Here is a 248983-nt window from a genome sequence, read left to right as displayed (position 1 = left end):
AACTTCCTGAGAGGATAAAATCTTTGCATTGATTTCGTGTACACAGCATCAGTATTTCCATCAACATTCAGCTTGGTATCAACAATGGTGCCCAGGTATTTAAATTTGTGAACAATTTTCACCATTCATGGTTACAGGCTCGTGATTGTGACCTTTCCAAAAGTCCAAAACCATCTCTTTAGTTTTGCACACATTCAGTGAGGAAAAAGTCCCCACACCACTTATTCAAGGGGTCGATCTCATCAAGGTACGATACAAGGGATTATTGATCGGAAAGACAGCCAACAATGGGGGTATCGTCCGCGTATGTCATAAAGTTACAAACTTCTTTGAGAGCCACGCATCCATTGGTGTACACACTGAACAGTGGAGGTGACAATACACCACCTTGTGGAGCACCAGTATTCAAAATAGATAACTTTGATAAGCTACCATTCACCCTCACCTGCTGAGGACGGTCTCGTAAAGAACATTCCACCCAAAGTACGATATGGAGGTTCAGGTACAGGTCACTCAACACTTTCAGAAGGGTAAATGGTTGCATAGTGTTAAAGGCTGATGAGAAATCAATAAATAACACGAACATCGGATCCATTCTGGTCAAGGTGACTTGTGATTCGATTCGATGAAGCAAACTGAGCCACACATCTTCAACACCTCATCTTGCTTTGTATGCAAATTGTAAAGGATCCAGTATAGAAGTTAATCTGACGTTATAAACTTCACCATCAATTTCTCCATACTTTTAAACAAGGTGGAGGAAAGGGCAACAGGTCTATAATCATCGAGATGTCGTGGGTGAACCTTTTTTGTCAGGGAAATAATGAATGATGAACTTTTTCCAACAAATCGGAACAGTATGAGTTGTTAAAAGTAACTGAAACAATCGAGTAAAACATTCCTAAGTTCCAAACATAACTCTTTCAGAATACAAGACTTAATGCCACCTGCACCACTCAACCCCCTAATACACCTGACGACATCAGGTTCACAAATTACAGGCATGGGACACGCTGGAGTATCTCGATCCTCACAGAGAGCTTCACATTTTACTCGGTTTCCCGGAACATCAAATCCAACATAAAGGTCACTCAATTCATCCATAAATTTGGAATCGGGAACATTAGTGGGCAATCTACCATCCTTCACCTTCTTCTTCTCCTGCATCTGTCTAAGTCCCCTCCAAGCGTTACGAGCATCACCATTGTGTAGTCGTTTTTCAATCTTGTCCTTGTACGAATGTTTACACTTGCCGATGAGAGGGCACAGTTCTTTCTTAGCATCCCTTGTAGATTCAGTGGATCCAACTTTAACTACAACATCACATGACCTGTAAAAAAAAAAAATTACGTTTCTTTTTTTTTGTATACAAAGTGTAGGCTTGTGTAAGAGCTAACACATTAAACACAAAAAACATAAACGGACGCATATAACGTAATTAAGGGAGCGGGAGACAAGAGGGGGAGGGAGAGGGAAGCACACAAACACAACAATAGTCGAAAACAAGTATGTGTACCCTCAGGAGAGCCAGGAAACAATATCTCTCGACTCTCAAGACTGAACTCTCAAACCTGTCTCTCTCCTCCAAATCGTGGTGGCGTCTGGTCAAATCTGTTTCTGGTATTTGTTCCCCCTCCATTCCCTCCCTTACCTCAAATTGCAACACAGCTTTCACCGCACGTGAAAAAGCCGAATGCCTCAACTCTGTGTTTGCCTCAAAATCTTGTTTCCCAAACCCATCCCTCTCTGTACCCACCTTACCCAGTCGAACCCAGCTGCTCCTGGACTTTGGGTCCTTCTTTCCCGACAAGGTGAAGTTTCTGTCAATCCTCGACTCTGAATCTGCAAATGGACCAGCCGACATCAGCCCACGGGTCCTAAAATCCTGCTCTGCCGTTCTTTCACACCCTCTCTCTGTTCCCTTCATCCTCTCTTTTGCTCAAGGTCATCTGCAATCAGCTTGGGAATCAGCCAACATTACCGCTGTACACAAAAAAGGTGCAAAAACAGATCCTTGCAACTACAGACCAATCAGCCTGCTCCCAATCATCAGCAAAGTCATGGAATCCATAATTGCTTCCGATATTAAATCCTACTTCTTCTCCAATGGCATGATCTCTGGTCATCAATTTGGATGCAGACCAAGTCATTCTCCTCTGGACATGCTGCTTCTGCAATCTCAGCAATAGATGGAGGTCCTCAATGCCAAACAGGAAATCAGAGCTGTCTCCCTTGACATGTCACGTGCCTTCAATACGGTCTGGCACCCCGCCCTGCTCATCAAACTGTCCTCTAATGGCATCCATGGAAATCTCCACACATGCCTCGTGGACTTCCTCTCCTGTCAAAGTCAACATATGGCCCTGGATGGAATTCTTTCATCTCCCATTCCTGTCCACGCTGGAGTTCCTCAAGCCAGTGTTCTGGGCTCTGTGCTTTTTCTGGTCTTCATTAATGATCTCTCCAGCTCTCTGGAAAATCCTCTCTATCTCTTTGCTGATGACTCCACCCGAACAAAGACATCGAGAGATCTGTGAAAGGGAGAGGGCTGGGGTGGGGGATGGGAGGAGGATGGGGTACACGGGATGAAACATGTGGACACTTAACATGAATTTCAGGAATAAAGTCTGAGATTGAAAAAGGTGGATTTGTAGTGTATTAATAGGGGTAGAAAAGATCAAGGTTTTGGGTGGGGGAAGATAAGAGATGGTGGTGAACAGCTGTTTTAAAGACCTGGAGGGAGGAGTGGGATTGAAGAGAGTGAGGGAGTTTGTTCCAGAGGTGGGAGAAAAGAGGAATGAAAGAGTGAAGGTGAGCAGAGAGTCTTGATTTTGGCAGTTTCACCAAAGAGGGTTGCTGGATCTTGTGCGTCCTGAAGAAATATTTAGGGGACCGAGCACAGACAGAGCTGGGGGAGCTCGGCCGGAGAGAAGTCGGTCGAATACAGAAAGTCCACCAATCTCTGCAATGAGTGAGTGAAATACCTCCAATACCTATATCAGTCAATACCTATATAAGTCAATACTTCCAACGACACATTCGTGCCGCGTGACGTCATCGCGTTTTCACCTTAAAAGCCCTATTTGATACAAGTTAATATTTTGAATTAGTCGATCAATTTTTGCCCAATCTTTGCTAAATAAAAATTGTCCTTACTTACCTTGTGGTGTTCCTATCCACCACAAGTAACCCGGTGTCATAATTGAAAACCGATTCACTGAAAACCGATTCAAAATGGCCCCCCGCTACGATTTTCCACGATCACATTTTATTTTCACCACTTCAGATCGACCGAATTTCACCAAATAAGATACCACACTCGATGCAGGGATCTCATTTTCGTGGCAAAACTGTACACAGAATTCAAATTCGTTGTGGAATGGAGCCGTACACCATAAAATCAAAATTTCCTCGGAATCGAGACGTGCCGGGGACGTGATGACGTCACTGCGTTTACAGCGTTAAGAAACTAATTTTTTTATAAGTTAATATTTTCAATAACTCGGTCAATTTTTGCCCAATCTTCGCCAAATAAAGGTTCCCGTTACGTACAGATACCCCTCTATCCTCCTAGAGGCGAGGTCAGGATGAATTTCGCAATAAAAATAAAGTTCTTCGGCGACGGAAATTTAACATGGGGCTTTCCTACGTAACTTTACCCCGAGGTAATTCCACCAAAAATCCCCGAAATTTCGCGGGTCCAGTTCTATTGAGTGTTAAACTAATCTGGCGACTGCAAAATCTGAAAACAGAATTAAGATCTGAGTCCCCGAACCACCCGAATACCACTTTATTCGACAAAATGAGGTGCGGCCTACATATAGGCAAGACCACGGCCCGAGCCCGGCCCCTTCACTCGACGCTACCTATCACAATATACCTCGCATAAATTCGTAACATACCTTTTTCTTGTCGCGGTATACTTACGCTTCTCGACGCAGTGTGGAAACAACAATTAATGAAACAGATTCTAATTTGGAAGTAAAACGAAGGCGTGCACAATGAAACAAGATTTCCTCAGAATCGACCCTCGTGCCGGGGACGCGACGACGCCACTGCGCCCCAGAAAACCAACCTTATCTATCTATAATTCCACTAATCTCTGTCTGTGTGTGTGTGTGTATGCGACCGCTGTTTCTCGACAACTACCGGTCCGATATACTTGAAACTTGCCAGGTATATTGCTGGGGACCCGAGGATGTGCCTTTTCAAGGTTTCATATTAATCGGACAATTACTTACCGAGCTATGTCCAAAAAACGATTCAACCAATCAGAGAGCAGCGAGCTATCGCGTGTGCCGAACGTGGCGAACACACTCTGCCTCGGACGGCACATTTGAGAGCGTATTCATTTATTTCACGTTGGCAAACTATGTTGCCGCTATGTTGGCGTTAAACTATGTTTTAAAACTAATTAAAACCATTTCATGTAAATAGAGGGGGGGGGGGGGGATTGTCACTGTACTCGCAAGCCGTTCGCCGTTCGCTTTGGCGTTGCGAATGGACCAAAACATTTCAGGGACCAAACCATTTCATGTAAAGCGTTCGCCGTTCGCTTTGGCGTTGCGAATGGACCAAAACATTTCATGGACCAAACCATTTCATGTAAATAGAGGGGGGGGGGATTGTCACCGTACTCGCACCCACGTACCCACGTACCCACGTACGGGCATTGCACCCACGTACGGGCATGCCCTAGTCTATCTATAATTCCACTAATCTCTGTCTGTGTGTGTGTGTGTATGCGACCGCTGTTTCTCGACAACTACCGGTCCGATATACTTGAAACTTGCCAGGTATATTGCTGGGGACCCGAGGATGTGCCTTTTCAAGGTTTCATATTAATCGGACAATTACTTACCGAGCTATGTCCAAAAAACGATTCAACCAATCAGAGAGCAGCGAGCTATCGCGTGTGCCGAACGTGGCGAACACACTCTGCCTCGGACGGCACATTTGAGAGCGTATTCATTTATTTCACGTTGGCAAACTATGTTGCCGCTATGTTGGCGTTAAACTATGTTTTAAAACTAATTAAAACCATTTCATGTAAATAGAGGGGGGGGGGGGGGGGTTGTCACTGTACTCGCAAGCCGTTCGCCGTTCGCTTTGGCGTTGCGAATGGACCAAAACATTTCATGTACCAAACCATTTCATGTAAAGCGTTCGCCGTTCGCTTTGGCGTTGCGAATGGACCAAAACATTTCATGGACCAAACCATTTCATGTAAATAGAGAGGGGGGGGGATTGTCACCGTACTCGCACCCACGTACCCACGTACCCACGTACGGGCATTGCACCCACGTACGGGCATGCCCTAGTATAAGTCAATACCTCCAACGACTACTTACGCAATCGCGTGACTGGCGCGCCACGGCACGCGCCTACTCCAACGACTACTTACCTCCAACGACTACAACGCAGTTATCCGCAATTTTATATAAGTTAATATTTTCCATAAGTCGGTCAATATTTGTCCGATTTTCGCAACATAAAGGTTGTCCTTACTGACCTAGTGGTGTTCCTATTTACCATTAGTAACCCGGTGAACTGATTCAAAATGGCCCCTCGCTATGATTTTCTACGATCACATTTTATTTTCACCACGACAGATCGACCAAATTTCACCAAATAAGATACCACACTCGATGCGGGGACCTCATTTTAGTGGCAAAACTGTACACAGAATTCAAATTCGTTGTGAAATGGAGCCGTGCATCATAAAATCAAAATTTCCTCGGAATCGAGTCGTGCCGGGGACGTGATGACGTCACTGCGTTTACAGCGTTAAGAAACTAATTTTTTATAAGTTAATATTTTCAATACCTCGGTCAATTTTTGCCCAATCTTCACCAAATAAAGGTTCCCGTTACGTACAGATACCCCTCTATCCTCCTAGAGGCGAGGTCAGGATGAATTTCGCAATAAAAATGAAGTTCTTCGGCGACGGAAATTTAACATGGGGCTTTCCTACGTAACTTTACCCCGAGGTAATTCCACCAAAAATCCCCGAAATTTCGCGGGTCCAGTTCGATTGAGTGTTAAGCTAATCTGGCGACTGCAAAATCTGAAAACAGAATTAAGATCCGAGTCCCCGAACCACCCGAATACCACTTTATTCGACAAAATGAGGTGCGGCCTACATCTAGGCAAGACCACGGCCCGAACCAGGCCCCTTCACTCGACGCTACCTATCACAATATACCTCGCATAAATTCGTAACATACCTTTTTCTTGTCGCGGTATACTTACGCTTCTCGACGCAGTGTGGAAACAACAATTAATGAAACAGATTCTAATTTGGAAGTAAAACGAAGGCGTGCACAATGAAACAAGATTTCCTCAGAATCGACCCTCGTGCCGGGGACGCGACGACGCCACTGCGCCCCAGCCTTAGAAAACCAACCTTATCTATCTATAATTCCAGTAATCTCTGTGTGTGTGTCTGTGTGTGTGTCTGTGTGTGTGTATGCGACCGCTGTTTCTCGACAACTACCGGTCCGATATACTTGAAACTTGCCAGGTATATTGCTGGGGACCCGAGGATGTGCCTTTTCAAGGTTTTAAATTAATCGGACAAGTAGTTACCGAGCTATGCCTATTTCTTTACCAAACTCCGCAAGCCGTTCGCTTTGGACCAAACCATTTCATGTAAATAAAGGGGGGGGGATTGTCACCGTACTCGCAAGCCGTTCGCTTTGGACCAAACCATTCCATGTAAATAGAGGGGGGGGGGGGGGGGATTGTCACCGTACTCGCAAGCCGTTCGCTTTGGACCAAACCATTTCATGTAAATAGAGGGGGGGGATTGTCACCGTACTCGCAAGCCGTCCGCTTTGGCTTTGCGAATGGACCAAACCATTTCATGTAAATAGAGGGGAGGGATATTATTTTAGATATATATATAGTACGGGCATGCCCTAGTAAACTAGTATAAGTCAATTCCTCCAACGACACAGGTGCAAAGTGCGAAGGATTGTGTGGCCATTGGCAACTCAAGGGTGGAGCCGTTATGATGTTTCTTTCTTCCCTTCCACTGCCAAACTCAGGAACTCTTTACCTTTTAATGTATTTCCAAACACTTGTGACCTTCCCCTTTTCAAAAAGCTGATTTTCTGCTTCCTCAAAAACTCGGACTATTCTCTCTTTCTTCACTTTTCTTTAAACTAGGGCATGCCCGTACTATATCTATATCTAAAATTATATCCCCCCCTCTATTTACATGAAATGGTTTGGTCCATGAAATGTTTTGGTCCATTCGCAACGCCAAAGCGAACGGCGAACGCTTTACATGAAATGGTTTGGTCCATGAAATGTTTTGGTCCATTCGCAACGCCAAAGCGAACGGCGAACGGCTTGCGAGTACAGTGACAATCCCCCCCCCCCCCCCCCTCTCTTTACATGAAATGGTTTTTATTAGTTTTAAAACATAGTTTAACGCCAACATAGCGCCAACATAGTTTGCAAACGTGAAATAAATGAATACGCTCTCAAATGTGCCATCCGAGGCAGAGTGTGTCCGCCACGTTCGGCACACGCGATAGTTCGCTGCTCTCTGATTGGTTGAATCGTTTTTTGGACATAGCTCGGTAAGTAATTGTCCGATTAATATGAAACTGTAGCGGCTGCCGCTGGGGTTACACAATCGCCTTGCACCTATCAAGGACGCGGAGCGATCACCAGGCCGGGCTCGTCCAGGACGCCCGGGCAGGCCCGCGCTCGACTTGCCAGGCCTCGGTCGGGACGCCCGGGCAGGCTCGCCCTCGGCTTGCCAGGCCGCAGCCGGCCCGCGGGGCCACGCCCCCTGGCGCCAGGCCTGGGCAAACCCCCTGGCGGAATAGATATATATTGCCGACCGTAAAACGTTTTTCCCAGAGTGCCTGAGTGTTTGATTCTAATAAAGCAGCTCAGATGAATTCAAGCTTTTTGTCGCGTCCATTCTTTCGATCGACGTGGGAGCCACAGCTCCTTCATTGGTGACCTATCGACATGGACATGGCAGTCGCCCTTAAACTGCCTACCTTCTGGGAGGCTCACGCGGCGGTTTGGTTCGCACAAGCGGAGTCCCTGTTCGCCCTGCGAGGCATCACGGCGGACGACACCCGCTTCCACCACGTGGTCGCTGCGCTCGGTTCAGCCACCGCAGCCCGCGCCCTGAGCCTCCTCGAGAGACCGCCAGCCGCGGACAAATACGGCGCGATTAAGAAGCTTCTCCTCGATGCTTTCGCCCTCCCAGCGGCGGAACGCGCACGGCGCCTGCTCGATTTGCCGGAGCTCGGCGACACGCGCCCTTCCGAGCGAATGGACTACATGCTTTCGCTGCTCGGCGAGCACTCTCCGGCATTCCTGTTCCGGGAGCTGTTCCTCCGTCAGCTGCCTAACCCGGTACGCCTCGCCCTGGCAAGCACGACGATCACAGATCCCCGGGCCCTTGCCAGAGAAGCCGACAAAATCTCCGCCGCGGGACAGCGCATCGCAGCGGCGACATGGGACCCGCCGCCGCCTGATGCACCATCCATGGCGCCCGAGCACCCGGCGCGTTCGACGGCCGAACTGCCGACGCAATTGGCGGCCGCTATACCGAGCCGACCACGTTCAGCACGACGTCCGAAGCCTCCACCCGACCAAGCGTGGTGTTCCTATCATGCCAGGTTCGGACAGAAGGCCCGGACATGCCGACCCCCGTGCACCTTCGGCGGGTCGGGAAACGGCCAGGCCGGCGTTCATTACCTGCCATGAACGCCGGCCACAGTCACACGGGCAACTTACTGTTCATCACGGATAAAGCGTCCGGACGGCGCTTCCTGTGCGACACCGGCGCCCAAGTGAGCGTCCTGCCCGCCTCTGACCAGGACAGGCAATCCGCGGTTTGCGGCCCCTCCTTGGTTGCGGCCAACGGATCGACTATCCGCACCTTCGGCCCGCGCACCGTCACCCTCTGCTTCGGCGGCCAACGCTTCGCTTGGACGTTTGTAACCGCCAACGTGCCCATGGCTCTGCTCGGCGCCGACTTCCTCTGCGCACACGGACTGCTGGTGGACGTCCAACGGCGTCGTTTAATCAACGCTGAAACCTTCAGCTCCCTGGTATGCACATTGAGCAGCTCCGCGCCGACCGAGCTGGCATGCACCGTCCCGGCGGCGAACGAGTTTGCTCGCCTGCTCGCGGAGTTCCCGGCCCTCACGCGGCCGACGTTTTCGGCCGTCGCAGTACGGCATGGGATCGAGCACCACATACCAACCACGGGCCCGCCGGTCTACGCCAGGGCCCGCCGCCTCGACCCAGCCAAGCTTGCCGTTGCGAAGGCCGAATTCGACGCGTTGGAGCACCTCGGCATCGTGCGGCGCTCCGATAGCGCGTGGGCCTCGCCACTGCACATCGTGCCAAAGCCGGGGGGTGGATGGCGCCCGTGTGGCGACTACCGCCGTCTTAATGACGCTACAACACCCGACAGGTACCCGATCCCGCATATCCAAGACTTCTCCGCCCGTCTGGCGGGACGGGTCATTTTTTCAAAAATTGATCTCATACGGGGATATCACCAGGTACCTGTCAGGGCGGCCGACGTCCCTAAAACGGCAGTCATCACGCCGTTCGGCTTATTCGAGTTCTTGCGGATGCCGTTTGGTCTCAAGAACGCGGCTCAGGCGTTCCAGCGCTTGATGGACGGCGTGCTGCGTGACCTGCCGTTCCTTTTCGTTTACCTGGACGACATCCTCGTCGCCAGCACGTCCCGGGCCGAGCACCTCCTCCACCTCCGAACACTGTTCGGGCGCCTCAGCGAGCACGGCCTCATCGTCAACCCGGCCAAATGCCACTTCGGCACGACGGCCGTTGATTTTTTGGGCCACCACATCACCAAGAACGGGGCTGTGCCGCTGCCAACCAAGGTCGAGGCCATCACCACTTTCCCGCGTCCCCGCACCATAAAGGCCCTGCAGGAATTCCTGGGAATGGTGAATTTTTATCACCGCTTCGTGCCCCGCGCTGCTCAACTCATGCGGCCCCTCTACGAAGCCCTCCGGGGCAAGCCGGCCAAGCACGACATCGCCTGGTCCGCAGCAATGGATGCGGCCTTCCAAAGCTCAAAGCGGGCCCTCGCCGACGCAACACTGCTCGCTCACCCGGTGCTCAACGCTCCCATCGCCCTCACCACGGATGCCTCCGACTACGCGGTGGGCGCCGTACATGAGCAATGGGTGAACGGGGTTTGGCAGCCACTCGCTTTTTTCAGCCGGCAGCTCCGGCCGAACGAGCTCAAATACAGCACGTTTGACCGGGAGCTCCTCGGTCTACACCTGGCCGTCCGCCATTTCCGCCACCTCCTGGAGGGCCGACCTTTCACGGCGTTCGTCGACCACAAGCCGTTGGTTTACGCCATGGCCAAGGTCACGGAGCCATGGTCGGCCCGCCAACAGCGCCACCTCTCCGCCGTGTCGGAGTTTACCACGGACATCCGGCACGTCGCCGGCAAAAACAACGCCGTGGCCGACTGTCTTTCCCGGGCCAGCGCGAACGCGGTCCACCTGGGCGTGGATTTTGCGCTCATGGCGGCGGACCAAACCACCGACACCACGGTGCAAGCCCTCCGGGCGGCGGACACGGGCCTCCGCCTGGCCGACATCCCCTGCGCGGACACTGTCCTGCTCTGCGACGTCTCCCAAGGCCGGCCTCGCCCCATCGTGCCCGTCACCTGGCAACGCCGCATCTTCGCCTCCCTCCACGGCCTTTCCCACCCGGGCCGGAAAGCTTCCCAGAAGCTGGTGTCGGCGCGTTTCGTCTGGCACGGCCTTCGTCGGGACGTCCGCGATTGGACCAGCGCCTGCACCGCCTGCCAACGGGCCAAGGTCCACCGACACACCCAGGCCCCGCTGGCACCTTTCACCGTGCCCGAACGACGTTTCGACCACGTCAACGTGGATCTGGTGGGCCCCCTTCCCCCATCACGAGGGTTCACACACCTGCTCACCATGGTGGACAGGACCACCAGGTGGCCGGAGGCCGTTCCCCTCGTCTCCACCACCACCGCCGACGTGGCGCAGGCCTTCATCGCCACCTGGGTCGCCCGCTTCGGCGCACCGGCGGACATCTCGTCAGACCGCGGACCACAGTTCACCTCCGAGCTGTGGGGCGCGGTCGCCCGCAACCTGGGGGTCAAGCTCCACCGTACTACGGCCTACCACCCCCAAGCAAACGGGTTGTGCGAGCGATTCCACCGCTCCATGAAGGCCGCGCTCATGGCCGGCCTTCAAGACGGCGGTTGGGCCGACCGGCTGCCGTGGGTCCTTTTGGGCCTTCGCACGGCCCCCAAGGAGGACCTCCAGGCATCCACCGCCGAGCTGGTCTATGGCCAGGTGCTACGCGTCCCGGGCGAATTCGTGCCCGACGCTACCAGCCCCTGGTCCGCAGCTCGCCAGCGCTCGGACCTCCAGGAGGCCGCCCGACGGTTTGCCCCCGTGCCGACATCCCACCACGGTGACCCCCAGTCCTACGTCCCCCCAGCACTCCGCACCGCGGAGTATGTTTTTGTGCGTCACGACGCACATCGGCGGCCACTCCAGCCGCCGTACGACGGGCCCTTCCGGGTGCTGCGACGGGACGACAAGTCGTTCGTCATCGACATCGGCGGCAGGTCGGACCGGATTGCAGTGGACCGCCTCAAGCCGGCGCACGTGGACGTCGACCACCCACCACGGGTGGCCCTCCCGCCGCGGCGAGGCCGCCCCCCGTCCACGGTGCCCCCCACTCGACCGCCCACCACCTCACCGGACCCCCTCCCACGACCCACCAGGGGTCGCTTCGGCCGGGTCATCAGGACCCCCCTCAAAGTGACCCTGTCGGTGCAAGTCGATTCTGGGGGGACGTGTGTAGCGGCTGCCGCTGGGGTTACACAATCGCCTTGCACCTATCAAGGACGCGGAGCGATCACCAGGCCGGGCTCGTCCAGGACGCCCGGGCAGGCCCGCGCTCGACTTGCCAGGCCTCGGTCGGGACGCCCGGGCAGGCTCGCCCTCGGCTTGCCAGGCCGCAGCCGGCCCGCGGGGCCACGCCCCCTGGCGCCAGGCCTGGGCAAACCCCCTGGCGGAATAGATATATATTGCCGACCGTAAAACGTTTTTCCCAGAGTGCCTGAGTGTTTGATTCTAATAAAGCAGCTCAGATGAATTCAAGCTTTTTGTCGCGTCCATTCTTTCGATCGACGTGGGAGCCACAGCTCCTTCAAAACCTTGAAAAGGCACATCCTCGGGTCCCCAGCAATATACCTGGCAAGTTTAAAGTATATCGGACCCGTGGTTGTCGAGAAACAGCGGTCACAGACAAACAAACGTACAAACGTACAAACGTACAAACAAACACACAGAGATTACTGGAATTATAGATAGATGCAGCTCTTTTGTTTAGGCCTGGCCTCGATGAGGACTGCAGTCTATGTCGTCCGTCACTCCGTGCCTGGAGCCTTCAACATCAAAAAAAAACTTAAAAGGTGACTTAAGCAAAGCGCTTTGTAAATGAACACACCCCTGGAATGAGGGAAAGCCGAGAGAAATGTGTCGCCTTCAAACAACCGAGAAACACAAACAAACAACAACAACCTTTCAGTGACGTTGAACTCTCAAAATCACAACGGGGGTGTATATTTTAGCTTGGCTTGTCGAACCTTCTTTTTCCTCGTTATTTTAACGATAGATATTTTTATTTTAGAATGTTTAGCAAAATTATAGTCTGTAAGCAATGATCTGGTAATACACGTTGGTGGGGGTGAGTTAACGATCGGGGAGGATTCGAGAAAGCTGACATAATGAGTTAGAGAAGAAGAAGACCTAGAAGAGTCGTCCATTAAGAAAGCGTGGATCTGGTCAGCAGGACGCGCACAACTAAAGAAAATTTTTACACAAAGAGAGTTGTGAGTACCGTACAGGAAGAGTTGTGGAGATTTCGTGTTTTAAACATCTTGACTAGAGGACGAGTTGTGGTTGTGGAGATTTCTGGTTTTAAACATCTTCGTGAGGAGGGGAAGAGTGATGGAGATTTCGGGTTTAAACATCTTCGTGAGGAGGGCAAGAGTGATGGAGATTTCGGGTTTAAACATCTTCGTGAGGAGGGGAAGAGTTGTGGAGATTTCGGGTTTTAAACATCATCGTGAGTGGAGGAAGAGTTGTGGAGATTTCAGGTTTCAAATATTTTCATGAGTAGAGGAAGAGTTGTGGAGATTTCAGGTTTCCAATATGTTCGTGAATCGAGGAAGAGTTGTGGAGATTTCAGGTTTCATATATGTTCGTGAATCGAGGAAGAGTTGTGGAGATTTCAGGTTTCATATATCTTCATGAGTAGAGGAAGAGTTGTGGAGATTTCAGGTTTCATGTATCTTCATGAGAAGAGGAAGAGTTGTGGAGATTTTGGGTTTCATATATCTTCATGAGTAGAGGAAGAATTGTGGAGATTCCGGCCTCAACATCTTTTGAGTTGTGGAGACTTCGGGTTTCAAATATCTTCATGAGTAGAGGAAGACTTGTGGAGATTTCATGTTTCATATATCGTCGTGAAGAGAGGAAGAGTTGTGGAGATTTCACGTTTCCAATATGTTCGTGAACAGAGGAAGAGTTGTGGAGATTTCAGATTAAATATATCTTAATTAGTAAAGGAAGAGTTGTGGAGATTTCGGGTTTCATGTATCTTCATGAGTCGAGGAAGAGTTGTGGAGATTTCGGGTTTCATATATCTTCATGAGCAGAGGAAGAGTTGTGGAGATTTTGGGTTTTATATATCTTAATTAGTAAAGGAAGAGTTGTGGAGATTTCGGGTTTCATGTATCTTCATGAGTCGAGGAAGAGTTGTGGAGATTTCGGGTTTCATATATCTTAATTAGTAAAGGAAGAGTTGTGGAGATTTCAGGTTTCCAATATGTTCGTGAACAGAGGAAGAGTTGTGGAGATTTCAGATTTCATTTAACTTCATGAGTTAGAGTTGTGGAGATTTCAGGTTTCATATATTTATATATATCTTCATGAGTAGAGGAAGAGTTGTGGAGATTTCAGGTTTCATTTAACTTCATGAGTAGAAGAGTTGTGGAGATTTCAGGTTTTATATATACTAGGGCATTGCCCGTACGTGGGTGCCCGTTCCGTGGCCAAAAAAAAAAAAAAACGCTACCCGTACGCTCTACCCCGCCCGTACGCCCGTAAACAAAAAAAGCAACGCTCTTCGCTTCCGCCCTTCGCTCTGACTGAATTGGGAGAAATAATGCGCATAAGAAATCGAATTACGTACCGTAATGGCGGTCAGCTCGTAACGCGCTCAGCTCCGCTCGTCTCACATCGGCCACGCCTACGCAACAGAGCGTTCTGTGATTGGCTGCCGGAAGATAAGTCGTCACTGTCCGGAAGTTCGCAAATCGCAGTTAGGATGAATCGTTTTAATTTAATCGCAGTTTGAAAAGAGGGGAAAAAAGAAAAGCCTTGCCTTGCTGCAAACAGCTGCTGCAAACAACAACAACATGGAAGGCTGCACTGTCCGGAAGTTGGCATATCGCAGTTACGATTATTTTAGTGTTAATGGCCAATTATTCAATTAGCGCCAACGTATTTTGGCTGTTTGCAATTTAATCGCAAGGAAAAGTAGAAAGAGAAGAGGGAAAAAAAGAAAAGCCTTGCATTAACGCATTAACGCTTGCATTGCATTAACGGTTCGGCACACGTGATAGCTCGCTGCTCTCTGATTGGTTGAAGCGTTTTTTGGACATATCTCGGTAGGTACTTGTCCGATTAATTACAAACCTTGAAAAGGCACATCCTCGGGTCCCCAGCAATATACCTGGCAAGTTTCAAGTATATCGGACCCGTGGTTGTCGAGAAACAGCGGTCACAGACACACAGACAGACACACAGAGATTGCTGGAATTATAGATAGATATATATATATATATATATATATATATATATATATATATATATATATATATATATATATATATATATATATATATATATCTTCATGAGTAGAGGAAGAGTTGTGGAGATTTCAAGTTTCATTTAACCTCATGAGTCGAAGAGTTGTGGAGATTTCAGGTTTCATATATATATATATATATTCATGAGTAGAGGAAGAGTTGTGGAGATTTGAGGTTTCATTTAACCTCATGAGTCGAAGAGTTGTGGAGATTTCAGGTTTCATATATATATATATTCATGAGTAGAGGAAGAGTTGTGGAGATTTGAGGTTTCCAATATGTTCATGAATAGAGGAAGAGTTGTGGAGATTTCAGGTTTCATGTATCTTCATGAGTAGAGGAAGAGTTGTGGAGATTTCAGGTTTCATATATCTTCATGAGTAGAGGAAGAGTTGTGTGAGATTTCAGGTTTCATGTATCTTCATGAGTAGAGGAAGAGTTGTGGAGATTTCAGGTTTCATGTATCTTCATGAGTAGAGGAAGAGTTGTGGAGATTTCGGGTGTCATGTATCTTCATGAGTTGAGGAAGAGTTGTGGAGATTTCGGGTTTCATGTATCTTCATGAGTAGAGGAAGAGTTGTGGAGATTTCAGGTTTCATATATCTTCATGAGTAGAGAAGAGTTGTGTGAGATTTCAGGTTTCATGTATCTTCATGAGTAGAGGAAGAGTTGTGGAGATTTCAGGTTTCATGTATCTTCATGAGTAGAGGAAGACTTGTGGAGATTTCGGGTTTCATGTATCTTCATGAGTTGAGGAAGAGTTGTGGAGATTTCGGGTTTCATGTATCTTCATGAGTAGAGGAAGAATTGTGGAGATTTCGGGTTTCATGTATCTTCATGAGTAGTGGAAGAGTTGTGGAGATTTCGGGTTTCATGTATCTTCATGAGTTGAGGAAGTGTTGTGGAGATTTTGGGTTTCATGTATCTTCATGCGTCGAGGAAGAGTTGTGGAGATTTCGGGTTTCATATATCTTCATGAGCAGAGGAAGAGTTGTGGAGATTTCGGGTTTCATGTATCTTCATGAGTTGAGGAAGTGTTGTGGAGATTTTGGGTTTCATATATCTTCATGCGTCGAGGAAGAGTTGTGGAGATTTCGGGTTTCATATATCTTCATGAGCAGAGGAAGAGTTGTGGAGATTTCGGGTTTCATGTATCTTCATGGGTAGAGGAAGAGTTGTGGAGATTTCGGGTTTCATGTATCTTCATGAGTAGAGGAAGAGTTGTGGAGATTTCGGGTTTCACGTATCTTCATGAGTAGAGGAAGAGTTGTGGAGATTTCGGGTTTCACGTATCTTCATGAGTAGAGGAAGTGTTGTGGAGATTTTGGGTTTCACGTATCTTCATGAGTAGAGGAAGAGTTGTGGAGATTTCGGGTTTCATATATCTTCATGAGCAGAGGAAGAGTTGTGGAAATTTCGGGTTTCATGTATCTTCATTAGTAGAGGAAGAGTTGTGGAGATTTCAGGTTTCATATATCTTCATGAGTAGGGGAAGAGTTGTGGAGATTTCGGGTTTCATGTATCTTCATGAGTCGAGGAAGAGTTGTGGAGATTTCGGGTTTCATATATCTTCATGAGCAGAGGAAGAGTTGTGGAGATTTTGGGTTTCATATATCTTAATTAGTAAAGGAAGAGTTGTGAAGATTTCGGGTTTCATATATCTTCATGAGTCGAGGAAGAGTTGTGGAGATTTCGGGTTTCATATATCTTCATGAGCAGAGGAAGAGTTGTGGAGATTTTGGGTTTCATATATCTTAATTAGTAAAGGAAGAGTTGTGGAGATTTCGGGTTTCATGTATCTTCATGAGTCGAGGAAGAGTTGTGGAGATTTCGGGTTTCATATATCTTAATTAGTAAAGGAAGAGTTGTGGAGATTTCGGGTTTAATATATCTTCATGAGCAGAGGAAGAGTTGTGGAGATTTTGGGTTTCATATATCTTAATTAGTAAAGGAAGAGTTGTGGAGATTTTGGGTTTTAAACATCTTTGTGAGTAGAGGAAGAGTTGTGGAGATTTCGGGTTTCATGTATCTTCATGAGTAGAGGAAGAGTTGTGGAGATTTCAGGTTTCATATATCTTCATGAGTAGAGAAGAGTTGTGTGAGATTTCAGGTTTCATGTATCTTCATGAGTAGAGGAAGAGTTGTGGAGATTTCAGGTTTCATGTATCTTCATGAGTAGAGGAAGACTTGTGGAGATTTCGGGTTTCATGTATCTTCATGAGTTGAGGAAGAGTTGTGGAGATTTCGGGTTTCATGTATCTTCATGAGTAGAGGAAGAATTGTGGAGATTTCGGGTTTCATGTATCTTCATGAGTAGAGGAAGAGTTGTGGAGATTTCGGGTTTCATGTATCTTCATGAGTTGAGGAAGTGTTGTGGAGATTTTGGGTTTCATGTATCTTCATGCGTCGAGGAAGAGTTGTGGAGATTTCGGGTTTCATATATCTTCATGAGCAGAGGAAGAGTTGTGGAGATTTCGGGTTTCATGTATCTTCATGAGTTGAGGAAGTGTTGTGGAGATTTTGGGTTTCATATATCTTCATGCGTCGAGGAAGAGTTGTGGAGATTTCGGGTTTCATATATCTTCATGAGCAGAGGAAGAGTTGTGGAGATTTCGGGTTTCATGTATCTTCATGGGTAGAGGAAGAGTTGTGGAGATTTCGGGTTTCATGTATCTTCATGAGTAGAGGAAGAGTTGTGGAGATTTCGGGTTTCACGTATCTTCATGAGTAGAGGAAGTGTTGTGGAGATTTTGGGTTTCACGTATCTTCATGAGTCGAGGAAGAGTTGTGGAGATTTCGGGTTTCATATATCTTCATGAGCAGAGGAAGAGTTGTGGAGATTTTGGGTTTCATATATCTTAATTAGTAAAGGAAGAGTTGTGGAGATTTCGGGTTTCATGTATCTTCATGAGTCGAGGAAGAGTTGTGGAGATTTCGGGTTTCATATATCTTAATTAGTAAAGGAAGAGTTGTGGAGATTTCGGGTTTAATATATCTTCATGAGCAGAGGAAGAGTTGTGGAGATTTTGGGTTTCATATATCTTAATTAGTAAAGGAAGAGTTGTGGAGATTTTGGGTTTTAAACATCTTTGTGAGTAGAGGAAGAGTTGTGGAGATTTCGGGTTTCATGTATCTTCATGAGTAGAGGAAGAGTTGTGGAGATTTCAGGTTTCATATATCTTCATGAGTAGAGAAGAGTTGTGTGAGATTTCAGGTTTCATGTATCTTCATGAGTAGAGGAAGAGTTGTGGAGATTTCAGGTTTCATGTATCTTCATGAGTAGAGGAAGACTTGTGGAGATTTCGGGTTTCATGTATCTTCATGAGTTGAGGAAGAGTTGTGGAGATTTCGGGTTTCATGTATCTTCATGAGTCGAGGAAGAATTGTGGAGATTTCGGGTTTCATGTATCTTCATGAGTAGAGGAAGAGTTGTGGAGATTTCGGGTTTCATGTATCTTCATGAGTTGAGGAAGTGTTGTGGAGATTTTGGGTTTCATGTATCTTCATGCGTCGAGGAAGAGTTGTGGAGATTTCGGGTTTCATATATCTTCATGAGCAGAGGAAGAGTTGTGGAGATTTCGGGTTTCATGTATCTTCATGGGTAGAGGAAGAGTTGTGGAGATTTCGGGTTTCATGTATCTTCATGAGTAGAGGAAGAGTTGTGGAGATTTCGGGTTTCACGTATCTTCATGAGTAGAGGAAGTGTTGTGGAGATTTTGGGTTTCACGTATCTTCATGAGTAGAGGAAGAGTTGTGGAGATTTCGGGTTTCATATATCTTCATGAGCAGAGGAAGAGTTGTGGAGATTTCGGGTTTCATGTATCTTCATTAGTAGAGGAAGAGTTGTGGAGATTTCGGGTTTCATATATCTTCATGAGTAGGGGAAGAGTTGTGGAGATTTCGGGTTTCATGTATCTTCATGAGTCGAGGAAGAGTTGTGAAGATTTCGGGTTTCATATATCTTCATGAGCAGAGGAAGAGTTGTGGAGATTTTGGGTTTCATATATCTTAATTAGTAAAGGAAGAGTTGTGAAGATTTCGGGTTTCATATATCTTCATGAGTCGAGGAAGAGTTGTGGAGATTTCGGGTTTCATATATCTTCATGAGCAGAGGAAGAGTTGTGGAGATTTTGGGTTTCATATATCTTAATTAGTAAAGGAAGAGTTGTGGAGATTTCGGGTTTCATGTATCTTCATGAGTCGAGGAAGAGTTGTGGAGATTTCGGGTTTCATATATCTTAATTAGTAAAGGAAGAGTTGTGGAGATTTCGGGTTTAATATATCTTCATGAGCAGAGGAAGAGTTGTGGAGATTTTGGGTTTCATATATCTTAATTAGTAAAGGAAGAGTTGTGGAGATTTTGGGTTTTATATATCTTATTTAGTAAAGGAAGAGTTGTGGAGATTTTGGGTTTCATATATCTTAATTAGTAAAGGAAGAGTTGTGGAGATTTCGCGTTTCATGTATCTTCATGCGTAGCACCAAAGCTCATGTTGGATTAGAACACGTTTCTTGAGTAGATTCTTGGGTAAAATGCCAGCAGCATAGAAAAGGCCCCTTTCTAGAAGGGTTTGTGCCATTTGGCAAAGCAGAGAAAAGAAGGGATATTCCATTGCTTAAAGAAAATGTCGAACCAAAGAAAAGAAGGGACATTCAAAAAAATCCCGTGTGCAATGCTGTACTGCCCTTGTGTTCTGAGGAGGAACCAAGTGATGCTCTCGAAAAGTTCAAAGAAAGGTGCGCTCCACGTCTGGCAAATAAAATACATTTACTTATTCCTGCAGCTGCATGCATTAAATTCGTGCCACATCAGCCAGCACATTCGATTTGGGTAATAACATGATGAAGAGTTCTCAAGTATGTATTTATTTTTATATATTTATTTATGTGTATATATATTTTTTTATGTATATTTAATTTTAAAGCAAAAACTATAACACTTCGGTGGAATTTGTGAAAACCATTAACTCGGCCCATTGGCCAATGTATATTCCAAGTTTCAGATAGTTTCAATGTATAGCCCTTGAGATATGAGTGCCAACACTTTTTGGGCGGACGGACGAACGGACGGACAGACATGAACGTGATTTCGAGGGTTTTCAAAATATAACTCAACAATGTGGAAACAGATGTTGCTGAAATTTGGAATACTAGGGCATGCCCGTACTATATATATATCTAAAATTATATCCCCCCCCCTCTATTTACATGAAATGGTTTGGTCCATTCGCAAAGCCAAAGCGAACGGCTTGCGAGTACGGTGACAATCCCCCCCCCCCCCCCCCTCTATTTACATGAAATGGTTTGGTCCAAAGCGAACGGCTTGCGAGTACGGTGACAATCCCCCCCCTCTATTTACATGAAATGGTTTGGTCCAAAGCGAACGGCTTGCGAGTACGGTGACAATCCCCCCCCCCCCCCCCCCCCTCTATTTACATGAAATGGTTTGGTCCAAAGCGAACGAACGGCTTGCGGAGTTTGGTAAAGAAATCGCCATAGCGTGCACAAACGCGCAGGAAAGCGAATGAATCGCAAATTAGTTTTAATTAGTTGTAAAACATAGTTTAACGCCAACATAGTTTGCCAACGTGAAATAAATGAATACGCTCTCAAATGTGCCGTCCGAGGCAGAGTCTGTTCGCCACGTTCGGCACACGTGATAGCTCGCTGCTCTCTGATTGGTTGAATCGTTTTTTGGACATAGCTCGGTAACTACTTGTCCGATTAATATGAAACCTTGAAAAGGCACATCCTCCGGTCCCCAGCAATATACCTGGCAAGTTTCAAGTATATCGTAGCCGTGGTTGTCGAGAAACAGCGGTCACAGACAAACACACAGACATACACACATACACACACACACACACACACACACACACACACAGATTACTGGAATTATAGATAGATTACCTCGATGTGCGAAGCATTTCCTTCAGAAATTTGCAGCCGATTTCGTCCAGTGGAAGCGGAGAAACGAATTTTCAGTCCCCATGTAAAAGCTGCACACAGAGAAACGATCCCTGATATGAAGGAAGAGGCGCTTTGCACCTCACTTTGACATTGACGATCGACTTGGCCCACGATATCCATATGTTTTTCAGACCACCACGTGACCAGTGGTGGATTTAGTCATTTGGTGGCCCAATGCAACACACCAGTGATCCAGGGGGGGGCTTCAGCCATTTGAACGCCCCTTGCAACACACAAATAGCTCTTTGGAGGCTTTTATTATTTGGAGCCCTGTCTCGAGTTCAGACATTGTATAATTGAATGAAAATCGCTTCAAAGGCAAAAAAAATCTCAGTTTAGTTAAATCTTGTTGTTTCACCTTAAATCAATTTAATTCAACTTTCAACTTAATTGATGTTTAAACTTAAATCCTGTTGTTATGCCGGAATGTGTGAATGTCTCGCCACTCTAACTGGTGTCTGTAGGTGAGGATGTCTCGGCTCACAAGGGATTATGGCGAATGACATTTACTTTTCTATCACGTCAAAGAGTGCTGTTCCAGTTTATTGTTGTTTTTCTGGGATCAGATTTTTTTTGGGGGGGATCATCATGAAATATACAGTAGATTGTGTACTTCCGGTCCTGGGCAACTTCTGAGAGTGGCGGCAGCATGTTGCTCACAAGCCATGGATTGGCGACCCCATCTCCAGGCGATCATGCCAGCCCATAATCACAATGTAGGAAACATATTTACGACAATATAAACTTTGCTTACATCTGTGTGCTGTACTTCTCCCCATTTTTTTCAGTGAAATAATGTCAATACAATATATTGAATCAATGTGGGGTTATTCCAGCAGAGGCATGATGGGCTAAGTTGTCTCCTGCATCAAAGTTTCTTGAATTACTTGTCCAAAACGTTTTGGGGGCCCAAGGGAAACATTGGAGAACTGTTGACCTTACCAAACCTTGTGGAAGTTATTGGAGCAGATGAGGAACCATCATGCAAATTAATTTAAGATTCCGGTATGAGTTTTCAAAAGGAAAATCATGGTGTAAAAAATTATTGGAATTATTTGAGGGATTTGCTGATTGGGAAGATGAAGCAAGTGCAGGAGGTAGAGCATCCCAAAGTGACTTCTGGAAGGAATTTCATGAATTGTTCAAAAGAGGCTTTTATTTGGTGTCAGATGTGGCAGAGTCTTCAGTACGGAGGCTAAATGGACCAAGAACTGTTTTTTTGAGGCATAGTCCGTCGGGCAATGCTGTCTGGACAGTATTTGTCTGTCTGCCCATCCGGTGTATGGAATGTCTGTCCCTTCTGCCGGCATTTTGCAGGTTTATTCCATTTAAAATCTGTTTTCGCTGCAACTGTTGATCAGATTGACATTAAATTTTCACCACGGGAGTGCCTCTTCTTTTCGAATGTTCAATGATAAGTATGATGTCATAGGTTACGTGGTACTGGTGCCATCTTTGAAAAACCAAAAAACTTTGCACTTCTACATCTACGAAACCTCTCCATGGAAAAAATTGAAAGGTGGCTCATTGTAAAGTACTCCACAATTACTGCAACAACTCAAACAACAACAGGCATTTTAAAGGCCATTTTCCCTGCGAGAGCGGGGGTTAGCCTTGCGGGCCCTATGATGATCTTCTCCATTTTCCCCTATTTTCTGCATATCCCCTTGCTCACCTCCTTGCCCGCATTTCTTCTTCCACCATCTTTAGCCAAGTCTTTCTCGGTCTTCCCCGTCCTCTGCTTCCTTCCACATTCATTTCCATCACTCTTCTCAACCAGTCACTGTCATCCTTCCTCAACACATGACCAAACCATCTCAACCTGTTTCTCTTCACAGCATCCATCACAGGCTCTATTCCCATCATCTTTCGCAATTCATAATTTGTCTTCCTCTCTCTCAACGATACTCCACACATCCACCAAACCATTCACATTTCCACCCTTTCCAGCCTTCGTTGCTACTCTATGTTCATTACCCATGTCTCGCTCCCATAAATCATAACACTTCACACACATGCAGCATACACCTTTCACTTCAGCCTCAACGACACTCCCCTCCTCGTCAGCATGCCACTCAGTTCCCGAAACTTTTTCCATGCACATCTCACTCCAGCAACCGTCACCAAGTCTGATCCACCTTCTCCATTCAGCATGTCTCCTCGGGAGCAAAATGTTTTCACACCTTCCAGCTTCACGCAGTCTCCAAGATCCAACTCAGCATTTCCTCCATCTGCAGCTCCCTCTGTGCACACCTTACACTTGAATGTCGCTGCCACACTGGTTAATGACCCCCTCAGACCACTACATTTTTGATGAACCCACTCGGCGCACATTGTACATTGAATGGAGTTCACTCTGACACCCTTCCTGCACACAGCACACGGCCACTTCCCAGTTCTTTCCACCTCACCACATGCTTTACCACTTGCCATCACCTTCGTTTTTCCGATATTCACCTTCAGACCTTTTGTCTCCATACATTCCTTCCACTTGTTCATCTTCTCCTTCAGTCCATCCATACTTTCTGCAATCAACACCAGATCATCTGCACACAACAACTCCCACGGTAAACCCTCCTTTACGTTCCGAGCCAGCACCTCCATCACAGCTACAAATAGTAGTGAACTTGGTACTGACCCCTGATGCACTCCCACCTTCACCTGAAACTCACCACTGTTCCCGTCCTTCGTCCTTTCAGCTGTGCGCGCTCTTTTGTACATTGCCATCACTACTCTGATCAACCATTGGTCCACTCTTAACTTCCTCAATGCCCATGTCACAACTTCGTGTGGAACCCTATCGAATGCTTTCTCCAGATCAACAAACTCAAGAAACAACTTCTTCCTCTTCTCCATGTACTTCTCCTGCAACTGCCTCACAATAAAAAGCCCGTCTGTCGTTCCTCTTCCTGGCATAAATCCAAACTGCATTTCGTCGATCTTCACAAGTACTGCAACATGTCCAATTTATTTTTTGGGGTGTCACAAGGTGTGCGATGTGTGTGGTGAAAGTTTAAGGTACTGTAAATGATTTTGGGAGAGGATAAGGTCTGAATTACAGAGGTACTTCACATGTCAGTACTGTGTGGGATCCAGGGACTCAGAGTGGAGCAAACATCAGGAAGAGTGGTATGTCTTTTTGCCTCTATATAGGTTCACCCACGATGTATGCTCAAGTTGGCTGTTGGAAGGATTCCTGTGGTGTGCAGCCAGAATTGGAACAGCCAACTGTGCTCGTTTGTGGAATAAAGGTTGAGGAGCTGGAAGGATCTTCTGAGATTCTGCAGATAAAAATAGAGGATGTGAACTCCTTTCGTCTGGAAGAGGAGCAAAGCGACCAGCTGAATGGTGAGTTGTGTGATCGACATCACTTCTGATGGGATCTGTGTTTGTTTGGTGCCCGGTTTTATTTTTCCCGATACTTGATAGAGGTTATTGGAAGGCCGAGAGCAGAATGGAAGGCGATACAATGTTATCATAAAATGTTGGAGCAGAATGGAAGGGAATGAAAATGGAAAATAGGAAACAACAACAGCAGAGTCGATGTGAGGCTGAGATGAAGGGCAGCGGAGAAGAACACGTGGGGGTGAAGAAGCTGCACACAAATTGAATGAAACAAAAGAAGAAATGGAAGGAGAAAGAGGGGATGAAACATCAAAGTAACAAACCTACAAACAATCGAAAAGCGGTGAGGTGGTGAGGAAAAATATCACAATGACCTGTAAAAAGGGATTGCTTTGTAATGGAGTAATTTGGGATTTTAAAAGTTCATGGGTGGATGGGGTTTCATCTGAAATGATGGTGAACAGCTGTCTTGAAGACTTGGAGGGAAGAATGAAATTGAAGAGAATGTGGAAGTTGTTTTCACTGGTGGTTAAAAAAGAGGAATAAAGGAGGTGAGCAGTGATTCTGGTTTTTTGATTTTCACCAGAATGGGGTTTCCGCTGGACCGCGTGCATCCTGCAGACACCTTAGCAGCACTCCATCATGCTGCCGATGGCGGCTTTGTTGATGGATAACAGTTCAAGTCTGTGAAGGAAGGACTTTCCACAATAGAGGGTGCCCACTGCCCAATCTTGCTTTGCAGGCCAACACAAAAATGTGGTTTCCCCCAATAAAGGTCATAGCTGATGGTGAGACCCAAAAGTTTGAGTCACTGAACTTCTTCATGAGGATTGTTAAGAAAGGAGATGGGAGGGTTTGACAGAATGTCCTTCTGGAGAGAAAGATTGAGAGTGTGAGATTTGGCAGAATGGAAAGACATATTCCAAGTGTTTGAGCCGCTTGTGATTAAATAAAGGTCTGAACAGAGGGACGAAGGTGCTGTCTGTCTCTCTGAAGGACGAGGGATATCGCAGCAGAGCGTGTCGTGGAACATGTCTTTCAATCCTGACAAATCTGATACTCTCACTCTCTCTTCAAAAAGACCGCCTGGAAACCATTCTCCCTCCTCCCCCTCCACCTCACCCATATACTTTCTCAATAATTTTCATGAAGAAGTTCTGTCACTCAAGCTTTTGGGTCTCACTATCTGCCATGATCTTTCCTGGGAAATCCACATTTCCGAGCTGGCCTCCAAAGCCAGTTGCCGACTGGGTATCCTCCGTCATGCGAAGTCCTTCCTTGGCACGACTGAGCTGCTCACCACTGGCAAAGCTTTCATCCACAGCTTGATGGAGCAATGCTCTCCCTTCTGGGCTGGTGCTCCTGCTTCACACCGAGCTCTGCTTCGTGTAAGTTTTGACACTATTTTGGTGTCTAAATTTCTTTTTTTTCCCATGCAAAAACACATTCTCATCCATATTCCAGTATTTATAACTATAAAAGTAATTTGCAAGCACACATTAGAAATGCGCTTTCGAAGAATTTTTATGCAAACCACAAGGAAAGACACCTTTCATCTGCTGAGGACGCGAGATACTGTTACCAAGCCATGGCCCTTCAGCTGCTCGCGAATGATCAACAGTTATTCACCCAGGGGTGGTGTATTGATGTCAAGAGCCAATCACAGCTCTCGATTGGCTCTCGAGCCAATCAAGAGGTTGGCTCGACTCCATCCAGCAAGAGGTACAGCAAACCAGACATGCTAAGACCTGGGAGATTTCAACTGCACATTATTTGGGCTTCTGGAAGTTTCTGCAGGAGCAAATATATCTTCTTAATTTATTCAACATCATTCGGTTGTAAATGAACACTCGTTTTACTCTGCGCGCGTTGCACATCACATGCAACGAATTTCACCTCCTCTGCCGTGGAGTTATTGTTATTTAAAAAAAACAACGCTTCTGTACACCGCCATTGAGGGTTGGTTTGCAGGCCGACGTCTGCAATTCTATTGGAAGAGACATATTCACTCTTTTATGGAAAATGTTTTTCGAGTCTGTTTTATTCTCAAAATGGACAGCAGTGAACACACATTTTTGTTAAAGATTGGCCTTTAAAACCTACCTTTATGAAGGAGGACATCTGTACAAACACACAAACTGACATTGTGCTTTATATGGTATATGGCACCGGCTATGCATGTGACACAAGACTGCCGATGCATGTGACACAAGATTGCCTTTGCATGTGACACAAGCGTGCCTGCATTTCATAAAAGTTACTTTTCCTAGATTTATTTGTGAAAGTGGAAGTGAAAACTGAGCACGACATTGATGTTCACCTGGATCGAGCTGAAACAAATGATGCTGAACCTTCTTTCTTCAAGAACCATCCCCATGAAGGTTTCTGTCAATGTTTCTACATTTTGATTTGATCAGTTTGATGATGAACTTTGGTGTTAAGAAAAAAAGAACCCGACATAATGATTTCATTGCTTTTAGAAAATAACCATGATGGTCGTAGATCAATTTCTCAAACATCAATTATCCCCTTCATTATTATATAAAATAATTTAAACAATATGCCTTGTTGTGGCCTAATCTTATTATCTCTTATTATAACACAGCAAATGTATGTCGTTATGTCGTTATGTATGTCGTTATGTTCATATGTGATGAAAACGTCTTCTTCTTCAAATAAAATTAACACCCTCTTAATTGAATGAATGAATGAATGATCGTTTTGAGGCCATTTTCCCCTGCTAGAGCGGGGGTTAGCCTTGCGGGCCCCATGACAATCATGGTTCCCTGTTTGAGGCAATGTTTTTATGGCCGGATGCCCTTCCTGACGCCAACCCTTGGTCGCCTCTTACGATGCGCAGGGATACGGTGTACCTATTCTAAACCGGGGTACACACCGGGATCATTCATCCCAGCAAGCTGGTACTCAATTTGCCGTCCTCGGAAGGATGACGGGCTGAGTCAACCCCCCTGGCGTTAATTCAGCGATCGACCGGGATTCACACCCAGGATCCTAGGATCCCAAGCCGGCACCCGAACCGCTAAGCCAACACCAGGCTTAACACCCTCTTAATTAACCCTCTTAATTGCGTTAAGACTGCTGTGACCCCCTCAGACCTTTGACGACCCTTTAATACCCCCAAGACCCTTCAGACCACCAAGACCCCTGATGACTCAAATTACTCTGAAGACCCCAAACACCCCAAAGATCCAAAATACCCTTCAAGGCCCTGAGGCTCAAAAAGACCCTGAATACCCAAAAACCCAAAACACCCCGAAGACCCAAAACACCCGAAGACCCAAAACACAAAACTCCGCCGCTTCCGGTTTCTCAATTGAGGTGGTGACTTTTGATCTCTCCAGGCATCAAAAGTTTGAGTATTTTTCCATTCGCGTGTGTTTATCAAATTTCCACTCGTTATTTTATTTTCGATGCGTTATTGTGTGTTTCTCGTTAGTTTTGGTTTGAAATTCATGTAACTTGTAATTAATAAATCGTTTTCTGTTTGCTCCGCGTGCACAGCCTTGTAACTTGAGGTTTCCCCCGCCGGTGTCTGTTTCTTCAAGTTCCTTCCTTCGCTGTATTGCTTGGTTCTTAGATTTTTCTCTTCTCCCCTGAACTTCCCCGAACACCTACTCTTTGTCTAACGTTTTAAATACCCCTCCCCCCCCCAAAAAAAAACAAAAAAAAACATTTATTGCCTTTTCTCCACGTGTGCTGTTGTCTCAGCGTGTACTTCGGTCCACGTGCTTCGGTCCACGTGCTTCTGTCCTCTTGCTTCTCTCCACGTGCTTCTCCCACATGCTTCTCTCCACGTGCTTCTCGCCACGTGCTTCTCGCCACGTGCTTCTCACCACGTGCTTCTCGCCACGTGCTTCTCGCCACGTGCTTCTCGCCACGTTCTTCTCGCCACGTGCTTCTCGCCACGTGCTTCTCGCCACGTGCTTCTCGCCACGTGCACTGTCTTGCCCCGCCCCCTTTATCCCCTTGCCTTCCACCTTTTGCCCTGTTCACGTGACACGTGGTTTGTCCCTCCAGGCTCCCTCTCCCAGTCGATATTTTGTGAATATAAGATTATTTTTCACGGTTTTGTTGAAATATTATTTAAATATGTTTAAACTTTCCCCTGCAATGTTTTATTTGGTGGTATATTACAACACGCTGTTTTTCTTCCTATATAAAAGGCTTTTGGTATTTCCTCTTTAATTCATTCCACTTCAAAAAAATATTCAATCTCTTACAATTCTTCCTCACTACATGCTCTAAACTCACCTTCATTTCACACCTCCTCTATCGTTTTTAAACGGATCTCTGATTTGAAAATCACAATAAACCCAATTTGTTATAAATGTTTGTTTTTCATTAATCATCCACTTTCTAAACTCCCCCCTCACACCTCCCCTCCTAAACTCCCTCAAACCTCCTCCCTTTCCATTCTCCCCCATCACCCCTCCCCTCCAAAACCCCCCTCTCGCCCCTCCCCTCCAAATCTCCCCCTTGTCCCTCCCCTCCTAAACTCCCACCTCCCCCTCCTCTCCAAATCTCCCACTTTGCCCCTCCCCTTTAAATCTCCCCCCTCCCCTTCAAAACAACCCCCTCACCCCTCCCCTTTAAAACTCCCCCCGAACCCCTACCCTTCAAATCTCCCCCCCTACCATCTTTCTCCAATTCTCGCCCCTCCCCCCTCCTCAAAGCTGCCTCCTCCCCACTTCGTCTCACTTCTGTCTCATACCTCCACCTCCTCCAACCTTCGACCTTCTTACGCCCCTCCTCCCCCCCCCCCCCACCCCCCCCCCCCCCCAACAACTCCTCACTGTGCCTCATCCCATCACCATCAAACCTTTTGTCCTCCCCATCTTTCCCTTTCTTGTAACTCTTCTGTAATCTCTGACACACTATCAACAGCTCTCCCTACCTCCCCCTCTCATCCTTCATCTGACCGTACCCCTGTCCTCCACCCGCTGCTCCCCCTCCCTCTTCATTAACAGTATGGACCTCAAACATCTGGGGCCTTTGCTCAAACCTGATTGATCTCTCCATTCAGGTTGCTTCTGACAATCCAGACTTGATTTGCTTAACAGAAACTTTCTTCCTTCAAGATGTCTCCGATTCCTTAATATCTCTTCCTGGTTACTCCCTCCTCCGGTATGATAGACCTGAGCCTCGTCCTGGTGGTGGGGTTGCTATCTTTATCAAAAACTCTCTTCCTCACTCTCCTTGCACTGCCCTCTCTCCACCCCACCCCCAGGAGTACCTCTGGTTACGGCTTCCTCTCCGCTCCCACCTTTTGTTCATATGTGTTCTGTACTGTCCTCCAAACAGTCATGACTCAATTTACATTTCGCGGTCTGACAACATGGACCAACTTCTATCCACTCATCCCAACTCTCTCTTCCTCATATGTGGCGACTTCAACTGTCATCAGGCCAGCTGGCTGGGTGTGGGTTCCTCTCTCACGAGCCATCGCATCTCAGCAAAGGACTTCTGCGACTCATTGAGACTGACACAATCTGTCAATTTCCTGACCCAGATCTCAGTCAATGGAGTATCTTCTCTTCTAGACTTGCTTATGACAAACTTCCCTGCAAATGTCTGCTGCTCTTCTTCTGCTCCAATCGGTTCTTCTGATCATGTGCTTGTTAAAGTGGATATCTCTCTGGCCATTCTTAGAGAGCCTCCTCAGCGCCGACAAATCTGGCATTTCACTCAGGCCGACTGGCACGCTCTTCAAGCAGCCATCAATCATCTGGACTGGTCTCCCATCTCTACTGCCTCTGACATCAATTCTTCCTGGGAATTCTTCCAAAGTAAACTGCTCTCCCTCATGCACAGATTTATCCCATCTCCTCTTCAGTTGTCATACCCTTCCGTTCATGGTACACTGAATCTTGTGGTGAGGCAGTTGCCCTGAAACAACATGCCTTTGCCTCTTGGAAGGCTAATCCAACTGAAGCCAATCTCAGTTCCTTTCACAAAGCTCGGAACAAGTGTGTGTCAATCCTCAGGAGTGCCAGGAAGCACTATCTCTCCACACTCAAGAAAGAACTCCTCAAACCTGTCTCCTTCCTCCAAATCCTGGTGGCATCTGGCCCCCTCCATCCCCTCCCTTACCTCAAATGGCTACACAGTTGACCCCGTACATGACAAAGTCGAATGCTTCAACTCTGTGTTTGCCTCAAAATTTTGTGTCCCAAACCCGTCTCTCTCTGTACCCACCGTACCCAGTCGTACCCAGCTGCTCCTGGACTCTGTGTGCTTTCCTCGTGACAAGGTGGAAAAGTTTCTGTCAACCCTCGACTCTGATTCTGCAACTGGTCCTGACGGCATCAGCCCACGGGTCCTAAAATCCTGCTCTGCCACTCTACCTCACCCTCTCTCTGTTCTTTTCACCCTCTCTTTTGCTCAAGGTCATCTGCCAGCATCTTGGAAATCAGCAAACATTACTGCTTCACACAAAAAAGGTGCAAACACAGATCGTTGCAACTACAGACCAATCAGCCTTCTCCCAATTATCAGCAAAGTCATGGAATCCATCATTGCTTCAGATATGAAATCTTTCCTCTTCTCCAATGGCTTGATCTCTGACCATCAATTTAGTTTCAGACCTGGTCACTCTACTCTGGACGTGCTGCTTCTGCTTTCTCAACAATGGATGGAGGTCCTCAACGCCAAACAGGAAATTAGAGCTGTCTCCCTTGACATTTCACGTGCCTTCAATACGGTCTGGCACCCCGCTCTGCTCACCAAACTCTCCTCCTTTGGTATCCATGGAAATCTCCACACATGGCTGGTGGACTTCCTCTCTGGTCGTAGTCAACGTGTGGCCCTGAATGGGTTTCTCTCATCTCCTCTTCCTGTTCAGGTTGGAGTTCCCCAAGGCAGTGTTCTGGGCCCTGTGCTTTTTCTGGTCTGCATCAATGATCTCTCTGACTCTCTTGAAAATCCTCTCTATCTCTTTGCTGACGACTCTGCTCTCTGTCGCTCCATTCCTCATCCCTCAGATCGGCAGTCTGCAGCCTCCTCACTCTCTGCAGACCTGGACAAAATCACAGACTGGGCAAACAAATGGAACATGTCTTTCAATCCTGACAAATCTCACACTCTTACGATGTCTCTCCGAAAAGACCGACTGGACAACCCTCCCATCCACTTTCTGAATGATCCTCTCCAAGAAGTTCTGTCACTCAATATTTTGGGTCTCACTATCTGCCATGATCTTTCCTGGGAGAACCACATTTCAAATCTGGCCTCCAAAGCCAGTCGCCGACTGGGCATCCTCCGTCGTGCGAAGTCCCTCCTTGGTACACCTGATCTCCTCACCACTTACAAGGCTTTCATCCGCAGCTCTATGGAATACTGCTCTCCCCTCTGGTCTGGTGCTCCTGCCTCACACCTAGCTCGTCTTCACGCTGTTGAAACCAAAGCATTCAGAATCATTGGAATCTCCCGCGATGAAGCTAACTCCAAGGGCCTTTCACTCACTCACCGCAGGCAGGTTGGTGGTCTTTCCGTCTTCTACCGACTCCTCTCTGGCCTTGCCCCCCCCCAGTTCTCTCTGGGCTCTGTCCCCCAAATATTCCTACAGGTCGCACAAGATCTGCCTGCAACCCTCTTATGGTTAAACTACCAAAATCAAGACTTTCTGCCCACCTTCACTCCTTCATTCCTCTGTTCTCCCACCTCTGGAACAAACTCCCTCACTCTCTTCAATCCCACTCCACCCTCCAGGTCTTTAAAACAGCTGTTCACCACCATCTCTTATCTTCCCCCATCCAAAACCTTGATCTTTTCTACCCCAGATAATTTCGGTCCCCTTGTGTTTTATACCTCTTCACCCCCCCCCCCATTCCCACGCCTCCTCCCCCCAAGCCCTCTCCCTCCCGCACTTCTCCCTGCTCTCAAATGTTGTGTTTGTGTGCTTCCCCTTCTCTCCCCATCTTGTCTTCCGCTCCCTCTTTTTATGTGATTTGTTTGTCTGGTTGATTTGTTTGTTAAGTAGATGTTAGCTCTTTCACGAGCCTCGATTCTGTATACAAAAAAAATCCAAAGCCTTGATCTTTTCTACCCCCCGCTAATTCACCCCAAATCCATTTTTGTGGAATTCCAACTTCTTTCCTGGAAGTCCTTGCAGTGTCCATGTGTTTTATACTTCTCCCACCTCCCCCCAAGCCCTCTCCCTCCCACAGTTCTCTCGATGTCCCTGCTCTCAAATGTTGTGTTTGTCTCCTTCCCACTCTCCCCATCTTGTCTACCGCTCCCCTTATTATATGTTTTATGTGTCTGTTTGATTTTTTTTGTGTGATTAATGTTAGCTCTTTCACAAGCCTTGATCTTGTAAACAAACCAAAAAAAAAGATGGAGTCATCAGGAGGGATGGGATTTGGGTTTCAGCTGCTACTCCTCAACGCTAAAACCCATTCAAGCACAGCCAAGTGAGCCCTACAAAAAATTTTCCGAATGAGTGAGCCCTGCAGAAAAAACACCCCGAAGACTCAAAAGACCCAAAATACCCAGAAACCTCAAAACACCCTGAAGACTCAAAACACACTGAAGACTACAAAGACTCAAAAGACCCAAAATACCCTGAAGACCCCAAAGACCCAAAATAACCTTGAAAGCTCTTAGGCTCAAAAATACGCTGAAGACCCAAAAGACCCTGAAGACTCTTAAAGACCCAGAGGAAACAAAAGACTCTTAAGACCCAAAAGCCCCCGAAGGCAACGTAGACCCAAAATACCCTGAAGACCCAAAACACCCCAAAGACCCAAAATAACCTTGAAGACCCAGAGGATCCAAAACACTCTGAAGACCCGAATGTCCCTGAAGACCCAAAACACCATGAAGACCCAAAAGACACCGAAATGGTCAAAGATGCCTATCCCTCTGAAACGACGTGTGGTGATGCGCGTGGAGCGCGCCGAGTCACACTAGTATTGTAAATGATAACACACTGAGCAGTAAAATAATTAAAAATTATTTATTAATAGCCTGACATTTCAAGGTTCTACTAGTTCTACAAACTAGTTCTCTTTCTCAGAGGCATTGAGTGTGGTGTTAACCATTAAGTTCTGTTGGGGACGGTTCACGTGATGGATTGGTCCAAGTCCTTGCCAATCACAGGGCTTCCCTGTATTCAAATGACTCCGTTTGACTGCCATTTTTGACGTTGTAATTGATTGCGGAGTGCTATGTATGTGGGGTGGAAGTCGATGTGTCGGTTTTTATCAGAGTACTCGGCCTCGACAATCTCGCAGTTCACTCTCAAAGATCCTGTGCCAAGGATCGTGGTCTGATTCCATGAGAATGTGTGTTGGTCTGTGTGTATGTGTGTTGCAACCAATGACAACCTGTCTAGTCGTCTTATAGCACGTCTTACAGCACGTCTGGCCTTGTGGCTGGTGTTCAGTTGGCCTTGTGGTTCAGCGTTTGGATGTTTGGCCCACATAATTGGCTTCACAATCTTCACATTTTATGTTGTAGATGGCATTCTTTCTGTCATATTTGTTCACCTGGTCTTTTGGCTATGACAGCTGTGCTCGTGAGGATGCTTGTGGTTTGTGGATGATGTTGATGTTGTATTCACAGAGAATGCGGCTTGTGGTTTCGGAAGTGTGTTGTATGTATGTAAGTGCCACCGTGTGTGGGGGTGTGGTTGGATGGTTGTTGTTGGAGTTGGATTTCCGGCGACAAGATTTGATGAATGCATTTGTGTAGTGGTTTTCTCGCAGTAGTTGAGTGACGTGCAGCATTTCCATCCTGCATTGTTCATGGTCACTGCAGTGTGTTTTTTGCACGATCTACTAAGCTGCGAACACAACTTATTTTGTAGAAGGTGGGATGGCCACAACGGCAATCCAATACTTTGTCTGTGTTAGAAGGTTTACGGTGCACCTACGTGTGTAGCTTGCTGTTTCCGTCGCCGGAAATCCAATCCAAATCCAAATCGAAGAGTGTCGTCGTTTTTATTACATTATTATTGTGCATTTCCTAAATTTGTTGTGTTTGCATGTTGTTGGCTTTGGAATAGAGAGAAAAAGACAGAAAGAGAAAGAGACAGAGAGAGAGACAGAAAAAGAAAGTGACTGAAAGCGACTTTTGAAGCTCTTTTATTATCAAGGGAAGAAAAATACACAGGTCATACAAATAATAATAAAATCACCAATTCCAAACACGTGCAGCCCAACAACAACAACAAACCCCTTTGACACTAAAATAAAACATTTGGCACGCCATTATCAAATTTACAAAATCCACCCTTAACACACCATCTTTTCGCAAAGGTTTACAAATCTTGTTTCATTTGACAAAAAGAAAATTCCATACGTAACCTTGCCATGACAAGAGCCTGAAAAACAATTTCGACATCACATAAAATATCAGCATTTGCAAGGAACTTTGCTTTTCTTGTCTTATCGGGTGCCAATTTTCCAATGGAAATCAAGAAATTAACATGAGCAGTCTCAGAGCTCTTTTTCACACTAATTGGTATCCCCCCCCCCCAAAAAAAACCTGTGGAGAAAGAAAGGTTCATACGATGAAATAACGGTGATTTAAAAAAAAGAAGAATGGAGTGTCTTGCACAATCTACATGTGTGAAAAAGGCCTTCAGAAAGCATACAAAAAGGACGTTACACTGAATTAGCCTCATTAAAACAATGTAATAAAACATTGGAGGGCAACACAAAGGGAGATCGAGAGAGACAGAGATAGATATTTTTATTTTATTTATTTTTTTGCCTTTTGTAGGTGAAGATTTACCTCCCAAATTTTTTTATTTTTTTTTCTGCAGTGGAACAAAAACATGTTCGTGCATTTGTCAGGGCATGTGAATCTTATTTCTTTCTACAGGTCATTTGTTGTTGTATTTGCAGGTGAATCCACTGAATCTGCAAGGGAGGCTGCACCTACTTCTATGAACAGCGCAGACACACACCTGCAAGACTCGCCAACTGAAACAAAGAAGAGGACGTTTTACAAACAAGACAAACCGAATGAGGAAATGTTTTCACAGAATAATTTTCACACAAAGAAAGATGAAGAACGCCCAAACAAATGCCCAGTTTGTGGAAAATCCTTCAGTCGTTCATCCAGCTTTACAACACATCTGCGAAAACACAATTGTGAGCGTCCATACGAATGTACAAGTTGTGGGAAATCTTTTAATCGGTCATCCAACCTTAAAAGACACGTGAGAATTCACAGTGGAGAGCGCCCATACAAATGCACAAGTTGTGGGAAATCTTTTCATTGGTCAACCAACCTTAAAGCACACCTGATAATTCACAGTGGAGAACGCCCATACAAATGCATCAGTTGTGGGAAATCTTTTCATCGGTCATCCAGCCTTAAAAGACACGTGATAATTCACAGTGGAGAACGCCCGTACAAATGCACAAGTTGTGGGAAATCTTTTCGTTGGTCATCCTCCCTTAAATCACACTTGAGAATTCACAATGATGAACGCCCATACAAATGCACAAGTTGTGGAAAAACATTTAATCAGCCATCCACCCTCAAAGTACATGTGAGAATTCACAGTGGAGAACGCCCGTACAAATGCACAAGTTGTGTAAAATCTTTTAATCAGTCATCCTCCCTTAAATCACACGTGAGAGTTCACAATGATAAACGCCCATACAAATGCACAAGTTGTGGAAAATCTTTTCATTGGTCATCCACCCTTAAATCACACTTGAGAATTCACAATGATGAACGCCCATACAAATGCACAAGTTGTGGAAAAACATTTATTCGGCCATCCACCCTTAAAGTACACTTGAGAATTCACAGTGGAGAGCGCCCATACAAATGCATCAGTTGTGGAATTTTTTTTAATCATTCATCCAGCCTTAAAACACACATGATAATTCACAATTATGGTGAACGCCCATACAAATGCCCAAGTTGTGGAAAATCTTTTAATCAGTCATCCCATGTTAAAACACACATGATAATTCACAACAATTGCGAACGCTCATACAAATGCACAATTTGTGGAAAAACATTTAATCGGCCATCCACTCTAAAAACACACGTGGGAATTCACAGTGGAGAGCGCCCGTACAAATGCACAAGTTGTGGAAAAAATTTTAATCGGGCATCTTACCTCAAATTACACAAGATAATTCACAGTGGTGAACGCCCATACCAATGCACAAGTTGTGGGAAAAATTTTAATCGGGCATCTTACCTCAAATTACACAAGATAATTCACAGTGGTGAACGCCCATACAAATGCACAAGTTGTGGAAAATCTTTCAAACAATCATCCCACCTAAAAACACACATGACAATTCACAATGGAAAACGCCTGTAGAAATGCACAATTTGTGGAAAGTCTTTCATTAATCCATCCGCCCTTAAAATATACATGAGAATACACAATGGAGAACATTCATACAAACACACAGTTTGAGGAAATAATTCAATCATTCGTGCAACCTCAAAATCCATTTAAAAAGACGGATAGCATAACAACGGTGCAGCGGGGCTTGGATCTACCAAGTGGAAGACCAGACATTTGACCATATCCTCAGCTTTGATTGGTGGATGTTTGTTAATGACATACACCGGACAGCCGGCCAAACGCTGTTCCAGATGGCATTGCCCTGCGGGCTACACTGTAAAATGGCTGCCAAACAACTTCACCATTTACATCATCAAATTTTTTTGTCGACCAATTTATCTCGAGATCACGCTCAATAAATTTCATACTGATCGGATCAAGCATTCTACTTGTCGATTTATGATGTCATAATGAAGGAACCTATGACATCATCATTAACATATGTAATTACCCATGGGGAGTACTTTACAATGAGCCTCCTTTCAATTTTTTTTTCCATGGAGCAGTTTCAGAGATATAGAGGTGCAAAGTTTATCGTTTTTTTCAGAGATGGCACCCGTACCACATGACCTATGATGTCATAATTATCATTTAAAAATTCTACAGGAGGTACACCAATGGTGAAAATTTTGTGTCAATTTGACCAACGTTTGCAGAGAAAACGAATTTTAAGGGGGAAAAAACCCCGCAAAATTCAGACGGAAGGAACATACATACAAACATACTGTTACGGATTCGTCACTTCCGCTGGGGTAGTTTTCACCCACTGGATATGTTTCTGATATTATGTATTATTATTAGTTTCACAGGGTTTGTTGTTCACGAACGGTTATCAGGAGTTAAGGAGGATAACTGTGGGTGAAACAGGAAACTGAAGGAGAAGACAATGAGGTGAAGAGGAAGAAGTAGCACGAAAAAGTTGGCGTGACGTCAGCGCTCCGTAACGAGCCAGGTTTACCGACAGCCGCGAGGGGATTTTGAGTTCCTGGAAGGAACATCCGGCGATAAGAGTATTCGCTGGAGTGGAGAAATCTGCGTAGACTGATTTGGGGTGCTGAGATTCCGACAAATCCTCGTCTCGTTGCATCGGCTCAAGCCAGAGCCGTCGACCATCTTGCACCCCGTGCGTCGGGCACCTGTGAAGGTTTGCTTCATGTCATCTTCACCCCCAACATCCCACCGTCTGCCGGGGATGGGTGTGTGCGACCGCTTCGTCTACAATTACATTGCGGTTTGCTGAGGGAGCGGTGAAGGTGTGACTGGAGGGCGCCATTGTACAGTTTGGCGGGAAGAGCACCCTGCCCATCCACCCTTAAAGCACCCTGCCCATCGCTTTGGATATCGACTGGAGAGCGAGATTCGGGCTTCGACCGGATTTCGTTCCATCGACCGCTGGAGCGAATCCCATTCGCCTTGGGAAAAGTCATAGAGACATTGAGGAGTGTCGTTGCACTCGCTGACCGTGCCGTGAGTGACCTGACTTTATATAAGGGATATATAGAGTGCACTCTTAATGGCCATTTGCTGTACCGTATTACCTGTGTGTGATTTATAAGACAAGTTTGTTCATTTATAATCATTGGTGTGGTTTCACTATTGATTTTCAACACAGGGTAATATATTTTTCTGCCGGGGTACCTCTCGGGGTTCGGAGGTTACCGAGACCAGGAGATTGTAGAGGACTCCGTAACAGAAATTGGGGGCTCGTCCGGGATCTAAAATTCCCTAAATATCGTCCGGGATAGAATTCCCGAGCATTCCCAAATTTTCCAATTTTGGAATTTGTTCAACATTCCCAAATTTTTCTAAAAACAAACAAAAAATGTTTTTGTTTTTTTGGGGGAAATTTCTTGTGTTAAGGTTAACAGGTGTTAACAGATAGTCACCATGGAGTTTGACACAGAAGTTTACAGCGACCCCTAGTGAGGCACAGTTCCGAGCGTTACTAAAATCGGAACTCTTGATATTGGGCAAACATTTTAGCTTGGAGGTCCGAGCTAAAATGAAGAAAAGAGAGATGCAGACAGTGGTGATAGAATCTATGGTGGAACGAGGAACATGGAGAGAGGGACCCTTAGATTGGTTACCAGAAGAACAAGAAAGTGTGGAACTCCAAAAAACGGAGATGCAATTGAAGAGCCAGGAAAGGTTAGAAGAGAAAAAAGCAGAGGAAAGGAGAGTTGAAAGAGAACTCCAGGAAAGGTTAGAAGACAAAAAAGCAGAGGAAAGGAGAGCTGCAAGAGAACTCAAAGCAGAGGAGAGAAAAGCCGAAAGGGAGTTAAAGGACTGTGAATTGGCGCGTCAGCAGGAAATTAAAGTCAAGGAGCTGGAGTTAATGAGAAAACGGGGAGAGGTACCACCCATGCCGACTGGTTCGACAACTAGTCAACACACCTGGGATGTTGGCAGACATGTGAGGCTGGTTCCACCCTTCAATGAAAAGGAGGTAGCCAAGTTTTTTTTACACTTTGAGAAAGTGGCTCAAATGCTAAAATGGCCGGAGGAGTCCTGGACCATATTAGTGCATAGTGTTCTGGTGGGTAAAGCTCAAGATATTTATTCGGCTTTACCGATTGAGCAATGTGCAGATTATGAGATAGTGAAGAAAACCATTCTTAAAGCCTATGAATTGGTCCCTGAAGCTTACCGGCAAAAAATCCGGATCACCAGGAAGAGGGAGAATGAGACCCATGTGGAGTTTGCCAGAATGAAAGAAACCGTGTTTGATCGGTGGTGTGATTCAAGAGGAGTTGGGAACGACTTCGAACTATTGCGACAATTGATCCTGGTGGCGGAATTCCAACAGTGCGTCCAAGAGGACATTAAAGTACATCTGGAGGAAAGGAAAGTACCAAAGCTGTATGAGGCAGCAACCATGGCAGATGATTATGCTTTAACACACAGGATGGGGTTCCACAAACCTACCTTCTCACCTAGACTTAACCAGGGGAGTTATGGTGCACCCGGTGCGGAGAACGAAGATTCATGGGGACGGCCTGGAGATGACTATGAGGATAGATCTGATACCGCGACTCCTAGGTATTAGAGGTCTGCAGTGCCAAGACGGACTAATCCTCTGGGTGGCTCGAGGCAGACCACGAGGTTCTCCTCCGGGCCTACTTGCGCTTTTTGCCATAAACCTGGATACGATGTCCCACTGTTATGCCTTGGGAAAGGAAAATCAGGAGCGGAGTTTGACGAGTACAACTCCAAATGCAATGGCAAGTGTGAGAACTCGCCCTCAAAAGGGTTACCAACCATTTATTAACGCACAGGTTGTAAACCTGGTGCGTTATAGCGTTTGCCTGGGAATTTCGGGCGCTCAAAAGTGAAGCTAGTTTCTGTCACCCATTTCTGTCGCTCATTTCTGTCGCTCATTTCTGTCGCTCAGATGTGTAAACATGACGTCATCAAATCTATATTTATAGGATAGGTTATAGGAGATATATATGTTATAGGATAGGAATATAGGACCCAAATGACCCAGAGGACCCAAATGACCCAGAGGACCCAAATGACCCAGAGGACCCAAATGACCCAGAGGACCCAAATGACCCAGAGGACCCAAATGACCCAGAGGACCCAAATGACCCAGAGGACCCAAATGACCCAGAGGACCCAAATGACCCAGAGGACCCAAATGACCCAGAGGACCCAAATGACCCAGAGGACCCAAATGCCCCAGAGGACCCAAATGACCCAGAGGACCCAAATGACCCAGAGGACCCAAATGACCCAGAGGACCCAAATGACCCAAATGACCCAGAGGACCCAAATGACCCAGAGGACCCAAATGACCCAGAGGACCCAAATGACCCAGAGGACCCAAATGACCCAGAGGACCCAAATGACCCAGAGGACCCAAATGACCCAGAGGACCCAAATGACCCAAATGACCCAAATGACCCAAATGACCCAGAGGACCCAGAGGACCCAAATGACCCAGAGGACCCAAATGACCCAGAGGACCCAAATGACCCAGAGGACCCAAATGACCCAGAAGACCCAAATGACCCAGAGGACCCAAATGACCCAGAGGACCCAAATGACCCAAATGACCCAGAGGACCCAAATGACCCAGAGGACCCAAATGACCCAGAGGACCCAAATGACCCAGAGGACCCAAATGACCCAAATGACCCAGAGGACCCAAATGACCCAAATGACCCAGGGGACCCAAATGACCCAGAGGACCCTGTGAATGTGAATGAATGTGAACATAATGTGAATACTAGTAGCAATTTTACAAAAACCATGGCATAATTTCAAATCTTGACCCGAGATGATAATTATGCTACATCATAATTTCCATGTGCCAACCTGGGCGGAATCCAAGTGGATTCACTTGACTTGTTTCAAAGGGGTTTGTGTCACTGGATGGAGACCCGACTACCCGGAAACCTGTTAGGGTATTGAGGGACACCGGAGCACATCAATCATTAATGCTTGAAGGCATCTTGCCATTGTCAGAGGAGACAGCAACTGGTGATAGTGTTCGTTTACAGGGGATTGGTGGCTGTGTTAGAGCGCCACTTCATGCCATCCAGTTGGAGTCCGATGTGGTGTCAGGACCGGTCACCGTATAGTCCTTGAGCCCAGACCCCAATTTTCACATATTGGTACCACCCAGAGGGACCAAACCAAATTGCTATTTTCAGCTTGCTCGATGTCCCCTGTGAAGGTGTGCCTTTGGAGGGCGCCGTTGTACAGTTTGGCAGGAAGAGCACCCTTGCCCACTGTACACGCTTCGGATATCGACTGGAGAGCGAGATTCGGGCTTCGACCGGATTTAGTTCCATCGACCGCTGGAGCGAATCCCATTCACCATGGGAAAAGTCATAGAGACATTGAGGAGTGTCGTTGCACTTGCTGGCCATGCCGCGAGTGACCTGACTTTACATAAGAGATATATAGAGTGCACTCTTAATGGACATTTGCTGTACCGTATTACCTGTGTGTGATTTATAATACAAGTTTGTTCATTTATAATCATTGGTGTGGTTTCACTATTGATTTTCAACACGGTAATATATTTTTCTGCTGGGGTTCCTCTCGGGGTTCGGAGGTTACCGAGACCAGGAGATTGTGGAGGACTCTGTAACAATACATACATACATACATCATACATACATCATACATACATACATACATACATACATACATACATACATACATACACGGGACAGACTGACAAACTCTATTCCAGATGGCATTGCCCAACAGACGACTCCGTAAAAAATCACAATGGAAAACATCGACAGAAATGTACATTGTGTGAAACTGAATTCGGTTCCACTCTTCACACAGCCAGAAAACAACATCTGTCCAACCTCAAGAATGAACTGTCAAACTTCTCTTCTTTCTTTAAAACCTGATGGCGCCTTGTTCATCTGTCTCAGGATTATGGTCCCCCTCCAGCCCTCTCTTCAAATGACCCCAAAGCCGTTTCAACTCATGAGAAGGCTGAATGCCTCAATTTTGTGTTTGCTTTCAAATCTTGTATCCGCAACCCATCACTCCCGGTTGTAGGGGGACCAAACCCATCCTTCCCTGTCATATCAAACTGCTCTTGGACTCTGTATCTTTTGCACCTGTGAAGGTGGAGAAGGCTCTTCCAACCCTCAACTCTGACTCTGCTGTTGGACCGGACGGCGTCAGCTCACGTGTCCTAAAAACATGCTCTGCTGCTCTTGCACATCCTCTGTCTGCCCTTTTCACCTTGTCATTTGCAGTAGGTCAGGGTCGTTTCCCAAAAATAATCATTTATTCATTTTATTTGATAAAATTCCAAGAATTTCATCTATGTTCATACATACATTCTGTCAAGTCCGTGGCCGATGAACACCAGCCTGAGACTGATAGCCGGTCGGCCTTATTTGATTTGGCCGATCTTATTTGGCCGTAAGGCGATCAAACCGAAAATTTGCGGTCAGTTTGTTGTGCGCAAATGAAGGAACCAGGGTGCTTACCTGCACAGAGCTCACGGGATTTATACTCGAACCCACAAACATAGAAATGAGAAAAGGAAAATCAACAACACCACAAATGAAATGCAACAAATATTATGGTTTCATGAAATAAATCTTGGCAAAATAAAGGCTGAAGTAAAACAAGTCAAGTGAATCCACTTGGATTCCGCCCAGGTTGGCACATGGAAATTATGATGTAGCATAATTATCATCTCGGGTCAAGATTTGAAATTATGCCATGGTTTTTGTAAAATTGCTACTAGTATTCACATTATGTTCACATTCATTCACATTCACAGGGTCCTCTGGGTCATTTGGGTCCCCTGGGTCATTTGGGTCATTTGGGTCCTCTGGGTCATTTGGGTCCTCTGCGTCATTTGGGTCATTTGGGTCCTCTGGGTCATTTGGGTCCTCTGGGTCATTTGGGTCCTCTGGGTCATTTGGGTCATTTGGGTCCTCTGGGTCATTTGGGTCCTCTGGGTCATTTGGGTCCTCTGGGTCATTTGGGTCCTCTGGGTCATTTGGGTCCTCTGGGTCATTTGGGTCCTCTGGGTCCTCTGGGTCATTTGGGTCCTCTGGGTCATTTGGGTCCTCTGGGTCATTTGGGTCCTCTGGGTCATTTGGGTCCTCTGGGTCATTTGGGTCCTCTGGGTCATTTGGGTCCTCTGGGTCATTTGGGTCCTCTGGGTCATTTGGGTCCTCTGGGTCATTTGGGTCCTCTGGGTCATTTGGGTCCTCTGGGTCATTTGGGTCCTCTGGGTCATTTGGGTCCTCTGGGTCATTTGGGTCCTCTGGGTCATTTGGGTCCTCTGGGTCATTTGGGTCCTCTGGGTCATTTGGGTCCTCTGGGGCATTTGGGTCATTTGGGTCCTCTGGGGCATTTGGGTCCTCTGGGTCATTTGGGTCCTCTGGGTCATTTGGGTCCTCTGGGTCATTTGGGTCCTCTGGGTCATTTGGGTCCTCTGGGTCATTTGGGTCCTCTGGGTCATTTGGGTCCTCTGGGTCATTTGGGTCCTCTGGGTCATTTGGGTCCTCTGGGTCATTTGGGTCCTCTGGGTCATTTGGGTCCTCTGGGTCATTTGGGTCCTATATTCCTATCCTATAACATATATATCTCCTATAACCTATCCTATAAATATAGATTTGATGACGTCATGTTTACACATCTGAGCGACAGAAATGAGCGACAGAAATGAGCGACAGAAATGGGTGACAGAAACTAGCTTCACTTTTGAGCGCCCGAAATTCCCAGGCAAACGCGATAACGCACCAGGTTTACAACCTGTGCGTTAATAAATATTTGCTACTTTGAGGGACCCTCAACGCTGACACAAAAACACACAAGCGGCATGATAAAACAAAATAAATGTTTTCTTGTAAGTTAAACCGCCGGCCTTATCTGTCTCCAAAGGGGTCCTAATCGAGTGGTGGCGATGGTCAGGTTCCTCTTTTCCCTTGCATGAGCGAACAAGATGGCACGGCTGACGAAGGCGTGAGACGGAGACAACCCGTCCCTCTCCTCGGTTCCTCCAAGCTCCCGAGTGAGTCCAAATGTTGCGCGCCTCTGTCAAGTTCCTGCCGGCACAGCAAAAGCTTCAGTCAACTCCTTCAAAGGCTCTCCCAAATTCCAGCCTCAGCCAAGAGCCAGAGAAAAATGGTGACCGCCTCCACCAAAAAACCAGCACGAGAGAGAGCCAGCCCGATTATTCCTCTTTTCTTGCCCGAACCTTCTCGCTCTGACGTCATCCCGACCAATCGCCGAGTTCCACCGAAACGCCCCATGGTCGGGCTCGACCCAATGACGAACTTCGGGGCATGGCCTTTTTCCCTGCTTTATTGTTGGGTGGGGTTAATTGTCTATCGAGAACGTTTGGCTCTGCTCGGGAATGTTTGGGTTTCTGTTGGCAGTTGTTGGTGTTGGGGGAACGAGGGTTTTTATTTGCTACTTTGAGGTAGCGGTCACTTTTGCTACTTTTGCTACTTTTTATTTCCGGCCTTGTTATGAAAATGTTGGGAAAAGCCACCGGTGGCAATCGCATACTGGGGGAAACTAATCTTAACCCCTTATCTCCTCAACACAGCTTCACCTCCTGTGTGAAGACACATAAACAATCTTAAGCTCCAGTTTCCCTAATGAATACATCTAGATGTCTCCTACATGTCCACGGTCCAAGCTATACCAATACAATCCTGCCAATCCTGCCAATACAATCTTGCCATTGTTACGTGGTCCCCTCGGTGAATACCAGGTCTCAGTGACCCCCGGACCGTGAGAGGACCTTCGCCAGAAAGCTGTATTATATATGCGCTTTCGCCACGCAAGCCATATGAATTTCACCCAAGAGACAACTGACGTTCAAGGATATATTTCAATGGTAATGATACCAAACAATTTCAATGACACAACCATCAACAATATTTCAATGACCCAACCACGGAGATTTTGCCCGAGCAATCAACAATACATAATCATCACCAATTCCCAATTCACAATCAATTCCCTATGATTAAGATGGCCATCTTATACATGTGTGTCCCGGTGAGTACTCACACCCCCTTTCGGTCTCTGCTCCTCACAATGTCTCTGGGCCCCTCCTGACCAAGATACTGCTACTGGTCGGCGTCTCCGCACTCGGGCGGTTGAACGAACCCCGGGCGGACGTGCTCCAAACGTGCCGTCTCGTACCGGGGACAGCTGCTGCAGCGCACACCTCCTTGCCAAGCAACGGGGCAAAACCCAGCGCGGCTTCCAACGCGCGCGAGGCCCCAAAGTGCGACCCGTACGCGTCCTTGTAGACGGGGCAAAACCAAGCGCGGTTTGCAACGCGCGCGAGGCCCAACGTGCGACCCGTACGCGTCCTTGTAGACGGGGCAAACTGTGCCGGACGCTTGGTTCCGTGCACGAACTCACGGTCACTTGCCGTGTCAAAAGGTAGTTACACGTCCAGGTAACTCCTCTCACCAGACGGGTTTCGGAACGCCGCTTTGTCCACGCAGCGCAAGGTCGCTTCCACCTTATTTCGGAGCGGGGCGAGGAAGACGAAACCTCCTTCTTTTCCCTCGTGTCTTTTTCTCTTCCCCTTTTTGGTCACTTGCGTTTCCGGCCACTTCCGTTTCCGGCCACTTGTTCAGAAGGGCTCCTGACCCTCCAATCACCACAACCCTTAATATAATACACACGGATAAGCAACCTGAATGGTAATTCACCTACATTCACATAAATATGTAACACTCCCCCCCTTCAAGAAAGAAAGTTTGAACCCAGCGAAAACTTTCTTTGCCGGCCAATTTGGAGAAACAAACCAGATAACTCAACCCCCCCCCCCCCCCCCCCCACATTATCAGTTCCCCCCGGGCACAGTTATCACTTAAAAATAAAGCAACCAAAATTTCACCACAACCCCTCCAGATTACTCCCTCTGGACTAAGTACCAACAACGACATTGTCCCTGCCAAATCAAACTCCATCTCATGACCCTCTGACTTTGACCGTCAGTTTCTTGGGAATGAAGGTTAAGGGGTTGATCAAAGATCCAAAGTTAAGCAACTCGATAGCACTTTTTCCGGGAGGCCAAGCCGAGTATTCACTACATGGATGCCTTTAGGAACGCGGAGTTCACGGTTAGTCCATGCAGGAAAGTTCTCTACATGGGCGCCTTGAGGAACGTGGAGTTCACGGTTAGTCCGTGCATGAAAGTTCACTACATGGACGCCTTTAGGAACGGCGTTCACGGTTAATTCGTGTAGGAATCTTGGCTCGGCGGCTCCGCCGCCTTCAGTGCTTCAACTTCTCAGAACTTCCCTAATAATTAGGGTGGGACCACTGGTCCCTGTAGTCCCATGAATAGCGGTCTCCTTCTCGGCCACCATTTTGCCAATCCTTCCTTCGGGAGCGGCCATAACTCAAGGAGCCTCCATAATAATATTGACTGCGGCCACCACCAAAACTACCGCCCAGTTGTCCTCTCCTGTAGACCTCTCGACGCCTACGAAATGCCTTCCCTACTGTTATGGTCCGACCCTCCAAATCCTTGCCATTCCAATTCTTCTCTGCCTCTCTGGCGTCTTTTGTGCTGGCAAACGTGACAAAGCCGAACCCTCTTGACTGTTGCGTTTCCCAGTCTCTTACCAACCGCACTTCCCCCAGCGGCCCATATCTGTTGAAGACAGAGGTCAGAACTTCTTCCTCTGTTTTGAAGTTCAGTCCCCCTACAAATAACTTGGCACTTTTGTCGCCATCCCGAGCTGGTGTGGCGTTATTTTCCCTGCTGGGCTCTTTACCAACCCTCTGGTTACCATAAACTTGACCCCCGGCCAAATCATTCCCGATAACCACAGATACACCCTCTACAGGAAGCGTGGCTTGTAAACCGACGGTGACCGGTCCTGACACCAAATCGGACTCCAACTGGATGACCTGAAGGGGAGCACTAACACCGCCCCTGATCCCCTGTAAACGCACACTATCCCCCGTTGCCGTCTCCTCGGACCATGGCAAAATGCCTTCAAGCATTAAAGATTGATGGGCCCCTGTGTCCCTCAATATCCTAACCGGTCTCCGGTTAGTCGAGGCTCCATCCAGTGACACAAACCCCTCTGAAATAAATGGTTGGTAACCCTTTTGATGGCGATTTCTTACGCTAGCCATCGCATTCGGAGTTGTAATAGTCGGACTCCGCTCTGGGTTGTCCCTTTTCATGAGGTAACAACTGGACATCAAGTGTCCAGGTTTCTTGCAAAACACGCAAGTAGGCCCGGAGGAAAAACTCGGGGTCTGCCTCGGGCCCCCCGAACTATAAGTTTGTCTTGGGCCCGCATCCCTCTGATTTCGAACCGGTGGGGTATCATAGTTGTCCCCATAATCATCTCGAGGCCGCCGCCATGTATGGTCGTTCTCCGCACCTGCTGTTCCCCACCTCCCCTGCGGAGATCTAGGCGACGAGTTAGGTTCGTGGACCCCTATTCGGTGGGTTAAGGCATAATCATCTGCCATGGTGGCTGCGTCCCACAACTTTGGTACCTTCTTTTCCTGCAGGTACACTTTGATATCCTCGTGGACACACTGCTGGAATTCCTCCACCAGGATCAAGTCCCGCAATGTCTCGAAGTCTTTCCCGACTCCTTTTGACTCACACCACCGATCAAACATGTTTTCTTTCACTCTGGCAAACTCCACATGGGTCTCACTCTCCCTCTTCCTGGCATTCCTGAATTTTTGCCTGTAAGCTTCCGGAACCAACTCATAGGCCTTGAGGATGTGCTTCTTCAGTACCTCATAATCTGCACATTGGTCCATTGGTAGCGCCGAATAAATTTCCTGAGCTTTCCCCACCAGCACACTTTGCACGAGTATGGTCCAGGCCTCCTCCGGCCAGTTTAATTGTCGAGCCACTTTCTCAAAGTGTGGGAAAAATTTCGCGACTTCTTTTTCACTGAACGGTGGAACCAGCCTCACATGTCTGCCCACATCCCAGGTTTTCTGGTTAGGTGTCGACCCCGTCAGCAAGGGTGGTGCCTCTCCCCGTTCTCTCATTAACTCCAGCTCCTTGAATTTGATTTCTTGCTGAAGCTCCATGTCACGTTCCTTTAATTCCCTTTCCGCTTTTCTCTCCTCTGCTTCGAGGTCCCTTGCAGCTCTCCTCTCCTCCGCTTTTCTCCCTTATAACCTTTCCTGGAGTTCTCGTTCCACTCTCCTTTCCTCTGCTTGCTTCTCTTCTCTCCTCTCTTCTGCTTTCCTTTCCTCTTCTGCTCTTTCCTTTTCTGCTTTCCTTTCTTCTTCTGCTCTTTCCTTTTCTGCTTTCCTATCTTCTTCTGCTCTTTCCTTTTCTGCTTTCCTTTCTTCTTCTGCTCTTTCCTTTTCTGCTTTCCTTTCTTCTTCTTTAATCCGTTCCTGGCTCCGTAATTGCAACTCCAGTTTCCGGAGCTCAACGTCTTCTGGTTCTTCGGGTAGCCACTCCCAGGCTAACTCGTCCCATGTTCCTAATCCCACCATAGATTGTATCACCGTGGCCTGCAACTCTGCCTTCCTCAAATTAGTTCGGACCTCCAAGTTAAAATGTTTGGCCAATTTCAAGAGGTCCGACTTTAGCAACGCTCGGAACTGTGCCTCACTCGTGGTTACCCCAAAGTTCTGTGCCACAAACGCCATGGTGCCTATCGTTAACACCTGTTAACCTTCACCCAAGACTTTACCCCAATTTCTCAAAAAAATTTTTTTTACCAATTAATAATTAATTAATAAATTTTAAATAATAAAATATTATTATTTTATTATTTTATACAATTTTAAATCCCGGACGTAGACCCAATTGTGAAACCGCAAATCGTAATTTGGATGAGCCCCCAATTCTGTTACGTGGTCCCCTCGGTGAATACCAGGTCTCAGTGACCCCCGGACCGTGAGAGGACCTTCGCCAGAAAGCTGTATTATATATGCGCTTTCGCCACGCAAGCCATATGAATTTCACCCAAGAGACAACTGACGTTCAAGGATATATTTCAATGGTAATGATACCAAACAATTTCAATGACACAACCATCAACAATATTTCAATGACCCAACCACGGAGATTTTCCCCGAGCAATCAACAAGACATAATCATCACCAATTCCCAATTCACAATCAATTCCCTATGATTAAGATGGCCATCTTATACATGTGTGTCCCGGTGAGTACTCACACCCCCTTTCGGTCTCTGCTCCTCACAATGTCTCTGGGCCCCTCCTGACCAAGATACTGCTACTGGTCGGCGTCTCCGCACTCGGGCGGTTGAACGAACCCCGGGCGGACATGCTCCAAACGTGCCGTCTCGTACCGGGGACAGCTGCTGCAGCGCACACCTCCTTGCCAAGCAACGGGGCAAAACCCAGCGCGGCTTCCAACGCGCGCGAGGCCCCAAAGTGCGACCCGTACGCGTCCTTGTAGACGGGGCAAAACCAAGCGCGGTTTGCAACGCGCGCGAGGCCCAACGTGCGACCCGTACGCGTCCTTGTAGACGGGGCAAACTGTGCCGGACGCTTGGTTCCGTGCACGAACTCACGGTCACTTGCCGTGTCAAAAGGTAGTTACACGTCCAGGTAACTCCTCTCGCCAGACGGGTTTCGGAACGCCGCTTTGTCCACGCAGCGCAAGGTCGCTTCCACCTTATTTCGGAGCGGGGCGAGGAAGACGAAACCTCCTTCTTTTCCCTCGTGTCTTTTTCTCTTCCCCTTTTTGGTCACTTCCGTTTCCGGCCACTTCCGTTTCCGGCCACTTGTTCAGAAGGGCTCCTGACCCTCCAATCACCACAACCCTTAATATAATACACACGGATAAGCAACCTGAATGGTAATTCACCTACATTCACATAAATATGTAACACCATTATGGTATTCCATCATCTACCCCCACAAACGCAACACATGATGCGCACCGCTGGGGAGTACTTGGCAAAAAATGATTTTTTTGATCAGTATGTTGATCACTCCAGTTTGTTAATAATAACAATCTTTATTGTCCCATATTCAGGGACATTATTCTTTGGTGACACGGTAAGTTAAACCATCATTAAAACATAAAACACAAAGGGAATAAGAAAAAATCAAAGGATATAAAATATGGAAGATGGACCAAACAGGAAAATGGCTTGGAATTTTAATTTTAATTTAACATTTGAATTGCACATGGTACAAATGACTTTGTAAATGTTCTTCTTCATCCTCCTGACACGAAAGCGTCTCCCTGATGGCAGTTTTTCAAAAAGTCCGTTCAAGAAGTGACTTTCATTGGTACACACCTGCACGGACTTCCTTTTCAATGCTCGCAAGTACAGAGACTACATACTGCTAGAAGGCCCACACACTTTAAATGCCAGTGTCATGACCTTTCTCAATCGTGACTTATTCCGCACATTTAGATAACTGTACAGGAAATCGAATTAAATGGCAAAACGCGGATGAGCGAACACAAAATGAATTCAACTTCCTGAGAGGATAAAATCTTTGCATTGATTTCGTGTACACAGCATCAGTATTTCCATCAACATTCAGCTTGGTATCAACAATGGTGCCCAGGTATTTAAATTTGTGAACAATTTTCACCATTCATGGTTACAGGCTCATGATTGTGACCTTTCCAAAAGTCCAAAATCATCTCTTTAGTTTTGCACACATTCAGAGTGAGGAAAAAGTCCCCACACCACTTATTCAAGGGGTCGATCTCATCAAGGTACGATACAAGGGATTATTGATCGGAAAGAGAGCCAACAATGGGGGTATCGTCCGCGTATGTCATAAAGTTACAAACTTCTTTGAGAGCCACGTATCCATTGGTGTACATGTCAAGAAACAACTCTTGGCTCTTAAAATAAGTTCCACCAACAGCCTGAGAATGACGATCTTTATTAAATATACCAACTTATACAGATCCGGAGGAAGCGAACTTCTAAAGCACGACTTGCCCTCATGCCACGTTCAGCCCTTCCTGAAAATGCATCGATTCACAGTTCACTTAAATAGGAACACGTTTATCAGAAAATCTCCGAGAGAACAAAGGAACTGGCGAGAGTTCCTCCCACCGTTATCCCTAGCCCCCACCGTTATCCGCTCTGTCATTCGGGGGAGTGCAGCACGCACCGTCAGCATTCGGACCAGATGTGGTTTCAAAGCTCCGAGGTGACAGAAAATGTAACTCACAGAAGGGAGAGTGCATGCTTGGCCCAGATAAGACCATTATCCAAAGGTTTATGTATACAATCCAAGCATTCTACATGAAGCTACACATTCCAAGCGCCTTCCATCCACGGCTCGAGGCGCCGTCTGCGAATCAAAGAGGGTTTTTACGACCGGACTTATCTAGGTGAAAGGGCACACGTATACAAAAAAACCATTTGTCCAGCACGATCGAAGCGAGCATTTTCTCATTTATACTAAAGCGGAGCGGAAAACCCTTTATTCACTTATGAAAATAGCATGATTTAAACAACATTTAAATCATAACATATTATTCGACCGACGTCTTATACAGAACTTTAAGCAATAACGAATCTACGACTTGACATTCCTTCCTCTTGTCTCGTCGAGACAAAGTATCTCAAGAGACAACGTGCCACATCGGGCTTTATTGAAAAAATAATTGTGTAATGCGGGTATCTCCCAAGGGCATACCGTGCGCCCAAAGCGCCTCGCCCGTGCATTTGGCGAACGTGTCGTGCGGTGCGTGCTTGGAGCCTGAGGGCTCAGAACATGAAAGTCCATTAACGTTTCGGATCCACAACGAAGGCGTCTGGTCCAGATGAGGTTCTGCCCCGCCAGAGGGCCCATCACCTCCCCTGCGGAACTTGCTCCCCCCACCCTTTGCAGACGCGGTCCTTGCAGATCTTCGAAGTTAATCAACGATCATGCCCATGAGGTCCCTCACGTGCTGCTGTTCTGGGGAATACATAATATTGTCAGTATCTTGTGTCTCAATTTCCTGGTCAGGGTACAGAGCGTAAAAATCCGATTCACTTGAAGCATTTGAACTTAAAACATATGAAGCAAAGAGAGGAACTTCCTTTATGTCAAAGTCTCCCATGGGCGCCTGGTCGGCTTGCGGGTCTAGGATATCCACGTCGGGTCCCTCGACCGCCAGACCCAGCGTCGCAATCAGATCCATAGTTGGGTCGGAAGGGGGCGTGCAGCTGTCAGCTTGTAATACATAAGCAGCGTTAGCCAGTACACGCAAGGGGTTTATAGCACAAGTATCACAGTCATCACAGACACCGTTACAGGCAGCAGCCAGTTCCCACATGGGATCCACACAAGTATCACAGTCATCACAAAATTCAATGCAATTTTCTGGAGCGCTGGTCGCAACTGCCTTGTTGAAGGACCCATTCAGGTCGACGGCCTCTGTGGTCAGAACCATAGTCGTTGTCGGCGGCTTCTTCAATTTCCATCCTGTAAAATACTTTCTCATACAGAGGAGGACTAGAGATTTCATTAGTGCCCCCCAAATTACTACCCCGATTATCACAGCCAGTGCGGTCAATAACCACTTCACTATGGTGCCCGTCCATCCCCGGAACCAGTCAGTGAGCCAGCTAAATTTATAAGAATTCTCGCGCGCGATCCGATCGATCGTCAGGGCGTGGCTAGTTTCCCTTAGTCTCACTATTGCGGCTGACACTCCTTCAGACGGATCAGGTATGTAAGTGCAACATTTTCCCTCTATTATTCCGCATACCCCTCCTTTCTCTGCCAGGAGCATGTCCAAAGCCACCCGATTCTGCATCACCATTGTACGCATGTGAATTACCGTGTCCAATAGTATATCATGAGCCGTAGCGGTGTCGTTTGCCACCTTTTCTAGGGCCAAAGCCAATTTATCTATCCGGAAACTATCCATGACTGTGCCCGCTCCTGGGAAGAAGAAACCAAACACCTTTTCCCATAGGCTCCCGTGTAGTTTAGTGGTTCCATCTTCGTTCATGACTGACCTCTTATAACGCCTGTCCAAGGACTTTGGGTCTAGCTCATCCAGTATCTCAACGTCAGGAAGGACTGAACCCAGATAACATGTGCCCCCCCAATTATTTGGTAAATAGGGGTAAGCCTTGTCGCCGCATATAAACATTGTCCCATGGGGTGGGACCAGGTGGGTGGATAAGCACCGGAGTCCCTTTACCACCCCATTAATCCTACTAACCCCCCTAGAGAATGTTATAGCCGTTATGTTGTGGTTGTGTTTATCTTGCAGTACTATTCGTAATGTAATCCCCGAGCTCCCTTGTCCCAGCTTCCCGGGGAGAGTGTAGGCGCATTCTGATTCTCCCATACGCAAGTGGCCGGAACCCTGGAGGCAGACCCTCCCTTTCTGTGGTTTGACCCAGACGGGGGCAGGCCTCTCGGCCACATGGGCAATCATTGACGGGCGATAATTAAATTGTCGATTGCAACTCTTGCCGTTGTCAACCCCTTCTCTTTCCAGCGTGGTGACTAAACATGGGGAATCGATAGGTTGTGAGCAGAGGTCATTGAGGGACAGAGGTAGCACTATCATGTGTATTCCTGTGGTGCCTGCTTGGGGAAAGTGCATGCACGACCAGCAGTGTGTCCTATTTTGAATTGTTGCCACCTCCCTGGCCACTTTCCAATATGTGTTTTCCCCCCTCTTTGGGGCCTTATCCTGGGGGTGTGGCGTGAGTATGTATTCGATGCATGGTGTGTGTTTAGTTTCGCCACTGGCCGCTCCTGGGGTCCAGACGCTGCACCGGACCTGCATAGTCATGCCTTTCTCTAGGCGCGTGCGTGTTTGTAGCTTAAAATCAGGGGTTCCCCATTTGTATCCTGGTTGGGCCAAGGTCTCAATGCTAGCTTGCCCGTTTTCCCGGAACTCTCGTTGCTTTTGTAGTACAATGCCAACGCGTCCAGGCCCTGCCGACAGTGCTAGCCATTTTACGCTTACCCAATTTGTGTGCAGGGCTTTCTGTTCGAAACATGGTAGTGATACTCTTTGTCCCCATGTTACGGTGAGGTGTCGGGTTTCGTTTTCGCATCTATTGGAATCGGAGCTTCCCCTAGCTGCTGTCGCTATCAATAGTATCGTACCTATGATTAGGCCCATCCTTACTGTGGTTGCTGTGGTGTAGTGTCTGGTGCTTGTATGGCCAACTTACAGTGCGTGGCGTGGATCCACGAGGTCTTGCCCTCGCAAAAGACTGCCGTTGGTGTAGTCAGCAACACCTGGACTGGTCCCTTCCACCTTGGTTCCAAGGCGTTCTTGCAGGTGAAGTGCTCCACGAACACCTGGTCTTTTTCCTCTGGTGGGACACCTGGTCCACAAGTCTCCTGGGAACACCTGGTCTACAGGTCTACAGGTCTCCAATTCATAGATTCAATTCATTCAATTCATAGTTTCATAGAACACCTTGTCTCCAATTTCCTAATCCACTTTTTCCAAGTGGATCCAATTTTATCCAATATTCAATTTTAAATTCAATCCCATTTAATCCAGTCCAATTCAAATTAAATTAAATCCTTCTCTCAGCATCCCATTACCTGTTTCCAACATCAATAAAAATAAAATTATAAAAATAATAAAAATCAATCATCTCAAATCTCAAATCAAATCAAAAATCGATCAAAATCATAAAAATCAATAAAATAATAAAAATAAACGAAAATTACTTCAGCTAAACGAAAATTACTTCAGCTAGAGTTTCAACTAGAATTAACACAAACAAACCACCATTAACCTCCATTAACACAAACAAACCACCATTAACCTCCATTAACACAAACAAACCACCATTAACCTCCATGAACCTCCCCCTATTATTTATTTATTTTCACGAATAAACAAATAATAGAAATAACCTGGTCTAATTCCAATTCCAATTATGGTCCGTTCTGGTGTCTGGTCACACACAATGTTTTTCTCACCCACTGTGATTCGCTCAAAATAGATTCTCACTGTTGTTATGTCTGAAATGCGTCTCATGAAAACCCATTCAAGAATCCGGTGTAACAGACAGACAAACACATAGACACGCCGAAGACCCCAGGGTACCCATCAAACTAGCTTGTCCCCAGATCCACAACACAGCGAAACATGTAACTTTACTAAAATAATCACTTACTCATAACTAATACTCATACCACTAATTACTCATAATAACTCATAATTACTTATGTAATTACTCATGCCAATACTTACTCAAAATAATGTAATATCCCAATCTTCGCCCCCTATGCAAATCGAAGCACCCCGGACAATCCACAACCAATATCAACCACTGTAGCCGCCTTCCCGACTCCAGGCAGCCACACACAGCCACATACATCTCCACCCACGTCACACAAGACAACAGCCAACGAGTGTGTCCACCACACAGAAACCTTTGGCAATGCAACAACCGAACTCCCAGACAACCAACAACAAAACCCAATCCATCTCCATGGCTCATCAAGCAGTTCCAACTTAATCCAGCTTCACATACCGATTTCCCCAAAAAACTCGTGAAACTTCACCCCCATTCTGGAAAAACCCTGGACTCAACCCTGACACCCTAAATAACTTCAGACCCATCTCCAACCTACCCTTTCTGTCAAAAGTTTTGGAACGTGCTGTGGCCACTCAACTCAAACATCACCACTCTGCCAAACAACATTCCAATCCGGATTCTGCTCCAGCCACAGTACTGAAACTGCTCTCCTCAAAATCACCAACGACCTTCTCTCTCCTCTGACGCCGGCAACCTCAACATTCTCATCCTCCTCACCTCAGCGCCGCCTTTGACATCATCAATCACACCATCCTCCTCACCCTGCTTAGACCAGCTTGTGCCTATTAAGCCCAAATCAGTTCACTCCCAAGCCTACAAGGACCACCTACAGCACTACAAAGATGCCCTCTACTCCGCCTACTACTCTCAAATTATCCACTCTGGCTCCGGAATCCCAAAAGCACTCTTCTCTACAATAAACAAACTAAATAAACAAATAAATAAACAAACTTTACAACTTGAACAAACTCCTCAGCGCCCTGGATACCACCACCTGTCATTCAGAGTAGACAACAGCATCTCCTTCCTTTCATTCATCCAAAGCAAAATTGACAGCATCTACAACAGCTTAATCACCACAATTCGCTCTATCCTGACAAACTGCATCACTGAAATAAAATTCTGGCTTCAAATCAACTTCCTCGAACTTAACTATGATAAATCTAAATTAATCTTCGTTTGCCCAAAACCACTCACCAAATCCACCCATAACTTTGCCCCCAACATCGATGGTTTCCCAGTATCCACCTTCCCTCGCATCCGGAATCTTGCCATCATCATTGACCAAAACCCTCTCCTTTGAAAAATACACTAAACAGATCATAAAGACAGCCTTCTTTCACCTTAAAACATCGCCCGTCTCTGTCCATCCCTTTCCTCCATGGCTGCAGAAACCCTCATCCACGATTTCATCACCTCCTTCCATCTCCACCGCCTCTTACACTTAAACAGATCACAATTACTCACTCATACACTGTTGCACATCATGAAATCCCAGTAGGTTGTTCTTCAATCCCAACCATCATGTGATTGTCGACGTCTCCATTTATTTCGTTCCTCATGGGGTTGGTGTTTTATGGCCTTTACCTCCTACCCAATCGCACTGCACATCATCACTTCAACTCCATGAATTTTACATGTTTCGTGAACAGAACAAAACACTCTGTAATCATCAGATTGAAACTGCCCCAAACCCGTCCATATAAACTCCATTGTTGTCCTGTCCATCTCTCTGTGTTACATCTACCTTTCCCTGATTCATTGACCTTATATCCCATCCCAGGTCCAAATTTTGTGACTATTTGAGAAGCCCAGAGTTCGATTTTCAGTTCTGGCAACCTCAGCGACTGAATTTCCTTGTGGGTTTAATCCATTCCCATGAGTACCTGGGCCCAGTACTTGCCTTCATGGAACAATGACGCCTGAGCACTCAATTAGCCCTCCCAGTACCAAAGACTTACAATCAGACCGACAGACAGACAAATAACAGAGGCATGTCGTCAGCCCCAGCACAGGACATCACCTTTCCAGGCAGGCACAATATAATCCACAGTATCGAAATGCCAACTTCTATCCGGAGCCTCGTAAAGCCAAAAATCGGGCATGTTCACTGCATTTCACTGCATTTCAACCTCCAACCACACGGGGTGTTCCACCCTGCTCCATGCTCCATCATGCAACCCGATCTGTACTTGGTGCGCCCGGCGCCCCCTATAATCAGCGAGTTATAATAACCACAATATACCTACTTGATGTACCAATATACCAATATACAGCACCCACCTCTTGATACCACAACTTAATCCATGTTACTTGCATCTCTTTGCATCTTCCCAATTGTCCTCCATTTAACATGACTATCCCCATTGCTCGATCACGCACGTCACTGTGCTCGGCCCGGTTAAATTAAATTCAAGCGTACTGTACCTGACGCTTCCGGTCGGCACCGGAAGTCTGTTTATTTCTTGAGACCCCTGAATCGGGACATCAACGACAATTACAACAACAAACAGAACTCGATATTCTCTGTTCACTAATTACGTACATGATTTCAGTTTTTAACCCACAATATAATGTCCCGATATTCTCTGTTCACTAATTACGTACATGATTTCAGTTTTATATCCTGCCGTTAAAGCAACACCCAGTAGACTGACAGCCTGTCGTTCTTCCAAGGTTAGTGAATTATCTCCGACCTCTTTCCCTTACAAATCTCGAACAAAGGTCAAATGAACTTTAAAAGGTCAAACTTCAAACGGAGAAAGGTGGTACAAACGTCGAATTGGGGTAACCAGCGTTTTCATTCCACAACTAATACAAGTCCGGCGACATTCCCTGCAAGAACTCCACATCCGGACAGACAAATGACCATTATTGAAGCTCCGCATCGCCTAATGCTAGCTTCTACGAATCCAACAACCGTCACAATCCGCCCAGGAACTTCCGTGGGAGACGTGCTTTACAATCCAACACCCTTACCACCTGGACACAACTGCAGTCCCAGTGCGCACCCAGAGTGCCCAATCCGCGATCCACAATTTTCTCAGGGCACACACCTCCTCCTTAAAATCCATGCCTCATTCTGAAATATAATCCTGAAATATCCTGCAATATCCTGAATATCCTGGAAAAAAATATATATATCCTGAAATATAACTCCACAGACAGACAAACACAACCACATCCTCCTCGCGCCCACACCTTGGCACAAGCAACACCACATACCGACAGTTGAAACCTCGACCGTCCTCCTTCCTCGGATAAGCGTTCTGTTGAAAACGTGACATTTCTGCTCGAATTATTGAATTTCCAATACTCTCCCTGTAGCGCCCGTGAGGCAGCTTGTCCCACTATCTGCCCCCAGACCCATATGCATTTTAATAACAACCTTACCAGCATCGCTCGCCAGCCTGTTGGCACCGGAAATTAATTACTCTGTGATGTCGCAGGCACCCACTATTCTGACATGGCTCATGACTCATGTCTGATTCTGACATGAACGTCTGACATGAACGTCCGACATCCAGCAAAGTCGAAATGACCCACAATGCATTTGGGCACACATCCTCCGAGCAACCTCATAGCAGTATTCTCCCCCTGTGCGGGACACATCCCCTCTGAGAGTGGGCGAGTTATCGCCGGCACTCTGAGCAAATCCGATGCTCCGAACCCAATTCAACAAACTCAACACCCCTGCTCTTATTTCCCATCCTGACAACAACAACTACAACGACAACTGCCCAAAACCGAGAGCCCCCCATACAGCGCACACGTGACTCGCGGCTCGCTCGGCTCCTGCCCGAACGCACAATAACTCTACCCAAACTTCCACGGATTTCCACCCACGGATTTCACAACACACACGACAAAAATCCGATTTAAATTCAGAGATCGCCGATCGACCTGGCACAACCATCTCAACGCGGCGACGCCACGCCGCCCTCCGTCCTGGCGCGCACCCTCGTGCCTCCACACGAATCCCAACACTCCCGCCTCGCGGTTTCCTGCGAGGCCCGTAGCCGTGGCAACCAAACTGCGCGCCGCTCTCGAATGAGTTTGGCACCTGTCAGCCAGTCGGCCGTCATAACATTGAGCCGTCATAACAGTGAGCTGTCAGAACATTGAGCTGTCAGAACTCATCCCTAGCTCGTAAACATCGCAAAAAAACAGGATCTCTGACGCTTGACCTCTCTGACCCAAAATGCACTACATGACATCATCATCCTAAAGGTGAGCTGCCTCAGGGATATATCCCACACATACAATCCACAATATCTGCCATTGAATGAACTCTTCGATTCAAGTCAAACACACATTTCGATTCAAATTCTGAATTTTTAGTTCCACAAATTCCAAATTTCTGCCCGACTGCCGCTCGAAAGACAAAAGCAGCCCATCTTATAACCATCTCCAAGAAACCGCTTCATATCAACAGTAGGTCGACAAGGGCACTCCGAGTGCTCTCCTGACCCGATTTATATCAATTCGCTCCCAAACAACTCCCAAACAGATGAAAATCCGGACTCAGTTCAGGACCTCACCTGTTCCCTCGGATAGACGCTAAAATTGACATTCCCGGCCTGAATTTCCCGCACGTCAAGCAGACCACTTACAATGCTTCACACCGAAACCCTCTGCTTTGCATATGTCATACAGACAAATACATTGGCCAGATACACACGTCAATTAATATCCCAATATACATTCATTCCTCATTCATATACCAGTGAGTCTCCCAGACCTCGCGCGAAAATCAGATCGACTCAAATCATGCCTTTCTCCAGCCACTCCCATGTACAATCTTTGCTCATTCATGTTACGTCTCTCATTCAAGGAAAAGGATTTTTTCTTGGGACGGGTTGGACGGGGTGGGTTGAGGTGAAAAAGGGAAGGCAGGGGCGGGGGGTGTTGGGGTGTTGCCTAGAGCCCCGGGACTGAGCTCAGGTCTTGGGGGGGTGGGGGGTCTTGGTCTGGCATCTGGTCCAGCGGCATCAACCGCTGATTTACTTGCTTAACTGCTTACCTAATTGTCCTCTGTCCTTGTAGCTTCAATAACCATAGCTGCAATGCTTAAAATTTCAATATTTCAAAAACCACTCCTGTCCTTCTTACCTGTGGTTACCTGGCCCCTTTTCCTGTGAGCCTATTTATTAACGCACAGGTTGTAAACCTGGTGCGTTATAGCGTTTGCCTGGGAATTTCGGGCGCTCAAAAGTGAAGCTAGTTTCTGTCACCCATTTCTGTCGCTCATTTCTGTCGCTCATTTCTGTCGCTCAGATGTGTAAACATGACGTCATCAAATCTATATTTATAGGATAGGTTATAGGAGATATATATGTTATAGGATAGGAATATAGGACCCAAATGACCCAGAGGACCCAAATGACCCAGAGGACCCAAATGACCCAGAGGACCCAAATGACCCAGAGGACCCAAATGACCCAAATGACCCAGAGGACCCAAATGACCCAGAGGACCCAAATGACCCAGAGGACCCAAATGACCCAGAGGACCCAAATGACCCAGAGGACCCAAATGACCCAGAGGACCCAAATGACCCAGAGGACCCAAATGACCCAGAGGACCCAAATGCCCCAGAGGACCCAAATGACCCAAATGACCCAGAGGACCCAGAGGACCCAAATGACCCAAATGACCCAGAGGACCCAAATGACCCAGAGGACCCAAATGACCCAGAGGACCCAAATGACCCAGAGGACCCAAATGACCCAGAGGACCCAAATGACCCAGAGGACCCAAATGACCCAGAGGACCCAAATGACCCAGAGGACCCAAATGACCCAGAGGACCCAAATGACCCAGAGGACCCAGAGGACCCAAATGACCCAGAGGACCCAAATGACCCAGAGGACCCAAATGACCCAGAGGACCCAAATGACCTAAATGACCCAGAGGACCCAAATGACCCAGAGGACCCAAATGACCCAGAGGACCCAAATGACCCAGAGGACCCAAATGACCCAGAGGACCCAGATGACCCAAATGACCCAGAGGACCCAAATGACCCAGAGGACCCAAATGACCCAGAGGACCCAGAGGACCCAGAGGACCCAAATGACCCAGAGGACCCAAATGACCCAGAGGACCCAAATGACCCAGAGGACCCAAATGACCCAGAGGACCCAAATGACCCAGAGGACCCAAATGACCCAGAGGACCCAAATGACCCAGAGGACCCAAATGACCCAGAGGACCCAGAGGACCCTGTGAATGTGAATGAATGTGAACATAATGTGAATACTAGTAGCAATTTTACAAAAACCATGGCATAATTTCAAATCTTGACCCGAGATGATAATTATGCTACATCATAATTTCCATGTGCCAACCTGGGCGGAATCCAAGTGGATTCACTTGACTTGTTTTCTCTTGTTCACCAGGTCCTGGCCTGTTTCTATCTGGACCTCTGTTGCTTGCTTCCTCTGTCAGGCCTACCTGGTACCTGCGCGTTATCCTTTTACTGGCCATGTTCCTATGGCCCTCTAAGTTAGCCACAGCCCTTCGTTCCCTGGCATGCAATGGCATACCCCATCTTGTCTCTGGGCTGTTCCTTCCTGGAAAGATCTTGGCCACCTGGCTTCAACCTATATGGCTGTCCGACCTCACTTTTCCCCTCCTGGTGCTAACTGTAACGTTAAGCTTACTGTTAAATCCTTACTGATATCCTGCGCAAAATCTATCCTTAGCTTTACTCTTAATGTTTATCCTGGTGATTTAACAAAGACACGTCATTCTGTTTACATTTTCTGTCCGGAGTGCAGGCAATACAGGTGACAGGGGAGACGAACTGTGCCTGTTCGAGGAGGGGGGTACGAATTTGGATTGCCCTCTGATAAAAAAACAATTCTCACCTTAAACAAATCAGCGTACCGGCGTCCCGGCCTCAGGCAGCCCCCCTCGGGTCGTTCAGGATTCGCCTCGACTGTCACTGTCTTGCTGCACCCCACTCCTGGTACCAAAATGTCAAGAAACAACTCTTGGCTCTTAAAAGAAGTTCCACCAACAGCCTGAGAATGACGATCTTTATTAAATATACCAACTTATACAGATCCGGAGGAAGCGAACTTCTAAAGCACGACTTGCCCTCATGCCACGTTCAGCCCTTCCTGAAAATGCATCGATTCACAGTTCACTTAAATAGGAACACGTTTATCAGAAAATCTACGAGAGAACAAAGGAACTGGCGAGAGTTCCTCCCACCGTTATCCCTAGCCCCCACCGTTATCCGCTCTGTCATTCGGGGGAGTGCAGCACGCACCGTCAGCATTCGGACCAGATGTGGTTTCAAAGCTCCGAGGTGACAGAAAATGTAACTCACAGAAGGGAGAGTGCATGCTTGGCCCAGATAAGACCATTATCCAAAGGTTTATGTATACAATCCAAGCATTCTACATGAAGCTACACATTCCAAGCGCCTTCCATCCGCGGCTCGAGGCGCCGTCTGCGAATCAAAGAGGGTTTTTACGACCGGACTTATCTAGGTGAAAGGGCACACGTATACAAAAAAACCATTTGTCCAGCACGATCGAAGCGAGCATTTTCTCATTTATACTAAAGCGGAGCGGAAAACCCTTTATTCACTTATGAAAATAGCATGATTTAAACAACATTTAAATCATAACATATTATTCGACCGACGTCTTATACAGAACTTTAAGCAATAACGAATCTACGACTTGACATACACACTGAACAGTAGAGATGACAATACACCACCTTGTGGAGCACCAGTATTCAAAATAGATAATTTTGATAAGCTACCATTCACCCTCACCTGCTGAGGACGGTCTCGTAAAAAACATTCCACCCAAAGTATGATATGGAGGTTCAGGTACAGGTCACTCAACACTTTCAGAAGGGTAAATGCTTGCATAGTGTTAAAGTCTGATGAGAAATCAATAAAAAACACGAACATCGGATCCATTCTGGTCAAGGTGACTTGTGATTCGATTCGATGAAGCAAACTGAGCCACACATCTTCAACACCTCATCTTGCTTTGTATGCAAATTGTAAAGGATCCAGTCACGGTTGTGTGGGTAGTAAATCTGTAATCGAAACGATCTTAAGCTCACAGTTTCCATGCTTAAATACATCGAGATGTCTCCGACTCTTACATGGTCCATTCTATGTCTATACAATCCTATCTGTACTATGGTGTTCCATCCTCTACCCACACAACCGTAACAATATATATCAGTTGGTGTTTTACCACTCATTTATTTATTAGAAAAGTCTGCAACGATGTGAGACTATTCATAACACTGTAGCGACCCATGGGTCCCCCAAGCAAGACCGGCATCAGAATCTCCTTGCTCCAGCCGGTGACGTCACCGGCGGGGATCCCCGGCGCCAGAGTGGCTGGTCACGTGACCGCCAAAGCGTGCCGCGCGTGCGGGTATAATGAGCTACACCTGTGGATCACGTGACCACCGAAGCACGCCTCGCTTGAGAGGTGTGGCTTTCGGTTTCGGTTTCGGTTTCGGTTTTTGGTTTTGCTTTATAAGGCAGCCCGATAAACAGGCTTTTTAGTGTTCCCGAGTTGGTTTTACGAATAAACATCTTATCGGACGAGTTTGTGCCTTGCCATCCTTTTATCCGTATTCTGCTGGAGTCCGGACTCCTTCACTGGTGACCCCGAATTTGCAACACGGCAATGGACACCGCAGTGTTCCTCAAACTGCCCACCTTCTGGGAAGCACATGCCGCCGTCTGGTTCGCGCAGGCGGACTCCCAGTTCACCCTGCGTGGCATCACGGAGGATGCCACCCGCTACCATTATGTGGTCGCCGCGCTCGGCTCTGCGACCGCCGCCCGCTGCCTGAGCTTCCTCCAGTACCCGCCCGCTGACGGCAAGTACGACGCCATCAAGGCACTTCTGCTGGGCGCGTTCGCCCTTTCCCCGGCTGAGCGCGCACGACGCCTGCTCGACCTACCGGAGCTCGGCGATACGTGCCCGTCCGAGGGCATGGACTACATGCTCGCGTTGCTCGGCGAGCACCCCTCGGATTTCCTGTTTCAGGCGCTCTTTCTTCGCCAGCTCCCGGCCCCGGTACGGGTCGCCCTGGCAGGTACGACCATCGTAAACCCCCGCGACCTTGCCAAGGAGGCCGAAAAGATCGCTTCAGCAAGCCAGCTTGCCGGACCGGCGAGCCAGCTCGTCGGGGTGGCGGCCGGGAGCCTTCCCGCCCGACACCCGCGACGCAGTCTCCTTCCCGGAGACCACCGGGCCGGCACGACTGGCAGCGGCGACGCCGCGTCGCCCGGTCCCGACGCGTCGACCGGAGCCCCCGCCGGATCCGGCCTGGTGCTATTTCCACGCCAGGTTCGGGCGGCAGGCCCGATCATGCCGACCCCCGTGTACGTTCGACCCCGGGAAACGGGCGAGCCGGCGTTCCCTCCCAGCAATGAACGCCGGCCGTTCCGGAAACCTGCTGTTCATCGCGGACCGAGTGTCGGTGCGGCGCTTCCTCTGCGACACCGGCGCCCAGCTGAGCGTCATTCCCGCTTCGGCGGAGGACAGGCGGGCCGCCGTCTGCGGCCCCCCATTGGTCGCAGCCAACGGCTCCGCCATCCGCACTTTCGGCCCACGCACCGTCGCCCTCCGCTTCGGCAGCCAGCTCTTTCACTGGTAGTTCGTGATGGCGGACATCCCCATGGCTTTGCTCGGGGCCGATTTCTTGTGCGCCCACGGGCTGCTGGTAGACGTGAAACGCCGGCGTCTCGTCAACGCCGAGACTTTCAGCTCCCTGGCGTGCGCCTTGAGCCGGGCCGCACCCACCGAGTTTTCCTGCGCCCTCCCATTGGCGGACGACTTCACACGTCTCCTCGCGGAGTTCCCGGCCCTCACGCGGCCGACGTTTTTGGCCATCGCGGTGAGGCACGGCATCGAGCATCACATCCCCACTACGGGCCTGCCGGTGTACACCCGGGCTCGCCGTCTCGACCCCGCCAAACTCGCCGTCGCCAAGGCCGAGTTCACGGCGCTGGAGCGCCTCGGCATCGTACGGCGCTCCGGCAGTGCCTGGGCCTCGCCGTTGCACATCGTCCTGAAGCCGGGGGGCGGATGGCGGCCATGCGGCGACTACCGCCGCCTCAATGACGCCACTACCCCTGACAAGTACCCCGTCCCGCACATCCAGGATTTTTCCGCCCGGTTGGCGGGGCGGACCATTTTTTCTGAAGTGAACCTGATTCGGGGGTACCACCAGGTGCCCGTCCGCCCAGCCGACATCCCAAAGATGGCCGTGATCACACCTTTCGGCCTCTTTGAGTTCCTCCGGATGCCCTTCGGGCTCAAAAATGCGGCGCAGGCGTTCCAGCGCCTGATGGACGGCGTGCTGCGCGACCTGCCCTTCCTCTTCACCTACCTGGACGACATCCTCGTCGCCAGCACGTCCAGAGCCGAGCACCTCCTCCACCTCCGGATGCTCTTCGGCCGCCTCAGCGAGCACGACTTGATTGTCAACCCAGCCAAATGTCACTTTGGTGCGGCGACGATCGACTCTTTGGGCCACCGCATCACCCGGTACGGCGCTGTGCCACTGCCGGCCAAAGTCGAGGCCATCGCCGCTTTCCCGCGCCCCCGCTCGGTCAAGGCGCTGCAGGAGTTCCTCGGGATGGTGAACTTCTACCACCGCTTCGTGCCCCGAGTGGCGCAACTCATGCGGCCCTTGTACGCCGCCCTCCGAGGCCAGCCGGTGAAGCACGACGTCGTCTGTTCCACGGACATGGACGCGGCTTTTGCGGGCGCGAAACGGGCCCTCACCAACGCCACGCTGCTGGCCCATCCGGTACCCCCATGCCCCCATCGCCCTCACCACGGACGCCTCCGACTACGCCGTGGGCGCAGTCCATGAGCAATGGGTGAACGGGGCCTGGCAGCCGCTCGCGTTCTTCAGCCGGCAACTCCTGCCCAACGAGCTGAAGTACAGCACGTTCGACCGCGAGCTCCTCGGGCTGTACCTGGCCGTCCGGCATTTTCGCCACCTCCTGGAGGGCCGCCCATTCACGGCCTTTGTCGACCACAAGCCATTGATTTTCGCAATGGCCAAGGTCACGGAGCCGTGGTCGGCCCGCCAGCAGCGCCACCTCTCCGCCGTGTCGGAATACACCACGGACATCCGGCACGTCGCCGGGAAAGACAACACCATGGCCGACTGCCTTTCTCGGGCCGGCGCCAACGCCGTCCACCTCGGCGTGGATTTCGCCCTGATGGCGACGGACCAGACCACCGACGGCACGGTGCAGGCGCTCAGGGTGGCAGACACGGGCCTCCGCTTGGCTGACGTCCCCTTCGTGGGCACGGTCCTGCTTTGTGACGTCTCCCAGGGCCGACCGCGCCCCGTCGTGCCGGTCTCCTGGCAGCGCCGCATTTTTGCTTCCCTCCACGACCTCTCGCACCCAGGCCGGAAGGCGTCCCAGAAGCTGGTGTCGGCACGCTTCGTCTGGCACGGGTTGCGACGGGACGTCCGCGACTGGGCCAACGCCTGCACACCCTGCCAGCGGGCCAAGGTCCACCATCACACCCTGGCTCCGTTGGCTCCTTCCACCGTGCCCGAGCGGCGTTTCGACCACGTCCACGTGGACCTGGTGGGTCCCCTGCCCCCATCGCAGGGGTTCACCCACCTGCACACCATGGTGGACAGGGCCACCTTACGACGGACCCTTCCGGGTCCTACGCCAGGACAACAAGTCCTTCATCGGCTGCCGGGCGGACCGGATCTCGCTACCATTTGTTCGTGTGGTTACAGTGTACGTGAAATCACAAATGCAGTTTACGTTCATTATTGTTAATCACGTTTAAATACGGGATGTTGTTATCTTAATTGTAAACTCCCGAAAAAATTATGCTTGGGGCATTTCCTCCGCCCCCCTGCCCCTTACTGGACATACTGGACATAATTAAATCCAAAGTGATCCGACTTATCAACTCTCCCAATCTGACCTCAAAACAGGACCCACTCGAATTACGTCACAAAGTTGGCTCTTTCTCTTTTATACAGATATTGCTTCGGTTTCTGCTCCCAAGAACTTGCTGCTTTGTCCCTCCGCTATTCGTGAGACCACGGAGTACTCGACAAGTCGCCACATCACATGATCATTGTGATTGTGTGGGTATTGGTAACTCAAAGGTGGAGCCGTTATGATGTTTGTTTCTTCCCTTCCACTGCCAAACTCAGGAACTCTTTACCTTCTCATGTATTTCCAAACACTTGTGACCTTCCCCTTTTCAAAAAGCTGATTTTCTGCTTCCTCAAAAACTCGGACTATTCTCTCTTTCTTCACTTTTCTTTAAATGCAGCTCTTTTGTTTAGGCCTGGCCTCGATGAGGACTGGAGTCTATGTAGTCCGTCACTCCATGCCTGGAGCCTTCAGCATCAAAAAAAACTTAAAAGGTGACTTAAGCAAAGTGCTTTGTAACTGAACACACCCCTGGAATGAGGGAAAGCCGAGAGAAATGTGTCGGCATCAAACAACCGAGAAACACAAACAAACAACAACAACCTTTCAGTGACGTTGAACTGTCAAAATCACAACGGGGGTGTATATTTTAGCTTGGCTTGTCGAACCTCCTTTTTCCTCGTTATTTTAACGATAGATATTTTTATTTTAGAATGTTTAGCAAAATTATAGTCTGTAAGCAATGATCTGGTAATACACGTTGGTGGGGGTGAGTTAACGATCGGGTTGGATTCGAGAGAAGTAAACGAACATAATACGATAGAGAAGAAGAGTCGTCCATTAAGAAAGCGTGGATCTGGTCAGCAGGACGTGCACAACGAAAGAAAATTTTTACACAAAGAGAGTTGCGAGTACCGTACAGGAAGAGTTGTGGATATTTCGTGATTTAAACATCTTGACTAGAGGACGAGTTGTGGTTGTGGAGATTTCTGGTTTTAAACATCTTCGTGAGGAGGGGAAGAGTTGTGGAGATTTCGGGTTTAAACATCTTCGTGAGGAGGGGAAGAGTTGTGGAGATTTCGGGTTTTAAACATCATCGTGAGTGGAGGAAGAGTTGTGGAGATTTCAGGTTTCATATATCTTCGTGAATCGAGGAGGAGTTGTGGAGATTTCAGGTTTCATTTAACTTCATGAGTAGAGGAAGAGTTGTGGAGATTTCAGGTTTCATATATCTTCGTGAATGGAGGTAGAGTTGTGGAGATTTCAGGTTTCCAATATGTTCGTGAATAGAGGAAGAGTTGTGGAGATTTCAGGTTTCATATATCTTCAGGAGTAGCGGAAGAGTTGTGGAGATTTCAGGTTTCATGTATCTTCATGAGTGGAGGAAGAGTTGTGGAGATTTCAGGTTTCATGTATCTTCATGAGTGGAGGAAGAGTTGTGGAGATTTCAGGTTTCATGTATCTTCATGAGTAGAGGAAGAGTTGTGGAGATTTCAGGTTTCATATGTTATCTTCATGAGTAGAGGAAGAGTTGTGGAGATTCCGGCCTCAACATCTTTGAGTTGTGGAGACTTCAGGTTTCAAATATCTTCATGAGTAGAGGAAGAGTTGTGAAGATTTCATGTTTCATATATCGTCGTGAATAGAGGAAGAGTTGTGGAGATTTCAGGTTTCCAATATGTTCATGAACAGAGGAAGAGTTGTGGAGATTTCAGGTTTCATTTAACTTCATGAGTAGAAGAGTTGTGGAGATTTCAGGTTTCATATATATACATATATATATATCCATGAGTAGAGGAAGAGTTGTGGAGATTTCAGGTTTCATTTAACTTCATGAGTCGAGGAAGAGTTGTGGAGATTTCAGGTTTCCAATATGTTTGTGAACAGAGGAAGAGTTGTGGAGATTTCAGGTTTCATTTAACTTCATGAGTTAAAGAGTTGTGGAGATTTCAGGTTTCATATATTTATATATCTTCATGAGTAGAGGAAGAGTTGGGGAGATTTCAGGTTTCATTTAACTTCATGAGTAGAAGAGTTGTGGAGATTTCAGGTTTCATATATATTGTTACAGACGCGGTTTTGGATGTTAGTTTACCGAGCGGTTTGGTATGACCGCGTCTGCACAGTTTACCCGATTATACTCGAACGTTGGCCGAGTCGCGCTATGCTAAATCAATTAAGGAAAGGACACAATGGCTGGGTTAGATGACACGACACCAGGGGTACAGTTCTCAAGACCTCCGGAGGAGGTTATAATATGGGATATGCGGAACGTTTAGATTACAAGGACAAGAGGGACAGCATAGGAAGGTGGGCACTTAATCACGGTCTTATAGTAGCCCCGAAAGACCACAGATAAACAGGACAAAACTGACTCACACAGGGATTGATGGCAAGGAAGGGCAGGTAGTCGCTGGTCAGCACAAGGTGCACCTTGGCTCAGGGACAGGATAGCGCGGTCCAAAAGATGCAGGGAGGTCTCTCAGCGCTCGGAGGTGGCGAATGGTTCTCTTCAAGCTGGGGGCGCATCTGACGTCACGTCCGGTAAGTGGCTGCGTATATCCAGCGGGGAGTGACACGCCCTCGGCTCGTTAGCTCTGCCCCAGATGGAACGGCCCATTGCTTCTTATTGGATGCGGGGGGTTACCGGGCTCCGCCCTTGACGAGGGGCCGACAGTCAGCCCCTTCGTGGTAACCCCGTCGGCGCACATGGGCAATGGCGGCTAACCAAGCCGGAGTGAGGACGCACACTCCCCGCGCGCTGTTGTTGTAGTTGTTGTTGTTGTTGTAGTTTCATGAGGAAGATGGGAGGAGGTATGGGGAGGTCCTAAACTCACTACTGGTGCCATACAATCACATTCTGGTGCAACGAAGAGTCAGAATTAATGGAAACGAGTCCTTAACTGACATAGACTAAGAATAACTAGCAAGATGTCCTATAGTTGTCTACGTGAGATGCGGTGAACCTGGGCACGACATTTAATGGGGGAAAAAGGGGAAGGTTGGTTCTACAGAGTGTTGTTTACAGACAATGGGACTAGGGAATGGGGGATTGGGGATAGTTGGGGAGTATTGGGGAAATAGGGGAATATTTACAAGCGGATATGGAGGCCAAATCCCATATCCGCAACATTGCACCCTTCTCTACCCTCGGGGCGTCCCGACCCGATAAATTTTTACCTACTTTAGTGTGGCACTCAGATGTAGTTCCCTCTACTATTAACTCTACCCTGAGTGCGACAGTTTTACAGATGTTCACAAATGAGTAAATATGTCCCCCTGCGACGTTGCACCCTTCTCCTCACAGAAACACACCCACAGGATAACCGAATCGCGGAAAGAATTCTCAAACTAAACATACAGCCGGTAGGGAGCATTATTTACATAAGACTACGCTGATATTTACACTACGATCCAGGACCTGTTTTTGGAGGAACACATGCAGATGTTATGCATAGAGAGAGCACGCATGCCAGCATCGATACACCAACCCACGAGTGCTCTGTGGCCTTATGGCCTTTAATAATGTGCAGAGCACCCCTTCCAAGCACCAAAAGCACCACCCCATAACACAGTCAGCACCATCCGGTGCACCAATAAAGCGTTCATAAATCACCGGTGGTGTCGCAGCCGGCCGATGTTCTGCCGCTGGTCTTGCCTTCATGTGGTGCACTTGGCCTTCTTGCTTCTTTAAAAAAGAAAGAAAAGCGCCAACCGCGTCCATTTCTTTATTGTGGCCGTCAGGGGGCCAACTATTAGTGGTTCACCTGTCTGGCATAGGTGCCACGTTGACCCATAGGTCCATCGATGGGTGGTGCTTGCCCGCAAAAGAACTGCGGTCCATGGTGGACGGCCACAACATTGCAGTCCATATGGTGTATCGATCCCGGCAGCAAGCAGCGAAAGTGCAGGCCCACAACTGCGGAGCCAGCACCTCTCTCTCCTCTCTCTCTGCCCCAAAGCCAGATCCTCGGAGGTGGGAGACAAAAGAAGAAAACAAGTGAGTAAGGTGGTAAGGGCGCAAAAGTGCACGCAATACCAGATGATGCACAGTGGGGGCACATGGGAACCAGGTGAGACAGGTACGTTCCTACCGTACGCCCCCCTCCCCCCCCACCAGGTAACCTACATTGCCCCTCCCTTACCCCTTACTGTATCCACAAAACACAACACTACCCATAAACATCTACTTTACAAATCAACAAACGTCCCTACTGTCTTCCCCGTTCCTCCCATAAACCAAATTCGTCTTCTCTCCCTCCTAACCAATCAAATTTGCCATTTTCAACTCTCATCACAATTTGCCATCTCCAACTCAACATCATAATTTGCCATCACCAATTCATCATCAGTCCCTCCTAAGGAGGGAGAGATGGAGTCACCCCAATGTCTCATCCACGTCGTGATGCGTCTCACAAATCCTCACAGCAATTCTCCTTTCCTGCACACAGAACAAAGAAAACACAGGTGTGGAGTCATCATCATCACCACAGGCAAGTGGCTGCGTATGGTGCGACAGGTTCATAAATCCTAACTATTTCCTAAATGGCTTTAACAACTTTACATTACCCGGGGTCTTTCTCCTGCCAAACCATTGGCCCTCTTACACGATGGGTTCTAAAAACCAATTCCCATTGACCAAACTGTGGTGCTTTTCAATTTGGGGTCTCACTCCCCCGATTCATCTCCAGGTGCCCTCGCACAATTTCTGGGCTGTGGCGTGTACCTCTCCCAGCGGGTCTACCCACCTGCACACCTCCACCACTGTAGTTGCCTCCGAGCTTACCTGCTCCTTACCCTAACCTAACTACCTGGGGAAGGCCCTCTGGCGCTCTCCCCACTCAGTGCCCTCTCTGGCACTGGGCTACCCGGGTCCGTCCTCCGGATCCTCGGGCCCCACTGACACTAACGGCTCCCAGAGCCCACCTGCGGCCTCACCTGGCCGACATCCTCACAGTGGTGGAGTGCCCAACCAACTACACACACTAACAGGCTACACGCCCAGCCATTTCCACAACACTAATGCACCCATCCACAATACCATTCTGCAACCGCACCACAAATGCCAATATCCAACCACAATTTACCTATACCTTCTACCTAACACTTACACTACCCGCCCCGGGTACTCGTGAAAGGGGTCCACTCTTCCCCCATCCACACCTTCGCACCATGCACACCACTCCGTACCACTTACTCCATGTATTCAACACACCTGTACTCGCACACCTGTGCTCTCACACCTGGTGCCACCTGCACCCTTCTCTCCCCAAACGCATTCGCGCTGATCCACACACTTACTACTCATACACTGCTCCATACACCTGTCCAGTTGCACACCTGTGCAATCACACCTGTTCCATCCTCACACAGCATCATCTCATCTAACTACTCCCCTCTGAAACTTGCGCTTCCCAGTCGTCCCTTTAAACTATTGCGCTCCCTCGTCATTATCATCCACCCTAATCTACCTGCGTCCCCACTACAGGTATCAGTCACTAACTAAACTTAACGTTACCTAATGTCATCTTCGCTAGATCCCTACCAATATCCTAACCCACCCGGGCTAGTTTTCACTGCCATACACCCCATAAGCTATTGCGCATTTGCCCCACATATGGGAAGGGTGGCAGGGATGCCACCCTTACCCACCGGGCCCATTGCTCACTACCAATTTTGCACATCAAATTTCAACAAATCAAAAATTTGCCAATCACTACCCATCATCTGCCAATCATTACTGCCAATCCTTGGCCAATCATCAAATTTTGCTTTTTTCTAATTTCGGGGCCAAAACACTATCCTCATCACCCGTCTACTCACTAATACCTCTTGGTGCGCCAATTCCTGTCCAAAGCCCGGCTTCGTAAAGCCGAGCAATGAATGCGGGTTGTTTGGTGCCAGCGGCTGGATACGTCCCGCATTCGGTGCAGGGAAGGAGGTTTACCCGGGCCGAGATCCCACGCACCATCTCGGCACGGAGCCATCCCATGGCTCGATCTCGACCTGCCGGAATGCCTCAACAAAAATGGTCGCCATGACGACCCTTCCTATCCAGCCGCCCGCTCCGCCTAGTGGAGCACGGACGCGGCCGTTCAAAGCGAGGCCCAGCACGCACCGAGGGCCCGATTCGGCTAAAAGTCGCTCTAACCGCTAACCCGTTTAACGTCGATGCTTCACCTGCATGCTTACACCCCGCAGCCCGTTCCTTGCTCACACATCCAGCCGTTCCCATGCTCCTCATACCTTTCCTTACACACGCAGGTACCCTCATTCCACTCACAGCCTTGGTCACACACCTGACCACCGAACACTTTGGCACACATTCGTTGGTCGCACACCTCACCAACACACCTCTTCGCGCCCCCTCCCCTGTCACCCCCTCTGTGACAATCACAGGTGTGCTCTCACTCGCACACCCAACCACGTGCCTCACGACCAATTCCAGCGTGCATTCCCACTCACGCTCTACCATTCCAGGTGTGCATCCTTCCATTCCAGGTGTACATCCTCGCTCACCTGTCACAACCAACTCACGCTCCTTGTCACTCTCACTACTCTCACCTCCATTCTTGACAGCGCACTCACCCTTACCCTTGACAGCGCACTCTTTCCTCATGCACCCATCCGTTACACACCTCTCTCGCGCACACTCTCCCGTCACACCCTCTGTAACACTCACCACAGGCGTGCATTCTTCCTTGCCTTTGACAGCGCACTCTTTCCCCATGCACCTGTCCGTCACACACCTTTCTCACGCACACTCTTGCGCACACTCTCCCGTCACACCCTCTGTAACACTTACCACACCACGCTTCCATGTGCTCCCTCGCACACACGCTACGACCGACTCACTCTCGCCAGCACCCTCACTCCTTGGCACGCACTTTTTCCTTACACACCCCAGAGTCAGACTTTCTCGCACACCTCCTTTTTCGCACACCAGACCTGTCGCACACTTCACCAACGGCCTCTCACGAACACCCGGGTCCATCTCGACCCCCAAGCTTCTTAAATCACCTGGCGCATCATACGCACGACCATATTGGTCACCACTTACACCGGGTCCTCTTCCTCTTCGCTTCTCCTCCATCACCTGCGAATCCCTCATCCGGTTAATGAGCACATCATCACGATCCAAACACAGACTTTGGACCAATTCTTTTACCTCCTCTTTTATCTCTTTCTTATCCTCTCTCCGTCGCTTCTTAATTTCGCTCACCCCTTCTTCCACTTCTTCTAATTTCTGTTTCACCTCCTTCATCTCCTCGTGCGCCCCTTTAAGTTCTTCCTCTAACTCCACTTTATTTTTTTCTATGTGCTCCCGCACCTCCCGCTCTTTAACCTCCATCACCTCTACCACCTTGTTCATTTTCCTCGTCAAGTCCTCATGTACCGTCTGACACTCTTTTTTAATTACCCCTACGTCCTTTTTCATCTCCTTCTGTGTCGATTTTAAACCCTCTATTACCGCTGTGTTCTTCTTTACCTGGTCCCCCAACTCCTTTTGTCCCACTGTCAGTTGTTCTACTCCCAGCGTCAACTCCTCTATACCCCCTTGCAATTTTACAGTCCCCTTTCTCACCTCCTTCTCCATGCGCTCCTTACAGTGCCTCACCTCCTCGCGCACTCCTCCGACCTCCTCACTCACACCTCTTCTGATCTCTTCTCCCATCACTTGCATCTCCTGCCCAGATGCCACCCTCATCTGCTCCATTTCCTCCCTGTGAGCATCCAGTTTGGTTTCTACCCCGATTTTCACCTCCTCTATCTGCTCTCCCATTTGTTTGATTTCCCTGGCAGATTGTTCCCCTATTTCCCGCAATTTGTCCTCCATCCTATTTTCTAACCCCATTAACCCATTTTTCACCCCCTCTAACTGATTCTCCTGGGCAGCCATTCTGTTTTCCACCCCCGTTAACCCATTCTTTACCTCTTTTATCCCGTTGTCTAACCCCTCAAAATTATTGTCTAACTTCTCACCAGTACCCCTCACTTCGTCCCTCATTACCCCCATTTGGTTTCCCATTACCCCCAATTGCTCACTCTGAGCATCCATCCGGTTCCCCATTACCCCCATTTGGCCCTCCAATCGCTCACCCAATCGCTTTCTATCAGCCCTCATTTCCTCCCTCATTTTCTCGCTATTCTGGGCCATAAGGGCCTTCATTTGTATGAAAAAAAGGTTCAAATCTACCAGCGGCGCTACTACTGTCGCGGGCGTGGTCGCCGTGGCCATCTGTGAGGCGCCATTTTGCACGCTCGTGCGTGACGACGCTATTTTGCGAATCTGCTACCCTCACTGCTTCGCTCTCCTCTTGTCCCTCAATTTGGTCCTGGATCGACCCTGCCTCACTCTCTTCTACCGGAACCCAGCCGTCTTGGTCTGCCATAGCGCGACTTTCAAAATTCGGGTTTTTATCTTGCCAAAACGAAGTTTTTGCAAGATGTATTAGTCAGCTTGTATGTTTGTTTTTTTGTTTGTGGTTAATCTTTTTTTTTTCACGTTTAGATCACTCTGTAGACCACAGTTATTATTGGAAACTCCTGTAACTTCGCATATCAGAGTCCTATAGAGATACCCTTCAGCACACAAAATTTTGAAGGTCAAGGTCAAAGGTCAAGGTCACTTTGTGGTCAATCATGGAGGTCGACGAAACACTAATTTTTTGAGTAACTTTGATCGGATCGTCTCCAAACTTCATGGGAATCTAGTATATGGTCCGGCGCTCAGCTGATTAGTTTTTGGTGGCGATCGGCCTTGACCTTCATGGTTAGCGCTAGAGGTCGAAAATTATTGACCCCAAGGTCAAATTTTGAAATCGTAGGTACCATATCGAGTAATACCTCATATGAATGCCCTTGATGAGTGCTTCCCAGATCTGTAAACAGTTTGACGCTATGACGTCATTTGATGACGTCATGACGAAAAAACGGAATTTTCACATTTTGGCAAGATACGGTTCACCCTGTGGGTGACATTTTTTTTTTTTTTTTTTTGTAAAACACAATTAAATTTCGCTGTTATAATTTCGAGCGCGTGAAACGCGCTCCGGATCGAATCCCACTCCTGACACCAAATGTTACAGACGCGGTTTTGGATGTTAGTTTACCGAGTGGTTTGGTATGACCGCGTCTGCACAGTTTACCCGATTATACTCGAACGTTGGCCGAGTCGCGCTATGCTAAATCAATTAAGGAAAGGACACAATGGCTGGGTTAGATGACACGACACCAGGGGTACAGTTCTCAAGACCTCCGGAGGAGGTTATAATATGGGATATGCGGAACGTTTAGATTACAAGGACAAGAGGGACAGCATAGGAAGGTGGGCACTTAATCACGGTCTTATAGTAGCCCCGACAGACCACAGATAAATAGGACAAAACTGACTCACACAGGGATTGATGGCAAGGAAGGGCAGGTAGTCGATGGTCAGCACAAGGTGCACCTTGGCTCAGGGACAGGATAGCGCGGTCCAAAAGATGCAGGGAGGTCTCTCAGCGCTCGGAGGTGGCGACTGGTTCTCTTCAAGCTGGGGGCGCATCTGACGTCACGTCCGGTAAGTGGCTGCGTATATCCAGCGGGGAGTGACACGCCCTCGGCTCGTTAGCTCCGCCCCAGATGGAATCGGCCCGTTGCTTCTTATTGGGTGCGGGGGGTTACCGGGCTCCGCCCTTGACGAGGGGCCGACAGTCAGCCCCTTCGTGGTAACCCCATCGGCACACATGGGCAATGGCGGCTAACCAAGCCGGAGTGAGGACGCACACTCCCCGCGCGCTGTTGTTGTAGTTGTTGTTGTTGTTGTAGTTTCATGAGGAAGATGGGAGGAGGTATGGGGAGGTCCTAAACTCACTACTGGTGCCATACAATCACATTCTGGTGCAACGAAGAGTCAGAATTAATGGAAACGAGTCCTTAACTGACATAGACTAAGAATAACTAGCAAGATGTCCTATAGTTGTCTACGTGAGATGCGGTGAACCTGGGCACGACATTTAATGGGGGAAAAAGGGGAAGGTCGGTTCTACAGAGTGTTGTTTACAGACAATGGGACTAGGGAATGGGGGATTGGGGATAGTTGGGGAGTATTGGGGAAATAGGGGAATATTTACAAGCGGATATGGAGGCCAAATCCCATATCCGCAACATTATATATATATCCATGAGTAGAGGAAGAGTTGTGGAGATTTCAGGTTTCATTTAACTTCATGAGTCGAGGAAGAGTTGTGGAGATTTCAGGTTTCCAATATGTTCGTGAACAGAGGAAGAGTTGTGGAGATTTCAGGTTTCATTTAACTTCATGAGTTAAAGAGTTGTGGAGATTTTCAGGTTTCATATATTTATATATCTTCATGAGTAGAGGAAGAGTTGTGGAGATTTCAGGTTTCATTTAACTTCATGAGTCGAGGAAGAGTTGTGGAGATTTCAGGTTTCCAACATGTTCGTGAACAGAGGAAGAGTTGTGGAGAGTTCAGGTTTCATTTGACTTCATGAGTAGAAGAGTTCTGGAGATTTCAGGTTATATATATATATATATATATATATATATATATATATATATATATATATATATATATATATATATATATATACAGACTTGGCATTTAATATGGAATATTTTTTTTTTTCCATGACTTGGGTTTACTTTCTTAACTCAGTGTATCAATCTGGTGTTTCTTTTACACTTTGGTGATTTATTTGTGAAAAGAACCATGTCACTGATTGTCTGTCGCAGCAAGAAGTCAACAACAGGATTATATCACAGGTGGCGTGGCAAAATGTATGGACAGGTGCATTTGATGATTGGCTTCACAGTCGGGTATACAAGGGTTGTTGCGTTCTGTATTAGTGGAAAACAACTGCTGCACGTCTCCAAAAGTTATTGCCGCTTCCTCTGGAGATGGTCCGTCAACTCGACAATGCTGTTTGTCATGGAGTGGTGGCTTTACGAAATTACGGCATGAAACAGCGTGCTATTGCTCGGCCGTATGGCATCACTCAAGGTCAGGTGTCAAAGATCCTGAAACGAAATGCTCAGAGGGGTGTCCCTACTCCAATACCGAGGCCAGGACGTCCCCGCAGAACCACAAGGAGGGATGATCGCCAGCTGCACCGGTTAGTCCGCAGTGGCCGTACCAAATCAGCTAATCAGCTTAGGGCTGAGGGCAGCAACTGACAAATGTGCCTGTATCCAGAAGGCCAGTCAACCAACGACTGGTTCAAGCAGGCTATCGTGCCAGGCGTCCCCTGAGAAAGCCACGCCTGACCAGACAACACCGCCAGCGCCGATTGCAGTGGGCCAGAGAGCACCGTCAATGGCAGCCAGGACACTGGAATCACGTGATCTTCAGTGACGAGTCTAGATTTCTGGTCTATCGTCAAGATGGCCACATCCGAGGGCGCAGACAAGTGCATGAAGCCTACAACAAAGATTGTATAGTGCCAAGAGTCTAAGCTGGAGGTGGTGGGGTAACCGTTTGGGCTGCTTTTCATGCAGGGGGCAAAACTGACCTGGTTGTTCTGAATGGAAACCTGAACCAGTTCAAGTACAGGGCCATTCTGGAAGAAACATTGCTTCCATTTGCTCGTGCAGCCTTTCGAGGAAACTTTGTCTTCCAAGATGACAATGCACGGCCTCATCGTGCTCGCATGATCCAACACTTTCTTGCTGACCGTGGTGTAGAGCATGTGGAGTGGCCTGCCATGTCCCCGGATATGAATCCGATAGAGAACTTGTGGGCAGAGTTAACGCGTCAAATCGACCACTTGGACCAGCAGCCGACCTCTGTGCATGAATTGCAGCAGGCTATTGTCACTGCATGGCAAGCGATTTCTGTCCAAACCTTGGCAAATCTCGTGAACGTTTACGTGCTCTCCTGAATGCTCGTGGGGGTTACACGAAGTACTGAACTGTAATTTTACTGTCCGTAATCCCAGTCGTAATTTAACTTTTGTTTTGTTAAAAAAAAATTTGGCTAATGTGCAAAATAAAGAGATACTTCTGGAAAACGTACAGAAGTTTAACACAGTACTGTCCATGAATTGAGTTCGATATCAGTTTGCATCACTTTCAAGGATCAATTTATTTGTTTCGAAATGTCAAATGTGGTTTTTGTTTCTTTTAAAGGTCACATTAACAAAATCTAGAATAATTTCAACATAATTCCAATGAACTTTTGGTTCTAAGACATCTTGAAAAGTAAGTTCACCCCCACAAAAAATATATTCCATATTAAATGCCAAGTCTGTATATTGTTACAGACGCGGTTTTAGATGTTAGTTTACCGAGCGGTTTAGTATTACCGCGTCCGCACAGGTACTCCCCGATTAGAACCCTATCCCGCCCGATTCCACTCGAACGTTGGCCAAATCACGCTATGCTAAATCAATGAAGGAAAGGACACAACGGCTGGGATTAATGTAACGACACAAGGGGTACAGTTCTCAAGACCTCCGGAGGAGGATATAATTGGTGATGCAGAAACGGGTAGATTACACGGTAAGAGGTAAAGCACAGAAAGATGGGCACTTAGACACAGTCTTATCTATCCCCGACAGACCACAGACAAACGGGACAAGACTGACTTACACGGGGATTGATGGCAGGGAAGGGCAGGCAGTCGATAGCTCAAGGTGCACCTTGGCTCAGGGGCAGAATCGACCCGGTCCGGTCCAGAGATGCGGGGAGGTATTTCTCAGCGCTAGGAGGTGGCGTCTTCTCTCTCCAAGCTGGGGGCGCATCTGACGTCACCTCCGTCTTCCTGCGCATGCCCAGCGGGGAGTGACACGCCCTCGGCTCGTTAGCTCCGCCCCAGATGGTATCGGTCCACCGCTTCTATTGGGCGCGGGGGGGTTACCGGGCTCCGCCCTTGACGAGGAGCTGACAGCGAGCCCCTGCGTGGTAACCCCGTCGGAGCACATGTTCAATGGCGGCTAACCAAGCCGGAGTGAGGACGCACACTCCCCGCGCCGCCGCCGCTGTTGTTGTAGTTGTTGTTGTACCATGAGGAAGAGCTGCGGGGAGGTATTGGGAGGTCCTAAACTTTCTAACGGGGCCATACAATCACATTCTGGTGCAACGAAGAGTCAGAATTAATGGAAACGAGTCCTTAACTGACATAGACTAAGAATAACTAGCAAGATGTCCTATAGTTGTCTACGTGAGATGCGGTGAACCTGGGTGCGACATTTAATGGGGGAAATAGGGGAAGGTCGGTTCTACAGAGTGTTGTTTACAGAAAATGGGACTAGGGAATGGGGGATTGGGGATAGTTGGGAAGTATTGGGGAAATAGGGGAATATTTACAAGCGGATATGGATGGAGGCCAAATCCCATATCCGCAACATTGCACCCTTCTCTACCTCGGGGCGTCCCGACCCGATAGATTTTTACCTCCGTTAGTGTGGCACTCAGATGTAGTTCCCTCTACTATTAACTCAACCCTGAGTGCGACAGTTTTACAGATGTTCACAAATGAGTAAATATGTCCCCCTGCGACGTTGCACCCTTCTCCTCACAGAAACACACCCACAGGATAACCGAATCGCGGAAAGAATCCTCAAACTAAACATACAGCCGGTAGGGAGCATTATTTACACAAGACTACACTGATATTTACACTACGATCCAGGACCTGTTTTTGGAGGAACACATGCAGATGTTATGCATAGAGAGAGCACGCATGCCAGCATCGATACACCAACCCACGAGTGCTCTGTGGCCCTACGGCCTTTAATAATGTGCAGAGCACCCCATCCAAGCACCAAAAGCACCACCCCATCATGTACAGTCAGCACCATCCGGTGCACCAATAAAGTGTTCAATAATCACCGGTGGTGTCGCAGCCGGCCGATGTTCTGCCGCTGGTCTTGCCTTGGAGCCCACTTGGTGTTCTGGCTTCCTTCAAAAATAAAGAAAGGCGCCAACCGCGTCCATTTCTAAATTGTGGCCATCAGGGGGGCCAACTATAAGTGGTTCACCTGTATGGCATAGGTGCCACGTTGACCCAGAGGTCCATCAACGGGTGGTGCTTGGCCGCAAAAGAACTGCGGTCCATGGTGGGCGGCCACAAAAATTGCGGTCCATATGGTGTATCGATCCAGGCAGCAAGCAGCGAAAGTACAGGCCCACAACTGCGGAGCCAGCACCTCTCTCTCCTCTCTCTCTGCCCCAAAGCCAGATCCTCGGAGGTGGGAGACAAAAGAAGAAGACAAGTGAGTAAGGTGGTAAGGGCGCAAAAGTGCACGCAATACAAGGTAATGCACACTGGGGGCACATGGGAACCAGGTGAGACAGGTACGTTCCTACCGTACGCCCCCCCCCCCCCCACCAGGTAACCTACATTGCCCCTCCCTTACCCCTTACTGTATCCACAAAACACAACACTACCCATAAACATCTACTTTACACATCAACAAACGTCCCTACTGTCTTCCCCGTTCCTCCCATAAACCAAATTCGTCTTCTCTCCCTCCTAACCAATCAAATTTGCCATTTCCAACTCTCATCAAAATTTGCCATCTCCAACTCAACATCAAAATTTGCCATCACCAATTCATCATCAGTCCCTCCTAAGGAGGGAGAGATGGAATCACCCCAATGTCTCATCCACGTCGTGATGCGTCTCACAAATCCAACAGCAATTCTCATTTCCTGCAACACAGAACAAAGAAAACACAGGTGTGGAGTCATCATCATCACCTCAGGTAAGTGGCTGCGTATGGTGCGACAGGTTCGTCAATCCTAACTATTTCCTAAATGACTTTAACAACTTTACATTACCCGGGGTCTTTCCCTGCCAATCCATTGGCCACTTACACTATGGGTTCTAAAAACCAATTCCCATTGACCAAACTGTGGTGCTTCTTAATTTGGGGTCTCACTCCCCTGATTCAACACTCGGTGCTCTCGCACAATTTCTGGGCTGTGACGTGTAGCTCTCCCAGCAGGTCTACCCACCTGCACACCTCCACCACTGTAGTTGCCACCCGAGCTTACCTGCTCCTCACCCTAACCTAACTAACTGGGGAAGGCCCTCTCGCACTCTCACCCCCTCAGTGCCCTCTCTGACACGGCCTGCCCGATCCACACCCGGGATCCTCAGGCACCCACTGACACTAACGGCTCCCAGAGCCCACCTGCGGCCTCACCTGGCCGACATCCTCACAGTGGTGGAGTGCCCAAACCAACTACACACACTAACAGGCTACACGCCCAGCCATTTCCACAACACTAATGCACCCATCCACAATACCATTCTGCAACCGCACCACAAATGCCAATATCCAACCACAATTTACCTATACCCTCTACCTAACACTTACACTACCCGCCCCGAGTACTCGTGAAAGGGGTCCACTCTTCCCCCATCCACACCTTCGCACCATGCACACCACTCCGTACCACTTACTCCAACTCTCTCCACACCACTCATTCCAATACTCCATGTGTTCCACACACCTGTACTTGCACACCTGTGCTCTCATACTTGGTGCCACCTGCACCCTTCTCTCCCCAAGCGCATTCGCGCTGATCCACAACACTCACTACTCCCTCACTGCTCCACACACCTGTCCAGTTCTCACACAGCATCATCTCATCTAACTACTCCCCTCTGAAACTTGCGCTTCGCAGTCGTCCCTTTAAACTATTGCGCTCCCACGTCATTATCATCCACACTAATCTACCTGCGTCCCCACTACAGGTATCCTTGTCACTAACTAACCTTAACGTTACCTAATGTCATCTCTAGATCCCTACACAGGATATCCTAACCCACCCGGGCTAGTTTTCACTGCCATACACCCCATAAACTATAGCGCATTTGCCCCACCATGGGAAGGGTGGCAGGGATGCCACCCTTACCCACCGGGCCCATCGCTCATCAATCCCCCAGTCCTCTGGCACAAAAAGCCCCCCCTTATTCAGAGGTACTGGGTCCCGCCTCGGCATCTAAAGCCGAGGCAATCCACGGGGGCGCCTGCTCGCCGGTGTAAGGCCTTATCCGGTCGGCGTGGACGATCCGAGGGAGGGTTCGTGGCCCCATTTTGATTTTTACTACCACGTCACAGACTTGCGACAGGACGACCCCCGGGCCTTGCCAGGGAGAGGTGAGTTTCGGGCACCTACCCTTCCTCCTCCGGGGATTGAAGAACCAAATCTTCATCCCCGGAGTGTACTGACTCCCCTGGCTCCGGTGGTCGTACCTGCGCTTCATCTTTTCCCCCGCCAGATGGAGTTGGCGGCGGGCGAAGGCATGGACTAGCTCCATGCCTTCCTCTAGGTGACGTGCGTACCCCTCCCTCGGCGGGTTAACCACTGTGTCTGGCACGGGACCGCATAGCAAGTCGGCGGGAGCCCGTAACTCCCGCCCATACATAAGCAACGCTGGACTGCATGCGGTGGCCCCGTGCTGGCTGGTTCGGTAGGCCATGAGCAAATAAGGGAGATGTTCGTCCCAGTCATCCTGACGGGTGGCGGTGAACAGTGCCAGTTGTTGGATTAAAGTTCGGTTGAATCTTTCCACCATCCCGTCAGATTGAGGTCTTAAAGGCGTTGTTCTGGTTTTCCGAATTAACAGGAGACTGCACACATCTTTTAGCAATTTGCTCTCAAAATTTCGTCCCTGGTCGGTGTGCAACTCCTGTGGAATCCCATGCCGGCACACAAATCCTTCCACGAAGGCCTGCGCTACCACCCCTGCTTCTTGGTTGGGGAGGGCGTAGGCCTCCGGCCACTTGGTGAAGTAGTCCATCACAACGAGGATGTACTTATTACCTAGGCGGGTGCGGGGTAGTGGGCCTAGGATATCCATGGCCACCCGCTCTAGGGGGGCCCCCACCTGGTGTAATTGAAGGGGGGCCCTCATCCTCCGTGCTGGTCCCTTTTTGGCAGTACAGGCGTCGCATCTCCGACACCAGTCCTGTATGTCGCGCCCCATATTCACCCAATAAAACCTCCGGCGTACTGCGATGTCGTCTTTGTCCTGCCCAAATGGCCGCCGGGGTGGGTACCATGCACCTGTTGCAATATATCGGTCTTAAATTTATTTGGGACTACCACCAGCCAGGAAGTTTTATCAGAGGGAACCTCCACCCACTTGCGATACAAGATGTTATCCTTCAATTCCAGGGTTTTCCACTGAGCCCAATATGCCTTGGTCTGTGCCCCGAGGGGGGTGACCTCTTTCCCATTAGGTCTTTGCCCCAATTTGACCCAATTGAACACTGGCCCCAGGACAGGATCCTCCTGCTGGGCCGTGCTCCATGCCAAAGTTCCGAATTCCTCATCTGCGGTTAGTGGCAAAATTGGCCCTCTCACCCGGGTTGCCCGGACAACGAGGGTCGGGTCCGAATCGCCCAATTGTTCCCTCTACTCGTGTCTCGCACAAAATTTGCAGTTTTCCCCCAAACAAGGACGCCGAGAGAGTGCGTCCGCATTACCATGGGCCTTCCCGGCCCTATGGGCCACATCAAAATCGTACTGCTGCAACTTTTCCAACCACCTTGCAATTTGGCCCTCTGGTTCCTTGAACCGAAGGAGCCATTGCAAGGAGGAATGGTCAGTTCTAACCAAAAATTTCCGCACGTACAAGTACGGGTGGAAATGGTTCATGGCAGCCAGCATAGCCAATAACTCTTTGCGAGTGACACAATAATTTCGCTCGGGCCTACTTAAGGCCCGACTATAGTAAGCAATCACTCTCTCCACGCCCTCCTGTGTCTGAGACAAAACTGCGCCCAATCCTTCCTGGCTCGCATCCGTGTCCACGGTAAATGCCCCGTTGCTAGTGGGGTAAGCTAGAAGGGGTGCGGATGTTAGACACCCCTTCAATTTTTGGAAGGCCTCGTGGCACTCCCGTGTCCAATTAAATCGCGTCCCCTTCTCCGTAAGCCGGTGGAGGGGACGGGCCAACTCCGCAAATTTCGCCACAAAGCGCCGGTAGTAGGAGCAGAGTCCCAAAAATCCCCGCACCTCTTTGATGGTACGTGGTGCGGGCCACTCCTCTACCGCTTTAATTTTGTCTGGGTCCGTTTTTACCCCCTCGCAACCGATGACGTGGCCTAAATAGGCCACCTCCTTGGCAAACAAGGTGCACTTACTCGGGTTCAGCTTCAACCCTGCCTGTCTGAGGCACCCGAACACCTGGTCCAAATTAGCTACTGCCTGGGGGAACGTTTTGGCATGTACCAGGACGTCATCCAGGTACACCAGGCATGATTGCCACGGCATGCCGCCTAGTACATGCTCCATCAATCTTTCAAAGGTGGCGGGGGCGTTACACAAACCAAACGGCATCACAGTAAACTGATACAGTCCCTTACCTGTGGAGAATGCCGTTTTCTCCTTCCCTGCCCTATCCATCTCCACCTGCCAATACCCACTCTTGAGGTCCAAAGTTGAGAACCAATTTGAGCCCGCAACGGCATCGAGGGTGTCATCAATCCTTGGCAGGGGATATGAGTCCTTGAGTGTCACGTTGTTTAGCTGGCGATAGTCCACGCAGAACCGCGTGGTCCCATCCTTCTTTTTGACCAGCACAACAGGTGACATCCAAGGACTTCCCGAGGGCTCGATCACGCCTGCGTCGAGCATTTTTTCAACCTGCTCGTCAGCTTCCGCCCTCTTGCTCCAAGGGAGCCGTCGGGCGGCCTGACGAATAGGCCGGGCCTCACCGGTGTGGATCTGATGTTTCACCAGGCCCGTACGTCCAATATCCTCGGTGGACAGGGAGAAGAGGTCCAAATGGGACCCAACCAGTTTGTGTAAGGCCTCCCTCTGGGTACCTCCCAACTCGACGCTACTACGATTTACCATCTCGCAAATGGGATCGGGCCAATTCCTACTTCTTATTGAAGGCTCCCCCCGGGGCCGGCTCGGCTGGACGTTCTCGCCCCTCACTGTCGCGACTTCCTCAACTGGGGTGCAGCCAGCTACCCTCGTGCCCCTTACTATAGTGCGTGGTTCTGTACTTATATTTATTACTCGGACGGCCACTACCGGTCCGTCCGTTTTTACAAGGGTGCGGCCCACGATTAAACCCGGTATGGACTGCGCTGCCACCGGTTCGACCAGGCCGCAGGACTCCTGCCATGTTGGGCGAGCTGCCCACCGGGTCGGCACTATCGCCTCGGCCCTTGGGGGAATGGTCACGGCCTCGGAAGCCTCCAGCTCCGCTCTCTCGGCCGTGCTCACTCCCCCTAACGGCAGCTCTTCTACTCCCACCTGCAGGATCCCCCGGCACAAGTCGATTTTACAACCGCTGGCAGTCAACAAATCCAACCCTATTAAACATGGGTCGCACACCTCCGCCACCCAAACATCTATCTCCCTCCTTACCGACCCTAACTTGAGGGTCACAGAACCACGCCCTATGATCGGGGCCGTTACCCCGGTAGCAAGTTGCAAACTATAATTTTGCAGGCGCTGGATCTTATCCCAGCCACCTGCGCTCGAATCAAGGACCACAGGGCTGATGATCGTGGCGCTAGCTCCTGTGTCCACTTCGGCGTCTACCCCCATGCCGGCAATTTTGCACCTGATTGTCAGGCTACCGGTTCCAATTTGGCCACAATAAATGACCTGTCGCGTCAATGAGGGCTCTCCTCCATCCTCTTCTGCCGAACACCGCCCTACGTGCCCGACACCTTCTAGTTTCCCGGGGTCTGGCAGGGGGGTTGTCTGGGGTCGGCTAACCCGCTCCCCCCTGGGCGGAGTTGAGGACCTCAACCACCGGGGATCATCCCGGCGCGTGGCTCGACAGTGCCGCGCCAGGTGACCCAGACGGTTGCAAGTATAGCACCTCACCTGATAAGGTGCTTGTCTCCGGAATTCCAAATTTCCCCCCCTGAAGGTCCGAATTGGATTACCCGCTCGTGGTCCACCGCGGGCCACCTCCGGGGCCGCCTGCCATGGTCCAGGTCCCGCCAGGCGCTGGTCCACCAGCCTCCGGACCATGCCCGCCAGGTCAGGACTCACGTCGGGGGCGGGCCCCCTAAGGGGTCCGCCCTCCATCGGAGGTCCCACCTGGCGGACCGCCATTGCGTGACGCTCGCTCCCCCGGGCCAGGGGCCTCACTGCTTCCCAACGGGCCGCAGCGTCAGCCGCCTGGCTCAGAGTCTGCGGGCGCCACATGGCGAGCTGTTGCCGGAGCTCAATATCCGGGAGGGCCTGGATAAAATGGTCCAGCGCCAGGCTTTCCCGGGAATCCGCTGCCATGCTAGCATGTGCGATCCCCACTGCGCGGCGAATGTCGTGGGCAAGTTCCCCGATGGCTTCCTGGGGCTTGCGTTTTCGCAGCGCGAGCTGAGCTTTAACAAGCTCGTTCTGCTGTACAATGCCGAATCGATTAATTAGGGCGTCGCGGAGGGCTGGCAGGGTGAGAGCACCCGCTGGTAATGCCGTCAGCACCTCCGCCGCCGCGCCTTGCAATGCGGCCACCAGGTGTACTCCACCTTCGTCCTCACCCCAACCGTTGCCCTTACACACACAGTCAAACTGCGCCAGGTACGCGCGTAGATCACTCTTGCCGTCATATGGCGCGAGTGGGACCTTGTGGGACCACCTTGTATGCGAGTCGTTGCCCACCTGCCGGACCCCGTGCGTCGCCCCTTGCGGGGTCAGCGTGGGGCCGAACCGGCCGGGCCCCCACAGTACATTACCCCCAAGGGGCTCTCGTGCCTCCCCTGTCCCTCTAACAACTACCCCTGTTGGTGTCGATGCATGAGTCACACTTCCGCAACCCGCTACCCATTCCATACCACCACAACCTTGCTCACCCACACCTCGCACCTCTCGTTCCATACCCTCCGGACCAGCCATACACCTCACTCTTGGCCTCTCACGAACATCCGGGTCTATCTCGACCCCCAAGCTTATTAAATCACCTGGCGCATCATACGCACGACCATATTGGTCACCACTTACACCGGGTCCTCTTTCTCTTCACTTCTCCTCCATCACCTGCGAATCCCTCATCCGGTTAATGAGCACATCATCACGATCCGAACACAGACTTTGGACCAATTCTTTTACTTCCTCCTTTATCTCTTTCTTATCCTCTCTCCGTCGCTTCTTAATTTCGCTCACCCCTTCTTCCACTTCTTCTAATTTCTGCTTCACCTCCTTCATCTCCTCGTGCGCCCCTTTAAGTTCTTCCTCTAACTCCACTTTATTTTTTTCTATGTGCTCCCGCACCTCCCGCTCTTTAACCTCCATCACCTCTACCACCTTGTCCATTTTCCTCGTCAGGTCCTCATGTACCGTCTGACACTCTTTTTTAATTACCCCTACGTCCTTTTTCATCTCCTTCTGTGTCGATTTTAAACCCTCTATTACCGCTGTGTTCTTCTTTACCTGGTCCCCCAACTCCTTTTGTCCCACTGCCAGTTGTTCTACCCCCAGCGTCAACTCCTCTATACCACCTTGCAATTTTACAGTCCCCTTTCTCACCTCCTTCTCCATGCGCTCCTTACAGTGCCTCACCTCCTCGCGCACTCCTCCGACCTCCTCACTCACACCTCTTCTGATCTCTTCTCCCATCACTTGCATCTCCTGCCCAGATGCCACCCTCATCTGCTCCATTTCCTCCCTGTGAGCATCCAATTTAATTTCTACCCCCATTCTGACCCCCTCTATCTGCTGCCCTATTTGTTTAACTTCCCTTTCCGCTTGGTCCCTCATGTCCCTCAATTTGCCTTCCATACTGTTTTCTAACCCCTCTAACCCCTTTTACATCCCTTCCATTTGATTCTCTTGAGCGGCCATTCTGTTTTCTACCCCCATTAACCCCTCCTGTATTTCCCCTAATCTATTGTCTAATCCCTCTATTCTACTCCCTAACCCTCCGATCTGGGCCCCCATGTCCTCCCTCAATTTCTCGCTATTGGACCCCATCCTTTGTTCTAACCATTGGCTATTGGCCCCCATGTCCTCCCTCAATTTCTCGCTATTGGACCCCATCCTTTGTTCTAACCATTGGCTATTGGCCCCCATGTCCTCCCTCAATTTCTCGCTATTGGACCCCATGTCCTCCCTCAATTTCTCGCTATTCTGGGCCATAAGGGCCTTCATTTGTATTAAAAAAAGGTTCAAATCTACCAGCGGCGCTACTACGGTCGCGGGCGCGGTCGCCGTGGCCATGTGCGAGGCGCCATTTTGCGTGCCCGTAACCTCGTGCGCGACGACGCTATTTTGCGAACCTGCCACCCTCACTGCTTCGCTCTCCTCATGTCCCTCAATTTGGTCCTGGATCGACCCTGCCTCACTCTCCTCTACCGGAACCCAGCCGTCTTGATCCGCCATAGCGCGACTTTCAAAATTCGGGTTTTTATTTATTTTGTAAAACAAAATCAAATTTCGCCTTTAATAATTTTGAGCGCGTTAAAACGTGCTTCGGGTCCGATCTCTCTCCTCGACACCAATTGTTACTCTAATAGTACAATTGGTGTTCCAAAATTTGGGCCTAACAAATTTAGTCCCAGGTCCGAATCCAACTCCTGACAACCAATTGTTACAGACGCGGTTTTAGATGTTAGTTTACCGAGCGGTTTAGTATTACCGCGTCCGCACAGGTACTCCCCGATTAGAACCCTATCCCGCCCGATTCCACTCGAACGTTGGCCAAATCGCGCTATGCTAAATCAATGAAGGAAAGGACACAACGGCTGGGATTAATGTAACGACACAAGGGGTACAGTTCTCAAGACCTCCGGAGGAGGATATAATTGGTGATGCAGAAACGGGTAGATTACACGGTAAGAGGTAAAGCACAGAAAGATGGGCACTTAGACACAGTCTTATCTATCCCCGACAGACCACAGACAAACGGGACAAGACTGACTTACACGGGGATTGATGGCAGGGAAGGGCAGGCAGTCGATAGCTCAAGGTGCACCTTGGCTCAGGGGCAGAATCGACCCGGTCCGGTCCAGAGATGCGGGGAGGTATTTCTCAGCGCTAGGAGGTGGCGTCTTCTCTCTCCAAGCTGGGGGCGCATCGGACGTCACCTCCGTCTTCCTGCGCATGCCCAGCGGGGAGTGACACGCCCTCGGCTCGTTAGCTCCGTCCCAGATGGAATCGGTCCACCGCTTCTATTGGGCGCGGGGGGGTTACCGGGCTCCGCCCTTGACGAGGAGCTGACAGCGAGCCCCTGCGTGGTAACCCCGTCGGAGTACATGTTCGATGGCGGCTAACCAAGCCGGAGTGAGGACGCACACTCCCCGCGCCGCCGCCGCCGCTGTTGTTGTAGTTGTTGTTGTACCATGAGGAAGAGCTGCGGGGAGGTATTGGGAGGTCCTAAACTTTCTAACGGGGCCATACAATCACATTCTGGTGCAACGAAGAGTCAGAATTAATGGAAACGAGTCCTTAACTGACATAGACTAAGAATAACTAGCAAGATGTCCTATAGTTGTCTACGTGAGATGCGGTGAACCTGGGTGCGACATTTAATGGGGGAAATAGGGGAAGGTCGGTTCTACAGAGTGTTGTTTACAGAAAATGGGACTAGGGAATGGGGGATTGGGGATAGTTGGGAAGTATTGGGGAAATAGGGGAATATTTACAAGCGGATATGGATGGAGGCCAAATCCCATATCCGCAACAATACATATATGTATGTATATATATATATATATATATATATATATATATATATATATATATATATATATATATATATATATATATATATATATATATATATATATATATATATATATATACAGTGAAACCTTGACTTACGAGTTTAATTCGTTCTGTGACCGAGCTCGTAACTCAATTTGCTCGTTTCTCAAATTAAATTTCCCCATTAAAATGCATTGAAATGCTATTAATCCGTTCCAGCCCCCAAAAAACCACACCAATTTTTTTTGTTACGTGTTTTTAAATAAGAAAAATGTACTTTATAAATAACAAATAATGTATAAACAAGCACGACCTCGTATATACTGTACGTAATAAGCGGCGTTACGCGCGCTGCTTGTAAACAAGGAGGAAGCGGACAACGCGGTAATTTGTAAGAGTCTTTATTCAAGAGCTCACTGTAAGTCTGTAACACTGGCGCGCTCCGGGCTGCGCGCCCGGTGTATATCCTGAGGCCACGCCTACCCCTCGGCGTGGCCCCTGCCCACTTGGTGCGCGGAATGATGTCACCACGCCAGTGAGCTTCCGTGTCCGCCACAATGTAAAGAAATAAACTGGTTTTATTAGGTGTATTTACCTTGAAGATCAGACGAAGATGCTGGCGGAGGTGGAGGAGATGACTTTTGCCTTTTTCGCCACACTTTCCTCGCTTTCACTTGCAGGGCGTTTCAATAAAAACCTGTCCAACGAGGTTTGTTTCTTCCTCCCTTTCAAAATGTTTCGATCATACTGCTACGATCGTACTGCCTCGCCAAGTCGACAACACGCACACCTCGCTCATGTTTTTCGACGATTGCGTGTTTTATATCCAAGCACATCATCCTCTTCTTCTTCTCAGTACTGCCCTTGGCACTCAATTTCTTAGGACCCATGGTTAAAACTAAGAAATTTTCCAAAATAACCAAAATGCGAAAACAAAGCAGCAGCGATATACGGCAGAGATGCTTGCACGGCAAGATAACCACGTGACCGGAACCCACCTGGTGGCGGGTGGCGTAAGCTCGTACCTCAGATCTCGGCTCGCATCTCAAAGCAATAAACCGCCCGAGCGACGGCTCGTATCTCGGAAAACTCGTAAGTTGGTGCACTCGTAAGTCAAGGTTTCACTGTATATATATATATATATATATATATATATATATATATATATATATATATATATATATATATATATATATATATATATATATATATATACTGTATATACTGTATATATATATATATATATATATATATATATATATATATATATATATATATATATATATATATATCCATGAGTAGAGGAAGAGTTGTGGAGATTTCAGGTTTCATTTAACCTCATGAGTTGAAGAGTTGTGGAGATTTCAGGTTTCATATATATATATTTTCATGAGTAGAGGAAGAGTTGTGGAGATTTCAGGTTTCCAATATGTTGGTGAATAGAGGAAGAGTTGTGGAGATTTCGGGTTTCATATATCTTCATGAGCAGAGGAAGAGTTGTGGAGATTTCGGGTTTCATATATCTTCATGAGCAGAGGAAGAGTTGTGGGGATTTTGGGTTTCATATATCTTAATTAGTAAAGGAAGAGTTGTGGAGATTTCAGGTTTCATATATATATATATTTTCATGAGTAGAGGAAGAGTTGTGGAGATTTCGGGTTTCATATATCTTCATGAGCAGAGGAAGAGTTGTGGAGATTTTGGGTTTCATATATCTTAATTAGTAAAGGAAGAGTTGTGGAGATTTCGCGTTTCATGTATCTTCATGCGTAGCACCAAAGCTCATGTTGGATTAGAACACGTTTCTTGAGTAGATTCTTGGGTAAAATGCCAGCAGCATAGAAAAGGCCCCTTTCTAGAAGGGTTTGTGCCATTTGGCAAAGCAGAGAAAAGAAGGGATATTCCATTGCTTATAGAAAATGTCGAACAAAAGAAAAGAAGGGACATTCAAAAAAGTCCCGTGCAATGCTGTACTGCCCTTGTGTTCTGAGGAGGAACCAAGTAATGCTCTCGAAAAGTTCAAAGAAAGGTGCGCTCCACGTCTGGCAAATAAAATACATTTACTTATTCCTGCAGCTGCATGCATCAAATTCGTGCCACATCAGCCAGCACATTCGATTTGGGTAATAACATGATGAAGAGTTCTCAAGTATGTATTTATTTCTATATATTTATCTATGTGTATATATATTTATGTATATTTAATTTTAAAGCAAAAACTATAACACTTCGGTGGAATTTGTGAAAACCATTAACTCGGCCCATTGGCCAATGTATATTCCAAGTTTCAGATAGTTTCAATGTATAGCCCTTGAGATATGAGTGCCAACACTTTTTGGGCGGACGAACGGACGGACAGACACGAACGTGATTTCGAGGGTTTTCAAAATATAACTCAAGAATGTGAAAACAGATGTTGCTGAAATTTGGAATATTACCTCGATGTGCAAAGCATTTCCTTCAGAAATTTGCAGCCGATTTCGTCCAGCGGAAGCGGAGAAACGAATTTTCAGTCCCCATGTAAAAGCTGCACACAGAGAAACGATCCCTGATATGAAGGAAGAGGCGCTTTGCGCCTCCCTTTGATATTGACGATCGACTTGGCCCACGATATCCATATGTTTTTCAGACCACTACGTGACCAGTGGGGGATTTAGTCATTTGGTGGCCCAATGCAACACACCAGTGATCCAGTGGGGGCTACAGCCATTTGAACGCCCCTTGCAACACACAAATAGCTCTGTGGAGGCTTTTATTATTTGGAGCCCTGTCTCGAATTCAGACATTGTATAATTGAATGAAAATCGCTTCAAAGGCAAAAAAAAATCTCCATTTAGTTAAATCTTATTGTTTCAACTTAAATCAATTTAATTCAACTTTCAACTTAATTGATGCTTAAACTTAAATCCTGTTGTTATGCCGGAATGTGTGAATGTCTCGCCACTCTAACTTGTGTCTGTAGGTGAGGATGTCTCAGCTCACAAGGGATTATGGCGAATGACATTTACTTTTCTATCACGTCGAAGAGTGCTGTTCCAGTTTATTGTTGTTTTTACTGGGATCAGATTTTTTTGGGGGGGGGGGGGGGATCATCATGAAATATACAGTAGATTGTGTACTTCCGGTCCTGGACAACTTCTGAGAGTGGCGGCAGCATGTTGCTCACATGCCATGGATTGGCGACCCCATCTCCAGGCGATCATGCCAGCCCATAATCACAATGTAGGAAACATATTTACGACAATATAAACTTTGCTCATGTCTCTGTGCTGTGCTTCCCCCCATTGTTTTCAGTGAAATAATGTCAATACAAGAGATTGAATCAATGTGGGGTTATTCCAGCAGAGGCATGATGGGCTAAGTTGTCTCCTGCATCAAAGTTTCTTGAATTACTTATCCAAAACGTTTAGGGGCCCAAGGGAAACATTGGAGAACTGTTGACCTTACCAAACCTTGTGGAAGTTTTTGGAGCAGATGAGGAACCATCATGCAAATTCATTTAAGATTCCGGTATGAGTTTTCAAAAGGAAAATCATGGTGTAAAAAATTATTGGAATTATTTGAGGGATTTGCTGATTGGGAAGATGAAGCAAGTGCAGGAGGTAGAGCATCCCAAAGTGACTTCTGGAAGGAATTTCATGAATTGCTGCAAAAGAGGCTTTTATTTGGTGTCAGAAGTGGCAGAGTCTTCAGTACGGAGGCTAAATGGAGCAAGAACTGTTTTTTGGGGCATAGTCCGTCGGGCAATGCTGTTTGGAACAGTGTTTGTCTGTCTGCCCATCCGGTGTATGGAATGTCTGTCCCTTCTGCCGTCATTTTGCAGGTTTATTCCATTTAAAATCTGTTTTCTCTGCAACTGTTGATCAGATTGACATTAAATTTTCACCATGGGAGTGCCTCTTCTTTTAGAATGTTCACTGATAAGTATGATGTCATAAGTTACGTGGTACTGGTGCCATCTTTGAAAAACCGAAAAACTTTGCACTTCTACATCTACGAAACCTCTCCATGGAAAAAATTGAAAGGTGGCTCATTGTAAAGTACTCCACAATTGCTGCAACAACACAAATGTAACAACAGGCATTTTAAGGCCATTTTCCCTGCTAGAGCGGGGCTTAGCCTTGCGGGCCCCATGATGATCTCCATTTTGCCCTATTTTATGCATCTCCCCTTGCTAACCCCCTTGCCCGCATTTCTTCTTCCACGATCTTTAGGCGAGCCTTTCTCGGTCTTCCCCGTCCTCTACTTCCTTCCACATTCATTTCCATCACTCTTCTCAACCAGTCCCTGTCATCCTTCCTCAACACATGACCAAACCATCTCAACCTGTTTCTCTTCACAGCATCCATCACAGGCTCTATTCCCATCATCTTTCGCAATTCATAATTTGTCTTCCTCTCTCTCAACGATAATACAAACATCCACTGAACCATTCACATTTCCACCCTTTCCAGCCTTCGTTGCTGCTCTACATTCATTACCCATGTCTCGCTCCCATAAATCATAACACTTCACACACATGCAGCATACACCTTTCAGTTCAGCTTCAACGACACTCCCCTCCTCATCAGTACGCCACTCAGTTCCCGAAACATCTTCCATGCACATCTCACTCCAGCAACCGTTGCCGAGTCTGATCCACCTTCTCCATTCAGCATGTCTCCTCGGTAGCAAAATGTTTTCACACCTTCCAGCTTCACGCAGTCTCCAAGATCCAACTCAGCATTTCCTCCATCTGCAGCTCCCTCTGTGCACACCTTACACTTGAATGTAGCTGCCACACTGGTTAATGACCCCCCTCAGACCACTACATTTTTGATGAACCCACTCAGCGCACATTGTACATTGAATGGAGTTCACTCCGACACCCTTCCTGCACACAGCACACGGCTACTTCCCAGTTCTTTCCACCTCACCACATGCTTTACCACTTGCCATCACCTTCGTTTTTCCGATATTCACCTTCAGACCTATTGTCTTCAGACCATACATTCCTTCCACTTGTTCATCTTCTCCTTCAGTCCATCCATACTTTCTGCAATCAACACCAGATCATCTGCACACAACAACTCCCACGGTAAACCTTCCTTTGCATTCCTAGCCAGCACCTCCATCACAGCTACAAATAGTAGTGGACTTAGTACTGACCCCTGATGCACTCCCACCTTCACCTCAAACTCACCACTGTTCCTGTCCTTCGTCCTTACAGCTGTGCGTGCTCTTTTGTACATTGCCATCACTACTCTGATCAACCATTCCTCCATTCATAACTTCCTCAATGCCCATGTCACAACTTCACGTGGCACCCTATCGAATGCTTTCTCCAGATCAACAAACTCAAGAAACAACTTCTTCCTCTTCTCCATGTTCTTCTCCTGCAACTGCCTTGCAATAAAAAGCACGTCTGTCGTTCCTCTTCCTGGCATAAATCCAAACTGCATTTCGTCGATCTTCACAAGTACTGCAACATGTCCAATTAATTTTTTTGGGTGTCACAAGGTGTGCGATGTGTGTGGTGAAAGTTTAAGGTACTGTAAATGATTTAGGGAGAGGATAAGGTCTCAATTACAGAGGTACTTCACATGTCAGTACTGTGTGGGATCCAGGGACTCAGAGTGGAGCAAACATCAGGAAGAGTGGTATGTCTTTTTGCCTCTCTATAGGTTCACCCACGATGTATGCTCAAGTTGGCTGTTGGAAGGATTCCTGTGATGTGCAGCCAGAATTGGAACAGCCAACTGTGCTCGTTTGTGGAATAAAGGTTGAGGAGCTGGAAGGATCTTCTGAGATTCTGCAGATAAAAATAGAGGATGTGAACTCCTTTCGTCTGGAAGAGGAGCAAATCGACCAGCTGAATGGTGAGTTGTGTGATCGACATCACTTCTGATGAGATCTGTGTTTGTTTGGTGCCCAGTTTTATTTTTCCCGATACTTGATAGAGGTTCTTGGAAGACCGAGAGCAGAATGGAAGGGAATACAATGTAATCATAAAATGTTGGAGCAGATTGGAAGGGAATGAAAATGGAAAATAGGAAACAACAACAGCAGAGTCGATGTGAGGCTGAGATGAAGGGCAGCGGAGAAGAACACGTGGGGGTGAAGAAGCTGCACACAAATTGAATGAAACAAAAGAAGAAATGGAAGGAGAAAGAGGGGATGAAACATCAAAGTAACAAACCTACAAACAATCGAAAAGCGGTGAGGTGGTGAGGAAAAATATCACAATGACCTGTAAAAAGGGATTGCTTTGTAATGGAGTAATTTGGGATGGAAAAGTTCATGGGTGGATGGGGTTTCATCTGAAATGATGGTGAACAGCTGTCCTTGGAGGGAACAGAGACTTGGAGGGAAGAATGAAATTGAAGAGAATGTGGAAGTTGTTTTCACTGGTGGTTAAAAAAGAGGAATAAAGGAGGTGAGCAGTGATTCTGGTTTTTTGATTTTCACCAGAATGGGGTTGCCGCTGGACCACGTGCATCCTGCAGCCACCTTAGCAGCACTCCATCATGCTGCCGATGGCGGCTTTGTTGATGGATAACAGTTCAAGTCTGTGAAGGAAGGACTTTCCACAATAGAGGGTGCCCAATCTTGCTTTGCAGGCCAACACAAAAATGTGGTTTCCCCCAATAAAGGTCATAGCTGATGGTGAGACCCAAAAGTTTGAGTCACTGAACTTCTTCATGAGGATTGTTAAGAAAGGAGATGGGAGGGTTTGACAGAATGTCCTTCTGGAGAGAAAGATTGAGAGTGTGAGATTTGGCAGAATGGAAAGACATATTCCAAGTGTTTGAGCTTCTTGTGATTACATAAAGGTCTGAACAGAGGGAAGAAGGTGCTGTCTGTCTCTCTGAAGGATGAGGGATATCGCAGCAGAGGGTGTCGTGGAACATGTCTTTCAATCCTGACAAATCTGATACTCTTACTCTCTCTTCAAAAAGACCATCTGGAAACCATTCTCCCTCTCTCCACCCCCCCCCCCCCCCCCCACTTACCCATATACTTTCTCAACATTTTTCATGAAGGAGTTCTGTCACTCAAGCTTTTGGGTCTCACTATCTGCCATGATCTTTCCTGGGAAATCCACATTTCCGAGCTGGCCTCCAAAGCCAGTTGCCAACTGGATATCCTCCGTCATGCGAAGTCCTTCCTTGGCACGACTGAGCTGCTCACCACTGGCAAAGCTTTCATCCACAGCTTCATCGAGCAATGCTCTCCCTTCTGGGCTGGTGCTCCTGTTTCACACCGAGCTCTGCTTCGTGTAAGTTTTGACACTATTTTGGTGTCTAAATTTCTTTTTTTCCCCATGCAAAAACACATTCTCATCCATATTCCAGTATTTATAACTATAAAAGTAATTTGGAAGCACACATTAGAAATGCGCTTTCGAAGAATTTTTATGCAAACCACAAGGAAAGACACCTTTCATCTGCTGAGGACGTGAGATACTGTTACCAAGCCATGGCCCTTCAGCTGCTTGCGAATGATCAACAGTTATTCACCCAGGGGTGGTGTATTGATGTCGTCAAGAGCCAATCACAGCTGTCGATTGGCTCTCGAGCCAATCAAGAGGTTGGCTCGACTCAACCCAGCAAGACGTACAGCAAACCAGACATGCTAAGACCTGGGAGATTTCAACTGCACATTATTTGGGCCTCTGGAAGTTTCTGCAGGAGCAAATATATCTTCTTTATTTATTCGACATCATTCGGTTGTAAATGAACACTCGTTTTACTCTGCGCGTGTTGCACATCACATGCAGCGAATTTCACCTCCTCTGCCGTGGAGTTATTGTTATTTAAAAAAAACAACGCTTCTGTACACCGCCATTGAGGGTTGGTTTGCAGGCCGACGTCTGCAATTCTATTGGAAGAGACATATTCACTCTTGTATGGAAAATGTTTTTCGAGTCTGTTTTATCCTCAAAATGGACAGCAGTGAACACACATTTTTGTTAAAGATTGGCCTTTAAAACCTACCTTTATGAAGGAGGACATCTGTACAAACACCACACAAACTGACATTGTGCTTTATTTGGTATATGGCACCGGCTATGCATGTGACACAAGACTGCCGATGCATGTGACACAAGATTGCCTTTGCATGTGACACAAGAGTGCCTGCATTTCATAAAAGTTACTTTTCCGAGATTTATTTGTGAAAGTGGAAGTGAAAACTGAGCACGACATTGATGGTCACCTGGATCGAGCTGGACCAAATGATGCTGAACCTTCTTTCTTCAAGAACCATCCCCATGAAGGTTTCTGTCAATGTTTCTACATTTTGATTTGATCAGTTTGATGATGAACTTTGGTGTTAAGAAAAAAAGAACCCGACATTATGATTTCATTGCTTTTAGAAAATAACCATGATGGTAGTGGATGGGCTGGGCTCTTGGAAGCTGAAGGCCGCATTGGACTTGACGGTAGAGAATCGAAAGGAGGCCGTCTAATCTGCTCGCCTCACGCTTGTTGTGTTTTCGACGCGCGGCGTTCTACACCGCCATTTTGGACCACTTCCCGCATGAGTGGCTACCCCAGTTTCAACAGTCGGCAAGCTCCTGAAAGTACTCTTTGGGAAGCCAAGCTAAGTGCCGGCTGAAGGGGTTTATTTTCATTTTATCTTTCCCTTGACACCACCCGCACCACCCCCCACCCCCCAGAATTTCCATGTTTTAAACGTTTCCCGGTGTGTACCCTGGATAAGAATAGGTACACCGTATCCCTGCGTGTCGTAAGAGACGACTAAGAGGGTTGGCGTCAGGAAGGGCATCCGGCCATAAAAACATTGCCTCAAAAAAAAGGGAACCATGACAATTACAACTACATATGGGCAGGGTACAGCTCGAAGTGGAGATCGGTTTCTGAGGTTTGGGACATGGAATGTAGGGACAATGACAGGGAGATCAGGAGAAGTGGTGGAAGTTTTGGTCAGAAGAAGAGTGGACATATGTTGTGTGCAAGAGACGAGATGGAAGGGAAGTGGTGTGAGAATGGTGAAGGGTAGGCAGGGACAGAAATACAAGTTTGTGTGGCAAGGCTGCCCGGAGGGCGTGAATGGTGTTGGTGTCCTGTTTTCTGAGGAGTTTGTAGACAGTGTGGTGAGTGTGACTAGAGTGAGTGATAGGTTGATGATGGTGAAAATGATGATTGGAAAGCTCTTGGTGAACGTCATCTCGGGATATGCTCCGCAGGTTGGTCGAAGCGATGAAGAAAAGGACAAGTTCTGGTGTGCGATAGAGAAGCTGATGGAAAACGTGAAAGATGAGGAAGTTGTTGTGGTAGGAGGAGACCTAAATGGACATGTGGGAAGGAGTATGGATGGTTTTGACGGAGTTCATGGGGGTTACGGATATGGTGTGAGAAATGGAGAAGGTGAAAGGATTTTGGAGTTTGCTGATGGAGCTGATTTGTTGATTTGTAATACTCAGTTCCAGAAAGAGGATAATAAGCTTGTTACATACACGTCAGGTGGGTCGACGACAACCGTTGACTACCTGATGGTGCGTAGGCGAGATAGGGGGCACCTCCGGGACACAAAGGTGATCCCGGGGGAGGAGGCTGTTTCACAGCACCACTTGGTTGTCTGCGACGTAAGGGTGAAAGGTGCGAGGAGAGCTCGGCGGGTGAAGTACCAACCGAGAATGAAGGTGTGGAGGTTGAAAGAGGTGACAGTAAGGGAGGCATTAAAAGAGAGGCTGAGTAGGGTCGAGGATGATGTGGTTGAGCTTGAAAGTGGTTGGATGTCAATGAAAGCTTGTCTGTTGGGAGCCGTTGGTGAGGTACGTGGATGGACAAAAGGACCACCGAGGCACTCGGAAACATGGTGGTGGGATGATGAAGTTGGAAAGAGGATTGATGAGAAGAGGAAGAAGTTCAATGAGTGGCAGAAGGCGAAGGGTACGGGAGCAGAAACAGCAGAGCATGAAAGTTATAAGGCAGCCAGGAAGGCTGCAAAGAAAGAGGTAGCAAAGGTGCAGGAGGCATGTAGGAAAATGTTCGGAGAACGCTTGGATTCAGAAGAGGGTTAGAAAGCAGTATTCAGGATTGCAAAGCAGATAGCGAAAGAGAGGTGTGATGTGATGGGGGTGAGTTGCTTGAACGATGAAGTGGGACAAATCGTTGTCGACCCAGATGGAATTAAAGGAAGATGGAAAAGATATATGGAAATGCTGTTGAATACAGAGAATGAATGGGATGGCAACATAGAGAGTAACCCTGTTTTAGGACCGGCAGAGAAGATAACTGAGAAGGAAGTTGAGGAAGCGATAAAAGCAATGAAGGGTAGAAAAGCGGGAGGGCCGACGGGAGTTGTGGGAGATATGTTGAAGGCAGCAGGAAGTTGGGGTGTGAAGAGAATGACAGAGATCTGTAATCTGGTGGCGAAAGAAGGCTGCATTCCAGTGGATTGGGAACTGAGTACCCTCATCTCTCTATACAAGGGGAAAGGTGACCCTCTGGAGTGTGGCTCGTACAGAGCGATAAAGTTATTGGAGCATGGAATGAAGGTATTGGAAAGGGTGTTGGAGAGGAGGATAAGGAAGAAAGTGAAGATCGACGAAATGCAGTTTGGATTCATGCCAGGAAGAGGAACGACAGACGTGCTTTTCATTGTGAGGCAGTTGCAGGAGAAGTACATGGAGAAGAGGAAGAAGTTGTTTCTTGGGTTTGTTGATCTGGAGAAAGCATTCGATAGGGTACCACGCAAAGTATTGACATGGGCATTGAGGAAGTTAGGAGTGGAGGAATGGTTGATCAGAGTAGTGATGGCAATGTACAAAAGAGCGCGCACAGCTGTAAGGACGAAGGACGGGAACAGTGGTGAGTTTGAGGTGAAGGTGGGAGTGCATCAGGGGTCGGTACTAAGTCCATTACTATTTGTAGCTGTGATGGAGGTGCTGGCTCAGAACGTAAAGGAGGGTTTACCGTGGGAGTTGTTGTATGCAGATGATCTGGTGTTGATTGCGGAAAGTATGGATGGACTGAAGGAAAAGATGAACACGTGGAAGGAATGTATGGAGACAAAAGGTCTGAAGGTGAATATCGGAAAGACGAAGGTGATGGCAAGTGGTAAAGCATGTGGTGAGGTGGAAAGAACTGGGAAGTGGCCGTGTGCTGTGTGCAGGAAGGGTGTCGGAGTGAACTCCATTCAATGTACAATGTGCGCTGAGTGGGTTCATCAAAAATGTAGTGGTCTGAGGGGGGTCATTAACCAGTGTGGCAGCTACATTCAAGTGTAAGGTGTGCACAGAGGGAGCTGCAGATGGAGGAAATGCTGAGTTGGATCTTGGAGACTGCGTGAAGCTGGAAGGTGTGAAAACATTTTGCTACCGAGGAGACATGCTGAATGGAGAAGGTGGATCAGACTCGGCAACGGTTGCTCGAGTGAGATGTGCATGGAAGAAGTTTCGGGAACTGAGTGGCATGCTGATGAGGAGGGGAGTGTGGTTGAAGCTGAAGGGAAAGGTGTATGCTGCATGTGTGAGAAGTGTTATGATTTATGGGAGCGAGACATGGGTAATAAACATAGAGCAGCAACGAAGGTTGGAAAGGGTGGAAATGTGAATGGTTCGGTGGATGTGTGGAGTATCGTTGAGAGAGAGGAAGACAAATGATGAATTGCGAAAGATGATGGGAATAGAGCCTGTGATTGATGCTGTGAAGAGGAACAGGTTGAGATGGTTTGGTCATGTGTTGAGGAAGGATGAAAGTGACTGGTTGAGAAGAGTGATGGAAATGAATGTAGAAGGAAGCAGAGGACGGGGAAGACCGAAAAAGACTTGGCTAAAGATGGTGGAAGAAGAAATGCGGGCAAGGGGGTTAACAAGGAGAGATCCAGAAAATAGGGCAAAATGGAGAAGATTGTCATGGGGACCGCAAGGCTAACCCCCGCTCTAGCAGGGAAAATGGCCTTTAAAATGCATGTTGTTAAAATGCATGTTGTAGTAGATCAATTTCTCAAACATCAATTATCCCCTTCATTATTATATAAAATAATTTAAACAATATGCCTTGTTAAAGCCTAATCTTATTATCTCTTATTATAACACAGCAAATGTATGTCGTTATGTCGTTATGTATGTCGTTATGTTCAGATGCGATGAAAACGTCTTCTTCTTCAAATAAAATTAACATCCTCTTAATTAACCCTCTTCATTGCGTTAAGACTGCTGAGACCCCCTCAGACCTTTGATGACCCTTTAATACCCCCAAGACCCTTCAGACCACCAAGACCCCTGATGACTCAAAATACCCTGAAGACCCCAAACCCCCAAACACCCAAAACCCCCTTCAAGGCCCTGAGGCTCAAAAAGACCCTGAATACCCAAAAACCCAAAACACCCCGAAGACCCAAAACGCCCTGAAGACCCAAAACACAAAACTCTTCCACTTCCGGTTTCTCGATCGAGATGGCGACTTATGATCTCTTCAGGCATCAAAAGTTTGAGTATTTTTCCATTCGTGTGTCTGTCAAATTTCCACTCTTATTTTATTTTCGATGCGTTATTGTGTGTTTCTCGTTAGTTTTGGTTTGAAATTCATGTAACTTGTAATTAATAAATCGTTTTCTGTTTGCTCCGCGTGCGCGGCCTTGTAACTTGAGGTTTCCCCTGCCGGTGTCTGTTTCTTCAAGTTCCTTCCTTTGCTGTATTGCTTGGTTCTTAGATTTTTCTCATCTCCCCTGAACTTCCCTGAATACCTACTCTTTGTCGAACGTTTTAAATACCCCTCCCCTCCCTCCCCCCCAAAAAACAAAAACAAAAACATTTATTTCCTTTTCTCCACGTGTGCTGTTGTCTCAGCGTGTGCTTCGGTCCATGTGCTTCTGTCCTTGTGCTTCTGTCCTCTTGCTTCTCCCCACGTGCTTCTCTCCACGTGCTTCTCTCCACGTGCTTCTCTCCACGTGCTTCTCTCCACGTGCTTATCTCCACGTGCTTCTCTCCACGTGCTTCTCCCCACGTGCTTCTCCCCACGTGCTTCTCCCCACGTGCTTCTCGCCACGTGCTTCTCGCCACGTGCTTCTCGCCACGTGCTTCTCGCCACCTGCTTCTCGCCACGTGCTTCTCGCCACGTGCACTGTCTTGCCCCGCCCCCTTTACCCCCTTGTCTTCCACCTTTTGCCCTGCTCACGTGACACGTGGTTTGCCCCTCCAGGCTCCCTCTCGCCGTCGATATTTTGTGAATATAAGATTATTTTTCACGGTTTTGTTTAAATATTATTTAAATATGTTTAAACTTTCCCCTGCAATGTTTTATTCGGTGGTATATTACAACACGCTGTTTTTCTTCCTATTTAAAAGGCTTTTTTTTATTTCCTCCAATTAATCCACTTAAAAAAAATATTCAATCTCTTTCAATTCTTCCTCACTACATGCTCTAAACTCACCTTCATTTCACCCCTCCTCTATCGTTTTTAAACGGATCTCTGATTTGAAAATCACAATAAACCCAATTTGTGATAAATGTTTGTTTTTCATGAATCATCCACTTTCTAAACTCCCCCCTCACACCTCCCCTCCGAAACTCCCTCAACCCCCCTCCCTTTCCATTCTCCCCCACCACCCCTCCCCTCCTAAACTCCCCCCTTGCCCCTCCCCTCCAAATCTCCCCCTTGTCCCTCCCCTCCTAAACTCCCACCTCTCCCTCCTCTCCAAATCTCCCACTTTTCCCCTCCCCTTTAAATCTACCCCCTCACCCCTCCCCTTCAAAACTCCCCCCTCACCCCTCCCCTTCAAAACTCCCCCCGAACCCCTCCCCTGTCCTCCACCCGATGCTCCCCCTCCCCCTTCATTAACAGTATGGACCTCAAACATCCGGGGCCTTCGCTCAAACCTGACTGATCTCTCCACACAGGTTGCTTCTGACAATCCAGACTTGATCTGCTTAACAGAAACTTTTCTCTTTCAAGATGTCTCCGATTCCTTAATATCTCTTCCTGGTTACTCCCTGAAGGTATTGGAAAGGGTGTGAGAGAGGAGGACAAGGAAGAAAGTGAAGATCGACGAAATGCATTTTGGATTTATGCCAGGAAGAGGAACGACAGACGCCCTTTTAATTGTGAGGCAGTTGCAGGAGAAGTACATGGAGAAGAGGCAGAAGTTGTTTTTTGGGTTTGTTGATCTGGAGAAAGCATTCGATAGGGTTCCACGCAAAGTATTGACATGGGCATTGAGGAAGTTAGGAGTGGAGGAATGGTTGATCAGAGTAGTGAGGGCAATGTACAAAAGAGTTCATGTACACAGCTGTAAGGACGAAGGACGGGAACAGTGATGAGTTTGAGGTGAAGATGGGAGTGCATCAGGGGTCCGTACTAAGTCCACTACTATTTGTAGCTGTGATGGAGGTGCTGGCTCAGAACGTAAAGGAGGGTTTACCGTGGGAGTTGTTGTATGCAGATGATCTGGTGTTGATTGCGGAAAGTATGGATGGACTGAAGGAAAAGATGAACAAGTGGAAGGAATGTATGGAGACAAAAGGTCTGAAGGTGAATATCGGAAAGACGAAGGTGATGGCAAGTGGTAAAGCATGTGGTGAGGTGGAAAGAACTGGGAAGTGGCCGTGTGCTGTGTGCAGGAAGGGTGTCGGAGTGAACTCCATTCAATGTACAATGTGCGCTGAGTGGGTTCATCAAAAATGTAGTGGTCTGAGAGGGTCATTTACCAGTGTGGCAGCTACATTCAAATGTAAGGTGTGCACAGAGGGAGCTGCAGATGGAGGAAATGTTGAGTTGGATCTTGGAGACGGCGTGAAGCTGGAAGGTGTGAAAACATTTTGCTACCTCGGAGACATGCTCAATAGAGAAGGTGGATCAGACTCGGCAACGGTTGCTCGAGTGAGATGTGCATGGAAGAAGTTTCGGGAACTGAGTGGCGTGCTGATGAGGAGGGGAGTGTCGCTGAAGCTGAAGGGAAAGGTGTATGCTGCATGTGTGAGAAGTGTTATGATTTATGGGAGCGAGACATGGGTAATGAACTTGGAGCAGCAACGAAGGCTGGAAAGAGTGGAAATGCGAATGGTTCGATGGATGTGCGGAGTATCGTTGAGAGAGAGGAAGACAAATGATGAATTGCGAAAGGTGATGGGAATATTGCCTGTGATTGATGCTGTGAAGAGGAACAGGTTGAGATGGTTTGGTCATGTGTTGAAGAAGGATGAAAGTGACTGGTTGAGAAGAGTGATGGAAATTAATGTAGAAGGAAGTAGAGGATGGGGAAGACCGAGAAAGACTTGGCTAAAGATGGTGGAAGAAGAAATGCGGGCAAGGGGGTTAACAAGGAGAGATGCAGAAAATAGGGCAAGATGGAGAAGATTGTCATGGGGACCGCAAGGCTAACCCCCGCTCTAGCAGGGAAAATGGCCTTTAAAATGCATGTTGTTGTTGTTGTTGTTGTTGTTGTTGGTTACTCCCTCCTCCGGTATGATAGACCTGAGCCTCGTCCTGGTGGTGGGGTTGCTATCTTTATCAAAAACTCTCTTCCTCACTCTCCTTGCACTGCCCTCTCTCCACCCCACCCCCAGGAGTACCTCTGGTTACGGCTTCCTCTCCGCTCCCACCTTTTGTTCATATGTGTTCTGCACCGTCCTCCAAACAGTGATGACTCCATTTACATTTCGCGGTCTGACAACATGGACCAACTTCTATCCACTCATCCCAACTCTCTCTTCCTCATATGTGGCGACTTCAACTGTCATCAGGCCAGCTGGCTGGGTGTGGGTTCCTCTCTCGCGAGCCATGGCATCTCAGCAAAAGACTTCTGCGACTCATTGGGACTGACACAATCTGTCACTTTCCCGACCCAGATCTCAGTCAGTGGAGTATCTTCTCTTCTTGACTTGGTTATCACAAACTTCCCTGCAAATGTCTGCTGCTCTTCTTCTGCTCCAATCGGTTCTTCTTATCACGTGCTTGTTACAGTGGATATCTCTCTGGCCATTCTTAGAGAGCCTTCTCAGCATCGACAAATCTGGCATTTCACTCAGGCCGAATGGCATGCCCTTCAAGCAGCCATCAATCATCTGGACTGGTCTCCCATCTCTACTGCCTCTGACATCAATTCTTCCTGGGAATTCTTCCAAAGTAAACTGCTCTCCCTCATGCACAGATTTATCCCATCTCCTCTTCAATTGTCATACCCATCCTCCCGTCCATGGTACACTGAATCTTGTGGTGAGGCAGTTGCCCTGAAACAACATGCCTTTGCCTCTTGGAAGGCTAAACCAACTGAAGCCAATCTCAGTTCCTTTCACAAAGTTCGGAACAAGTGTGTGGGTGGCTACCCTCAGGAGTGCCAGGAAGCACAAATTTTTTTTTAATTTTTTTTTTTGTACATAAGATCGAGGCTCGTGAAAGAGCGAACATTAATCACACAGAAAGACAAACAGACACACAAAACAAATAACATCGGGAGCGGTAGACAAGATGGGGAGAGAGGGGGAAGGACACAAACACAACATTTGAGAGCAGGGACCGAGAGACATGGAGACATCGAGAGAACTGTGGGAGGGAGAGGGCTTTGGGGGGGAGGCATGGGAAGGGGAGGGGGGGTGGGAGAGGTATAAAACATATGGACACTGCCAAGACTTCCAGGAAAGTAGTTGGAATTTCAAACAAGGTGGATCTGGGGTGAATTAGTGGGGGTAGAAAAGATCAAGGTTTTGGATGGGGGAAGATAAGAGATGGTGGTGAACAGCTGTTTTGAAGACCTGGAGGGAGGAGTGTGATTGAAGTGAGTGTGGGAGTTTGTTCCAGAGGCAGGAGAAAAGAGGAATGAAAGAGTGAAGGTGAGCAGAGAGCCGAGATTTCGGCAGTTTAACCATCAGAGGGTGGCTGGCAGATCTTGTGCGACCTGTAGGAATATTTGGGGGACAGAGCACAGAGAGAGCTGGGGGAGCAAGGCCGGAGAGGAGTCGGTAGAAGACAGAAAGACCACCTACCTGCCTGCGGTGAGTGAGTGAAAGGCCCTCAGAGATAGCTTCATCGCGGGAGATTCCAATGATTCTGAAAGCTTTGGATTCAACAGCGTGAAGCCGAGCCAGGTGTGAGGCAGGAGCACCAGCCCATAGGGGAGAACAGTATTCCATTGAGCTGCGGATGAAAGCCTTGTATGTGGTGAGGAGCTCAGGTGTGCTTAGGAAGGACTTCGCACGACGGAGGATGCCCAGTCGGCGACTGGCTTTGGAGGCCAGCTTGGAAATGTGGTTTTCCCAAGAAAGATCATGGCAGATGGTGAGACCCAAAAGCTTGAGCGACAGAACTTCTTGGAGAGGATTGTTGAGAAAGTAGATGGGAGGGTTGTCCAGTCGATCTTTTCGGAGAGACATAGTAAGAGTGTGAGATTTGTCAGGATTGAAAGACATGTTCCACATGTTTGACCAGTCTGTGATTTTGTCCAGGTCTTCAGAGAGTGAGGAGGCTGCAGACTGCCGATCTGAGGGAAGAGGAATGGAGCGGCAGAGAGTGGAGTCATCAGCAAAGAGATACAGAGGATTTTCCAGAGAGTCGGAGAGATCATTGATAAAGACCAGAAAAAGCACAGGGCCCAGCACACTGCCTTGGGGAACTCCAGCCTGAACGGGAAGGGGAGATGAGAGAAATCCATTCAGGGCCACACGTTGACTACGACCAGAGAGGAAGTCCGCAAGCCATGCATGGAGATTTCCATGGATACCATAGGAGGAGAGTTTGGTGAGCAGAGTTGGGTGCCAGACCGTATCGAAGGCACGTGATATGTCAAGGGAGACAGCTCTGATTTCCTGTTTGGCATTGAGGACCTCAATCCATTGTTGAGACAGCAGAAGCAGCATGTCCAGAGTAGAGTGACCTGGTCTGAAACCAAATTGATGATCAGAGATCAAGCCATTGGAGAAGAGGAAAGATTTCATATCCGAAGCAATGATGGATTCCATGACTTTGCTGATAATTGGGAGCAGGCTGATTGGTCTGTAGTTGCAAGGATCTGTTTTTGCACCTTTTTTGTGTAAAGCGGTAATGTTTGCTGATTTCCAGGATGCTGGCAGATGACCTTGAGCAAAAGATAGGGTGAAAAGAACAGAGAGAGGGTGAGATAGAGCGGCAGAGCAGGATTTTAGGACCCGTGGGCTGATGCCATCTGGTCCAGTTGCAGAATCAGAGTCGAGGTTTGACAAAAACTCCTCCACCTTGTCAGGAGAGAAGGTCACAGAGTCCAGGAGCAGTTTGGTTCGACTGGGAAAGGTGGGAACAGAGAGAGATGGGTTTGGGACTAAGGATTTTGAGGCAAACACAGAGTTGAGGCATTCGGCTTTGTCACGTGCGATGTCAACTGTGTGGCCATTTGAGGTAAGGGAGGGGATGGAGGGGGAACAAACACCAGAAACGGATTTGACCAGACGCCACCAGGATTTGGAGGAAGGAGACAGGTTTGAGAGTTCATTCTTGAGTGAGGAGAGATAGTGCTTCCTGGCACTCCTGAGGGTAGACACACACTTGTTCCGAGCTTGGTGGAAGGAACTGAGATTTCCTTCAGTTGGAGTAGCCTTCCAAGAGGCAAAGGCAAGTTGTTTCAGGGCAACTGCCTCACCACAAGATTCAGTGTACCATGGACGGGAGGAAGGGTAAGACAACTGAAGGCGAGATGGGATAAATTTGTGCATGAGAGAGATCAGTTTGCTTTGGAAGAATTCCCAGGAAGAATTGATGTCAGAGGCAGTGGAGATGGGAGACCAATCCAGACGATTGATGGCTGCTTGAAGACCGTCCCAGTCGGCCTGAGTGAAATGCCAGACTCGTCGACGCTGAGGAGGCTCTCTGAGAATGGCCAGAGAGATGTCCACTTTGACAAGCACATGATCAGAAGAACCGATTGGAGCAGAAGAAGAGCAGCAGACATTAGCAGGGAAGTTAGTCATAACCAAGTCTAGAAGAGAAGATACTCCATTGGCTGAGATCCGGGTCGGGAAATTGACAGATTGTGTCAATCCCAGTGAGTCACAGAAGTCCTTTGCTGAGGTGCCATGACTGGTGAGAGAGGAACCCACACCCAACCAGGTGGCATGATGACAATTGAAGTCACCACATATGAGGAAGAGAGAGTTGGGATGAGTGGATAGAAGTTGGTCCATGTTGTCAGACAGTGAAATGTAGATGGAGTCATCACTGTTTGGGGGACGGTACAGAACACATATGGACAAAAGGTGGGAGCGGAGAGGAAGCCGTAGCCAGAGGTACTCCTGGGGGTGAGGAGGAGAGAGGGCAGTGCAAAGAGAGTGAGGAAGAGAGTTTTTGATAAAGATAGCCACCCCACCACCAGGCCGAGGCTCAGGTCTATCATACCGGAGGAGGGAGTAACCAGGAAGAGATATTAAGGAATCAGAGACATCTTGAAGGAGGAAAGTCTCTGTTAAGCAGATCAAGTCTGGATTGTCAGAAGCAACCTGTATGGAGAGATCAGTCAGGTTTGAGCGAAGGCCCCGGATGTTTGAGGTCCATACCATTAATGAAGAGAGAGGGGGAGCATCGGGTACAGGACAGGGGAGGGGAGGAGTAGGGTAAGATGAAGGATGAGAGGGGGAGGTAGGGAGAGCAGTTGTTAGTGTGTCAGCAATTGCAGAAGAGTTCCAAGAAAGGGAAGGATGAGGAGGATGAAAGGTTTGAAGGTGAAGGGATGAGGCACAGAGAGGGGTTGTTTGAGGGGGGGGCAGAGGAAAGAAGAAGGTTGGGGGGGGTGGAGGTATGAGATAGAAGGGAGACGAAGTGGGGAGGAGGCAGCTTTGAGGAGGAGGAGGGAGAATTGGAGAGGAATGGTATGGGGGGAGATTTGAATGGGAGGGGTTGGGGGGGAGTTTTGAAGGAGAGGAGTGAGGGGGGAGTTTAGGAGGGGAAGGGCAAGGGGGGAGTTCAGGAGTGGAAGGGCAAGGGGGGAGTTCAGGAGTGGAGGGGTAGGGGGGGAGTTTAAGAGTGGCGGGGCAAGGGAGGAGTTTAGGAGTGTAGGTGCAAGGGGAGGGATTTGGATGGGAGGGGCAAGAGGGGAGATTAGAAAGTGGATGATTAATGAAAGACGAACATTGAAAACAAATTGGGTTTGTTGTGATTTTCAAGTTAGCAATCCGGTTCAGAATGATGGAGGAGGGATGGAATGAATGTGAATTTAGACCATGTAGTGAGGGAGGCGTATAAGATATTGAATTTCTTTTTTTTGAGGTGGAATGAGTTGGAGAGGAAATTGAGAAAAGCCTTTTAAATAGGAAGAAAAACAGCGTGTTGTAAAATACCACTGAGTAAAACACTGAAGGGGAAAGGTTATACATATTTAAATAATATTTAAACAGAACCGTGAACAATCTTATGTGCACAAAAAATACCAACGGGGGGAGAGCCGAGAGGGACCACCACGAGTCACGTGAAGGGCAAACGGTGGATGGCAAGGAGTTAATGGGGGCGGGGCGAACAGCACACCTGGACAGAAAATACAGGATGAGTCAACAGTACACGTGGAGAAAGGAAAATAAATGTTTTTGGTTTTTTTTTTGTTTGTTTGGTTTTTGGGGGTGGTGGGGGGGGGGGGGGAGGTGGGGATTTAGAACGTTAGACAGAGTATTATGTTCGGGGTAGAAGGGAAAAAAACTAAGAGCCAAGCAAAACACGATTAAGATAACAAACACCGACGGGGGTACAACTACAAGGCCGCACACGAGGAGCAGAACACGATTAAATAATTACAAGTTACAGGAAATTCAAACCAAAAGTAACTATAATCAAAACAATAACGCATGGACGATAAAATAACGAGTTGAAATTTGACAATCTATCTGGGGAAATGGGGGAGAAACACGTGGTCGAAGAACGAACGAACGAACGAATAAGAATGAATAAACGAATGAGAACAGAGAAGGAAATGTTTTTTTTTTTGGATTTTTTTGAGTTGTGATTTACACAAGGAAGAGGGCTATGGGGTGAAAAGATTGGGAAAAGAGAACGAAAGTTATTGGATCACAAAAACACGGACCGCTGAGAGAAAAACAAAGCCTCAAGGTTGTACAGTGTTCACTGTACAACTACAAGGCCTCAAAACACGACCCGAATTAACACGATTTTCAATACAGATATGAAAGATTTGCACCGAAAATCTTCGTCGGGAGACAATATATACACCATAAAATAAAGTTATAACGAAAATACAAATGGGAACAATTACTTAACTTCGATTTCGATGGATAGCATGGAGAGCTGAGAATAAACGAACCCTCGCCAGCAAGACCGGAAACGGAAGTCAATAATTCTCTCCACATTCAAGAAAGAACTCTCAAACCTGTCTCCTTCCTCCAAATCCTGGTGGCATCTGGTCCCCCTCCATCCCCTCCCTTACCTCAAATGGCTACACAGTTGACACCGCACATGACAAAGCCGAATGCTTCAACTCTGTGTTTGCCTCAAAATCTTGTGTCCCGAACCCATCTCTCTCTGTACCTACCTCACCCATTCGAACCCAGCTGCTCCTGGACTCTGTGTCCTTCTCTCCTGACAAGGTGGAGAAGTTTGTGTCAAACCTCGACTCTGATTCTGCAACTGGACCAGACGGCATCACCCCACGGGTCCTAAAATCCTGCTCTTCCGCTCTACCTCACCCTCTCTCTGTTCTTTTCACCCTCTCTTTTGCTCACGGTCAGCTGCCAGCATCTTGGAAATCAGCAAACATTACTGCTTCACACAAAAAAGGTGCAAACACAGATCGTTGCAACTACAGACCAATCAGCCTGTTCCCAATTATCAGCAAAGTCATGAAATCCATTATTGCTTCGCATATCAAATCCTTCCTCTTCTCAAATGGCTTGATCTCCGATCATCAATTTGGATTCAGACCAGGTCATTCTACTCTGGACATGCTGCTTCTGTTGTCTCAACGATGGATGGAGGTCCTCAATGCCAAACAGGAAATCAGAGCTGTCTCCCTTGAGATATCACGTGCCTTCGATATGGTCTGGCACCCCGCTCTGCTCTCCAAACTCTCCTCCTATGGTCTCCATGGAAATCTCCACGCATGGTTTGCGGACTTCCTCTCTGGTCATAGTCAACGTGTGGCCCTGAATGGGTTTCTCTCATCTCCCCTTCCTGTTCAGGCTGGAGTTCCCCAAGGCAGTGTTCTGGGCCCTGTGCTTTTTCTGGTCTTCATCAATGATCTCTCCGGCTCTCTGGAAAATCCTCACTATCTCTTTGCTGATGACTCCACTCTCTGCCGCTCCATTCCTCATCCCTCAGATCGGCAGTCTGCAGCCACCTCACTCTCTGCAGACCTGGACAAAATCACAGACTGATCAAACAAGTGGAACATGCCTTTCAATCCTGACAAATCTCACACTCTTACTATGTCTCTCCGAAAAGACCGACTGGACAACCCTCCCATCTACTTTCTCAACAAACGTCTCCAAGAAGTTCTGTCACTCAAGCTTTTGGGTCTCACTATCTGCTATTATCTTTCTTGGGAAAACCACATTTCCAAGCTGGCCTCCAAAGCCAGTCGCCGACTGGGCATCCTCCGTCGTGCGAAGTCCTTCCTTGGCACACCTGAGCTCCTCACCACATACAAGCCTTTCATCCGCAGCTCAATGGAATACTGTTCTCCCCTCTGGGTCGGTGCTCCTGCCTCACACCTAGCTCGGCTTCACGCTGTTGAAACCAAAGCTTTCAGAATCATTGGAATCTCCCACGATGAAGCTAACTCCGAGGGCCTTTCACTCACTCACCGCAGGCAGGTTGGTGGTCTTTCTGTCTTCTACCGACTCCTCTTCGGCTTTGTTCCCCCAGCTCTCTCTGTGCTTTGTCCCCCAAATATTCCTACAGGTTGCACAAGATCTGCCAGCAATCCTCTTCTGGTTAAACTGCCAAAATCAAGACTCTCTGCTCACCTTCACTCTTTCACTCCTCTTTTCTCCCGCCTCTGGATCAACAAAGTCCCTCACTCTCTTCAATCCCACTCCTCCCTCCAGGTCTTTAAAACAGCTGTTCACCACCATCTCTTATCTTCTCCTATCCAAAACCTTGATCTTTTCTACCCCCCGCTAATTCACCCCAAATCCATTTTTGTGAAATTCCAACTTCTTTCCAGGAAGTCCTTGCAGTGTCCATGTGTTTTATACTTCTCCCACCTCCCCCAAAGCCCTCTCCCTCCCACAGTTCTCTCGATGTCCCTACTCTCAAATGTTGTGTTTGTGTCCTTCCCACTCTCCCCATCTTGTCTACCGCTACCCTTATTATATGTTTTATGTGTCTGATTTTTTTTGTGTGATTAATGTTAGTTCTTTCACGAGCCTTGATCTTGTATGCAAAAAAAAAAAAAGATGGAGTCATCAGGAGGGATGGGATTCGGGTTTCAGCTGCTACTCCTCAACGCTAAAACCCATTCAAGCACAGCCAAGTGAGCCCTACAAATTTTTTTCAGAATGAGTGAGCCCTACAGAAAAAACACCCCGAAGACTCAAAAGACACAAAATGCCCAGAAAACCCAAAACACCCTGAAGACTCAAAACACACTGAAGACGACAAAGACTCTTCAAGACCCAAAATACCCTGAAGACCCCAAAGACCCCGAAGACCCAAAACACCCCCAAAGACCCAAAATAACCTTGAAAGCCCTTAGGCTCAAAAATACGCTGAAGACCCAAAAGACCCTGAAGACTCTAAAAGACCCAGAGCAAACAAAAGACTTTTAAGACCCAAAAGCCCCTGAAGACAACGTAGACCCAAAATACCCTGAAGACCCAAAACACCCCAAAGACCCAAAATACCCTTGAAGACCCAGAGGATCCAAAACACTCTGAAGACCCAAATGTCCCTGAAGACCCAAAACACCATGAAGACCCAAAAGACACCGAAATGGTCAAAGATGCCTATCCCTCTGTAACGACGTGTGGTGATGCGCGTGGAGCGCGCCGAGTCACACTCGTATTGTAAATGATAACACACTGAGCAGTAAAATAATTAAAAATTCTTTATTAATAGCCTGACGTTTCAAGAACAAACTAGTTCTCTTCCTCAGAGGCGTTGAGTGTGGTGTTAACCATTAAGTTCTGTTGGGGACGGTTCACGTGATGGATTGGTCCAAGTCCTTGCCAATCACAGGGCTTCCCTGTATTCAAATGACTCCGTTTGACTGCCATTTTTGACGTTGTAATTGATTGCAGAGTGCTATGTATGTGGGGTGGAAGTCGATGTGTCGGTTTTTATCAGAGTACTCGGCCTCGACAATCTCGCGGTTCACTCTCAAAGATCCTGTGCCAAGGATCGTGGTCTGATTCCATGAGAATGTGTGTTGGTCTGTGTGTATGTGTGTTGCAACCAATGACAACCTGTCTTGTCGTCTTATAGCATGTCTTACAGCACGTCTGGCCTTGTGGCTGGTGTTCAGTTAGCCTTGTCGTTAAGCGTTTGGATGTTTGGCCCACATAATTGGCTTCACAATCTTCACATTTTATGTTGTAGATGGCATTCTTTCTGTCATATTTGATCACCTGGTCCTTTGGCGATGACAGCTGTGCTCGTAAGGATGCTTGTGGTTTGTGGATGATGTTGATGTTGTATTCACGGAGAATGCGGCTTTTGGTTTCGGAAGTGTGTTGTATGTATGTAAGTGCCACCGTGTGTGGGGGTGTGGTTGGATGGTTGTTGTTGGAGTTGGATTTCCGGCGACAAGATTTGATGAATGCATTTGTGTCGTGGTTTTCTCGCAGTAGTTGAGTTTCCATCCTGCGTTGTTCATGGTCACTGCAGTGTGTTTTTTGCACGATCTACTAAGCTGCGAACACAACTTATTTTGTAGAAGGTGGGATGGCCACGACGGCAATCCAATACTATGTCTGTGTTAGAAGGTTTACGGTGCACCTGCGTGTGTAGCTTGCCGTTTCCGTCGCCGGAAATCCAAATCCAAATCGAAATCGAAGAGTGTCGTCGTTTTTATTGCATTATTATTGTGCATTTCCTAAATTTGTTGTGTTTGCATGTTGTTGGCTTTGGAATAGAGAGAAAGAGAAAGAGAGAGAAAGAGAAAGAGACAGAGACAGAGACAGAGACAGAGAGAGAGACAGAAAAAGAAAGCGACTGAAAGCGACTTTTGAAGCTCTTTTATTATCAAGGGAAGAAAAATACACAGGTTATACAAATAATAATAAAATCACCAATTCCAAACACGTGCAGCCCAACAACAACAAAAAAAACCCTTTGACACTAAATTAAACATTTGGCACGCCATTATCAAATTTACAAAACCCACCCTTAACACACCATCTTTTCGCAAAGGTTTACAAATCATGTTTCATTTGACAAAAAGAAAATTCCATACGTAACCTTGCCATGACAAGAGCCTGAAAAACAATTTCGACATCACATAAAATATCAGCATTTGCAAGGAACTTTGCTTTTCTTGTCTTATAGGGTGCCAATTTTCCAATGGAAATCAAGAAATTAACATGAGCAGTCTCAGAGCTCTTTTTCACACTAATTGGTATCCCCCCCCCCCCAAAAAAACCTGTGGTGAAAGAAAGGTTCATACGATGAAATAACGGTGATTTTAAAAAAAAGAATGGAGTGTCTTGCACAATCTACATATGTGTGAAAAAGGTCTTTAGAAAGCATACAAAAAGGATGTTACACTGAATTAGCCTCATTAAAACAATGTGATAAAACATTGGAGGGCAACACAAAGGGAGATAGAGAGAGAGAGAGAGAGAGAGAGAGAGAGAGAGAGAGATAGAGATTATTTTTATTTTTATTTTTGCCTTTTGTAGGTGAAGATTTACCTCCCAAATTTTTTTCTTTTTTTTCTGCAGTGGAACAAAAACATGTTCGTGCATTTGTCAGGGCATGTGAATCTTATTTCTTTCTACAGGTCATTTGTTGTTCTATTTACAGGTGATCCACTGAATCTGCAAGGGAGGCTGCATCTACTTCTATGAACAGCGCAGACACACACCTGGAAGACTCGCCAACTGAAACAAAGAAGAGGACGTTTTACAAACAAGACAAACCGAATGAGGAAATGTTTTCACAGAATAATTTTCACACAAAGAAAGATGAAAAATGCCCAGTTTGTGGAAAATCCTTCAGTCGTTCATCCAGCTTTACAACACATCTGCGAAAACACAATTGTGAGCGTCCATACGAATGTACAAGTTGTGGGAAATCTTTTCAATGGTCAACCAATCTTAAAGCACACATGATAATTCACAGTGGAGAACGCCCATACAAATGCATCAGTTGTGGGAAATCTTTTCATCGGTCATCCGACCTTAAAGCACACATGATAATTCACAGTGGAGAGCGTCCATACAAATGCATCAGTTGTGGGAAATCTTTTCATCGGTCATCCAACCTTAAAAGACACATGATAATTCACAGTGGAGAGCGCCCATACAAATGCACAAGTTGTGGGAAATCTTTTCATCGGTCATCCAACCTTAAAAGACACATGATAATTCACAGTGGAGAGCGCCCATACAAATGCACAAGTTGTGGGAAATCTTTTCGTTGGTCATCCTCCCTTAAATCACACTTGAGAATTCACAATGATGAACGCCCATACAAATGCACAAGTTGTGGAAAAACATTTAATCGGCCATCCACCCTTAAAGTACACGTGAGAATTCACAGTGGAGAACGCCCGTACAAATGCATCAGTTGTGTAATTTTTTTAAATCATTCATCCAGCCTTAAAACACACATGATAATTCACAATAATGGTGAACGCCCATACAAATGCACAAGTTGTGGAAAATCTTTTAATCAGTCATCCCATGTTAAAACACACATGATAATTCACAATAATTCTGAACGCTCATACAAATGCACAATTTGTGGAAAAACATTTAATCGGCCATCAACTCGAAAAAGACACGTGGGAATTCACAGTGGGGAGCGCCCGTACAAATGCACAAGTTGTGGAAAAAAATTTAATCGGGCATCTTACCTCAAATTACACAAGACTAGGGCATGCCCGTACTATATCTATATCTAAAATTATATCCCCCCCTCTATTTACATGAAATGGTTTGGTCCATGAAATGTTTTGGTCCATTCGCAACGCCAAAGCGAACGGCGAACGCTTTACATGGAATGGTTTGGTCCATGAAATGTTTTGGTCCATTCGCAACGCCAAAGCGAACGGCGAACGGCTTGCGAGTACAGTGACAATCCCCCCGGGGTTTTTATTAGTTTTAAAACATCGTTTAACGCCAACATAGCGCCAACATAGTTTGCCGACGGGAAATAAATGAATACGCTCTCAAATGTGCCATCCGAGGCAGAGTGTGTTCGCCACGTTCGGCACACGCGATAGCTCGCTGCTCTCTGATTGGTTGAATCGTTTTTTGGACATAGCTCGGTAAGTAATTGTCCGATTAATATGAAACCTTGAAAAGGCACATCCTCGGGTCCCCAGCAATATACCTGGCAAGTTTAAAGTATATCGGACCCGTGGTTGTCGAGAAACAGCGGTCACAGACAAACAAACGTACAAACAAACAAACACACAGAGATTACTGGAATTATAGATAGATAATTCACAGTGGTGAACGCCCATACAAATGCACAAGTTGTGGAAAATCTTTCAAACAATCATCCCACCTAAAAACACACATGACAATTCACAATGGAAAACGCCTGTAGAAATGCACAATTTGTGGAAAGTCTTTCATTAATCCATCCGCCCTTAAAATATACATGAGAATACACAATGGAGAACATTCATACAAACACACAGTTTGAGGAAATAATTCAATCATTCGTGCAACCTCAAAATCCATTTAAAAAGACGGATAGCATAACAACGGTGCAGCGGGGCTTGGATCTACCAAGTGGAAGACCAGACATTTGACCAGATCCTCAGCTTTGATTGGTGGATGTTTGTTAATGACATACACCGGACAGCCGGCCAAACGCTGTTCCAGATGGCATTGCCCTGTGGGCTACACTGTAAAATGGCTGCCAAACAACTTCACCATTTACATCATCAAATTTTTTTTGTTGACCAATTTATCTCGAGATCACGCTCAATAAATTTCATACTGATCGGATCAAGCATTCTACTAGTCGATTTATGATGTCATAATGAAGGAACCTATGACATCATCATTAACATATGTAATTACCCATGGGGAGTACTTTACAATGAGCCACCTTTCAATTTTTTTTCCATGGAGCGGTTTCAGAGATATAGAGGTGCAAAGTTTATCGTTTTTTTCAGAGATGGCACCCGTACCACATGACCTATGATGTCATAATTATCATTAAAAAATTCCACAGGAGGTACACCAATGGTGAAAATTTTGTGTCAATTTGACCAACGTTTGCAGAGAAAACGAATTTTAAGGGGGAAAAAAACCCCGCAAAATTCAGACGGAAGGAACATACATACATACTGTTACGGATTCGTCACTTCCGCTGGGGTGGTTTTCACCCACTGGACATGTTTCTGATATTATGTATTATTATTAGTTTCACAGGGTTTGTTGTTCACGAACGGTTATCAGGAGTTAAGGAGGATAACTGGGTGAAACAGGAAACCGAAGGAGAAGACAATGAGGTGAAGAGGAAGAAGTAGCACGAAAAAGTTGGCGTGACGTCAGCGCTCCGTAACGAGCCAGGTTTACCGACAGCCGCGAGGGGATTTTGAGTTCCTGGAAGGAACATCCGGTGATAAGAGTATTCGCTGGAGTGGAGAAATCTGCATAGACAGATTTGGGGTGCTGAGATTCTGACGAATCCTCGTCTCGTTGCATCGGCTCAAGCCAGAGCCGTCGACCATCTTGCACCCCGTGCGTCGGGCACCTGTGAAGGTTTGCTTTGTGTCATCTTCACCCCAACATCCCACCGTCTGCCGGGGATGGGTGTGTGCGACCGCTTCGTCGACAATTACGTTGCGGTTTGCTGAGGCAGCGGTGAAGGTGCGACTCTGGAGGGCGCCGTTGTACAGTTTGGCGGGAAGAGCACCCTGCCCACTGTACACGCTTCGGATATCGACTGGAGAGCGAGATTCGGCCTTCGACCGGATTTCGTTCCATCGACCGCTGGAGAGAATCCCATTCGCCTTGGGAAAAGTCATAGAGACATTGAGGAGTGTCGTTACACTCGCTGACCGTGCCGTGAGTGACCTGACTTTATATAAGGGATATATAGAGTGCACTCTTAATGGCCATTTGCTGTACCGTATTACCTGTGTGTGATTTATAAGACAAGTTTGTTCATTTATAATCATTGGTGTGGTTTCACTGTTGATTTTCAACACAGGGTAATATATTTTTCTGCCGGGGTTCCTCTCGGGGTTCGGAGGTTACCGAGACCAGGAGATTGTGGAGGACTCCGTAACAGAAATTGGGGGCTCGTCCGGGATCTAAAATTCCCTAAATATGGTCCGGGATAGAATTCCCGAGCATTCCCAAATTTTCCAATTTTGGAATTTGTTCAACATTCCCAAATTTTTCAAAAAACAAACAAAAAATGTTTTTGTTTTTTTTAGGGAAATTTCTTGTGTTAAGGTTAACAGGTGTTAACGGATAGTCACCATGGAGTTTGACACAGAAGTTTACAGCGACCCCTAGTGAGGCACAGTTCCGAGCGTTACTAAAATCGGAACTCTTGATATTGGGCAAACATTTTAGCTTGGAGGTCCGAGCTAAAATGAAGAAAACAGAGATGCAGACAGTGGTGATAGAATCTATGGTGGAACGAGGAACATGGAGAGAGGGAGCCTTGGATTGGTTACCAGAAGAACAAGAAAGTGTGGAACTCCAAAAAACGGAGATGCAATTGAAGAGCCAGGAAAGGTTAGAAGAGAAAAAAGCAGAGGAAAGGAGAGTTGAAAGAGAACTCCAGGAAAGGTTAGAAGACAAAAAAGCAGAGGAAAGGAGAGCTGCAAGAGAACTCAAAGCAGAGGAGAGAAAAGCCGAAAGGGAGTTAAAGGCCTGTGAATTGGCGCGTCAGCAGGAAATTAAAGTCAAGGAGCTGGAGTTAATGAGAGAACGGGGAGAGGTACCACCCATGCCGACTGGTTTGACAACTAGTCAACACACCTGGGATGTTGGCAGACATGTGAGGCTGGTTCCACGCTTCAATGCAAAGGAGGTATCCAAGTTTTTTTTACACTTTGAGAAAGTGGCTCAAATGCTAAAATGGCCGGAGGAGTCCTGGACCATATTAGTGCAAAGTGTTCTGGTGGGTAAAGCTCAAGATATTTATTCGGCTTTACCGATTGAGCAATGTGCAGATTATGAGATAGTGAAGAAAACCATTCTTAAAGCTCTGAATTGGTCCCTGAAGTTTACCGGCAAAAAAATCCGGATCGCCAGGAAGAGGAAGAATGAGACCCATGTGGAGTTTGCCAGAATGAAAGAAACCGTGTTTGATCGGTGGTGTGATTCAAGAGGAGTTGGGAACGACTTCGAACTATTGCGACAATTGATCCTCGTGGCGGAATTCCAACAGTGCGTCCAAGAGGACATTAAAGTACATCTGAAGGAAAGGAAAGTACCAAAGCTGTATGAGGCAGCAACCATGGCAGATGATTATGCTTTAACACACAGGATGGGGTTCCACAAACCTACCTTCTCACCTAGACTTAACCAGGGGAGTTATGGTGCACCCGGTGCGGAGAACGAAGATTCATGGGGACGGCCTGGAGATGACTATGAGGATAGATCTGATACCGCGACTCCCCGGTATTAGAGGTCTACAGTGCCAAGACGGACTAAACCTCTGGGGGGCTCGAGGCAGACCACGAGGTTCTCCTCCGGGCCTACTTGCGCTTTTTGCCATAAACCTGGACACTTGATGTCCCACTGTTATGCCTTGGGAAAGGAAAATCAGGAGCGGAGGTCGACTAGTACAACTCCAAATGCAATGGCAAGTGTGAGAACTCGCCCTCAAAAGGGTTACCAACCATTTATTTCAAAGGGGTTTGTGTCACTGGATGGAGACCCGACTACCCGGAAACCTGTTAGGGTATTGAGGGACACCGGAGCACATCAATCTTTAATGCTTGAAGGCATCTTGCCATTGTCAGAGGAGACAGCAACTGGTGATAGTGTTCGTTTACAGGGGATTGGTGGCTGTGTTAGAGCGCCACTTCATGCCATCCAGTTGGAGTCCGATGTGGTGTCAGGACCGGTCACCGTATAGTCCTTGAGCCCAGACCCCAATTTTCACATATTGGTACCACCCAGAGGGACCAAACCAAATTGCTATTTTCAGCTTGCTAGATGTCCCCTGTGAAGGTGTGCCTCTGGAGGGTGCCGTTGTACAGTTTGGCAGGAAGAGCACCCTTGCCCACTGTACACGCTACGGATATCGACTGGAGAGCGAGATTCGGTCTTCGACCGGATTTCGTTCCATCGACCGCTGGAGCGAATCCCATTCACCATGGGAAAAGTCATAGAGACATTGAGGAGTGTCGTTGCACTCGCTGGCCATGCCGCGAGTGACCTGACTTTACATAAGGGATATATAGAGTGCACTCTTAATGGACATTTGCTGTACCGTATTACCTGTGTGTGATTTATAATACAAGTTTGTTCATTTATAATCATTGGTGTGGTTTCACTATTGATTTCAACACAGGGTAATATATTTTTCTGCCGGGGTTCCTCTCGGGGTTCGGAGGTTACCGAGACCAGGAGATTGTGGAGGACTCTGTAACAATACATACATACATACATACATACATACATACATACATAGACGGGACAGACTGACAAAATCTGTTCCAGATGGCATTGCCCAACAGACGAGTCCGTAAAAAAATCACAATGGAAAACATCGACAGAAATGTACATTGTGTGAAACTGAATTCGGTTCCACTCTTCAGACAGCCAGAAAACAACATCTGTCCAACCTCAAGAATGAATTGTCAAACTTCTCTTCTTTCTTTAAAACCTGATGGCGCCTTGTTCATCTGTCTCAGGAGTATGGTCCCCCTCCATCCCTCTCTTCAAATGACCCCAAAGCCGTTTCAACTCATGAGAAGGCTGAATGCCTCAATTTTGTGTTTGCTTTCAAATTTTGTATCCGCATCCCATCACTCCCGGTTGTAGGGGGACCAAACCCATCCTTCCCTGTCGTATCAAACTGCTCTTGGACTCTGTATCTTTTGCACCTGTGAAGGTGGAGAAGGCTCTTCCAACCCTCAACTCTGACTCTGCTGTTGGACCGGACGGCGTCAGCTCACGTGTCCTAAAAACATGCTCTGCTGCTCTTGCACATCCTCTGTCTGCCCTTTTCACCTTGTCATTTGCAGTAGGTCAGGGTCGTTTCCCAAAAATAATCATTTATTCATTTTATTTGATAAAATTCCAAGAGTTTCATCTATGTTCATACATGCATTCTGTCAAGTCCGTGGCCGATGAACACCAGCCTGAGACTGATAGCCGGTCGGCCTTATTTGATTTGGCCGATCTTATTTGGCCGTAAGGCGATCAAACCGAAAATTTGCGGTCAGTTTGTCGTGCGCAAATGAAGGAACCAGGGTGCTTACCTGCACGGAGCTCACGGGATTTATACTCGAACCCACAAACATAGAAATGAGAAAAGGAAAATCAACAACACCACAAATGAAATGCAACAAATATAATGGTTTCATGAAATAAATCTTGGCAAAATAAAGGCTGAGGTAAAATAAATATTTGCTACTTTGAGGGACCCTCAACGCTGACACAAAAACACACAAGCGGTATGATAAAACAAAATAAATGTTTTCTTGTAAGTTAAACCACCGGCCTTATCTGTCTCCAAAGGGGTCCTCATCGAGTGGTGGCGATGGTCAGGTTCCTCTTTTCCCTTGCATGAGCGAACAAGATGGCACGGCTTACGAAGGCGTGAGACGGAGACAACCCATCCCTCTCCTCGGTTCCTCCAAGCTCCTGAGTGAGTCCAAATGTTGCCCGCCTCTGTCAAGATCCTGCCGGCACAGCAAAAGCTTCACTCAACTCCTTTAAAGGCTCTCCCAAATTCCAGCCTCAGCCGAGAGCCAGAGACAAATGGTGACCGCCTCCACCAAAAACAAGCACGAGAGACAGCCTGCCCGATTATTCCTCTTTTCTTGCCCGAACCTTCTCGCTCTGACGTCATCCCGACCAATCACCTAGTTCCACCGAAACGCCCCATGGTCGGGCTCGACCCAATGACGAACTTCGGGGCAAGGCCTTTTTCCCTGCTTTATTGTTGGGTGGGGTTAATTGTCTATCGAGAACGTTTGGCTCTGCTCGGGAATGTTTGGGTTTCTGTTGGCAGTTGTTGGTGTTGGGGGAACGAGGGTTTTTATTTCCGGCCTTGTTATGAAAATGTTGGGAAAAGCCACCGGGGGCAATCGCATACTGGGGGAAACTAATCTTAACCCCTTATCTCCTCAACACAGCTTCACCTCCTGTGTGAAGACACATAAACAATCTTAAGCTCCAGTTTCCCTAATGAATACATCGAGATGTCTCCTACATGTCCACGGTCCAAGCTATACCAATACAATCCTGCCCTTATTATGGTATTCCATCATCTACCTCCACAAACGCAACACATGATGCGCACCGCTGGGGAGTACTTGGCAAAAAATAATTTTTTTGATCAGTATGTTGATCACTCCAGTTTGTTAATAATAACAATCTTTATTGTCCCATATTCAGGGAAATTATTCTTTGGTGACACGGTAAGTTAAACCATCATTAAAACATAAAACACAAAGGGAATAAGAAAAAATATAAGGATATAAAATATGGAAGATGGACCAAACAGGAAAATGGCTTGGAATTTTAATTTTAATTTAGCATTTGAATTGCACATGGTACAAATGACTTTGTAAATGTTCTTCTTCATCCTCCTGACACGAAAGCGTCTCCCTGATGGCAGTTTTTCAAAAAGTCCATTCAAGAAGTGACTTTCATTGGTACACACCTGCACAGACTTCCTTTTCAATGCTCGCAAGTACAGAGACTACATACTACTAGAAGGCCCACACACTTTAAATGCCAGTGTCATGACCTTTCTCAATCGTGACTTATTCCGCACATTTAGATAACTGTACAGGAAATCAAATTAAATGGCAAAACGCGGATTAGCGAACACAAAATGAATGCAACTTCCTGAGAGGATAAAATCTTTGCATTGATTTCGTGTACACAGCATCAGTATTTCCATCAACATTCAGCTTGGTATCAACAATGGTGCCCAGGTATTTAGATTTGTGAACAATTTTCACCATTCATGGTTACAGGCTCATGATTGTGACCTTTCCAAAAGTCCAAAATCATCTCTTTAGTTTTGCACACATTCAGAGTGAGGAAAAAGTCCCCACACCACTTATTCAATGTGTCGATCTCATCGAGGTGCGATACAAGGGATTATTGATCGGAAAGACAGCCAACAATGGGGGTATCGGCCGCGTATGTCATAAAGTTACAAACTTCTTTGAGAGCCACGTATCCATTGGTGTACACACTGAACAGTAGAGGTGACAATACACCTTGTGGAGTACCAGTATTCAAAATAGATAACTTTGATAAGCTACTGTAGAATAATAAATTTAACTGCTGTTCTACTTCAGAAACTTCAGAAACTCGTTTTAGCAAAATCAATGTTTAATTCACTTTTGAGAGTTTTGCTGTATTTCACTAAACTAGGGCATGCCCGTACTATATATAAGCTAGGACGTGCCCGTACGTGGGTGCCCGTTCCTTGCAAAAAAAAAAAAACTGCAAAAAAAAAAAAAACTGCAAAAAAAAAACAATGGTTTGGTCCATTCGCAACGACCACAGAACCCCCCCCCCCCTCTATTTACATGAATGGTTTGGTCCATTCGCAAAGCCAAAGCGAACGACCACAGAACCCCCCCCCCTCTATTTACATGAATGGTTTGGTCCATTCGCAAAGCCAAAGCGAACGACCACAGAACCCCCCCCCCTCTATTTACATGAATGGTTTGGTCCATTCGCAACGGCAAAGCGAACGGCGAACGGCTAAATCGCCATAGCTCGGTAAGTACTTGTCCGATTAATTTCAAACCTTGAAAAGGCACATCCTCGGGTCCCCAGCAATATACCTGGCAAGTTTCAAGTATATCGGACCGGTAGTTGTCGAGAAACAGCGGTCACAGACAAACGTACAGACGTACAGACGTACAAACGTACAAACGTACAGAGATTACTGGAATTATAGATAGATGTACGAATTAGATATTAATGACGTTGTTCTGTCGGTCGTGGCTGTAGCTCCTTCTGTAGGTCTTTTGTTGAACCTCGTTCAGTTGTTGACCAGTCTCCAGTTGGTTGATCAGGTCAACTGGTCTTCAAGTTGTTCAGTCACTCTCCCAGTCCACTGCTTCTCCGTCACTCTCCCAGTTCTCTCTGCTCTCCAATCGCAACTTTCTCTTGGTTTTAAAGCCCCAAACTCCTTTGATGTTGCGGAGCATGCAGAGTGTCTCTGGTTCCCTTGTCCAAAACCTTATTTGGCTCTCTCTTGGCCAGCTAGTACTTATTTCTGTTCAAGAGGTCAAATGCTCTGACCTGCTGAGGAAGAATTTGCAGCCTGTGTGCAGTGAACTGAACATAGGCTATTTTTGATAGACAGGTGGCGGTCCAAGAGCATTACACATTTTGTCTGAAATTAACTCTCTCGATCACCTGTTAGCTCTAGTTCTATGCTCTTGGCTCATCTTGTAAAGTAAAACATATTCCTTTTACTTTGTAAAGTAAAACATATTCCACTTTAAACAAGATTACATTGAGATAATATATTCTAGCAATATTGTCAATATGAATATTTATTCCCTGACACTACCATTCACCCTCACCTGCTGAGGACGGTCTCGTAAAAAACATTCCACCCAAAGTATGATATGGAGGTTCAGGTACAGGTCACTCAACACTTTCAGAAGGGTAAATGGTTGCATAGTGTTAAAGGCTGATGAGAAATCAATAAATAACACGCACATCGGATCCATTCTGGTCAAGGTGACTTGTGATTCGATTCGATGAAGCAAACTGAGCCACACATCTTCAACACCTCATCTTGCTTTGTATGCAAATTGTAAAGGATCCAGTCACGGTTGTGTGGGTAGTAAATCTGTAATCGAAACGATCTTAAGCTCACAGTTTCCATGCTTAAATACATCGAGATGTCTCCGACTCTTACATGGTCCATTCTATCTCTATACAATCCTATCTGTACTATGGTGTTCCATCCTCTACCCACACAACCATAACAATATATATCAGTTGGTGTTTTACCACTCATTTATTTCTTAGAAAAGTCTGCAACGATGTGAGACTATTCATAACACCATTATCCATATTAATCTGTAATTTTGTTTCTTCCAAAAACAAAACATATGCATCAATTTCTTCACTCTCCCCCCTTTCAATGTATAGGGAACCAGGATGGCAGTTTATAGCTGCTTCGGGAATGGAGCTTTGTTGGGAAAAGCAATCTCTCCCCCCACCCCCCCTCCGATTAAATTTATTTTATTCGTGTGAAACTCTTCTTCTTCCCACATTTCCAGCTTGGCTTGTGAGACATCAAGCTTCTCCAGGACGGTTGTGTTGAGTGAGCAAGTTTCTTGCAGAATGCTCGCCAAGTTTTCCCTCAGGGTTATGTCCTGTCTCCAACACTCTTCCTCCTTTTTATCAATGACCTTCTTTCTTCTACAAATAACCAAATGCACTCCTATGCTGATGACTCGACGTTACATTCCTCCATGGGTTTCCCATCTGCTCCATCTTCCCTCACTCCATCTGCATCTGGTTTGATCACAGCCACATCTTCAAATTCGGATTTGGACAAGATTTCCCAGTGGGGCAAATACAATCAGGTTAAATTCAATGTTTCTAAAACTCAATTACTTCCCATCTCTCTCTCTGTCTCTAAAACTCCTCTCACTCTCCAATCTCCTTCAAAAGCTCTACAATTACACCATGTGATACAATAAACCTACTAGGTATTACCCGAACATAAAATTTATCCTGGAATCCACACATTACACAAATAGCTAAATCTGCATCGAAGAAACTGGGAGTCCTGTTCAGATGTTGAAGATTCTTCTCCTCTCAACAGTTGCTTCAACTATATAAAGAATTGATTCGTCCTTGTATGGCGGACTCACATCTGGGGGAGGTTCTTGCTCTGCATCATAGGTGTAGTTTGACTGCTCTATTTGGGGGTTGGGGGGGGGGGGCAAAGGGGTTAATATTTATCTTGGGTAGCTAGGTCTGACTTCCAAAATTACCATTTGTTCGTGTGGTTACAGTGTACGTGAAATCACAAATGCAGTTTACGTTCATTATTGTTAATCACGTTTAAATACGGGATTGTAGGAGCTGTGCTCCAACGTAAATCGGAAAAATGGACGCGACAAAAAGCTGGAATTCGTCCGAGTTTCTTTATTGTGTCAAATCAACTCGGGTAATCTGAAAAGCCCGTTTATTGGGCAGCAATATATACACACATTATCCCGGAGCGTTTGCCCGGGAAAGGCGAGACCGGGCGTGCCCGGGCGTCCTGGGCGAACCCTGGAAAGGCGAGTCTGGACATGCCCGGGCGTCCTGGACGAGGCCTGGCAAGTCGAGGCTGGGCGTGCCCGGGCGTTCTGGGCAAACCCTGGAAAGGTGAGTCTGGACATGCCCGGGCGTCCTGGACGAGGCCTGGCAAGTCGAGAGCGGGCATGCCCGGGCGTGCTGGACGAGCCCTGGAAAGGCGAGGCTGGGCGTGCCCGGGCGTCCTGGGCGAGCCCGGCATGGTGATCGCTCCGCGTCCTCGGTAAGTGCAAGGCGATTGTGTATACCCAGCGGTAGCCGCTACACACGTCCCCCCAGAATCGACTTGCACCGGCAGGGTCAATTTAAGGGGGGTCCTGATGACCCGGCCGAAGCGACCCCTGGTGGGTCGTGGGGGGGGGGGGGGGTCCGGTGTGTTGGTGGACAGTCGAGTGGGGGGCACTGTGGATGGGGACAGCCTTGCCGCGGCGGAATGGCCAACCATTGCGGTTGGTCGATGTCCACGTGCGCCGGCTTGAGGCGGTCCACCGCAATCCGGTCCGACCTGCCGCCGATGTCAATGACGAACGACTTGTCGTCCCGTCGCAGGACCCGGAAGGGCCCATCGTACGGCGGCCAGAGTGGCCCCCGATGTGCGTCATGACTCATGACGCACAAAAACGTACTCCGCTGTGCGAAGTGCTGGGGGGGACGTAGGACTGGGGGTCACCGTGGTGGGACGTCGGCACGGGGGCAAACCGTCGGGCGGTCTCCTGGAGGTCCGAGCGCTGGTGAGCTGCGGACCAGGGACTGGTAGCGTCGGGCACGAATTCCCCCGGGACGCGTAGCGCCTGGCCGAAGACAAGCTCGGCGGTGGACGCCCGGAGGTCCTCCTTGGGGGCCGTGCGGAGGCCCAAAAGGACCCACGGCAGCCGGTCGGCCCAACTGCCGTCCTGAAGGCCGGCCATGAGCGCGGCCTTCAGGGAGCGGTGGAACCGCTCGCACAACCCGTTGGCTTGGGGGTGGTAGGCCGTAGTATGGTGGAGCTTGACCCCCAGGTTGCGGGCGACCGCGCCGCACAGCTCGGAGGTGAACTGCGGTCTGCGGTCTGACAAGATGTCCGCCGGTGCGCCGAAGCGGGCGACCCAGGTGGCGATGAAAGCCTGCGCCACATCGGCGGTGGTGGTGGAGACGAGGGGAACGGCCTCCGGCCACCTGGTGGTCCTGTCCACCATGGTGAGCAGGTGTGTGAAACCCCGTGATGGGGGGAGGGGGCCCACCAGGTCCACGTTGACGTGGTCGAAACGTCGTTCGGGCACGGTGAAAGGTGCCAGCGGGGCCTGGGTGTGTCGGTGGACCATGGCCTGTTGGCAGGCTGTGCAGGTGCTGGTCCAATCGTGGACGTCCCGTCGAAGGCCGTGCCAGACGAATCGCGCCGACACCAGCTTCTGGGAAGCTTTCCGGCCCGGGTGGGAAAGGCTGTGGAGGGAGGCGAAGATGCGGCGTTGCCAGGTAACGGGCACGATGGGGCGAGGCTGGCCTTGGGAGACGTCGCAGAGCAGGACAGTGTCCTCGAAGGGGATGTCGGCTAGGCGGAGGCCCGTGTCCGCCGCCCGGAGGGCTTGCACCGTGGTGTCGGTGGTTTGGTCCGCCGCCATAAGCGTGAAGTCCACGCCGAGGTGGACCGCGTTCGCGCTGGCCCGAGAAAGACAGTCGGCCACGGCGTTGTCTTTGCCGGCGACGTGCCGGATGTCCGTGGTAAACTCCGACATGGCGGAGAGGTGGCGCCGTTGGCGGGCCGACCACGGCTCCGTGACCTTGGCCATTGCGTAAACCAACGGCTTGTGGTCGACAAACGCCGTGAAGGGTCGGCCCTCCAGGAGGTGGCGGAAATGGCGGACGGCCAGGTGTAGACCGAGGAGCTCCCGGTCAAACGTGCTATATTTGAGCTCGTTCGGCCGGAGTTGCCGGCTGAAAAAAGCGAGTGGCTGCCAAACCCCGTCCACCCATTGCTCATGTCTGGCGCCCACCGCGTAGTCGGAGGCATCCGTGGTGAGGGCGATGGGAGCGTTGAGCACCGGGTGAGCGAGCAGTGTTGCATCGGCGAGGGCCCGCTTTGAGTTTTTAAAGGCCGCCTCCCATTGCTGCGGACCAGACGACGTCGTGCTTGGCCGGCTTGCCCCGGAGGGCTTCGTAGAGGGGCCGCATGAGTTGAGCAGCGCGGGGCACGAAGCGGTGATAGAAATTCACCATTCCCAGGAATTCCTGCAGGGCCTTTATGGAGCGGGGACGCGGAAACATGGTGATGGCCTCGACCTTGGTTGGCAGCGGCATGGCCCCGTTCTTGGTGATGCGGTGGCCCATAAAATCAATGGCCGTCGTGCCGAAGTGGCATTTGGCCGGGTTGACGATGAGGCCGTGCTCGCTGAGGCGCCCGAACAGTGTTCGGAGGTGGAGGAAGTGCTCGGCCCGGGACGTGCTGGCGACGAGGATGTCGTCCAGGTAAACGAAGAGGAACGGCAGGTCGCGCAGCACGCCGTCCATCAAGTGCTGGAACGCCTGAGCCGCGTTCTTGAGGCCAAACGGCATTCGCAGGCATTCGAATAAGCCGAACGGCGTGATGACGGCCGTTTTTGGGACGTCGGCCGCCTTGACAGGTACCTGGTGGTATCCCCGTATTAAATCGATCTTCGAAAAAATGACCCGTCCTGCCAAACGGGCGGAGAAGTCTTGGATGTGCGGGATCGGATACCTGTCGGGGGTGGTAGCGTCGTTAAGGCGGTGGTAGTCACCACATGGGCGCCAGCCGCCCCCTGGTTTTGGGACGATGTGTAGTGGCGAAGCCCACGCGCTATCGGAGTGCCGCACGATGCCGAGGTGTTGCAAAGCGTCGAACTCGGCTTTGGCCACGGCGAGCTTGGCTGGGTCGAGGCGGCGGGCTCTGGCGTAGACCGGCGGGCCCGTGGTTGGTATGTGGTGCTCGATCCCATGTCGTACTGCGACGGCCGAAAACGTCGGCCGCGTGAGGGCCAGGAACTCCGTGAGCAGGGGAGCAAACTCGTTCGCCGCCGGGAGGGCGCATGCCAGCTCGGTCGGAGCGGAGCTACTCAATGTGCATGCCAGGGAGCTGAAGGTCTCGGCGTTGACGAGGCGACGCCGTTTGACATCAACCAGCAGTCCGTGGGCGCAGAGGAAGTCGGTGCCTAGCAGAGCCATGGGCACGCTTGCGGTTACAAAAGTCCAATTAAAGCGTTGGCCGCCGAAGCAGAGGGTGACGTTGCGCGGGCCGAAGGTGCGGATGGCCGATCCGTTGGCCGCAACCAAGGAGGGGCCGCAAACCGCGGACTGCCTGTCCTGATCGGAGGCGGGTATGACGCTCAGCCGGTGTCACACAGGAAGCGCCGTCCGGAAGCTTTGTCCCTGATGAAAAGTAAGTTGCCCGTGTGGCCGGCGCTCATGGCTGGTAATGAACGCTGGCCCGGCCGTTTCCTGGCTTACCGAAGGTGCACGGGGGTTGGCATGTCCGGGCCTTCTGTCCGAACCTGGCATGATAATAACACCACGCTTGGTCAGGTGGAGGCCCCGGTCATCGTGCTGGAGGTGGTCGGTGCGGCGTAGCGGCCGCCAATTGCGTCGGCAGTTCGGGCATCGACCGTGCCGGGTGCTCGGGCACCATGGGCGTTGCTTCGGACGGCGGTGGGTTCCAGGTCGCTGCTTCAATGCGTTGGCCTGCCGCGGAGATCTTGTCGGCTTCCCTGGCGAGGGCACGGGGATCCGTGATCGTCGTGCTTGCCAGGGCGAGGCGTACCTGGCGAGGCAGCTGACGGAGGAAAAGCTCCCAGAACAGGAAAGCCGGAGAGTGCTCGCTGAGCAGCGAAAGCATGTAGTCCATTCGCTTGGACGGGCGCGTGTCGCGGAGCTCGGGCAGGTCGAGCAGGCGCCGTGCGCGTTCCGCCGATGAAAGGGCGAAAGCGTCGAGAAGGAGCTTTTTAATCGCGTTGTATTTGTCAGCGGCTGGCGGGCTCTCGAGGAGGCTCAGGGCGCGCGCGGGCGCGGTGGCCGAGCCGAGTGCTGCTACCACATGGTGGAAGCGGGTGTCGTCGGCTGTGATGCCTCGCAGGGCGAACAGGGAGTCCGCCTGGGCGAACCAAACCGCCGCGTGAGCCTCCCAGAAGGTAGGCAGTTTGAGGGCAACTGCCGTGTCCATGTCGGGTCACCAATGTAGGAGCTGTGCTCCAACGTAAATCGGAAGAATGGACGCGACAAAAAGCTGGAATTCGTCCGAGTTTCTTTCTTGTGTCAAATCAACTCGGGTACTCTGAAAAGCCCGTTTATCGGGCAGCAATATATATACACATTATCCCGGAGCGTTTGCCCGGGAAAGGCGAGACCGGGCGTGCCCGGGCGTCCTGGGCGAACCCTGGAAAGGCGAGTCTGGACATGCCCGGGCGTCCTGGACGAGGCCTGGCAAGTCGAGAGCGGGCATGCCCGGGCGTCCTGGACGAGCCCTGGAAAGGCGAGGCTGGGCGTGCCCGGGCGTTCTGGGCGAACCCTGGAAAGGCGAGTCTGGACATGCCCGGGCGTCCTGGACGAGGCCTGGCAAGTCGAGAGCGGGCATGCCTGGGTGTCCTGGACGAGCCCTGGAAAGGTGAGGCTGGGCGTGCCCGGGCGTCCTGGGCGAGCCCGGCATGGTGATCGCTCCGCGTCCTCGGTAGGTGCAAGGCGATTGTGTATACCCAGCGGTAGCCGCTACAGGATGTTTTTATCTTAATTGTAAGCTACTGAAAAAAATTAAGCTTGGGGCATTTCCCCCGCCCCCCTGCCCCTTACTGGACATAATTAAATCCAAAGTAATTCGACTTATCAACTCTCCCAATCTGACCTCAAAACAGGACCCACTGGAATTACGTAACAAAGTTGGCTCTTTCTCTTTTATACTGTGGCGGTTACCTTATGTGCAGGTAACCGCATCTGGCGGTTACCTTATGTGATTACCTTATTTGGGCATAATACACGTGCACGGGCCTGTTGGACTTGTGGTTGTGCGGACGTGACGCACGCGCGGTGACCGGAGCCACGCCCTCCGAAGAGGGCTTTTGGCTTTATATAAGCATGCTGACTTCCGTTCGAGTTTAGTGTGCTGGATCTTTCTGTTACAATAAACCATCTTCGAACCCTACGAATGGCCTCGTTCTCTCGCCTTCCGCGACTCCTAAAATACAGATATTGCTTCGGTTTCTGCTCCCAAGAACTTGCTCCTTTGCACCTCCGCTATTAGTGAGACCACGGAGTACTCGACAAGTCGCCACATCACATGACCATTGTGATTGTGTGGGTATTGATAACTCAAGGGTGGAGCCGTTATGATGTTTGTTTCTTCCCTTCTACTGCCAAACTCTGGAACTCTTTACCTTTTCATGTCTTTCCAAACACTTGTGACCTTCCCCTTTTCAAAAAGCTGATTTTCTGCTTCCTCAAAAACTCGGACTATTCTCTCTTTCTTCACTTTTCTTTAAATGCAGCACTTTTGTTTAGGCCTGGCCTCGATGAGGACTGTAGTCTATGTAGTCCGTCACTCCATGCCTGGAGCCTTCAGCATCAAAAAAAACTTAAAAGGTGACTTAAGCAAAGCGCTTTGTAACTGAACACACCCCTGGAATGAGGGAAAGCCGAGAGAAATGTGTCGGCATCAAACAACCGAGAAACACAAACAAGCAACAACAACCTTTCAGTGACGTTGAACTCTCAAAATCACAACGGGGGTGTATATTTTAGCTTGGCTTGTCGAACCTTCTTTTTCCTCGTTATTTTAACGATAGATATTTTTATTTTAGAATATATTTTAGCAAAATTATAGTCTGTAAACAATGATCTGGTAATACACGTTGGTGGGGGTGAGTTAACGATCGGGGAGGATTCGAGAGAGCTGACATAATAGGGTAGAGAAGAAGAAGAAGAGTCCATTAAGAAAGCGTGGATCTGGTCAGCAGGACGCGCACAACGAAAGAAAATTTTTACACAAAGAGAGTTGTGAGTACCGTACAGGAAGAGTTGTGGAGATTTCGTGTTTTAAACATCTTGACGAGAGGACGAGTTGTGGTTGTGGAGATTTCTGGTTTTAAACATCTTCGTGAGGAGGGGAAGAGTGATGGAGATTTCGGGTTTAAACATCTTCGTGAGGAGGGGAAGAGTTGTGGAGATTTCGGGTTTTAAACATCATCGTGAGTGGAGGAAGAGTTGTGGAGATTTCAGGTTTCAAATATCTTCATGAGTAGAGGAAGAGTTGTGGAGATTTCAGGTTTCAAATATCTTCATGAGTAGAGGAAGAGTTGTGGAGATTTCAGGTTTCAAATATCTTCATGAGTAGAGGAAGAGTGGTGGAGATTTCAGGTTTCCAATATGGTCGTGAATCGAGGAAGAGTTGTGGAGATTTCAGGTTTCATATATGTTCGTGAATCGAGGTAGAGTTGTGGAGATTTCAGGTTTCATATATCTTCATGAGTCGAGGAAGAGTTGTGGAGATTTCAGGTTTCATGTATCTTCATGAGAAGAGGAAGAGTTGGAGAGATTTCAGGTTTCATGTATCTTCATGAGTAGAGGAAGAGTTGTGGAGATTTCAGGTTTCATATATCTTCATGAGTAGAGGAAGAGTTGTGGAGATTTCATGTTTCATATATCGTTGTGAAGAGAGGAAGAGTTGTGGAGATTTCAGGTTTCATTTAACTTCATGAGTCGAGGAAGAGTTGTGGAGATTTCAGGTTTCCAATATGTTCGTGAACAGAGGAAGAGTTGTGGAGATTTCAGATTTCGTCTAACTTCATGAGTTAAAGAGTTGTGGAGATTTCAGGTTTCATATACATATATATCTTTGTGAGTAGAGGAAGAGTTGTGGAGATTTCAGGTTTCATTTAACCTCATGAGTCAAAGAGTTGTGGAGATTTCAGGTTTCATTGTTATATATTTTCATGAGTAGAGGAAGAGTTGTGGAGATTTGAGGTTTCCAATATGTTCGTGAATAGAGGAAGAGTTGTGGAGATTTCAGGTTTAATATATCTTCATGAGAAGAGAAAGAGTTGTGGAGATTTCAGGTTTCATGTATCTTCATGAGTAGAGGAAGAGTTGTGGAGATTTCAGGTTTCATATATCTTCATGAGTAGAGGAAGAGTTGTGTGAGATTTCAGGTTTCATGTATCTTCATGAGTAGAGGAAGAGTTGTGGAGATTTCAGGTTTCATGTATCTTCATGAGTAGAGGAAGACTTGTGGAGATTTCGGGTTTCATGTATCTTCATGAGTAGAGGAAGAGTTGTGGAGATTTCGGGTTTCATGTATCTTCATGAGTAGAGGAAGAGTTGTGGAGATTTCGGGTTTCATGTATCTTCATGAGTCGAGGAAGAGTTGTGGAGATTTCGGGTTTCATATATCTTCATGAGCAGAGGAAGAGTTGTGGAGATTTCGGGTTTCATGTATCTTCACGGGTTGAGGAAGAGTTGTGGGGATTTCGGGTTTCATGTATCTTCATGAGTAGAGGAAGAGTTGTGGAGATTTCGGGTTTCATGTATCTTCATGAGTCGAGGAAGAGTTGTGGAGATTTCGGGTTTCATGTATCTTCATGAGTAAAGGAAGAGTTGTGGAGCTTTCGGGTTTCATGTATCTTCATGAGTAGAGGAAGTGTTGTGGAGATTTTGGGTTTCATGTATCTTCATGAGTAGAGGAAGAGTTGTGGAGATTTTGGGTTTCATATATCTTCATGAGCAGAGGAAGAATTGTGGAGATTTCAGGTTTCATGTATCTTCATGAGTAGAGGAAGAGTTGTGGAGATTTCGGGTTTCATGTATCTTCATGAGTAGAGGAAGAGTTGTGGAGATTTCGGGTTTCATGTATCTTCATGAGTCGAGGAAGAGTTGTGGAGATTTCGGGTTTCATATATCTTCATGAGCAGAGGAAGAGTTGTGGAGATTTTGGGTTTCATATATCTTAATTAGTAAAGGAAGAGTTGTGGAGATTTCGGGTTTCATGTATCTTCATGAGTCGAGGAAGAGTTGTGGAGATTTCGGGTTTCATATATCTTCATGAGCAGAGGAAGAGTTGTGGAGATTTTGCGTTTCATATATCTTATTTAGTAAAGGAAGAGTTGTGGATATTTTGGGTTTCATATATCTTAATTCGTAAAGGAAGAGTTGTGGAGATTTCAGGTTTCATATATATATATTTTCATGAGTAGAGGAAGAGTTGTGGAGATTTCGGGTTTCATATATCTTCATGAGCAGAGGAAGAGTTGTGGAGATTTTGCGTTTCATATATCTTATTTAGTAAAGGAAGAGTTGTGGATATTTTGGGTTTCATATATCTTAATTAGTAAAGGAAGAGTTGTGGAGATTTCAGGTTTCATATACGTATATATATTTTCATGAGTAGAGGAAGAGTTGTGGAGATTTCGGGTTTCATATATGTTCATGAGCAGAGGAAGAGTTGTGGAGATTTCGGGTTTCATATATCTTCATGAGCAGAGGAAGAGTTGTGGAGATTTTGGGTTTCATATATCTTAATTAGTAAAGGAAGAGTTGTGGAGATTTCGGGTTTCATATATCTTAATTAGTAAAGGAAGAGTTGTGGAGATTTCAGGTTTCATATATATATATTTTCATGAGTAGAGGAAGAGTTGTGGAGATTTCGGGTTTCATATATGTTCATGAGTAGAGGAAGAGTTGTGGAGATTTCGGGTTTCATATATCTTCATGAGCAGAGGAAGAGTTGTGGAGATTTTGGGTTTCATATATCTTAATTAGTAAAGGAAGAGTTGTGGAGATTTCACGTTTCATGTATCTTCATGCGTAGCACCAAAGCTCATGTTGGATTAGAACACGTTTCTTGAGTAGATTCTTGGGTAAAATGCCAGCAGCATAGAAAAGGCCCCTTTCTAGAAGGGTTTGTGCCATTTGGCAAAGCAGAGAAAAGAAGGGATATTCCATTGCTTATAGAAAATGTCGAACAAAAGAAAAGAAGGGACATTCAAAAAAATCCCGTGTGCAATGCTGTACTGCCCTTGTGTTCTGAGGAGGAACCAAGTAATGCTCTCGAAAAGTTCAAAGAAAGGTGCGCTCCATGTCTGGCAAATAAAATACATTTACTTATTCCTGCAGCTGCATGCATCAAATTCGTGCCACATCAGCCAGCACATTCGATTTGGGTAATAACATGATGAAGAGTTCTCAAGTATGTATTTATTTTTAGCCGCATCGCAGACGCTGCTCATAGAGTGCCCTCTGCTGTTGTTGTTGTTGTTGTTGTTGTTGTTGTTGTTCTCCTTCTTCTTCTTCTTCTTCTTCTTGCAGAGAATACAAAACCTCAAAGCTCCACCCATTCTGGGAACCATAGCTCCACCCATTCGGGGAGAGCCTTCATATAAACAAATATCCACCATTTTATTAACTCGCATAGCTTTGAGGCCTGTTTTGTAGGCCCGTGGTGTCTTCCTCTCTCACACAGTTTTATTTCAAATCAAATGCGATATATCATTTCATTTTTCACAGTCGCTAACATAGTTTTATACTCGGTTGAAAAAAAACGGGAAGAAAATCCGATGAAAGTTGCCCTTTATAGAACGAAATGAATTCTCAAAGGCCTGTAACTTCAAGTCCATTGAGATTTTTTTTTTTAAATCGCGGCATGGTCAGTCATACACCACCCGAAATAAGAGACGGGAAAATGCCGAGATATATATATTTTTTTTAAATCGCGGCATGGTCAGTCATACACCACCCGAAATAAGAGACGGGAAAATGCCGAGATATATTAAAAATTCGTCCATTTGATGATAATCGTCACGATGAAATATTTAATTGATACGTCGTCACAATAATGTGGAGAGAGGAGCATAGCTTCGTTCACGTGTCGCCACATACGGGAAATTGCCGAGATATATATTTTTTAAATCGCGGCATGGTCAGTCATACACCGCCTGAAATAACAGATGGGAAAATGCCGAGATATATTAAAAATTCGTCGCCACACACGGGAAATTGCCGAGATATATTTTCACTTTGCACAAAAATAACATCAAGTAATCGAATCAATAGGAATGTCCTGTGCCTATAACATCGACGTTATAGGCACAGCTGCATCTAGGCATTGTGTAACATCGACGCGGCTTTTGTTTTAATTAAAACTTTTTGTACTTGTTATATATAAATTTATGTGTATATATATATATTTATGTATATTTAATTTTAAAGCAAAAACTATAACACTTCGGTGGAATTTGTGAAAACCATTAACTCGGCCCATTGGCCAATGTATATTCCAAGTTTCAGATAGTTTCAATGTATAGCCCTTGAGATATGAGTGGCAACACTTTTTGGGCGGACGAACGGACGGACAGACACGAACGTGATTTCGAGGGTTTTCAAAATATAACTCAAGAATGTGAAAACAGATGATGCTGAAATTTGGAATATTACCTCGATGTGCGAAGCATTTCCTTCAGAAATTTGCAGCCGATTTCGTCCAGCGGAAGCGGAGAAACGAATTTTCAGTCCCCATGTAAAAGCTGCATACAGAGAAACGATCCCTGATATGAAGGAAGAGGCGCTTTGCGCCTCCCTTTGATATTGACGATCGACTTGGCCCACGATATCCATATGTTTTTCAGACCACTACGTGACCAGTGGGGGATTTAGTCATTTGGTGGCCCAATGCAACACACCAGTGATCCAGTGGGGGCTTCAGTCATTTGAACGCCCCTTGCAACACACAAATAGCTCTTTGGAGGCTTTTATTATTTGGAGCCCTGTCTCGAGTTCAGACATTGTATAATTGAATGAAAATCGCTTCAAAGGCAAAAAAAATCTCTGTTTAGTTAAATCTTGTTGTTTCAACTTAAATCAATTTAATTCAACTTTCAACTTAATTGATGTTTAAATTTAAATCCTGTTGTTATGCCGGAATGTGTGAATGTCTCGCCACTCTAACTGGTGTCTGTAGGTGAGGATGTCTCAGCTCACAAGGGATTATGGCGAATGACATTTACTTTTCTATCACGTCGAAGAGTGCTGTTCCAGTTTATTGTTGTTTTTACTGGGATCAGATTTTGGGGGGGGGGGGGGATCATCATGAAATATACAGTAGATTGTGTACTTCCGGTCCTGGACAACTTCTGAGAGTGGCGGCAGCATGTTGCTCACATGCCATGGATTGGCGACCCCATCTCCAGGCGATCATGCCAGCCCATAATCACAATGTAGGAAACATATTTACGACAATATAAACTTTGCTCACATATGTGTGCTGTACTTCTCCCCATTTTTTTCAGTGAAATAATGTCAATACAATATATTGAATCAATGTGGGGTTATTCCAGCAGAGGCATGATGTCTAAGTTGTCTCCTGCATCAAAGTTTCTTGGATTATTTGTCCAAAACGTTTAGGGGTTCAAGGGAAACATTGGAGAACTGTTGACTTTACCAAACCTTGTGGAAGTTTTTGGAGCAGATGAGGAACCATCATGCAAATTAATTTAAGATTCCGGTATGAGTTTTCAAAAGGAAAATCATGGTGTAAAAAATTATTGGAATTATTTGAGGGATTTGCTGATTGGGAAGATGAAGCAAGTGCAGGAGGTTTCGCATCCCAAAGTGACTTCTGGAAGGAATTTCATGAATTGCTGCAAAAGAGGCTTTTATTTGGTGTCAAATGTGGCAGAGTCTTCAGTACGGAGGCTAAATGGAGCAAGAACTGTTTTTTTGGGGCATAGTCCGTCGGGCATTGCTGTCTGGACAGTGTTTGTCTGTCTGCCCATCCGGTGTATGGAATGTCTGTCCCTTCTGCCGGCATTTTGCAGGTTTATTCCATTTAAAATCTGTTTTCTCTGCAACTGTTGATCAGATTGACATTAAATTTTCACCATGGGAGTGCCTCTTCTTTTAGAATGTTCAATGATGAGTATGATGTCATAAGTTACGTGGTGCTGGTGCCATCTTTGAAAAACCGAAAAACTTTGCACTTATACATCTACGAAACCTTTCCATGGAAAAAATTGAAAGGTGGCTCATTGTAAAGTACTCCACAATTACTGCAACAACACAAACAACAACAGGCATTTTAAAGGCCATTTTCCCTGCTAGAGCGGGGGTTAGCCTTGCGGGCCCCATGATCATCTTCTCCATTTTGCCCTATTTTCTGCATCTCCCCTTGCTCACCCCCTTGCCCGCATTTCTTCTTCCACCATCTTTCGCCAAGTCTTTCTCAGTCTTCCCCGTCCTCTACTTCCTTCCGCATTCATTTCCATCACTCTTCTCAACCAGTCACTGTCATCCTTCCTCAACACATGACCAAACCATCTCAACCTGTTTCTCTTCACAGCATCCATCACATGCTCTATTCCCATCATCTTTCGCAATTCATAATTTGTCTTCCTCTCTCTCAACGATACTCCACAAATCCACCGAACCATTCACATTTCCACCCTTTCCAGCCTTCGTTGCTACTCTATGTTCAATGTTCATTACCCATGTCTTGCTCCCATAAATCATAACACTTCACACACATGCAGCATACACCTTTCACTTCAGCCTCAACAACACTCCCCTCCTCGTCAGTACGCCACTCAGTTCCCGAAACTTTTTCCATGCACATCTCACTCCAGCAACCGTCGCCAAGTCTGATCCACCTTCTCCATTCAGCATGTCTCCTCGGTAGCAAAATGTTTTCACACCTTCCAGCTTCACGCAGTCTCCAAGATCCAACTCAGCATTTCCTCCATCTGCAGCTCCCTCTGTGCACACCTTACACTTGAATGTTGCTGCCACACTGGTTAATGACCCCCTCAGACCACTACATTTTTGATGAACCCACTCAGCGCACATTGTACATTGAATGGAGTTCACTCCGACACCTTTCCTGCACACAGCACACGGCCACTTCCCAGTTCTTTCCACCTCGCCACATGCTTTACCACTTGCCATCACCTTCGTTTTTCCGATATTCACCTTCAGACCTTTTGTCTCCATACATTCCTTCCACTTGTTCATCTTCTCCTTCAGTCCATCCATACTTTCTGCAATCAACACCAGATCATCTGCACACAACAACTCCCACGGTAAACCCTCCTTTACGTTCCGAGCCAGCACCTCCATCACAGCTACAAATAGTAGTGGACTTGGTACTGACCCCTGATGCACTCCCACCTTCACCTCAAACTCGCCACTGTTCCTGTCCTTCGTCCTTTCAGCTGTGCGCACTCTTTTTTACATTGCCATCACTACTCTGATCAACCATTGCTCCACTCTTAACTTCCTCAATGCCCATGTCACAACTTCGCGTGGAACCCTATCGAATGCTTTCTCCAGATCAACAAACTCAAGAAACAACTTCTTCCTCTTCTCCATGTACTTCTCCTGCAACTGCCTCACAATAAAAAGCCCGTCTGTCGTTCCTCTTACTGGCATAAATCCAAACTGCATTTCGTCGATCTTCACAAGTACTGCAACATGTCCAATTTGTTTTTTTGGGTGTCACAAGGTGTGCGATGTGTGTGGTGAAAGTTTAAGGTACTGCAAATGATTTTGGGAGAGGATAAGGTCTGAATTACAGAGGTACTTCACATGTCAGTGCTGTGTGGGATCCAGGGACTCAGAGTGGAGCAAACATCAGGAAGAGTGGTATGTCTTTTTGCCTCTCTATAGGTTCACCCACGATGTATGCTCAAGTTGGCTGTTGGAAGGATTCCTGTGGTGTGCAGCCAGAATTGGAACAGCCAACTGTGCTCGTTTGTGGAATAAAGGTTGAGGAGCTGGAAGGATCTTCTGAGATTCTGCAGATAAAAATAGAGGATGTGAACTCCTTTCGTCTGGAAGAGGAGCAAAGCGACCAGCTGAATGGTGAGTTGTGTGATCGACATCACTTCTGATGGGATCTGTGTTTGTTTGGTGCCCAGTTTTATTTTTCCCGATACTTGATAGAGGTTATTGGAAGGCCGAGAGCAGAATGGAAGGGGATACAATGTTATCATAAAATGTTGGAGCAGAATGGAAGGGAATGAAAATGGAAAATAGGAAACAACAACAGCAGAGTCGATGTGAGGCTGAGATGAAGGGCAGCGGAGAAGAACACGTGGGGGTGAAGAAGCTGCACACAAATTGAATGAAACAAAAGAAGAAATGGAAGGAGAAAGAGGGGATGAAACATCAAAGTAACAAACCTACAAACAATCGAAATGCGGTGAGGTGGTGAGGAAAAATATCACAATGACCTGTAAAAAGGGATTGCTTTGTAATGGAGTAATTTGGGATGGAAAAGTTCATGGGTGGATGGGGTTTCATCTGAAATGATGGTGAACAGCTGTCTTGAAGACTTGGAGGGAAGAATGAAATTGAAGAGAATGTGGAAGTTGTTTTCACTGGTGGTTAAAGAAGAGGAATAAAGGAGGTGAGCAGTGATTCTGTTTTTTTGATTTTCACCAGAATGGGGTTGCCGCTGGACCGCGTGCATCCTGCAGACACCTTAGCAGCACTCCATCATGCTGCCGATGGCGGCTTTGTTGATGGATAACAGTTCAAGTCTGTGAAGGAAGGACTTTCCACAATAGAGGGTGTCCAATCTTGCTTTGCAGGCCAACACAAAAATGTGGTTTCCCCCAATAAAGGTCATAGCTGATGGTGAGACCCAAAAGTTTGAGTCACTGAACTTCTTCATGAGGATTGTTAAGAAAGGAGATGGGAGGGTTTGACAGAATATCCTTCTGGAGAGAAAGATTGAGAGTGTGAGATTTGGCAGTATGGAAAGACATATTCCAATTGTTTGAGCCGCTTGTGATTATATAAAGGTTTGAACAGAGGGAAGAAGGTGCTGTCTGTCTCTCTGAAGGACGAGGGATATCGCAGCAGAGGGTGTCGTGGAACATGTCTTTCAATCCTGACAAATCTCCCCCCCCCCCCCCCCCCCACTTGCCCATATACTTTCTCAATAATTTTCAAGAAGAAGTTCTGTCACTCAAGCTTTTGGGTCTCACTATCTGCCATGATCTTTCCTGGGAAATCCACATTTCCGAGCTGGCCTCCAAAGCCAGTTGCCGACTGGGTATCATCCGTCATGCGAAGTCCTTCCTTGGCACGACTGAGCTGCTCACCACTGGCAAAGCTTTCATCCACAGCTTGATGGAGCAATGCTCTCCCTTCTGGGCTGGTGCTCCTGTTTCACACCGAGCTCTGCTTCGTGTAAGTTTTGACACTATTTTGGTGTCTAAATTTCTTTTTTTCCCCATGCAAAAACACATTCTCATCCATATTCCAGTATTTATAACAATAAAAGTAATTTGCAAGCACACATTAGAAATGCGCTTTCGAAGAATTTTTATGCAAACCACAAGGAAAGACACCTTTCATCTGCTGAGGACGTGAGATACTGTTACCAAGCCATGGCCCTTCAGCTGCTCGCGAATGATCAACAATTATTCACCCAGGGGTGGTGTATTGATGTCCTCAAGAGCCAATCACAGCTCTCGATTGGCTCTCGAGCCAATCAAGAGGTTGGCTCGACTCAACCCAGCAAGACGTACAGCAAACCAGACATGCTAAGACCTGGGAGATTTCAACTGCACATTATTTGGGCCTCTGGAAGTTTCTGCAGGAGCAAATATATCTTCTTTATTTATTCGACATCATTCGGTTGTAAATGAACACTCGTTTTACTCTGCGCGCGTTGCACATCACATGCAGCGAATTTCACCTCCTCTGCCGTGGAGTTATTGTTATTTAAAAAAAACAACGCTTCTGTACACCGCCATTGAGGGTTGGTTTGCAGGCCGACGTCTGCAATTCTATTGGAAGAGACATATTCACTCTTGTATGGAAAATGTTTTTCGAGTCTGTTTTATCCTCAAAATGGACAGCAGTGAACACACATTTTTGTTAAAGATTGGCCTTTAAAACCTACCTTTATGAAGGAGGACATCTGTACAAACACACAAACTGACATTGTGCTTTATATGGTATATGGCACCGGCTATGCATGTGACACAAGACTGCCTTTGCATGTGACACAAGACTGCCTATGCATGTGACACAAGATTGCCTTTGCATGTGACACAAGAGTGCCTGCATTTCATAAAAGTTACTTTTCCTAGATTTATTTGTGAAAGTGGAAGTGAAAACTGAGCACGACATTGATGTTCACCTGGATCGAGCTGAAACAAATGATGCTGAACCTTCTTTCTTCAAGAACCATCCCCATGAAGGTTTCTGTCAATGTTTCTACATTTTGATTTGATCGGTTTGATGATGAACTTTGGTGTTAAGAAAAAAAGAACCCGACATTATGATTTCATTGCTTTTAGAAAATAACCATGATGGTCGTAGATCAATTTCTCAAACATCAATTATCCCCTTCATTATTACATAAAATAATTTAAACAATATGCCTTGTTGAAGCCTAATCTCATTATCTCTTATTTTAACACAGCAAATGTATGTCGTTATGTCGTTATGTATGTCGTTATGTTCATATGCGATGAAAACGTCTTCTTCTTCAAATAAAATTAACACCCTCTTTATTAACCCTCTTAATTGCGTTAAGACTGCTGAGACCCCCTCAGACCTTTGATGACCCTTTAATACCCCCAAGACCCTTCAGACCACCAAGACCCCTGATGACTCAAAATACCCTGAAGACCCCAAACACCCCAAAGACCCAAAACACCCTTCAAGGCCCTGAGGCTCAAAAGACCCTGAATACCCAAAAACCCAAAACACCCCGAAGACCCAAAACGCCCTGAAGACCCAAAACACAAAACTCCTCCGCTTCCGGTTTCTCGATCGAGGTGGCGACTTATGATCTCTCCAGGCATCAAAAGTTTGAGTATTTTTCCATTCGTGTGTTTGTCAAATTTCCACTCGTTATTTTATTTTCGATGCGTTATTGTGTGCTTCTAGTTAGTTTTGGTTTGAAATTCACGCAACTTGTAATTAATAAATCGTTTTCTGTTTGCTCCACGTGCGCGGCCTTGTAACTTGAGGTTTCCCCTGCCGGTGTCTGTTTCTTCAAGTTCCTTCCTTCGCTGTATTGCTTGGTTCTTAGATTTTTCTCTTCTCCCCTGAACTTCCCTGAATACCTACTCTTTGTCTAACGTTTTAAATACCCCTCCCCCCCAAAAAAAAACCAAAAAAAAACATTTATTTCCTTTTCTCCACATGTGCTGTTGTCTCAGTGTGTGCTTCGGTCCATGTGCTTCGGTCCATGTGCTTCTGTCCTCGTGCTTCTGTCCTCTTGCTTCTCTCCACGTGCTTCTCCCACGTGCTTCTCCCACGTGCTTCTCCAACGTGCTTCTCTCCACGTGCTTCTCTCCACGTGCTTCTCTCCACGTGCTTCTCTCCACGTGCTTCTCTCCACGTGCTTCTCCCCACGTGCTTCTCGCCACGTGCTTCTCGCCACGTGCTTCTCGCCACGTGCTTCTCGCCACGTGCTTCTCGCCACGTGCTTCTCTCCACGTGCTTCTCCCCACGTGCTTCTCGCCACGTGCTTCTCGCCACGTGCTTCTCTCCACGTGCTTCTCTCCACGTGCTTCTCGCCACGTGCTTCTCGCCACGTGCTTCTCGCCACGTGCTTCTCGCCACGTGCTTCTCTCCACGTGCTTCTCCCCACGTGCTTCTCGCCACGTGCTTCTCGCCACGTGCTTCTCGCCACGTGCTTCTCGCCACGTGCTTCTCGCCACGTGCTTCTCACCACGTGCTTCTCGCCACGTGCTTCTCGCCACGTGCTTCTCTCCACGTGCACTGTCTTGCCCCGCCCCCTTTATCCCCTTGTCTTCCACCTTTTGCCCTGCTCACGTGACACGTGGTTTGCCCCTCCAGGCTCCCTCTCCCCGTCGATATTTTGTGAATATAAGATTATTTTTCACGGTTTTGTTTAAATATTATTTAAATATGTTTAAACTTTCCCCTGCAATGTTTTATTCGGTGGTATATTACAACACGCTGTTTTTCTTCCTATTTAAAAGGCTTTTTTAAATTTCCTCTTCAATTCATTCCACTTCCAAAAAATATTCAATCTCTTACAATTCTTCCTCACTACATGCTCTAAACTCACCTTCATTTCACCCCTCCTCTATCATTTTTAAACGGATCTCTGATTTGAAAATCACAATAAACCCAATTTGTGATAAATGTTTGTTTTTCATAAATCATCCACTTTCTAAACTCCCCCCTCACACCTCCCCTCCTAAACTTCCTCAACCCCCCTCCCTTTCCATTCTCCCCCATCACCCCTCCCCTCTTAAACTCCCCCCTTGCCCCTCCCCTCCAATTCTCCCCCTTGTCCCTCCCCTCCTAAACTCCCACCTCCCCCTCCTCTCCAAATCTCCCACTCTGCCCCTCCCCTTTAAATCTCCCCCCACCCCTTCAAAACTCCCCCCTCACCCCTCCCCTTCAAATCTCCCCCCCTACCATCTTACTCCAATTCTCCCCCCTCCCCCCTCCTCCTCAAAGCTGCCTCCTCCCCACTTCGTCTCACTTCCTTCTACCTTCCTCTGCCCTCCCCCCCCCTCCCCCCCAACAACTCCTCACTGTGCCTCATGCCATCACCATCAAACCTTTTGTCCTCCCCATCTTTCCCTTTCTTGTAACTTCTGTAATCTCTGACACACTATCAACAGCTCTCCTGACCTCCCCCTCTCATCCTTCATCTGACCGTACCCCTGTCCTCCACCCGATGCTCCCCCTCCCTCTTCATTAACAGTATGGACCTCAAACATCCGGGGCCTTCGCTCAAACCTGACTGATCTCTCCATACAGGTTGCTTCTGACAATCCAGACTTGATCTGCTTAACAGAAACTTTTCTCCTTCAAGATGTCTCCGATTCCTTAATATCTCTTCCTGGTTACTCCCTGAAGGTATTGGAAAGAGTGTTGGAGAGGAGGATAAGGAAGAAAGTGAAGATCGACGAAATGCAGTTTGGATTTATGCCAGGAAGAGGAACAACAGACGCGCTTTTCATTGTGAGGCAGTTGCAGGAGAAGTACATGGAGAAGAGGAAGAAGTTGTGTTTTGGGTTTGTTGATCTGGAGAAAGCATTCAATAGGGTTCCACGCAAAGTATTGACATGGGCATTGAGGAAGTTAGGAGTGGAGGAATGGTTGATCAGAGTAGTGATGGCAATGTACAAAAGAGCGCGCACAGCTGTATGGACGAAGGACGGGAACAGTGGTGAGTTTGAGGTGAAGGTGGGAGTGCATCAGGGGTCGGTACTAAGTCCACTACTATTTGTAGCTGTGATGGAGGTGTTGGCTCAGAACGTAAAGGAGGGTTTACCGTGGAAGTTGTTGTATGCAGATGATCTGGTGTTGATTGCGGAAAGTATGGATGGACTGAAGGAAAAGATGAACAAGTGGAAGGAATGTATGGAGACAAAAGGTCTGAAGGTGAATATCGGAAAGACGAATGTGATGGCAAGTGGTAAAGCATGTGGTGAGGTGGAAAGAACTGGGAAGTGGCCGTGTGCTGTGTGCAGGAAGGGTGTCGGAGTGAACTCCATTCAATGTACAATGTGCGCTGAGTGGGTTCATCAAAAATGTAGTGGTCTGAGAGGGTCATTTACCAGTGTGGCAGCTACATTCAAATGTAAGGTGTGCACAGAGGGAGCTGCAGATGGAGGAAATGTTGAGTTGGATCTTGGAGATGGGGTGAAGCTGGAAGGTGTGAAAACATTTTGCTACCTCGGAGACATGCTGAATGGAGAAGGTGGATCAGACTCGGCAACGGTTGCTCGAGTGAGATGTGCATGGAAGAAGGTTCGGGAACTGAGTGGCATGCTGATGAGGAGGGGAGTGTCGCTGAAGCTGAAGGGAAAGGTGTATGCTGCATGTGTGAGAAGTGTTATGATTTATGGGAGCGAGACATGGGTAATGAACGTAGAGCAGCAACGAAGGCTGGAAAGGGTGGATATGCGAATGGTTCGATGGATGTGCGGAGTATCGTTGAGAGAGAGGAAGACAAATGATGAATTGCGAAAGATGATGGGAATATTGCCTGTGATTGATGCTGTGAAGAGGAACAGGTTGAGATGGTTTGGTCATGTGTTGCGGAAGGATGAAAGTGACTGGTTGAGAAGAGTGATGGAAATTAATGTAGAAGGAAGTAGAGGACGGGGAAGACCGAGAAAGACTTGGCTAAAGATGTTGGAAGAAGAAATGCGGGCAAGGGGGTTAACAAGCAGAGATGCAGAAAATAGGGCAAGATGGAGAAGATTGTCATGGGGACCACAAGGCTAACCCCCGGTCTAGCAGGGAAAATGGCCTTTAAAATGCATGTTGTTGTTGTTGTTGGTTACTCCCTCCTCCAGTATGATAGACCTGAGCCTCGTCCTGGTGGTGTGATTGCTATCTTTATCAAAAACTTTCTTCTTCACTCTCCTTTCACTGCCCTCTCTCCTCCCCACCCCCAGGAGTACCTCTGGCTACGGATTCCTCTCGGCTCCCACCTTTTGTTCATATGTGTTCTGTACCGTCCTCCAAACAGTGATGACTCCATTTACATTTTGCGGTCTGACAACATGGACCAACTTCTATCCACTCATCCCAACTCTCTCTTCCTCATATGTGGCGACTTCAACTGTCATCAGGCCAGCTGGCTGGGTGTGGGTTCCTCTCTCGCGAGCCATGGCATCTCAGCAAAGGACTTCTGCGACTCATTGGGACTGACACAATCTGTCAATTTCCCGACCCGGATCTCAGTCAGTGGAGTATCTTCTCTTCTAGACTTGGTTATGACAAACTTCCCTGAAAATGTCTGCTGCTCTTCTTCTGCTCCAATCGGTTCTTCTGATCATGTGCTTGTTAAAGTGGATATCTCTCTGGCCATTCGTAGAGAGCCTTCTCAGCATCGACAAATCTAGCATTTCACTCAGGCCGAATGGCACGCTCTTCAAGCAGCCATCAATCATCTGGACTGGTCTCCCATCTCTACTGCCTCTGACATCAATTCTTCCTTGGAATTCTTCCAAAGTAAACTGCTCTCCCTCATGCACAGATTTATCCCATCTCCTCTTCAGTTGTCATACCCTTCCTCCCATCCATGGTACACTGAATCTTGTGGTGAGGCCGTTGCCCTGAAACAACATGCCTTTGCCTCTTGGAAGGCTAAACCAACTGAAGCCAATCTCAGTTCCTTTCACAAAGCTCGGAACAAGTGTGTGGCTACCCTCAGGAGTGCCAGGAAGCACTATCTCTCCACACTCAAGAAAGAACTCTCAAACCTGTCTCCTTCCTCCAAATCCTGGTGGCATCTGGTCCCCCTCCATCCCCTCCCTTACCTCAAATGGCTACACAGTTGACCCCGCACGTGACAAAGCCGAATGCTTCAACTCTGTGTTTGCCTCAAAATCTTGTGTCCCAAACCCATCTCTCTCTGTACCTACCTCACCCATTCGAACCCAGCTGCTCCTGGACTCTGTGTCCTTCTCTCCTGACAAGGTGGAGAAGTTTGTGTCAAACCTCGACTCTGATTCTGCAACTGGATCTGATGGCATCAGCCCACGGGTCCTAAAATCCTGCTCTTCCGCTCTACCTCACCCTCTCTCTGTTCTTTTCACCCTCTCTTTTGCTCAAGGTCATCTGCCAGCATCTTGGAAATCAGCAAACATTACTGCTTCACACAAAAAAGGTGCAAACACAGATCGTTGCAACTACAGACCAATCAGCCTGTTCCCAATTATCAGCAAAGTCATGAAATCCATGATTGCTTCGCATATCAAATCCTTCCTCTTCTCAAATGGCTTGATCTCCGATCATCAATTTGGATTCAGACCAGGACATTCTACTCTGGACATGCTGCTTCTGTTGTCTCAACGATGGATGGAGGTCCTCAATGCCAAACAGGAAATCAGAGCTGTCTCCCTTGACATATCACGTGCCTTCGATATGGTCTGGCACCCCGCTCTGCTCTCCAAACTCTCCTCCTATGGTATCCATGGAAATCTCCACGCATGGCTTGCGGACTTCCTCTCTGGTCAGAGTCAACGTGTGGCCCTGAATGGGTTTCTCTCATCTCCCCTTCCTGTTCAGGCTGGAGTTCCCCAAGGCAGTGTTCTGGGCCCTGTGCTTTTTCTGGTCTTCATCAATGATCTCTCCGGCTCTCTGGAAAATCCTCACTATCTCTTTGCTGATGACTACACTCTCTGCCGCTCCATTCCTCATCCCTCAGATCGGCAGTCTGCAGCCACCTCACTCTCTGCAGACCTGGACAAAATCACAGACTGGGCAAACAAGTGGAATATGCCTTTCAATCCTGACAAATCTCACACTCTTACTATGTCTCTCCGAAAAGACCGACTGGACAACCCTCCCATCTACTTTCTCAACAATCGTCTCCAAGAAGTTCTGTCACTCAAGCTTTTTGGTCTCACTATCTGCCATGATCTTTCCTGGGAAAACCACATTTCCATGCTGGCCTCCAAGCCAGTCCCCGACTGGGCATCCTCCGTCGTGCGAAGTCCTTCCTTGGCACACCTGAGCTCCTCACCACATACAAGCCTTTCATCCGCAGCTCAATGGAATACTGTTCTCCCCTCTGGGTCGGTGCTTCTGCCTCACACTTAGCTCAGCTTCACGCTGTTGAAACCAAAGCTTTCAGAATCATTGGAATCTCCCACGATGAAGCTAACTCCGAGGGCCTTTCACTCACTCACCGCAGGCAGGTTGTTGGTCTTTCTGTCTTCTACCGACTCCTCTTCGGCCTTGTTCCCCCAGCTCTCTCTGTGCTTTATCCCCCAAATAGTCCTGCAGGTCGCACAAGATCTGCCAGCAATTCTCTTCTGGTTAAACTGCCAAAATCAAGACTCTCTGCTCACCTTCACTCTTTCATTCCTCTTTTCTCCCGCTTCTGCATCAACAAATTCCCTCACTCTCTTCAATCCCACTCCTCCCGCCAGGTCTTTAAAACAGCTGTTCACCACCATCTCTTATCTTCTCCTATCCAAAACCTTGATCTTTTCTACCCCCCGCTAATTCACCCCAAATCCATTTTTGTGAAATTCCAACTTCTTTCCTGGAAGTCCTTGCAGTGTCCATGTGTTTTATACTTCTCCCACCTCCCCCCAAGCCCTCTCCCTCCCACAGTTCTCTCGATGTCCCTACTCTCAAATGTTGTGTTTGTGTACTTCCCACTCTCCCCATCTTGTCTACCGCTACCCTTATTATATGTTTTATGTGGCTGTTTGATTTTTTTTTGTGTGATTAATGTTAGCTCTTTCACGAGCCTTGATCTTGTATACAAAAAAAAAAAAAGATGGAGTCATCAGGAGGGATGGGATTCGGGTTTCAGCTGCTACTCCTCAACGCTAAAACCCATTCAAGCACAGCCAAGTGAGCCCTACAAAAATTTTTCCGAATGAGTGAGCCCTACAGAAAAAACACCCCGAAGACTCAAAACACCCCGAAGACCCAAAATACCCGGAAGAGCCAAAACATCCTGAAGACTCAAAACACACTGAAGACTACAAAGACTCTTCAAGACCCAAAATACGCTGAAGACCCCAAAGACCCCGAAAACCCAAAACACCCCAAAGACCCAAAATAACCTTGAAAGCCCTTAGGCTCAAAATTACGCTGAAGACCCAAAAGACCCTGAAGACTCTTAAAGACCCAGAGGAAACAAAAGACTCTTAAGACCCAAAAGCCTCTGAAGACAACGTCGACCCAAAATACCCTGAAGACCCAAAACACCCCAAAGACCCAAAATAACCTTGAAGACCCAGAGGATCCAAAACACTCTGAAGACCCAAATGTCCCTGAAGACCCAAAACACCATGAAGACCCAAAAGACACCAAAATGGTCAAAGATGCCTATCCCTCTGAAACGACGTGTGGTGATGCGCGTGGAGCGTGCCGAGTCACACTCGTATTGTAAATGATAACACACTGAGCAGTATAATAATTAAAAATTCTTTATTAATAGCCTGACGTTTCAAGAACAAACTAGTTCTCTTCCTCAGAAGCATTGAGTATGGTGTTAACCATTAAGTTCTGTTGGGGACGGTTCACGTGATGGATTGGTCCAAGTCCTTGCCAATCACAGGGCTTCCCTGTATTCAAATGACTCCGTTTGAGTACCATTTTTGACGTTGAAATTCATTACGGAGTGGTATGTATGTGGGGTGTAAGTCGATGTGTCGGTTTTTATCAGAGTACTAGGCCTCGACAATCTCGTGGTTCACTCTCAAAGATCCTGTGCCAAGGATCGTGGTCTGATTCCATGAGAATGTGTGTTGGTCTGTGTGTATGTGTGTTGCAACCAATGACAACCTGTCTTGTCGTCTTACAGCACGTCTTACAGCACGTCTGGCCTTGTGGCTGGTGTTCACTTAGCCTTGTGCTTAAGCGTTTGGATGTTTGGCCCACGTAATTGGCTTCACAATCTTCACATTTTATGTTGTAGATGGCATTCTTTCTGTCATATTTGTTCACCTGGCCTTTTGGCTATGACAGCTGTGCTCGTAAGGATGCTTGTGGTTTGTGGATGATGTTGATGTTGTATTCACGGAGAATGCGGCTTGTGGTTTCGGAAGTGTGTTGTATGTATGTAAGTGCCACCGTGTGTGGAGGTGTGGTTGGATGGTTGTTGTTGTAGTTGGATTTCCGGCGACAAGATTTGATGAATGCATTTGTGTAGTGGTTTTCTCGCAGTAATTGAGTGACGTGCAGCATTTCCATCCTGCGGTGTTCATGGTCACTGCAGTGTTTTTTTTGCACGATCTACTAAGCTGCGAACACAACCTATTTTGTAGCAGGTGGGATGGCCACGACGGCAATCCAATACTTTGTCTGTGTTAGAAGGTTTACGGTGCACCTGCGTGTGTAGCTTGTCGTTTCCGTCGCCGGAAATCCAAATCCAAATTGAAGAGTGTCGTCGTTTTTATAACATTATTATTGTGCATTTCCTTAATTTGTTGTGTTTGCATGTTGTTGGCTTTGGAATAGAGAGAAAGAGAAAGAGAAAGAGACAGAAAGAGAGAGAGAGAGAGACAGAAAAAGAAAGCGACTGAAAGCAACTTTTGAAGCTCTTTTATTATCAAGGGAAGAAAAATACACAGGTCATACAAATAATAATAAAATCACCAATTCCAAACACACCCAACAACAACAAAAAAAACCCTTTGACACTAAAATAAAACATTTAGCACGCCATTATCAAATTTACAAAAAACCCACCCTTAACACACCATCTTTTCACAAAGGTTTACAAATCTTGTTTCATTTGACAAAAAGAAAATTCCATACGTAACCTTGCCATGACAAGAGCCTGAAAAACAATTTCGACATCACATAAAATATCAGCATTTGCAAGGAGCTTTGCTTTTCTTGTCTTAGAGGGTGCCAATTTTCCAATGGAAATCAATAAATTAACATGAGCAGTCTCAGAGCTCTTTTTCACACTGATTGGTATCCCCCAAAAAAAAAAAAAAAACTGTGGAGAAAAAGGTTCAAACGATGAAATAACGGTGATTTTTAAAAAAAGAATGGAGTGTCTTGCACAATCTACATATGTGTGAAAAAGGTCTTCAGAAAGCATACAAAAAGGACGTTACATTGAATTTGCCTCATTACCTTCGCAAAAGCGGAAGGTTATGTTTTGATCGCTGTGTATTTATTTGTATGTCTGTGTGTGTGTGTGTGTGTATGTTATTCGCATAACTCAAAAAGTATTCAACCGAATTGCATGAAATTTGGTGGGATGATTGGTTATTATACGGGACACATTTGATTAGATTTTGGGAGCAATCGGGTCAAAGGTCAAGGTCAAGGTCACGAAAAGGTCAAAATCGTATTTTTTTTTTGTCATAACTCGGTCAATTCTTATCCGATTTGCATGAAATCAGCACCAAACTGTTCACTGTTCTGTTCCCTACACTCCCATGCCAAGTACAGAACAGTAGCTGCGGCGAAGGTATGCGCTCTACCGAGTGCCCGTTCTAGTTAAAACAATGTAATAAAACGTTGGAGGGCAACACAAAGGGAGATAGAGAGAGAGAGAGAGAGAGATAGAGATAGAGATTTTTTTTTTTTTTTGCCTTTTGTAGGTGAAGATTTACCTCCCAAATTTTTTTCATTTTTTCTGCAGTGGAACAAATCCATGTTCGTGCATTTGTCAGGGCATGTGAATCTTATTTCTTTCTACAGGTCATTTGTTGTTGTATTTACAGGTGAATCCACTGAATCTGCAAGGGAGGCTGCACCTACTTCTATGAACGGCGCAGACAAACACCTGCAGGACTCGCCAACTGAAACAAAGAAGAGGACGTTTTACAAACGAGAGAAACCGAATGAGGAAATGTCTTCAATGCATAATTGTCACTCAAAGAAAGATGAAAAATGCCGAAGCAAATGCCCAGTTTGTGGAAAATCTTTCAGTCATTCATCCAGCTTTACAACACACATGAGAATTCACAGTGGAGAGTGCCCATACATATGCACGAGTTGTGGAAAATCTTTTAATCGGCCATCTCACCTAAAATCACACATGGTAGTTCACAGTGGAGAACACCCGTACAAATGCGCAAGTTGTGGAAAAACATTTAATCAGCCATCCACCCTTAAAACACACATGGTAGTTCACAGTGGAGAACACCCATACAAATGCACAGTTTGTGGAAAATCTTTTAATCAGCAATCCACCCTTAAAACACACATGGTAATTCACAGTGGAGAACACCCATACAAATGCACAGTTTGTGGAAAATCTTTTAATCAGTCATCCAACCTTAAAACACACCTGCGAATTCACAATGATGAACGCCCATACAAATGCACAAGTTGTGGGAAATATTTTAATCGGTCATCTCACCTTAAAAGACACATGGCAGTTCACAGTGGAGAACTCCCATACAAATGCACAAGTTGTGGAAAAACATTTAATCAGTCATCTCACCTTAAAACACACATGAGAATTCACAATGATGAACGCCCAAACAAATGCCCAGTTTGTGGAAAATCCTTCAGTCATTCATCCAGCTTTACAACACATCTGCGAAAACACAATTGTGAGCGTCCATACGAATGTACAAGTTGTGGGAAATTTTTTAATCGGCCATCCAGCCTTAAAAGACACGTGAGAATTCACAGTGGAGAACGCCCGTACAAATGCACAAGTTGTGGGAAATCTTTTCATTGGTCAACCAACCTTAAAGCACACATGATAATTCACAGTGGAGAACGCCCATACAAATGCATCAGTTGTGGGAAATCTTTTCATCGGTCATCCAACCTTAAAAGACACGTGATAATTCACAGTGGAGAACGCCCGTACAAATGCACAAGTTGTGGGAAATCTTTTCATTGGTCATCCTCCCTTAAATCACACATGAGAATTCACAATGATGAACGCCCATTCAAATGCACAAGTTGTGGAAAAACATTTAATCAGCCATCCACCCTCAAAGTACATGTGAGAATTCACAGTGGAGAACGCCCGTACAAATGCACAAGTTGTGTTAAATCTTTTAATCAGTCATCCTCCCTTAAATCACACGTGAGAATTCACAATGATAAACGCCCATACAAATGCAAAAGTTGTGGAAAATCTTTTCATTGGTCATCCACCCTTAAATCACACTTGAGAATTCACAATGATGAACGCCCGTACAAATGCACAAGTTGTGAAAAAACATTTAATCGGCCATCCACCCTTAAAGTACACGTGAGAATTCACAGTGGAGAGCGCCCATACAAATGCATCAGTTGTGGAAATTTTTTTAATCATTCATCCAGCCTTAAAAGACACATGATAATTCACAATAATGGTGAACGCCCATACAAATGCCCAAGTTGTGGAAAATCTTTTAATCAGTCATCCCATGTTAAAACACACATGATAATTCACAATAATTGCGAACGCTCATACAAATGCACAATTTGTGGAAAAACATTTAATCGGCCATCCACTCTAAAAATACACGTGGGAATTCACAGTGGAGAGCGCCCGTACAAATGCACAAGTTGTGGTAAAAATTTTAATCGGGCATCTTACCTCAAATTACACAAGATAATTCACAGTGGTGAACGCCCATATAAATGCACAAGTTGTAGAAAAAAATTTAATCGGGCATCTTACCTCAAATTACACAAGATAATTCACAGTGGTGAACGCCCATACAAATGCACAAGTTGTGGAAAATCTTTCAAACAATCATCCCACCTAAAAACACACATGACAATTCACAATGGAAAACGCCTGTAGAAATGCACAATTTGTGGAAAGTCTTTCATGAATACATCCACCCTTAAAATATACATGAGAATACACAATGGAGAACATTCATACAAACACACAGTTTGAGGAAATAATTCAATCATTCGTGCAACCTCAAAATCCATTTAAAAAGACGGATAGCATAACAACGGTGCAGCCGGGCTTGGATCTACCAAGTGGAAGACCAGACATTTGACCAGATCCTCAGCTTTGATTGGTGGATGTTTGTGAATGACATACACCGGACAGCCGGCCAAACGCTGTTCCAGATGGCATTGCTCTGCGGGCTACACTGTAAAATGGCTGCCAAACAACTTCACCATTTACATCATCAAATTTTTTTTGTCGACCAATTTATCTCGAGATCAATAAATTTCATACTGATCGGTTCAAGCATTCTACTTGTCGATTTCTGATGTCATAATGAAGGAACCTATGACATCATCATTAACATATGTAATTCCCCATGGGGAGTACTTTACAATGAGCCACCTTTCAATTTTTTTTCCATGGAGCGGTTTCAGAGATATAGAGGTGCAAAGTTTATCGTTTTTTTCAGAGATGGCACCCGTACCACATGACCAATGTCATAATTATCATTAAAAAATTCGACAGGAGGTACACCAATGGTGAAAATTTTGTGTCAATTTGACCAACGTTTGCAGAGAAAATGAATTTTAAGGGGGAAAAAACCCCGCAAAATGCAGATGGAAGGAACACACATACAAACTGTTACGGATTCGTCACTTCCGCTGGGGGTGGTTTTCACCCACTGGACATGTTTCTGATATGTATTATTATTAGTTTCACAGGGTTTGTTGTTTCACGAACGGTTATCAGGAGTTAAGCAGGATAACTGTGGGTGAAACAGGAAACCGAAGGAGAAGACAATGAGTTGAAGAGGAAGAAGTAGCGCGAAAAAGTTGGAGAGGACGCGTGACGTCAGCGCTCCGTAACGAGCCAGGTTTAGCGACAGCCGCGAGGGGATTTTGAGTTCCTGGAAGGAACATCCGGCGATAAGAGTATTCGCTGGAGTGGAGAAATCTGCGTAGACAGATTTTGGGGCACTGAGATTTCGACGAATTCTCATCTCGTTGCATCGGCTCAAGCCAGAGCCATCGACCATCTTGCACCCCGTGCGTCGGGCACCTGTGAAGGTTTGCTTCGTGTCATCTTCACCCCAACATCCTACCATCTGCCGGGGATGGGTGTGTGCGACCGCTTCGTCTCCAATTACGTTGCGGTTTGCTCAGGGAGCGGTGAAGGCCCGCCTCTGAAGGGCGCCGTTGTACAGTTTGGCGGGAAGAGCACCCTTGCCCACTGTACACGCTTGGGATATCGACTGGAGAGCGAGATTCGGGCTTCGACCGGATTTCGTTCCATCGACCGCTGGAGCGAAACCCATTCGCCTTGGGAAAAGTCATAGAGACATTGAGGAGTGTCTTTGCACTCGCTGGCCGTGCCGTGAGTGACCTGACTTTATTTAAGGGATATATAGAGTGCACTGTTAATGGCCATTTGCTGTACCGTATTACCTGTGTGTGATTTATAATACAAGTTTGTTCATTTATAATCATTGGTGTGGTTTCACTATTGATTTTCAACACAGGGTAATATATTTTTCTGCCGGGGTTCCTCTCGGGGTTCGGAGGTTACCGAGATGAGGAGATTGTCGAGGACACCGTAACAGAAATTGGGGGCTCGTCTGGGATCTAAAATTCCCTAAATATCGTCCGGGATAGAATTCCCTAGCATTACCAAGTTTTCCAATTTTGGAATTTGTTGAACATTCCCAAATTTTTCAAAAAACAAACAAAAAAGTTTTTTGTTTTTTGGGGGGGGAAATTTCTTGTGTTAAGGTTACCAGGTGTTAACGGATAGTCACCATGGAGTTTGACGCAGAGAAGTTTACAGTGACCCCTAGTGAGGCACAGTTCCGAGCGTTACTAAAATCGGAACTCTTGATATTGGGCAAACATTTCAGCTTGGAGGTCCGAGCTAAAATGAACTAAACAGAGATGCAGACAGTGGTGATAGAATATATGGTGGAACGAGGAACATGGAGAGAGGGAGCCTTGGATTGGTTACCAGAAGAACAAGAAAGTGTGGGACTCCAAAAAACGGAGATGCAATTGAAGAGCCAGGAAAGGTTAGAAGAGAAAAAAGCAGAGGAAAGGAGAGTTGAAAGAGAACTCCAGGAAAGGTTAGAAGACAAAAAAGCAGAGGAAAGGAGAGCTTCAAGAGAACTCGAAGCAGAGGAGAGAAAAGCCGAAAGGGAGTTAAAGGACCGTGAATTGGCACGTCAGCAGGAAATTAAAGTCAATAAGCGGGAGTTAATGGTTAAGTGGTTAAGGTGGTTAAGCTGGAGTTAAGGTGGTTAAGTACCACCCATGTGTTAACCATGTGTTAACCTAAAGGTGGTTAAGCTGGAGTTAATGAGAGAATGGGGAGAGGTACCACCCATGCCGACGGGTTCGACAACTAGTCAAAACACCTGGGATGTTGGCAGACATGTGAGGCTGGTTCCACCCTTCAATGAAAAGGAGGTAGCCAAGTTTTTTTTACATTTTGAGAAAGTGGCTCAAATGCTAAAATGGCCGGAGGAGTCTTGGACCATATTAGTGCAAAGTGTTCTGGTGTGTAAAGCTCAATATATTTATTCGGCTTTACCGATTGAGCAATGTGCAGATTATGAGATAGTGAAGAAAACCATTCTCAAAGCCTATGAATTGGCCCCTGAAGCTTACCGGCAAAAATTCCGGAACAACAGGAAGAGGGAGAATGAGATCCATGTGGAGTTTGCCAGAATGAAAGAAACCGTGTTTGATCGGTGGTGTGATTCAAGAGGAGTTGGGAACGACTTCGAACTATTGCGACAATTGATCCTGGTGGAGGAATTCCAACAGTGCGTCCACGAGGACATTAAAGTACATCTGGAGGAAAGGAAAGTACCAAAGCTGTATGAGGCAGCAACCATGGCAGATGATTATGCTTTAACACACAGGATGGGGTTCCACAAACCTACCTTCTCACCTAGACTTAACCAGGGGAGTTATGGTGCACCCGGTGCGGAGAACGAAGATTCATGGGGACGGCCTGGAGATGACTACGAGGATAGATCTGATACCGCGACTCCTATGGATCAGAGGTCTACAGTGCCAAGACGGACATCCTCCGGGGGGCTCGAGGCATACCACGAGGTTCTCCTCCGGGCTTATTTGCGCTTTTTTCCATATACCTGGACACTTGATGTCCCACTGTTATGCCGTGGGAAAGGAAAATCAGGAGCGGAGTTCGACTTGTACAACTCCGAATGCAATGGCAAGTGTGAGAAATCGCCCTCAAAAGGGTTTCCAACCATTTATTTCAAAGGGGTTTGTGTCACTGGATGGAGACACGACTACCCGGAAACCTGTTAGGGTATTGAGGGACACCGGAGCACATCAATCTTTTATGCTTGAAGGCATCTTGCCATTGTCAGAGGAGACAGCAACTGGTGATAGTGTTCGTTTACAGGGGATTGGTGGCTGTGTTAGAGCGCTGCTTCATGCCATTCAGTTGGAGTCCGATGTAGTGTCAGGACTGGTCACCGTAGGCTTACAAACCACTCTTCCTGAAGAGGGAGTATCTGTTATCGGGAATGATTTGGCCGGTGGTCAAGTTTATGGTAACCCGATGGTTGTTAAAAAGCCGAGTAGGGAAAATAACACCACACCAGTTGGGGATGGCGACAAAGTTAGCACGTTATTTGTGGATGGACTGAACTGCAAAACAAAGGAAGATGTTCTGAAGTCTGCCTTCAGCAAATATGGACCGCTTTTGGAAGTAGTGCTGATAAAAGACAGGGAGACACAAAAGTCAAGAGGGTTTGGCTTTGTCACGTTTGAAAACTCCAAGGACGCCAGAGATGCAGAAAAGGATCTGAATAGCAAGGAGTTGGTGGGTCGGACCATAACAGTAGGGAAGGCATTTCATAGGTGTCGTGGGAGCAACCGAAGAGGACCACGGAGTAGTAGTTTTGGTGGTGGCCGCAATCGATATTACTATGGAGGCTCCCAGAGTTACGGCAGCTCCCGAAGGAAGGATTGTCAAAGTAGTGGCCGAGAAGGAGACCGCTATTCATGTGACTACAGTGACAAGCGGTCCCACCGTAATTATTATGAAAGTTCGAAAGAGTTGAAGCACTGAATGCTGCGGAGCAGCCGAGCAAAAATTCCTACATGGATGAAACGTGAACGCCACGTTCCTAAAGGCGTCCATGTAGTAAACGTTCCTGCACGGACTAACTGTGAACTCCACATTCCTAAAGGCGTCCATGTCGGGAATACTTCCAGGCCTCACCACCCAACCGCCATGGAACCTGGCCTTCAGCTCGGCCTCCCGGGAAAAGTGCTATAGATTTGCTGGCCTTTGGATTTTTGATCACCACCCCTAACCTTCATTCACAAGAAACTGAAAGTAAAAATCAGAGGGTGATGAGATGGAGTTTGGCTTTGCAGGAGTCCAACGGGAAATTGAGCATGTAAAGGGTAGGGACAATGTCGTTGCTGATGCTTTGTTCAGAGTGAATTAACTTTGGAAATCTCTGTGGGTTGTGTGAAATTTTGTTGCTTTATTTTTGGGGAATGTTGAATATTGTTACCCACGGGAAGTGATGATTTGGGTTGCGGGTTTTTTTTTGTTTGTTTAAAGAGGTTGCATGCAAAGAAAGTTTTCGCTGTGTTCAAACTTTCTTTCTTGAGGGGAGGGGGAAGTGTTACGGATTCGTCACTTCCGCTGGGGTGGTTTTCACCCACTGGACATGTTTCTGATATTATGTATTATTATTATTTCACAGGGTTTGTTGTTCACAAACGGTTATCAGGAGTTAAGGAGGATAACTGTGGGTGAAACAGGAAACCGAAGGAGAAGACAATGAGGTGAAGAGGAAGAAGGAGCGTGAAAAAGTTGGAGAGGACGCGTGACGTCAGCGCTCCGCAACGAGCCAGGTTTAGCGACAGCCGCGAGGGGATTTTGAGTTCCTGGAAGGAACATCCGGCGATAAGAGTATTCGCTGGAGTGGAGAAATCTGCGTAGACAGATTTGGGGCACTGAGATTTCGACGAATTCTCATCTCGTTGCATCGGCTCAAGCCAGAGCCGTCGACCATCCTGCACCCCGTGCGTCGGGCACCTGTGAAGGTTTGCTTCGTGTCATCTTCACCCCAACATCCTTCCGTCTGCCGGGGATGGGTGTGTGCGACCGCTTCGTCTCCAATTACGTTGCGGTTTGCTGAGGGAGCAGTGAAGGTGCGCCTCTGGAGGGCGCCGTTGTACAGTTTGGCGGGAAGAGCACCCTTGCCCACTGCACACGCTTCGGATATCGACTGGAGAGCGAGATTCAGGCTTCGACCGGATTTCGTTCCATCGACCGCTGGAGCGAATCCCATTCGCCTCGGGAAAAGTCATCGAGACATTGAGGAGTGTCGTTGCACTCGCTGGCCGTGCCGTGAGTGACCTGACTTTATATAAGGGATATATAGAGTGCACTCTTAATGGACATTTACTGTACCGTATTACCTGTGTGTGATTTATAATACAAGTGTGTTCATTTATAATCATTGGTGTGGTTTCACTATTGATTTTCAACACAGGGTAATATATTTTTCTGCCGGGGTTCCTCGAGGTTACCGAGACCAGGAGATTGTAGAGGACTCCGTAATAATACATACATGCATACATACATACATACATACATACATACATACATACATACACGGGACAGACTGACAAACTCTGTTCCAGATGGCATTGCCCAACAGACGACCCCGTAAAAAATCACAATGGAAAACATCGACAGAAATGTACATTTTGCGAAACTGAATTCGGTTTCACTCTTTCGACAGCCAGAAAACAACATCTGTCCAACCTCAAGAATGAACTGTCAAACTTCTCTTCTTTCTTTAAAACCTGATGGCGCCTTGTTAATCTGTCTCAGGAGTATGGTCCCCCTCCATCCCTCTCTTCAAATGACCCCACAGCCATTTCAACTCATGAGAAGGCTGAATGCCTCAATTTTGTGTTTGCTTTCAAATCTTGTATCCGCAACCCATCACTCCCGGTTGTAGGGGGACCAAACCCATCCTTCCCTGTCGTATCAAACTGCTCTTGGACTCTGTATCTTTTGCACCTGTGAAGGTGGAGAAGGCTCTTCCAACCCTCAACTCTGACTCTGCTGTTGGACCGGACGGCGTCAGCTCACGTGTCCTAAAAACATGCTCTGTTGCTCTTGCACATCCTCTGTCTGCCCTTTTCACCTTGTCATTTGCAGTAGGTCAGGGTCGTTTCCAAAAAATAATCATTTATTCATTTTATTTGATAGAATTCCAAGAATTTCATCTATGTTCATACATACATTCTGTCAAGTCTGTGGCCGATGAACACCAGCCTGAGACTGATAGCCGGTCGGCCTTATTTGCTTTGGCCGATCTTATTTGGCCGTAAGGCGATCAAACCGAAAATTGGCGGTCAGTTTGTCGTGCGTGAATGAAGGAACCAGGGTGCTTACCTGCACGGAGCTCACGGGATTTATACTCGAACCGACAAACATAGAAATGAGAAAAGGAAAATCAACAACACCACAAATGAAATGCAACAAATAATGGTTTAATGAAATAAATCTTGGCAAAATAAAGGCTGAGGTAAAAAGGGGGGAGGGGGAAGGGGGGGGGGAGGAGGGGAGGGGGAGGTGAAGGGGGAAGGGGGAGGGGGGATGGGCCCTTCTTCCCCCGGGCACCCCCACACCCTCCCCTCCCCCTTCCCCTCCCCCCTCCCCCTCCCCCCTGTTCCCCTCTCCTCCTCTTACCCCTCCCCTCCTCCTCCCCCCCTTCCCCTCCCCCCTCCCCTCCTCTTCCCCCTCCCCTCCTCCCCCGCCCGGCAATGCCGGGTTATTATTATTATTAAAATATGTATTTTACAGTGGCCATTTTGAAAATCCAAAATGGCCGCCATGCAGGTATCTCTCCAAATGTAAACATTGATTTTTAGTTTCCTTATGCTATAACCTTTCCAAAAATGTATAGGTTTGCTAATCTACCATGATTTTGAACGAAATATAATTTATTGACATAGTGAACCTGACTATAATGAATACATCGAGATGTCTCCGACGTGTCCACGGTCCAAGCTACACCAATACAATCCTGCCTTTATTATGGTATTCCATCATCTACCCCCACAAACGCAACACATGATGCGCACCGCTGGGGAGTACTTGGCAAAAAATGATTTTTTCGATCAGTATGTTGATCACTCCAGTTTGTTATCGGTAGAGCATGAGACTCTTAATCTCAGGATCCGTGGGTAATTTACCGGTTATTTGATCGTCCATTTTATAATCCCGTGGTGTGTTTAATATCGTCTCATAAGCCTGTGATATTCCTGTGATTTAGATCGTTGATTTTCCAGTGATTTTTTTATCGATTAATATCCTGTAATGTGTATCATCCCATACTCTGGGATTTTGTGTATTTTTCCTGTAAGTGGATTATTCTATGATTTCCAATGTTAATTTTCTGTGAATTACTCTATTAGGCCGAAAAATATATATTGTTGGTCTGTGGTCAGACCAAAATTCCAGAATTGATGCGGCGATGCGGTTTTTTTTTTTTTTTTTTAAAGCATGGATTGCACATATAGAGGTGTTTTTTGTGTCCTCATGCCTTGCGGTCCTCGTCATCTGCTGTGGCGCTGTCCAGAGAGAAATTAAAGACAGCCAATGGGACTTGTAGGCCTTTTTTTTGTAAATAATGAACACAAGCTTAAGTTATTTTAAAATGTATTTATTCTGAAAATTATTAAGTTCTTCAAGCATATTATAGACTGCCATTTCGATCTCGAGATCGCCTCGCCGTACCGTTAAACATTCCAATGCGTCGATTGCGTCAACACTGCGCATGCGCAAGTGGTCTAACAGGCCGATGGTCTCCCACGATCTCTTCTCCCTGTCCACCAGATTATCACAGACACTTACTACTTCATGACAAACGAGATAGGATCCAGGCCTAACTAACGAGACCACCCACAGCTCTCTAGGCCTTCTGGTTGCTTCACATGAACCCGACAAAGAACGTCTTCGTTTCAATAAATGACAATATCCAGCCGATAGAGGCCTTGCATCGCGTGTTCGTCGTCCATGGCAACCGGTTCCGGCCGCCATCTTGGGTGGCATAAACAACATGGCGGGAAAGCTGTCATTTCGTCAGACAGACCTGTCAGTTTACGCCCGTAGCTTGCCCGTTGAGGCGTTTTTGCGGTATTGCGAGAAACTGAGGCTGTGTCATCTGCCTATGGACCCGTGTGGACCCACAAGTACGCCACACGTACGCCACACACACTCCACGGTCCACACACACTCCACATGTACGCCAAACGTATGCCACACACACGCCACACGTATGCCACACACGCCACACGTATGCCACAAACACTCCACAAGTACGCCACACGTACGCCACACACACTCCACAAGTACGCCACACATGCGCCACACACACGCCACAAGTACGCCACACACACTTCACTTGTACGTAACCAAATGCCTAATCCTGCTTTTCGCTTCGTGAGCGAAGGTAACAACCTCATGAGCCATATTCTCACCTGAGAGCTGCAGTCAAGGCAGCTATGAAACCGTTTTAGCGTTGTGTCGTCCGGATGAAATCGGGCTGTACATCCGACAGCACAACAACGCTTTACCATCGTGTAGGGGGCAATTTTATGTGAGACGAGTTTCAAATTGCCGCCATGACGTATGGTGGCAGAAGCAATGTTTTGCCACCCAAGCGGTCACGTGACTAAGACGATGACGTCACATGCAACTTCCCTATTGGGTTCATGACGTCACGGCACACAAAACTACTCATATCTTTGGAACGGCTGGTTGGATTTGGACAAACTAAACGCAGTTTTGTAGGGGAGAACCGTGCGCGAACGTCGATACCAAATTTGAAAAAAAAACAGGTTGACGCGCAGGGTCAAAATCGATGCGCGCGCTGACCAGAGACCGGAAATATATTTTCTCGGCCTTATCTTCTGCTGTACTTTGAGTTCGATTTTTGATTCATGATGTTACCGCCCGTTGTATAATTCTGAGACGGTGAGTTATGTCGAGTTTTAATTCGGCAATGTAAGTTTCATTGTTAATCGTTCTGTGAGTCTCTTTATTAATTTTCTTTGCGATTTTTACTGAGAGGTGATTCATGATTTCATCTTCCCTTATATTTTCCTGTGATGTTGATTATAGTCTGGTAATGCCATTTTTGCAAAAAGTCCTGTAATGTTGATCCAATCCTTGATTTCCCGGTGGAGCACTGAACCAACGCATGCTCCGTTGGGTAAAATTTCCCCCTAATACAACGATGCGGTAATCTTCCTTTTTCCCCTCTTGGTCTAGCTTGCTCATAAGGGGAGAAGGGGGCCCATTGGGAGTACTTGGACTTCGCCCCCTCTTTGTTGACCCCACTCCATGGTAGGTTAGGGTGTGGCACCAGCCCAGTGCACGTGTCGAGGTGCTCTTGACGGAAATAGGAGGACCCTCTTCTCTTTCGTGTATCATCAGATGGCCAGCTCAATGTCGTACAGCCATGCCCTCGTCTCTGGTCCGACGTCGAAGAGGCCGGCTTCTGAAGGTGGTCTGTATAGGGGGCAGGTGGAAGTCATAATGTGTTCCTTGCACACCTGAGCTCCTCACCACATACAAGGCTTTCATCTGCAGCTCAATGGATTACTGCTCTCCCCTCTGGGCTGGTGCTCCTGCGTCACACCTAGCTCGGCTTCACGCTGTTGAAACCAAAGCTTTCAGAATCATTGGAATCTCCCACGATGAAGCCGATTGCGAGGGCCTTTCACTTACTCACTGCAAGCAGGTTGGTGGTCTTTCTGTCTTCTACCGACTCCTCTCTGGCCTAGCCCTCCCTCCCCCCCCCCCCCGCCCTGTCTGTGCTTTGTCCCCCGAGTACTCCTACAGGTCGCACAAGATCTACCTGCAACCCTCTTCTGGTGAAACTGCCAAAATCAAGACTCTCTGCTCACTTTCACTCTTTCATTCCTCTTTTCTCCCGCCTCTGGAACAAACTCCCTCACTCTCTTCAATCCCACTCCTCCCTCCAGGTCTTTAAAACAGATGTTCACCACCATCTCTTATCTTCCCCCATCCAAAACCTTAATATTTTCTACCCCTGTTAATTCACCCCAGATCCACTTTTCTGAAATACCAACTTCGTTCCTGGAAGTCCCAGCAGTGTCCATGTGTGTGTTTTTTTTTTTAACCTCTCCCACCCCCACCCCCTTCCCACGCCTCCTCCCCCCAAGCCCCCTCCCTCCCGCAGATCTCCCGATGTCCCTGCTCTCAAATGTTGTACTTGTTTGCTTCCCCCTCTCTCCCCATCTTGTCTCCTACTCCCTTTATTTCGTCTTCTGTGTCCGTTTGTTTTTTGTTTGTTTTTTTGTCAGTAATGTTAGCTCTTACACGAGCCTCAATCTTGCATACAAAAAAAAAAAAATCAAAGCAACTTTGGAGCACAACCTGTAGTCAGGGCCCTTAGGTATATTTTGGGGCCGTTTGGTTCAAATTCTTCCAAATGCACCAAATTTGGCCCAGATGTTGCCCATGCCATACTCTTTCCATTTCTTACGGGCGCCCCCCCCCCGGGGGGCCCATATTGGCAAAATACTAAATGGCCGCCACCCGGATTAGAGGAAAATCAGTTAAATAACCAATAAGGGTTGGAATCATGTATGATACCACTTTTCAGGGGTTTTCGAGGTCGAGGAATCCAATTAGGATGTTATTTTGATGATTCGAGGTCAAGGTCAACCCTCAAGGTCATCTTAAAGGTCATTTTTGAGTCAAACATGTCGGTTTTTGAGTTTTTTTTGTCAAGATTTATTCGAGGTTCACCATTTTATGTTTCTGGGTTGGGTAATCGAACTGACCTTATTTTTGACAATGAGAGGAAATATTTACATGTCTATTTCCTAATTTTCAGGCACATGCAGTTCATCAGTCGAATTACAAAGGTATGGATTTTGATGTTTTATGAACTGTATGCCATGTCCTTGTGTTTAATTTTTGTGCGATCATGATCCGGGTTCATGTACACATGATTGTATACGTCATAAATATGACGTCATCGGTCATGTGACCTGGCGGCCATATTGGATTTTATGAAAACCTTAAAAATGGATCCCTGCCTTCATTTTTCAATCGATTCATTTTCAACTTTGACCACTTATAGTACGCCATGTGATTGGATGCATATCCTAATTATGACGTCATAGGTCAGGTGACATGGCGGGATGGACCGGTATGGTCCCCGATCATACCGCCCTTGGCGCCTGTCAAAAATCGAAAGAGTGTGGCATGGGCAACATCTGCGCCAAATGTGATGCTTTTGGAAGAATTTGAACCAAAATATCCCAAAGGGCTCTGACTACTGGATCACTTTTACCAGGAACACCAACTTTCCAAACAACTTTGGAGAACAAAACTGATCACTTTTGCCAGGAACATCATCATTCAAAGCAACTTTGGAGCACAAACTGGATCACTTTTACCAGGAACACCAACCCTCCAAACCACTTTGGAGAACAAAACTGATCACTTTTAACAGGAACATCATCATTCAAAACAACTTTGGAGCACAAACTGGATCACTTTTGCCAGGAACATCATCATTCAAAACAACTTTGGAGCACAAACTGGATCACTTTTGCCAGGAACATCATCATTCAAAACAACTTTGGAGCACAAACTGGATCACTTTTGCCAGGAACATCATCATTCAAAACAACTTTGGAGCACAAACTGGATCACTTTTACCAGGAACACCAACCCTCCAAACCACTTTGGAGAACAAAACTGATCACTTTTGCCAGGAACATCATCATTCAAAGCAACTTTGGAGCACAAACTGGATCACTTTTACCAGGAACACCAACCCTCCAAACCACTTTGGAGAACAAAACTGATCACTTTTAACAGGAACATCATCATTCAAAACAACTTTGGAGCACAAACTGGATCACTTTTACCAGGAATATCATCATTCAAAACAACTTTGGAGCACAAACTGGATCACTTTTGCCAGGAACATCATCATTCAAAACAACTTTGGAGCACAAACTGGATCACTTTTGCCAGGAACATCATCATTCAAAACAACTTTGGAGCACAAAACTGTTCACTTTTGCCAGGAACATCATCATTCAAAACAACTTTGGAGCACAAAACTGATCACTTTTACCAGGAACATCATCATTCCAAACAACTTTGGAGCACAAAACTGATCACTTTTACCAGGAATATCATCATTCAAAACAACTTTGGAGCACAAACTGGATCACTTTTACCAGGAACATCATCATTCAAAACAACTTTGGAGCACAAACTGGATCACTTTTAACAGGAACTTCATCATTCAAAACAACTTTGGAGCACAAACTGGATCACTTTTGCCAGGAACATCATCATTCAAAACAACTTTGGAGCACAAACTGGATCACTTTTACCAGGAATATCATCATTCAAAACAACTTTGGAGCACATACTGGATCACTTTTGACAGGAACATCATCATTCAAAACAACTTTGGAGCACAAAACTGATCACTTTTACCAGGAATATCATCATTCAAAACAACTTTCGAGCACAAACTGGATCACTTTTGCCAGGAATATCATCATTCAAAACAACTTTGGAGCACAAACTGGATCACTTTTGCCAGGAACATCATCATTCAAAACAACTTTGGAGCACATACTGTATCACTTTTGCGAGGAATATTATAATTCAAAACACTTTTGGATCCCAAAACTGATCATTTTTACCAGGAACATCATCATTCAAAACAACTTTGGAGCACAAACTGGATCACTTTTGCCAGGAACATCATCATTCAAAACAACTTTGGAGCACATACTGTATCACTTTTGCGAGGAATATTATAATTCAAAACACTTTTGGATCCCAAAACTGATCATTTTTACCAGGAACATCTTCATTCAAAACAACTTTGGAGCACAAACTGGATCAATTTTTACCATGAACATCATCATGCAAAACAACTTTAGAGCAAAAAAACTGATCATTTTTACCAGGAACATCACATTCGTTGTGTATTTAGAGAAATTTGTTCATTAATCTCATACAAATGATCACATTATCCATTTTTGGCAGGTTTTATATTTTTTACAATAATAACTTCGCAACATGTTTTTTTTATACAATAATTAGCAAGTTCTACATTTGATGTTGTATTCTTTCCAAATTATTTAAACCTTTGATCCATTTATTTATGAGAAAGAATCCATTTCCCCTTTTAGTTTTAACACCTGCCTGTGCGAAATGAATGATCGTTTTTAAGGCCATTTTCCCCACTCGAGCGGGGGTTAGCCTTGCGGGCCCCGTGAGAATCATTGTTCCCTGTTTGAGGCAATGATTTTATGGCCGGATGCCCTTCCTGACGCCGCCCTTAGTCGCCTATTACGATGCGCAGGGAGTCGCCTATACGATGCACAGGGAGTCGCCTATTACGATGCGCAGGGAGTCGCCTATACGATGCGCAGGGAGTCGCCTATACGATGCGCAGGGAGTCGCCTATACGATGCGCAGGGAGTCGCCTATACGATGCGCAGGGAGTCGCCTATACGATGCGCAGGGAGTCGCCTATACGATGCGCAGGGAGTCGCCTATACGATGCGCAGGGAGTCGCCTATACGATGCGCAGGGAGTCGCCTATTACGATGCGCAGTCGCCTATTACGATGCGCAGGGAGTCGCCTATACGATGCGCAGGGAGTCGCCTATTACGATGCGCAGTCGCCTATTACGATGCGCAGGGAGTCGCCTATTACGATGCGCAGTCGCCTATTACGATGCGCAGTCGCCTATTACGATGCGCAGAGAGTCGCCTATTACGATGCGCAGTCGCCTATTATGATGCGCAGGGAGTCGCCTATTACGATGCGCAGTCGCCTATATGATGCGCAGGGAGTCGCCTATTACGATGCGCAGGGAGTCGCCTATTACGATGCGCAGGGAGTCGCCTATACGATGCGCAGTCGCCTATACGATGTGCAGGGAGTTGCCTATTACGATGCGCAGGGAGTCGCCTATTACGATGCGCAGGGAGTCGCCTATACGATGCGCAGGGAGTCGCCTATACGATGCGCAGTCGCCTATACGATGCGCAGGGAGTCGCCTATTACGATGCACAGGGAGTCGCCTATTACGATGCGCAGTCACCTATTACGATGCGCAGTCGCCTATTACGATGCGCAGTCGCCTATTACGATGCGCTGTCTTTGCGATATAAGAAAGCATATCCCCAACTAACAATCTCGACTTATCAGGTAAAGCTTTCAAGTTTTTCAGCAAAATCTACAATTTCACCACTTCCACTAATTTGTTTCTCCAACTCTATGTCTTTCCAACTCTGAGTCTGTATTGAGCCTTCCTTTCATGAGCAGGTTTTACTGCTGCTGAAATACCACCCGTCAATGCTCCTGCCGCATTTCAACTAGCCAATAAAGGAATTAGAAATGGGAGAAATCCTCCACTCCTCTCCGTTGTTGAATATTTTGTTAACATAGGTTTTGTCATTTTAATTTTAAGTGAGCCAGTATCATTACTTGCAAAATCGAAGATTTTTCAAGTATATTGGTCGGTTGCGTTTGTGGTTCTGTCTGTCTGTCTGTTTGTCTGTCTGTTTGTCTGTTTGTTTGTTTGTCACCGGCCTACAGGTCACAATTTTCAACTGATCTTCACGAAACTTCACCAAATGGCAGAGTTGGTCAAAATCAAGAAGCCTTTCCTTTTTGGGGTCAAAAGGTCAAAAGGTCAACATAGGCCAAAGGTCACCAACTTTGCCAAATTTCTAAAATCCCCAATTTTCATCCGATTGACTTGAAATTTGAAGAGGACTTGCATATCTGGTCACTGAATTCAACCCCCAAGTATTTTTGAGGTCAACATCGGCCAAAAGGTCAACATAGGCCAAATTAGGAAGAGCCTCAATTTTCATCCAATTGACTTAAAATTTGAAGGGGACTTGCATATCTGGTCACTGAATTCAACCACTAAGTATTTTTGAGGTCAACATAGGCCAAAAGGTCAACATAGGCCATGTTTCAAAAATCCTCAATTTTCATCCGATTGACTTGAAAATTGAACAGCATTTGCACATTGAGTCACCAAATAGGGAAACTAACAATTTTTGAGGTCAAAAGGTCAAAGGTCAACTCAAGGTCAACCTTCCTAAATCATTTTTCATCTGAAAAATGGTCGCTTTTTTTCTTATTGACCCGAGTTTTGATCAAGATTGTCAATTTTAATCTTGATGAAATGGACAATTTGCTGTATCAATGGAATTTTTTTTCTTGGGGGTGGGCGGGGGGGGGGGGCGGGGAGGCGGATATTGCAAGTATCGTGCTCCGCATGACATCTTCTTGTTTTAGGTTTTCACCTGCTCTCTTTTGAGCAAAACATCAATTCTTGGGAAAATGCCATGGGCATAGAAAAGGCCCCTTTATATATGGTATGTGCCATATATAAGTATAGTGTGACAAAGTATAGAAAAGAAGGGACATTTCATGGCTTGCAGAAAATGCAAAACAATAACAATGAAAAAGAAGGGTCATTCCAAAAAAATCTCGTATGCATGCTGTTCTTCGGAGGAACCAAGTAATGTTCGAGAAAAGTTCAAATAAAGGGGCACCCTTCATACAGTCACGTGAAAAAGTAAGTGCACCCCATGTAAAGTTTTGACTTTTTCAACATATTTCAACATACAGCGATTTGATCTTCATTTCAACAATATTGATCGATAAAGGTGATATAATATAACAAATATCATGAAACATTTACATTTTGTAGTCCATTGTATAATATAAATAAACATAAATGCAAATTTCACATGTGGAAAAAGTAAGTACACCCCGACATTTATCACTACTTCAAATACCTAAAATTAGAATCAGGTGCATCAGCTCAGGTGCAAATGATTAGGACATCGTTGGAGAGGATCGTGGAGGAACCTGTCTCATTTAAACCTCAGACATTTAGTTTGGTTTGCTCTTTGTTGTTGAAGTGTGCGGCGTCACCATGCCTCGATCAAAAGAGCTCTCCGAGGCCTTTGGAAAGAAGATTAGAGATGCCTACGAGTCTGGGAAGGGATTTAAAAAGATCTCCAAACAATTTGAAATCAATCATTCGACTGTCCGGAAGATCATCTAAAGTGGAGAAGATTCCAAACAACTGCCAACTTGTTCAGGCCAGGCCGCCCCAGCAAGTTCAGCCCGAGAGCAGACCACAAGATGCTGAAAGAAGTCTCTAAGAACCCCAAAATGTCATCACGGGACCTACAGGTAGCTCTTGCCACTGTTGATGTCAAAGTGCACGAGTCTTCCATTAGAAAGAGGCTGCACAAATTTGATCTACATGGGAGGTGTGCCAAGAGGAAACTTTTGCTGTCCAGAAAGAATATCAGAGCAAGACTAAAGTTTGCCAATGAACACCTTGGCAAAGACCAGCACTTCTGGAACAATGTGCTCTGGACAGATGAGTCAAAGGTAGAGCTATTTGGCCACAGTACCCGAAGGCATGTTTGGCGAAAACCAAAGACAGCATTTGACCACAAGAACCTGATACCAACTGTAAAGCATGGTGGTGGAAATATTATGGTTTGGGGCAGCTTTGCTGCATCAGGGCTTGGGCAGCTCACCATCAAATAATCCACTATGAATTCTTCATTGTACCAGAGGGTGCTTGAGGATAATGTGAGGCCATCTATCGGGAAGTTGAAGCTCAACCCAAGGTGGACCTTGCAACATGACAATGACCATAAACATACCAGTAAATCCACCAAGGAATGGCTGAAAAGAAAGAAATGGAGGGTTCTGGAATGGCCAAGTCAAAGCCCGGATCTAAATCCCATCGAGATGTTGTGGTGCACGATCTTAAGGTGCGTGATCTTAAGCTCACAGTTTTCCCCACTTAAATACATCGAGATGTTTCTTACTCATACACAGTCCATGCTATAGCGATACAATCCTATCTGTACCATGGTGTTCCATCCTCTACCCCCACAAACGTAACAATACACATCATTTGGTACTTTACTACTCATTTATTTATAGGAAAAGTCTGCAACGATGTGAGACGATTCAAAACACCATTATCCATATTAATCTGCAATTCTGTTTCTTCCAAAAGCAAAAAATAGGCATCCATTTCTTCACTCTCTCCCCTTTCAATGTATCGGGAACCAGGATGGCAGTTTATAGCTGCGTCAGGAATCGAGCTTTGTTGGGAAAAGCTATTTCTATCTTCCCCCCTCCCCCTGATTAAATTTATTTTGTTTCTGTAAAACTCTTCTTCTCACATTCTTGCTTGGCTTGTGAGACATGGAGCTTCTCCAGGATGGGTGTGTTGAGTGAGCAAGTTTCTTGCAGAATGCTCGCCAAGTTTTCCTTCAGGGTTATGTCCTGTCTCCAACACTCTTCCTCCTTTTTATCAATGACCTTCTTTCTTCTACAAATAACCAAATGCACTCCTGTGCTGATGACTCGACATTACATTTCTCCATGGTTTTCCCATCTGCTCCATCTTCCTTCACTCCATCTGCATCTTGTTTGATCACAGCCACATCTTTAAATTCGGATTTGGACAAGATTTCCCTGTGGGGCAAATATAATCAGGTTAAATTCAATGTTTCTAAAACTCAATTTCTTCCCATCTCTCTGTAAAACTCCTCTCACTCTCCAATCTCCTTTAAAATCTCCACAATTACACCATGTGATTCAATAAACCTACTAGGTATTACCCGAACATAAAATTTATCCTGGAATCTACAAATTGCACAAATAGCTAAATCTGGATTGAAGAAATTGGGAGTCCTGTTCAGATGTCGAAGATTCTTCTCCTCTCAACAGTTGCTTCAACTATCTAAAGGATAGATTCGTCTTTGTATGGCGGACTCACATCTGGGAGGTTCCAGCTCCACAAACTTACTGGACAGAATTTAATCCAAAGTGATCCGACTTATCAACTCTCCCAATCTGACCTCAAAACAGGACCCACTCGAATTACGTCACAAAGTTGGCTCTTTCTCTTTTATACAGATATTGCTTCGGTTTCTGCTCCCAACAACTTGCTGCTTTGTACCTCCGCTATTAGTGAGACCACGGAATACTCGACGAGTCGCTGCATCACATTGTGGCGGACACAAGCAAGAGGACACAAATTCAACGCACCAGCAGGTGGCGCGAACGTCCAGGCGGGGAACTGGAAGGCATGCCCCGCCTATCGACCGATCGGCCACGCCCGGGTACCAGGCGTGGTCCCGGCACATATATGCGGGCTCCAAGCTCGAGCCCGCCCAGTGCTACAGTTTGAGCTTTCCTAATAAAGACTCTTTTGATTATCCAACGCGTTGTGGCCTACCTTTTTGGCAAGCAAGTTGTGTGCGTAGCACCGCACTTCACTAGTGACCCCGGCGTGTTCGACGCCATCCATGGCCTGTCCCACCCTGGCGCGAGGGCATCCCAGAAACTCGTGGGGGCAAAGTTCGTCTGGCATGGCCTCCAGAAGGACGTCCGCGACTGGGCCAGGACGTGCCTCGCGTGCCAGCGCGCAAAGGTCCACCGCCACACTCAGGCACCGTTGGCCCCATTCACGGTGCCAGAGCGGCGGTTTGATCACGTGCACGTCGACTTGGTGGGACCTCTGCCCCCCTCACGAGGGTTCACCCACCTCCTCACCATGGTCGACCGCACCACACGGTGGCCGGAGGCTGTCCCATTGGCAGTGACGTCTGCGGCTGAGGTGGCGCAAGCCTTTATCGCCACTTGGGTTGCCTGGTTCGGTGCCCCCTCGGACATCTCGTCCGACCGCGGCCCCCAGTTCACCTCGGAGCTCTGGGCCGCGGTGGCGCAAGGGCTCGGGGTGAAACTACAATGCACCACGGCCTACCACCCCCAGGCCAATGGCCTGTGCGAGCGCTTTCATCGCTCCATGAAGGCCGCGCTCTGGGCCAGCCTCTGCGACGGCGGCTGGGTCGACAGACTCCTCTGGGTCCTGCTGGGCCTCAGGACGGCGCCCAAGGACGACCTGCGCACGTCCTCGGCGGAGCTGGTCTCGGGCAACCACTGCGGGTACCGGGTGAATTTATCCCCGACTCCACGGCTCCTTGGTCCGCGGCACAACAGCGCTCCGCCCTTCAGGAGACCGCCCGGAGGTTCGCCCTGGTGCCAACGGCACACCACGGTTGCCCGCCTTCCCATGTCGCCCCGGAGCTTCGCATAGCCAAGTACGTGTTCATCCGGCATGACGCCCACCGGGCACTGCTACGGCCCCCGTACGACGGGCCCTTCCACGTGTTGGAGACCGGGGACAAATTTTTCACGGTCGACATCGGCGGTGCCCCGGATCGCATTTCCGTGGACCACCTCAAGCCGGCCCACCTCAATCCGGACCACCCCCCGCCAGCGGCTCTGCCTCCGCGTCGAGGCCGCCCCCCGGCGGTCAGACCCCCGGCACCCCCGCCAGCAGCTCTTCCTCCGCGTCGAGGCCGACCCCTGGTGGTCAGACCCCCGGCACCCCCCAGCCCCGCCGTCCCGCCACCCCCCAGATCGGCACCCATCTCCAGGGTGCGTTTCGGCCGGGTCATCCGGCTTCCCCGCAAACTCACCCTTCAGGTGCGTGGGAATTCTGGGGGGGCGCGTGTGGCGGACACAAGCAAGAGGACACGAATTCAACGCACCAGCAGGTGGCGCGAACGTCCAGGCGGGGAACTGGAAGGCATGCCCCGCCTATCGACCGATCGGCCATGCCCGGGTACTAGGCGTGGCCCCGGCACATAAATGCGGGCTCCAAGCTCGAGCCCGCCCAGTGCTACAGTTTGAGCTTTCCTAATAAAGACTCTTTTGATTATCCAACGCGTTGTGGCCTACCTTTTTGGCAAGCAAGTTGTGTGCGTAGCACCGCACTTCAACATGATCATTGTGTGGCCATTGGCAACTCAAGGGTGAAGCCGTTATGCTTTTGCTTCTTCCATTCCACTGCCATCTCAGGAACTCTTTACCTTCTCATGTATTTCCAAACACTTATGACCTTCCCCTTTTCAAAAAGCAGATTTTCTTCTTTCTCAAGAACTCGAAGACTATTCTCTCTTTCAATGCAGCTCTTTTGTTTAGGCCTGGCCTCGATGAGGAATATTGTAGTGCGGTGCTATGCGCACGTCTTGTCTTGCCAATAAAGGAAGCAACAACGTATGTAAATCAAAAGCGTCTTTATTCCAAGGATCAAACTATAGCACTGCTGTGCTCGGGGCTGTGAGCTCCGTGTATATCCCGAGGCCACGCCTACCTCTCGGGCGTGGCCGACACCCTCCTGGTGTGCGGAATGATGTCATCGCGCCAGCGAGCCATCGTGTCCACCACACGCACCCCCCCAGAATTCCCGCGCACCTGAAGGGTCAGTTTGCGAGGCAAACGGATGACCCGGCCGAAGCGCCCTCTGGCGGCTGGTGGCGTCTGGGCTGCCGGGATGCCACCGGCTGCCCCTGGGATGGGTGCGGGACCGGGGGGCGGCGTGCCGGCGGGGCTGGGCGGTGCCGGGGGTCCGCCCGCCGGGGGGCGGCCCCGACGTGGGGGCTGAGCCACTGGCGGGGGGTGGTCCACGGCCACGCGGTCAGGAGCACCGCCGATGTCCAGGGTGAAGTGCTTCGCCCCGGTCTCCATCACGCGGAAGGGCCCATCTTACGGGGGCCGCGACGGTGTCCGGTGGGCGTCATGTCGGACAAACACGTACTCCGCCGTGCAAAGCTCCGGGGCGACGTGCGTTGGCGGGCGCCCGTGGTGCGCCGTCGGCACCGGGGCGAACCTCTGGGCAGTCTCCTGCAGCGCGGAGTGCTGCTGCGCCACGGACCATGGTGCCGTGGAGTCGGGGAGGAACTCGCCCGGCACCCACAGCGGTTGTCCAAAGACTAACTCCGCCGGGGATGCGCGCAGGTTGTCCTTGGGCGCCGTCCGGAGGCCCAGCAGGACCCAGGGGAGCCTGTCGACCCAGCCGCCGTGGCGGAGGGTGGCCCGGAGCGCGGCCTTTAAGGAGCGGTGGAAACGCTCGCACAGGCCTTTGGCCTGGGGATGATAGGCCGTGGTACGGTGCAGCTGGACACCGAGCCCCCGCACGACCGCCCCCCAGAGCTCTGAGGTGAACTGGGGGCCGCAGTCGGACGAGATGTCTGAGGGGGCGCTGAACTGGGCAACCCAGGTGGCGATGAATGCCTGCGCGACGTCCGCCGCCGTCGTCGCCGCCAAAGGCATGGCCTCCGGCCACCGGGTGGTGCGGTCCACCATGGTGAGGACGTGGGTGAAACCCCACGAGGGGGACAGAGGTCCCACCAAGTCCACGTGAACGTGGTCGAACCGACGTTCGGGCACCGTAAACGGGGCCAACGGGGCCTGGGTGTGGCGGTGCACCTTCATGCACTGGCACGCGAGGCACGTCCTGGTCCAATCGTGGACGACCTTCCGGAGGCCATGCCAGACGAACTTGTTGGCGACCAGCCTCTGGGAGGCCTTCGTGCCCGGGTGGGACAGGCCGTGGATGGCGTCAAAAACCCGGCGCTGCCAGCCCGCGGGCACGATGGGGCGAGGCCGCCCGAGGGAGACGTCGCACAAGAGGGCCGTGCCCGCGCCGTCGAATGGCACCTCGGTGGCGCGGAGGCAAGTGATGGCGGTCCGCAAGGCCTGGACGTCGGGGTCGGTGGTCTGGTCCGCCGCCATCCGGGCATAGTCGATGCCGAGGTGGACCGCGTGGGCGACGGACCGGGAAAGGTAATCCGCCACCGGGTTGTCCTTCCCCGTGACGTGCCGGATGTCCGTTGTGTACTCGGACATGGCCGAGAGGTGACGCTGCTGCCGGGCCGACCACGGCTCGGCGACCTTGGCCATCGCGAAGACCAGGGGCTTGTGGTCGACAAAGGCCATCAACGAACGGCCCTCGAGCAGATGGCGAAAGTGCCTGACCGCCAGGTGAAGCCCGAGCAACTCGCGGTCGAAGGTACTGTACAGGCGTTAGTGCGGGCGAAGCTGCCGGCTGAAAAACGCCAGCGGTTGCCAAGCTCCACGCACCCATTGCTCGTGCACCGCGCCCACCGCGTAGTCCGACGCGTCGGTGGTGAGGGCGATCGGTGCATCGGGCGCCGGGTGCGCGAGCATGGTGGCGTTAACCAGGGCGAGCTTCGCGCCCGTGAATGCCGCGTCCATCTGCTCGGTCCAAACGATGTCACCTTTGCCCGGCTTCCCCCGGAGGGCCTCGTGCAGGGGGCGCAGGAGCTGGGCGATGCGGGGCAGGAAACGGTGGTAAAAGTTCACCATGCCCAGGAACTCCTGGAGCCCCTGATCGTGCGGGGGTGCGGAAACCCCTTGACCGCCTCCACCTTTGCTGGTAAGGGGATGGCCCCGTGCCTGGTGAAGCGGTGCCCCAAAAAGTCGATCTCGGCGACACCGAACCGGCACTTGGCGGGGTTCACGATCAGGCCATGCTGGCCCAGGCGTTCGAAGAGCGTGCGCAGATGGTGGAGGTGCTCTTCAGGGGACGCGCTTGCGACGAGGATGTTGTCTAGGTAGCATGGACGAAATCCAGGTCACGCAAGACGCTGTCCATCAGACGTTGGAATGCCTGAGCCGCATTCTTCAAACCGAAGGGCATCCGAAGGAACTCAAAGAGGCCGAATGGCATAATGACGGCCGTCTTCGGGATGTCCTCCGGCCTGACGGGGACCTGGTGGTAGCCGCGTATGAGGTCCACCTTAGAGAAGCAGGACATGTTCGCCAACCGGGCAGAAAAGTCTTGTATGTGGAGGACCGGGTAACGGTCGGGGGTGGTGGCATCGTTGAGATGGCGGTAGTCCCCGCACGGCCGCCATCCCCCACCAGGTTTCGGAACGATGTGTAGTGGCGACGCCCAAGCACTCTTGGAGCGCCGCATGATGCCCAGCCACTCCAGCGTAGCGAACTCCGCTCTCGCCACCGCGAGCTTCGTCGGTTCGAGGCGGCGGGCCCGGGCGTAGACCGGTGGCCCGACGGTGGGGATGTGATGTTCCACACCGTGCTTTACGGCCACCGCCGAGAAGGTGGGCCGCGTGAGGGCCGGGAAACTGGCGAGGAGGCGGGTGAACTCGTCCGCTGCCGGAAGCGTACAAACCAACCTCGCTGGGACCGAACCGCTCAGCAAGCCGCTTGGCGAGCCGCTCGGTGAGCCGCTCGGTGAGCCGCTCAGTGAGCCACTCAACGAGCTGCTCAGGGCGCAAGCAAGCGAGCTGAACGTTTCGGCCTGGACGAGGCGTCTGTTCTTCACGTCTACCAACAACTCGTTTGCACAGAGGAAGTCCGCACCGAGCAATGCCATGGGCACGCTGGCGGTTACAAACGACCACTTGAAGCGTTGCCTTCCGAACCGCAGGGAGAGGCAGCGCTTCCCGAACGTGCGTATGGGTGTTCCGTTGGCTGCAAGCAACGCACGGCCCCGGCCTGCGGTTCGCTTGTCGGACGTAGAGGCAGGGATAACGCTCACCTGTGCACCTGTGTCGCATAGGAAGCGGCGCCCGGACAAGGTGTCCGTTATAAAAAGAAGGCTGCCGGAATGGCCGATGCTCAGGGCCGCTACCGAGCGCCGGCTTGGCAGTTTCCCGACTTGCCGAACGAGCACGGCGGGCGACAACTCGCCTTGTGGCCAAACCTGGCGTGGAAATAGCACCAGGTTTGCGGCGAAGGCGGAGGCCGCGGTTTTCGCGGTGGTGGTGGGTGGGGCGTGGCGGCGGCCACGCGGTGTGCATCAGCCTCAGGAACCCCGAGGTGTGGTGCATCAGCATCAGCGTCAGTCCCGGGTTCCGCGACGGCCGCACCGAAGCTCGCCCGTGTGTCACACGCCACGAAAAACTTGTCGGCCTCGACGGCCAGCGCGCGGGATTCCTTTATCTTGGAACCGGCCAACGCGAGGCGTACCTGGGCCGGTAGCTGGCATAAAAAGAGCGCCCGGAATAAAAAAATCCGGTGCTTTGTCCCCCAGTAGCAACAGCATGTGGTCCATTTGGACCGATGGTCGCGTGTCGCCGAGGTCGGGAAGGTCCAGGAGACGGTCAGCCCGTTCGTCCTCTGTGAGGCCGAACGTGGCGATGAGGTGACGCTTGAGGGCCTCGTACCTGTGGTCGGCCGGTGGGTTCCGCAGGACGGACACGACTCGGGTGGCTGTGCCGGGCCCGAGGGCGGCGATGACGTGGAAATAGCCCGTCTCGTCCGCCGTTATGCCACGAAGCTGAAACTGGGCTTCGGCCTGCATGAACCATATCTCCGCCTGAGCTTCCCAAAACTCAGGGAGTTTCACCGCAACCGCGTTGCTGCTTGTCATGGCGCGTTCTGTAGGTCAGCGTCGGCTGAACTAGTCAGAGGTCACCAATGTAGTGCGGTGCTATGGGCACGTCTTGTCTTGCCAATAAAGGAAGCAACAACGTATATAATCAAAAGCGTCTTTATTCCAAGGATCAAACTATAGCACTGCCGTGCTCGGGGCTGTGAGCCCCGTGTATATCCCGAGGCCACGCCTACCTCTCGGGCGTGGCCGACACCCTCCTGGTGCGCGGAATGATGTCATCGCGCCAGCGAGCCATCGTGTCCGCCACAATATAATCTATTTGGTCCGGACCTGGAGCCTTAAACATAAAAATAATAATAATAATTAAAAAGTGGCTTAAGCAAAGCGCTAACTATCTGCTTTGTAACTGAACACACCCCTGGAATGAGGGATAGTCAAGAGAAATGTATTTGGTCATGAAACAACAGGGCAACACCAATAAACAACAACAACCTTTCAGTGACGTTGAACTCTCAAAATCACAACGGGGATGTATATTTTAGCTTGGCTTGTCGAACCTTCTTTTTCCTCGTTATTTTAACGATAGATATTTTTATTTTAGAATATATTTTAGCACAATTATAGTCTGTAAACAATGATCTGGTAATACACGTTGGTGGGGGTGAGATAACGATCGGGGAGTATTCGAGAGAGCTAACATAACACGATAGAGAAGAGGAAGAGTCGTCCACAGAACAAGCGTGAATCTGGGAAGCGGAACAAAAGAAAATTTTTACACAAAGAGAGTTGTGAGTGGAGTAAGAGTTGTGGAGATTTCGGGTTTTAAACAATTTGTGGGTAGAGGAAGAGTTGTGGAGATTTCGGGTTTTAAACAATTTGTGGGTAGAGGAAGAGTTGTGGAGATTTCGTGTTTTAAACAGCTTTGTGAGTAGAGGAAGAGTTGTGGAGATTTCGTGTTTTAAACATCTTTGTGAGTAGAGGAAGAGTTGTGGAGATTTCGTGTTTTAAACATCTTTGTGAGTAGAGTAAGAGTTGTGGAGATTTCGGGTTTTAAACAATTTGTAGGTAGAGGAAGAGTTGTGGAGATTTCGGGTTTTAAACATCTTCGTGAGTAGAGTAAGAGTTGTGGAGATTTCGGGTTTTAAACATCTTTGTGAGTGGAGTAAGAGTTGTGGAGATTTCGGGTTTTAAACATCTTCGTGAGTAGAGGAAGAGTTGTGGAGATTTCGGGTTTTAAACATCTTCGTGAGTAGAGGAAGAGTTGTGGAGATTTCGGGTTTTAAACATCTCCGTGAGTGGAGTAAGAGTTGTGGAAATTTCGGGTTTTAAACATCTTCGTGAGTAGAGGAAGAGTTGTGGAGATTTCGGGTTTTAAACAATTTGTGGGTAGAGGAAGAGTTGTGGAGATTTCGGGTTTTAAACATCTTCGTGAGTAGAGTAAGAGTTGTGGAGATTTCGGGTTTTAAACATCTTTGTGAGTGGAGTAAGAGTTGTGGAGATTTCGGGTTTTAAACATCTTTGTGAGTGGAGTAAGAGTTGTGGAGATTTCGGGTTTTAAACATCTTTGTGAGTGGAGTAAGAGTTGTGGAGATTTCGGGTTTTAAACATCTTTGTGAGTGGAGTAAGAGTTGTGGAGATTTCGGGTTTTAAACATCTTCGTGAGTAGAGGAAGAGTTGTGGAGATTTCGGGTTTTAAACAATTTGTGGGTAGAGGAAGAGTTGTGGAGATTTCGGGTTTTAAACATCTTTGTGAGTAGAGTAAGAGTTGTGGAGATTTCGGGTTTTAAACAATTTGTGGGTAGAGGAAGAGTTGTGGAGATTTCGGGTTTTAAACAATTTGTGGGTAGAGGAAGAGTTGTGGAGATTTCGTGTTTCAAATACCTTTGTGAGTAGAGGAAGAGTTGTGGAGATTTCGGGTTTTAAACATCTTCGTGAGTAGAGGAAGAGTTGTGGAGATTTTGGGTTTTAAACAATTTGTGGGTAGAGGAAGAGTTGTGGAGATTTCGGGTTTTAAACAATTTGTGGGTAGAGGAAGAGTTGTGGAGATTTGGGGTTTTAAACAATTTGTGGGTAGAGGAAGAATTGTGGAGATTTCGGGTTTTAAACATCTTTGTGAGTAGATGAAGAGTTGTGGAGATTTCGGGTTTTAAACATCTTTGTGAGTAGAGGAAGAGTTGTGGAGATTTGGGGTTTTAAACATCTTTGTGAGTAGAGGAAGAGTTGTGGAGATTTCGTGTATAACCATCTTTGTGAGTTGAGGAAGAGTTGTGAAGATTTCGGGTTTCAAACATCTTTGTGAGTAGAGGAAGAGTTGTGGAGATTTCGGGTTTTAAACATCTTTGTGAGTAGAGGAGGAGTTGTGGAGATTTCGGGTTTTAAACATCTTTGTGAGTAGAGGAAGAGTTGTGGAGATTTCGGGTTTTAAACATCTTTGTGAGTAGAGGAGGAGTTGTGGAGATTTCGGGTTTTAAACATCTTTGTGAGTAGAGGAGGAGTTGTGGAGATTTCGGGTTTTAAACATCTTTGTGAGTAGAGGAAGAGTTGTGGTGATTTCGGGTTTTAAACATCTTTGTGAGTAGAGGAGGAGTTGTGGAGATTTCGGGTTTTAAACATCTTTGTGAGTAGAGGAAGAGTTGTGGAGATTTCGGGTTTTAAACATCTTTGTGAGTAGAGGAGGAGTTGTGGAGATTTCGGGTTTTAAACATCTTTGTGAGTAGCGGAAGAGTTGTGGAGATTTCGGGTTTTAAACATCTTTGTGAGTAGAGGAGGAGTTGTGGAGATTTCGGGTTTTAAACATCTTTGTGAGTAGAGGAAGAGTTGTGGAGATTTCGGGTTTTAAACATCTTTGTGAGTAGAGGAGGAGTTGTGGAGATTTCGGGTTTTAAACATCTTTGTGAGTAGAGGAAGAGTTGTGGAGATTTCGGGTTTTAAACATCTTTGTGAGTAGAGGAGGAGTTGTGGAGATTTCGGGTTTTAAACATCTTTGTGAGTAGAGGAAGAGTTGTGGAGATTTCGGGTTTTAAACATCTTTGTGAGTAGAGGAGGAGTTGTGGAGATTTCGGGTTTTAAACATCTTTGTGAGTAGAGGAAGAGTTGTGGAGATTTCGGGTTTTAAACATCTTTGTGAGTAGAGGAAGAGTTGTGGAGATTTCGGGTTTCAAACATCTTTGTGAGTTGAGGAAGAGTTGTGGAGATTTCGGGTTTTAAACATCTTTGTGAGTAGAGGAAGAGTTATGGAGATTTCGGGTTTCAAACATCTTTGTGAGTAGAGGAAGAGTTGTGGAGATTTCGGGTTTTAAACATCTTTGTGAGTAGAGGAGGAGTTGTGCAGATTTCGGGTTTTAAACATCTTTGTGAGTAGAGGAGGAGTTGTGGAGATTTCGGGTTTTAAACATCTTTGTGAGTAGAGGAGGAGTTGTGGAGATTTCGGGTTTTAAACATCTTTCTGAGTAGAGGAAGAGTTGTGGAGATTTCGGGTTTTAAACATCTTTGTGAGTAGCGGAAGAGTTGTGGAGATTTCGGGTTTTAAACATTTTTGTGAGTAGAGGAAGAGTTGTGGAGATTTCGGGTTTTAAACAATTTGTGGGTAGAGGAAGAGTTGTGGAGATTTCGGGTTTTAAACATCTTTGTGAGTTGAGGAGGAGTTGTGGAGATTTCGGGTTTTAAACATCTTTGTGAGTAGAGGAAGAGTTGTGGAGATTTCGGGTTTTAAACATCTTTGTGAGTTGAGGAGGAGTTGTGGAGATTTCGGGTTTTAAACATTTTTGTGAGTAGAGGAAGAGTTGTGGAGATTTCGGGTTTTAAACATCTTTGTGAGTTGAGGAAGAGTTGTGGAGATTTCGTGTTTTAAACATCTTTGTGAGTAGAGGAAGAGTTGTGGAGATTTCGGGTTTTAAACATCTTTGTGAGTAGCGGAAGAGTTGTGGAGATTTCGGGTTTTAAACATTTTTGTGAGTAGAGGAAGAGTTGTGGGGATTTCGGGTTTTAAACATCTTTGTGAGTAGAGGAAGAGTTGTGGAGATTTCGTGTTTTAAACATCTTTGTGAGTAGAGGAAGAGTTGTGGAGATTTCGGGTTTTAAACATATTTATGAGTAGCGGAAGAGTTGTGGAGATTTCGGGTTTTAAACATCTTCGTGAGTAGAGGAAGAGTTGTGGAGATTTGGGGTTTTAAACATCTTCGTGAGTAGAGGAAGAGTTGTGGAGATTTCGGTTTTTTAACATCTTTGTGAGTAAGGGAAGAGTTGTGTAGATTTCGGGTTTCATGTACCTTAATTAGTAAAGGAAGAGTTGTTGAGATTTTGGGTTTCATGTACCTTAATTAGTAAAGGAAGAGTTGTGGAGATTTCGGGTTTCATGTATCTTAATTAGTAAAGGAAGAGTTGTGGAGATTTTGGGTTTCATTTATCTTAATTAGTAAAGGAAGAGTTGTGGAGATTTTGGGTTTCATGTATCTTAATTTGTAAAGGAAGAGTTGTGGAGATTTCAGGTTTCATGTACTTTAATTAGTAAAGGAAGAGTTGTGGAGATTTTGTGTTTCATGTATCTTCATTAGTAAAGGAAGAGTTGTGGAGATTTTGTGTTTCATGTATCTTCATTAGTAAAGGAAGAGTTGTGGAGATTTTGTGTTTCATGTATCTTCATTAGTAAAGGAAGAGTTGTGGAGATTTTGTGTTTCATGTATCTTCATTAGTAAAGGAAGAGTTGTGGAGATTTTGTGTTTCATGTATCTTAATTAGTCAAGGAAGAGTTGTGGAGATTTTGTGTTTCATGTATCTTAATTAGTCAAGGAAGAGTTGTGGAGATTTTGTGTTTCATGTATCTTAATTAGTCAAGGAAGAGTTGTGGAGATTTTGTGTTTCATGTATCTTAATTAGAAAAGGAAGAGTTGTGGAGATTTTGTGTTTCATGTATCTCAATTCGTGAAGGAAGAGTTGTGGAGATTTTGTGTTTCATGTATCTTAATTAGTCAAGGAAGAGTTGTGGAGATTTTGTGTTTCATGTATCTTAATTAGTGAAGGAAGAGTTGTGGAGATTTTGTGTTTCATGTATCTTAATTAGTGAAGGAAGAGTTGTGGAGATTTTGCCTTTCATGTATCTCAATTAGTGAAGGAAGAGTTGTGGAGATTTTGCCTTTCATGTATCTCAATTAGTAAAGGAAGAGTTGTGGAGATTTTGTGTTTCATGTATCTTAATTAGTCAAGGAAGAGTTGTGGAGATTTTGCCTTTCATGTATCTTAATTAGTCAAGGAAGAGTTGTGGAGATTTTGTGTTTCATGTATCTTAATTAGAAAAGGAAGAGTTGTGGAGATTTTGTGTTTCATGTATCTTAATTAGTCAAGGAAGAGTTGTGGAGATTTTGTGTTTCATGTATCTTAATTAGTCAAGGAAGAGTTGTGGAGATTTTGTGTTTCATGTATCTTAATTAGTAAGGGAAGAGTTGTGGAGATTTTGTGTTTCATGTATCTCAATTAGTGAAGGAAGAGTTGTGGAGATTTTGCCCTTCATGTATCTCAATTAGTGAAGGAAGAGTTGTGGAGATTTTGCCTTTCATGTATCTCAATTAGTAAAGGAAGAGTTGTGGAGATTTCGGGTTTCATGTATCTTAATGGGTAAAGGAAGAGTTGTGGAGATTTCGGGTTTCATGTATCTTAATTAGTAAAGGAAGATTTGTGGAGATTTTGGGTTTCATGTATCTTAATTAGTAAAGGAAGAGTCGTGGAGATTTTGGGTTTCATGTGTCTTAATTGGTAAAGGAAGAGTTGTGGAGATTTCGGGTTTCATGTATCTTAATTGGTAAAGGAAGAGTTGTGGAGATTTCGGGTTTCATGTATCTTAATTAGTAAAGGAAGAGTAGTGGAGATTTTGGGTTTCATGTGTCTTAATTAGTAAAGGAAGAGTAGTGGAGATTTTGGGTTTCACGTATCTTAATTAGAAAAGGAAGAGCAGTGGAGATTTTGGGTTTCATGTATCTTAATTAGTAAAGGAAGAGTAGTGGAGATTTTGGGTTTCATGTATCTTAGTTAGTAAAGGAAGAGTAGTGGAGATTTTGGGTTTGATGTATCTTAATTAGTAAAGGAAGAGTTGTGGAGATTTTGTGTTGCATGTATCTTAATTAGTGGTGGGATGGTGGTGGGATGATGAAGTTGGAAAGAGGATTGACGAGAAGAGGAAGAAGTCAAGTAGTGGCAGAAGGCGAAGGGTACGGGAGCAGAAAAAGCAGAGCATGAAAGTTATAAGGCAGCCAGGAAGGCTGCAAAGAAAGAGGTCGCAAAGGCGCAGGAGACATGTCGGAAAATGTTTGGAGAACGCTTGTATTCGGAAGAGGGTCAGAGAGCGGTATTCAGGATTGCAAAGCAGATAGCGAAAGAGAGGTGTGATGTGATGGGGGTGAGTTGCTTGAAGGATGAAGTGGGACAAATCGTTGTCGACCCAGATGGAATTAAAGGAAGATGGAAAAGATATATGGAAATGCTGTTGAATACAGAGAATGAATGGGATGGCAACATAGAGAGTAACCCAGTTTTAGGACCGGCAGAGAAGATAACTGAGAAGGAAGTTGAGGAAGCGATAAAAGCAATGAAGAGTAGAAAAGCGGGAGGGCCGACGGGAGTTGTGGGAGATATGTTGAAGGCAGCAGGAAGTTGGGGTGTGAAGAGAATGGCAGAGATCTGTAATCTGGCAGTGAAAGAAGGCCGCATTCCAGTGGATTGGGAACCGAGTACCCTCGTCGCTCTATACAAGGGGAAAGGTGACCATCTGGAGTGTGGCTCGTACCGAGCGACAAAGTTATTGGAGCATGGAATGAAGGTATTGGAAAGGGTGTTGAAGAGGAGGATAAGGAAGAAGGTGAAGATCGACGAAATGCAGTTTGGATTTATGCCAGGAAGAGGAACGACAGACGCGCTCTTTATTGTGAGGCAGTTGCAGGAGAAGTACATGGAGAAGAGAAAGAAGTTGTTTCTTGGGTTTGTTGATCTGGAGAAAGCATTCGATAGGGTTCCACGCAAAGTATTGACATGGGCATTGAGGAAGTTAGAAGTGGAGGAATGGTTGATCAGAGTTGTGATGGCAATGTACAAAAGAGCGCGCACAGCTGTAAGGAAGAAGGACGGGAACAGTGGTGAGTTTGAGGTGAAGGTGGGAGTGCATCAGGGGTCGGTACTAAGTCCACTATTATTTGTAGCTGTGATGGAGGTGCTGGCTCAGACCGTAAAGGAGGGTTTACCGTGGGAGTTGTTGTATGCAGATGATCTGGTGTTGATTGCGGAAAGTATGGATGGACTGAAGGAAAAGATGAACAAGTGGAAGGAAAGTATGGAGACAAAAGGTCTGAAGGTGAATATAGGAAAGACGAAGGTGATGGCAAGTGGTAAAGCATGTGGTGAGGTGGAAAGAACTGGGAAGTGGCCGTGTGCTGTGTGCAGGAAAGGTGTCGGAGTAAACTCCATTCAATGTACTATGTGCGCTGAGTGGGTTCATCAAAAATGTAGTGGTCTGAGAGGGTCATTAACCAGTGTGGCAGCTACATTCAAATGTAAGGTGTGCATAGAGGGAGCTGCAGATGGAGGAAACGTTGAGTTGGATCTTGGAGACGGTGTGAAGCTGGAAGGTGTGAAAACATTTTGCTACCTCGGAGACATGCTGCATGGAGAAGGTGGATCAGACTCGGCAACGGTTGCTAGAGTGAGATGTGCATGGAAGAAGTTTCGGGAACTGAGTGGCGTGCTGATGAGGAGGGGAGTGTCGTTGAACCTGAAGGGAAAGGTGTATGCTGCATGTGTGAGAAGTGTTATGATTTATGGGAGCGAGACGTGGGTCATGAATGTAGAGCAGCAACGAAGGCTGGAAAGGGTGGAAATGCGAATGGTTCTGTGGATGTGCGGTGTCGCTGAGAGAGAGGAAGACAAATGATGAATTGCGAAAAATGATGGGAATAGAGCCTGTGATTGATGCTGTGAAGAGGAACAGGTTGAGATGGTTTGGTCATGTGTTGAGGAAGGCTGAAAGTGACTGGTTGAGAAGAGTGATGGAAATGAATGTAGAAGGAAGTAGAGGATGGGGAAGACCGAGAAAGACTTGGCTGAAGACGGTGGAAGAAGACATGCGGGCAAGGTGTTTAACAAGGAGAGATGCACAAAATAAGGCAAAATGGAGAAGATTGTCATGGGGACCGCAAGGCTAACCCCCCCCCCCCCCCCCCCCCCGCTCTTGCAGGGAAAATAAATGCATGTTGTTGTTTGTTGTATGTATCTTAATTAGTAAAGGAAGAGTTGTGGAGATTTTGGGTTTCATGTATCTTAATTCGTAAAGGAAGAGTTGTGGAGATTTTGGGTTTCATGTATCTTAATGAGTAAAGGAAGAGTTGTGGAGATTTCGGGTTTCATGTATCTTAATGAGTAAAGGAAGAGTTGTGGAGATTTCGGGTTTCATGTATCTTAATTAGTAAAGGAAGAGTTGTGGAGATTTTGGGTTTTATGTATCTTAATTAGTAAAGGAAGAGTAGTGGAGATTTTGGGTTTCATGTATCTTAATTAGTAAAGGAAGAGTAGTGGAGATTTTGGGTTTCATGTTTCTCAATTCGTAAAGGAAGAGTTATGGAGATTTTGGGTTTCATGTATCTTAATTAGTAAAGGAAGAGTAGTGGAGATTTTTGGTGTCATGTATCTTAATTAGCAAAGGAAGAGTTGTGGAGATTTTGGGTTTCATGTATCTTAATTAGTAAAGGAAGAGTTGTGGAGATTTCGGGTTTCATGTATCTTAATTAGTAAAGGAAGAGTTGTGGAGATTTTGGGTTTTATGTATCTTAATTAGTAAAGGAAGAGTAGTGGAGATCTTGGGTTTCATGTATCTTAATTAGTAAAGGAAGAGTTGTGGAGAAAGTAAAGGAAGAGTAGTGGAGATTTTGGGTTTCATGTATATTAATTAGTAAAGGAAGAGTCGTGGAGATTTTGGGTTTTATGTATCTTGATTAGTAAAGGAAGAGTTGTGGAGATTTTGGGTTTTATGTATCTTGATAAGTAAAGGAAGAGTTGTGGAGATCTCAGTCATTTCAGCTTCAGTCATTTGAATGCCCCTTGCAACACACAAATAGCTCTGTGGAAGTTTTTATTATTTGGAGTCCTGTCTCGAGTTCAGACATTATGTAATTGAAAAAAATCTCTTCAAAGGCAAAAAAAATCTCCGTGAAGTTAAATCTTGTTATTTCAACTTAAATCAATTTAATTCAACTTTCAACTTGATTTATGTTTTAACTTAAATCTTGTTATTATCCCGGAATGCCGAAATGCGTGAATGTCTTTCCACTCAAACTGGTTTCTTTAGGCGAGGATGGCTTAGCTCACAAGGGATTATGGTGAATGATGTTTCCTTTTTTTGTGATGTCGAAGAATGCTGGTCCAGTTTATTGTTGTTTTTCCGGGATCAGATTTTTTTTGAGATCGTTATGAAATACACAGCAGATTGCGTACTTCCGGTCAAAGACATCTTCTGAGTCTCGCAGCAGCATGTTGCCCACAAGCCATAGATTGGCGACCTCATCTCGAGGCGATCATGCCAGCCCATAATCACATTGTTGGAAATATATTTTGTCCAACATAAACTTTGGTCATGTCTGTGTGCTGTACTTCTCCCCATTTTTTTCAGTGAAATAATGTCAATACAAGAGATTGAATCAATGTGGGGTTATTCAAGCAGAGGCATGATGGGCTAAGTTGTCTCCTGCATCAAAGTTTCTTGAATTACTTATCCAAAACGTTTAGGGGCCCAAGGGAAACATTGGAGAACTGTTGACCTTATCACATCTTGGGGAAGGTTTTGGAGCAGATGAGGAACCTTTACGTAAATTAATTTAAGATGCCGGTATGAGTTTTCAAAAGGAAAATCATCTTGTAAAAATGTATTGGAATTATTTGAGGGATTTGCTGATTGGGAAGATGAAGCAAGTGCAGGAGGTGTAGCATACCTGGACTTCTGGAAGGCATTTCATAACTTACGAAATAAGAGGCTTTTATTTGGTGTCAAATGTGGCAGAGTCTTCAGTACGGAGGCTAAATGGAGCAAGAACTGTTTTTTTTGTGGCATAGTCCGTCGGGCAATGCGGTCTGGAGCAGCGTTTGTCTGTCTGTCTGTCCGTCCGTTCGGTGTATGGTATGTATGTATGTCCCTTCTGCCGCCCTTTCTTCGGGTTTATTCCCTTTAAAATTTGTTTTCTCTGCAACTGTTTATCAGATTGACATTAGATTTTCACCATGGGAGTGCCTCTTCTTTTAGAATTTTCAATGATAAGTATGACGTCACAGTTTACATGGTTCAGGTGCCATCTTTGAAAAACCGAAAAACTTTGCATTTCGACATCTCCGAAACCTCTCCATGGAAAAAATTGAAAGGTGGCTCATTGCAAAGAACTCCACAAGTACTGCAGCATGCACAATTTAATTTTTGGGTGTCACAAGGTGTGTGATGTATGTGGTGAAATTTTAAGGTACTGTCACTGATTTTGGGAGAGGATAAGGTCTCAATTACAGAGGTACTTCACATGTCAGTACTGTGTTGGATCAAGGTACTCAGAGTGGAGCACACATCAGGAAGAGTGGTATGTCTTCTTTTTGCCTCTATAGGTTCAGCCACGATGTACGCTCAAGTTGGCTGTTGGAAGGATTCCTGTGGTGTGCAGCCAGAATTGTAACAATCAACTGTGCTCGTTTGTGGAATGAAGGTTGAGGAGCTGGAAGGATCTTCTGAGATTCTGCAGATAAAAATAGAGGATGTGAACTCCTTTCGTCTGGAAGAGGAGCAAAGCGACCAGCTGAATGGTGAGTTGTGTGATCAACATCACTTCTGATGGGATCTGTTTGTTTGGTGCCCAGTTTTATTTCTTCCCATACATGATAAGACATAGAGCAGGATACTTGATAAGGCAATACTAGTATAAAAGTAGAGCCAATACTTGATAGAGGTTCTTGGAAGATGTCGAGCAGAATGGAAGGGAATTCAATGTTATCATAAAATGTTGGAGCAGAATGGAATGGAAGGGAATGAAAATGGAAAATAGGAAACAACAACAACAGAGTCTATGTGAGGCTGAGATGAAGGGCAGCGGAGAAGAACACGTGGGGGTGAAGAAGCTGCACACAAATTGAATGAAACACAAGACGTAATGGAAGGAAAAAGTGGGGTTGAAACATAAAAGTAACAAACCTACAAACAATCGAAGAGAGGTGAGGGAGTGGGGGAAAAAATCACAATTACCTGTAAAAAGGGATTTCTTTGTAATGGAGTAATTTGGGATGGAAAAGTTCGTGGGTGGATGGGGTTTCATCTGAGATGATGGTGAACAGCTGTCTTGAAGACTTGGAGGGAAGAATGAAATTGAAGAGAATGTGGAAGTTGTTTCCACAGGTGGTTAAAAAAGAGGAATAAAAGAGTGGAGGTGAGCAGTAATTCTGGATTTTGAGATTTTCACCAGGATGGGGTTGCCGCTGGACCACGTGCATCCTGCAGACACCCGAGTAGCACTCAATCAAGCTGCTGATGGCGGCTTTGGTGGTGGATAACAGTTCAAGTATGCGAAGGAAGGACTTTCCACAATGGAGGGTGCCCAATCTTGCTTTGCAGGCCAACACAAAAATGTGGTTTCCCCCAATAAAGGGTGTATCTGATGGTGAGACCCAAAAGTTTGAGTCGCTGAACTTCTTCATGAGGATTGTTAAGAAAGGAGAATGGAGGGTTTGCCAGAATGTCCTTCTGGAGAGAAAGATTGAGAGTGTGAGATTTGGCAGAATGGAAAGACATATACCAAGTGTTTGAGCTGCTTGTGGTTCTATGAATGTCTGAAGAGAGGGAAGAAGCTGCTACCTGTCTCTCTGAAGGATGAGGGATGTCACAGCAGAGGGTGGCGGCTTCAACAAATAGATGAAGAGGATTTCCAAACATACTGAGAGATTGTTGATGAAGAATAGGACTGGGCCCAGCACACTGCCTTGGGGCAATCCAGCCTTGACAGGCAGAGGAGATGAAAGGATTGCATTGAGAGGTATGCGGTTGCTACGAGAGTAGAATTCAATAAACGATGTGTGGAGGTTACTTTGGATGCCATAGGCTAAGAGTTTGGAGACCAAGGTGGTTTCCAGAGTGCCAGACTCGATTGAAACCTCGACATGTGCCAAGAGAGACAGCCGTGATATAGTGTGACTTTAAAGGTCTCCATCGGTAGTTGAGAGAACAGAAGCAGAATGCTAATGTTGGAGTGACTGGGTCTGAATATGAACATTTAAATGAGTTGCTGTGTATTTTGAGCCATGGTTCCGTCCTCCAGCGCAAGAAATTCCACTCGTTAGGCCAACTGCACACAAGAAAATGGCCATGCTGTGAATTATTCGTGTGTACGCCTTTGCTCCACTCAGTGTTTTGAGAGATGATTATTCCCAAGAGTTAATTTCAGTGCACTCCATCCAATTCCAGTGAAGTCCAATTTTTATGATTGCTATATGCTCAAAAAATTCGGATTTGAGATCAAAAGATGAATATGAGGCAAGAACTGTTATTTCCGAAGAGCGTAACAGCTGTTCTTGGTATTTCTGGACTTGGCATAACAGCACACGTCACCCGCTTCCCACTCCTCAAATCTTTTCTCCTATCTTCATCATACCACTACCCAGTCTTATCCTTCCCCTCTCCTGCCCTCTCCCTCCTTCTCCATGGCCGTGCCTTCTGTCTTTGTCTCCCCTTCCTCTCAAAGCTTCCCTCTGAATTCTCCCTCTCAAATCGGCCGCCTCTTCACCATCCAAAGCAAGCTTTGCTCTCTACCCCCTCCAAGCTCCCACTCACCCTCTCTTGAGCTTCCCCACACCTTTGCCCTCTCCCCTCCCCCCCCCCCCTTACCTTTCTCCCTCAAATCTCCCCTCTCACGTCTCACCTTCAAAAAAATTCTAATCACCCCTTCACTCTCTTTTTAAAGTTGCCGTCATCCACAAATTTCCCTCCTTCCCTCGCCCTCTCTTTCTCTCTTCCAACTCATTCAGCCACCTCCTCCAATCTTCGACTTCCTCTGCCTCTCTCATATTGCTCCTCATTGCCTCATCCCATCACCACTTCATCCTTTGTTTTCCTTCTCCTCATCCTGCTGCCATGAAAAAACTTGCCTTTGCCTCATGGAAGTCCAATCCAACTGAAGGTAATCTCAGTTCCTTCCACAAAGCTCATAAAAGTGTGTGTCTACCCTCAGGAGATCCAGGAAATAATACCTCTCAAATCTCAAGATTGAACTCTCAAATCTATCTCTCTCCTTCAAATCCTGGTGGGTGTCCAGTTAAGACTCTGTCTGGTGTTTGTTCCCCCTCCATCACCTCCCTTACCTCAAATGGCTCCACAGCTGGCACTGCTCGTGAAAAGGCTGATTACCTCAACTCTGTGTTTGCTTCGAAATCTTGTGTCCCAAAGCCATTGCTTTCTGTGCCCACCTTACCCAGTCCCACCCAGCTGCTCCTGGACTCTGGGTCCTTCTTTCCCGACAAGGTGGAGAAGTTTCTGTCAAACCTCGACCCCAATTCTGCAACCGCACCTAATGGCATCAGCTCATGTGGCCTAAAATCCTGCTCTGCTGCTCTGTCACACCCTGTCTCTGTTCTATTTGCCCTCTCTATTGCTCAAGGTCATCTGCCATCTGCCTGAAAATCAGCCAACATTATCGCTTTACACAAAAATAGGCAATACCCCTGAGCGCTCAGCTGGTGGAATAAAGCAGAATATGACACTAAAACTTATTTTAAACAGTATCACAGTATCACAGTATCACAGTATTTTCAGTATGTTTGGGGCCCTTTGCTTTCTCTAATCCTCATCATTGATCACTCCTGCTCTGGAAAACCCTCTATCTTTTTGTTGATAACTCCACCCTCTGCCGTTCCATATCTCATCCCTCGCATTGACTGGCAGCAACCTTTTCACTCTCTGCAGACCTGGATAAAATCACAAACTTGTCCAACACGTGGAAAATGTCTTTCATGCCTGAAAAATCTGACACTCACTCTCTCTCCAAAAAGACCGTCTGGAAACCCTTCCCCCCTCCCCCTCCCCTTGCCCATATACTTTCTTAACAATCCTCATGAAGAAGTTCTGTCACTCAAGCTTTTAGGTCTCACTATCTGCCATTATCTTTCCTGGGAAAACTACATTTCCAAGCTGGCCTCCAAATCCAGTTGCCGACTGGGCATCCTCCATCATGCGAAGTCCTTCCTTGGCACTGCTGAGCTGCTCACCACTGGCAAAGCTTTCATCTGCAGCTTGATGGAGTACTGCTCTCCCCTCTGGGCTGGTGCTCCTGCCTCACACCGAGCTCTGCTTCGTGTAAGTTTTGACACTATTTTGGTGTCTAAATATCTTTTTTTCCCGAAAAACACATTCTCATCCATATTTCAGTATTTTTAACAATAACAAGTACAAAAAGTTTTAATTAAAACAAAAGCCGCGTCGATGTTACACAATGCCTAGATGCAGCTGTGCCTATAACGTCGATGTTATAGGCACAGGACATTCCTATTGATTCGATTACTTGATGTTATTTTTGTGCAAAGTTAAAATATATCTCGGCAATTTCCCGTGTGTGGCGACGAATTTTTAATATATCTCGGCATTTTCCCATCTGTTATTTCAGGCGGTGTATGACTGACCATGCCGCGATTTAAAAAAAAAATTTCTCGGCAATTTCCCGTGTGTGGCGACACGTGAACGAAGCTATGCTCCTCTCTCCACATTATTGTGACGACGTATAAATTAAATATTTCATCGTGACGATTGTCATCAAATGGACGAATTTTTAATATATCTCGGCATTTTCCCGTCTGTTATTTCGGGCGGTGTATGACTGACCATGCCGCGATTTAAACAAAATATATATATCTCCGCATTTTCCCGTCTCTTATTTCGGGCGGTGTATGACTGACCATGCCGCGATTTAAAAAAAAAAAATCTCAATGGACTTGAAGTTACAGGCCTTTGAGAATTCATTTTGTTCTATAAAGGGCAACTTTCATCGGATTTTCTTCCCGTTTTTTTTCAACCGAGTCTAAAACTATGTTAGCGACTGTGAAAAATGAAATGATATATCGAATTTGATTTGAAATAAAACTGTGTGAGAGAGGAAGACACCACGGGCCTACAAAACAGGCCTCAAAGCTATGCGAGTTAATAAAATGGTGGATATTTGTTTATATGAAGCCTCTCCCAGAATGGGTGGAGCTATGGTTCCCAGAATGGGTGGAGCTTTGAGGTTTAGTCTTCTCTGCAAGAACAAGAAGAAGAACAAGAAGAAGAAGAACAACAACAACAGCAGAGGGCACTCTATGAGCAGCGTCTGCGACGCGGCTAAAAATACATTGCAAGCACACATTGGAAATGTGCTTTGCAAGAATTTTTATGCAAACCACAAGGAAAGACACACCTTTCATCTGCGGGGGAAGCGAGCTACTGTTACCAAGCCATGGCCCTTCAGCTGCAAGTGATTGATCAACAGTTATTCACCCAGGGGGTGGTGTATTGATGTCATCTGGAAGTTTCTGTGATGCAAATATATTGTTATGGACGCGGTTTAGAGGTTATTTTGACCGAGCGGTTGGTATGACCGCGACCGAAGTTATTCCCCGACTAGACCCCGATTCCACCCAGACGTTGACCAAATCGCGCTAGGCTAAATCAATGATGGAAAGGACACAACGACTGGGATAGATGAAACGACGCAAGGGGTACAGTTCTCAAGACCTCCGGAGGAGGGTATAATTACAGTGGTGGAGAAAAGGGGGTAGATTACACGGCAGAGTGAGGTAAAAACACAGAAGAGATAGGCACTTAATTACAGTCTTATCTTAGCCCAGACAGACCACAGACAAACGGAACAAGGCTGACTTACACAGGGATTGATGGCAGGGAAGGACAGGTAGTTCGATAGCACAAGGTACACCTTGGCTCGGGGACAGGATCAAGCACGGTCCAAGAGATGCAGGGAAGCCTCACAGCGCTCGGAGGGTACGTCTTGCTTGCTCCAAGCTCAGCGCGCATCTGACGTCACCTCCCTCTTCCTGCGCATGCTCAGCGGGGAGTGACACGCCCTCGGCTGGTTGGCTCCGCCCCCCTGGGGCCGGTCCGCCGCTTCCATTGGGTGCGGGGGTTACCAGGCTCCGCCCTTGACGAGGAGCTGACAGGGAGCCCCTATTTGGTAACCCCGTCGAGCACATGTTCGATGGCGGCTCGTTGGGAAGGCCTCATGCCCTCCCAACACCCCCTACCAACCAAGCCGGAGTGAGGACGCGCACTCCCTGTGCACGCCGCCGCCGTTGCTGTTGTTGTTGTTGTTGCTGCTGAACCGTGAGGAAGAGCTGCGGGGAGATATTGGGAGGTCCTAAACTTCCTAACGGTGCCATACAATCACATTCTGGTGCAACGAAGGGTCAGAATTAATGGAAACGAGTCCTTAACTGACATAGACTAAGAATAACTAGCAAGATGTCCTATAGTTGTCTTACATGAGATGCGGTGAACCTGGGCACGACATTTAATGGGGGAAATAGGGGGAGGTCGGGTCTACAGAGTGTTGTTTACAGAAAATGGGACTAGGGAATGGGGGATTGGGGATAGTTGGGAAGTATTGAGGAAATTGGGGAATATTTACAAGCGGATATGGATGGATGCAAATCCCATATCCGCAACATTGCACCTTTCTCTACCTCGGGGCGTCCCGACCCGATAAATTTTTACCTACTTTAGTGTGGCACTCAGATGTAGTTCCCTCTACTATTAACTCAACCCTGAGTGCGACAGTTTTACAGATGTTCACAAATGAGTAAATATGTCCCCCTGCGACGTTGCACCCTTCTCCTAACAGAAACACACCCACAGGATAACCGAATCGCAGAAAGCATCCTCAAACTAAACATACAGCCGGTATGGAGCATCATTTATACAAGACTACACTGATATTTACACTACGATCTAGGACCTGTTCTTTGAGGAACACATGCAGATGTTATGCATAGGGAGAGCACGCATGCCAGCATCGATACACCAACCCACGAGTGCTCTGTGGCCCTACGGCCTTTAATAATGTGCAGAGCACCCCATCCAAGCACCAAAAGCACCACCCCATTATGTACAGTCAGCACCATCCGGTGCACCAATAAAGTGTTCAATAAAAAAGGCACAATCAAGTGTCCATGGTCACCGGTGGTGTCGCAGCCGGCCGATGTTCTGCTGCTGGTCTTGCCTTCATGGAGTGCACTTGGCCTTCTGGCTTCTTTAGAAATAAAGAAAGGCGCCAACCGCGTCCATTTCTTAATTGTGGCCGTCAGGGGGCCAACTAAAAGTGATTCACCTGTATGGCATAGGTGCCACGTTGACCCAGAGGTCCATCCACGGGTGGTGCTTGACCACAAAAGAACTGCGGTCCATTGTGGGCGGCCACAAAAATTGCGGTCCATATGGTGTATCGATCCAGGCAGCAAGCAGCGGAAGTACAGGCCCACAACTGCGGAGCCAGCACCTCTCTCTCCTCTCTCTCTGCCCCAAAGCCAGATCCTCAGAGGTGGGAGACAAAAGAAGACAAGTGAGCAAGGTGGTAAGAGCGCAAAAGTGCACGCAATGCTAGGTAATGCACACTGGGGGCACATGGGAACCAGGTGAGACAGGTACGTTCCTACCGTACGCCCCCCACCCCCCCCCCCCCCCACCAGGTAACCTACATTGCCCCTCCCTTACCCCTTACTGTATCCACAAAACAAAACACTACCCATAAACATCTACTTTACACATCAACAAACGTCCCTACTGTCTTCCCCGTTCCTCCCATAAACCAAATTCGTCTTCCCTCCCTCCTAACCAATCAAATTTGCCATTTCCAACTCTCATCAACATTTGCCATCTCCAACTCAACATCAAAATTTGCCATCACCAATTCATCATCAGTCCCTCCTAAGGAGGGAGAGATGGAATCACCCCAATGTCTCATCCACGTCGTGATGCGTCTCACAAATCCAAACAGCAATTCTCATTTCCTGCAACACAGAACAAAGGAACACAGGTGTGGAGTCATCATCACCACCTCACGTAAGTGGCTGCGTATGGTGCGACAGGTTCATCAATCCTAACTATTTCCTAAATGACTTTAACAACTTTACATTACCCGGGGTCTTTCTCCTGCCAAACCATTGGCCCTCTTACACTATGGGTTCTAAAAACCAATTCCCATTGACCAAACTGTGGTGCTTCTCAATTTGGGGTCTCACTCCCCCGATTCATCTCCCGGTGCCCTTGCACAATTTCTGGGCTGGGGCGTGTAGCTCTCCCAGCTGGTCCGCCCACCTGCACACCTCCACCACTGTTGCCTACCGAGCTCACCTGCTCCTCACCCTAACCTAACTAACTGGGGAAGGCCCTCTCGCACTCTCACCCCCTCAGTGCCTTCTCTGGCACGGGCTGCCCGATCCACACCCGGGATACTCAGGCACCCACTGACACTAACGGCTCCCAGAGCCCACCTGCGGCCTCACCTGGCCGACATCCTCACAGTGGTGGAGTGCCCAAACCAACTACACACACTAACAGGCTACACGCCCAGCCATTTCCACAACACTAATGCACCCATCCAATCATCATTCTTCCACCCGCACCACAGATGCCAATATCCAACCACAATTTACCTATACCCTCTACCTAACACTTACACTACCCGCCCCGGGTATCCGTGATGGGGGTCCACTCTTCCCCCATCCACACCTTCGCACCACGCACACCACTCCATCCCACTTACTCCAACTCTCTCCACACCACTCATTCTCTGCTCCATATATTCCACACACCTGTACTTGCACACCTGTGCTCTCATACTTGGTGCCGCCTGCACCCTTCTCTCCCCCAAGCGCATTCGCGCTGATCCACAACACTCCCTACTCACCATGACACTCATCCGCAATGCTCTCTCATTCATCACTTGTACACTCACACACACCTCGGAGCATTTCCTCACCGATGCCTCATTTGAAGCTGCTCACCAGCACTTCCATTCACACTGCATCATCGACTCTGTCTACTCCCTTCTAAAACTCGCGCTCCTCCGTCTTCCCTTACACTCACCGCTCCCACGTCATTATCAAACACACTAAACTACCTGCGTCCCCACTACAGGTATCAGTCACTATCTAAACCTTAACGTTACCTAATGTCATCTTCGCTAGATCCCTACACACAATATCCTAACCCACCCGGGCTAGTTTTCACTGCCATACACCCCATAATCTATAGCACATTTGCCCCCTGTTTGTGAGGGATGACAGAGTTGCCATCCCACCACATTGGGCATCTCCCACTACCAATTTTGCACATCAAATTTCAACAAATCAAAAATTTGCCAATCACTACCCATCATCTGCCAATCATTACTGCCAATCCTTTGCCAATCATCAAATTTTGTTTTTCTAATTTCGGGGCCAAAACACTATCCTCGTCATTACAGTCTACTTTCTAATGCCTCTCGGTGCGCCAATTCCCTTCTAAAGCTCGGCTTCGTACAGCCGAGCAATGAATGCGGGTTGTTTTGTGCCAGCGGCTGGATGCGTCCGGCACTCGGTGCAGGGACGGGGGCTTACCCTTGCCGAGATCCCACGCACCACCTCGGCGCGGAGCCATCCAATTGCCCGATCTCGACCTGCCGGAACGTCTCAATAAAAAGTGGTCGCCATGACGGCCCTTCCTATCGGGCTGCCCGCTCTGCCTAGTGGAGCCCGGACGCGGCCGTTCCAAGCGAGGCACAGCGTGGATCGCATACGGCGGTCCTTTCGAACCCGCCGTGGCTCGGATCCCCGCTGGTTCTCGCGGCACGCGAAGCCCGGCACGCACTGAGGGCCCGATTCGGCTATAAGTCGCTCTAACCGCTAACCCGGTTACCGTCGATGCCTCACCTGCATGCTTACACGCATACGCTACCCCTTTCTTGCTCATACCTCCTGCTGTTCCCATGCTCCTCGTACCTTCCCTTACACACCTCGGTACACTCATTCTGCTCACAGACTTGGTCACACACCTGACCACCGAACACCTTGGCACACATTCGTCGCTCGCACACCTCACCAACACACCTCTTCGCGCCCCATCCTCGGTCACCTCCTCTGTGACGATCACAGGTGTGCTCTCCCTCGCACACCCAACCACGTGCCTCACTACCAACTCAAGTGTGCATTCCCACACACGCTCTACCATTCCAGGTGTGCATCCTTCCATTCCAGGTGTACATCCTCGCTCACCTGTCACAACCAACTCACGCTCCGTGTCACTCTTACGACTCTCACCTCCACTCTTGACAGCGCACTCACCCTTACTCTCGACAGCGCACTCTTTCCTTATGCACCCGTCCGTTACACACCTTTCTCGCACACACTCTCCCGTTACACCCTCTGTAACACTCACCACAGGTGTACACTCTTCCTTACTTTTGACAGCGCACTCTTTCCCCATGCACCCGTCCGTTACACACCTTGCTCGCGCATCCTCTCCCGTTACATCCTCTGTAACACTCACCACACCGCGCTTCCATGTACCCCCTCGCACACGCGCTACGACCAACTCACTCTTGACGGCACACTCGCTCCTCGGCATGCACTTTTTCCTTGCACACCCCATGGTCGGACATTCTCGCACCCCTCTTTTTTCGCACACCAGACCTGTCGCACACTTCACCAACGGCCTCTCACGAACACCCGGGTCCATCTCGACCCCCAAGCTTATTAAATCACCTGGCGCATCATACGCACGACCATATTGGTCACCACTTACACCGGGTCCTCTTTCTCTTCGCTTCTCCTCCATCACCTGCGAATCCCTCATCCGGTTAATGAGCACATCATCACGATCCGAACACAGACTTTGGACCAATTCTTTTACTTCCTCCTTTATCTCTTTCTTATCCCCTCTCCGTCGCTTCTTAATTTCGCTTACCCCTTCTTCCACTTCTTCTAATTTCTGCTTCACCTCTTTTATTTCCCGGTGCGTCTCCTCAAGCTCGTCCTCTAAGGCCACCTTGACCGTTTCTATGTGCGTCCTCACCTGCCGGTCCTTAACCTCCATCACCTCTACCACCTTGTTCATTTTCCTCGTCAGGTCCTCATGTACCGTCTGACACTCTTTTTTAATTACCCCTACGTCCTTTTTCATCTCCTTCTGTGTCGATTTTAAACCCTCTATTACCGCTGTGTTCTTCTTTACCTGGTCCCCCAACTCCTTTTGTCCCACTGTCAGTTGTTCTACTCCCAGCGTCAACTCCTCTATACCACCTTGCAATTTTACAGTCCCCTTTCTCACCTCCTTCTCCATGCGCTCCTTACAGTGCCTCACCTCCTCGCGCACTCCTCCGACCTCCTCACTCACACCTCTTCTGATCTCCTCTCCCATCACTTGCATCTCCTGCCCAGATGCCACCCTCATCTGCTCCATTTCCTCCCTGTGAGCATCCAATTTAGTTTCTACCCCCATTCTGACCCCCTCTATCTGCTGCCCCATTTTTTAAACTTCCCTTTCCGCTTGGTCCCTCATGTCCCTCAATTTGCCTTCCATACTGTTTTCTAACCCCTCTAACCCCTTTTTCATCCCTTCCATTTGATTCTCTTGAGCGGCCATTCTGTTTTCTACCCCCGTTAACCCCTCCTGTATTTCCCCTAATCTATTGTCTAATCCCTCTATTCTACTCCCTAACCCTCCGATCTGGTTTCCCATGTCATCCCTTAAACCCCCGATCTGGTTTCCCATGTCATCCCTCAATTTCTCGCTATTGGACCCCATCCTTTGTTCTAACCGTTCCCCCATTTCTCCCATTTTGCCCCCCATTCTGCCCCCCAATCGCTCACTATCAGCCCTCATTTGCTCACTCTGAGCATCCATCCGGTTCCCCATTACCCCCATCAATCTGCTTTCCATTTCTTCGCTATTCTTGTCCATAAGGGCCTTCATTTGTATAAAAAAAAGGTTCACATCCACCAACGGCGCTGCTACGGTCGCGGGCGCGGTCGCCGTAGCCATGTGCGAGGTTCCATTTTGCGCGCCCGTAACCTCGTGCGCGAGGACGCCATTTTGCGAACCTGCCGCCTTCACTGCTTCGCTCTCCTCATGTCCCTCAATTTGGTCCTGGATCGACCCTGCCTCACTCTCCTCTACCAGAACCCAGCCGTCTTGATCTCCCATAGCGCGACTTTCAAAATTCGGGTTTTTTTGTAAAACAAAATCAAATTTCGGTTACTTGTAATTTTGAGCGCGTTAAGCGCGCTTCGGGTCCGTATCCCACTCCTGACACCAATTGTTACGGACGCGGTTTAGAGGTTATTTTGACCGAGCGGTTGGTATGACCGCGACCGAAGTTATTACCCGACTAGACCCCAATTCCACCCAGACGTTGACCAAATCGCGCTATGCTAAATCAATGATGGAAAGGACACAACGACTGGGATAGATGAAACGACGCAAGGGGTACAGTTCTCAAGACCTCCGGAGGAGGGTATAATTACAGTGGTGGAGAAAAGGGGGTAGATTACACGGCAGAGTGAGGTAAAAACACAGAAGAGATAGGCACTTAATTACAGTCTTATCTTAGCCCAGACAGACCACAGACAAATGGAACAAGGCTGACTTACACAGGGATTGATGGCAGGGAAGGACAGGTAGTTCGATAGCACAAGGTGCACCTTGGCTCGGGGACAGGATCAAGCACGGTCCAAGAGATGCAGGGAAGCCTCACAGCGCTCGGAGGGTACGTCTTGCTTGCTCCAAGCTCAGCGCGCATCTGACGTCACCTCCCTCTTCCTGCGCATGCTCAGCGGGGAGTGACACGCCCTCGGCTGGTTGGCTCCGCCCCCCTGGGGCCGGTTTGCCGCTTCCATTGGGTGCGGGTGTTACCAGGCTCCGCCCTTGACGAGGAGCTGACAGGGAGCCCCTATTTGGTAACCCCGTCGAGCACATGTTCGATGGCGGCTCGCTGGGAAGGCCTCATGCCCTCCCAACACCCCCTACCAACCAAGCCGGAGTGAGGACGCACACTCTCTGTGCACGCCGCCGCCGTTGCTGGTGTTGTTGTTGTTGTTGTTGTTGCTGAACCGTGAGGAAGAGCTGCGGGGAGGTATTGGGAGGTCCTAAACTTCCTAACGGTGCCATACAATCACATTCTGGTGCAACGAAGGGTCAGAATTAATGGAAACGAGTCCTTAACTGACATAGACTAAGAATAACTAGCAAGATGTCCTATAGTTGTCTTACATGAGATGCGGTGAACATTTAATGCACGACATTTAATGGGGGAAATAGGGGGAGGTCGGGTCTACAGAGTGTTGTTTACAGAAAATGGGACTAGGGAATGGGGGATTGGGGATAGTTGGGAAGTATTGAGGAAATAGGGGAATATTTACAAGCGGATATGGATGGATGCAAATCCCATATCCGCAGCAATATCTTCTTTATTTATTCGACATCATTTGGATGTAAATGAACACTCGTTTTACTCTGCGTTGCATATCAAATGTAGCGAATTTCACCTCCTCTGCCTTCGAGTTATTGTTTAAAAAAAAAAAAAACAATGCTTCTGTACACCGCCATTGAGGCTTGGTTTGCAAGCGCCGTCTGCAATTCCAATAGAAGAGACATATTTACTCTTTGTGGGAAAATGTTTTTCGAGTTTGTTTTATCCTCAAAATAGACAGGAGTGAACACACATTCATGTTAAAGATTGGCCTTTAAAACCTACCTTTATGAAGGAGGACACCTGTACAAACACACAAACTGACATTGTGCTTTATATGGTAGATGGCACCAGCTCTGCATGTGACACAAGACTGCTTATGCATGTGACACAAGAGTGCCTGCATTTAATAAAACTTACTTTTTCCAGATTTATTTGTGAAAGTGGAAGTGAAAACTGAGCACGACATTGATGTTCACCTGGATCGACCTGAACCAAATGATGCTGAAGCTTCTTTATTCAAGAACCATCCCCATGAAGGTTTCTGTCAATGTTTATACATTTTGATTTGATCAGTTTGATGATGAACTCTGGTGTTAAGAAGAAAAAAAAACCCGACATTATGATTTCATTGCTTTAAGAAAATAACCATGATGGTCGTAGATCAATTTCTCAAACATCAATTATCTCCTTCATTGTTAAAAAAAAAATTTGAAACAATATATCTTGTTGTATCCTCTTCTAATCATTTTGTATCATCGTCGATTCTGTTTGAGCTTTAATGTCAGTTTTTATTGATTTATTTTACGTGTTTATGTATAATCTTGGCTTGTGGAAAAATAAGGTGACAGAGAAAACCCCAACGGCACTCTTCGACGTCACGTCGTCGCCCATACGTGTCCACCCACATGAGTACATCATTGCACGTACTGGTAGCAAGTTTGATTTAAATCCCTTCAGCCGTTTTCAAGTATCACATTTTTACTTGATATGACCTCTGACCTTTGATGCATTTATCTAATCAGGTTATCTTTGCCTCATCCTTCATACTTCATCCAAGGTTGGTTGAAATCCCTTCACTGGTTCACAAATTGGCTCATTGGACCGACCGAATGGAACGGGAAAGATGGTGTCATGTGTTTCATTTATTTATTTCTTTATCCCATTTTTGTCACAACATGGGATTGCTTGGCCTTTATTATTCGCGAAGTTCCACATCAAAGGTGTCAATTGAAATGCGTGAAGATCGTCGTGTATGACTTTCTTCACAAATGTCCCATTTAGAAAACAGCTTGCCCTGTGTGTTCCTTCAGCATTCAGCTTTCTCGGTGTGTTCCGTTACCATGCACATTGGTCGGTGTGTTCTGTTAGCAAGCAGCTTGCTCGGTGTATTCCACTAGCATGCAGCTTGTTCAGTGTGTTCCGCTAACATGCAGCTTGGTCAGTGTGTTCCGTGAGCATGCAGCTTGGTCAGTGTTCCGTGAGCATGCAGCTTGGTCAGTGTTCCGTGAGCATGCAGCTTGGTCAGTGTGTTCCGTTAGCATGCAGTTTGGTTGGTGTGTTCCATGAGCATGCAGCTTGCTGAGTGTGTCCCCTTAGCATGCAGCTTGCTCAGTGTGTCCCCTTAGCATGCAGCTTGCTCAGTGTGTCCCCTTAGCATGCAGCTTGCTCAGTGTGTCCCCTTAGCATGCAGCTTGCTCGGTGTGTTCTGTTAGCAAGCAGTTTGGTTGGTGTGTTCCATTAGCATTCGGCTTGCTCAGTGTGTACCATTAGCATGCAGCTTGCTCAGTGTGTTCCTTTAGCAAGCAGCTTGCTTAGTAGTTCTGTTAGCAAGCAGCTTGCTCGGTATGTTTTGCAACAAAATTATGAAATAAAGAGTACAAACATAACTCGATGATGATTCAATTTGTTCTTGTGTGGATTGCTATTGTATGATACATGGTTCTCAAGGCGCTAATTAGGTTATTTATATTGTCATGATCGCGATAATCTTGATAATGAGGTCCATTATCGTGATTGCTATAATGCATTATCGCCCAGACCTATATATTGGCAAGTCCATCTCTGATGAACACCAGCCTTTGACGGATGTCTGCCTTGAGCTTGACACATTTATAAAACCCATCTTTCACCACCATGTATGTAGCAGCTGGACATACGGAAAAAATATATCTTCTAGCTGTGAGCATGACCTGCTTCGACATTCACTGCTATGTGCCTTGCGTTTTCATGGCTTTCGCAGCCACGACTTTTAGCCGCACGATAATCGAGAGCTTCGCAGATGTTCCACCAGCTGCATAACACGTCATCCCCTCGAGTTACAAGTACAGAATGAAAACATTGCACAGTATAAATTGGTGCAATTAGCCGTCTCCCTTTTTTCCATTGAAACTGGCACGGCATGCATTTATGGATTTCCATCGAGATTTGCGGGATTTGCCTCGCCATTTGCGGGACGTTCATCAACCTTAGCGGATTAGCGTCGACATTCTCTGGATTTGCCTCACCATTCATGGATTTTGTCTTGCCATTTGCGGTTTGGTCCTCTATATTCGTGGATTTTCGCAACTCGGGAACCAATCCCCCCTTTTTCCATTGAAACGATGCCCCGCCATTCACGGCATTTTCCAGGAACGTATCCTCAGTGTGTGTGCATGTGTATATATATATATATATATATATATATATATATATATATATATATTGTTACGGACGCGGTTAAAGGATGTTATTTTACCGAGCGGTGGTATTACCGCGACCGAACAGTTATTCCCCGACTAGAACCCGATTCCACCCAAACGTTGGCCGTATCGCACCACAGCTGCTCAATATGGAAAACTCTAAAGCGACCGAATACAAAGAGGAAGAAGACGTACAGAAGAGTAATTGGATTTATTATTTGCACATATAAGCAGGACGAAAGCAGTCACGTTTATTTACAGAAGATATTAGATACACAGTGCAACGCTAGCTTACCTACAGTCTTAATTAACCCAGGGACAGAACAAACAAGGACAGACTCACGCGGGGAATGATGATAGGACTGGCGGGAGATGGATGGCTGGCGGGATAGGGAGGTCCAACTGGTCCTGCAACCGATCGACTCGTTGGGCAGCCGCCGCTCCTTCGCGGCCCTGCTCCAAACTGCCGTCCAGGCCTCACGCTGCTGTGGCTGCAGTTTCGGTGGCTCCAGCTGCAGTAAGTGCAGTTTCGGTGGCTCGAGCTGCAGTAAATGCAGTTTCGGTGGCTCGAGCTGCAGCTCAACTCTGGACTTCTCTCGGACTCAACTCAAAGCGCCTCTCTTGGACTCAACCGCTTGGACTTCCTCTCGTCTCTCTGTAAAAGCTCATCTCTTCGGGAAACGCCCTAGCTTCGGGTTATATAGGCCCCGCCCCTCAACGTTCGCGAACCTCCTCGATGTTTCTCTCCACACCCTCTCCAAGTCCAACCCCTTGTTCGTGGTTGGTTGAGTGGGGCTGACTCACTCCTCCCCTCTATGACGAGGTGGGGACCCGCCTTTCTTCCCCAACCCTGCTTCGTGGCCAATGGCGGCAATTGTTGGTTGGCAATGCGAATGGCAATTGACGAAAAGGGGGAATGGAAGTTTTGGGAGTGGGAATGAAGGGAATCTATCTCTTTCACTGGTGCAATGGAGTATTTCAATTAATGGGAGACACAGCCTTACCCTAAAACACATAATAAGATATAACTATTGAACAGGGGTATTCTATGATTGGCTGTGGTGTGGATGCTTTATGGACTAATTATGGGACGCCCTTTGACCTTTACACAGCTCTGGAGGCAGGAGGCGCAGAATAAACAACAATAATAATACACACAATCAAAAAAAATACAGTCCTCATATCCGCAACAATATATATATATATATATATATATATATATATATATATATATATATATATATATATATATAGATATATATACAGTCGTCCCTCGCTATATCGCGGTTCACTTTTCACGGCTTCGGTACATCGCGGGTTTTTCTCGCTAGTATATGTAAAATTATATCGCGGATTTTTCGCTATATCGCGGGATTTTGCGGTATAAATGTATTTTTATATACTATTATTTTTAATATTTTTGTGGTAAAATAAGCATTTTCTAGCCTAAAAAATAAAAAAACGTAAAAAAATAAGAAAAATACGGTAATTAAAACATATTACAAGAAATAAAATACTGTACATAGTGTACAGTAGAAGGAGAGACAAAGAGTCGTGCGTATGGAAAACGCAGATGCGGCAGCTTCCACTTGCGCTAGTTACCCACGTAATGGGTAACTGTAATGCTCTTTCTGGCTGTGCAGTACATTCATCATCGTCATCACCTTCATCGTCATCAGTACTGCACAGCTAATTCATCATCATCTTCAACACGCAAGTTGTAGTATTGAAGAGCCGGTGCTCTTGCTTGATACGGACGAAATGACGGGCAAGACACAAACTCGTCCGAGAAGATATTTATTCTCAAAACCAACTCGGGAACACTGTAAAGCCCGTTTATCGGGCTGCATTATAAAGCACAACCAGAAACCGAAACCGAAAGCCATGCCTCTCAAGCGTGGCGTGCTTCGGTGTTCACGTGATCAACAGGTGTAGCTGATTATACCCGCACGCGCGGCACGCTTTGATGGTCACGTGACCAGCCACTCTTGCGCCGCGGATCCCCGCCGGTGACGTCACCGGCTGGAGCAAGGAGATTCTGATGCTGGTCTTGCTTGGGGGATCCATGGGTCGCTACAGTATCTTCAATGGTGAGTACCCATTAGAATTTTATATGTTGTTAAAATTACGTATTAGTGTAGCAGCATAGCAAACCTGTTGTGCATTTTGTGATACAAGCACCAAATTTGGCACAAATGTACATTAATATGTTGCGAACATTTTCAGATATTGGGCCACTTGAAATTCCGTAATTTTTTTTTTCATTTTTTTTCAAATTTCGTAATTTCAAATTTTTCGGGTGACACCGTCACAATTTCGGTCTTCGAGGCCGGCCGATATAGTGGGGCGGCTTAGCCCAAATATTCAAAAGAATTGTGCATTTTGTGATACAAGCACCAAATTTGGCACAAATGTACATTAATATGTTGCGAACATTGTGTGGTCAGCAATGAAGACGAGAGTCTGAATTACATGTATGCAAAAGACCTTGTGAACCAGTGAAGCAAATACACGGGTAAGCATGAATTAAATCTAGGGCATGATATAATTTCCATGATGTTTACCTCTACACTCAATGGTGGAAGGAGGTAATGTTTTGATCCCAGCTTGTCTGTATGTCTGTTTGTCTGTTAGTCCACAAAATTCCAGACAAAGCTTGTAGTAGTGGTAGTTGTAGTGGTAGTGGTGATAACAGAAATTGTTATATAGAACTGAACTTTTATTATTATATGCAGAAAATAACTTCATTTCTATATGCCCTGCAGTGGACAGGTTAATTGGTTTATGCACTGAAGGGGTCACCCTGGTGTGCACTGCTGTGTTCTGCCTCACTGAGTTGTTCAGGTATGATGTACTCAGCACAAGCTTCCGGTCGGCCCGGAGGTGGGGGTGCGGGGCCTGTCACGGAACGTCAAAACAAACGGCCTGCCGGGGCCGCCCAAAAGTCGGGCGTGAGGGGCGCGTCCACTAATGGAACGCCTCTCGCTTCCCAGATCGAGGGCCACGTGGTCAGGAGAACCTCGTCCCTTCCGGTCACACTTTGCCTATCGGCCGGCCTCGAAGACCGAAATTGTGACGGTGTCACCCGAAAAATTTGAAATTACGAAATTTGAAAAAATTTGAAAAAAAAAATTACGGAATTTCAAGTGGCCCAATATCTGAAAATGTTCGCAACATATTAATGTACATTTGTGCCAAATTTGGTGCTTGTATCACAAAATGCACAATTCTTTTGAATATTTGGGCTAAGCCGCCCCACTATATGGGAAAGGTTAATAAGAGTGTGGGAAAGGTTAATAAGAGTGTGGGGAGGGTCATAAAGCTTTAAAATATATATAAATAATAAAATAAAAATATGGTCGCTACTTCGCGGATTTTCGTCTATCGCGGGGGGTTCTGGAACGTAACCCCCGCGATAAACGAGGGATCACTGTGTATATATATATATATATATATATATATATATATATATATATATATATATATACACACACATATAATCATATATATTGTCGCGATCCCGGCTGTGAAATGGTTCCCAGCACGGAATACGAACGTTAATGTCCGGGCTTCAAGTAGTCCACAGAGTGGACAGAGAGAACTCAATAAACACAATTGTGTTTTAATCGGCCTTCTAGGGGTAAGGCACGATGCTTTATTGGCTCGATCACAAAAACCATAAATGGTAACAGAATGGAATACACTGCACAAAGCCTGCAGGAACTGTCGGCCCCAGAAGCTCCAAACAGGACGCAGGCAAGATCACTCGCGGTTCCAATCGACGATCTCCGGGACTCGGAGGGTAACAGAGTGGAATACACCGCACAAAGCCTGCAGGAACTGTCGGCCCCAGAAGCTCCAAACAGGACGCAGGCAAGATCACTCGCGGTTCCAATCGACGATCTTCGGGACTCGGAGGGTAACAGAGTGGAATACACCGCACAAAGCCTGCAGGAACTGTCGGCCCCAGAAGCTCCAAACAGGACGCAGGCAAGATCACTCGCGGTTCCAATCGACGATCTCCGGGACTCGGAGGGTAACAGAGTGGAATACACCGCACAAGGCCTGCAGGAACGGTCGGCCAGCAGCTCCAACACGACGCAGGCAATATCTGACTCACGGTTCCAATCCACGAGATCCGGGAATCACTCGTTCTCTTCCGGAGTTACTCACTCGTAAAATACAGAACGGTAAACGATCAGCCCAACGCGGCTGTCGTGAAGATTAAGGGAAATCCCTTTATCTATTTCCCACTCCCAGCCTTCGAGTCGCGTCCGTTGCATAAGATGGCGACCGCGCTCTCTGGACTCTCCACCAATCACGTGCCGAATCGCCTCCCGATCGCGTGAGGCTCCAAGGAGGCCACGTCACGCGGTGGGCGGGGCACCAAATCTGGGTGAGAACAGGTGGTTTCACCGGTGGTTTCTCACAGTCCTCCCCCCCTAAGTAAAAACCCCGTCGAATAGACGGCGTTTTTAAAACCAGTATTTGTAGTAGGTGCAAATCACATGGCAAGATGATGGCGGTAATCGCTAACAGGCAATTAACGCAATTAACAATTATTAACACTTATTAACAACAATAACGCAACAACGCAACAATACAACGCAACACAATAGCGCAACAATAACGCAATTATTAACGCACAGGCATTAACAGGTTAACAATGAACCAGTTTGGTTTTTTTTTTTTCACACACAAATTTTAACACCATACACCACATTAATATCTACCCTACAAGAGTTACACTTCACACAAAGCACAATAGAGAGGCAAGGGGGCCAAACTCAAGTTGGGGGAAGCGTTGACAGGAAGGAAACGGGCCGAGACCTAGAGCGGCGGGTACTCCTCCGGTGTCGAGAACAACAGTCATATGCGTAATGACCCCTTTCACCGCACTGGTAACATCGATCGTTCGGGTCGAAAGGCCGGCGGACCAAAGGGCGTCTGAAACGAGGCCGCCGCGACATGCCATTCGACATCTCGACGCACACACGCGATCCGCAAATTAACCTTCCATCAAGGGCTCTGACCGAATCTTCAGCATCTCGTGGCTCTTCAAACTCAACAACTGCAAATCCAGGTGGGTTTCGAGCAACCCATACGTTGCGGAGTGGTCCGTAATGTTCGAAGACCCTCCCTAGCTCGGCTTTCGCTGCTCCATTGCCCAGGTTTCCCACATATACCTTAGCATTAGCGTTCCTGCTGAATCGCGACATGGCGGGAGCGGTCCCTGAGGAGCACGGCACCTGAGGGTGGCTTGACGGGAGGCTCGGGTGGACTTCAGCTGACGCAACGTCACCGTCGGGAACTGGAGTCGAGGCGCTAGGCTCCTCGGGCCAGAGTGAAGATATGTCTGACTCCGCCACTCTCTCCGCCTGTTTACTCTGGGATCTAGTGACCCCCCCACAGGTCAGAGTCAATGACTCCTCCCTGGCCATGGCATCATTGCCAATCAGCAAGGAGACCCCGGGTATCGGGTAGTAGGGTACCACCACACAGGTCACTGGACCCTTAAAAATGTCACTCCGGACCTCGAGGAGGGCAAGGGGATACCGGCCAAGAACCCGGTCAATGCCCCGAAGGAGGGTATACTCGCCGGTATAACGCATCTGAGAGGCCGGAACTACCCCCGCCCGGAGAACACACCGTGTCGCCCCAGTATCCCGAAGGTATTGGGCCTCAAACTTCAGCATCGAATCAGGGCCACCCACTAAGGCTGTCCCTGAATAATCCTGGTACAGTGGATGAATGGAATTAGCCTCGGTGGCAGTGACCTCGGTCACCGATGCCACCGTCGTGTGCGAGGGCCCGGCGGATGAGCTCCACTGATCTCCCTCCGACTTAACAGGAGGGTTGCCTCGGTAGGCCGGACTAGCGGGATTAGAGAAGCAGCGGTTTTCACCGTGGCCCACGCGTTTGCAGAAATCGCACCAGGGCCCTGCCCTGGTCTGCGGCTCGCGACCGCCACCAGTGGAGGGCATCGGAGAACCCCTCCCCTCGATCCAGCCGCCGGGCAGACGGGGGGCGGTCTTGATCGCAGACTCCTCCGTCTTACGACGCGACTGCGTGACTTGCAGCATTTTGCACGCCAAAACATGTTTATCAATAAGGTTGACGCAGTCTGCCAAGGAAACAGTGTCTTTGTCGACAAGAAACAATGCTAAGTCAGGCGGAAGCTGTTGATCGATACGGTAACACACCAGGAGTTCCGCAACCGCTTGAGGTAACTCAACCTTGCTCCCCTTGAACCATCTCTGCAGCTGTTCCAACAAGGCCCGCGAATGTTCCTCATAGGTTTGACTGGACTCACGAGTCCAGCTGAAAAAATTTCTCCTATAAATACATGCGGACACCGCATAGGCGTTCAAAATCTCGGCCTTCAATGCCCTGTATTTGTTTGCGTCCTCGGTTGCCATCCTCGCATATACCTCCCTCGCCTTCTCAGATAGATGGCTCACAAGATGGCCGACCCACAAGCTCTCATCAATGCCACCGGCAGCCAACAACTTCTCCGCCATCTCCAGATACGCTTCTGGCTTCGTGTCTCCCGTCCAGTCCGGCAAACGAACATGAACAGTTTCCGGGACTCTTGCAGCAGACCCCTCTGCCCGCGGTCGTTCAGTCAACATTCGCAACTCATGCTCTCTGACGTGTTCAGCTTCTGCTGCTGCCTCTGCTGCTGCCGCACGCTCTCTCTCTCTCTCACGCTCTCTCTCTGCTGCCGCATGCTCTCTCTCTCTGCTGCCGCAGCACGCTCTGCCTCTGCTGCTGCCGCACGCTCTCTCTCTCTCTCACGCTCTCTCTCTGCTGCCGCACGCTCTGCCTCTGCCCTGTCATTCTCCCTGTTATACATGTCAAGTTGTTGAACCGGAGTCAGCCCGGTCCAGAAGGGCGAACGCATGCATTTAGTCATGATGGAATCGCTTCCTAACATATCGGGTTTAGTGACTGGGTCAAGGCTGATTGCGTCGCTCGCATCGCCACCCACGCGACTGTCAACATGATCAGGTTGAACTCTCACTTCTCTGGTCGACATAGCTTGGCTACGAGTTATCATAAGACAAGGCACAAAACACAACGCTCAACACAACGCTCTGTTGGGGAAATACGACACGAACTACACAATATCACCACTGCACATCAAATTGCCAATGAGAAAAATACCACGTACAAATACTCACGTTTTTTTTTTTTTTTTTTTGTCGGTTGTTTGGAGGGATCCGAAGCTATTCACTTATTCGGCAGTGAAGCACCACCCAAGACAGCGTCCCACGGCGAGAAGGCTCCTCCAAGACGGCGCCCGCTGGCGAGAAGGCTCCTCCAAGACGGCGTCCGCTGGTGAGAAGGCTCCTCCAAGACGGCGTCCGCTGGTGAGCAGATGCAAAGAAGATGCAGATGCAGAATTCCCGTCTCAATTCGAATGTCTCTTACTTGAATGATCCTAGGACGAGCAACCCATTTGTCGCGATCCCGGCTGTGAAATGGTTCCCAGCACGGAATACGAACGTTAATGTCCGGGCTTCAAGTAGTCCACGGAGTGGACAGAGAGAACTCAATAAACACAATTGTGTTTTAATCGGCCTTCTAGGGGTAAGGCACGATGCTTTATTGGCTCGATCACAAAAACCATAAATGGTAACAGAATGGAATACACTGCACAAAGCCTGCAGGAACTGTCGGCCCCAGAAGCTCCAAACAGGACGCAGGCAAGATCACTCGCGGTTCCAATCGACGATCTCCGGGACTCGGAGGGTAACAGAGTGGAATACACCGCACAAAGCCTGCAGGAACTGTCGGCCCCAGAAGCTCCAAACAGGACGCAGGCAAGATCACTCGCGGTTCCAATCGACGATCTCCGGGACTCGGAGGGTAACAGAGTGGAATACACCGCACAAAGCCTGCAGGAACTGTCGGCCCCAGAAGCTCCAAACAGGACGCAGGCAAGATCACTCGCGGTTCCAATCGACGATCTCCGGGACTCGGAGGGTAACAGAGTGGAATACACCGCACAAGGCCTGCAGGAACGGTCGGCCAGCAGCTCCAACACGACGCAGGCAATATCTGACTCACGGTTCCAATCCACGAGATCCGGGAATCACTCGTTCTCTTCCGGAGTTACTCACTCGTAAAATACAGAACGGTAAACGATCAGCCCAACGCGGCTGTCGTGAAGATTAAGGGAAATCCCTTTATCTATTTCCCACTCCCAGCCTTCGAGTCGCGTCCGTTGCATAAGATGGCGACCGCGCTCTCTGGACTCTCCACCAATCACGTGCCGAATCGCCTCCCGATCGCGTGAGGCTCCAAGGAGGCCACGTCACGCGGTGGGCGGGGCACCAAATCTGGGTGAGAACAGGTGGTTTCACCGGTGGTTTCTCACAATATATATATATATATATATATATATATATATATATATATATATATATATATATATATACAGTGAACCCTCGTTTATCGCGGGGGTTACGTTCCAGAACCCCCCGCGATAAACGAAAATCCGCGAAGTAGCGACCATATATATATATTTTTTTTTATATATATTTTAAAGCATTATGAACTCCCCACACTCTTATTAACCTTTCCCATACTCTTATAAACACTTCCTATACTCTTAAACACTTTTTACACTCTTAAACATACGTAATTTTAACAACATATAAAATTCTAATGGGTACTCACCATTGAAGATACTGTAGCTACCCATGGGTTCCCCAAGCAAGACCAGCATCAGAATCTCCTTGCTCCAGCCGGTGACGTCACCGGCGGGGATTCCCGGCGCGAGAGTGGCTGGTCACGTGACCGCTAAAGCGTGCCGCGCTTTGCGGGTATAATCAGCTACACCTGTTGATCACGTGACCACCGATTCACCGAAGCACGCCACGCTTGAGAGGCGTGGCTTTCGGTTTCTGGTTGTGCTTTATAATGCAGCCCGATAAATGGGCTTTTCAGTGTTCCCGAGTTGGTTTTGAGAATAAATATCTTCTCGGACGAGTTTGTGTCTTGCCCGTCATTTCGTCCGTATCAAGCAAGAGCCCCGGCTCTTCAATACTACAACTTGCGTGATGAAGATGATGATGAATTAGCTGTGCAGTACTGATGACGATGAAGGTGATGACGATGATGAATGTACTGGCGTTTTCCATACGCACGACTCTTTGTCTACCCTTCTACTGTACACTATGTACAGTATTTTATTTCTTGTAATATGTTTTAAATACTGTATTTTTCTTATTTCTTTACGTTTTTTAATTTTTTAGGCTAGAAAATGCTTATTTTACCACAAAAATATTTAAAATAATAGTATATAAAAATACATTTATACCGCAAAATCCCGCGATATAGCGAAAAATCCGCGATATAATTTTACATATACTAGCGAGAAAAAACCGCGATGTACCGAATCCGCGAAAAGTGAACCGCGATATAGCGAGGGATGACTGTATATATATATATATATATATAATGTCGGTTTGTCGACTTAGAACTTGAGATTGAGAAAGGGAACAACTAATATGTTTATTGAATTCGTCAAACACAGACTGTGGAGAACAGAATGTCGTATATGAAGCTCACAAATGACCAACTCTACAACAGAATGCTCCGAGGAGTTTAATCGGGGCTTGGCTTTATAAATGGGTTGGGTTTAACATTTCAGGATAAGGAACAAAGGGTGGACTCATCGGCCCCCACCGTGGTCCCATCCTGTTATTCAGTTAGAAAGGAAGTTCATACAAGGCCAGGCATGGGTTATGTATGTCCTGATAAGCCTATGGTCAGCAGTATGGGGTATTGGGGTAAACATGTTGACAGCATTACCAGTGAGGCTTGAAGGTCGGGAGAAGCACAAGAAGATAGGGAGAGGACAGCCATAAATGTGTCGACATTGAGGAAATTGGCAAGTTGTGGGAGTAGCAGCTTACAACAAAGCCATGGAAAGGGGAACAGTTGGATTTTGACAGAGAAAGAGATCATGCCATCACAAGGCATAAGTCTTACAAAGTGAATAATTCCTTGAAGGATATAACAGGATTTCAAAAGGATATAAAAGGATATAACAATCAAGCAAGGCAAAACGTATTGTTGTGGAAATGAGGATTGTGTTTTTTTTATTGTGTGTATTATTATTATTGCTTTATTCTGGCCCCTTCTGCCTCCAGTGTTGTGTAAAGGTCAAAGGGCGTCCCGGTAGTTAATTCCATAAAGCATACATTGAAGGACACTATAAAACCCTTGTTCAGTAGTTTATTTCCTTATTATGTGTATCAGGGTAAGGCCTTGTCTTCCATTAAAATGACACTCCATTGCACCAAGTGAAATAGATAGATTCCCTTCATTCCCATTCCCAAAACCTCCATTTCCCCTTTCGTCATGGCCAAGCCAGTTTGTTACAGCTGTGGGTTGTTTTCGCCCCCAAAGCCACCATTGAACATGTGCTCGGGTTGGGGAAGAAAGGCGTGCCCGCCCGTCGTCATCAAGGGCAGGGCCGAGGTGAGCACACCGATGGGCGTGTCCGAAAAGCCGGCGGCTTAATCGCCGGAGGCGCTATAAAGGCACGCGCGCAAGAAGCTGCGTAGAGAGGTCCATGACAAAGAGAGGTCCATGACAAAGAGAGGTCCATGACAAAGAGAGGTCCATGACAAAGAGAGGTCCATGACAAAGAGAGGTCCATGAAAAAGAGAGGTCCATGACAAAGAGAGGTCCATGACAAGAGCTGAGTTGTGTGGTTTTGGTCAGAGTTGGTCGTTAGTTGGTCGTCACTGGTTGCGTTGAGTGGTTGCATTGGTTGCGTTGAGTTGTCGGTGGTGAGAAGTGATTGGGCCAAGAGAGAGAGAAAGAGTGGTTGGACCAAGAAAGAGAGAGGAGAGAACCCGTCACGCCAGACCCCCCCACCAGTGCGTCGGCTCCACCAAGCAGCTCCGACCCGTGATCCCGCGCACACGACAGGATCGGTGGCATCAGCGGCCGTCGAGGTCCAGCCCAACGTCCCGTGCGGGATCAAGCTCCAGCCAGCTCCGTGCCTTCCCCCCCCCCCTCCAGCCACACACCTCCTTCCAGCCAATCCACTCTGCAATTCCCCATTCGTGTACGTGAGTTTGTTCTGTTTGTTCTGTCCAGGGAATAAGTTAAGCTTGTATAGTTAAGCTAGTAATTTTCACTGTGTCACTGCTTTTTCAATGTTCCCTGTACATAACCGTGACTGCTCCTTTTGCTTGTGTGTGTGTAAATAATAAATCCCGTACTCTTCTGTACGTCTTCTTCTTCCTCTTTACATTCGGTCGCTTTAGAGTTTTCCATATTGAATATCTGTGGCGCGATACGGCCAACGTTCGGGTGAATCAGGGAAACTGTTAGGTCGCGGGGCCTCCGCTCGGCAAACATAACATCCTTAACCGCGGACCGCAACAGTATAATTGGTTATACTTGTAAATTAATCAAACATCATTAGCACAAAATGGGAGAGGGATCTCAGGTCCCACATATGTATATATGTTCTTGTGTGGCTGTTGTGTGGCAGACAGGCTGTTGGTTCCTTGCAGGTTATGCGGTTTTTACCGTGTTGTAGCGGTTCCCGCTGAATGTACACAATCGCCTTGCACCTGCCAGGACGCGGCCAGGGTGCGATCGCCATGCCTGGCTCGTCCGGCGGGCCCAGACGCGCCTCTCCTGGGCATGCCCGGACTCGCTGTTCCCGGGCACGCCCGGTCTCGTCTTTCCCGGGCATGCCCGCTCTCGCCTTTCCAGGGCTCGCCCAGAGCGCCCGGGCACGCCCAGCCTCGACTTGCCAGGCCGCGTCCAGGACGCCCGGGCATGTCCAGACTCGCCTTTCCAGGGTTCGCCCAGGGCGTCCGGGCATGCCCGCTCTCGCCTTTCCAGGGCTCGCCCAGAGCGCTCGGGCACGCCCAGCCTCGACTTGCCAGGTCGCGTCCAGGACGCCCGGGCATGTCCAGACTCGCCTTTCCAGGACTCGCCCTTGACACCCGGGCATGCCCGGTCTCGGTGGTCCGAAGCTGCAAGGTGACGCTGCAGAAAGGTGCTGCACAGCAGAGGTGTAAGGCCACAAAGCTTGTGGTCCATAAGTGTACTAAGTGCAGCAAAGTGTTTGTGGCAGCAAAGTGTTGCACAGGTGCAGCAAAGTTACAACAAAGGATATGGCAGCAGGTGCTGCGCAGTTCGGCTACACAGATGTAACAAGGTGCAGCAAGATGGATACGGCAGCAAAGTGCTGCGCTGTTCAGCTGCCCAGATCGATAATGCTGCACAGTTCCACCTCCAAAATGGTCCTGGGGTGGGAGGAGAGACAAAGCACGACCAGCAAAGCGGAAAGGGCGCAAAGGTACACAGCAATACAAGGTGATGCAACGCGAGGGGCGCGAAGAGCGAGCAGAGGAGCAGGCCCGTCCCTAACCGTCTGTACCCCCCATCATCGGCTTACACTACCCTAGCCCTCCTTATATTTACAAATTCGTCTCTACGTCCTGTCTCCCATATCCCCCATTAATCCATATTCGTCTCCCAATCCCTCCCAGAAGGAAGGAATGGAACAAACACAACGTCCTCTTACGTCGTGATGCATCTCACTTACTCGATCAGTTTCACAGTGTCTTGGTGTGGAGTTCCGTCTCCCTCGGTGAATGGCTGTGGATGGCGCGAAGGGATTTCTCATCTCCTAACTACACTACTGACATTTACTTATTTAAACTACCCGGGATCGTGCCCTGCCAATCGGCCATCTTTAAACTATGTGGTTCTAAAAACCCGAATTCCCATTGTCCACTCTGTGGTGCCCTCAAAATTTGGGTCTCACTCCCACTGAATTTTCATACTGTGCCCTCGCACAATTTCGGGGCTGGGTCGTGTGGCTCCACTAGCAGGTCTACCTACCTGCGCACCTCCGCCACTGAAGTCGCCACCCGAGCTTACCTGCTCCTGCGACTACCTAAACTGGGGAAGGCCCCTCCTGGCTCTTTACCCCCTGGTGCCCACCTTAGCATTGGGCTACCCGGTCCTTCCTTTGGATCCTCGGGCCCCACTCAACACGACTCACAACTACCCTAACTAGCTCCCAGAGCCTACCTGCGACCTCACCTGGCCGACAAACTACCAGCGGCGGAGTGCCCCAATAACCATACTCACCAATTAAACCACACGCCCAGCCATTTCACTGACTCGTGCACCCTCCAAAGCGCTACTTGCCACGACCCGCACCACAGGTGTCAATATCCAAACAATTTATCTAAGCCCACTACCTGACTTTACACTACCCATCCCGGGCGTCCGTGAATGGGTTCCATCTCCCCCCATTCACTCCTTCGCACCATGCATTCCACACCAAGCATTCCACACCACATATTCACACACCACTACGTTCTCACACCATTGCTTCCACACACCAAATATCTTGCACACCTCTTGTGCTCACACCTTTTATTTTCACTCACAATTCCATCTGTTCTCACACTACATCACAATTCCACAAACGCACAGCATCATCTATCTAGCTGCTTTTCCCATAAAACTTGTGCTTCCCCGTCGTCCCATGACATGAAGCACTCCCTTCGGCATTATCAACCATCTAACCTCTCGACGTCCCCTCTATAGTACAGTGTTGCTACTTAATTTTCATGTCCTCTACAGTCTTCTGAATCCCTACCATTATCCTAGCCCTCCCTCGGCTAGCTTCGGTGCCCCATGGAGGTGGCCGTCGCGGGCACCCCCATGTGCCTGTCACTGCCATCCCCCTAATCTAATGCTCATGGGCCCTGGCGAGGAATGGTGGCACATCTGTCCGTGGTTCGAGCGGTAATTATCTCCCTGCTTTGCGGAGAGATTGGCACGCAGGTATTTGGGAATCCATCTTGATCAATCACCCTGGCCAATCTCAACCCCGCAAAGGAGCGTTATAATTTCCAGGACTGGGGGATCGGCCAGTTTGAAAGGGAAGGGGATTAACCCCCTCTTGGTAAGGGGAGCGCCGACCCCCAGATCCGCAACAATATATATATATATATATTGTTACGGACACGGCTTAAGATGTTATGATGGGCCGAGCGGAATGGCCGCCGTGTTCGCACAGTTTACCGGATTCTTCCCCAACTTACCCGATTCCACCCGACGTTGACCAAATCGCGCTATGCTAAATCAATGAAGGAAAGGACACAACGACTGGGATAAATGAAACGACGCAAGGGGTACAGTTCTCAAGACCTCCGGAGGAGGATATAATTAGTGGGGGAGAAAAGGGGTAGATTACAAGGCAATGAGGTAAAGACACAGAAGAGATAGGCACTTAGACACAATCTTATCTATCCCAGACAGACCACAGACAAACGGAACAAGACTGACTTACACAGGGATTGATGGCAGGGAAGGACAGGCAGTCGATAGCACAAGGTGCACCTTGGCTCAGGGGCAGAATCAAACACGGTCCGGTCCAGAGATGCGGGGAGGTATTGCAGCGCTCGGAGGTGGCGTCCTTCTCTCTCCCAGCTCAGGGCGCATCTGACGTCACCTCCCTCTTCCTGCGCATGCTCAGCGGGGAGTGACACGCCCTCGGCTCGTTGGCTCCGCCCCAGATGGGATCGGTCCGCCGCTTCTATTGGGTGCGGGGGTTACCGGGCTCCGCCCTTGACGAGGAGCTGACAGCGAGCCCCTACTTGGTAACCCCGTCGAGCACATGCTCGATGGCGGCTCGTTGGAAAGGCATGGTGCCCTCCCAACACCCCCCACCAACCAAGCCGGAGTGAGGGCGCACACTCCCCGCGCCGCCGCCGCTGTTGTTGTTGTTGCTGTTGCTGTTGTTGTTGCTGAACCGTGAGGAAGAGCTGCGGGGAGGTATTGGGAGGTCCTAAACTTCCTAACGGTGCCATACAATCACATTCTGGTGCAACGAAGAGTTACAATTAATGGAAACGAGTCCTTAACTGACATAGACTAAGAATAACTAGCAAGATGTCCTATAGTTGTCTACGTGAGATGCGGTGGACCTGGATGCAACATTTAATGGGGGAAATAGGGGGAGGTCGGGTCTACAGAGTGTTGTTTACAGAAAATGGGACTAGGGAATGGGGGATTGGGGATAGTTGGGAAGTATGGAGGAAATAGGGGAATATTTACAAGCGGATATGGATGGATGCCAATCTCATATCCGCAACAATATATATGTATATATATATTGTTGCGAATATGGAATTTGGCCTCCATATCCGCTTGTAAATATTCCCCTATTTTCTCCAATACTCCCCAACTTTCCCCAATCCCCCATTCCCTAGTCCCATTGCATGTAAATAACAATCAGTAGAGCCGACCTTCCCCTTATTCCCCCATTAAATGTCGTGCCCAGGTCCACCGCACCACACGTAGACAACTTTCGGATATCTTCCTAGTTATTCTTAATCTATGTCAGTTAAGGCCTCGTTTCCATTAATTATGACTCTTCGTTGCACCAGAATGTGATTATATGGCATCAGTAGTGAGTTTAGGACCTTTCCCATACCTCCTCCCATCTTCTTCCCCAAACAACAACAATAACAACAACTACAACAACAATTACAACTACAACTACGACTACAACAACAGAGGGGCGGGGAGTGTGCGTCCTCACACCGGCTCGGTTACCCGCCATGACCATGCGCTCCACGGCGTTACCCCGAAGGGGCTGGCTGTCAGCTCCTCGTCAGGGGCGGAGCCAGTAACCCCCCCGCACGCACCCAATGAGAAGCAACGTGCCGATTCCACGAGGCGGAGCTAACGAGCCGAGGGCGTGTCACTCCCCGCCGGATATACGCGGCCCCGCGCCGGATGTGACGTGAGATGCGCCTCAGCTTGGAGAGAGAAGCCACCGCCACCCCCAGCGCGACGATACCTCCCCGCATCTTTGGACCGGACCGGACCGTACTGTACCCTGCCCCGAGCCCAGGAGGACCTGGAGCCATCGATACCCGCTTTCCTGTCATCAACCCCCGTGTGAGTCAGCCTTGTCCCGTTTACATGTCGTCTGTCCGGGGTTAATATAAGAGTGTCTAAGTGCCTGTCTTCCTGTAATATACCTCTAGCCCCTGTAATCTAACCTTTCCTTACGAATATAATTGAGAATCGAAACATTGGTGTCTGTCATTATAACCCAGCCGGGTGTCTTCTTTTTCTTATTGAGCCAGCATCGCGCGACTAGTCAACGTTCGGGCACAATCGGGTAACTTGTGCAGACGTGGTCATACCATAAAACCGCTCGGTAAATAACATCCAAGCCACGTCTGTAACAATATATATACAGTGAAACCTTGACTTACGAGTGCACCAACTTACGAGTTTTCCGAGATACGAGCCGTCGCTCGGGCAGTTTATTGCTTTGAGATGCGAGCCGAGATCTGAGTTACGAGCTTACGCCACCCGCCACCAGGTGGGTTCCGGTCACGTGGTTATCTTGCCGTGCAAGCATCTCTGCTGTATATCGCTGCTGCTTTGTTTTCGCATTTTGGTTATTTTGGAGCTTACGCCACCCGCCACCAGGTGGGTTCCGGTCACGTGGTTATCTTGCCGTGCAAGCATCTCTGCCGTATATCGCTGCTGCTTTGTTTTCGCATTTTGGTTATTTTGGAGCTTACGCCACCCGCCACCAGGTGGGTTCCGGTCACGTGGTTATCTTGCCGTGCAAGCATCTCTGCCGTATATCGCTGCTGCTTTGTTTTCGCATTTTGGTTATTTTGGAGCTTACGCCACCCGCCACCAGGTGGGTTCCGGTCACGTGGTTATCTTGCCGTGCAAGCATCTCTGCCGTATATCGCTGCTGCTTTGTTTTCGCATTTTGGTTATTTTGGAGCTTACGCCACCCGCCACCAGGTGGGTTCCGGTCACGTGGTTATCTTGCCGTGCAAGCATCTCTGCCGTATATCGCTGCTGCTTTGTTTTCGTATTTTGGTTATTTTGGAGCTTATGCCACCCGCCACCAGGTGGGTTCCGGTCACGTGGTTATCTTGCCGTGCAAGCATCTCTGCCGTATATAGCTGCTGCTTTGTTTTCGCATTTTGGTTATTTTGGAAAATTTCTTAGTTTTAACCATGGGTCCTAAGAAATTGAGTGCCAAGGGCAGTACAGAGAAGAAGAAGAAGAGGATGATGTGCTTGGATATAAAACACGCAATCGTCGAAAAACATGAGCGAGGTGTGCGTGTTTTCGACTTGGTGAGGCAGTACGATCGTAGTACTTCTACGATATGTACGATTTTGAAGCAGAAGGAGTCTATAAAGGCTATAACGCCAGCCAAGGGCGTTACGATTATTTCAAAGCTCCGGACCTCTATCCATGAAGAGATGAAGAAGTTGTTGTTTGTGTGGTTGACGGAGAAGCAGCTCGCAGGATGCCGAGGAGGACGTATATAACGGCAGAGGAGAAGAGCATGCCAGGCCACAACTTGTTCAGAGTGCCGGCGATAGCTCGCCTTCTCTTTGTGGAAAACACGGTGAGATCCTTAACATCCAACAACTAATGGGACGCAAACGGGGCACCCAGTTTAGCGGTACACACATTGATGAATCACCCTGCCTGTGATTCACCCATGACAGGGAATAGCTGGGTCGGGATTCAAACCCAGGCTGGACAGTTTAGAGTCAAGTGTGCGTACCTCCAGTCCAGGCCATCCTGCCAACTTGTATGCTGCATACAGGTGAAATATAAAGCGCGAGAGATTTTTATATATACTGTATATTAAAAAAAAAATTGGTGTGGTTTTTGGCGGGCTGGAACGGATTAATAGCATTTCAATGCATTTTAATGGGGAAATTTAATTTGAGAAACGAGCAAATTGAGTTACGAGCTCGGTCACAGAACGAATTAAACTCGTAAGTCAAGGTTTCACTGTGTATATATATATATATATATACTAGGGCATGCCCGTACTATATATATATCTAAAATTATATCCCCCCCCTCTATTTACATGAAATGGTTTGGTCCATTCACAAAGCCAAAGCGAACCGCTTGCGAGTACGGTGACAATCCCCCCCCCCTCTATTTACATGAAATGGTTTGGTCCAAAGCGAATGGCTTGCGAGTACGGTGACAATCCCCCCCCTCTATTTACATGAAATGGTTTGGTCCAAAGCGAACGGCTTGCGAGTACGGTGACAATCCCCCCCCTCTATTTACATGAAATGGTTTGGTCCAAAGCGAACGGCTTGCGGAGTTTGGTAAAGAAATCGCCATAGCGTGCACAAATGCGCAGGAAAGCGAAAGAATCGCAAATTAGTTTTAATTAGTTTTAAAACATAGTTTAACGCCAACTAAGCACCGAAATAGTTTGCCAACGTGAAATAAATGAATACGCTCTCAAATGTGCCGTCCGAGGCAGAGTCTGTTCGGCACGTTCGGCACACGTGATAGCTCGCTGCTCTGTGATTGGTTGAATCGTTTTTTGGACATAGCTCGGTAACTACTTTTCCGATTAATATGAAACCTTGAAAAGGCACATCCTCGGGTCCCCAGCAATATACCTGGCAAGTTTCAAGTATATCGGACCGGTAGTTGTCGAGAAACAGCGGTCACAGACAAACAAACATACACACAGAGATTACTGGCATTTTCGATAGACTAGGGCATGCCCATACTATATATATATCTAAAATTATATCCCCCCCCTCTATTTACATGAAATGGTTTGGTCCATGAAATGTTTTGGTTCATTCGCAACGCCAAAGCGAACGGCGAACGCTTTACATGAAATGGTTTGGTCCATGAAATGTTTTGGTCCATTCGCAACGCCAAAGCGAACGGCGAACGGCTTGCGAGTACAGTGACAATCCCCCCCCCCCCCCCCTCTATTTACATGAAATGGTTTTAATTAGTTTTAAAACATAGTTTAACGCCAACATAGCGGCAACATAGTTTGCCAACGTGAAATAAATGAATACGCTCTCAAATGTGCCGTCCGAGGCAGAGTGTGTTCGCCACGTTCGGCACACGCGATAGCTCGCTGCTCTCTGATTGGTTGAATCGTTTTTTGGACATAGCTCGGTAAGTAATTGTCCGATTAATATGAAACCTTGAAAAGGCACATCCTCGGGTCCCCAGCAATATACCTGGCAAGTTTCAAGTATATCGGACCCGTGGTTGTCGAGAAACAGCGGTCACAGACAAACAAACACACATACAGAGATTACTGGAATTATAGATACTAGGGCATGCCCGTACTATATATAAGCTAGGACGTGCCCGTACGTGGGTGCCCGTTCCTTGCCAAAAAAAAAAAAAAAAAAAAATTTGTGTAGGGGTGTGTGTGTGTAAACATCCTAGGGCGTGCCCGTACGTGGGTGCAAAAAAACATGCGTGCAAACAACAACAACAAAAAAAAACTTTGAAACCACGTGGCAGTAACGACCACAGAACCCCCCCCCCCCCCCTCTATTTACATGAATGGTTTGGTCCATTCGCAACGACCACAGAACCCCCCCCCCCCCCCTCTATTTACATGCAATGGTTTGGTCCAAAGCGAACGGCTTGCAGTGTTTGGTAAAGAAATCGCCATAGCTCGGTAACTACTTGTCCGATTAATTTCAAACCTTGAAAAGGCACATCCTCGGGTCCCCAGCAATATACCTGGCAAGTTTCAAGTATATCGGACCGGTAGTTGTCGAGAAACAGCGGTCACAGACAAACATACACACATACACACATACACACATACACACAGAGATTAATATGGAATTATAGATAGATAGATAGATAGATATATATATATATATATATATATATATATATATATATATATATATATATATATATATATATATATATATATATATATATATATATATATATATATATATATATATAAACAGAAATCGGGCGCTACTTTTGACTCACCCTGTATATATATATATATATATATACGGAATCGGACGACGGCACTCCCCTTACCGAGGGGGGTTTAATCCCCTCGTCTTGTTAAGCTGGCCGTCTCCGTTCCTGATACCTGTAATGCTCCTTTGCGAGGTGGGAATGATCAGGGTTATTGGTCAAGGTGATCTCCCGAATACCTTCACCAATCCCTCCGCAAAACAGGGAGACAAGTACCGCTCGAAACCACGGACAAGATGGTATTTGCCGAGCGGGTTAGCAGTCCGAAGTTCGAGCCGTTAACAAAGACTAACCCGATTCATAAGCGTTGGCCGAAATCGCACCACAGGAACTCAATGGGGAAATCTCTAAAGCGATCGGATGAGAAAGAAGAAATCAAAGAATGGAGGAACAGGTATTTATTAACTACTATCTATCTATAATTCCAGTAATCTCTGTGTGTTTGTTTGTACGTTTGTACGTTTGTACGTTTGTACGTTTGTACGTTTGTTTGTTTGTCTGTGACCGCTGTTTCTCGACAACTACCGGTCCGATATACTTGAAACTTGCCAGGTATATTGCTGGGGACCCGAGGATGTGCCTTTTCAAGGTTTGAAATTAATCGGACAAGTACTTACCGAGCTATGGCGATTTAGCCGTTCGCCGTTCGCTTTGGCTTTGCGAATGGACCAAACCATTCATGTAAATAGAGGGGGGGGGGGGGGTGTTCTGTGGTCGTTCGCTTTGGCTTTGCGAATGGACCAAACCATTCATGTAAATAGAGGGGGGGGTTCTGTGGTCGTTCGCTTTGGCTTTGCGAATGGACCAAACCATTCATGTAAATAGAGGGGGGGGGGTTCTGTGGTCGTTGCGAATGGACCAAACCATTCATGTAAATAGAGGGAGGGGGGTTCTGTGGTCGTTACTGCCACGTGGTTTCAAAGTTTTTTTTTGCTGTTGTTGTTTGCACGCATGTTTTTTTGCACCCACGTACGGGCACGCCCTAGGATGTTTACACACACACACCCCTACACAAATTTTTTTTTTTTTTTTTTTTTTGGCAAGGAACGGGCACCCACGTACGGGCACGTCCTAGCTTATATATAGTACGGGCATGCCCTAGTTTACACAAACGAAAGAAGAGAAGCGATAAAAGTAATTTACAGGGAAAATGAAAAAGCAGATACACAGTGCAAATCCTTAACTTAAACAGGCGTACTTATTTCCCAGACAACACAAAGGACAGATGACGGGCAGACTCACACAAATGGGGAATTGTAGGCAGGAATGACTGGAGGGATGAGAAGGTGGGACCACAGGGCCGGAAGGTTTGGCAGGGCACAGCAGACAGGTCCGCCCCGCGCTGGAAGCGAGCAGGGCGGCAGCTCGACATATTCGGCTTCACACCGGCAGCTTTCTCGGGCGTCCTCCGAAGCTCTCTCAGCAGAACCGCCACTTGTGCAAGCACCTCCCTCAAAACTCCAGCTCACCTCTCCACAGGACTCCTCAGAACTCTCTCTGGTGGGGGCTTTGCGCAACGGGTTATATAGCCACGCCCTCTCAAGCCACACCCACTGATTTCTGGTTGGTCGTAAGGGCTTCTTGGCTCCACCTCTTGATGACGATGGGCGGGCCACGCCCTTCTTCTCCGAGCTGGAGCACATGGGCAATGGCGGCGAATGCAGTTGGTAATGGAGGCAAACGCTATGGAAAAGGGGCTCTATCTTATTTGATTTGGTGCAACGCAAAGTCAACTATTGGGGACATGGATTTACCTGATACACTTAATAAAGAAATAACTATTGAGAGATCCTATGATTTGCTCCGTGGTGCGGTGGACTAACTCGGAGATGACCCTTGACCTTTACACAAATGGAGGTATTTACAAAGAATCATTACATTATTTACAAGGGCGTATATTTACAATCAATTACACAAAGTGCACGGTTTCCCAAATCCGTTACACTGCCCCCTTCCTCCTCCAGGCACGTCCCGGGCCGATAAAACTTTAACTTAATGTGGCACGCAGGTGTAATACCCTCTATAATTAACCTGACCCTGAGTGCGACAGTTTTAAAACACAAATAAATATGTCTCCCTGTTGTGTTGCACCCTACCTAACAGATTCACACCCACAGAATAACAGAATTGCGGAATTACTTTTCAAACTAAACATTGACGGTGGGGAGAATTATTTACAGGTGACATTATTTTGACTATTTACAAAACGCAACCCAGGACCTGTTATTTCTTTTGGAGACACAAAGAGAAAATTCCTGTGGGAGGGAGGATAGAGCATGCACTGCATCGACGCACCAGCACCAATAAACACCAATAAAGAGCAATCACCAGTCAAGCACCGATCCAGTGCTACATTGCACAACACAAAAAAAAAAAAAACACACTGATGGTCTTGCTCTTCTGCTCCCTCTGCTGGCCGTCGTTCTTCCAGATGTTTTCTTTCTTGGTCTTCTTGGTAGCTTGCTGCCTATTTGCCATAATAAACAAAAAAAGCACATAAACGTGTCAATTTTTATTTATGGCCAACAGGGGCCGACTATGGGTGGTCCATAAATGTGGTGCTCAGCCACAGACCGTGGTCCATAAGTGGTGCTCGGCCACAGTACTTTGGTCCATAAGTGGTGCGTGGATGCAGGCAGCTTGCAGCGGGAATTCGGGCACGCAATGGCGGGCTCCCGCACGCTCCCCCTCAGTGCCCAGAGAGCACGGTCCATGGGTGGGGAAGGAAGAGAAAGCAGAATTAGCGAGGGCAAGGGCGCAAGGGTACACATCAACACAGGTAATGCAGAGCAAGGTGCGCATGGAGAGCGAAGTGAGAAAGCTCATCCCTACCATATGCCACCCCCCCTGTCACCTACTCTATACTTGCCCTTGCCCCATATTTACAAAACCTACACATTTACAAATTCGTCACTACCGTCACGTCTTCCCCATATCTCCCCTAATTCCAAATTCGTTACAATCCCAATGTCTAAATTTGCCATCGCCAATTCATCATCAATCCCTCTTAAGGAGGGAGAGATGGAACATCAAGCACAATGTCACACCCACATCATGATGCGTCTCACCTTTCCAAAACATTTGCACAAAAATAAAACAACAACACATGGCACGGTGTGGAGTTCTGTCGTCACCTCAGGTGAGTGGATGCAGATGGTGCGAGGAGATTTCAATCCTAACTACTTCCTAAATGACATTAACACACTTTACACTACCCAGGGTCTTTCCCTGCCAATCCATTGGCTATCTTACTCTATGCGGTTCTAAAAAACAATTCCCATTGACCAAACTGTGGTGCTCATCAATTTGGGGTCTCTCTCCCCCGATTCAACTCCCTGTGCCTTTGCACAATTTCGGGACTGAGTCGTGTGGCTCTCCCAGCAGGTCTACTCACCTGCACACCTCCGCCACTGCAGTTGCCTCCGTGCGTACCTGCTCCTTTACCTAACCAATCTAACTGGGGAAGGCGCTCCCTGGCACTTACCCCCTCGGTGCCCTATCTGGCACTGGGCTACCCGGGTCCGTCCTCAGGATCCTCGGGCCCCATCCACAACAACTCTACCGGCTCCCAGAGCCCACCTGCGGCCTCACCTGGCCGACATCCTCACAGTGGCGGAGTGTCCAACCAACCACACACACTAACAGGCCACACGCCCAACCATTTCCACGTCACTAATGCACCCATCCAAACACCATTCTTCCACACGCACCACAGATGCCAATATCCAACCACAATTTACCTATACCCTCTACCTAACTCTTATACTACCCTCCCAGGGTATTCGTGATGGGGGTCCATCCTCCCCGTCCACTGCCTTCGCACTAACCACTCCACTCCACAGTTTCCACCATACACACTCCACACCATCCATTCCATACTCCATTTCATACTAGTTATGTCATTCAATCATTTTCCATACAACACACAACCATTCTCCATACACCTGTTCACTTGCACACCTGTGCAATCACACCTGGTGCCACCTGCACCCTCCTTCCTCCGGGACCATTTGCTCAATACAACGCCCAATCACCATTACTCACTCATACACTGCTCCATACACCTTCTGCACACACACGGCACCATTCACGAGCATTGCCTCTCAACACAAAGATTCTCACACGCAATGCCTCATTCGATAAAAACCACAAACGCACTGCATCATCTGATCTACCTACTCCCTTCTGAAACTCGCGCTTCCCCGTCGTTATAATCCACTAATCTGCTACGTCCCCTACTACAGGTATCGTGCCGCTATTTAACCCTACAGTTACCTATTGTCATTTCTCTAGATCCCTATACATTATCCAAACCCTCCCTGGCTTAGTTTTCACCGCCATAACCCCATAACTAGTGCTCATGTGCCCGGGGGATGTGAGGGATGGTGGATTTGCCATCCCACCGCATCGAGCATCTCCCATTATCAATTTTGCCCATCAAATTCCAATTCTTGCCAATCCAAAATTTACCAATCTGCCAATCAAAATTTGCTCATCAATTTTTTTTGCCAATCACCAATTTCCTATCCCTACCAAATGTCAATTAACTTGAGCCTCGGTGCGTCTTTACATGTTCAAAGCTCGGCTTCGCCAAGCCGAGCAATGAACGCGGGTGGTTTGTTTCCTGCAGTTGGATCCGTCCGGAACTCGGTTCAGGGCAGGAGGTTTACTCAGGCCGAGATCCCAAGGTCCACCTCAGTGCGGAGCCGTCCAGTCTCCCGCCCGGCGCCCCAATCTCGCCCGGCCGGAAGGCCGCAACCACAGGGGGTCGCCATGCCGACCCTTCCTATCTGCCCTCGAACCGGGCCGCCCGCTCCGCTTAGCAGAGCGCGGATGCGACCGTTCAGGGTGCGGATCGCGCACGGCGGTTCTTTTTAAACCGCCGTGATTACGATCCCTGCCGGTTCCCGCAGCACCCACCGCCCGGCACGAACCGAAGGCTCGCGTCGGCTAAAAGTCGGTCTAACCGCTGCTCCGTTTAGCGTCGATGCTCCCCGGACATGCTCACACCACTCGTTCCGTTCGTTGCTCATACATCCCCCACATTTTGTCAATTCCACCACCGTACTCGCTCGTGCGTTCTCTTTCACTCCATACTCCGGTCTACTCATAGCGCTCACCGACTTCGTAACACACCTGACCACCGCACACCTTGGCACACACTCGTCATTCGCACACGTCATCAACACACCTCCTCGTGCCTACTCCTCGGTCACATCCTCTGTGACAACCATGGGTGTGCACTCTTCTGCACACCCGATCACGCGCTTCAATGTGCCCTCTCGCACCTGCGCCACCACCAACTCAGGTGTACATTCCCGCACACGCTCAACCATTCCCGGTGTGCATTCTTCCATTCCAGGTGTGCATTCTTTCTCACCTGCCACAACCAACTCGTACTCCGTGTCACTCTTACCACCACACTCTGCCGTGCATTCACTCTCACTCTTGGCAACGCACTCACTCCTCACACACACCTCCGTTCCACACATTTCTCGTGCACCCTCCTGCGCACTCTCTCCCGGTGCATACTCCGTACCACTCATGGGGGTGCATTCTTGCACACACCCAATCACCGCCGCACACCCTGGCTCACAAATACCTTCCGCACTCCCCATAGTCAGACATCCTTGCACACCTCCCCTTTCCACACACTCTGCACCTGTCGCACACCTCACCAGCGGCCTCTCACGAACGCCCAGGTCTAAACCAACACCCAAGCTCACTGAATCTCCCCTCACACCATATACATTTCCGAGTATATCGCCACTCACCTCGGCACCTCTTCTTTGCTCCTCCTCCGCCACCTGCAAACTCTTTATTTGGTCAGTAAGCACATCATCATGATTTGAGCACAAACCTTGCACCAATTCCATCACTTCCTCCTTCAGCTCCTTTTTAGTCTCCCTCCGTCTTTTTAATTTCACTTACCCCCTCTTCCACTTCCTCTAATTTTTGTCTCGCCTCCTTTATTTCCCGATGCGCCCCCTCAATTTCTTCCTCTAAGGCCACCTTGGTCGTCTCAATGTGCGTTCTTACTTCCCGCTCTTTTGTCTCCATTGCCTCTGTCACCTCGTCCAACCTCTTTGTCAACCCCTCGTGTACCATCTGACATTCCCTCTTCGTCGCTATAAGTTCTTTTTTTATTTCCTTCTGGGTCGCTTTCAACCCTCCTATTACCGCCGTATTATTTTCCACCTGCTCCCCCAATTCCTTTTGTCCCACCGTCGGCTGCTCTACTCCCCGCGTCAGGTCTTCTATTCCCCCCTGTAGCCGAGCCGTACAATTCCTCACCTCTTTCTCCATGTGCTCCTCACCCCGCTTTACCTCCTCGCATACCCCCGCAACCTCTTCGCCCACACCTCACCTTATCTCCTCCCCCATCTCTCCCATCTCTTTGGTAGATGCCGCCCTCATCTGTTCCAAATCATTCCTCTGGGCATCCAATTTACCTTCCAACCCGATTTTCACCTCCTCTATCTGATTCCCCATTTGTTTAATTTCCCGGGCGGATTGCTCCCCTATTTCCCTCAGTTTGCCTTCCATGGTGTTTTCCAACCCCGTTAACCCATCCTTCATTTCCCCAATTTGATTACCCACGTTCTTCAGTTGGCCCCCAAATTTACCTTCTAGCCCTTCCAACCTGTTGTCTAACCCCTCAAATTTATTGTCTAACCCCTCACATTTATTGTCTAACCCCTCAAATTTATTGTCTAACCCCTCAAATTTATTGTCTTACCCCTCAAATTTATTGTCTAACCCCTCAAATTTATTGTCTAACTTCCCAATTTGGTTACCCAACTGTTCACTGGTACTCCTCGCTTCGTCCCTCATTCTGCTTTCCAATCCTCCAATTTGGTCGCCCATCTCATTTTTTAATTCACCAATTTGTTCACTCGTCTTGACCATAAGGGCCCTCATTTGTGCCACCCAGAGGTCCAGATTCACTGGTGCTGCGGGCTTGGCTGCCGCAGCCACGTGTGAGGCGCCGTTCTGTGCTTCTCTACCCTCGTGCGCGACGCCGCCATCTTGTGCGCCTGAAACCCCCCCGACCACATCCTCATTGCTCTCCTCCTCCAATTCTCCCAATTCCTCCCCGGGATCCTGGGTTGCTTCCAAACCCTCTTCTAGCTCCCCTGCCAGCATCCAATCACCTTGATTATCCATGGCACGATTTAAATTTAGGATGTTACTACAATTTCGGCCGCTCGTAATTTTGAGTGCGTTAAGCGCACTTCGGGTCCAAATCTCACTACCCGACACCAATTGTTACGGAATCGGATGACGGCACTCCCATTACTGAGGGGGGTTTAATCCCCTCGTCTTGTTAAGCTGGCCGTCTCCGTTCCTGGTACCTGTAACGCTTCTTTGCGAGGTGGGATTGATCAGGGTTATTGGTCAAGGTGTTCTCCCGAATACCTTCACCAATCCCTCCGCAAAACAGGGAGACAAGTACCGCTCGAAACCACGGACAAGATGGGATTTGCCGAGCGGGTTAGCAGTCCGAAGTTCGAGCCGTTAACAAAGACTAACCCGATTCATAAGCGTTGGCCGAAATCGCACCACAGGAACTCAATGGGGAAATCTCTAAAGCGATCGGATGAGAAAGAAGAAATCAAAGAATGGAGGAACAGGTATTTATTAACTACTATTTACACAAACCAAAGAAGAGAAGAGATAAAAGTAATTTACAGGGAAAATGAAAAAGCAGATACACAGTGCAAATCCTTCACTTAAACAGGCTTACTTATTTCCCAGACAACACAAAGGACAGACGACGGGCAGACTCAGACAACACAAAGGACAGACGACGGGCAGACTCAAACGAATGGGGATTTGTAGGCAGGAATGACTGGAGGGATGAGAAGGTGGGACCGCAGGGCCGGAAGGTTTGGCAGGGCACAGCAAACAGGTCCGCTCCGGGCTGGAAGTGAGCCGGGCGGCAGCTTGACGTATTCGGCTTCACACCGGCAGCTTTCTCAGGCGTCCTCCGAAGCTCTCTCAGCAGAACCGCCACTAGCGCAAGCACCTCCCTCAAAGCTCCAGCTCACCTCTCCACAGGACTCCTCAGAACTCTCTCTGGTGGGGGCTTTGCGCAACGGGTTATATAGCCATGCCCTCTCAAGCCATACCCACTGATTTCTGGTTGGTCGTAAGGGCTTCTTGGCTCCACCTCTTGATGACGATGGGCGGGCTACGCCCTTCTTCTCCGAGCTGGAGCACATGGGCAATGGCGGCGAATGCAGTTGGTAATGGAGGCAAACGCTATGGAAAAGGGGCTCTATCTTATTTGATTTGGTGCAACGCAAAGTCAACTATTGGAGACATGGATTTACCTGATACACATAATAAAGAAATAACTATTGAGAGATCCTATGATTTGCTACGTGGTGCGGTGGACTATCTAGGGGACGACCCTTGACCTTTACACAAATGGAGGTATTTACAAAGAATCATTACATTATTTACAAGGGGGTATATTTACAATCAATTACACAAAGTGCACGGTTTCCCAAATCCGTTACAATATATAAACAGAAATCGGGCGCTACTTTTGTGTGTGTGTGTGTGTGTGTGTGTGTGTGTGTGTGTGTGTGTGTGTGTGTGTGTGTGTGTGTGTGTGTGTGTGTATGTATATATATATATATATATATTGTTGCGGAATCCGGTTCTGTCGACGTACTAAAGGGGTGGGGGGGTGAAGACCCTGTTTCTCCCACAGACACTGGTTCCACGGGGTCGTCGGCCGCAATATTTATTACATGCCTGATAACAAAGAACGCAACGGAAGAAAAAGACCTAGGTTGGGACATCCCCAAGCAAAGACTTCACATACAGCACAAATGGAAGGATAATTGAAAATAACTCGTCGTGTTTGTGGATGCGTCTCATCTGTCTGAACGTCGGGTCGTCGGGAATTCTCCGGCTCGCGCACATCGTCCGACACAGCTCTGGTCGGTGGGAAGACAGGCCTCGATGCGCCCCTGTCCGCACACTGCGAGGCCGAGCCACTCGCTCGCCCCGGTCTCACCTGCTCCAGTCGCAAGCCTCGCTCGCACGTGAACGACAGGGAGGAGACTCGATGGCGCTCCGACATTGCTCCAATGTTCGTCGTCCAGCGGGTAATTCGTGGTTCGCAAAAGGAAGAAGGGTCCAAACGGAGTGAAAGGCAAGGGCAGAAGGGAGGTCTGGGAAGGGCAGAAGCCAAAGCGAGAAGAAAGGGAATAGACAGATCCAGGCAGGATCAGTCCAAGAACGAGAAGGGCAAAATGTCGGCTTGCCAGTCGTTTTATCGATCGTCTTCTGACGTCACTCTCTGTCTGTCTCTCCCCCAACCAGTGCGTCGTTTCTTGGTGGTCTTTCGCGCCTTCTCACGTCACGGCGCTTGTCCTTCAATTAGCGACCTCCTTCTAGGTAGTGATTTTGCGCCCTTGGCACTGATTGGCCGAGGTGTCATCGGTCGATGGCCAATCAGTGTGTTGCTGCTTCACCTTACTTTCCCCCAATCACGGGGAAGCTTTTTGTCCCTTCCCCGACCAATCACATGTCCTTCCCAGCTCTGCCAAGTGGTGGCCTGCTCTTTGCTTGCCCCTCCCCTGGCCAATCACGAGTTCTCCCTGGACGTGGCTCTCAGCGTGCCTGGTCAATGTTTGATTGCCATGGTGTACCACTGCACGGCCGCTGCCTATCGGTCTTTTTGGTCAGTCATTGTGAGGGAGGGGGGGGGGGGGAGGTGTTGATTAATGTGTGTGATGTGCTGCCATACGGGTCAAAGGGATTGATCACAGAGGTTTCACATACAATGGAGTCTTATCCTTATTCCCTTGCAACTATTTATCAACGGATCATCCTCAAATGTTCACAGGTACACACTTAATCCGACATTCTGTCTGGACAGGTCCTCCACTTATTTACATCGAGATGGTTCTGGCTACCCACGACAGACGAAGCATGATACCTATTCAGATCTACCTAAATCTATATATTCCCCTACCCCAAAATTCATAACAATGCATATATATATATATATATATATATATATATATATATATATATATATACTACTGTGTTCAAAAAGTATCCGACCTTTATTTTTCGTGCGTAAAAAAAATGAAGCTAGGGAGGCGTTGATTGGTGCACGTATGTAGGCGATCCTAATGCACACGCGTGAATTTTTTCCCACCTGCAGAAGCTGTCATTCGACGGCAGACCGCCGATGAGTGAGGACATGTAAGTGAGCGCCGTCGGATTTTTCGTTTTTGACAAAATTACGGAAAAACTTGAACAACGCTACTGCATCAAATTTTGTGTAAAGCTTGGCGATTCCCAAGTGGAAACGATCCGCAAGATTCAACACCGTTCATTCCATTATGAAGGAGGATTTGGGCTTCAGGAGAATCTCAGCGAAGTTCGTACCAAAGCTGCTAACGATTGAGCTGAAGCAACTCCGTTTGGAGATCGCACAGGACATGCTGGAGACTGTGAACAGCGATCCCAGCTTCCTCAACACAGTGATCACTGGCGATGAGTCCTGGGTTTATGGGTACGACCCAGAAACGAAGTTGCAGTTTTGATGCAAGTTTGATGAAACACAAAATTTGATGCAGTAGCGTTGTTCAAGTTTTTCCGTCATTTTGTCAAAAACGAAAATCCGACGGCACTCACTTACATGTCCTCACTCATCGGCGGTCTGCCGTCGAATGACAGCTTCTGCAGGTGTGAAAAAATTCACGCGTGTGCATTAGGATCGCCTACATACGTGCACCAATCAACACCTCCCTAGCTTCTTTTTTTTTACGCACAAAAAATAAAGGTCGGATACTTTTTGAACACACTACGTATATATATATATATATATATATATATATATATATATATATATATATATATATATATATATATATATATATATATATATATATTATGTATATATATATATATATATATATATATATATATATATATTGTATGTTTGTATGTATATATATATATATATATATATATATATATATACATATATATAAATGTCAAGAAACAGCTCTTTGTTCCTTAAAGAAGTTCACCGACAGCTTGAGAATGACGAAGCTTTATTAAATTCACCAATTATACAGATCCGGAGGAAGCGAACTTCTACAGCACGAACCAGCTTCATGCCACGTCCAGCCTTCCTGAAAAATGCATTGATTCACAGTCCGCTTAAATAGGGACACGTTTATCAGAAAATCTCCGAGAGAACAAAGGAACTACGAGAGTTCCTCCCACCGTTATCCCTAGCCCCCACCGTCATCCGTTCTTTCATCTTGGGGGAGTGCAGCACGCACCGTCAGCATTCGGACCAGATGTGGTTTCAAGGCTCCGAGGTGACAGAAAATGTAACTCACTGAAGGGAGAGTGCATGCTTGGCCCAGATAAGACCATTATCCAAAGGTTCATGTCTGCAATCCAATCATTCTACGTAAAGTTTCACATTCCAAGCGCCTAATCCGTTTGTCCATCCGCGGCTCGAGGCGCCGTCTGCGAATCAAAGAGGGATTTTACGACCGGACTTATCTAGCCTCGAAAGGGCACATGTATACGAGCCATTTGTCCAGCACGACCGAAGCGAGCATTTCCTCATGTTAAACTAAAGCGAAGCGGAAAACCCTTTATTCACTTATGAAATAGCATTTTTAAACAACATTTAAATCATAACATATTATTCGGCCGACGTCTATAAGATAACATTAAGCAATAACAAATCTACGACCTGACATTCCTTCCTCTTGTCACGTCGAGACAAAGTATCTCAAGAGACAACGTGCCACATCGGGCTTTATTGAAAAATAATTGTGTAATGCGGGTATCTCCCAAGGGCATACCGTGCGCCCATAGCGCCTCGCCCGTGCATTTGGCGAACGTGTCGTGTGGTGCGTGCTTGGAGCCTGAGGGCTCAGAACATGAAAGTCCATTAACGTTTCGGATCCACAACGAAGGCGTCTGGTCCAGATGAGGTTCTGCCCCGCCAGGGGGCCACCACCTCCCCTGCGGAACTTGCTCCCCCCACCCTTTGCAGACGCGGTCCTTGCAGATCTTCAAAGTTAATCAACGATCATGCCCATGAGATCTCTCACATGCTGCTGTTCTGGGGAATACATAATGTTGTCAGTATCTTGTGTCTCATTTTCCTGGTCAGGGTACAGAGCGTAAAAATCCGATTCACTTGAAGCATTTGAACTTAAAACATATGAAGCAAAGAGAGGGACTTCCTTTATGTCAAAGTCTCCCATGGGCGCCTGGTCGGCTTGCGGGTCTAGGATATCCACGTCGGGTCCCTCGACCGCCAGACCCAGCGTCGCAATCAGATCCATAGTTGGGTCGGAAGGGGGTGTACAGCTGTCAGCTTGTAATACATAAGCAGCGTTAGCCAGTACACGCAAGGGGTTTATAGCACAAGTATCACAGTCATCACAGACATCACAGACACCATTACAGGCAGCAGCCAGTTCCCACATGGGATCAACACAAGTATCACAGTCATCACAAAAATCAATGCCATTTTCTGGAGCGCTGGTCGCAACTGCCTTGTTGAAGGACCCATTCAGGTCGACGGCCTCTGTGGTCAGAACCATAGTCGTTGTCGGCGGCTTCTTCAATTTCCATCCTGTAAAATACTTTCTCATACAGAGGAGGACTAGAGATTTCATTAGTGCCCCCCAAATTACTACCCCGATTATCACGGCCAGTGCGGTCAATAACCACTTCACTATGGTGCCCGTCCATCCCCGGAACCAGTCAGTGAGCCAGCTAAATTTATAAGAATTCTCGCGCGCGATCCGATCGATCGTCAGGGCGTGGCTAGTTTCCCTTAGTCTCACTATTGCGGCTGACACTCCTTCAGACGGATCAGGTATGTAAGTGCAACATTTTCCTTCTATTATTCCGCATACCCCTCCTTTCTCTGCCAGGAGCATGTCCAAAGCCACCCGATTCTGCATCACCATTGTACGCATGTGAATCACCGTATCCAATAGTATATCATGAGCCGTAGCGGTGTCGTTTGCCACCTTTTCTAGGGCCAAAGCCAATTTATCTATCCGGAAACTATCCATGACTGTGCCCGCTCCTGGGAAGAAGAAACCAAACACCTTTTCCCATAGGCTCCCGTGTAGTTTAGTGGTTCCATCTTCGTTCATGACTGACCTCTTATAACGCCTGTCCAAGGACTTTGGGTCTAGCTCATCCAGTATCTCAACGTCAGGAAGGACTGAACCCAGATAACATGTGCCCCCCCAATTATTTGGTAAATAGGGGTAAGCCTTGTCGCCGCATATAAACATTGTCCCATGGGGTGGGACCAGGTGGGTCGATAAGCACCGGAGTCCCTTTACCACCCCATTAATCCTACTAACCCCCCTAGAGAATGTTATAGCCGTTATGTTGTGGTTGTGTTTATCTTGCAGTACTATTCGTAATGTAATCCCCGAGCTCCCTTGTCCCAGCTTCCCGGGGAGAGTGTAGGCGCATTCTGATTCTCCCATACGCAAGTGGCCGGAACCCTGGAGGCAGACCGTCCCTTTCTGTGGTTTGACCCAGACGGGGGCAGGCCTCTCGGCCACATGGGCAATCATTGACGGGCGATAATTAAATTGTCGATTGCAACTCTTGCCGTTGTCAACCCCTTCTCTTTCCAGCGTGGTGACTAAACATGGGGAATCGATAGGTTGTGAGCAGAGGTCATTGAGGGACAGAGGTAGCACTATCATGTGTATTCCTGTGGTGCCTGCTTGGGGAAAGTGCATGCACGACCAGCAGTGTGTCCTATTTTGAATTGTTGCCACCTCCCTGGCCACTTTCCAATATGTGTTTTCCCCCTTCTTTGGGGCCTTATCCTGGGGGTGTGGCGTGAGTATGTATTCGATGCATGGTGTGTGTTTAGTTTCGCCACTGGCCGCTCCAGGGGTCCAGACGCTGCACCGGACCTGCATAGTCATGCCTTTCTCTAGGCGCGTGCGTGTTTGTAGCTTAAAATCAGGGGTTCCCCATTTGTATCCTGGTTGGGCCAAGGTCTCAATGCTAGCTTGCCCGTTTTCCCGGAACTCTCGTTGCTTTCGTAGTACAATGCCAACGCGTCCAGGCCCTGCCGACAGTGCTAGCCATTTTACGCTTACCCAATTTGTGTGCAGGGCTTTCTGTTCGAAACATGGTAGTGATACTCTTTGTCCCCATGTTACGGTGAGGTGTCGGGTTTCGTTTTCGCATCTATTGGAATCGGAGCTTCCCCTAGCTGCTGTCGCTATCAATAGTATCGTACCTATGATTAGGCCCATCCTTACTGTGGTTGCTGTGGTGTAGTGTCTGGTGCTTGTATGGCCAACTTACAGTGCGTGGCGTGGATCCACGAGGTCTTGCCCTCGCAAAAGACTGCCGTTGGTGTAGTCAGCAACACCTGGACTGGTCCCTTCCACCTTGGTTCCAAGGCGTTCTTGCAGGTGAAGTGCTCCACGAACACCTGGTCTTTTCCCTCTGGTGGAACACCTGGTCCACAAGCGCCCTGGGAACACCTGGTCTCCAGGTCTCCAATTCATAGATTCAATTCATTCAATTCATAGTTTCATAGAACACCTTTTCTCAGCATCCCATTTGCCTGTTTCCTACATCAATAATAAATAAAAATAAAAATTAAACGAAAATTACTTCAGCTAGAGTTTCAACTAGAATTACCACAAACAAACCACCGTTAACCTCCATTAACACAAACAAACCACCATTAACCTCCATGAACCTCCCCCTATTATTTATTTATTTTCACGAATAAACAAATAATAGAAATTACCTGGTCTAATTCCAATTCCAATTATGGTCAGTTCTGGTGTTTGGTCACACACAATGTTTTCTCACCCACTGAGATTCGCTCAAAATAGATTCTCACTGTTATGTCTGAAATTCGTCTCATGAAAACCCATTCAAGAGTCCGGTGTAACAGACAGACAAACACATAGACACGCTGAAGACCCCAGGGTACCCATCAAACTAGCTAGTCCGCAGATTCACAACACAGCGAAACATGTAACTTTACTAAAATAATCACTTACTCATAACTAATACTCATACCACTAATTACTCATAATAACTCATAATTACTTATGTAATTACTCATGCCAATACTTACTCAAAATAATGTAATATCCCAATCTTCACCCCCTATGCAAATCGAAGCACCCCGGACAATCCACAACCAATATCAACCACTGTAGCCGCCTTCCCGACTCCAGGCAGCCACACACAGCCACATACATCTCCACCCACGTCACACAAGACAACAGCCAACGAGTGTGTCCACCACACAGAAACCTTTGGCAATGCAACAACCGAACTCCCAGACAACCAACAACAAAACATCCAATCCATCTCCATGGCTCACCAAGCAGTTCCAACTTAATCCAGCTTCACATACCGATTTCCCCAAAACTCGTGAAACTTCACCCCCATTCTGGAAAAACCCTGGACTAAACCCTGACACCCTAAATAACTTCAGACCCATCTCCAACCTACCCTTTCTGTCAAAAGTTTTGGAACGTGCTGTGGCCACTCAACTCAAACATCACCACTCTGCCAATAATCTATATGAAACATTCCAATCCGGATTCTGCTCCAGCCACAGTACTGAAAACTGCTCTCCTCAACATCACCAGCGACCTTCTCTCTCCTCTGACGCCGGCAACCTCAACATTCTCATCCTCCTCACCTCAGCGCCGCCTTTGACATCATCAATCACACCATCCTCCTCACCCTGCTTAGACCAGCTTGTGCCTATTAAACCCAAATCAGTTCACTCCCAAGCCTACAAGGACCACCTACAGCACTACAAAGATGCCCTCTACTCCGCCTACTACTCTCAAATTATCCACTCTGGCTCCGGAATCCCAAAAGCACTCTTCTCTACAATAAACAAACTAAATAAACAAATAAATAAACAAACTTTACAACGTGAACAAACTCCTCAGCGCCCTGGATACCACCACCTGTCATTCAGAGTAGACAACTGCATCTCCTTCCTTTCATTCATCCAAAGCAAAATTGACAGCATCTACAACAGCTTAATCACCACAATTCGCTCTATCCTGACAAACTGCATCACTGAAATAAAATCCTGGCTTCGGATCAACCACAACCGACAACGACCTCAACCACCCATAACTCTGCCCTCAACATAGATGGTTTTCCAGTATCCACCTTCCCTCACATCCGGAATCTTGGCATCCTCATTGACCAAACCCTCTCCTTTGAAAAATACACTAAACAGATCATAAAGACAGCCTTCTTTCACCTTAAAAACATCGCCCGTCTCCGTCCATCCCTTTCCTCCACGGCTGCAGAAACCCTCATCCACGCTTTCATCACCTCCTTCCATCTCCACCGCCTCTTACACTTAAACAGATCACAATTACTCACTCATACACTGTCGCATCATCGAAGCTGACTACTCCCTTCTGAGACCTGCGCTTCCCAGTCGCCTCTTATACTATTGCGCTCCCCCGTCATTATAATCCACCCATCTGTTACGTCCCCTACTACAGGTAACTCTTCCTCAGCGAGCTTACACTGCCATATTTACCTCCTATAGCTTATTTATGCTATATTTCACACCTTATGTATCTAGATTTACTTCCAATTTTGATCTCGTTTGGTCCAGTCAAAAGTAGACTTTTATCAAAGCATTCACCATGCCGGATGACATCATGAAATCCCAGTAGGTTGTTCTTCAATCCCAACCATCATGTGATTGTCGACGTCTCCATTTATTTCGTTCCTCATGGGGTTGGTGTTTTATGGCCTTTACCTCCTACCCAATCACACTGCACATCATTCCCCGTCCTTGATGGATATATCTGCTAGTAGTCGGTATTAATTTTACATCCAGATGAGCACAGCATCCCATTTTTGCATCCAAAACCTCCCCAAAACCCCTGAAACAAATCCCTGGACTCCTTGCAGGCTGGACCAAAACCCCTGGATGAGGTTGTATCCCGGTACTGACTCTGCTGTCTTCTTGCAAATCACTTCAACTCCATGAATTTTACATGTTTCCTCCATAGTACCAAAGACTTACAATCAGACCGACGGACAGACAAATAACAGAGGCGTGTCACCAGCCTCAGCACAGGACATCACCTCTCCAGACAGGCACAATATAATCCACAGTATCGAAATGCCAACTTCCATCCGGAGCCTCGGAAAGCCAAAATCGGGCATATTCACTGCATTTCAACCTCCAACCACACGGGGTGTTCCACCCTGCTCCATGCTCCACCATGCAACCCGATCTGTACTTGGGGCGCCCCCTATAATTAGCGAGTTATAATAACCGCAATATACCTAGGCACCCACCTCTTGATACCACAACTTAATCCATGTTACTTGCATCTCTTTGCATCTTCCCAATTGTCCTCCATTTAACATGACTATCCCCATTGCTCGATCAAACACGTCACGGTACTCGACTCGGTTAAATTAAATTCAAAGCGTACTGTACCTGACGCTTCCGGTCGGCACCGGAAATCTGTTTATTTCTTGAGTCCCCTGAATCGAGACATCAACGACAACCACAACAACAAAAAAAAAACTCGATATTCTCTGTTCACTAATTACGTACATGATTTCGGTTTAACCGACAGTATATGTCCCGATATTCTCTGTTCACTAATTACGTACATGATTTCAGTTTTGACCAACAATATATGTCCCGATATTCTCTCCAGATTTAAGTTCTATATCCTACCGTTAAAGCAACACCCAGTAGACTGACAGCCTGTCGTTCTTCCAAGGTTAGTGAATTACCTCTGACCTCTTTCCCTTACATATCTCGAACAAAGGTCAAATAAATTTTAAAAGGTCAAACTTCAAATTGGGGTAACCAGCGCTTTCATCCCACAACTAATGCAAGTCCGGCGACATTCCCGTCCTTGCAAGAACTCCACATCCGGACAGACAAATGGCCATTATTGAGGCTCTACATCGCAAAATGCTAGCACCCTACGAATCCAACAACCGTCACAATCCACCCAGGAACTTCCGTGGGAGGCGTGCTTCACAATGCAGCGCCCTTACTACCTGGTGCACATCTTTTGCACATCCCTCCTTGTTCGCACACTTCACCACACCTCCTCGCGCCCACACAACTGCACTCTCCTGTGTGCACACACAACCGCAGTCCCAGTGCCCACCCAGAGTGCCCAATCTGCGACCCACAATCCTCTCGGCACACACCTCCTCCTTAAAATCCATGCCTCATCCTGAAATATAATCCTGAAATATCCTGAATATCCTGGAAAAAAAAATAATATATATATATATATATAAATGTCAAGAAACAGCTCTTTGTTCCTTAAAGAAGTTCACCGACAGCTTGAGAATGACGAAGCTTTATTAAATTCACCAATTATACAGATCCGGAGGAAGCGAACTTCTACAGCACGAACCAGCTTCATGCCACGTCCAGCCTTCCTGAAAAATGCATTGATTCACAGTCCGCTTAAATAGGGACACGTTTATCAGAAAATCTCCGAGAGAACAAAGGAACTACGAGAGTTCCTCCCACCGTTATCCCTAGCCCCCACCGTCATCCGTTCTTTCATCTTGGGGGAGTGCAGCACGCACCGTCAGCATTCGGACCAGATGTGGTTTCAAGGCTCCGAGGTGACAGAAAATGTAACTCACTGAAGGGAGAGTGCATGCTTGGCCCAGATAAGACCATTATCCAAAGGTTCATGTCTGCAATCCAATCATTCTACGTAAAGTTTCACATTCCAAGCGCCTAATCCGTTTGTCCATCCGCGGCTCGAGGCGCCGTCTGCGAATCAAAGAGGGATTTTACGACCGGACTTATCTAGCCTCGAAAGGGCACATGTATACGAGCCATTTGTCCAGCACGACCGAAGCGAGCATTTCCTCATGTTAAACTAAAGCGAAGCGGAAAACCCTTTATTCACTTATGAAATAGCATTTTTAAACAACATTTAAATCATAACATATTATTCGGCCGACGTCTATAAGATAACATTAAGCAATAACAAATCTACGACCTGACATTCCTTCCTCTTGTCACGTCGAGACAAAGTATCTCAAGAGACAACGTGCCACATCGGGCTTTATTGAAAAATAATTGTGTAATGCGGGTATCTCCCAAGGGCATACCGTGCGCCCATAGCGCCTCGCCCGTGCATTTGGCGAACGTGTCGTGTGGTGCGTGCTTGGAGCCTGAGGGCTCAGAACATGAAAGTCCATTAACGTTTCGGATCCACAACGAAGGCGTCTGGTCCAGATGAGGTTCTGCCCCGCCAGGGGGCCACCACCTCCCCTGCGGAACTTGCTCCCCCCACCCTTTGCAGACGCGGTCCTTGCAGATCTTCAAAGTTAATCAACGATCATGCCCATGAGATCTCTCACATGCTGCTGTTCTGGGGAATACATAATGTTGTCAGTATCTTGTGTCTCATTTTCCTGGTCAGGGTACAGAGCGTAAAAATCCGATTCACTTGAAGCATTTGAACTTAAAACATATGAAGCAAAGAGAGGGACTTCCTTTATGTCAAAGTCTCCCATGGGCGCCTGGTCGGCTTGCGGGTCTAGGATATCCACGTCGGGTCCCTCGACCGCCAGACCCAGCGTCGCAATCAGATCCATAGTTGGGTCGGAAGGGGGTGTACAGCTGTCAGCTTGTAATACATAAGCAGCGTTAGCCAGTACACGCAAGGGGTTTATAGCACAAGTATCACAGTCATCACAGACATCACAGACACCATTACAGGCAGCAGCCAGTTCCCACATGGGATCAACACAAGTATCACAGTCATCACAAAAATCAATGCCATTTTCTGGAGCGCTGGTCGCAACTGCCTTGTTGAAGGACCCATTCAGGTCGACGGCCTCTGTGGTCAGAACCATAGTCGTTGTCGGCGGCTTCTTCAATTTCCATCCTGTAAAATACTTTCTCATACAGAGGAGGACTAGAGATTTCATTAGTGCCCCCCAAATTACTACCCCGATTATCACGGCCAGTGCGGTCAATAACCACTTCACTATGGTGCCCGTCCATCCCCGGAACCAGTCAGTGAGCCAGCTAAATTTATAAGAATTCTCGCGCGCGATCCGATCGATCGTCAGGGCGTGGCTAGTTTCCCTTAGTCTCACTATTGCGGCTGACACTCCTTCAGACGGATCAGGTATGTAAGTGCAACATTTTCCTTCTATTATTCCGCATACCCCTCCTTTCTCTGCCAGGAGCATGTCCAAAGCCACCCGATTCTGCATCACCATTGTACGCATGTGAATCACCGTATCCAATAGTATATCATGAGCCGTAGCGGTGTCGTTTGCCACCTTTTCTAGGGCCAAAGCCAATTTATCTATCCGGAAACTATCCATGACTGTGCCCGCTCCTGGGAAGAAGAAACCAAACACCTTTTCCCATAGGCTCCCGTGTAGTTTAGTGGTTCCATCTTCGTTCATGACTGACCTCTTATAACGCCTGTCCAAGGACTTTGGGTCTAGCTCATCCAGTATCTCAACGTCAGGAAGGACTGAACCCAGATAACATGTGCCCCCCCAATTATTTGGTAAATAGGGGTAAGCCTTGTCGCCGCATATAAACATTGTCCCATGGGGTGGGACCAGGTGGGTCGATAAGCACCGGAGTCCCTTTACCACCCCATTAATCCTACTAACCCCCCTAGAGAATGTTATAGCCGTTATGTTGTGGTTGTGTTTATCTTGCAGTACTATTCGTAATGTAATCCCCGAGCTCCCTTGTCCCAGCTTCCCGGGGAGAGTGTAGGCGCATTCTGATTCTCCCATACGCAAGTGGCCGGAACCCTGGAGGCAGACCGTCCCTTTCTGTGGTTTGACCCAGACGGGGGCAGGCCTCTCGGCCACATGGGCAATCATTGACGGGCGATAATTAAATTGTCGATTGCAACTCTTGCCGTTGTCAACCCCTTCTCTTTCCAGCGTGGTGACTAAACATGGGGAATCGATAGGTTGTGAGCAGAGGTCATTGAGGGACAGAGGTAGCACTATCATGTGTATTCCTGTGGTGCCTGCTTGGGGAAAGTGCATGCACGACCAGCAGTGTGTCCTATTTTGAATTGTTGCCACCTCCCTGGCCACTTTCCAATATGTGTTTTCCCCCTTCTTTGGGGCCTTATCCTGGGGGTGTGGCGTGAGTATGTATTCGATGCATGGTGTGTGTTTAGTTTCGCCACTGGCCGCTCCAGGGGTCCAGACGCTGCACCGGACCTGCATAGTCATGCCTTTCTCTAGGCGCGTGCGTGTTTGTAGCTTAAAATCAGGGGTTCCCCATTTGTATCCTGGTTGGGCCAAGGTCTCAATGCTAGCTTGCCCGTTTTCCCGGAACTCTCGTTGCTTTCGTAGTACAATGCCAACGCGTCCAGGCCCTGCCGACAGTGCTAGCCATTTTACGCTTACCCAATTTGTGTGCAGGGCTTTCTGTTCGAAACATGGTAGTGATACTCTTTGTCCCCATGTTACGGTGAGGTGTCGGGTTTCGTTTTCGCATCTATTGGAATCGGAGCTTCCCCTAGCTGCTGTCGCTATCAATAGTATCGTACCTATGATTAGGCCCATCCTTACTGTGGTTGCTGTGGTGTAGTGTCTGGTGCTTGTATGGCCAACTTACAGTGCGTGGCGTGGATCCACGAGGTCTTGCCCTCGCAAAAGACTGCCGTTGGTGTAGTCAGCAACACCTGGACTGGTCCCTTCCACCTTGGTTCCAAGGCGTTCTTGCAGGTGAAGTGCTCCACGAACACCTGGTCTTTTCCCTCTGGTGGAACACCTGGTCCACAAGCGCCCTGGGAACACCTGGTCTCCAGGTCTCCAATTCATAGATTCAATTCATTCAATTCATAGTTTCATAGAACACCTTTTCTCAGCATCCCATTTGCCTGTTTCCTACATCAATAATAAATAAAAATAAAAATTAAACGAAAATTACTTCAGCTAGAGTTTCAACTAGAATTACCACAAACAAACCACCGTTAACCTCCATTAACACAAACAAACCACCATTAACCTCCATGAACCTCCCCCTATTATTTATTTATTTTCACGAATAAACAAATAATAGAAATTACCTGGTCTAATTCCAATTCCAATTATGGTCAGTTCTGGTGTTTGGTCACACACAATGTTTTCTCACCCACTGAGATTCGCTCAAAATA

The 248983-nt window shown here is 47.6% G+C and overlaps 4 protein-coding genes across 14 annotated transcripts in view; all 4 read left to right on the top strand.

Moving 5' to 3' along the window:
* The first annotated feature begins 23697 nt into the window (after positions 1-23697).
* Positions 23698-118687, top strand: LOC144892327 (uncharacterized). The gene is made up of 4 exons (XM_078778315.1): positions 23698-25984; positions 26533-26643; positions 35134-36504; positions 116705-118687. Exons 1-4 carry the CDS (start codon positions 25294-25296, stop codon positions 117628-117630), a joined length of 3099 nt encoding a protein of 1032 aa, XP_078634441.1. The 5' UTR covers positions 23698-25293; the 3' UTR covers positions 117631-118687.
* On the top strand, positions 116698-154678 carry LOC144892143 (uncharacterized). The gene is made up of 5 exons (XM_078777374.1): positions 116698-116764; positions 141800-141994; positions 144238-144348; positions 154303-154432; positions 154627-154678. Exons 2-5 carry the CDS (start codon positions 141811-141813, stop codon positions 154676-154678), a joined length of 477 nt encoding a protein of 158 aa, XP_078633500.1. The 5' UTR covers positions 116698-116764; positions 141800-141810.
* LOC144892324 (uncharacterized) lies at positions 154662-156734 on the top strand. Its single transcript, XM_078778309.1, has one exon. It carries the CDS (start codon positions 154704-154706, stop codon positions 156333-156335), a length of 1632 nt encoding a protein of 543 aa, XP_078634435.1. The 5' UTR covers positions 154662-154703; the 3' UTR covers positions 156336-156734.
* Positions 156735-181416: 24682 nt separating this feature from the next.
* Positions 181417-248983, top strand: part of LOC144892323 (uncharacterized) — a 104856-nt gene continuing 37289 nt past the window's right edge. For 2 of the 11 annotated variants that reach the window (XM_078778281.1, XM_078778280.1), the window contains exons 1-4: positions 181466-181545; positions 191375-191569; positions 194937-195101; positions 204664-204774. Coding sequence is in view for 1 of the 11 variants with exons in the window: in XM_078778276.1 (XP_078634402.1) it covers positions 191467-191569; positions 204664-204774 (214 nt within the window). In the remaining 10 variants the exon portion in view is untranslated. The other 9 variants (XM_078778284.1, XM_078778285.1, XM_078778282.1 and 6 more) reach the window with 8 other exon arrangements.

The sequence above is a fragment of the Myxine glutinosa genome, chromosome 5 (genome assembly GCF_964187855.1).
Source record: "Myxine glutinosa chromosome 5, kmMyxGlut1.1, whole genome shotgun sequence".
In the NCBI taxonomy this organism is placed as follows: domain Eukaryota; kingdom Metazoa; phylum Chordata; class Myxini; order Myxiniformes; family Myxinidae; genus Myxine; species Myxine glutinosa.
This window is presented reverse-complemented; position numbering and strand designations above follow the sequence as displayed.

Excerpts from the sequence above, each read along its gene's own strand:
- LOC144892327 (XM_078778315.1), top strand. The coding sequence starts at position 25,294 with ATGTCTTTCAATCCTGACAAATCTGATACTCTCACTCTCTCTTCAAAA. Across the intron at positions 26,644-35,133 it reads CAAGAACCATCCCCATGAAG|GTGAATCCACTGAATCTGCA; the intron begins GTTTCTGTCAAT and ends TTGTATTTGCAG. Across the intron at positions 36,505-116,704 it reads ACGCCCATACAAATGCACAA|TTTGTGGAAAATCCTTCAGT; the intron begins GTTGTGGAAAAT and ends AAAAATGCCCAG.
- LOC144892143 (XM_078777374.1), top strand. The coding sequence starts at position 141,811 with ATGTATGCTCAAGTTGGCTGTTGGAAGGATTCCTGTGGTGTGCAGCCA. Across the intron at positions 141,995-144,237 it reads GCAAAGCGACCAGCTGAATG|ATTTATTTGTGAAAGTGGAA; the intron begins GTGAGTTGTGTG and ends TACTTTTCCTAG. Across the intron at positions 144,349-154,302 it reads CAAGAACCATCCCCATGAAG|GTGAATCCACTGAATCTGCA; the intron begins GTTTCTGTCAAT and ends TTGTATTTACAG.
- LOC144892324 (XM_078778309.1), top strand. The coding sequence starts at position 154,704 with ATGGTAGTTCACAGTGGAGAACACCCATACAAATGCACAGTTTGTGGA.